Source organism: Prinia subflava, chromosome 14, assembly GCF_021018805.1.
Source record: "Prinia subflava isolate CZ2003 ecotype Zambia chromosome 14, Cam_Psub_1.2, whole genome shotgun sequence".
NCBI classification, from domain to species: Eukaryota; Metazoa; Chordata; class Aves; order Passeriformes; family Cisticolidae; genus Prinia; species Prinia subflava.
In genome coordinates, this window is record NC_086260.1 from 9,052,051 (window position 1) to 9,260,317 (window position 208,267).

Consider the following 208,267-nt stretch of genomic DNA (forward strand, 5'->3'; position numbering starts at 1 on the left):
AGTGGGACTTTTTTGAAGGAAGCCAGGGTGTGAGAGAGGCAGGGAATGTTGAGGGCTCCCAGGATGCTGAGAAGAAATAAGAGATGCCTAATGTCAGGGCTCATGGACCTTATCCACCACCACAGCCCCATATCAAAGGATGGACCATGGCTGGTGTGGGAGTGAGCTGGGTCCAAATGTGTCCAGCTTCTGTAGGCAGGAGCACTGCAATCTTGCTTACTGGCAGCCAGGAAGGGAATGTAAACTCTGTGCTGATGGTGTCTGTGGATGGTGTTTAGGGGTGCTTAGCAAGATCGACTGGGGTGACACTTGAATTACTCAGTGCTATGGGCTCCCCTGAGCCTTTGCTGCTCTTGGCTCTACAAAATCCCACACCCAAAGCAGAAAGCAGCTGAGGCAATTGATCCTTCTTTGATACATTAGAAAGATCTCACAAGTCCAGGTAAATGTCAAGTACAGATGCCTGACCTTTCAGAGAACGCAGCCAGCTTGAGCCTCGGATGGGCTGCAAGACTGTAGAGACAGGAGATTGAATCCCATCAGAGTGTGGCACTGCTGGGGCAGGCTGTGCTGTGTCCTGGGGGCATCACAGCATGGAAAAAGTTGGAAATGATTCATAAAAGAGCATTCAGAAGACGTTTTCATGTTGCTGCTCCATTGCCTCTGGTGCCCACCTGGCACAGTGACTGCAGGCTCTGTCGTGATGCACTGCCTGACGGTTTGCCTGTGATTTGGGAGGAACAGCTTGGGATACCTAGGCTGGTGGTACCTCAGCTGGAAGCATCCCTGCATCTGCCTCTGGAGTTGCCATAGAAACCACTGTTGTGCCAGAGCCAGCATCAACAGTGAGCCCCAAATTAGAGCCGGGAAGATGCCCTGGCAGCTGGGGAGGAGGTCAGTGGTTTGTGCTGTGGTTGGGGGCTGGACAGGAGGACACCTCCTCTTAGCACAATGTTGAGTATTTCATAGCACTCCCTGGCCTGTGCTCAAACCCTGGTGGGCTTGTCCTTCTCAGGGTCCCGGAAGGTGATAGACCCCCTGCTGCCACTTTGGTACATCTCCCCACCCAGATAGCTCTTTCCAGAAGCCACCAAGGCATGTAATAATTCCACTCCTACTAAACCTTTAGTCATGGGGGACCCTAAATCATGGAGCTGCATTGGAAGCACAGGCCTGATTAATAAGCTTTTCCTGCAGGAGCATCACATGAATGGGATAAATCAAGAAGCTGAGTCACCAGCAAATTGACATCCCTGTGTGCCAACTTCACAAGCTCCCTGCTGCTGATGGGGTGCCCAAGGCTACTTTTCCAAATTCAAGGTGCTGGCAGCTGCAAGAGCCAGAGGATACTGGAGGGGGAGCTGGAGCTCAGGAGCCCCTCACTGCTTCAGTGTTTCCAGCAGAGATGCTGATGATCCCCACCCCACAGGGGTTTGCCCCTCTGTCAGCAGCACTTTGCCTCCCACATACACTTTACTGGCACATTGACCCAGCAGAGTGCTATTTGGCTTGGCTCTTCCACTTGAGTGGAACAGGAATCTGTGACCTCTCATTAAGTGTGGATTTCTCATTGTTTTCTATCTCTGCTTTTGAGCACAAGACTAGAATCCCATTTGAATGAGGGGAGAAAAGTTACCAGGAAAATGTTCAAGGACATCTCAGGAATGGAGAGATGAGGGTTCTGACCACTTTTGCAGACTGACATGTTATTAACTGAAGAGCTCCTGTGAATATCTAATGAAATGTGGTAGGTAGTTAAAAAAGTTGAGGGATATGCCAAGTATATTGCTGTCTATCTCCTGGAAGCTTCTGCTAATTTTTAATAAAGGAAAGACTACAAGTATCTGGCTACCCTCTCTAATGCTAGAAGCCCAGGCTGTTATTTCAGATGTAAGGAGAGCTATGAGCCAGCGCCTGGCAACATGGTTAATATCCCCAGAGCATGTTATGCACGGGGGAGATGGAAATGGAGGTAGCTGTCAGACCTATAATTAAAAAAATGTGTTTCCGTATAGAAATTTCTTTCCCTTGTCAGGAGAGATGGAAATACAAAAATCTCTTTTATCATATTCCACAAACTTGCTAGACACTCATACCAGAAGGCTCCAGCCACATCAGAAATAGGAATAGCTCTTTCTAGGTACCTAAAATATCGTTGAGCCTTATCGCCAATGCGCACAGCACCAGCAATTCCTTTTCTAATGGCAGTGAAAGTACTGCAATTGGGTACAGGACTCTACAGTCTCTTCTGCAGGAAGATCTGGGCCAACTTTTCAATCGTGAGCAATAAAATTGTGAAAAATCACTGTTTATGATGCAGGGCCATATAGGGCCTGGATGCCCAGCAAGGCTTTTGGCAGCAGTGCCATTACTGGCCTGTACAACAGAGCCATTGGCAGTTCAGGAGCAGAACAAGGCTTTTATTTACTTAAAAATCGCAATAAACATCAACCTTTCCATCAGCTTGGAACTCTGGAGGAAGGTTTGTCTTCCAGCCCACGGCTGCCTTGGACAGCCCAGCCACTACCCCATCCCTGAAGTGGGAACATGGTCCAAACTGGAACTCCCTACTCCAGTCCTAGAAAATCAGCCCATCAGAATCTTTTCTCATTTAGCTGGGAGGTATCAAGCTGCCTTGATTAATCCAAGCTATTTAAACCGACTCTAGTGCTGTAATGTCAAGGAAAGAAATGCAGTGAAATCACTCCAGTAAGTTTTTTATGGGTAAAAGGCTAGAATTTTATTTTATCAAAAGCAAAAGCTTTATCTACATGGGATTTGATTAGGAAACCAGAAAAATACATCAAGAAAGCCATTATTTTGACATCCTGATCTCTGAGCTGCCTTTAATACTAAAGGCAAAAGAGAATAAAGGGAAATGTAATTCCCCTGATCTATCCATAAATTTATGTCAACCTTATTTCTGCAGTGGTTTAGTGCTTATGGAGGATCTTCAGAGCCAGGAAAAAACATTTTAACTAGTATTGAAATAGTTTTGAATTAAAGGAGGAAAAAATAGGCAAGAAAGCTTGCCTGTTTTACATTCCTAAGCATGGGGGTTACAGAACCACAGGACAAAAAATCCAGTAAAACCATATTTGAGAATGTTTCTCTAGGGAATGTTTAGATGTTGGTTATTTTTGTCATACTTCTGATGGATGAAATTAAATCCTTCTGCATTTCTGCCAGAGGTATTTAGATGAGAGACCACACAGTCCCTGGAAATGAAGGAAATAGGCGCTATGGCTGCCATGCTCCCATGGGAGCTGGCTTCAGTGTGCCAGGTTACAAGCTTTCAGCTTTCTCTTCCTCCCAATGTCCTGTGATGACCCCCTGTGCCCGGGGCTGTGTTTCCAGGTGAGGGGCAAGGGCTGGCTTGCAGAGAGACTGGAGATGGGGCTGATCCTGTCCACAGTCACAGGGTGAGATCCAGAGACTCCCCAGCCTCAGGGTGAGATCCAGGGACCCTCAGCCCTGAGGTGACCACAGGGACCCTCAGGTCCAGGGAGGGAGCCAGGGACACTCAGTCCCAGGGTGACCCCTGGGACCTCCATAGGACTTTGAGGTATCTCAAGCCTTAGGGTGAGGTCCAGGGGCCTCCAGCCTTGAGGTGAAATCCAGGGACCCTCAGCCCCAAACTGATCCCAAAGACCTGCAGCCTTGAGGTGAAATCCAGGGACCCTCAGCCCCAAACTGATCCCAAGGACCTGCAGCCTTGAGGTGAAATCCAGGGACCCTCAGCCCCAAACTGATCCCAAGGACCTGCAGCCTTGAGGTGAAATCCAGGGACCCTCAGCCCCAAACTGATCCCAAAGACCTGCAGCCTTGAGGTGAAATCCAGGAACCTTCAGGCCTGGGATGAGACCCAGAGACCCCCATAGGCCTCTCAAGGCTCAGAGTGCTTGGGAACTCTCAGTTTGGGGTGACCCCAAGGACCCTCAGGCCTAGATTGACCCCAGGGACCCCCAGCCCTGGGGTGAGGCCCAGGGACTGCCCCAGGGCCCCGAGGCCCCTCAGGCGGGCAGGCCCAGAGGTTGGCTGCAGCCCAGGCCTGTGGAGGGCCTCAGCCCTGGGCCTGCACGGCCGGGTCCCCCTGGGCTGTCCCCACAGCCACAGGACACAGGTCACTCTGCCCTGAGTGGGGCTGGTCATCTTCCATCTCCCTCCTCCCAGCAGGGCACTGTGGCGCCATGGCCGCTGCTGAAAGGCCATGAGGGCTGAGGCCATGGTGTTGTTTGGGGGCTCCCTGCCAGGGTGTCATCCCTGACAACAACATGAATTTCAACGTCTGGAACATCAAGGAGATGCTGAGCACACCGACAGCCCTCGGGTGAGTTTGACTAGGGGGAGATGGAGAGGTGATGGGGTGTAAAACCAAACAGTTGGTTTTACACTTGGTTGATGGCAGTGAGGGGAAACATGTTCAGAACTGATCTGTGGCTAATTAGGGAAATCTAGTGGAATTAACTAGCCTCCCCTAGGATCCTGTTTATGCCCCCAGTCTGCCAGCACTGCTAAAGATCCACCATCAGTGGGAATCAGCATGAGCTGGAATCTGTACCCTTGTCCATTCAGGGTGTATTTGGGGAAGCCCTGTGAGCTGTCCTCATCTAATTAGATGAGTTAAGTGTTCCTCTTGACTGTGCAGAGGGCAGATAGAAAGAATCATGATGAGCAATATTACTGCACATTATGTAACTCAAAATTTATTCCATATCCTGCATTTATACACATGGCTTGTTTTTTTCCCAGCAGAAGCCAAAGAGCAGCTAGAACTCCCCATATCTACAATCTACAGTGAAACAACAAATATTCAGATGTAAACATCTGGAGGGCAAATATGTAAGACAAGCTCCAATTTGTACTTCAGAGCATCCTTTTTGTCACATGGCTAAAAAAGGCAGTGGGACTCATCCCCTGTTTGACTCCAGAAAAACTGGAGTCAAATTGACTGACCCTCTGCTAGTTAAATAACCCACTTATATAACTAACTTGTTCAAATTTACAGTTTCAATCATACTGTCTCTTTGGCCAGATATTACCACAATGATGGATGATAATAAAAACATAATAGTCATTTTCTTGCCCATTACAAAAATGCCTGTCATATAGATACGAATTAATTGAATTTTGCACAGACGCAGAGGGCAAAGGGGACAGAATTCAGGGAAAAATTTATTTATATCTGTCACAGTTTTATCTTTATAATTGAGTATTTCTTTATTATCTTCTTGGTACTTGCAGGTTTATTTTGTTTAGGTTTTGGGGGTTTGTTAGTTTTCAGTAAGTTGGTTTTAAGTTTGAAAACCTGTGACATTCTTTCCTATCAGAGATGGAGGAGGGCAAATTTAGAAAATATATTAAAAAGACAATATTATATATAAAATATATAATTGCATTTTTATATTATATACAAGATATAAACAATATATTTTTTAAAAATATAAATAATTCTGTGGGTTTGTGCCATAGGGAAGGAAATGAGTGGAAGAATTACAGATGTCTGTTTGGAAAGGGTTCACTTGAATTTCTTCCTCCTCCTAAGTTGCCTATCACCTACAATGTCTTCCCTTTTAACTCATTTATTAATGCAGAAAGAAAATATAGGCAAGATTTGAACACCCACTCCTCAGCATTCCACATTTTTTACAAGTGAGTTCAAAAGGGTCAAATAGGGCATAAAATGTCACTGGATATGCAGCTGCATTTTTGGAGGAGGTAAGAAGGGGGAGAAAAATTTCTGTGGACAATTAACTTTTTCTAAAGGAAAGAAAAGTTTCCCACAGGAACATGTGAATGTGTGAGTTCATTTGAAATAGGGGGGAAAAGTGTTGATTACTTTTCCCTGGCTCACTTCTATTACTAGAAAACCTTCCCACCACAGCAGGGTATGCTGTTCAATCCCCAGAAAACTCCTTTAGGGAGTTTTAAAGCTGAAACGTAAAATCAGCGTATAATCTAGGCAGAGTATGACTCACTCTGTGAGCTCTTTGCAAGTTTGAGTCAGGGTGTTACTTCTGAGAGCAGCTGCCACCAGGTCCCCAGGAAATGCAGAGCTCCAGAGATGCATTGCCCTCACAGCCACAGCTCTGCACAAGCCCAAAACTGCCCTGGGTTTTATTTGTTATCTGTCAGACACACAAGTGCTTCTCTGCAACCCTAACAACCTGAGAAACGGTGTGGGGAACCAGAACCACTGTTCCAGTTGGTTTTATGTATGAATATTGACACAGTAGAGATACTAGAAATGAAGCAGAGGGAAGATTATCAGGTTGGACAATAATATTAGGGTGCCAGTTATTTTAGAGGGTGGAAGGGGGCCACATGAGAGCTATACTGGGAGAGCTTAGGCTCAGTTGAAATATATTGACTAAGGACACAGCTTTTATTGATTGAAATGCCAGCCCTCATTAGAGAAAGTGCCACACTTAGAGCAGTGCTGTCACCCACCCCACCAAGAGGGCTGGTGGAGGGAGATTACAGAGAATGCGAGAACAGCAGCCGCAAAAGCAGTGATGCTTCAATCAGCCTTTGATTGACTGGATGAGCATCACAGGGGTGTGATGCTGAAAGTGCATTTTCAGACACCATGCATAGGTATTGATCCCTGCCTTGGCCAGGGAGTTCGCAGGGGAAGAGGCACATCTTGCCTTGGCCCTGAACTGAGTACAAGATCCCTGTTCAGGCTATTCACTCTTACAGTTCTATCATGAGAATGGCAGTAGGGAACTGGAGTTAGTATCTTTGCAGGAGAAGCAGAAGCCAAAAAATCCACTACTGTTAATTAAAAATAAAAAGGCTCTGGAACAGTAATAAGAAAACTCATTAAAAAATAAATTAAGCTGTACAGCCCAAAGGGTTAAAGGCTTGCCCGAGGCAGAAAGATTATTTAGACTTGATTATTTTGATTTGAAATTGAAGTTATGAGAAATTTCTTGTATCATGAGGAAAGAAGTAACTTGCTAAATGCATAAAAGCTAGTAATATACTGACTTCCAAACATATCAGAAAGCCTGCCAGAGACTGTGCAAGGCCAAGAAATTATGAAAATATTAAAGAGGCATTCTAAACAGATGCTTGAAGTTAGGGCCTAATTGGGCCACTACTCTCTATGGTTTATTTCTGCTGTTGAGAATAACTTCGAAGTGTAAAAACCTCATTCAATTCATTATCCCATGAAATTCTGTCCCACATCATAAGGTCACATATTTTGAAAGTTGCATTAAGTTTCGAGAATAAGCAGAAAATGAAGGAGACAGCCAGGACAAAGACCAGGAGAGCAGCTGTAAAATTCCAGAGCCTCACAGGAATGAGAAATCAGGGCTGTAAGTACAGGCTGGAAAATGGCTTCAGGCTAGAGAGGGGATGGAAAAAACTTCCCTGTCTCCAGATGCCTAACTTTTAATATGGCTGGGGATGCATTTCGTGGGAGCAAACAGGGCTACTCTGCAGAAATCCCATTCTCCCCTTAAGGAAAAGGCTCTGTTATAACCAACAACCAGCTCAGGACAAAAGGCTAGCATGGATTCCAAGGTAAGGATGTCTGGGCAGTACTGAATCACAGCTGAATGAATAACGAATAAACTCATAGAAAGTAAAAATGACCTTGAGAAATTAAAATAAGAGGGATTTTGAACCTGAAATCTGGAAACTGGAGGCAGTGTTTGAGCTGAATAACTGAGAGGGATTTCATCATGGTTAATGCATTAGGGCCAGTGCCAGAATCTGTTTGTAGAAATTCCTTTTAGGATGTGGTGAAAAATATTTGCAGCAAGCAGGTCATGCTATTCCAGAGGACAGGAAGCAGAAGAATAATTTTCTGCTGTGACTGTTTCCAGTGAAGAGATAGCAAATGGCTGGAGGCTGCAATAGCAGCTTGAACTCCTTGATTTAAACTCCTCCACCTCCCCTGCACCCAAAGCCAAGGCTGACCCTTGCTCATTTGCTGAGCACTTTGGCACATTGGCAGGCATCTGATAGTGAGGATGAGAGCAGTATAGCAGAGCTAGAGACAGTTCCTATAGATACAGGCTAAAGCCAGAGGAAAAGCAGGTGAATGACAGCTCCCAGAATTTAAATTGGATTTGTTGTGATTCACCTCTGGTACCTAAATGAGGAGGAGCAGAAAGGGCTGTGAGATTTTCTGGAGGGGAACCAGGAGAAGAGACTTTATGGCACTGATCCTACTCAAGACACTGCTACTAGGAGGGAAAGGTCTCTTCTTTGGGAAAGAGGCTTTACTGCACTTCAAAGAAATGTGTCAGAAAGGTGTAAGTGAGCTTCACCCATAGTGCTTGAGAAGAAGAGGGATGTTGGCACAGGTTCAGTGGGCATGACAGAACCAGAGAAAATCACTTACAGCAGCACTGCAGATAAATGTTACATTGCAAATTGTAGAAGTCTCAGTTTGCTTTTTCAAATGACTCTTAAACCTTGGTTTTGGCAGATTAGAAGGGATCCAAACAACAGAATATGAATATCAGTTCTTATAAAAGGATTGATAATGCCTATGGCAATTTGCAGTTATGACACTTTAGTTTGTCAATGTCCCTAGAACATCTAGAAAACATAAGGGGGTATTTATTGCATGCCATGTTTGTTTTGAGGTAAGGCAGAACCTTTGAATTAAACATGCATGTTTGTATGTGATTGTGCTAAAATATTTGGAGTAGAAGTCAGAAAATTAGAAAAATGAAAGAAGCTCCTGAAAGTTCTAACTCCTCCTATAAAGGGGGAGTTTCCACTGACTACAAGGAAACAGAGACTGGAAATATCTAGCTGACCCCCCAGATATGCAGAACTCTGCAGATTTTTTAGATCACGCTCATATCACGAGAAAGGGTTGGAGCTGCCAATATTGCAATACCTTGCATTAAGTTAGGTAGGAAGATGAAATCATTTGACCATCAGTCAGCAGAGCATGATTTACCATTTTTTGGAGCTGTCAAGAGCTTGTTTTACGTATCTAAAGTTGTTTTTGGTTTGGATGCATATGCCTGTGCCAGTACCAAGGGAATGTTATGGGCATCAACACACAATTTGAGCCATGGCTCATGTTAGCAGAAAGCCAGAAGTTCTCCTGAGGTAAACTATTACACTCCTCACTTAGGAGGGATTGCTAAGTGGGATTGCGTATCTGGGATGTTTCCTTGAAGATTATGGGAAAGGGTTTATATTTAGGACAGAGCTTGGATCCCTGCATCTCAGGCATTCTGAAGGGAATGGTCAGCTGGTTAGAAGAGCTGGAGTTGCCTGATCACTGATCTGATCCCACACGTGGTCACAGTTGTTTGACCTCTCCGTCAGGGACAGGCCAGGGCCAAGCATGGTCAGGCTGATGGCTTGCCCAGATGGTCTTGTTAGTAAATTAATTGCCAGCAGTGTTAAGCAAGGGAGAAAGAAATCCATTGCTCAGGGGAATGAGTGTATTCAAAAGAGACATCTGTTTCACCTCCCCCTCTAATTTGCAAAAATGCCATCGTTCCTAAACCAACTGCTGAGGTAGTGGACTTAAGATAAAAAATTTGGCTCCAGAGCAGCCAACAGCTGCCTTTGGTTGTAGTGCAGAGTACACCTAGGAAGTCACTTGGCTCACAAAGTCTTCTCAGCTCAATATTCCTCATAAAATTTTTGTTATAAGAATCCTGTGCTTCAGGTGTTAAATAACACAAAGCATCTGAGAAAACGAGCATATTGTGGGACTTAATATTCACCAATTGTACTGGACACTTTCAAAAGGAGTTTGTCAAGACTGTAAAGCATCTAAAGGTTATAAAAACCCTTCCTCAGACTAAGAGGGAGCTTTTTTTGGCTGGAAGACCGGAGGATTTAGAAAACTAGTGCAGGGGATGTGCTACTCACATTGCAGGTAGGGGCTCTGCCTGTGTGGGGTCATGGCAGCCCATGTGCACACACCTCCCCCACACACTGCCTGTAGAGCAAGACTTTTTTTTTCTTTTTTTTTTGACAAAGCTCATCTGAGATGGAAACAAGAAGCTGTGTAATTAAAACTATATTCAGATTTTTTTTCTTAGCAGATTTGGGGTCCAGAGAGGGATTAAGGGAGAAGGTTTGAATTCAGACAGACTTATCAGGCTTTTCGAGACTCCAGAAACCCATACCTCATCTATTTTTGCCTGCAGCTCAGTGTACTCAGTGAGCTTAAAGCCAAAAGTATTAACATGATATTGTCAGTGACACTACGCTATAATGGAGACCGAGCAGTTCAAGTACTGCCTCTAAATCTTTTCCCTGTTGTGTCTATGATGTTTGGGCTCCTTCCAAAACAAGGGATTAACCAAACACATCACTGCTAATAAATGTTGGGATGATCATCTCTTGTTATATGCATGAGTTATTCTCCTGGTCCTTCTCCTTTACTTCTATCATTTGATATGGAAGAAAAACCTTGTGTAAAATTTTCATTAATTATTTTCATTTCTTTTACTCTCTACTTCCCAGCTCCAAAGGCAGTAACACATTTCTCCATCTTGGTAGCTCAAAAAAAAACAAGGACTGAGAATATAAACCTGGCACAGTCCTAACCTAAACACTCTGCCAGACCTTGTGGATGCAATAGAGTAGTGATCATTTAGGCTGAAAAGGGTAGATTTAGATGGATGGTTATTAAACAATTCTTTCCCGTGAGGGTGATGAGGCACTGGCACAGGTTGCCCAGAGAGGCTGTAGATGCCCTATTTCTGAAAATGTTCAAGGCCGGAAGGGATGGCATTTTAAGTAAGGTCACATAGTAAAAGGTGTCCCTGTCTGTGGCAAGAGGATTGGAACCAGGTGATCTTTAAGGTCCCTTCTAACCCAAACCATTCTACAACTTTTTGTGAAAAATGGAAGAAGTCTTTTGTATGTATTTTTGCTAACAAAAAAATGAAGAAGCAATGAGAAGCAGTGCAGCTGTGCAGGGAAACCTTTGTCTGAGAGAAGCTGGTCCTATGCCACAATCCTAATCCATAAAGCAGGAGTATGAGAGTGTTTCTGAAGAGGAGCAGAATCAAAGAAACACAGAAGAAAATCAAGGATATCTAGAAAATATTTTTTGAGTAACGCTCAAGGGAAAGAAGAGCACTTTTGAGTAGCATGTTAATATATTTGAAATACTTCCAGCAATTCATATCAGTTCATGCAGCCATATGCTACCTCTATTTATTTGTTGTTCTACTGTGTCAGACTTAAGGCATCTGGTGATTAAATGCCCAAGAAATGTAAACTATTAGTCAGAAAAGTTTATTCTCTTGGAACTGCCTTCCAATTAATCAAAGCAACACCTGAGTTACAACAGAAATTGTTACCCAGAGTAGCTGAAAGGGAGAGCCCAAGGTGTCTCTATCTAAGACTGATTGACAAGGCAGGTAGGGTGAGCTGTGTTAGATGCCCAGGGTTTGGTCTTCTGTCTGCAAGACATGCCGCAGAAACACCTTCACTCTATAAGGTGAATGTTAAACTACCACACCCTGTTTGTGTGGATGTGCTGATTTATCTTATAATTCAACCTTATGCCATTATAGGAACAGCACCTTCCAAGCAGAGAGTAAAAATGAACATGTTGGCATGGGCCATGATTAAACAGTTCCAGCAGGCCATGTAGGGAATTTTGTTTGGTTCTTAATTGCTCCAGACTCATTCACATCCCTCTCTGCACCATTTCAGGCCTAATAAGTTTTCCATTCGGAGCAGCACTGCCAGTGACTACTCGAGCCTGAGTGATTCTCAGCTGCTCTTTGGCTCCCAGTTCTGCCCAGAGAATGTGCAGTCGGCAGCAGCACCGCTGGAGCTGGGCACGCAGCTGGGACAGCAGAACTCCCAGGATGTGAGTCTCGCCCTCAGTCAGCCCTGTACAGACACACAGCCACCGTTCAAAGTCAATGGGAAATGCTGAAATCAGGTGGTAAACTTTGCAAGTGTCAGTAACTGCTGAAATCAAGTTATCTTCTTCCTACATATACATACTTACTTGTGGCAAGACAAGGTAGCAGCCTGGTCAGATGAATGTGGTATTTATTACAGATTGCTATAAATTATTATCAAGATAGCTATTATTTTCTTCAATCACATTTTATAAGTGACTAAAATAATATGAAATTATTCTCAAGCTAATGTCTTTAGACCACCTACCTAGTCAAGTTAGAATATTGCGTCTATTTTTCTTTCAAAAATTTCACTTCCTTAGCTTTCTGGAAAAATGACAGAGCTACTCAGTGTTTGCTTCCCTGCGCTGACAATGACCTTGCTGCTTTGTTGTTATGGTAGATGCTCGAATGATTTTGGATAGAGATGAAGAGTTTCTATCCTTACAATGTTCCTCCTACAGCTCATGGTTTTGGATATTACCAGCCTCTACTAAAATAGTTCCTGCACTGCTAACAGAGAGAACCAGATCTGAATAAACACACCTGGAGGAAAGATTAGGAAAGAGCACTGGTGCCAGCTTGGAGGCCCCAGGGTGTCCTTCAGTTCCAGATGCTATCTGCTGTCCTATGCATTTTGCCTAGGAGCAGTTTTCATCTGACACAAAACAGGAAATTCACTTTTCATTATGAAACAAAATTAATGGAATTTGCATCTTCTTATGTTTTAAGGAGAAGACATTTCCATTTTGGTCACAGAGTGCCTGGAAATTCTGTAGAATGAAGCTTTCATATCAATATTAAATTTCTTGTTCTAAAATGTGTATTGAGGCATGTGAAAAACTCATCTACAGTCTGTCAATGTTGCTAGTTGGCAGCAAAATGATGTCATCCACCATGAAATTCAATAGGAATTTTTTTTAGATTCCTATACCGGGAGATTCTACTGACGACTTGAACTTTTCCACAATTCCAGGAACACTGAAATTCATTTATAGCCTCTGTCTTGAACACAGAAAAAAACCTGCACACCTTATAATTGTAACAAACTGAAAATACTCAAGATGAGAGAAAAGCCTGTTTCTAAAATACTCAAGATGAGAGAAAAGCCTGTTTCTGGAGGAATTTGGGCTAGGTCTCAGTTCCACAGGGAGTTGATCTAACTAGTTGATCTAACACTATATGAGGCATAATCTCACTAAATTCTTAATCTCCTCATCCAATCTAATCTGTCATGTCCAAACACTGTGATGTCTATCTGCAAAGCACTGGATAAACAAATGGTTTCTTCTAATTAATGTTCTGATTATTTTTGTACTTTAGCATTTTTCTTTTGTTTGTGTCACAGAGTGAACCCAGTATTTTTACCAAATACCAGACAAAACCACAGTTATTTGATGAAGAAACAAGAGAAAAAGGGCCTCTTAATTTTGGTGCAGTAAGAGTGAAAAGTGTCTTGGAAAATTTTGAAGTGACTAAGAACAAAATAAAGGACAAACATGACCGGTATGTAGATATCCACTGGAAATTTTTTCTGTTCTGGTGGTTATCACTCCCTGCAGCTCCTTCTTCCCCTTTTACAAATCATACAGGACGTAGGTGCATATTTTGCCAAGAAAAGTATTTTCAGGTTTTAAATCATTTCTAATTGGAAAGAGTCATAAGCTAAGAGAATAGGGTTTATTTGCAATTTATGTAACACATTCAGTTGTAAGCCCCACAGAACAGCAAAACTCTAACTTGAATTTACTTTTGTCTTTCTTTATCTAGTCAGCATTGTTTCTTTTTTCTGTATTGATTCTCTGTTAAAACCCTTATTCTCAAAACTTTATAGGCTATGTGGGGACTGATAAAAGAGACTCTGAGCATGACCTTCACATTTGGGCCAGATGAGGGGATTGCCAAACACACTTGTGTGTAAATTGTGTCTTTATAAACCTGCACATATCTCTAGAATTTTATTTCCATACAAGATTTTTATGTGTTTTTTTTTGGTAACAGACAAGTGTTATTTGCTAATGTAATTTGCATCTGCTCTTTGTCAAGAATTACACATCTCTGTAGGTCCTGAAGGACTTTAAGGAACAAGCCAGCAATTTGCAGCTCAAAAATGAAATATGGCAAACTCCTCAGTGCACCTATAAATAATTCTTAGCACTGTACATTTTGTAATGTAATATCCAAAGTGAAGTGTGTTTTTATTAAAAACCTTTGATCAAGTCTGGCTATGTATCTCTCTTGCCTTTTCAATGGGCGCTACGTTTCTGATAAGACGTTCTCTATTGCCTATTAGAGGAAGATTTTTGTAATGAAATGAGAAAGCAGTTTTAAATGTTTAGGCATCACTCATAATTATTCTTTATTTTTTCTTTAAATGCTTTTCTTTATGCTCCTTCCTACACTCCAGACTTGCTCCCAGCTTAGCAGCCTGTTTTTAGAAATAACTATGCTCTCTTTGCAAAGATAAGTGTATAATTTATCAATTTGTATCCCCCGCAAGTTTGACTAAGAAAATTTGTATCTTCCTTTCCATAAGGCTAGAGAGATTTCAGAAGCACTGCCTAATTCTTGTAACTAGATTCTATCTGGCCTCTGCATATTTTTGGCAGTTGTAATTTAGATCACTCTAATGATTGATTTTAAATGACCTGAATCTTTAGAGGGAAAGGCTATCACTTTGCTTAGCAACCATCCGTGCATTTTGGTGTGGCAGGTTAATCATGAATATAACCTGGTTCCTGATACACTGGCTCAACTTAAAAGGACAGATAACAGAAACCACAGGCATAATCTCAGGAGGAAAGGCTTTGCAGTATTTGTTCTTCCTGGCCTGAGCTTTGTTGATGCTGAAGCTTTTCCCATGTTTTCCCACAGTTATTTTAGTCCAAACACAATACCCGTGTATCGCAGCACCTGGCAGGTCACCACACAGGCTGGGTCCTTCCGGAGCAGATAACATGGTGATCACACCCCAGCAGCTAATGGCCAGTTGTGCAAATGGCAGCTAAAACTTTGAGAGAGAGGCCAAAAATCTGAGAGTAAAAACCCCATAACTTCATGTATAAGACATATATGGGCATGAGTGTATATGCATTTTTTTTTCTTACGTTACATTGCAGAGTTCCTGTTTCCTTAAAACAACTGCGGTAACTTCAAAGGGTTATGACCCCTGAAGTAATCATGTTTCTGTGTTAACACTTCTTACTACACTATGCCTTGCAGTGTTTCCTGTCTCATTTTTACAGTGATCTTTTCCATTTTTGTACCCTTCGGTAACTTACACTTGTGGTTCATACTTGTTGGGTTTTTTCCATTTCAGTGAAGTCCTAAGCTCCTCTATTTCCAACATCAAAGACAGGCTTCAGGAGGTAAGTTACTTCAAATTCACAATGTAACATAATGAAGAGTTAGAAATACTACAGACCAATCAGTGTTCACTTTCTCTCCTTTACTATGCTGATATCTAAAATATTACATTGTGTGTCTTAAGCACACAAATACTTTAAACCAACAGCTGTAAGTTTTTTTGCATATACCATTGCCTTTGTGGCCTTAGGGTGAAGGTCTTTAGGGACTTGCCTCAGAGTCAGTGGTGGAATTTCTTTGGGTCTTTGGAGCAAAACACGCTGTAGTGGCAGCCTGCAAATATCAGTTCTTTTTCCCTGCCTGAAGAAAACAGTCTACTCTCAGGATTAGTCATTGTGGTCTGAAGGTGAAGATCTCTCCCCCAACACTTCTATAATTAATTTTATTAGTCATTATTAATCCTATTTTACAGATCAGTATCTCTTTTTTGAAATCTCCTCAGATTTCATGAGCCTTTTGAGCCATCCCAGATCTTTGCGGTTGCAACAAACAGCTGGACAAATTGTTTCAAGTGACAGATAAACAACCATTTTCAGGCTATTCCATTCCATGAGTTGCAGTCATTGTTCTGTGGCATCTGGGGATATGATTTTGCAAACAAAGAAAATGCAATGTTTTAATTTTCCCATTTACCTTTGTTTTTGCAGCTGCAAGTGTGCTTTGAGAAGTTTGAAGAAATGTTTGATTCCAAACTCAAATCCAATTTGGTTTGCCTAGAAACCCTTTCCAAGACATGTAAGTCCTTCCTGTGTTCCTGTTAACAGCAGAGGGCACAGTCAAACTGCCAAATGTCAGCATGTTGTCTGGAGGCTGGGGTGAACTGGGCAAGTCATGCCACTCACAGCTGTTCATCCTAAGGGAGGAGAGAAAATAAGACTTGTCCATGGTATGGACTTGTCAGTTTTTCCATTCCTACTCTCTCATTTTTTTTCCCCTTTCTATGCTGTCTTGTACTTAGGTGTTGCATGGTTAGATACAGTGCTCAGATAGAAAAACACACCTCTGTTTTTGTGTTTTTTTCTGAAGTACAATCATTTTTAGACTATCTGGAGTACTAATGGAATACACAGTAAAAATAACTTAGATATTTATATCCTGAGTATCCAGTTTCAGTTTTTAGGGCTTTCTCAGATTTTTATACGCTAGTTTGAAGTCTTCCATTGCTCCTTTGTGCTTGAAGTGATTATGTTTTGGATGTAAGCAAAACTAGTACTGCTTATTTCCTGAATAAGAAGCACATAGCAAAGCACACTGTTGCCATGATAAAAGGGTGACCTCCAGAAAAGCTAATAATGTAAAATACTTTTGAACAACTCTGTCTCTGAAGTGGCTAATCACAGAAAACTTTACTGAGGGAAAATACCTCAAGAAATTGTTTCTAATTTAGCTTAGATCTGAGTCTTTGAGAGAGTACATTAACTTTTAATGCTGGTGTGATGCTTTATCAACACCCTGTCAGGACTGCACAGAGTTTGCTCTGCTCTGTACAAGAACAAGAGCCCATTTTCAATATAGACAAGAAATGTGAAGTGAGTTGTATCTTGTGAGATGAAGGCAGCAGACCTTCACAAAAGCATGAGTATCCATTGTGTGGCAAAATGTGGCTTCCACAAAGCACATCTTTGACAGACAGCTTTTAAATCAACAGAGCCCTCTCAGGCAAAAGGAGTGGAGGCCATAATAGGCTGTACGTTTGAAATACCAATCTCATTGTACTAAGAACACTCCTCTGCTGTGCTTGGCAAGTGCTCTTGGTGGGACCCTAATGTAAACAAGAATCTGTCTGCTTTGGCCAGCACAGCAAATTCCTTATTACACATTTTCCCATCTCCTAATTACTTCAGTGCCTCAGCTTGTCCACTCTGCAGCAGGACTTTGCCTAATTTCACATACCTCTTGCACAGAAATTGTTGTCATGGCACTGAAAATCAAATCTATTGTTCATGACTACCCCTCTTCATTCCATACCATTTACTCAACTGTCCTGTTTCCTCTCCCTATCCATTTTAAATGAATAAAATGAGAAGCCTCCCAGAGGTGCATGCTGCTAGATTTTCAAAGCAATTGAAAAGAAAAATTGGCACTTTCTGTAATGCATCATGCTGCAGAATGTTGAATATATAATGAAAATCATCACATGCTGCACAATGTTGTTCTTTTTATATTTCTGGGGGGTTCATCTATCACTGGTTAATTGCAGATAAATACTGTCATTTAACTGATATCACAGTGATGGATAATTAAGTTCCCAGTAAATACATACCTACACTAGTGCCTTGAAAAGAGGCAATTCCTTTGAAAAACTGGTATAAAATTCCAAAACTCAGGTGATAAAGAGCTAAATTCAGTACTAATGAGGTTCAGAATGCCAGTGAATGATGATACAGTGCCTTGGGATGTGGGTGACATGGCAGAGACATGTTAAATCATTGGCAGTGGAGGATTTCACAGGTAGGAGAGGAATGCAGAAGATGAAGAAAACTAGTGAACCAGGGCATTCCAACAGCTCTGAAAAGCAAAGGAAGGTGGAACTTGAAATCAAGTCTGTCTTCATTAAAAGCTTATAAGTAGTATCACAGGTTGCATCTGTAGAAGTGGGTAGCAAGCACATTTGGCATAGTCTGCATAGCCACCAGGCAAGAACAAAACAGAAAATATTTTTCAAAATGTATTTCCAAAGCATTTCCAAATGCTGTTGGTCTGGCATGGTCTGTGCAGGAAGATTTTTTTAAATGTTCTCTTTTGAGTGTCCATATGCTTGCAAACAGTGGATAGAGCTGTGTCTGGCACAGGAGATGAGACAAGGTTTGGCTGAGCAGCTTCCACAGAGGCACAGTGCTCTGTGCCTTGCTCACATCTTGGTGTGCAGTACACAGGGATGTAAGAGGCAGACAGACCCTGTGGCCTCAGTTCCTCCACCTTATATACATACAGGTTCTCTGGTTGACTTGCCACTCATTATTTGCCCTTTATTTCTGGTTTTCACCCCTGTGGATCGTTTCTTTCCATATTTTTCACATTTTAATTTACATATCCATACTTCTATCAAAGCCTTCTATTTTTTATACAAATTTTCACCACTCAGCCCTCTCTGTACTGTTTTGCTCTTCTGGTATCTGGTAGTTCCAGCTGTGACAGCTCAGAACAGCTGAATCCTCCACAACACCTTGTCTGCAATGCACATGAACAGCATCCTCAGCATGCCACAGGCAATCCTCTGACGCACTGCCATCAAGGGTGACAAAGTAAAGTGCCATATGTCACAGAGTATGAGGTGATGCAGTTCTCTGATGAGATCCTGGGCCCAGTGAGCAGTTTTCAAACATGACTTGCTCCCATACTCCCCAGGCCTAGCTGCTGCTAGCCAAGTTTCCAGGGGAAACAGCTGTGTTTAAAATGATGGGATTTGAGCTTGTTTACCTTGAACAGTATGGTTCAGACTGGAACACCCAAATCAGACTCCCTTACCTCTTGGATGGACTTAAAAGTCAAAAAGTTTGAAACTGATTTTAAAAAATATTTTTTCTATGTAGATGCTAACGAGCCATGCAGTAACTAACAAAACTGTTGAGGTAAGAGATTTAACCAGACTTCAAAATGCCTCAGCATGGATGGTGAGAGGAAGTGTGGATGTTCCAGTTGATACTGAAACCCCTCATTGTCACAGTTCAGGGCTTGGAGCACTGTGTGCTGTAGCAGAGGGTGAGATCAGGGGCAGCTCATCCCACAGTCTCCTGATGCAGGTGCTATCTGATGTCTTGTGCAACGGGACCCAGGCTAAGCCAGCACAAACCTGTCAGCTGACTGCTCAGAGTATATCTGAGCAGGATGCAGCCATGACAGCCCAACTGTCTCACCCTCTGGCACAGCTCCATGGCTGCCCAGGGAGAACATGCAGTGCTCTGCTGAGCACCAGAGCTGTCTTCCCTGCCCATGTCTCACTGGGCTTATAGCACCTCCAATTTCTCCTACTGAATCTGGGTGTCAGGAAAACAACTTCCTTCCAAAATCTTATTTAAACCCTCTGTGCTGTTAGTGCCAATCTCAGGATGAGCTGCATAGATGATGATAGAGAGACATCAGAAGCAGTTGCTGTTTAATATTCTAGGCTGGGAGGCTGGTGCTCCCTCCCTTGACTGCTCAGGCTGTAGTTTTCAGCTGCTGGGAGTGCAGCTGCACCTGGGTACAGGCTGATTTGCAGGGATCAGGGTGGCAGGGTGGCAGCCCTACCCCAAGATCCTTCAGCCTTTTATCTCCTGCCAGATTTCATATTCCAAATGTTATTATTGTAAACAGTAGCATCCAAAGACAAGGGTACAGCAAATCAAAACACAGCAATGCTTCAGACTGTAAAAAACCTGTTTTGTTTAAATTACCTCAAGAGAGGCACAAGCCTGTGCATTAGTCACCCATTAACACAGTAAAGATTTTCTGGCTGTGATCAAGTTATTCAATAACTATCTGCTGCAGGGTTTATTTGAAGAAAACTTCTGAAGCAGTCCTTCTTGATCATATTCAAAGACAAGAGACTTGAGTTAACAGGGTCCTTGATCTGATCTAATTTGGTAGTCTCAAGGCCTGTTTTATAGTAAGCCTTTATTAACAATTATTTTTACCTTGTTTATTAGTGTTTGGCAAGTCTGAACACTCCTCTGGGTATGGAAGCAGGGAGGGAAGGAGAGTGCCCCTCCTCTGTACTGAGGGTTTTTTCTGCAGAATACTCCTACACGTACAAATGAAACGCAGTCAAAAGGCTGGCTGCTGGTTGCTTGCCGGCAGCATGCTGTGCTGAGTCAAATGTATGTGCAGATCACAAGCCCAGTGGATGCAGGACTATTTTTAGACTGAGGATACTATGTTAAAGAAGAAGAATAGACAGACTAGGGAAAGCAGAAAGTTTTAAAAATAATTCTGAGCTAAAATTAAGCATAGGGGGAAGAGCAGCAAGATAAGGTAAGCTTGCAGATGCTGCCCTTCCCGTATCTTCACTACATAGACATGAAAGGTGATAAAGTGACATGAAAGGAGTTTCCTCCCTTAGTCACTACTGTTTTCCTTCTTTTTGTAGATTGGCAGGCTCCCCAAAAACCTGCTCTCAGATTGCAGGTAGCCTTTGTGTCTAACCAGGGATATGAAAAGTCTAAAAGGCCTACTCAAACATTCACTCCCCCGTTACAAACCCATTCTGCAAGTTATAGATTTCCAGGTTTTGAAAACAGTCTAAATCTGTCAGACCAAAACAGTAAAAGATTAAAAACAACAACCAAATTGTCTGCAACAGCATATTTTTGAAATATGTGCAGATAATCCTCAGAAATCAGCCAAGCTCCCACAGAGAAAAAGGCACAGCCATGTGGTGAAGTGTGTCCTGAAATTATGGAGAAATTCCCCTCAAGCTCAAGTCTGGGATATGGTTTTAATTCAGTGTGTGTGAGGATGATGCATGGATGAGGCAACTGCAGGGTTCCTTCTCCCAGATGACAGCTGTGTGCACTGTGCCCAAGCAGGGCTCCTTCGGCGAAGGCAAAGTTAAAAACCCATCTGAGCACAGGGGACTCCTGGTGCCTGGAGGTGCCATTTTCTGTGTTCATCCCTGAGCGGCACCTCCAGCCCTGTGCCACCCCACACCTCTGCTTTGCGTGGCTGAATGAGACAAACACTTTCAATCTTCTTTCATAAGAGGAGATTACCATGTAAGCACTTAATTAACTTGTAGCTTTTCTGTGCCTATGTCTTAGTTCAGTCGCTTTGTTTCCTTGCACATAGACAGCTGGGAAGGTGTGGGCTTCCAGACATGCTGGGGTGCATAGGAGTTCTGTCAGCTAGAGCTGGTGCACTGCCATGCACCACACTGCCCTGTCTCACCTGTAGCCTCTGGTGCTGGCATTTGCATCCTTGTGTCACTTGCTAATTAACTGAATGCCTTTGGCTTTTGCATGCAGGTGACTGCAGCAGATTTTAAGCCTGTTTGGCTCATGAAAGGGATTTGATGAGCACTGTTCAGAGCTGCCTTGTCCCCTCATGCCACTCAGCTCAAGAGCTGATGTTTTCCCTTTAGCTGAGGCTTATTTTTTAAGTTTCCCGCCCCCCCTTTTTTTTTGGCCTTTTTTAAAATATTACATGACAACTTCCACTGAAAAGCTTTGTCTGAATCTGCAGAAAAGTCACTGTGTTCTTTATCAAAGAAGTCACCTGCCTTGTCTTAGTGCATTAAATCACAATCCACCTTTTATAAAATTTTGTTCTTATTCCATTTCCCTCCATATCTTTGAGTACTTTTCTCCTCAAAGTATGTTCTAAAACCTTGCACCATGTGAGAACAAATTACTAAGCCCATAATTGCTCTGATTTTTTTTCCTTTCTTAATTCCCCAAATTTTAAAACATCCCTATTTTTTCACAGAAGCAAAGCCTGTACAATCACTTTCTGCCTGTCGCTCCCTAATAGTTTTTATCTCTTTAACCAATTCCATCTGCAGTTTGACAGAAGGGCACAGCTCAATGAGATAATTAAGTCCCTGGAAGCTTAATGAAAATAGCTGAGCAGGAGGAGAAGGGATCCCCAGCGCCCAGCAGCCTGTGAGCACAGCACTGTAGGGCAAGAGGTGCTCACCAAGGAGCTGAGATAAACACTGGTGAGCTGGAACAGCTTCAGATGAGCTCTCAGCTCCTCTGACACCAAAGTCAATCAAACACCTTGGATCAGTAGCAAAAGAAGATTCATTAATTGCAGAGCTCTTGTAGCAACTTGTTGAAATGTAGGCTTTATTCTGATTTTTCTCAGGTATGCAGTGCTCCAGCACTCCAAGGTTTCAGTTATCCTGGCCCATTGGTTTGGCAGTGCTTTACTTTTGCAAGAATGCTTTGGATGCTGTTTTATGCCAACCAGCCAAAATTCCACACCATCTGTACACACCTTCCTGCACCCTTCACAGAAAAGACCAGACATGTTTAGCTCTTTCTCTCCTCACTTTCTCAATTCTTTCTCTCTGTCCTAATTTACAATTGAAAAGTAGACTTCCACGAGATTGCTAAATATTTTTCATCTCCACACACACTGCCATCTATATTCCCATCCTGTAATGTATTAAGCACAGCAGTGGTTCCTATAAGAGTAATTGAAGTTGTATGGGGGGAGTTATGAGTCCAATCATATAACACAAATCCCTGGGGTTTTATCAGTTTTTCAACAAGGCTGACTGAAGCCAAGGGCATCTTGTTTCAATTTAAAACCCTCCCAGGGGTCCTGTGCCTCCATAGAACTCTGCTGGGCCCCCACTACCAAGTGCTGTGCACAGCTGCCTAGTTCAGGTGGTTTCTGACCCCATCTCTTCCCATGACCAGCAAATGGAAATTCCATTTTTTTGCGCACTCATTCATAACTTCCCTCTGTTGCTTCTACCGGTTTTCTTTCAGTTTTCAGTCTTCTGTGCATTTTTGACACAGTTTCTTTGGTTGCACTTCTTAGCCTTTAACCTCTTACACCTCCATCCTGTTCAAGCCCTATTTATCATCACCTGCTTGCATGAGAGTGTTGTTTGTACAGGGGTGGATCAGCTATACTGGGGTCCCCCTGTCTTGGCCATGCCTGTTGTGCACCTGGCAGACCACCAAGCCTCAGCCTTCCCTGCATTCAGCCTACCAAATTCTGCAGCTTTGCACAGCCTCTCTTCTCTAGCTGCCACATTAACAGAGGGCAGTAAATGAGGTTTGACCTATGTGCAGCATCTTATATATTCCAAGTGTCTTGCATTAAAAATCCACCCCATTGATCATTGCTAAGGGTTTGGGGAGGTCACAGCAGGAGAATCGTGTGGTGATCCATGCCAAGCCATGCAGGAAGTAGCAATAGAACTGATAGTACTTTATTCACATTTACAAATGAAAGACCAAATGTGGTTTTTATTGATTGCCCTGTTTAGTGGAAGATGCTCTTCAAAGTCACTGCAGCTTGGTGCTGAAAGCTTTGTCAGATAAAAGCCAAATGGAGCAGGCACTGCTGGAGATGGAGAGGAGACTTGCAGCCGTAAGTGAAGAAATTAATCTTTTATTCTGAATCCTCATTCTGAATTCCCCCTGCTTCTTCAAAATACTGACTGAATATTAAATTGCCTTCAAATGATGGATTATAAAGCAGACTGCTCCTGTTATAATGAAAGGGGAAATACATATTAAAATGCTAATTCTAGGCCAGATAATGACAGAGGCTTACCCAAGTGCTGGCTAACAGTGCTGTAAGCTCTGATGAGGCCCAGGTCAGTAAGAGAAGAAGCCAACAGTGCCTTGTTGTGGCAGGCTGTGATGGAGCACTCACTGCTTCCTCACCTGGCACATGCCTTTACTGGAGGAGATGGTGCAGTGCATGCCTGTGGGAGGGGAGAGCCCCTTGCAGAAGTGCAGCACCTTGTCCCTTCAACCAGGTGTGTCCCAGAGAAACGTGAAAAGAAAACAAGTGGATGTGAGAGACACAAGAATGAACTGTCAGAGACCTCCTGATCAGGTCTGGTTTCTCTAAAGGCCCTGCTGCAAGAATTGCATTTGGCAAGGATGTGTCACACCAGCGTGTGAGAAGGCAGGGATCCTAGGAGAGGGGGCACACAGTGCGATAGGGGATGCTCCAGTCCCACACCTTTGGGGGCTACTTTGAGGATATCTATTACACAGGAAGATACAAATTGCTAATCTTTGGATCAATACCAAACTGACACATGGTACCTAAAACTTTCTTACTACTGTGCCTTTTTGTGTGTTTTTTACTGCTTCTGCTTTGCTTTCTGCTTCCCCAGAAAGATGTAGAGATTTTGGATATGAAATCCAGTATCCAGCTGCTGAAAGAGAGTCTGGAGTCACTGCCAGCCCAGCTGAACGACCAGTTCCTGAAAACATGTAAAGAACTTGGCTTCCTGAAGCTATGCAATACTTCAGCTGAGCAGCACACGCTTGTATCTAGTGCCAGCCTGTCCCCTCACATGACAGATAAGTCTTTCCAGACCTCCCCTGGGCTGTGCCAACACTGTGTCCTGAGTGAGGAGCACCCACACAGGCCATGCTGCCCAGGCAGGGGAGTTTGCAGATGCTCAGGCTGGTCTCATTTCCCCTGTGTGACAGTAGGGCAGCAACACAGAGACTCCCCTGGAAGGAACCAGGCCACCGGAGATGGCACACCTAAGGGTGACCTAAACCCAGCCTCAGAAGACAAAGCCAGCCCCATTGCTACAGCAGCCTGTGGCAGAGCAAACACCTTTTTGCAGGAGGTGAAATGCAGCTTGGAGACACAGAGCTGTGCTGCCCATCCTTGTATGTGCTGGGCTGGTAGACACTTTCTTGGGAGTAGTCAGAAGAAACACTGTCCTGTGCCACTGGAAGTGCCTCTACCAACCCCACTGAGGAAGGCATTCAGGAGAGGCACTCGAGGGTTTAAACCCCTGACACCATCACAGCAGCAACAGCCTCAAGTTTTCCACCATTCTGCACAGAAAGCTACACCTGGGCAAAGACACAGCAACTGGTCCACAGATCATGAGGCGGAGAAGGCAGCTGTAGGGAAAAGAGCAAAACAGAGTCCAGGAAGGATGTCCTGGAAAAAAGAAATAGGCAGAAAGAAAACCTACTCCACTAAAAGGAAAGGCGAACACTCCGGATGTGCTGACAGTGGGCTGAAGCAGAGGAAGGCAAATGGAGTTATTGAATTGGAGAGCTCCAGAAAAAATTTCCTTCCCAGATACTTGGTTGATCTCAATTCAGAAAACTCTGACCTGGGTTTTGCAGCTCCCCATCAGCAGATCCTCAGCAGTGCTCAGCTGGGGCTTACGAAGAGTTTCCCACCAGTGCCACGCTCTGATAAAAGTCTGCAACAACTTGCAAGCAGAAGAAAGAGAAGCCTTGAAACAAAAAAAACAATGAATGTTTCCAGTGTAAAAAGGTATCTCTTGGATTCCTCTCCCGAGGAGCATATACTTTCCCTGTGTAGTACAACAAGTGTAAAGCAAATGAGCTGCTTCAGCCTCCAAACCCCCTCAAGCTCCAAGAAATCACATTCTATCAATCCACAGGACACAGATTGTTGCTCTTTACTGTTTGATGGTGATTCTTCTGATTGAAGGGGTTTGTTCCATGCTTGGAGCCCTTAGTGCAGGATGACCATTTCAGTTGCAGTTGATTCCTCTAGATGTGTTACCTGCTTAGTCAGAGGCAAGACTCAGGCCTTGATGCTTGAAAGTGCTATTGCCCAGTTTGAGATACTGTAAGGGACTACATGGGGTCCAAGCAGGGCTCTCCCCTGGCTTGGAAAGCTGAGGGGATCTCTATTTTGCTTTACTTCCCCGCTCCCCATCAAGATGCCTTGAGCTTGAGTTACCACAGCATTTACCCAACAGCGAAGTACTTGACATTCCCAGGGAGGAGAGGGCTGGCAGAGCAGTCAGCTCAGTCAGATTTGGCACTGAGATCTCCTGGAAACTCCTCAGTTAGATCGATATAATGCTATCTCTGTGGCCAGAGGCTTCACTCTGTTTCTCACTCAAAGTATCTCTGTTAGTTTGTTCTGTAGAAGTTCAGGTTTTTACTAGAGTAGTGTTGTTCTGGTTGATTTTGATTAGGTTCAGATTTGTCTCAGGAGTTGTTCGTGAATTTTGGGCAGGGACAGGTTTAACTGGGGAAAGCCAAAGCCCAGCGTCTCAGATTCATCCACTACTGTACCTCTTCTCCTTACAAGCTGAAATTCCTTGGTTTCAGAGATTCCAGGAAGTTATTTTGTTTCTACTTTGTCATTTGTATCTCTTGGCGGATTAAGGAATTCTCCGACATACCCTTTTCAAGGGCAGTGGTTCTCAGAGACCAAAGATAGGATGGGCAGATCCAGCAGATGCAATGTTGGACAGTCCCAATTCCCATAGAACAAATCTTTTCAGAGTACCCAGGCTATGACTGTGGGCAGGTCCCACTGCTTTGGGCATTTGTGTTAGGTTTGATTTTTGATCTGAAATGTTACCATCAAAAGATACATTTTGGTGTTGACAAAACCATATTGCCACAAATTCAAACTATCCAGCTTTGTCATCCCAAGGGAAATGGCTGGAATCTCTTTTTTTCTGGCTTTAATAAACTCATGTTCACCAAAGCCCAGTGTCTCTATGTTGGAGGGGTTTTTTTTGGGAGAGGCAGAGTCTTGTTCCAGCAGGAGGACAGGCAGCTGCTCTTCAGCTGTTTAACTTCCCGGATTGTGGAATTGGGAGAATTCTTTTTTAGCTCCTCTCTTGTGTTTAAAGATGGAAACCTTCACCCTTCTGGCTTAACATTGGTCCAGTAATGTTAATTAACAAGGCAGGGGGCTGTTAGTCAGCTATGAGGCCCAGAGCCTTGAGACCCCCCTGCCAGCGGAGGGGGTTGGTGATGGCTGTCAGCAGCAGTGGTTGTTCATTTCACATTGCCCTCGTGTACTCACCTCCACAGCAGCCCCAGCATGGCCTTCACTGGGCCTGTTTGGTGGGCTTGCCACCCTGTGCGCTTTGGGATTGGCAGGGACGGGTTCAGGTCTCTGTGCAGCCCCTGGTCTGGACGCAGGGAGCTCGGCAGCACATGGCTGAGCTTGGAGGGACCTCTGGAGGTGTCTGCTGCAAGCCCCTGTGCAGAGGCAGGGCAGGCACTGGCTCCTTGACATGCCAGCATGGAGCATCAGTGCCGTGGAGTGTAATGCAAGGCTGCCCTGGGGACCCTTGCAGCTCCTTGCCACACGCACACACTGGAACACAGTGCAAAACAAAATCCCTGGAGATGGAGGTGTAACCGCAAGAGCAGCCAGCAATGCCTCCCCCTGCATAGGACAACTTCCCTGGTGAATGAGATGAAGCCCCGGGATGCCACCCTGGCCCCCACAATCCCCCTGCTTATTCCCACTCAGGGTCTCCTCCAGGGTTTTAGCTGTCAACAAGAGTGTTTGTCCCAGTATGGCTGTGACGATGGCAGCTCCTCTCCCAGCCGACTGGACAAAAATGGAAGCATGCTTGCTGCGTGGCAGCAGATTTCCCAGACACTGTGCTTGCACCCTCGTGGAGCTGGTCCTGCCTCCCAGCCTGTACTTCCAGCTCACTGTCACAGGCTCCTTGCTGGATCAGCCATACCCCAGGTATGTGTTGTTTCTCCTGACCTTTGCCTCCACAGAGCTGCCAGTACTGGTGTTTGTAGGGGTCTTCTCCCACCCTTCAACTAGGGAAGGTGCCAGGGTGTTACGTTCTGCAACACAGCCAAGAACTGTGGAGGGCATGAAGCAGAACCGTAAAACATATAAAGTGGTCAGAAAAAAAAAAGCAAAGTTGGGTTCCAGTCTGTCTGAGGGCATATAATTGGGGCAATTTTCTCTGAAACGCTGAAACTGGAGTTTTAGAGCTTTCTTGGGGGAGAACCCAGGAGAAGGGGGAGAACAGTGATCAAAAGCCAGGTGGCAATGGGCACAGGGGTTGAGAGGACTGGCTGCATCCTCCATCCGGCATCCCCAGCTGTGAAGGCAGCAGGCGGGTGGCTGCAGCAGCAGCACAGAGCAGGGGGCTCAGCATTTCTTCTGCCAGTGAAGAAATTCTCCTCACTTGGCAGAGGAGGAAACCTCTGACAGCACCGAGGATGTGGAGGTGGCTGCTGTGGCCCTGCCTTGTGCTAAAGGTGCCCTAATGACTGCGGTATACAGGGCACGGCCAGCTCCCTTCCCACAGTCCCACTGCACACTCAGCACTGCAGCTGCACCTTCCTCAGGGTGAGACCATCCAGCTGCAGTGGTGCCCAGTGCTGGCAGCGCATGGTGCAGTGCAGGATCACCTGCATTCTCCCCCTGTGTGGCCTCCCCAGCACTAATCCCCAGACTAGCTGCCTGCCCTGCCTGCTTTCTGGGGCCTAGCATGCCGGCATTGCCCAAATTCCTGGACCCTGCCCTCAACCGGCTGCTGCAGCCTCCTGACCCCACAGAGCAGTGCACTGGGCACCAGAAATGCCTCATGAGCTGGTGGTGAACACAGTGCCCCGGGCATGGAGAGATGGCAAGGCAGCAGGAGTGGGGCACTGCTACTGTCAGCACCTGAGGTGCCACATGTCCCTGCTGGCCTGACGAGAGAAGAGAGATGGTGAAGACAGGACTTTGCCAAGGCTTTGGCGGTGGCTCAAGCACTGCTGAGGTGCAGGCAGGGAGGAGCAGGGGTGCAGGCAGGGAGCTCTGGAGTGCAGGTGTCACCATGCAGGACAGAGTCCTGAGCTGATACGACTTTTTGATGCTGTGGCCATACCATTGCCAGCTCAAGTCCTGGCAGGGTGGGCAGTTTTCCAGCCCGACAATTAAGCAGATTAACTAATTACTTGAGCCTTGGCAGGGTCCACAGCCCAGTGGCTGCCAGGGCACTGCATATCCGAGCCGGGCAGTTGGGAGACAAGTGTAGGGCAGGTGCAGTGTAGGGCCACCCCAGACTTTCCTTAGCTGGTGGGTCCGACTGCCCGCTCCCACTGCCTACCCCTGGTGGCTGTGGGATCAGCCGTGGCCACGGCTCGCTACCACCGCGCTGCTCTCTCCGGCAACCCTGCCTGCCAGGGGGCAGCATCCCCACTCCGCCGCCCCGTCGAGTCCTGGCCCCCGGGAACCTGCCCTGGTGCCCCTCCGGAATGCACGTCCCGGAGGAGCTGTGCCACGGGAAACGCGTCCCCGCGAGTCCACCCCAGCTAAGACCCAAGGACCCGCCCGCCCCCGTGCCCGGCCCTGCGGATCCCGTCCCGGCGGCGGCCTCGCCCGTGCCCCGAGCCCCCCCTCCCGGTGCGGGCGGGCTCCCGTGCGGGTGCCCGCGGCTCGGGGCGGCGCGTGACCGGCTGCCGCCGCCGCCGCCGTCCGCTCCGCCGCAGAGCCCGGCCCGCACCGGCACCGGCACCGGCAGGTCAGCGCAGGGGGCTGCGGCTCCCGGGGCACCAGTACTGGGGCCGCCAGTGCTGCGGCGGGCGGCGGGAGGGGGCACGGCGACACCGCGGCCCGCGCACCGAGCGGCGGAGCCGGCGCGGCGCGCTGCGGGCGGGGTCGGCGGGATGCGGCTGCCGCACCGTCCCCGCTGTGGTCCCGCACCTGCCGCGGCCCGACTCCGCAGCGCAGCCCCGCCGGTAACCGGCACCGCACCACGGAGCCACCGCCGCAGCGCTCTGGCGGTCCCGGCCCCGTTCCCGGCCCGGCGGGTCTGAGCCGTGCGTGCGCCGGCAGCGCGGGGCACCGGGCCGAGCATCCCCACCGGGATGCGGCCGGGACGCACCAAGGTGAACGGTGCGCGGCGGAGCGAAGCCGCCGGCGGCGGGGACATCGGGCGAGGACACTGGGGATGGAGAACCGGGGAGGGGACACCAGGAGGGACGGCAGGATTGAGCACAGGGGAGGGGACATTAGGGATGGAGCACTAGAAAGGGACACCGTGGATGCTGGGGTTCGGGACTACCAAGCATCAAGGACGACCCACACCAGAGACACCGGGATGGAGAACACCAGGGGACACTGGGAAAGGGAAGACTGGGAATGGGGCCACTGGGGACAGGCACAGCTGGGAACAGAGCCCAGGGCTACCCAGAAAGAGACAGCCAAACCACTGTCTCTCTCCCTGGGCAGTGGGTGGCCAAGGGCACAGAAGCCTCACGGCACGAGTTACCTGGGCAGCTGCCATGGATCCTGGCTCACCAGATCCCCCATCCCCACAGGCTCGACTCAGTACTCACCATGGCTGCAGCACAGCTCATCACCTGGGGGATGCTCCTGGCCACCGGGGTCGCTGCCAAGGCCCAGGAGGTGCTGCCGGCAGGGCTGTCCTTAGGTGGGGACACCTTGCACAGCCCTGCCTGGGGACAGCAGTGGCCAGGCTCATCTCCCACCTGGGAGGCATCAGGGGAGCAAAGCGGTGCCGGGGCCCCAAGGAGAGAGCGCTGGGGAATCAAGCACGCCATGCACTGGTCCCCATCGCTGCAGGTGGGGGATGGCACCAGGGCACCCCTGGAGATGGAAACCACTATGACAGGTGCTGATGCCAAGGTCTGGAGGGATGGCAGCACAGTTCTGGCTGTGACAAAGGAGCCACTTGTTGTCTGGCAAGGGCATGAGGCTGAAGGCCAGGACAGCTCCCTGACCCATGGATCTGCACTGGGGACACCAGGCCCTCAAGTGTCCACGGACAGAGGGGCAGACTCTCGAGGGCCACCCTGGGCAGGACAGGGCCTGTCCCTGTCTAGGCAGAGTGTCTCCAAGACTCCTCAGCCAGCCGTATCCACCATTGCTCTGGACCCCTCACTGGCATCGGGGATGAGGACAGCAGACGCTCACACAGCGACAGAGGGACACGCAGCAGCCCCGAGCCTCTCTCAGGATGTGCAACTCACTTCAGCCAGCAGCCAGTCAATCCCACTGGGCACAGCCCCTGCCTCCAATTCCACAGGCGCGGGGCCAACCTGGGGTCCCCGTGCCAGCCCTGGCTCTGCACAGCCGGTGGGCAGCTGGGGGGACACGGGCAGGTCCCCCAGCCCCTCCCCGGCCCAGACCAGCTCTGCCCCACTGCTGCCCCGCACAGCCCTGTCCTGGGGGCTGGCCGAGCCCTGGACTCGAGTGCTCCCGTCCCACCAGCGCAGCACCCGGAGGGCCCCACTCAGCCACGCCACCACCAGCCCTGGGGCTGCATCCCCTCCCACGGACCCTGGGACTACGGGGCAGAGGGGACCCCAGCCCACCCCAAGGTCTGTCCTCAGCACCAGTGCGGTGCCACCTCCCGCCTCCAGCACAGCCACCCCCCGGACCCTGAGCAGAGGTAGGAGCCAGCGCAGTGCAGGGGGACCCCTTGGAGTGGACTAAGCCCCCGCAGGGGTCAGTGTCCTGCTATGCTCTCTCTCGCAGGGTTGCTGCCCGAGGAGGATGTCGGCTCCCCACAGCAGGTCCGGGGTGCCGTGGGCCCTGTGAGCATCCCAAATGCCACCAAGACGACCCTACAGCCTACGGCACATCCCACCACGGGGACTCTCGGGACAAGGCAGCCAGGTGATAGGGTTTCATCCAAGGCCATCCGTTCTGCAGACGCTGTGGGAGCCCATCCCTGGGGCATCGGAACTGATGGGGGGGATGGCAGCTATCTTGGGCTGCCCAGCCGGGACACAGTGACACCTTCAATCAGGATTGCCACCTGACAACAGCTCTAATCTACTCCTGCCCGCAGGGATTAGCGCTAAATGCTGGGTGGGTGGGGGCTTCCCCAAGAGGGTGGGGGATGTTACCGGGGCTGTGCCACTCCCTGAACTGCTCGACCTGACAGAGAACCCCGGGAGGCACCGGTGGGCATAGCCTCAGCCAGCACAGGGCATCCCCCACTGCGGTGTTGGGGCGCCGCAGCTGATGCAGCCCAGTGTGGGGTGGAGATGTGGGCCGAGTGCCACCAAACCCGCCACTTCCCCCTGACCATCCCTCTCCTTCTCACCTGCAGACACGCCAGGGACGGAGACCCCAGCCTCCAGCACTGCGACGCCCTCGGCCACGTGGCGACGGGCAGGAATGACACCTCAGCCACTCCCCCGAGATCCATCATCACCGCAGCCACAGTCCAGCCGTGCCCCGCCGGCGCTGGAGGCTAACGCGACCGGGCAGCGCTGGGCCGAGCTGCAGCACCAGCTGGGCTTCTCCTGGGAGGCCCATGTCTATGGAGTGGCTGCCGTCTTCCTGCTGCTGGCGCTGGGCTGCCTGGCCGGGTTGGTGGGAACAGCTATCCTGCGGCCCCCACACCTTCCCCACGTTGTGGGGGCCCACGGGCTGCTGCTGGCCGCCTGCCTGCTGCGGGCCACCTTCCTGCTGCTGGATCCCTATGGGGCACGGGGCCGCCTGCCCACTCCAGCCCTATTGCTGCTCAACACAGCCCCTTTCCCCCTGCTGCTCGCTGCCTTTGCCCTCCTGCTCCAGCGGCTGCAGCGCCTGGCCCAGTTTCAGCTGCTGCCATCCCGGCTGCGGGGACTGCCAGCGCTGGGGACTGCTGCTGCCCTGCAGAGTGCGGTGATGGGCGCCGCCGACCTGCTGCCGCCTCGGCTGGGCCTCACCGCCGCGCTGGGGCTGCAGGCGCTGGGCTGCGTGGCGGGGGCTCTGCTGCTGCTGGGGGGGCTCTGGGGGTGCTGGCGGATGCTGCGGGCGCCCTGCGAGGGGCCGGGGCCGCAGCCGGGGGCGCGGGCGCTCCTGGCGGCAGCGGTGGCTGGGCTGCCGGTCTGCGGGCTGCAGCTCTACAGCGCTGTGTGGCTGCGAGGGGTCCTGGGGCCCCACGGGCGCTTCTCCCGGCCCGGCTGGGCGGCACAGCTCTGGCTGCGGATCGGCGAGCTGGGCACGGCCGTGGCGCTGCTGGCGGCCGCCGCCCAGCCTGTGTGCTGCCGGTGCCGCCGCCGAAGCCCCGCGGGCCACTCCTGCTGGGCCAAGGCGCTGCGGTACTTCTGCGCCGGCCGCAAAGCCGAAGCGCCCGAATACCCCAACAACTGCTACGACTGGGCCGGTGGCAGCACCGGTGGCACCAGTGTGGAGCGGACACCCGCCAACGACATCTCCAAGAACCTCATCCGCAACCCGGCGGAGCAACTGCCCCTGCGGGCTCTGAAGGACAGCAACGAGGTCTGGGCAGCTGGCACCGGAATGCCGGGGCTCAGCCCCAAGTGCCCCAACATGTTGGCCGCCCGCTCCTGCGCCGCCTTTGAGCAGGGCTCATCCCCCTCCCTGGGGGAGCTAATCTTCCGCCCGCCGTCCCCCATCGACCTGCGCCGCAGCATCGACCAGGCGCTCTGCCGCCGCCACCTCCTGCACGACGGCCTCTTCGGTCGGCCCCGCCGCGGCTCCGGCTCCTCACTGCACGGCTCCCCAGCTCCTGACAAGACCCCCAGCTTGGGGCGCATGGTGCGCTGCAGCTCGCTCACGGAGCTGCCCGGCCCCCGCCAGCTCCCCGGCACCATCACTGTCACCGTCACCGCCTCAGCCAGCTCGCTGGAGAGCAGCTCACTGAAGATCAGCTGGAACCCCTGGCGCCATGGGCTGTCCTCGCCCGACAGCCTACCCCTGGACGAGGCGCCCAGCCGGGCCCCTCTCCTGGTGCCCGCTGGAGCCCCTGGCTGGGAGCGCGAGGGTCCCCGCGCCTTCCCAGCCCTTGGCAAGGCAGGGGACTCCCGCAGCCTCTCCAGCGACACCATTGAGCTCTGAGCCCCGGACAGGCAGACTGGGGCGCAGGAGGACGATGAGCCCAGTGTGAGGGTGCGGGGGTCTGATCCTGCGCCCCTGTAGGGCCGGGCAGGGTCAGTTCCATTTGTGCCAAACAAGCAAAATAAAGAGTTTATGTTGGGAGGAGACGGTCCTGTTGGCATGCGAAAGTGGGGGTGAGCAGCAGCACCCCCAATTCCCACCAGTTCCCATCCTGAGCAGCCAAGCTGGGTGTGCAGAGCTTTATTTCCTGAGATATGGACACACGGACAGATGAGCACACCCCGACGGACAAACCACAGACAAATGCAATGGCCACACTCATGCATCCAGCAGGGCCCCCTCACCAGCACAGCACCCTGCCAGTGGTGAGGGGCCCCTGGCCCCCCAGCCTGGGAGGCGACATGGGCTCTGTCCAGGGAGGGGGGGGGCAGTTCTCCCAGCCACACAGCTCAGGGCACAGGGGGACCCAGCCCCCCACTCTCCCACAGGGAATGGCCTCATGGGAGAGGAGTCCTACAGGGCCAGGAGCCCCAGCCTGGGGGCAGACAGCAGGTTCCCTCCCTCACCTGCCCCTTCACCCCCTCACCTGTCACAATGCCAGGCCTCTCCTCCAGAGCACGAGGAGCTGGGGGCAGCATGCTGTGCCCCCCACACGATGCTGCACTGCCTGGCATCACCCCTCCAGCCAGAGGGGGCTATGTGGGAGCCCCCAGGATCAGGTACTCCTGGCTCATTCTGCAGAACAGGGAAAACAAGACCCTGTGCTAAGGGGGGCTGAGGGATGCATGCAGGGCACAGCATCATGTGCAGGATGCAGCCTTGGCAGCCAGCCCTGCTTGGGGGAGGCCCTGCACCCCAAGCAGAGTCTGCCCCTCTGCTTGCTCCCAGCAGCTCCAGAGCTATCTGCCCTTCATGAAGCCATCGAGGACACGGTCACTGCGGTCAGAGAGCCAGTAGCCGGCCATGGCGGCCACGGCACCGATGAAGATGGCAGTGAAGACCATGTCACCCTTGGCAGCCAGCGTGGCGAGGGCACAGATCATCACACCAAAGAACATCTGCTGCAGCACCACCACCTCGTCATCAGTCACGTCATCAAAGAAGCCCTTCTCTGGGGCATCTGCATGGACAACACTCGTGGGAGGGCACAGCTGACCAGCGAGAGCCCCCCACTATGTCCCACAACCCCTGCCCAATGCCCATGTCCCCCAGCATTGCATTAGGCCATACCAGGGGGCTTGTCCTCAACGCACTGCCCGTCTCGGCGGATGTGGCCTTGGGCACAGACGCAGCGGTAGCTGCCCTCTGTGTTCTCACACACCTCCTGCGCCCCTGTGCACACTGGCTCTTCGGCACTGGCACACTCATCCACGTCTGGGGGCAAGGCAGGGCTCAGACAGGGCTTGGGCAGTGAAGAGGGGGCAGTATGGCCTCCCAGTCCATGGCAGGCACTCACCCAGGCACTTGGCTCCATCCCGCCAGTAGCCCTTGTTGCATTTCTTGCAGCGAGCCGGCCCAGCACCCATACAGCCAATGCAAGCCGTAGAGCAGTCTGCCTCAGGGAAAGGAGCCAGGGTTGCTGCTGGAGCTCCTTCCCAGCCCAGCAGGGTTGGCCCCAAGCAGCGAAGAGCCACCTGCATGAAAAACCCCCACCTCCCCTGACCTCGGCACTCATAGGAGCCCTCTGTGTTGACGCAGTACTGGTTGGCTCGGCAATGTGCCATCTCCGTGCCACACTCATCTATGTCTGCAGAAGAGAGGGGGACAGCCCTGCTGAGCCTCAGGTCCAAGGATGCAGCCCCCACGGCCCTGAGCTCATCCCTGGCCTTCACTCACCAATGCAGCGGTGCTCATGCAGCACCCAGCCTCTCTTGCAGCGGAGACAGCTGGAGTCTTCGGGCCCAGTGCAGCGCCCACATGCCTGATAGCACTCTGTGGGCAAGGAGGGCAATGTGGGCACAGGCAGGGAGGAGCTGCCTGTACCCAGTGCATGGGCAGCACCGACAGAGCCCCCACCTACCAGCACACACGAGGTGGCTCTTGTTCCGTGAGGCCTCATAGTAGCCGTCACCGCACTCGGCACAGAACGGGCCACCGTAGCCCGGGCTGCAGACGCAGAGGCCGGTGCCACGGCGTGTGCCATCACCATCGCATCGCCCGTTGCCACTGCAGGGCTGCTGGGGCCCACCGGCACAGGCTGCACGGGGAGAGACCAGCCGGCTGCGAGCTGGGGCGGGAGGCAGCAGCCAGGGGGGCCCCTCCAGCCCTGCCAGCACCCCACTCATCCCACAGCTACTCACATCGGCAGTCCGGGCCATAGGTGCCAGGCGGGCAGCAAAGCATCAGCCTGTCCACACACAGCCACTGGAAAAAGTCAGGGTGCTGCTGCTGCCTGGGGAGGGGGAGATACAGCACTCAGCCCCCTGCCATCCCTCTGTGGCCCCTGCCATCCCCCTGTTGCTGTCCCCAGACTCACTCATGGAACCACCACTGCTCCACGTGCTCCTCACTCCTCTCCAGCAGCTGGTGGCAGGCGAAGTCTGAGGGGGCACAGACACTCTCCAGCACCTCCAGCAGACGGGTCTCACTGCAGGGACATGAGCCAGTGTAGGATGTGCCATCTGGAGCAGCTAGGCTCCCCCAGGTCCCCCAGCCCCTCACTGGGGTCACTTACCTGTGTTGGTACTTGGACAGCTTCTCCTCCTCCCAGGCTGTGTTACCCCCACCAAAGCCCTCATGCTCTGTCCGCTCCAGGCCCTATGTGCATGGGGGAGTGGCAATGCAGGCATGGGATCCCCCTACCCGTAGCGTTCCACTAGACACATCACCTCCAGGGACCTGCCACCCTCTCCCGTCCCCAGAGTCCAGTCGTGCCCCTGGGAATACTGCAGGAGTGCCGCCACTTCACCACTCTCCCGCCCAAGCCACCCCTCCGCCGGGCCCTGTCACCTGTTACTCCTCCGGCCTGTGATGCCTCTGGGCCCCCCAACCACATCACCCCACCCAGGACCCCCTTCGTCCCTGCTCACTGTCACCCCAAGGCCGTGTCCCCCATGTCTGACACCCATGGGCCCCTCTCGTCACTGTCTCTGGCGCCAGCTCCCCCCCGAAGCAGCGGCTGTGTCACCCCACAGCCCTCGGTGCCGTTACCCCCCGTGTGCCCCCGCGCCGCGGCTCCATCATTCCCGTGTCCCCCCGCCCCGCACCCTGATGAAGCTGTCGGCGAGGCCGCGGCAGGCTCGGCACGGCTCGGCCCCGTCTCGGTGGGAGTCGGGGTCGGCGTGAGCCGCCAGCAGGACCCCCCCGAGGAGGGCGGCCCCCAGGAGGGCGGCCCCGAGCCCGGGCCCCCCGCGCCGGGGCGACCGCGGCAGCAGCGGCAGCGGCCCCATCGTCCGCCCGCCCCGCCCGCACCACGTGGGCCGCACCCGCTGACTCAGCGCCGCCACCTCCGCCAATGGCCGCGCGCCGCCGCCGCCGGCCCTCCGCTCCCAGCCAATCCGCGCCGAGCCCCGGACCCGCCCACCCCCGCCTTAAAGGGGCCGCGGGAAAAGGCCCGGGCCGGGGGTAGCGCGGATGGGCTGCAGTCGGTGACCCCGCACGGAGCGGGGCCGGCAGCCCGGAGCATACCGGCCCCGTCCCCGCATGGCCTGGGAGGGGTCCTCAAACATTCGTCCCCCGCCCCCAGCTAAACCTGGCCGGTTGACCTTCCCCCCCTCCACTCAAACTGGTCCAGTTCCCTCTCACTGTACCCAAATTTGCCCAGTTCCCCCTCATCTCACCCTAAACTGGTCCAATTTCTCCTCACACTTTTGCCCAAACTGTCCCAGTTGCCAATCATCCCCTAATGAGCCAGTCCAGTTCCCCTTTATACCCTTAAACTGGTTCAGTTCCCCATCCACCCTCCAACCAAACACAACCCGTTCCCCTTCTCGCCCGAAACAGCCCAGCCCTCTTCCTGTCCCCACCCCCGTACCTCCCCATCATCCCTCTCCATGGCATCCCAGTCCACCCCATCACCCCTTCCCAACCCATCCCAGTCCCTGCTGGACTCAGAGCTGGACTCACACTCAGCAAAAGCACTGTCACCTCTTTATTCCCCTACCGCCCGCTGCAGAGCCTCGGCCACCGCAGCCACATATGGCTCTGGCCACCGGCCCCTGTGCCGAGCTGGTCCAGCCAGTGCCTGCAAGAACCCCTCCATCTGGCTGGGCAGTGCGAAGGCAGGGGCTGCCCGCAGCGCTGGGGGCACTGCCGGCACCAAGGCCTCCAGCCGGGCCACCACATAGTGCCTGTTGGCCATCGCCAGCACTGGCATGGCACAGGACAGGGCCGCCGCAAACACCTCGCAGGGTGCCACAGTGGGGACATCACCGGGGCCAGGGTTGTGCCGGGCCCCAAGGCTGCTTTCAGTGGCCCCGGACTCTGACACAACCCTGGCCCCTGTATCCCACTGGTGTGCAGCAGCCACGGCTGCCGGAGAGAGGAGGAGGATGATGATGTCGCTGTCACGCAGTGCCCGGTGGTGCTGGGCATGCAGCCAGGGTAGTGGCCCCAAAGCCGCTACCCCACTGCCACCCCCCGGTGCTGCCACCACCGCCAGCCCCAGTGAGTGCAGAGCTGCCATCAGGGCACACGCTGCCTGCTCGGCCACCGGCTCTGCTGCGTGCACCAGCAGTGCCCGCCGGCCCTGCAGGGGACCTGAGGGGGGAGGGCATCATCAGTGCCTGGATCCCTCTAGGCACCCCGTACCCACCCTACAGTGGGAGGCATGCAGGGAAGCACCCACGATGGGGGAGACATGCCTCTGTCGCCCAAGCTCTGCAGCACTCCCTATACCCAAGCTAAAGAAGAGCCACAATGGGAAGCAGCTGAGACCACTGACATGAGTTCCCCAATCCCCTTGCTGAACCCTTTATCTACCCTATGGGACAGACATGGTGGGAGGCAGGTTGCAATCTGTCCCCTCCCACTCCCCATAGGGTTCACCCTCTTCTCTGTTTCCCTACACCCCTACCTACCCTGTCAGGCAGGCAAACATGAACTAATCCGAGTGGAGACCCCCTTACTCTGTCCTCTGACATCTCTAGGATACATATACACTGCCCATTCCCCCCAAGGCCCAGGCTCAACCCACACTCACCCTTGGAGCTGTAGCCAGCCCTCAGGGATTTCAGCCATCCTGCGGGGAGAAGAGGCAGTGAGGTCCCAGGAGGGGCCCCAGGCCAGGCACAGCCCCCAAAAGTGCACAACTCACTTTTCATGTCCTCCTTCTTCATCAAGAGCAGCAGTAGGAGACAGGTGGCCCCCAGCAGCACCCCCATCCACACCAGTGCCCAATGGGTACGCAGGTCTGTAGGGCAGGATCTGCATCCACCAAAGGCCCCCAGCACCCAACAAAGGTCTCCAGTGGCTCCACAGGGGAGTCCCCTCCCTCAGCCCTCTATTATCCCTCCTCTCCCCCACGGTGGCTGTCAACACTCACACTTGTGCAGGGGACAGGCCCAGAGTGCAACCTCAGTGGTGTTCAATGGGTGCCACAGCTGCAGGGGACACAGGGACATGTCAGACACTGCCCAGCCTCTGCCCACTGCCTGCTGGCTGCTCACACTGACCTGCTGGCACTGCCCCACTGCCACATCCTGCTGCAGATCCCGCTCCAGCAGCCCAGGGTGCCCAGCTCCCTGCAACAACACAGCAGGTCAGACAGCGGTGCCACCACTGCCGGGCACAGGGGTCCGTCTGCCACCAGTGCCACTGCTGCCAGGACATGGGGGTCCCTTCCTCTCTACCGTGCTGGTGAAGCTGGCAAGGGGTGTGCAGGAACCTCTCTCCACGACACACAGTGAGGCATTCTCCCCATGCTCCAGCAGCAGGAGGTCATTGGGGCGGCTGGGCAGCGCTCCTGGGAATGTGCCAGGGGGCTGGGTAGGTGGTGAGGGGAGGCCAAGGACCCACAGGCTGCCCCTACCCTCCCACCCCAGCAGTACTCACGGTCCCGCAGGCACTGGGTCAGCTGGACCTGCCCACGGCTCCACACCTGTCCCAGAGAGTGGATTAATTGTGCCTGGGGGTGATGTGGGGCTGCCCACGGGGCAGCTGTAGGGCAGACTGGTGTCCTACCTGCACGCACAGGTTGGGGTGTGGCTGCAGTCCTCCAAACTCCTGGGGTCCCTGTGAGTGGAAGGGATGCTCCGTAACTGTCACCACCATCCTTCACAAAGCCCCCAGTGCCCCACAGAGCCCCACTCACCTGCCCCCTGGCAGGCTGCTGCAGGCCAGGGAGGGCTTGGCAGGGCCTGGAGGGCACTGGCTGCCAGCAGGGCACCAGCTCAGCCAGGAGGTCGCAGGGGGCTGAGAGGGAGCAGGTCAGCACCTGCCCCTCAATGTGCAGGACCAGCTGGCTCTGCGCCCACAGTCGCTTCCAGGCCTCAGCATCTGCAGCGGCACCAGGGGAGGGGTGTCACTCTGTGTGGTGTCCCCTCAGGCCCTCCTGTGTCCCAGCCCCCTAGAGCTGAGCCTCAGAGTGAAGGTACCATGAGAGAAGGGGCACAGGGTGGCCCGTAGTGAGTCCTGGGTTTCTGGCCAGACCTGGGAGTGGGGAGAGAGACAAGAAAAGTATCCATGCTGTGACCATGACCTGGCTGGCTCCCTTGGGATGCCAGAGGGAGATATGTGGAGCTTCGAGCCCCTTTTTAGTGGCATCCTGCCACCCCCACAGTGCCAGGTCGGATGCCTACCTGCAGGCAGAGGCAGGGCAGCACCTCATCGGCGGGTAGGACATAGTTCATGGGACTGCTCTGCTACCAGCAACCAGATGTGGGTCACCCCAGGGCAAATCGCCACCAGCAGGGTCAGCCAGGGGGATCTGCTCCCAGGGGACCCTCTCCCAGCACACTGCCTGTAACACAGACACGGCTTCTCGGGAATGGGGAGGAGGGCAGCAACCGGAGCACAGACAGGGTGAGGGGGTCAGGGAATAGGGTGCATACTCACTGTGGTCACCACACGCCCTGGCCCAGTGGTGCCATGGCTATGGTTGCGGTAGAGCCAGAGTGTGTAGCTGTGCCCTACTGCAGCCCCCTGCACCTCCACAACCACATCCTTCTGCCCAGGAGAGACCCGCAGCCTGGGCACTGTATCAGAGGCAACTCAGGTCACCCAGCTCCTGGCACTGCCCGCCCAGCACCACGGCACCCTCAGGGTCACTCTCACCCCTGGTACCCACTGCCCAGCTCTCCCCACGGGATACAAACCGAGGTGGGGTGACGCCAGCACCTACCTTGGCACTGGGGGACAGCAGCCTGTGCTGCGGGCCACGAACAGTCTGTGGGGACAGTGAATCAGTGGGCAGGAGGGCTGGGGCCACTGCAGGGGACCTGCCGGGGCTCACCTGGCACCCGCTGCTGCTGGCTCAGCCTCTGCCGGCCCCGTGAGTTCATGTACGCCGAGATGTGGAGCTCGGAGCCCAGCGGTGCCTCAAAGCACCGGAAGATCACCCAACCCTAGGCAGGAAAACCACCACCCCACTGCGGTGAGGCACCAGCACTGCCAGCACCCACCTCCCTGGGGCACGGGAACAGGACCCCCATGCCACAGAGATGCGCTGATGCCAGCACCCACATCCCCAGTGCCCAGGGAGTGACAGTGTTGGGACTCCCATCCCCAATGCCCAGCATCTACATACCCCGGTTCGGCCACGCAGCGTGGGGCCCAAGGGTGCCCAGACCTCCACGGCCACACAGCGGGATGAGGCGTATGCATGCCCAGAGAGCAGCAGCAGCCCAGTAACGTTGGGCTGGGACGAGGCAGCCCTGGTCATTGGTGACCACTGTCCCCCATCACCGCTGTCCTCGGTCGCAGAGGTGCCTGGCTGCACGGAGAGGTGGGACACGGCGGCAGTGCTGGCGGTGGGTGGCAAGGCCAGGCGCACTCGAGCCTCCAGGCAGGGCACGCAGGCCGTGGGCTCGATGCAGCGCAGTGCCGGCTCCAGCCGCAGACGAGCCAGGGCCAGCCCGTGCCTGGGCCCCGGGGGCTCTGTCCCGCACAGCACATCGGTGTCTGGGGGGACAGAGAGCGCAGCATGGGGGTGGAGTCCCCATGCCCTGGGTGGGGTGGGGGGCATGGCACGGTCATGGCACTTACCCAAGAGGCGGCAGGTGAGGCCCTGGGGGAGGCAGGGGTGAAGCCGGTGGTGGTGCCAGGTGCCCGACGCCTGCGCGTTGGTGACACCAACCCACCTGGGAGCAGGCCAGGGTGTCGCGGGGGTCCCCATGGCTGCCCGCCGACCTCACCACCAGCACCAGCAGAAGCTGCCCCAGTGCGTGCATGGTGGGGCCGGGGCCTTGGGGTGCCCCGGCCCCACGCTGGCTGCTCCCCAGCAGCCTCTCTCCTGGCTCCACGGGCCCCACCGCCGCCGCCGGCTCCTGCTTCCTGCTCTGATCCCGGACACCCGGGTCCTTGCGTGGCGTCAGCAACCGCCCTGGGGTGGGGCCTCCTGTTCCCGCACCGGCCATGGAGGGCTCCGTGCTCCGGCACCCTTGGGGAGGGACTGGGGCCCCACAGAGTTGGCTCCATGGCACGGGCATGGTGCCAGGCTGGCCCCAGGCAGCCGCAGCGGCTGTGGGACATGGTGTGGCACCCGTGCCGGTACAGGCTGTGCCCAGCCGGGTGTGTCGTCTCTCCGTGCTGCAGAGGAGTAGTAGGCAGCCCCCAACCCTCCAGGGCACCAACAAATCCCCCCGTTACACCAGAGAGACAACAGAGCAGGGTGAAATGACACCTTTATTGCTTCCACCCCAGACCAAGTCCTGCTGGCAATGTCAAGACAAAGAGCAGGGCCAGGCTATGCTCAGCACCTGCCCCTCTAGCCACCTGTGCCTGGGCAGGGCAGGGAGCCTCCCCATCTCTCAGCTTTTTCCTGCACAACCCCAACCCCTTGCTTGGCTGTGGTGTCCAAAGGGGCTTCTATGGGCTCTCCTCTGGAGCAGGTCCTTGTATGGGAATAAAGCTGCCCCTGCTCAGGACAGCATCTCTACTCCTGACCACAGATGACCAGCTGGCTGCTCACTCTGGCCCCAGCAGCACGCTCCATGACTGAGGCCAGTCCTGGTTGGACCAGCCCCTTCCTGGGGCACCCATGGGTATCCCTGCTGCTGCCGCAGTGGGCACACGTTCACCTGAGCCCTGCCTTTTCCTAGCAGAACTCCTACCCTCACTGAGGGGCTGCACCCAGCCCTGCACTCCCTGCAGCCATGCCCAGCTCAGGCCCAGCCTGGGCACTCAGGTGCCAGAAGCTGCCCCAGGGGGCCGGGGCGGAGAACTGCCCTTCCCAGCCCCCATCTCCAGCAGCCGATGCAGGAGGCCCCCCACCCTGCCCCGACGGCAGCGGCGAGGGGCCGGGGGGCTGCCCCGCAGGGCACCCAGCAGACCGGGCAGCTGCCGGGGCAGGCGGTAGGTGGGCAGGGGCCGGAGGGGGCGGGGGACATCGCGGGGGCTGCAGAGCCGGCTGAAGTATGCCAGGACCCACCCGCCGCCGCGGCCCGCCGCACCCAGCTCCCCGTGCAGGCAGGCCATGGCTGCCCCAAAAATGTCATGGGCATCCCCGGGCGTCCCGTCAGCCATCCCGACCTGCCACCGATGAAAGAGCCGGGCACTGCCCCGGCTCCAGAGCAGGAGGACAGTGCCACGCTGGCGGCCCACGCGGCCCCGCTGAGCATAGAGCCATGGCAGGGCGCCCGCCCGACCCAGGCCACCCGCTTCCCACAGGTCCAGGCGCACGTCGCAGCCCAGCCCTGCGCGCAGCCGCTCGGCCAGGGCACACACCAGCCCCAGGTGCTCCTCTGAATCTGGTGAGTACAGCAGCAGCACGGGGCGCCCGCCAGGGCCACCTGCAGGATGGAGGGGACAGCAGTGACAGCTCAGCTCCGAGTTCTACTGGCATCCCCTGGGGACACCTTGGCATCCAACAGCATCTGCCATCCACCACCCTGGGATCCCCTGCAGCCCAGGAACCGGCACCCACTGGCAGTCCAGCCCCTCTTGTCACCCCTCCTGCAGCCCCCTCGAGTGCTTCTCACCATCATCTGGCCTCCAGGCACCACGGCAGTTGAGGAGCAGCACAGTCGCCACCAGTCCCAGTGCCAGCACCAGCCCCAGCAGCCCGAAGTGCCTGCGGGAGACTGGGAGAGGGGCAGTAAAGGGGGTATCTGCCCATTTCCACTGCCCCGAGTCCCCTCCAGGACCCCCTCTCACCATCAGGACAGAGCAGCTGCTTCCGAGCAAATTGTACATCCGAGCGCCATACCTGGGGAAGGGGCTGGGTAAGAGGGGGGATCATGTTGGGTCCTCCATAGCAGAGATGACAGCACAAGGGTCACCTTACCAGCACGCAGCTACCCAGGATCTGCACTGGCAGCAGCAGCGCCAACTCCCCTGGAGCAGAGCCCTCTGGCTGCAAAGCACAAGGGCAGGGTCAGTGTGGGTCTGTCCCCACCATGTCCCCCCAGCCCTGCACCACTCACCTGTGTGACAGTGTAGAGTGGAGCCTCGGGTTCACACTGCCCACCCTGGCGCTGGCACAGGGCTGCGCTGAAGGCTGCAGGGATGCGGGAGGTGAGGTGCAGGTGCAGCTGGAGCCCCCAGACACTCACTGAGACATTCCAGGCAGTCTCTGCAGCCAGCAGAGAGAGAGGGGAGGTTGCAGGATGCCCAATAGGGTGAGGGGTGCAAGAGACCCCGGGGAAGGGCTGTGCTTAGCCCAGGGCTGCCTCCTGCCCATAGTGCTCACCTGGCTGGTGGGGACACTCCACATGGCTGCTGTTCTTGTAGGAGAACTGAGAGGAGGTGGGATCAACAAAGGGCAAGGTCAGCTGCCCTCACCCACCCCCCAACCCTTCTGAGATGGTGCCCACCCACCCACATGGGCTTACTCGGAAGCAGAGCTGGGGGTGCACGTCCACCTTGTCCAGTATGTACATCTGGAAAAAAGGGAGAGTGTGTCACGGTTGCCATCTCTGACCCACACAGCCCACAGGCACCCCAGTGCCCACCCACTGCCTTACAGGGAACCTGAGATCCAGTAGATGCCCCAGCCAGTGGCATGGTTCCACATCCTATGGCACCTCAAGATCAGAAGCCCTCACCTGCTCATCCTCACTGGCTGTGGAATTGGGGATGTCGTGACAGGGTGCAGCCTCATCTGCTGCCTCCCTCCAGCAAAGGGTGGCCTGTGGGTGCAGGGGGCAGCTGGCACTCAGTTCCATCACCATCTGGTCCTTGCTGCTGGTGCTGAAGTCATGGAAGCGCACCGAGGACCATAGCTCGGGACCATCTGTGGGGCACCACATCGGTGGGGTGGGGAGACACCGAGGGACACCCCTGGGACTCAGCTCCCCTCCCCACAGCCACCAGGCACTCACAGGCATCTGGCCGGTCACGGAAGGGGCAGTGTTTGCTCCGTGGGCTGTCATGGTGGGAGTAGGAGGCCTGGGGCAGCAGAACAGGATGGTCAGGGCAGGATATGCCCCACCCCTCATGTGAAGGCAGAGGAAGGGGCTCTGGTGGCTTTAGGGGTGGGTAACCCACCTCAATGCACAGGCAGGGCACCAAGAACTCATATGGCAGTGAGATGTGGTGGCCTCCCGGCACCAGCACCTGCAACATGGAGGGAGTATCAGCTGGCAGGGACTGTGTCCCCCAGTCTGGGATGGGGGTGTCAGGGGGCAGAGCTGTTACCTGCTGGTGGAAGGGCCGGGGCAGCTCCTCACACTCTAGGGCCAGCTGGTGGCACAGCCGCACCATAAGGGCAGGACCCGCAGGCACCCACACCTCAATGGCTCGCATCTCAGGGATCCAAGCATGGGTAAAGACAGGCCCTGCAGAGCAGGCAGGGCGTCAGCTGGTACCAGCGTCCCCCCGGACACCTCCCAACCTCTGCAGTCTCACCAGGCGGCTCAGCGCTGACCAGATGGCTGCAGTTTAGGGAGAAGCCCCGATCTGGGATGGTGTGAAGAGAGACGAGGACTTGCCGCCCGCTCTCTGCCGGGAAGCAGTCGAACTGCACCTGCCACTGCGGGAAGCAGAGGGTCAGTGAGGGTACTCCGGGCCTTGGTGTCCCCCTGCTCCACCGCCCACAGCAGACTCACCGCTGAGCGGCCCAATGCCCGGGGTCGCCGCCAAACCTGCAGCCAGCCAGCTCGATTGGAGCCCAGCTCCAGGAAGGTGAGCTGCAGTCCCCGGACACCGCCGAGCTCTGCGAGAAACCGGCTGACATGGGGTGCTGACAGGGTTGGGGGGACAAGGTGTGTGTCCCCTGCCGCGGGGATGCCCGGCCCCGCCGCCCCCGCCCGTACCTGAGGTGGGGAGGGCCAGGCGCACCCGCAGGCAGGGCTGGCAGGGCTGCGCGGGCAGGCACAGCCGGGCACGGCTCAGCGACAGGGCGGGCGGCTCCAGCGGCAGCCCGGGGCGGGAAGGGCGGCGGCAGCGGGGGCGGCTCAGCGTCCTGTCGGCTGCAGGGGGAGAGCAGACGGGGGGCGGCCGTGCGCTGCGGGTCCCGCAGGCAGCAGCAGCCCGGCACACCGGGAGTGCTTGGAAGGGGGAGAGCCCCGGAGAGTCCCGGGGAGGTGTACTCGGAAAGGAGGTGCCCCGGGAATCCAGAGTTCTGGCAAACCGGGAGCCTCGGTGATTCGGAGTCCTCGGAAGCGGGAATCCCTGGGGATCGGGAGTCCCTCGGAAAGAGGGAGCCCCGGGGATCCGGAGTCTTAAGAAGCGGGGAGCCCCAGGGACCAGGAAGTTTCGGGGATCAGGACTCCTAGGAAGCGGGGAGCCCGGTGCCCCGGAAACCGGGAGCGCCCGCACGCCCCATCCTCCAGGACCCAGTGGCCGCGGGCAGGGGAAGCCACACCATCCCGCCGCACCCCGGAGCCGGTATCGCCGGGCAGGAGCAGCCCCGCGCTGACAGCCCTGCCCCGCCGCTACTCACCGGTGGCGCGGCACTCCTGCAAGCAAAGACACGGCAGTGAGCGCGGCGCGCCCGGCCCCCGCCTTCCCCCGCCACCTCCCTTCCCCGGCGCTCACGAAGTTGGCGGAGACCCGGAGGCGGGTCACTGCGGGCCCGGTCCCGGACGGCAGCAGCAGCAGCAGCGCGGCGGCGGCGAGCAGCACCGGGCGCCCCATGGCCGGGCGCCGCCGCTCTCCTCCCCGCCCCGCCCCGGGCCGGCCCCGCCGCATTCCTGCACCGGCACGTGCGGCCCCGCCGCCGCCACCCTCCCCTCCGCTGCCAGGTGGCGCTTCCTGCGGCGCAGACACGCGTGGGAGAGCGGACGGTGCTTTATTTCCACAGAGCAACACGCGGAGGAACGGGCACGCACCCCAGGGACCCTCCACGGCCCCGGCCCTAGGGAGTCTCCCCCTTGCATGAGAGCCCGGGGCCGTGATGGGGCTCAGCCCACCCCATTCTCCCCTAGGATCCCCCACCCACCGGAGCTGCGCCAGCGCTGCCCCACAGGACTGAGCTGCAGAGCTTCAGCACCTCACGGAGCCCACCTATCCCCACTCATTTCTTCTTCTTCTCCTGCGTGCTAGTGAACCAGGAGTCCAGCAGCTTCTTGCTGTAGTAGAGTTGCCAGCCATGCACCTGCGCGGCCACCACCACCACCAGGTACATGACAGAGACGGCCGAGAAGCCGAAGATGAAGCGGTAAGCTTTGCCGTGGCGGTACAGCTGCTGTGCCATGGGGAACATCTCCATGGCCCCGTAGATGAGGGGAGCCACCGAGAAGAGGCCGGTGCTGATCATGGAGAGTACCAGGTAGCTGATGTTGTTGCGGGGGAAGGACAGGAGGCCCAGGAGGGAGGGCAGGATGCTGAGCAGGTAGGGATACTCCCACTGGTAGGGCATGGCCACCTGGTCGTGGGGCAGCAGCTTGAGGTGCCCCACGACCATCTGGGCCAGGAGCAGCAGCCAGATGACCACATGCGCGTAGATCAGCTTCTTGATCTCCGACTTGAGGGTCACGCTGGGAAGAGAGTGTGAGGCCATCAGGGCCTGCCGGGGTCGCGTGTCCCCTCCGGAACCCCGGGAAAGGGGACACCTACCTCATTTGGTAGTGCGAGGCCACGCGCTCCCGGTGCTGGAAGTCGCTGCCGTCGGTGCCGGCGGCGCGGGGACCCCCTCGGGAGGCCATGGTGCTGTCCTGGGGAGACACAGCGTCAGGCGGGGCCGCCTCCCTGCCCGCCTCCCCAGCGCAGCCCCGGCACAAGCCCCCCGGGCCTCCTTCCCACAGCGACAGCCCCGGGGATTCCTCCCGGTGACCGCCCGGCCCTCCGGGACATCCCTGGGGTGACCCCCCCCGCGGGGGACACCCCCGGCCCGCCGCTCCCCGCCGTGCCGCACCTGCGGGCGGGACCCGCTGCCCGCGCTTCCGCCGCTCTATGGCCGCGGCCGCCGGCTCCGGATGCCGGGGGAGCCGCTCGGCGCAGGCGCGGCGCCGCCGCCATGGCGGGCACCGGGAGCGCCGCCGCCGCCCGCGGGCTGGCGCGCCCGGGGCCGGGAGCGCGGGGAGGGAGTGGCGCATACACGGGGTGCGTTTATGGGTGGAGTGCGTGTGTACAGAGGGTGCGTGTGTACATGGGGTGCAGGCCCGGGGTGTGCTGCCACCGGGAGATGCGCACGCGTGGGGGCTGGTGGGAGTCCATGGGGAACGCACACGCGTGGGTACAGAGGGGTTATGAGGTTGGGGTTATGGGGGGGTTGGGGGATTGGGGACATATCGGTGGGGTTTCGGAGGTGTGAGGACAGGGGCTGGGGAAGCATGAGGGTTCAGAGACACATGGAGAGGAGGGCGGACAGTGGTGGGTGAGATTTATGGACACGCAGAGTGGGGTGCAGGATAGGTGGCTAAGGGAAGGCCCACCCGTGGCCCCCTGCCCACTCCATCCCCTGCAGGTGGAGGCGGCTGCTGGGCCCCAAGGAGACGCTGAGGCTGTTGGAGGGCTCCGTGGTGCACCGGGAAGGTACCTGCGACAGGGGACAATGGGGGCAAGGGAGACACAGTGAGGGAGGTACATCCTGACCAGACTTCCCTGCACTAGGAGCCCTGCTGGCGCTGAGCAAGCCCCCAGGCCTCCCCATTCTGGGTGAGTAGAGGACAGCAACGGGGGTTCTGCAGGGGTGGGGGTATCTGCGTGGGGGCCCAGTAGTGCTGACCCAGCAGCATCTCCCCAGGACGCCCTGGGGACCTGAGCCTGGATGCGCTGCTGCCAGCACTGAGACAACGCCTGGGCCTCGCTGCTGACCTTCACGTGGTGAAGGCTCCTGCCAGGTGTGGTAGGAGGTTCTGGGCTGGAGGTCCTGGGGTGGAGCTGGGGCTGCTTTTCCCCCTCCAGGTCTCAAGCAGCTGTGTCCCACAGGGAGTATTCTGGTCTTGTCCTCCTGTCCAGCTGCTACCACACCACTAAGAAGCTCCAGCAGTTCTTCACCAATGCTCGCCAGAGAGGCCAGTACCCTGCCACATATCGGTGAGTCCTTGGGACCCCACCGTGCTGGCATGGGGGTCCTGTCCCCTTCTCACCACCTTACCCTGCAGTGCCATCACTGTGGGAGTCCCGGCGGAGGTGGAGGGTGAGATCTGCACGGGGCTACGCTGGCAGCAGCAGGGGGACAGAGCCATGGTAAGGGGGTGCCGGTGGGCTGGGAGCACTGGGTGTACCCCAGAGAGTGCTGAGGCTGTGCAGTGCAGGTGGTGCCAGTGCCAGCCCCGGGACGCCGCAGCCTGGCCAGGAAGGATGTGAAGATCACCCTGACACGCTACCGGGTGCTGAACGCCGCGGGGGGCTGTGGCCTCCTCCAGCTCCAGCCCAGGACGGGTGAATGGCCTCCCAACCCCTCCAGCACCTCAGCCGTGCTTCCTGACCCCTGCAATCTCACCTTCTCCCTGTTCCTCCCCAGCCTTCCCAGAACAGCTCCAGGTGCACTTGACACTGCTGCTGTGTCCGGCCCTGGGCGACCATGAGCACTCTTCCCACGTGGGCAGGGTGCTGGGAGTGCCCTTCTTTCTGACCCCTGAGACCGCCCCGACCCACACACAGGTACGGGGCCAAGGTGGATGCTGGGTGGGGCATTCAGCACAGCCCTCGGTGATCCCACTGAGCTGCCCACTCACATTGCAGATACTGGACGAGGAGTTGCTGTCCCAGCTGGGCCTTTCTCCACGGCAGCTCCATCACCTCCCACTGCACATCCACCTGCAGGAGCTAGTGCTGCCCGAGGGCCCCCTCTGTGCGCCCCCCCCACCTTATTTCATGCACACTCTGCGCTGTCTGGGGCTGCCTGAGCACTAGGAGCCCTAGTCCTGCAGGGGGATACCCACTCCACCTTTCTGTCTCTGCTACCCCATTAAAATCCGCCCTGCTGCCTGGGTTTAGCACTCAGTTATTTTCTTGGTGCACAGAGGATGCATTTCTCCTGGCTGTTCCTCTGGCATTGCTGGGGGCACCAGCCCTGCCACCACTCTCTGCCTTCCCTGGTTCCAAGTGCTAGAATGCAACAGTGTCATCACCCACTGCAGCTGTATCTGGCAGGGGTGACCACAGGCAGGAGCAGAGGCAGCTTTTCCTGTCTGCTCTCTGCCCTGGCAGCCCCAGTTCCCACCCACAGCCCCATCCCAGGGGCAGTCCTAGCCCTCTCCACAGCTGTCACACACAGAAGGTCTGAGACAGACTCCTTATCAACAAATTATTTTAAAGCACGCCTGAGGGAGGAGGTGGGTACCACGGCACAGCATGGGAGCTTTTGGAAATGAGAGGTAGCCACGTGCTGCTGTGTTGAGTCAGCAACGACAGGCAGAGTGCTGTCCACTCCTGGGGGGGTCTCAGTTTTCTGCATACCATTGGGAGCTGCTGTGTGCTTCTGCTCCAGGCACAGGGTCCTGGTGCTCTGTGCAGATAGAGGTTGTTGCAGGGGCTTGGCAGGAGAGAAGGAGCGTGCATAACCCTGAGATAGCCAGGGGTTGCTGGGGGTTCCCCGGGGTGGTGGCACAGGCACCCACTCCTGGGAACAGCCACTGATCCGGGGCTTTGCAGGCTGGGGCTGCCCAGGCAGCAGACCGAGCCATGGCAGCCCCTGGCTCCCAGCAGATGAGGCCCGAGGCTTTGGTGGTGCTGAGGCATCAGAGCTAGGGGAAGAGTAGTGGCTCTGGAGCGGTTGCTCCAGAGGAGGCAGCTTCCCTGTTGCTGTTCGGGGCTGGGTCACCTGGGTGGTTCTAGCCCATGGGGACACAGATGACTTGGAAGAACTCAGCACCTTTGGAGGAAATCGAGGCCATACTCTCTGAGGCACCTGGGTGGTTCTGCCTCCTGCTGACAGGGAGAGCTTGGGGGCACAAGGCACAACGGTGAGGGATTGACGCTGTGCTCGCCTGGGTACATGGGTGGCTCTGGCCCCTGGGGACACAAGGTAGTGGAGGGCATTGGCCACAGGGGTGGGTGGTTGGTCCTGGGCTTGCTGTGGATTCTTCAAGGAACAGCCTTTGACCATCAGCTTCACACGCACTGACAGAGGCTTGGGCACAGCTGCCTGTAGGGAGACGGCAGGGAGTGTGGGCTCAGGGTGCGTGGGGGGTGTCTGCCCCCATCACCCCAGCCTACCTCCTTGTAGATGAGCTCAAAGGCTCCAATGGAACAGGTGGGATTGTCCTTGCGGTCGAGCACGAGGCACAGCGTGTCCCGCTGGACGTTGGCACAGAGCTGTCGGGTCACTGCCGAGGAGGGGCTCATGGTGGGGCAGGAGTTGATCTCCAGCAGCCAGGGTTGGAAGTCTTCCCCAACAAGAAAGTCAGCCCCGTAGAGCTCGAAGCTGCCCTTGTGGAAGCGCACCTGCTCCTGGGCACTGCGCAGAGCGCTCAGGATCGCTGCCTTCATGCCAGGCACCAACACCTGGTGCCAGGCATCTGCCTGCCCGAGCTGTGCCAGGTATTCCTGGAATTGCTTGTTTGACCAGATCTTGTCGTGGGGCACACGAATGTCCTGGTCTGGTGATGTCTTGTACCACTTCTGGACAGAGACGTTGCAGAGGTGCCTGGCACTGGAGCAGGGAGAGTGGGGCTGGGTCAGGGCGTGCCAGGGTGCTGGGGTGTGGGGAGCCGGGGTGAGGGGCACTCACCGCTCCAGGTGACACAGGGAGAAGGGTCGGGAGCAGAAGCGCAGGTAGCAGTCTTGGTAGAACCACACGGTCAGTGGCTTCCAGTCAGTCACAACAAACCATTGCCGGATATCAAATTTGGTGCCAAAAATGGTCAGCGGCCGCTCCATGTACTTCTGCACCACCCATCTGCCCACCTGCACCGAGGGTGCTTTGCAGCCCCATGCCCGCTGCAGCACCTCCTCCAGCCGCGTTGTGCAGATGATGCCTGGGGAACACAGTGATAGTGGGACCCCTCCTAAATGGGGAGCGCCTGTATGCTACTACTCACTTCCCTCAGCCTTACCCCTGCCTTGGGATTTAGCACCAGGCTTGAGGATCCAGACGTTGAGCTTGCCCTCCATGTCAAGCTGGGGCAGCTGCTCTGCCAGGTGCCGCAGCAGGTTCTGGCACTGCTTCTGCTGCTGGTTGGTCAGTACTAGCCTTGCCCCCTCACTGTGGGGTGAAGGGGGCCTCAGCATTAGCTCTGTCATGGTGTCCCCCGTCCCCCCATCCCACCCAGCACTCACTGTGCCACACGGTAGTATTGCTGCAGGAAGCGGTCCCAGTCGATGCATGTCCTGCAGGGCGACGGGGTGCTCCTGTCGATGTCCTGGTGCTGCAGAACGCCCAGGTGCTGCTTACAGACCTCCAGGGCTTCCTCCACCAGCTCAGGGTACGGGGGGGAGCCTGGCCGTGCTGTGGAATGCTTGGGGTGAGAGACGTGACCCCTATGCCAGCCTTGGGGCCAGAGCCTCCCTGTGGGATGGGTGGCTTTGGGTGCGTGGGGATGGGGTGGGGAGCAGAGCACCCATAAGGTGGGCCATTAGAAAGGAGTGGGGAATCCCAGACCACAGCCATCAGCAGAGGCTGTGCCTCCAAGCTCAGCCATCAGTTGTCCCTAACTCTACTCTCTGCCACCACCCCCAGGCCCAGCTCCATCTACTTACCTCCCCACTTGGCTGAGTTTGGGACCTGCTGAGTCCTCACTGGCCTGTTCCCAGCCTCCTCCAGGGCCAGTTTGAGCAGGCTGCGTGCTGCTGTCAGGTGGAAATCCTCTGCAAGAAGGAGGCATCATCCCCAGCCAGTCCTGCACAGGACATTGGAGGAGTGGGAGCACAAGGAGGGTCAGGAGGGCAACAGCCTTCAGCTCACCAATGAAAGCTTCTCGCTCTTCCATGATCCCCAACCGGTAGCACCGGGGGAAGAAGGTGTTGGGGTCAGCTTGCTCAATCCATGGCAGCTTTTGTAGGCTGAGGCACAGCCCCTCCTGTTCAGAGGAGGTTGTCAGTCCCTACTGGACCCCATCCCCCTCCCCAAGGGCTGCAGCCCCCCACCTTGGTGGTGAACGCATCCACCCCGGCATAGTGGTTCACGACGTTGTCCTGCTGCAGCAGCTCAGGATCAGTGGCGTCAAGGAAGTTGGTCCAGATAAAGTTTGGCAACCGATTCCGCACCAGGTAGGACTGGTGGAGGGAGGAAGCCAGGGTAGGACACAGAGCCCCCATCCTGCCCTCATCCCATGCCTGGGCGCAGGGGAACGGTGCTGGGGGCAGCGGCAGAGCTCAGCCCCAGCCCTCTCTGCTAACCATGAGGTCATGGATGCTGTTGGGGTCCTCCTCACACTGCTCTTCCTCCTCAGCAGGTAGCCATGGGTAGTGCAGGGGGTCTGTAGTCCCCAGAAAAGGCTGTGCCCCACCATGTGGGTTCAGCAGTGCCTGCCTCTGCTCACCACCACAATTACTTGGCCCTGTCTCCAGCTGCTGCTTGTTTTGGTCACCACGATGCTGCTCCAGCTGTCTGCCCATGCCATGGAGCTTCCTCTCCACCCAGCCCCGGGCTCGCAGCTCACGGCGAATGATGGGGTAGGGGCCCTGTACTGTGAAGATTTTCTTCTCCTGTGCAGAGACCAGTGGGCTCAGCTTGCCCCAGTCCTGGTTCCTCTGGCTCAGCTCTCCTAAGCCAGAAATGCAATTAATGCAAGCAGGTGGTGTTTGAGGGGTGTGAAATCAGGTCCCTCACCTTAATGGCCATCTCCACGTGCAGCCTGGCCTTCTTGAGCTGTTCAAGGCTAAGTGAGTGCTGGCAGCCAACCTGCTGGCTGGTGGTGGTGGCTGCTGAGGACAGCCCTGTCTGAGCTCACTGTCCCCACATCCTGAGGTCCACAGGGCAAGCACAGAGAGGTAGAAAGCACTGACCTGCCTGGCTCTGCCTGACCGACCTTGGAGCCCTTGAAAGGGCAGTCTCCGACCTGGTGAGCCTCTTGCCAGTGTCCCTGCTGCACTGCACAGTCCCAGGATGCTTCGCTGTGCCCTTGTCCTGGTGGGCCTTGGGGTGGCTGGAGTATACCCTGTTCAAGTGCTGGCCCCATCTGGGGGGCTGTGTGCCTGCAGTGCTGCTCTCTGTGTCACACTGTCCCATGATAGCCGGAGGGACAGGGGAGCTGTGGGTGGCTCTTCCTCCTCTGTGCCAAGCGGGTTGTCCTATTCCCCTGTCCTGCTGAGGACTGAAGTCGGAATCCAGCACAGAACATGGCCTCTAAACCCCAGTACCACTGATGTCGGAATGCAGGATGTAGCTCCCCCAACCTCAACATTGCTGTGATGTCACAGCCCCAGCTACAGTGGCTCCACTGCACAGAAGGGGGGACACAAACAGCCCCCTATGCCCACAGCCAGCCAGCCTCCACTCAAACCTCGCCACCTGAAATCCTGTTGTGCCCCACACCCCAAGCCCCTTGCTGCCCTCAGGCCGACTTCAAGTCCTTTCATACTCTCCTGACACCCCCCATGGCCCCTCACACACCATCAGGGCTGACCCCACTGTTTGCTGTTGCCACACTGTGCCCCTCCAGTTCCATGATCTGCCCTGAAGCCCACAGTGCCCGCCCCCATCCCCCGGTGTGGCCCAGAGCGGCGGCAGGGAGGAGACAGAGGCAGTGGATACAGCAAACAAGACCGTTTAAAAAACAAGACAAGACAGGGGCAGCGGCCAGGGCCGCGCTGCCACGAGCGGGGGCTGCTCCCGCCCAGCCCAGAGGGGCAGGCAGGGCCCGGCCCCGCCCAGTGGTCCTCAAGAAACGGGAGCAGGCACAGGCACAGTGCCCGGTGGGCACAAGCACAAGGGAGCCACGGGGTCCTGCACCACGGCCTAAAACTGGAGAGAAAACACACGGCTGTTAGTCCCTGCTTGCAGCACTCCGAGAACTCTCACCACCTTCCCGGCACCTGGGATGGGGGCTGAGGGTGGCCACTGCTCCCAGGGATCCATGCTCAGCTTCTCCCGCTGCCTCCCCAGGAACTGCACATCCATCTCAGCACCCACCAAAAGGGTCTCACCCCCCAAGGCTGCTGCTGCCACTGAGCAAGCTCTGGGGGTCTCACAAGCTGGGACTTCATGAGCAAAGGGGATACAAGCACCTTTGGCATCCTTTCCTCTCTGTCCCCAAGAGGTTCCTTGGGCAGCATGTCACCCTTCCTCACTAATAGGACTGGGGGGCTCTGGGCACAACGGCTACAGTGGCTTTGACCCCACACCCCACTCCCAAAATCAGAGACCCCCTCCTCCCATTTCAAAGTCTCACATTCTTAAGGAACTCCTCTGCCACGATGCGGGCCCTCGCATTGACAGAGAGTTTCATCTCACTGATTTCCTTGTCGATCTCCTCCATGAAGTGGATGACAAAGTCCACCAGCTTGTGCTTGTACATCTGCTCCGTGTGGAAGTTTGTGATCAAGAAGCTGATGTCATAACCCTGCACGAGAGAGAAGCACCCTCGGGCTTAGCACCCAAACCGCTGGCCATGCAAGCTCACATCCAGTGCCAGGATGGGGCCAGGAGTTGCTTTGTCCCCTCCCTGTCACCTCACCTCAACGGGCTTCCTGCGCAGGATAAAGAAGTTCTCAGCCCTCATCATCATAAAGCGCATGAATTTGTGGCACAAGATCTTCTCGATCTCATCAGCCTAGAGAGAGAAAAGGGAAGTGAGGCTTCCCCACAGGCTGAGCTGCCAGCCCCCTGCCCAACCCCCCCCTCACCTGCTTCACGGCGATGCTGACACGCACTGAGTTAATGGAGCCCTCAATGAGGACCTTCTCCTTCTCATTCCTGCTGATGATCACCGGCTGCAACAGCAGCTCTTTGCTGCTCCTGTGAACAGAGGGAGGGAGGGCAGGAGTGACTCAGAAGGAAGCACTTGCTGGTGGGAAACAGGGAAGGGGAGCCGCAGGGATCACGGGGATATGGGGGCATTGCTACAGCATACTCCCGCGTCCCGAAGAGGTTCCTCCGCAGGGCAGACGCTCCCTCGGTCCCAAGGAAGACCCCCTTCCTCCTCCCCGCAGCTCCCCGGCTCCCTGCCGCCACCAGCCCTGTGCCTAAGGGCTGGGGGGTGCCCAGCGCACGGGCAGGAACGGGGCAGCGGCCCCCAGGGCTTCGCAGGGCTCCCCCGGTGTCCCCTCCCGCCCCCGTACCTGACTTCCACCTCAGGCTTGTTGTGCCGCTCCACCACCTGAGAGGAGAAGTTTTCCAGGCACAGCGCGGCCTGCAGCGTGGCGCGCACCGCGTTCAGGTACGGGCGCAGCGTGGCAGTCTGCGGGGACACGGCGGCGGCGTCAGACCACCGACCGCAGCCCGGGGGTCGGGTCTCGCCCCCTGCCCCAGCCCCCCACCAGCAGCCCGCAGCCCCCTTAGCTCCGGTCACTCCGCCGGCCCCGGGTCCGACCCTCCCCAACCTCCCCGCTGCCACCGCCCCTCACGGGGCGCCCCCCGCCCTACCATGGTGGCAGCGGCGCTCCGGTCCGGGCAGGCGGAAGTGGCTGATCACCTCTTCCGGGATGCGCGGCACCTCCCACTGCGGCGGGAGGGAGGGGGGGCGGCGGGAGGCTCCCGCCCTGCGGCCTGACCCCCCCGCTGCACGGAGCCGGGTGGCGGCGGCGAGACTTCGCGTGGCTCCCCCCGCGCCCTGTCGCGCTTGGTACGGGCCTGTCAGCGCTTCCATATTAGGGAAGGGAGATGGAGGGCGGGCTGGGCCAATGAGCGGCTGCGCGGGGCGCGGCGCGGCCAATGGGGAGCGCGGGGCGGGGCGCCCGCGGGGCCGGAAGGGGCGCCCGGCCCAGACCCGGCCCCGCGGCCTCCGCTGCGCCCTGGGGCCGCCCCCGCCTCCTCCCCGCACCCCCTGGTGATCTCCCTCCGGTTCCCCTCGGTGATCCCCCCCACCGGGTTCCTCGGCGCCTCGGTGATCCCCCCCGCCTTGTTCCCTCAGCACCCCGGTGATTCTCCCCACGTTCCTCTCAGCGCCCCCGTGATCCCCCACCCCGGGTTCCACAGAGCCTCGATGCCCCCCGAATCCCCGTAGTCCCCCACTCCACTCCCTTCCCTGCCGGCTTCCCCTGTCCCCGGCTCGCCCGTGAGCCCGTCGGTCCCCCAGAGCCCACTCGGTGCCTGGTCCCCACCGCCATGAGCGAGCTGAAGGACTGCCCGCTGCAGTTCCATGACTTCAAGTCGGTGGACCACGTGAAAGTGTGCCCCCGGTACACGGCCGTGCTGGCCCGCTCGGAGGACGATGGCATCGGCATCGAGGAGCTGGACACGCTGCAGCTGGAGCTTGAGACGCTGCTGTCCTCTGCCAGCCGCCGCCTTCGTGTCTTGGAGGCCGAGACACAGGTGCTGGGGTCACGTTGGGTCAGGGACAGACTGTCTGGCTTCTTCCCACCAAGGGGCTGCCTCTGGTCTGCCCCTGCCCAGCACTGGGCACGAGACCTTACGGGACCTTATCATTCTTTTCCAGATCCTGACGGACTGGCAGGATAAGAAGGGCGACCGGCGGTTCCTGAAGCTGAGCAAAGACCACGATGTGGGCACATCTGTAAAACATGGGAAGCCCAAGAAGCAGAAGCTGGACGGCAAAGGAGGCCATGGGACAGGGCCTGGGCCTGGCCGGCCCAAGTCCAAGAACCTGCAGCCCAAGATCCAGGAATATGAGTTCCAGGATGATCCCATTGATGTGCCCCGCATCCCCAAAAATGATGCTCCAAACAGGTGTGTGGGTGTTGGGAGGCATTGGGATCATCTTTCTCCTTCCTTGGAGCTCATGGCACAAGTGCTGCCTCTAGCCTGAGAGAAGAGGGGCCACAGGGGGAAAGGGGATATGTGTCACCTTCCATGCTGCCCTGCAGCTCCCTCTCACAGTTCATCCATCCTCGCAGGTTCTGGGCATCGGTGGAGCCATACTGTGCCGATCTCACCAATGAGGAGGTCAGAGTCCTGGAGGAGCTGCTCAAGCCGCCAGAGGATGAGGCTGAACATTACAAGGTGAAAATCTCCTAAGCCACTTCCTCTGCCTTCTCTCCCCATCCCCTCTGGCACCTCACAGTGACTGTTCCTGCCTATGACGCTGCTGTGGCACTGGGAAGGTGGGAGGCAAGGCAGAGGTTCCAGGAGCTGTGCTGAGCCTTGCTGTTGCAGATTCCACCACTGGGGAAGCATTATTCCCAGCGCTGGGCACAAGAAGACCTGCTGGAAGAGCAGAAGGATGGAGCCCGGGCAGCAGCTGCTGCTGACAAGAAGAAAGGTGTCCTGGGGCCACTGACTGAGCTGGACACTAAAGGTGCCCCAATCCCACCCCTGCCTTTGCCCAGAGGCTGGGAGTGCTTGTACCCAGTGTAGCCAAGCCCAAGAAAGGCTGAGGCTGCCCTGCCCCACTGCTTATCTCTGTGCTTTTGGGGTTGTTTTTTCCCTCTCCCGCTTCCTCCCAGATGTTGATGCCCTCCTGAAGAAGTCAGAAGCCCAGCATGAGCAGCCAGAGGATGGGTGTCCCTTTGGTCCCCTGACACAACGTCTCCTGCAGGCCCTTGTGGAGGTGAGTGACACCATGCCATGGTGGCCTGGCACTGTGGGGCATTGCTGCCAAGACCCGGCACTGTAACCCTTCCCTCATGCTCCCTTTGCTAGGAGAACATCATCTCCCCTGTTGAGGACTCCCCCATCCCTGAGATCACTGGTAAGGACTCAGGAGCTGACGGTGCTGGCACATCTCCCCGCAGCCAGAACAAGCCCTTCAGGTGAGCAGCTGAGGTGGGCGGGGAGCTCAGCGCTGCCCATGGGTGCACCGAGCACGCTGCTGGCTCCCTGCCACTGTGAGTCCCAGGGAGCAAAGGGCGTGTGGTGGGCAGCAGCCACTCTCCACCCTGGCAGTGTCCCCCACACCAAGTCACTGGAGGGGCGGATCAAGGAGGAGCTGGTGGCCCAGGGCCTGCTGGAGTCAGAGGACCGTCCGGCTGAGGACTCGGAGGATGAGGTGTTGGCTGAGTTACGCAAGAGGCAGGCAGAGCTGAAAGCGCTCAGCGCACACAACCGCACCAAGAAGCACGAGCTGTTGCGGTGAGAGCGGGCAGGGATGGGAGCGGGCAGGGATGGGAGCAGGCAGAGGGCTGCCCGGCGGGGCCTGACACCGCCCTGTGCCCCCCAGGCTGGCAAAGGAGGAACTGCACCGGCAGGAGCTGCGGCAGCGTGTCCGCATGGCTGACAACGAGGTGATGGATGCATTCCGCAAGATCATGGCTGCCCGGCAGAAGAAGCGCACACCCACCAAAAAGGAGAAGGACCAGGCCTGGAAAACCCTGAAGGAGCGGGAGAGCATCCTCAAGCTGCTGGATGGGTAGCAGGGACCAAGGACCCCCCACTCTGTGTGGACCTCACCCGCAGGGGGCTGCCCTGTCTGAGCCCTGCCACCACAGGATGGAACTGGCCTCCCCCGCACCCTGAGTCTGCTCAGCCTTCCTACCTGAATGAAGGAGGCCGTCTGCTGTCCCCTCCCTGTGTGGGGCTGTCACTGACCCAAGCTGGGCACTCTGTGGAGTTGTGGAGGTCCCTCCCTTGAACATCCTCCTCCCACTTGGTGGCTTCCACTCTCATGTCCCCCCTGCACTCCCCTGTTACTCGGGTGACATCAGCCAGGTCACTGCAGGGGCTAGGTGTGATGGTGCAGTTCCTACGGCCCCCTGTCCCTCTCTGTGATGCGGGGCAGGGGGAGATCCCAGCCCCCACGGGTGGACTTGGGGCAGTGGGGAGGGGAAGGGGCTGGAGGGGTGGGGGCCCGGTGGGTGGGTGGCCGAGCTCTCCATGTACCGGTGGTGGCTTCCACTCCCATGTCCCCCCTGCACTCCCGGAGCAACGAGGGCAATAAAGGCAGCCGTGTGCAGGTGATGGTGTGGTGACAATTGGGGATGTCATGGGGGACAGCCCTACCCGTCTATGGGGGTGGGTCCTGCTGGTGCTGAGCTCAGTCTGGGGAGGCGGGCGAGGAGTGGCGGGGCTGCGCCTGTCCTGCAACTCCACGCGTGTCCCCGTCTCGTGTCTACCCCAGGAATGCCCTCGCATCCCCACAACAGATGCACGGGGGCAGTGTGTGCGTGATGCCGCGCCGCGCTTGCCGCCCTCCCCGCGCCTTTCCCGCGTGTCCACGCGCACCCGCGGTCACGCGTGTCCCCCCCTTCCCTCCGCGGCCAAACCCCCCCTCCCATTGGCAGCGGCCGAGCGCTCGCCCGCCCCTCGCCGTGACGTCAGCGCTGTCCGGCGGCGCCGCGCCGGGAGGAGTCGCCGCTGCTCCGCCGCGGGCCCGGGGCCGGGGCCGTCGGTAAGGGCGGGGCGGGGCGGGGGCGGCGTGCCCACGCGCGGTGGTCGTGCCCACGCGTGACACCGAGTAGCGGCGGTGGAGCTGCGCATCACCCGCGCCATGCAGCTCTTCTCCTGCTCGTGTCCCGCCCGGCGCGGCGGTGCCAGCTGGCGGGCGTGGGGAATGGCGGTGGGGACCCCCCTGTGCACCCACGCGTGTGTCTGGAGCCCTCCTGCTGCCTGCCCCCGCCCCGCACCCGCCCCATGGGCGGGCATCGGGAGGGTCCCGGCATGTTTCCCCGCTGGGGCAATCTACGCCAAAAGTCCTGCGTCGACACAGCTTGTTCCCATCACCCTATGCTGACCCACCTCCCCGTAGCACCCTGTCACCCCCGTGTCCCCGTGCCATCCCAGCACGCTGATAGCCTGTCCCCACGCGTGTCACAGGTGGGAGTGTGTGGCCCCACAGGACACCATGCCGCTAGGGCAGGATAGGCCCAGCTGGAAGAAGAGGATCGAGGATATTCAGCGGATCTATGATTTCCGAGATGTCCTGGGCACGTGAGTTGCAGATTGGGGTGACACACCAGTGACAGCCTACTCGTGGTGACGGGTCCGGCCCCTCGGGCTTTGCCATGTGGCAGTGACCTGCCATGTGGAACCAACTCAAATCCTGGCCCAAGGTGGGACTTGCATATGAGGGGACACGCTGTGGGGCACAGGTGCCACCTCCCTGTGGCGTTGGCTGGTTCCCTCTGCTGTACTGAGGATACCTGAGGGTGGTCCCCTGGCTGGCAGAGAGGTTCCTGGTGATGCCCACGGCACCGTAAGGCTCTTAGGCTGGATTAACAGGTTAATTACGTCAAGGCTTAGGGCCCGGCACAGTGCAAACACACTGCCCGTCACTCCTGTCTCTTCCCCACCTGGGCACTGCCAATGGTTCTGGCTGGCTCTTGGATGGCCCTGGGTGCTACAGGATGGCACAGCAGAGGACTGCTGCAACTCACATGGGGGCTCAGCCCCAGCACAGCTTGACCTCGGCAACACCACAGCCTTATCCTGTCTGATATGGGGATGGTGCAGCCACACTGGGAGGGCGGAGGGTGCCAGGCATCCTAATGCTGGCAGGGTCCATGTCCGGCCATCCCAGCGGGCGGCTCCTGCTTGCTTTTCTCCTATAAATAGCTGGACTTTCTGCCTGTCGCCATGACAATCATGGCATGGCGACATCGGCAGCTCCAGCTGGTGGCTCCTGTGCCCTGCTCATCCCTCACCCCTCCCAGGGGGGCCTTCTCCGAGGTGGTCCTGGCGGAGGAGAAGGCGACGCGGAAGCTCGTGGCCATCAAGTGCATTGCCAAGAAGGCCCTGGAGGGAAAGGAGACCAGCATAGAGAATGAGATTGTCGTCCTCCACAAGTAAGGGCCGTCCCAGTGCCAGGGTGGGGGTTTCACTCTGTGCCCCCCCACACCCGGCACAGCCCCCCACTGCCAGCACTCATTGCCAGTGCCCAAAATAGCCAGCGGCGCATGATGCCCTGCGGTGCGGAGCCTGGCCGCTTCCTGTCCCCGGGGGACTGGGGTGGGGGCAGCTCGGTGCCTTCTTACCACCCCCGTGTGCCTTCCCCCGCAGAATCAAGCACCCCAATATTGTGGCCTTGGATGACATTTACGAGAGTGGCACCCACCTCTACCTCATCATGCAGCTGTGAGTGACGCTGGGGGGCTCCAGGGGGGCGGGGGGCCATGCTGACGGGTGCTGCCCATCCCTGCAGGGTCTCGGGGGGGGAACTCTTTGACCGCATTGTGGAGAAGGGCTTCTACACTGAACGGGACGCCAGCGCCCTGATCCGGCAGATCCTCGATGCTGTTAAGTACCTGCATGACATGGGTATCGTCCACCGTGACCTGAAGGTGAGCAGTTGAGGGGGGACACTCACAGCACTGTCGTGGTGGTGGCGGGAGGAGAGCCCAGTGTCACTCCTCCTTCTACCCTCCTCTTCTTGCAGCCCGAGAACCTGCTCTATTACAGCATGGATGAGGACTCCAAGATCATGATCAGCGACTTCGGGCTGTCGAAGATCGAGGGCTGTGGCAGTGTCATGTCCACAGCCTGCGGCACCCCTGGCTATGTGGGTGAGCGCCTACGATAGGCTGCCACCACCCTAGGTGTGGGGTTGGGATACCCCCACAGGTTGGGGTCCTCTCTCACCGCTGCCATCCCCCCCAGCCCCTGAGGTGCTGGCACAGAAGCCCTATAGCAAAGCAGTGGATTGCTGGTCTATCGGAGTCATCGCCTACATCTTGTATGTATACCCTCTCCCACTCCCTTCCCCTCCTCGGGGCCTGACACCTTGGGGCTGCTTGGGACCAGCAGCCTCCTCCCCACTGCCCCTCTAGGCTCTGTGGTTACCCCCCTTTCTATGATGAAAACGATGCCAAGCTCTTTGAGCAAATCCTGCGGGCCGAGTATGAGTTTGACTCACCCTACTGGGATGATATCTCAGACTCAGGTGAGCTGGGACCACCAGGGCAGTGGGGCCTTTGAGCCTGGCACAGCTTCACTGTACCCAGAGGAATGGTAGACAAAGGCACTCAGAGCTGCTCCATGCTTTGTCCCAGCCAAGGATTTTATCCAGCACCTGATGGAGAAGGACCCTGGCAAGCGATTCACCTGTGAGCAAGCCCTGCAGCATCCCTGGTAATGGGGAGACCTTTTGCTGTCTGCCTCCCTCTCCAGCTCACCCCACAGCAGCCATGGGATAGGAGATTCCCTGCTGACTTCTGTCTTGCTCTAGGATTGCTGGGGACACAGCCCTGGACAAGAACATCCACCAGTCAGTGAGTGAACAGATAAAGAAGAATTTTGCAAAGAGCAAGTGGAAGGTGAGTGTGGGGTGCTGGTGGGTGTTAGGGGGTGCAGCAGCCCCTCAGGCACCCCACAGCAGCTGATGGACACTGTGGGGTCAGTAGCAAGCTTTCAATGCCACGGCGGTGGTGAGACACATGAGAAAGCTGCAGCTGGGAACCAGCCAGGATGTCCCTGGGCAGACAACCCCCACCAGCCCCAGCGAACGGTTGGTCGGGGGGACCAGCAATGGTGAGCCCCAAACCCCTCTATCCCTATCCCACATCCCTTGGGGCTGCCACCAGAATCTCACCCTGTTCCTCCCTGCAGGGTCAGAGTGTGGGCGCCTACCCACAGGCAGAGCTCAGCGTCTCCCACCAGACTGAGCACGGCCCCACATAGCTGCCTCCAAGAGGGCCCAGGGGAATCCAGCCCCCCATGGGCACCATGTGGGGTGTGGGGCTGTGCAGTGCAGGAGCAGGGGAGATAGTGTGGAGGCAACCTGCTCAGCTTGTCCTGGTTATGTGGAGCTGCCCCCACTGCAGCCTCACAGCAGAGTTCTGCATTGGGGCAGGAGCACACCACAGAGCCCCCCAGCTTGGGGCTCTGTCCCAGGCCCCTTCCCACACCCCTTCCCTCCCTCCACGCCTGGCCTGGCACTGTCCCACACCCCCAACCCCAGCATGTTCAAGGAAAATTTTCCAAATGGATGTTTCTATTTTATTGCTTGTAATAAAGGCAAGAGGCCAAAGGTGCTTGGCTCAGCTCTGCACTGAGGGAGCTGGAAACAGCCCTGACCCCCCCCAGCTTCACTGCCCAGGGCAGCAGCTTCCCCCATGCACACAGTGGGCAGGCGACAGGCAGCTGCCCACACCCATCCATCCCAGGCTGGCAGCAGGTGCAGTGTCCCTCTCCAGTCACTGTTCTTCCTGGGGTGTCCCTAGAGGAGCCCACCCCCATAGCTGTCCCCAGCCTCAGCTCTCCCAGGCCTGCTGCTGGCTGCAGGCTGGCTTCTGGCCCTTGCGGAGGTCAGCACAGAACAGGACCTGGAGTGGGCAGATAACGGGGTGGGCATGGCAAGGGCATGGGGTGGGGGGCAAGGGTGGCAGGAAGGGAGGTACTCACTGCCTGTGCCCAGCCAGCATGAGGGCCCCACAGCCCCCGGAAGAAGTCACCTGTGGAGAGAGGGTGAACGCCAGTGTGGGGGTACACTTGCATCATCCACCATCCCTGAGGGTCCCACGTCAGGATCCAGCCCTGCCCTCACCGATCTCCTGGTAGGCCCGGGGGGTGAGGCTCTTGCCGCCCAGCGCCACGCCGTAGCGCTGCCGTGCGATGTGCCAGACGTGGGTGTCCACCGGCACCGCCTCCGCCTTGTCCAGGGACAACAGGCACACACAGTCTGCCACCTGCCACCAGCAGCACCCAGTCAGCTCCCAACGCTGCTCTCTGCTCCCTGTCCCACCCCTGTCCTGGCACCCACCTTGGCACCTACGCCAGGCAGGGCACACAGCACCCTCCTGGCCTCGGCATAGGGCGCGGTGCGGAGCTGGCACAGCCCCTCAGGGCCGAGCCCCTCGGCGATGGCCCGAGCACTTCCGCTGACAAACTTGGCCCGGTACCCGAAGCCCAGCGCCCGCAACCGGGTCTCGGCATCAGCACCTGCGGGGGCACAGCAGAGGGACTTGAGTGGGCGCAGGTGAGGCCGTGGCAAGGTGACAGTGGCAGCAGCGGGGCGGAGGTGGACCTGCGAGTGCCGAGAGGGACGGAAAGGCATGGAAGGGCCGGGAATCGAGGCAGCAGAGGCGGCGGCCGAAGGCCTGGCAGAGACGCTCGATCATGCCAGTGATGCGGGAAATGTGGTTGTTGGAGGTGCAGATGAAGGAGAAGAGGCACTCGACTGGGTCCTGCCGCAGCACCCGCACCCCTGCAGGGAGGATGCTGTGAGGGGGCGCCGGGCAGGTCTATGGCCATCCCTTGTAGCTCCATGGGGCTGCCTCACCTGGGAAATCATTGGCCACCTTGCGGAACAGGGGGTCGGCCACCGCCCAGGCACGGTACAGGGCCGATAGCCCCACGTCCAGCTGGAAGTAGTCGCGCAGGATCCGGTCCGTCTCGGCGACGTCCAAGTTCGCTGCTTTGGCGGGGCACCCATCCCGCTCCTCCTCCTCCTTGTGCTCATCCTCCTCGCCGTACACCGTGTACCAGAGCCGGTCGCCGTCCTGCCGTAGTGTCCAGACGCGGCCCCCCAGCACACCCGTCCAGGCCCCCGGGCTGCTCTCCCACCACCTGCCGCACACGGGGGGGTCGGGGCCGGCTCGGACGCGCCGGGTTGGGCCGGGGAACGCCCGAGACCCCCGGGCTGGCTCACCGGAAGCTCTGTCCCGAGGAGAGCACCAGGTCCAGGCGCAGCTCGGCGGGCGGGCACGGCAGGTACCGCCACAGGGACGGGCAGGCGGACGGGGCGTCCCGCAGCTTCATGGGGCTCGGGGAGCAACAGCGTGCCCCTGCCCGCGAGGGCAGCAGGGTCAAGGCACCGCCCGGCGCTACACCCTCGGCTGTCCCACCGCCCTGGCCCGGCTCCACACGTCCCCACAGCCCCTAGCCCGTGCCCCCGGCCCCGCACCTCCTTGCCCGAGCCCGGCAACCCCCAGCACAGAGAAACCGCGCGGGCGCAGCGCCCGCCGGTGCCCGCCCCGGCTTCCGCTCGCGGCCGGAAGCGGCGCCAGAGCCGCCGCGCATTGCCCGCCCCGCTCCCGCTCCCGCTCCCGCTCCCGCTCCCGCTCCCTCCCCGCCCGCAGCGGCCGCGGCTCCGCAGCGGAGGTTTATTTTCTAAGAATCAATAGATTTTTCTTCCTTCAAAATAAATACAAACAACGTCCGAGCGCGGGGCCGCCCAGGGGCTGGGCCCAGGGGTGGGAGGCAGCACGGGGGTGCGGGGCGCGGGGAGCCGCCCTGGGGCACGGCGGCGGCCAGAACAGCATCCCGGGGAGCGGCGGGCTGGGGGGAGCGGGCACCGGGAATGGGAGAGTGGGGGGGGCACGGGGGAACCGGCCCCACCCCTCCCGGTCCCCCGGTCCCCCTTGGGTGCAGGCCAGCTGCACGGGGTGGGGGTCACCGAGCCCCGTTTGCCCTGAGATTCGGTGGGGGAGCGGCCGGCGGCACCGGCTCAGTCGCTCTCGCTGGAGTCGCTGCTCTGCTCGCCCTGCACCTTGTTGCGGTGCTGCATGGCGCGGTGGTAGGCGATCTGCACCGACTTGCGGATGTTGGACTTGCGGCCCTCCAGCATCTTCTCTTTGTCCAGGTCCTGGTTCACCCCCAGAGGCACCAGCTTCGTCCGGGGCAACCACTGCCTGCGGAGAGCGGGGGGCCACCTCGTTTGAGGGTTACAATCGTCTCTGGGGACCCCCCCCAAAGCCCTCGGCACCCTGGCCTTACCAAGTGCGCTTGTTGTCGAAGAAGAGGACAAGGTAGAGGTGCTCGCGTGCTTCCTGAGTCATCTGCTCCCCCAGCTTCAGCACCTCCAAGGGGGGCACGGGGATGGGGACACCATGGTGGAACATGCCTTCCCGTGGCATCTTGGGGTCAATGATCTGCAAAGCGAGCAGGAGAGGGCTGAGAGGAGCACAGGGACCCCAAGAGCCAGTCTGCAGGGAGGGGACATGGATTTCGGAGGCCTCGGTGACAGGCAGTACTCACCAACGCCGGGTAGGAGGGGTAACCCCGGCACTTAGCCCACACCAGGTCCAGGGCATCCAGGGAAGAATCCTCATCCTCAGACAGCCACCCCGCGCCACGCCCCATGCCCTTACGCACCACTGTACAGGAGGAGAAGTGAGTCAGCTGTGTCCCACCAGGTGATGGTGCCAGCCAGGCACATGGCTGCACAGGTTTAGTACTTACTGCCGTGCCCCACACCTCGTCCCGTGCCCACGGAGTAGGACTCGTTCTCCGTCCCTGATGTGTCCTCACTGCTGTCCTCTGGGAAGTTCACTCGGGAGAAGGAGGGTTTCCCTCTGCCCTGCTTGGAGGGTGTTGTGCTACAGAGGCAAGGAGCAGAACCATCAACAGGAGTCATGTTAAGCTTCCAGAAACTGTTTTCCAGAGGCCAGGCTGGTGGGACACCAGAGCTTGTGGCCTCCAACTGCCAGCCTTGGCACCAGGAAGGACTTGGCAGGCATATCAAGCAGAAAGGTGGGATGGTGCTTCTGCCAGGGTGCAAGCCAGACCCTCACTCAGTTCCACCTGGGAGGTCCAGAAGATGTGCCCTGATTCAAATTAGAGGCGCAGGCAGGAACTGGCTGACTGCTGGAAGGGCCAATGACAGAGCAGCCACTGTGCCAATAGGGAATTCCCTAGTTCATGCTTCCTACTAGCCCTTTGCTGCACACTTGGACCTTTAGGTCTTACACTAAAAAAAGCACAAGCCCTACAGACTTCTAGGGATTAGCAGCTGAGCTGCAGGATGAACGAGACGGGCAACACCAAACAGGGTGCTCGACCACAAGCTCAAGGCTGAGAGCTGCACACTGCCACCCTGGGCAGCGCCGCTGTCAGCAGAGCTGAGCCAGGGGCAGTACCTGGTGCGGTCTGAGGCAGCGCTGCTGCTGCTGCTGCTGCTGGACTCCGAGTCAGAGCTGCTCCGGGGAAGATTGCAGTCATTGCGGTACACCAGGAAGCTCTTCTTCACAGGCTGGTTCCCGCTGCTGAAACCGTTGGCTGGCAGGTCTGAAAAACACCCCAACAAAGAGCATTACCACTGCACCAGAGCCTGCCACGTGCTGCCAGTGGGGCCACAGCTGCCCAGCTGCACCCACCCATGGTAGCATCCTCCGTGGACTTGTCACTGTCACTGTCTGAACTGGAGCTGGGGCGTGGGCTTCGCCCTCGTTTCCTCTGCCGCTGGGAGGACCCCATTATTGGCAGCTGGGGGGGCCCAATGGGGCTGCTCCCATGCCCAGGAGTGATCTGGCTGTCTCGATTCTTTGGGGGTCGTCCTGGACGTTTTGGAGGGCCTGCAGTTTTAGGGTTCTTCTTGGAGAAGAGCACAGAGGTCCTCCTGCCAACTTCATGTGCTGGGGTAGAAGAAGAATTGGGACCCAGACCTGGAAGAGGGAGAAGGTGTCAGCTGCAGCCCTGATGGCAGAGACTGCATGGCAGTGGTGTCACAAAACATTTCGTTTCTGAGGAACATTATCTCAGAAGATCCTCCCTCACTGCAGGAAGAAACTGCTTTTCCCATTGATTAGGGGACAGGACTGGGATGCAGAGGTGACAAACCCCCAGGGACACATGGTAGCTCTGCCTGGAGCTTTTGCTGTGCACCCCACAGAGCCCAGCTCAGCATCTCCATCCAGGGAGCTGGCAGCTGACCTGTTTGACTCTTAGTCCTGGGAAAGCATTTGGAACTCAGCAGTCACTGCTCCTGCAACTCCCTCCCATGCCCTCCAGCAGGAAGGGACACCGAAGGCAGCCTGTTCCTTAATGCCCCTAGAAACCAAGGAGCAACTCCTCCAAGGCAACCAGGCCAACCTGGCAGGTTCTGTCAGGAGGAAACAATCCACCTCATGCCCCACATCACATGGCTGGAACTGACAGTCTCTGGAACAACATCCAATTCCTCGGCTGACAAGGAGATGGACGAGTTCTAACCACAGCCAACCCTTCCCAGGGGCAAACACACACCAGATTGTGGGTGTTCCAGACACAGGACATGGCCTCCTTCATCCAGTCCCCACTGCTTGGCTGGCACAGCTCACTTACAAACTATCCAGTGAGCACACTGGGAGGGAGTCTGGGGGGGCACACACATCGTACTTGGCACCTGCCCCTAAGGGAGGCACTACAGAAATCCCCGCAGAGGGATGCAGGATAAAGAAATCTTGTCCCACAAGAGGCCACCTGCCTCGTTCCCATGGAGGAGTAAAGAGCGAGGTCTGTGTGGGGAGCTGCCCACACAGTTGTCCTGCCTCAGAAGACACCTGCCAGGGCAGCCTCTCCCCAGACAGGCCTGTCCAGAAGCAGCTCCACATGGCTTCCCAGACTGGCAGTTCTGGAGGGAGCATTACCTTTGCCAGTCTCCTGGCTGCTGCTCTCCTCTGCAGCACTGTCTGTCTGCAGGTCCTTCTCGCAGGGGTTGTGGGATTGCAGGACTCCCCTGGCAGAGGAGCTGTGCCGCTCCAGCCCGTCCCGGCCCAGGTCCCGCGGGTGTGCGAGCTTCCGCCGTAGGACTGTGATCTCCTTCTTGATCATCTTGGCTCGGCGGGACCGTCCTATGCTCTGCTTGCCAGCGTTGACCTCGTCCAGCCGTTCCAGCAGGATCTTCAGCTGCTCCTCCAAGGGCAGGTGCTTCTGATTCTCCGAGAGCAGCAGCCGCACATCTTCTAGGGAAACAAAGAGGAGACAGATGAAAGAAACTGGGAACTCGATGGAGCTCCTCTGTCTGAAAGGGCATGAGGCAATCCAGGAGCTGACATGGCACTAAACACCTGTGAACCCTTTAGGAAAGTTACCCTAAAAGACCAAGAGAAGGAGCCCTGTGGGAAGTCAGCCAGTTGGGATTACTGGGGAAAGCAGGCTGATCAGTAGTTTGAAGAATACCAGGGTTCACATTGTCTGGAACAAGGATGCAACAAGAAAGAAAGGACACACTGCCTAGAACCAACCTAATGGGGCTGATAAGTACGTGGCTAGCAAAACCACCAACTCTCCAGGGAGTGCGGACCACGGCCCAGAATTCGACTTAATCTCCCAGAAGAGGCAGCTCAGACTCTTGGGTGTCTTGAGGCTGCCCAGGCTTTACTTCTGAGTAGCCCTCATACCCCATGACAGGGAACGAGTACCCACCGTCCTCAATGTCTTGGATCTGAGCCTCTTCCACTGTTACACAGTGGGGGAAGTGCATGCCTGTCTCGAAGTCAATGCCCATCTTCTCTGCCTGCCGACGAGCGTGCCGGAGCACGGCACCTCCCTGCTCCCGCAGACGGATGGCTGCCCGGTAGAAGATCGTGTCTTTGGCATTGTATTTTAGACAGTTGTTAATAATCAGGTTGAAATCCTCCTCAAAGTCATCGAAATTCAGATAGCGATAGGCTTCTAGATTTTGTTTCATTGTCTGAAAATCCATTGGCTTCTTGATGTGATCCAGGTAGTCTGGGACCTGCATGTGGAAAGAGTCAGAGCTAAGAGCCCAGGAGCCACAGTTAGCAGTACCTGCTCCAAGAAAACAGTTGTTAGAGGAATCAGGGATCACTCCCTGTGCTCTGCCCAAATGCACATCGGGGAATGCCGTCTGCTTTTGCAGCTTGAGGAACAGCAACGCCTCCGGACTAGGAAGCCCATGTGCTGCGCTCAACCTGTTAGAGCGGATATGCACTCCAAAGCATTTTTATGGCTCCAGCACACACGCCAGCATCCTGTCCTCAACTCCTGCCTGCAGGCAGCTGGGATCCAGTGTGCTACACGTTATTCCTTGGAGAGGGAGCTGCAAGTGCAGCCCCAGAGGTGAGGGTGAGTGCAGAAAGGTAAAACAGAGCCATCCAGGTGACAGCACTGGCTGCAGGTGAGATGGTGCAGCCTTCCTCCCCATCTGCTAAGATGCCTCCATGCTGACCTGCTGCCAGAACCTTGCAGAGACCATGTGGACTTTTACCATGTTCCCAAGCAGGGACTCTGTGACAGTCTCAGGAATTATCTCCCCTGCCTGCAGCAGTGACAGTCTAAGGGTCAAACCCATCTCTGTGCTGTGCTCAGTCATCTAGCAGAGGGCTTCACAAGAGGATAGGTAAGAGCATGCCAGCTGCTAAGGGCTGGCACTTTGCCTTTCCCAGTGGGAATCCCCAACTGCTCACAGACCCTGGAGTGTCATCAGTAACACACGCAGAGGAAGAGCTAAGTGCTGTGCCCCAGCTGTCACCAGCTCAGCTGTTCTGCATTCGGCTCACCCAGGAGGGGCACTGTTGCACACCCTCCTTGGGTGAGGGAGTGGTGCTGGGATGCATGAGCCAACACCAGGCTGCTCAGGGATCTTCTGTACCACAGCACACCCTGGGCAGCCCTTGGCACGAGCAAGGGACAGGTTTGAGTGAAGTAGAAATCTGGGGAAGGGGTTCTTACTTCGTAGATTTCTGTTACCTCAGACAGAGGGACCGGCTCACTGAAGATGTTGCCTGTGTCTTTCTCCTGCAGCTGCTCAAGCGTCTTGCGGAGGAGGATGAGGAAGGGGGTCAGCTGCATTTCCAGTGCCACCTGCTGCACTTTGATCTGAAACAAAGGAACAGGTGGGGTTGAGCCCCTGGCCCCAGCCAGGCAGTGGAGACTGTCCCCAGAGAGCAGCAGTGCAGCCCTGCAGGACAGCAACCCTTCCCCTCTCCTTGCTGAGGGGTAGAGACCACCCTTCATTCTGGGGAGCAGAGGTGTAACACTGGCTCCAGCACCTGTGTGTCCCACCTGTGCCTTGCAGAGCAGCCACCTTTGCTCGGAGCCATCGGAGCTGAGCCCGGCACACCTCCAGCACTCTAAGGAGCCCCTGCTGATGCCCACCCCAGCGGCTCCCCAAGGAGGGGCAATCGTTACCGTCTCTCTCTTGAGCTTCTCCCGCTTGCGTATCAGTTCCACCAGCAAGCGTGCACGCTCGAGGTCATGGCGCAGGCGCTGCCACGACTTCAGCTGTTCCTTCAGGGCCCAGTTCTTATCCTCAGTGTCTCTCTGTGGGAACATCAGAGACTAAGAGCTGATAGAAGATGTGCTCCCATCTTCACCTTCCTGACTGCATGCTGGCGCTCTTCCCTGGCAAAGGGAACCAGCATGCCTGACCCACTAGTGCAACAAAGGTCACAGAGCTCATTTCTTGTAACCTAGGTAGGTGATTCAGGACCAGTCTCACCTCTGGCGAGAGCTAAATACCTGCCCTTTGGTAGCTTGGTCACCAAGCCCTTAGGAGGTGCCCACCCTGAACCTCTGGAAACACTCTTCCTAACATGACTGACTGACTGCCTGCAGCTACCCAAGGGGTCTGTGCTGCTGATCACAGCTCCAACAGAGTGCAACAGGTTAAAAAAGGAACATAGCTCTGGTTGCTTTCATTTCTGGAGCACCAAAATTAAAGCTTTTATCCTGCCATAGCCAAAACTATGTAAGAGTGGACAAAGGCAGGAGAAACCCCTGCCCAGTCAGTCATCAAAGGGCTCAGAAAGGAAAATTTACAGTTCAGATGGGGAGCCAAAAGAAAAATCTTCCTCTGTGGTACCAGACTTCACATCTGTGAAGTGCTGACTGTGGGCTGGAGGGAGCACTCCTGGAGCAGTATCAGAAAGGGGAAGCAAGGCCTTGGTTCATTCCAGATTGTTTCTGGAGATCCCTGGCCAACTCTCTCAACACTGCCTGACACAGCAGTCTCATACTAGAGCCAATTCTGACAGGTTTGCCATCACCACTGGCTAAATGCAGGCACAAGAAAGGAACTACCTTCAGTGTGGCAGCCTGAGAGGGCAGGGTTCCCTCCTCGTGGCAGGCTGCCAGTGGCATCACTGCCTGGCAATTCTCTGAACGGTGAGAGCACAGGAGAAGGTGAAGCAGCAAAAGCAGCTGGGGCTGCCCTTTCCTCATCTGAAAGCTCATACCCCTGATCCCCATTCTGCACCTGCAGGCATCACATGCGGCAAAGGCTCCGAGCCCACAGCTCCAAAGGTGCAGGAAGCACGCACACAGCCAGGATTCCCTGCAGCCCCCCTGCAAGCAGCCCTTACCTGGTCGCAGTTTCTCTGTGACTGCAAGTGTGTCTGAAGGCGGCGGAGCAGGGGGACACCATTGCGGGACTGTCTCTTCAGAGTCCAGTAGCTATGCAGCCTCTGCATGAACTGGCTCTTCCTCTGGATGGTTAAACGGTTTGTAATCTTACTGAGCCTGAGGAAAGGAGAGGAACCACAGAGTCCATCAACGAGACAAGCCTGGCTGCTACAGAAGCTCCTGCTAGGAAGCAGCTGAGAAGCTCCTCAGGCAGACAATATCCTTTTCCATGGCAGGACTTTCTGTAGCACCAAGTCACACAGGGTAGGCACAACAGAGGATATCAGGAAATACACCTCTCCATAACACATTTTTCCTTTCTACTTCCTGTCAAATTTTGGGCAAAGCCTAGGGCAAGTTGGGGTGCAAGACAGCCACACTGGGGGCTGGACCTTTAACAGCTCCCACAGTCCCTGAGACCATGACTGTAATGGTGCTACTACCCCAAAACCTGGCTGGGGGCCACTTGCTGTGACAGGGGGGTCTGGCTAAATGTTACCAGAGAAATTCAAACCCTGCCAAAGCACGAGGAGAGAGCAAGAGGCAGGAGTACAACAGAGGTCCCATCCAAGACTATCCTAAACAGCCCAAAACACCACAGAAGGGATTGCTTACTTCCTACAACAGCAGATAGTCTGGAGGGGCTGGGACAGCCTCGTTCAGCAGAGCTGGACAGAGATGCCCTGCTAGTAGAGAGACAAAGGGAAACCTCAGCATCTCCCCACCTCCCGGGGCCAGCTCTTCCCAGGGGATGACCCAACAGCCTCATCAGCCTCAGCTGAAGAGACTGGGGACAGCAGCCTCATATACCATCACTGGCCAAGCACAGCTCCCACAGGAAGACATGTGGCATTCTGGCAACAGCCCCTGAAGAATAATTAATCCCAGCAGGAAGGCTTGGGGAGAGGTTAACAGCTTCTAGCTCAGTGTGGGTTTCACTATGAGTGTGATTAGCAGCAAGACCATACAAACTGCCTGCCAACATGTCCACACATAAGAAAATAGGTTCTTGCTATGGAGCAAGCCCTGAGTGAGCAAAAACATAAGTCTGGGATACAAACAGACTGTGGCAAAAGCCAGCAGCCTTGTGCCAGACCTGCTCACCAGAAGGGTGCCCAGAGAGCATAGCCCATGGCTTCCATGTGCTACTTTCCAACTGCATACGAGATAAGTCTTCAGAGTCTGAGGGTCTTGACAGTGTCCTACGGTCACAGCATCAGCACAGCTCCTGCCACAGGAAGGAGGAGAGCTCAGCAGCTCAGGATTGGTGGCTCACCACCACAAAGGCAAATGCTTCCATGCCCAACCTGTGCTTCAACTGGGTGTCGCCTGCTGCAGGGTGACAATGAGATCCAAAAACATCCTAGGATGCCCTTATGTGCTTTTACATGCTGCTGAGGACATCCGGAGTTATAAACTACACTGACAAATTCTGGCAAGGCTTTTAGATGCTCTTGTTTGGGGATCTGCAGGTCAGCGCAACAATCTAACAAGGCGCAAAGCAGTTGCAACTGTAACTACAAGGTGTTTGCAGCTTCCCATGAAACCACAGGTTTGGAATGTGACAGAAACACAACCCCGGGCGAGGCCTCCTGCTGGGGAGTCAGCCTTAGGACCACAGAGTTCCTTGGCAGGCAGGGTGCCCTCCAGCCACCCCTCCTCACAGACAGCTTTCAGCACCCGTGGCTGCCCGGCCCTGCTCCAACAGGCAGCGCCGAGAAGCAGCAGCTGCTGCTGTGCCTGGCAGAGAGCACTGAGGAAGCCCAGCAAGGAGTACATGGCTGCTGGGATGGTTGAGCTCTGCTCAGCAGAGCACAGGGATGCCGATCCCAGACCTCTCTGCTCCAGAGCCAAAATAATCCTGGGATTAGCCCATTTCCCAGGCCTGAATAATTCCCACACTTCTGTCTTTTGCCTGACACATCCTCAGGAGAAAACATATCTCGGCAGAAAGGAGAGCAGTTCCCTTCTCCCTGCCTCATTTACTCCAGTGCCTGAGGTCAGCACAACAGGAAAGGAGTGCTGGGAACCTCCAGCTGCTCCCTCATGCATCCGGCCAAGTTCATTCTCTACTCTTAAACTAACAGCAGCTATTTCCTGCCCTGCCGAGGGCCCGGACACCTTTGTGGGACAGTGAATGGCCCTGCCTCTCTGCAGGACTCCCAGAGGAAACCACCACAGCCCTTTGCGGCAACGAAGTGAGAAGTACCTGTGCAAAAAGCTAAGGAGAGGAACAGAATAATGCCTACATGGAAAGCAGGACACAAAGCATGGAGAAAAGGAGAAATTTCTCCCCAGTCCATGGAGGGCAGCAGGTCATACCTGTGTGGAGGGATGCAGGGCACAGAAACCACAGGCGCTGCAGCTCGTTTCTCCGCCAGGATCTTCCGCGCCTTCTTCATCTTGATCCTAGACTTGGCCTTTGCTTTTTTGACTTTCTCAGAACTCCAGCCCTTCCCGTCCTCCTCTTCCTCCTCATCCTCCTCCTCGCCCTCACTGTGGGAGAGGGCGGGAAGCCTGCGCACGGAGCCTGGCGGTGTGTGGATGTCGCAGTAGGCGGTTTTGCGCACGCTGAAGGAGGTACCATTGGCACCCGTCTCCCGGACGGGCTCCATCTTCATGTACAGCCCGGCCTGCTGGGCGCAGGTGACATGGAAGGCAGTGTAGCAATTGGCTTTGTGACACTGGATGCAAGCCCCAGAGCCACGCTGCTTGCAAATGTAACAGGTCAGCTTCCAGCGTGCGGGTGGGATGTGCTCGATGCTGTCGATGGGCTCCAGGAAGACGGTGTTGGCAAAGCACACCTCGGGGATCCAGAGGGCACAGACCACGTGTGCCCAGCGCCCATCGTCCGTCTGCTTGAAGGCCCCTCCCTTGTTTGGGCAGAGGGCGCAGTCCACAGCGCGCGACGGTGACTGCAGGCACCGTCTGCAGAGCCACTGTCCCTCGGGGATGTAGGGCACCCCATAGCACTCCTGGTGCACAGCCAGGTTGCACATGTCGCAGAAGAGGATGACGTTGCTGTTCTGACACTCGCCGTCGTTGCAGATGCAGCAGACGGCATCCTCATCCACCAAGGCGTTTGGGTCCCCCTTGTTGTGGCTCTCGAAGTAGGACTCCTTCTCCAGCCGGTCCATCAGGTACTCAAAGATCTCCTGGGGAATAGGACTCACGCCTTCGTTCTTCCGCCTCTCGTTCATGATGTCCAGCCAGATGTAATCCTCCTCATCCATGTCGTACTCCACCTCCTCATCCAGCTCCTCTGCTGACTTCTCAATGTACCTGGAAGGACAGCATGGGAAAGTAAGGGCATGTTTAACACCGCTGGAGCTGCTGAGCCCCAACTCCAGGATTTGTCTGTGACTTACGGAATGTTCAAACGCTCTAGCTGAGCCGTAAGTCAAAATAAAGAAACATGAACAAGGCAGGAATGTGCAGAAGCGGGAGGTGCTGCTGCACCCTGACTAGCACAGTGGCACAACAGCATCTTGGAGACAAAACAATAGTGGTCTAAGGAGCAAAGTCAGGCCTTGGAGACTCATCAGTGCACGGAGGGGACTGCATGTGCCACCCAGCAAGTGCCAGCCTCATGACCAAGACATGATAACCATGCATGGAGTCACCATGTTTCATTAATTCTGGAGGCCCTGTTAACTCCTGCCTAAGGAATTAACTGGGGCCACTGCATCCACCAAATCTCTCACAGAGTACTGTAGGATAACAAGATTTATGCCCACAAACAGACAGATCCTTCAGGTATACCTTAGTGCTGAGAGGCTCTGAAAATATCCTAGCATACCTCCAAAGAACAGAATGAGAGGCAAAAGGACACATTTGGGTTTTGTTTTGATTTTATGTGCTGTTCCAGCATGGAAAGAGCTCAGCAATCAAACTGCTTGCAATGATCTAAGCAGCAACTGAGTGCTCTGTAGATGCACAGACCCCTCAGAACTGTGATGTGACACCAGACAGAGCACCAGGAGCCTGAAGCTATGGAACAGCCAGTTCTGTGAGACCTGGGAGAGGCACACAGAGGCCATTTCCAGGAGCCACGGGCAAACCACTTCAACAGAATGGAGCCAATTCCACCTCCAAACCCCGGGCATGAGCCTAGGAGTCTCCTTGTACCCAGCCACGGACAATACCTGTAGTACGAGGTGGGACGAGGCGGGGCGTCAGGGGTGTCCTGCTCCAGCTCTCGGTACACCACCTCAGGCAGCTTGGGGGTAGTGCTGGCCGAGGCGTTGTGGTGATGGTGGTTGGAGTCCTTGCGTTTCTCCTTGTTCTTGTGCTTCCCAGATTTGGGCGGGACGCTCTGCGTCTCCGTGTTCTCCTTATTGCTCCCATTCTCGGGCACCTCCTCGGGAACATCCTCGTCCTCGGACACCACGTCGAGATTATCGAAGATGCTGATGCGGTGGACGCGGCCATGCAGGTCCACCTCTACCATGCGCTGGGCCTGGGCGTAGGTCATGACCTCTCTGCCGGGTGACTGAGAGGTCTCGGAGGGGCTGGGCGACTGCTTGTTGGCGGCGCGGGCCTGGCGCCCCTTCTTCTTGTGCTTGCGCAGGGGGGTGTGCTGGGGCAGGGGCGGGTTGTCGTGGTCATAGTGGTACAGGTGGTACTCGATCCCGCTGTAGCTCTTGTAGATCTTGCGGCAGGTACCCACCGGGCATTCGTAGGGCGGCTTGGTGGCCCGCAGGTTGTGGCAGAAGGTCTTCACGTCGAAGTCTACGCCCATGGCGGGGCCGCGGGGGGCCGAGGCCGGGCCGGGCCCCCCGCCCCGCCGCCCCCTCCCCGGGCCCCGGCCGCCCTGCCCTGGCTGCCCGCTGCCCGCTCCCTCCCTGCGGCGGCGCTCCCCGGCACGGGGCCGCGCTCAGCGGGCGGGCGGCTCCATGGGCGGCGGCGGCGGCGGCGGCGGCGGGCCCAGGCCGGCCCCAACAATGGAGCTGCGGCGGCGCCTGGCGCGGGGCGGCCGCTGGGTAAAGCGCCGCGCCGCCCTTAGCAACCGCACTTTCGGCACGGCACCGCCGGGCACCAGCACCGGGCGGCGGCGGCAGAAGCGAGGACAGAGGGGACAGGGAAGGCGGCGGCGGCGGCGACGACGGGGCGGGGAGGCCACGTGGGAGCGGCGGGGCCGGGCCGGGTCGCGCCGCGATGGCGGCGGCGAATCTGCCGCGTCGAATCACAGACCCCGCTGCCACCGCCCGGCTCCGCCCCAAGCCGGCCCACCTCGCCCCCATCGCCCCCCTCACCCCTTCGATCCTCCCGGTCCCTCTGGACACCTCGGTCCCCCAGGTCACCCCAATCTCCAAGATCCTCCCGGTTTTCCCGGCCCGGCTACACGCCCCCCAGTATCTTCGGCCCCCTGGCCTCCCCCGCCCCACCGGTCCTCTTGTCCCCCCTGGCCTCCCCGCTCCCCCCGCCCCAGCACGGCAGCAGACCCGGTTGAGCAGTTTATTTACAGTCAGTAACGCAGCAGAGACCCGCCGCCCTCCGCCCCGGCAGCCCCCAGCGGCGGGAGCCCCGGCCGTGGGGCAGGGCATGAGGCAGGCGGCCAGCCCGGGTTGGCAGAGGCGGAGGAGAGAGCACAGGCAGGAGCGGGGTACAGGCAGGAACGGGGCGCAGGCAGGAGCAGGGCGAGGCCGCTGCCCCAGGGAGCAGCGGGGTTGAGACCTCCGGCAGGTACTCAGGGTCAGCCTTCCCCTGGGGCAGGCGCCAGGCTGCTCTCCCGGGACACACGCACGCACACACTGTGTCCCCCTCGGCGCTGGCCCTGCTCGCACTGCCACGGACGAAGGACAGTCCCGCCTTGCTGCTGCACATCGGGCAGTAGGAAGGGGCAGCCGAGGATGTCCAGCCCTTGGTCTCACTGCCATAAGTGGGTCCCAGCCCTGTTTTGACCAACCATAGCAGCCGATTATTTCCCTAACGGGGCGACATCTCCATGGTTAAGCCCTGGCCGCCGGCAGAAAAAAGATGACATATCCTTGCCCCACCAGCCTGTCCCATGGCTCATGGAAGAGCTACTCGGAATCTGCCCGGCGAGGCTTGATGTCACGGGTCTTCATGTAAGAGAGCAGCTGCTCAGGGATCTCAGCCAGCACATCCTTGGCCAGGCGGGCCATGCTCAGCACCTGGTTGCCTGAGTCGTCCACATAATCCCGAAATGGCACAAACTTTGAGGGCAAGAATTTTGCAGTCAGATTGGAAACAACTCTGTTGCTGTGGGGTTCAGCAAGGGGGACCGAGCATCTCTCACCCGTGGTGGGTCTGGATTCAATGCCAGAGTTACCTGTACAATGTCTCTCTCGGCATATCGTCCCCGGGAAGACAACCGTACCTCGTCACCGTCCAGCTCCTCCATGGCTGGGGGTGACAGCTGGTGTCACCAAGCCTCGGTGGGGTGAGCACCGGGGATGGAAACACCGACCCTTTGGATGCCTTTGGCATCCCAGAGGAAGGCATGGTGTTTCCATCCCTCTTCCCTGGTGTTCCCAAGTCCTAACTCACCCTCAAATTCAGCTGGACCTACTCCCACGATGATGATGGACATGGGCAGGGAGGATGCCTGCGGAGCAGAGGCAGGGTATCAGCCAGGGTAGTGCCCATGTAAAGTGAACTCAGAGCAACAAGGGTGTACTCACAGTGACAATGGCTTCCTTGGTCTGCAGCATGTCAGAGATGACACCATCAGTGATGATGAGGAGGACGTGGTATTGTGAGCCATCGGTCACCTGGGCGGCTGTCCTATGGGGAAAAGGGATGGGGTCCCTCAAGCACCCCACCTGGTGCTTGACTGGTGGGGGGCAGTCAACCCTGCTGTGGGACAGAGGGCATTTGGGAATGGCAAAGGGGGCAATGCCCCAGTGCTCACCCAGCCACCTGGTTGATGACGGGAGCAAAGTTGGTAGGACCATAGAGCTGGACGGTGCGCAGGCTTTGGAGGTAGGACTCCAGCACGCCTTCAATGCCGGCACAGCTGGGGTTCTCCACATTGTTGTTCTGGGGGACAGAGATGGGCACTTTGAGGGGGACCACAGCTCCTAGTGTCCCCCAGGCTGTGGGATGCTGGGCAGAATGTGGCCAGGGTGGTTCTCCTCCCTGCCAAGCTGCTGTGGGCACCCCAAGACCAGCTCTGCCCCACAGCCAGGGGGTCTGGGTTCTCTCTCAGCCCTGTCCCACAGGGAGAGCGCACCAGAGGAAACTGGTGGGAGATCTTGCCATCAGGTGGGACTTTGGCACCAAAGCCGTAGGCAGGGAAGAGCTTGTCACTGTCGTAGTCCTGGATGATTTCCCCCACTGCCTTCAGTGCCAGGGCATAGGCGCTCAGCTGGTAGGGGCTCGCGTAGTGCAGTGAGGTGGGCTGTGATGGCAACCCTGCAGCACAGTGCCCATTGCACCCACCCCATGGCCAGCCCCAGGGTGATGGGGACCCCCCAGACACCAGGTGCACTCACCATTGGAGGCCGTGAAGTCAATGGCAACAGTGAAATTCAGCTGTGTCCTTTAGGGGGAGAGCGAGGGAGGCTGCCGGCCCCATGGCACAGGGATACCATCTTCCAGCCCCATAGTGTTTTTTCCCTGTCCAGACCCATTGCCTGGGCCCCCCTTCCCCAGCCAGCACCCCACAGCCCCATGCCACCATTCGTGTCTACTTCCCAGCCCCACTGCTCTCTTGTGATCCCCAGGCTGAACCTGCACTGTCATCACTGTCCTTGCCCCGAGACCCTCAGCCATGGGGGATCTTGAGGAGCTGGGGGACTCCTGGCCCCCCACTCACCCGCCCCGTATGTAGTCAACGAATGTGAACTCAGACTCAACGGAGAAGGAGAGCAGTGTCACCTGTGGGCACAGGGGATCAGAACTGGAGCACGCCCAACCTGGCACACACAGCAGGTGGAGCAGCACCAGCCCCTGGAAGGCAGGAGGACCAGGAACTCCCCAGCCCCACTCACAGTGCCAGAATTCACATATTTCTTCTTCTTGCATTTCTTCCTGGGATTCAGCACCTGCAGGCACAGGGGTGGGTCAGTCCCAGCATGGAGTGCACCCTGCTCTCACCCCGACTCACCACCCTACCTCATACACTGTGAACTGACTCTGTGCTCGAGAGAGCTCCCGGTAGCTGGTGGCAAATTCCCCAATGAAGTCGTGGCTGCAGGAGGAACACAGGGTGAGTACAGCCAGGCACCTGGGTGAGAGGTGTCCTGGGAAGCTTCAGCAGCACCCTGATGTCCCTTTCCTCACCTCCCATCCCGGTCCCAGTCGTACACATCTATCTTCACTGTCCTGAAAGTGAAGGCACATAGCGGGTGAGCCACCAGCCAGGCTGGCACAGCCCCTCCAGCCTCTGATTTGGGGACACCCAGCCCCACAGCCCTATCCACAGTGAGCACCCTGCCCACCAGCTTCCAGCAGAGCCGCCCTGCCTGCCCAGCCTGCGGCTCTGCCAGGAGGGAGCAGGAAATTTGGGTCACGGTGGGGGCCTTGGAAAGGAGGGGGATGCCTTTATATAATTTGGGTTGCAAAAGAAAAAAACCCAATTGGGACTCAGTTCTGAGCTGCTTGCCACTGCGGGGCCAAGCCCACAAAGATCTGCTCATCCTCTGCTCTGGCCCTATGGCTGCCCCTGTCCCTGTCCCCATCCCCATTCCCATTCCTGTACCGGTCGTAGTCGCCATTGCAGAGGGCACGCACGGGGATGGTGAAGGGCTGCCACACGGGGTTGAGGGTGTTCTTCACCACCTCTGTCTTATGGCAGATAGTAAAGCTGGGGGGACAGGGCAGGGTTGGGCCATGTTGTCTGGTGACATTGGCACCCTGTCTGCCCCACTGGGTCCCTGTGCTCACGTGCCATCCTCATTGCTACGATAGAAGACAAGGAAAGGATCGGATTTTCCAAAGAAGTCCTTCTTATCCAGCTTGTTGGCACACAGCTGCATCGTGACGATGTCCTGGGAACAGAGACTGTCACTGCCAGGACTGTCACCTCCTTACCCCTGGCACCAGCAGCTTCTGTACCGATGGACCATGCAGCCCTCTCCACACTGCAGCCAGTACACAGGTACTCACCCGGCAGTTGCTCAGCTCCTCAGCCAGCAGCAGGATAGTCCCACACCGCTTCCCTGGGACACCCCTGGAACCAGAGGGCACACAGTCAACTTGGGGACAAGGAGGACAGTTCAGGGGCAAGAGGTGAGGTCAGGTTGGTTCAGGGGCTTCTGTCTCACAGCAGGTGATGTTTGGCAGTGTGACCAGAATCCCCAGCACAGGACATGCAGGGAGGGGTCCAGTGGGGCAGGTGGTGGAGACATAGTGTGGGACCCTCCCACCTCACCACAGGGTGTGACTCACGTTAGGGGTCTCTCCAGGCGACCCCGCTGGGACCCAATCACCTCTCCCAGTGCCACAAATGCTTGCCCCAGGAAGTCCTGTGCCCCAAACAAAGCACTCTGAGACCCTGGAGGGCTGTTGCCCCAGTCCCCCACCACTTTCTCTCCCAATGAACCCATGGGACCTACCACCACTTGACTCTGGGCCACCCCAAGTTTCCTGAACCTAAAGGTGACCCACGAGCCACATTGCAGCCCAGGACCCATTGTGCATCCCCAGGACTACCCAGGTGCCTGCTCCATGTGCCTTACATTCATTCTGTGCCCCCAGGGCCAGCCCACATCCCAGGATCCATCCTGTGTCCCCCCTCAAACTGCTCTGCATGCCCTGAGCTGTCTTGGACCCCTTGGGCCACCCAAGACCCACCTACCCCTTGAAAGCCAACCCTATGGAATGTCCTTGCCCCATTCTCCCCCACCAGGCATTCCCATGAGGGCTGGGTTCCCACGGCAGAGCAGGGGCTGGTGTGGCAGGCACTTACCTTCTGCCAGTCCCCATGGGGCACGGAGAGATGGAGAGCAGGTTAGAGCCCTCTGAGGGGCACTTGTCCCCCCCTGGCAGCACCCACACAGGGCACAGCCTCGGGGTGTCCCACCATGGCGTCACACCAGGGTGTCACTACGCGTCCCCCCAGCACAGGCTGTGCTCACCTGCTTTAAAACTGAGCAGCTCTTGGAGTCCACGTTGTAGCTGGTGTGGGAGAGCAGAGCCCTGAGCTGGTGCCTGCAGGGATGCTCCAGTACACAGCCCCGCTTCCCCACCCATCCGGGCTATTCGACACTGTATTCTCATTTATTATCCTTATTACTGACTCAGTGCTTTGCTCCACCCTCTGTGGGGCCAAGCCCTTCCCGGCCACCTTACTCACACATCGAAGCGGAGGTTCTGCTTCTCCTCGAAGTAGTAGTCGAGGACAAACTTGCGGACAAAGTCGGGGTTCAGGGTGTTGTCGATCACCTCGGTGCGTCCGAACTGCAGGGAGAGGGTTGAGGGTGGCCCCCCGCAGGACCCGTCCCCATCGCAGCTGCCTCGGCGCTAATCCCGGTGGGGGATTAACGCTGCTGGCGGGGCCGGATCATTAGCGTGGACAGGGAGGGATCATTAGCGTGGACACGGGTGGCCATATGGGCCCGTTTAACCCAGCCGGGGATTAGCCAGGAGAGGGGGCCACGCTCACCTCCTTCCACTCGCTGCTCCCCGAGACCTGCACAAAGAGGACCACCACTGCGGAGAGAGGAGCAGAGCCAGGCTGCCGTGCCGTGTCTGTGCCATGCCGTGCCCCCTGCCCGACTCTGCCACCCACCTGGGTCGGACTTGGAGAAGGTGTCCATGTCCAGCAGGTTCCTGGGGGAAGAGCCAGGCGTGAGCCACCCTGAGCACCACCCACCTGGCCCAGCAACGGGTCCCCATATCCATCTCCCTGATCCTAGGTCAGCACCATGCCAGAAGGCCGTGCTGGCACCCATGGATAAAAGCATCGGTACTCCCAAGGAAACATGCTGGCCCCCTGGCAAGGTTCGGTGGGGCAGCAGGGCGAGCGGCGAGCAGCGTCTCCAGCGCTGATGATGATTGAACATGACAGGGAACCCATTTACAGGATGAAATCTTCCCCGGTGCCGCCGGCTCCGGCTGAGTGCCTGCCGCGCCCCGGCAGCAGGAGCTTGGCTAATGGCAGTGTGCAGAAGTGAGAAGAAAGGAGACACTTGGAGCAGGGGCTGAGTAGCCAGTGGGCATCCCCCGACACACCTACCGGCAGAGGGATTGATCGTCGTCCTGTGCACGGTTTGACACCGGAAAGTGCCGGGGGATGCTACCGGCTCTGCTGGGACACTTCCCGCACCCCCGGGGTGGCAGCACAGGGTGGGCTGGGGCACGGCCGGGGGCTGCGGGGTTAAGTCAGCTCCCCTGGACCCAGCACGCGCGGGGGGGGAGACCCCACTCTGATCTGGGTCCTGCAGTTGCGAAGCAGAAGGCTGCCCCTGTCCTGGGTTATCTCCAGGTGTGACCCCCGGTTCCTGCCTGGAGCTGCCCGGTCCCACGGCCCCACAGTCCCTCTGCCTGCTGTCCGAGAAACTGGCAGCGGGGACCAGGGCTCAGCCGCGGAGAGAGGGCGCGACAGCCTCCGGCCCGGCCCGGAGTTTGCATAGCTCGGGGATGTGCTGGAGATACCCACCCTGGTCGGGGCGCTCCTTGCCACAGGACCCACGGCAAGGGGACGCTACCCCCCAGCAGGACGCTGGTGCCTGTCCCTGCGAGCAGGACCCCCGGCCGCAAACGGCGGTGCCTCCGACGGGCTATATTTAGACCGGCTCAGCCGCCGCCGCTTGACCGGCGGACCCTGGCTAGAAGCTGGGGCACAGAGCAGCCCCGCTCCCGCAGTCCCCATCCCGCTGCCACGTTCCCGGTCCCGTTGCCTTGCACCGAGCTCGCCGAGTCGGGCAGCCGCTCGCACCAGTGCCGGCACCCTGCGCCCTGCCGGCATCACCCACCTCCCACAAGCATCGCCCCGCGGGGACCGTCCCGCACCCCAGCCCCGGGTGAGGGCATCGGGTCGCTTCACGCAGCCGTGCCCGGTGACAGCATCCCATGGGACCCCAGGAAGGGAACGGGACGGGTAGCAGCAGGGCAGAGGGACGCTGGGCATACGCCCTGGCACCGAGAGCTACCCGGGGAGACAGGACGCGCAGCTCGCAACGCCTCGAACCAGGGTCTGAGCGGCGGGCAGCGGGAAGCAGCGACCAGCCCCGCAGCGCATCCCGGTGCATTTCGCACCCACCCGTGCCCACGAACGAGCCACCACCCTCCCGCTCCCTCGCCCGGCTCCCGGCTCACCGGCAGGACACGGTGAGCTCCACCTTGGTGCCCGGCACGCTGCCGGCCGCCGGCTCCAGCGCTCCCGGAGCCGCCATCCCCGCCCGGGTGCCGCCGATGCTCCGCGCCGCCTCCTCCCGCGCCGCCGAGGAGGCGCGCCCGGGGGCGGGTACGGCACGGGCACGGCGCGGCACAGGCACGGCTCAGCACAGCTCTAGCACGACGGCCCGTCCCTGCCGGCAGCGGGGGCACCAACCCGGGCACCAGGGGGCTCGGCTCCTGGGGCTCGGCTCCACCGGAACGTCCCACCTGCGATTCCCAGCCAGCGGCACAGGGGCTCAGCCCTCATCCCGCCCCGCCCGGGGTTTCCTCCCGGGTTCGGCTCGGTGTTATTTCGGTGCCGACGCTCGCGAAGAGTGGGCCGGGCTATTTATAGTGAGCGGCGCCCCCGGCAGCGCGGCTCCCCCGTGCCGCCCCCCGCCCGGCCCCGCTGCCCCCGCCCGCAGCCCAGAGAGGAGGCAGGAGAGGGCACAGCTCGGGTCATTTACTGCAGAGACTCGCCGAAGACCCCGCACCCCCCAGCCCCAGGCAGGGGAGGCTGGCGGCAGGCGCTGGGTGCAGCAGGTGCCCGCACCAAGAAGAGGGTCCCAGGACTCTGCTGGGGGACGCGCCAGCCCCAGTCTTCCAGGCAGTGGTCTGGGAGCGCCGTGTTCAGAGGGTGCTGCTGCCTCTCAGTCCCACACCCCGCACGAACTGCTCGAGGAGGCCACCGATGGCCCCTGAGGGGCTGGCGGGCACGGCCTTTAGGCCGATGGTCCGGCTGTAGCTTGCCAGAAAGGCAGAACGCACTTCCTCCAGACGGGACTCACGGTCACTTGCTGACACCAGTCTAGGAGAGAGAAGGGGAGGTCAGTGACTGCAACCCTCCCTCTCCACATCCCAGCTCTCACTCCTAACATAGGGCTATGGTGCTCAACGGGCTACAGTGGCTAAGGCAGTGCAAGCCCCAAAAGGCTGTCCACAGAGCTAGTGGCAGCTGGTACCACTGCCTCCTCATCCAACCCACGGAGCCACTTGCAGCCTGTCTCCTGCTCCCCACGGAGTTTCTTCCTTTATACACTCCACTGTCCCCTGTTTCTCCCACCACCGTGGTACCCATAAGGCTGCAGTTCATAAACAAAGTGGTGCTTTGGCCAAGTGGGTGCTGACATGAGTCCCTGTGCCAGCTCCCTCCCCCCACACAGGTGAAGCCTGTCCACCTGTGCTGTGCCTGGATAGTCGCTTCCAACCTATTTTCAACCATCCCTCCCTTGCAGCAGCCTCAGCCTCGTGTGCTTGTGGCAGCACAGACAGCTCTGTGGAAGGAGGGATGAAAGGGAGCAGACAAGGTGACAAAAGCCCCAAGGAACACCCCAGCCACAGGAAGAGGAGAGCTGAGCTGTGCTTTACTTCTGCTCCCCAGCATGGCTGCTCTCGGCAAACAGGAGCAGAGTAGGGCATGACTTCCCATGGGACCTGCTCTCCTCTCTGCCTGATCCACACACCTGGTTAGGGACAGGGGCAAAACAGCAGAAGGAAGGCGAGACTTCAGCTGAGGAAGCAGGGGAATGCAAGGCTGGGGCCCAGAGGCAGCTGTTCCAAGCTCTCCAGCCTAACACGATCCTTGCTGTGGTGCCTCTGCAATATGCCAGTGGTTCCCAGAGAGATTAAGACATTCCTCAAAGGTCACTCCAAGGGCACAGTGCGAACCTTCCCCATAAAAAATTCTCTTTAATCTTCCAGCGCCTGGGCTGGCTATAAATTGGCACAGCTCATCTGAATGGAAGTGTTAACCACCCACAGCCAACAGCTTCGGTCCGGAAACAGCAGCAAGAGGATATGGTGGGAGGCCTATAAACAGCAAGCGATGCCGAGGCAGCCAACCAGGCCGCTGTTTACTGTGTCTGATAATAAAGAGAAGCCAGAGGGCAAAAAAAGGCAACAACATATCTAAACACATTAGCAATGCTTTTTGGCAACCTAATTAGGACGTGGAACTCGCAAACCTGCTAACATTTAAAATAAACTCCGTGAAGGCAGGACTTACTTGCACCCGAGTACAGGGATCTCAGATGTCACATGCAGAGGTAAGCGAGGGCGTGCAGCAGTCAGATCCCATGGCTTGTAGCTCTCACACCTCTTTACAGGGCAGATTTTGTATTTGGATTTTTCAGTTTGTTTCATGGAGTGAGACACTCAAAGACACAGGGTCAAGCAGCCAGCCACTGCTCCACGCCAAGCCCTGCAGACTGGCTGCAGCATTCCACCCCTGAACTATTCACCGTGGAGGCAGGTCGTGCTTCCTTGCCAAATCCACAGCACTCTGCCCTGCTACACTTCCTACAGCCTGCCCGCTTGCCTGCAGCTTGGGGTGCGGGATGAGAGGAGGCTGTCAAAGCCCCAGCTCGAAGTAAGCCCTGACAAGCCCCACACAAGCACAAGAAGTAGGCTGTGAAAAGCATACCTTCATCGAGCTGCTGCCAGTGAAGATGCAAAGTGGGAACTTAAATGGAATTAAAAAAAAAAAAATCACTGTGTCGGGCTGCAAAAACTGGGATGAAACCACAATGGAGTCCTGAGCAAACAGGGCTGATGCAGAGCAGAGACAGGGTGAAGGCTCTGGGTTAAGCTCAACACAACACTGCCAGGATCTCTTCATCGTTTTAATGCAGTGCCTGGTCCCAGCACCTTCAGCTGAGCAGTCTCCAGCCCCCAAGCAACCCACAGCTTTAGTGAATAGCTGGACAGGGCAGAGTACCCACAAGAGAAGCACCACCACTCTTCTCCCTTTGAATCCACTGCTCCAGGCAGTCACTCTCCAAACTGCATAAGCATATCAACTTTGACTCCTGTTTCTCTACTAATTCCCTATTCTGACATCAGATCCAACTCCAAGGGCACCAACAACTTGCTGGTGATCAGCAGTGACCAAGCACAATCAGGGTCAGACACAGTAAAGCAGTCACTATTCATAGAAGCCCATCCTTCAGTCCCTCTTCCCTTGCCCATCTCCAGACTACTGCAGGAGCAGCTCAGTGTGTCCTCAGGAAGGGAGAAGAACAAATCCTGGCCAGGCCATGTCCGACATCTCTTGCAATGTTTTGATCTGTCAATTCATGGATCTTGTAGTGTCACTGTAACTTGAAGGCAGCTGCTCTGCTCTGTTCAGCAGCACAGCATGCAGCCACAGGAGACACAGAGCCAGGGCAGGCAGCCTGTCTCACAGGAGCCATGGATTTTCATGTTGCTTGCCCTCTGCCTCCAAAGCACGTACTCAGATCTCAGTAAGGGACCGAGCATCTGGCAGCACATCTCTACCATTGCTTGCTAGCAGCAGCCCCTGATTTGCCATTTCAGTTTCTTGATGGAGAGTTTGCAGCCTGAAGGCACAAACCATGGTTCTCTTCTAACAGCAATTAAAGTGCATCTCCAGTCTTTCAAGTTTCCAGAGGTGGATTTCTATTTGGGGAGGAACATTTGCCTCCCAGCTGTTTCACATGGCAGGATGTGGCAGGACACGGGGTCTCTGTGGCTCTGCACTGGCCAGGCACAGCAACTGCAAATGATACTGCACAACGCTAGACAAAATTTGGGTTACAGAAGGAAAGATCTTCTCTTACTCCAGCAAAGATCTGACCTCAGTGGGGAGATAAAGGTGAGCAAAATCAAAAAGCAAGAAATCTGGGTTACCAGTCCTGTCCTGACAAACATGAATCCTGAACTGCACTCAATTATGCCCAAATTCAGCATCTTCTTCCTACAGAAAGCAAAGAGCTCCCCCATCATTAGGCAGAGAAAGTTGTTTTCTTTCCGTGTTCAGCATAAGCAAAGAGTGCTCAGGGACTGAGTTTGTGGATAGAAAACATCGAGGCAGAGAAGATGGAACAGTTTGTTATGGGCTCCCAGGCTTCTCTGAAAGTGCCAGAGCGATAAAGTTGCAGGCTCGCAGGCAGCCAAGAGACCCAAGGAGAGATCCTGCATTTGAGACACTTACAGGCAAGTGCTAGAGAACTCATCCGGGAAGCTGCAAGGGAGAGAGGCGTCTGCGTTCAGGATTGCCTGCTCCCGAATACTGCCACACCCTGTCACCATCTGCCAGCTGCCAAAGTCTGTGGAAACGGAAGATCCGGGCAGAGAATGGTCCGCCGATCTGGGGCAGAGAGAGAGGGAGACGGCGCGATCAGTCAGATCATTGAGGCACACGCTTTTCGCTGGCGCCGCTGCAGGGACCTGCCGGGCGGGCGGCCAGCAGCGCCTGTGCCAGCTCTGCTGACACTCAGGGACCAGGGTGCAACATGCAGCTTGGGCTGGGCCCCAGACCAAGCCTTTCCTTTGAAAGTGAAGGGAGAGCCAAACTGGCTGGGGCCAACAAAGCAGCAGGAGCACACCAGGAGCTGGACTGGAGAGAGCCAGCACGAAGCAGATGGCCATGCAGAACTGAGAAACCCATTAGTGAGATGGAACAGCTCATCCCGCCCTGAACCCTTCACAGATGTGAAAGCTGTGCTGTACAAAGGACATTCCCCTGTTGCTTGTTGTAGCTGTTAGCACATCCCAGGGCAGCAGGGCAAGTCAAGGTTGTGACTTGGTTAGTGCTGGGAAAGACTTGCAGATCATTGTCCTGGCAGCAGTTAGAAAGCAAATCACTCCTGAGCCATTACCACCAGATCTGAACAGAGCAACGCTCAAGGCATACCCAGGACACCTACACCCAGCACCTAACCTCTTCATTTCTGTGTTAAAGAAAGGGCTGTGCCAGAAATGAGGTGACAAAACATCTTTAGACAGGCTAAATTGCCAAGGAAGGATAATTGTTTGATGCATGCAATCTCCCACCAGGAAAGAAAGAAGCATGAAACATAGAAAGTGAATCTGAGGAGTCCCTCCAAAATCTCAGAAAAGAGGGCACAATCACTTGAGACAAACCCACAGCTCTTGGCTTCCAAGGGAGCAAGCAATTATTAAGCCTTGCTGCACAGCAGAGTGTACATAGCTGGAAGCACAGCCTGTGGCAGAGCTGCTCAATTACACACTACCAAGATCTTCTGGATAATTTATCTGAGTTCTGCTGGGCAGAGAGAAGTGCTCCAGCTCCAGCTCTGCTGGGCCAGGTACTTGCACGCTGTCTTCACAGCTAAGAATAGCAGTGGCGCACTGCAGCTGCTCCCCAAGGGACCAGGAGAACAGCCAGAAAGACAGGCTCTCCCACAGCAAGAAGGACCTGAGCTAGACTGGAAGGCAAGGGTGGGAAGAGATGCACAGCAGGGAACCTATTTGCAACCTCGGTCTAATTCCAGGCCTGCCATTTAATTAGTCTGATCAATACAGCTAAGTTTGAGCAGTGTGAAATGTGGTCCTGAGCTGGCTGCGAAAGCACAGAAAGGGAACCACACAATTCCCTGCCTATCAGCTTCCCATCATGGCTGCAGTTTGGGGGTAATACCCTGTCAGGCTCTGAAAGGACATGACAGCAGAAATCAGGAAGAGCAGAGCTTCACCTGTCTCACACAGATCTTGTTCTTTGGCTGCTCAGTGAACGGAGGAGTGAGGGTCAGAGTATTGGGAGAATCCTGTCTTGCAAAATGGTGCTTTTCCTGGGGTACATAATGCCAAAGTAAGAATGAGGGCACTTCACTGAAAGCAAAAGCGAAGCATATAATATTAGAAAGACCTTCAGGAGATCAGACAGGGATAACCTTCCCTGGAAAGCAAGGAATTTGTAAGGGAAAGGGAACAGCTGTTCAGTGACATCTACTTCTCTCCACGCTTTTGGAAGATGAGGTGGAAGAAGTCAGTGTGAAGGAGAGCAGGCAGAGTGTTTGGGCCCACAGCAACAGTGCCATGATGGAAGCACAGTGGGAAAAGTGCAGGATGCCAGGGAGAAGCATGGAGGAACGCTGCTTCAGTGCAGAGTGAAGAGGAAGATGTCACCTCCCTGAGAGCACAGCACAGCCAGACAGGACAAACAGGAGTGTCATACGTAGTGACAAGAAATTGAGCTAAAGGAGTAAAGAGATCTGCAGGCAACAGGCTCAGGCTGAAAGTAGGCAGAGACAGGATTCTGCCAGAAAAAGCAATGAGATGCTGAACAGAGGACAGGTTTGTGGCCAGATAGAAACAAAGGTTTTGGAGAGGGCAAACATGAATGGCAGAGGAGGGCCTGGACTATAGCAGGATCTCCACGTGAAGAGTTCTGAGAGCAGAGTTTTGCAGCTCTTGCAAAGGGAGAGTAGTATCTGGAGCTTGCTCAGGAGACTCTGCTAACATGGCAAGCCATGATCCATGGCATCAGGAACAGCAAAAATGTCCCTCTGCCCAATATCATCAATCACACCAGTCAGAGAAGTCTGTGCTAAAGAAAATGATTTTTGCTTTGGGTTATGGCCCCAGCTTCCAGCTGCTGGTCATCTTCCATGGTTGTCAGCTAAGATTATACTGATCTTACACCACTTCTTGGAGGTGGATCAAGTTATCTCTTGAATTCTGGCATGGACAGGCTGATAAAAGCACTGTGCATCTCCTGCAAGATGACTCAGTGACTCTCTAGTCCTCCAGCCCTTCCTGGAGTCCCCAACCCTGTCAAGCAGCTGTGCAAACCTAGTAAGATTTCATCTAATGCAACAACACTGGGGTCTAGGAGTTCAAGGCAGTCACTTCGGTGTCTTGCCTCCAGGCATCAGAATAAACACTTGTTGATTAATTGAATAAACTGATTGACTCTGCAATGAGTCCAGGTAATTTCTTTCCTGGCCCAGAGATCTGAGCCTTGCCAGCAAAGCTAAGATATTGTGGCAGACCTTCCCCTCTATCCCCCCAAAGCCTTCTCAAGAGAGGCTCCTGAGGAAACATCACAATCAATAAGCATCTTGAAGAGCCTGAAGAGACAGCAGGGGCAAAGCCTGGGAAGACAGAGCATGGGAAATTTTGTGTCCTCACTGCAACAGCAGCAGAGTTGAGCTTGGCTTGAGCCAAAGATGTCTGGGGTGACTGCACCCCAATGCAATCCAGTCAGTACTGGAGGTGAAAGCCTTCCTGTAATTTCTACCCTGAATACTTCTTGTAAAGCCTTACTGCAGAGGCCCCAAAAGAGGGGCCCTGGGGAACAAGCTGGAACTGCTGGGACATCAGAACCAGTTTCCAAGTCTTTAAGAACAGCATGCCTGCAATACATGACAGCCATGCCAGAGGCTGGCTAGGAGTGAGGACAGCATGGAGTCTTGGGAAGCAGCTGGACAACAACAGCAAAGCTGACATGGTTAATGGAGATGAGATACAGCCAGTCTTCAAGTCGCTGTCTCTGCCACAGACATCTAATGGCAGACAGAAAAAGAATCAAAGTGAGCTTCACACACCCACCTCTTCAGGTTCACGAGTGGGAAGAAACTCCCTCAAAAGTGCAAGATTAACTAAATTAGATTAGCAAAACAGAGATGAGCTGCAAGCTGTTCCTTCACACAAGAAGGGACCTCTCGCAGGCCATAAACTGGCAGCTCCTAACCTGGAATGGTTCCTTTTAATTAGGTCAGTGCTTCCCATGCAACATGCTGCAGAAGACAGAGTATTTCAGAGCACATGGACACTCACCTGCCTGCCAGAAAAGAGTCGATACTGGAGGCAGAGCAACAGTCAGGGATCCTTCCCTTTCTTAATACGTAACTGAGATGAGTGCCAAGTGCCAACAGCTAGGCTCCCATCCTGTCCCCACTCACCTGACGTATTTCCACACACCTAGGACTATTTGGGAAGCAGCTCATTTGCCAGCATATGCTCTTGCTTCAAACCCAAGCATTAAGTAGGTTCTGTATGTACAAGCAGACTGTGGCAACCTGGAGTAAAGGGCAGCCCTTCCCACCTTTGCGTGGGAACTGTTGGCAAGGAGTATGGCACCCTGCCAAGAACTGTGAGCCCTGGCTGAATCCCAGACAGTTATCTACAGGCTGGGATAGTGCCCGAGCAGCCTGTTCTCTATCAGCACCATTTCTGATTGCAGCACAGTCATGTACAAGCCAGCAAGCCCATTTTGTGGTATGGTCATGCAATAATTCCAGAAAACATTCCTGTAAACAATTCCTCTCCGGCTGTGGTCACTACCCCAAACTGTCACACTGCAGGTACATCTTCTGAGTGAGATGGCCATAAGGAGTAAGACACCGTGCATACACAGTCTTCTCACCATCAACAAAACACCCAAAGCCAAGAGGCAGCAGCTTCTCTGTGGCACTCTGTTCTCACTGTGCTCCCACCAGCCCCACAGCTGAGCCACCTGCGGTCCTTAAGTAAGGGAGTTCTCTGTGACTGCTGGTCAAAGCAAATTGCAATTTAACTCCTCCAGATCTCGACTCTCTAGATCACAGTACTCTGGGTTTTGTTTAATTGACTTAGCAAAAGCACATTCAACCAAAGATTATCCAGCTGCTAATCCACATTAGTGCTATGTAGACACACACTAAATCCCTGACACAGATACAGAATTTTTCTGCAGTGTCATGGGACGCTTAAACTGCTAATGTCAAATGCAAATACAGGAAAAGGTTTGCAAAGTGCAGCCTCACCGCATGCAGGGGGTTCAATCTGAGGCACATTGAGTGACATACTCAGAGCTCTCTGTAGAACAAGCAGCACCTTATCCTGCTCTGCAAACAGTCTATGCAATATCCTCCTGTGTGTTTGCCCTCCGCAGATGTGATCTTACCATCATGTTGGAATAAGCTAGAAAGACTGATAGGAATTGCCTTTGTACTGCTTTGCTTAGCAAGAACCATCCTGGGATTTACAGGTACCCAGGACCTCTGGATCAGAGCAAGATTCACAATATGGGCTGGTAATGTGACAGCAGCAGCCTGTTGACATTGCCTGGCCAGGAGAGGGGCTTGGCTCCTAATGTCTGACTGAGCATTTGTGATCTCTTCTTTTAGGACAGCCCAGTTCCCCACTCCCAGGCCCTGCCCATGTCTCCTGCTGACTCGCCTTTCTGTTCCCTCCAGAGCTCCCCTGCCTGCCAGCACCTGGACTGAGCTGTTGACCTGAACTACCTGAAGGATACCTGCTGGCATTTTACAAGCAACCATTTTAACCACTGCAGCAGCAGTTGAGGAAAGTGTTTTGTTGCTATGGCCACACAAACAGAGGATTGGGAAGTCAAATACAGTGTTTTTTTCACCCCAAGAGCCTTGGGTGTTGACCTACGAGCACCACTGCAGGAATGAAGGGATTTCTGGCATCCTGATCAGCCTCTGTGCTTCTGCTTTTCCATCTCAGTACCACAATTTTTCAGGAGATGAAGAGACAGAATTTACCTCTTCCTTCCACCACAGTCCTCCACCCAAAATGGGACTCATTGTTTCCTGCAGAGTAGAAAATGGTGGCTGAAGGTGTTATCTGCCAGACCAATTCAGACCACCACAGCTGACCTAGGGAGACCAAAGGCCAAGTGGAATGACAGAATCTCTTTCAGGAGAAAACATACCATGCTTAGAACCCAGAAACTGCAACCCATGCCAGTGTCTGATAAGACAACCCTAACCCTCTATGGTGCTCTTCCACCTATTCCTGTTTCTCCTCTTTGCTCTTGCAGAGCACTCTGGCTGAAGCATTACAAGCTGCTTCATCCTGAGCACTGCTGCACCAGCAAGCACTGAACAGCCTGTCAGGCCTTGGGAATGGCATGGGACCACACACAGGAATTGTGGCACTACCATTGTGAACAAAGTCGCTCCCAAGACAAGCTGTTTTCTTTCCAGTATTTTCTTCTTTTCTTGGGAGAGTCTTTTCATCATACAGAAAATGCAGAGGTGGGCCCCAGCAACAATTCAAATCCTTCCTATTCATGTCTTTCCCTGGAGAGAACAGTTAGCATCATTTATGAAAACTCTGAGACACTAGGGTTTTCCTCTGGAATTGAGAGACACTTGTTAAGAAAGTCTTATAAATTTTCAATGCTTTACTTGTTTGTCATTTTATTTTCCATATGATTAGAGAGTACTCAGATTTGGCTGGTGGCTGATTCAGAATCAGTAGAAAAAGACTCATCAGAAAACCTCCAGAGGCTACACAAGCATTTGAAGCTGTTAACAGCAACCTCTTATCTCAGTCTCTTTATTCCACGTTGGCCTAAACACATGGTGTTTGCTCCACAGGCTATGTTCTTTCTTCCCTAGGCCAGCTCACCGCTCGACTCTGCCCTATCGCAGTGTCAGACTCCAGAAGGGCGCCTTTGTTATGGTGTGAGACTAGGCTCAGGTCCAGGCTCCCCATTCCCCAGCAGGAACACACAGCCTTCCAGGCTGATTCCAGGCAGAATCCTTTGTGCTGGCACAATGCTCACAGCTTGCTCCCAGCAGTTTCGTACCTCTGCTTGCCACCAGCACTCATTTGCTTCCAACCTGCATCATCAGGAGGGTCAGCAGGTGAAAAGGAGGACAGGATAGATGCAGAGTGAGGTCTGCTTGGTTTGAAAAGCTTCCTTCCCAAACACCACAGCCATTTCAAATCCTGGTGGACGTGTTAGACAGAGAAAGTGCCGTGAGCTGCAAGCATGCAGGATGCAGAGATGCCAGAGCTCAGAGTTGAAGCATGCGCTGAGGACAGGCATAAGACAGCTGGCTGCTATCAGCACAGTTCCTCGCTCTTCTATGGGCTCAGGCAGGAGTGTCTGTTTAACAGCCAGCACTTCACACAAAGTCAGACTAGAGAGGAACAGGCCTCCCAAGGTTTGTCCGTAGATACACTGGTGCTCCAGTGTTTCCAGAGCCAGACAAGTGCAGCCCTGCACTCCCTTTACCAGACACTCATTTTTCTGAGAAATGCCCTGCTCTGTCCCATCTCACCTGGATCTGGGCACTTCTAGTGGGCTGCTTCCAATCCTCAGGAAGTTATCAGAATGAGTTGATGACGAGGAGCTGGAGGACTTGACTTCAACCATCCCTGTGGAAGGCAGCCTGTCTTCAGACTGCTGTGCTCTGCTCCACAGCACGGCTTGCGGTGATGATGCACAGCTCTTCCTCCTGAGGGATAGGGGAAGGGGGTGAGAAAACTGACTTTCCTATGTACTCCAGCTAGGAAGCCTTTTCACCACAGGCTGCAGTTTAGCCCAGCAGCTACAAGCTCTTGTTTCCACTGAACCCACCCTCCTCCCTCCCAAGGAACCATGAGTCACGGGTAAACGCTCAGGGAGGGGGTACACTGAGCTCAACCCATCTTAGCCCATTCTTTTATAGATCACCATCCACGTGACCTGGAAATCAGAGACGGGAGAATGCATCAGCTCACACACACACAGCAATTGCTTTGTTTAGTCTAGCAGCAAAAATGCCTTGAGCAAGGGGCCTCCCAGCAGGGAAAGACCATTTCAATCTGCTCGAACTCCACAGTGCGTATCAGCCCAGGTGGGCGTTTCCGCACACCGAGGGTGACAGGGACACACCACAGTGTTATTCTCCCTTTTAGCAATTCCCTCTGGGCACCACTGACCACGCTTCTGACCATGTGTTTACACCTGACAGTCACTCCAGATGTAGGTACACTTCAGCGCTCTCTCTGTCTATGCTGACAGCCCAAACTGCTCTGGCTTATTTCCTAGCCAGCACATTCAGGCTTAGTCATGATTCACTGTCCATTGTTGCATCAGGCCTTAGCTCGTGGCACCATCTAACTATATGCCAAACAAGTACACATTTGGGACTAATTCACACCACTGCTGCTCCACGTTTAGAATTTTCCTTCTTATGTCAGTTGTTCGGTTTTGTTTTTTTCCCCTGGAAGAGTCCCAAGAATTTCTCCCCTTCTGAGACCATACTGAACTGGACAAAGACATCCCTATGTACAAAAGGAAAAAAGAAAAGCTCTAAAGCAAACAACTCAAGGGGTAAAGATGCTATTCTTCCTAAAACATGGAAGAGCATCTCAGCTTTGAGATGCAAGCACTGTCACCAAGTGCAGCTAAAGACAGGCTCATTGTACAGTGGAAAGTGCGATATCCTCTCTTCATTTCTTGAAGGGTGTCCACCCTCAAACATCACACCACAGCCTCTCTTAAGCTTTATTCATCTCATGTTATCATAGCTGCCAACATCTCCAAGTACAGCCTGCAGAAACAGGTTTGAACAGCTAAAAATCAAATGCCTCTCCCTGCACAGAGACTGTGAGGCCACTTGTTTTCAGGGCAACACAACAAAGTACATCCCCTCATGTTACGCACAGCCCAGCTCATCCAGCTTGTAGCAAGCCCTACGTATTCTCCAGACTACAGAGCCACAACAGCCTACAGTAAAACATCCGTGACCAGTCTGCTCACTGAGCACTCAAGGCAAGGCTCACAACCTTCCCCTTTCCCAAGCTCATGCGCCCCAGCGTGGCCCAAACCATCCCTGTGGAGCAACTGCTAGCCCCAACACAGCCTGATGTCTCCCACAGAAATAAAAGCAACCCAGAGTTAAGAAACACATTGCAAAATCAAGCCCTGATCCACACAAATGCAGCTATCTCCTCCAGCATGCTCTGGTCTATGTGTAAAAAGCACACACAGGTTCTGTGCAGCAGAATTGAGTCTGTGTGTCCTGTGCACTCAGTGCAATATGAAGGCTTCCAGTTCACTATCCTGAAGCTCTGCAAGTGGAAAGTTGTTCTCTACTTGATGCAGTTGCTTTGACATGGATAGGTAGGCTCTGTGTGTTAGAGGACTCCATGTTGTTCACTTAGCAAAGAGTTTGAGACTCTTCATCTCCATTTTGTGATTCTGCAGGGATAGTCTCCTTTCCCTTATCAGCACTTTAAATTGAATATACAATGTGCTTTAGAAAGGCTGCTGCCACTAGCATGGCTGCAGAAGTCCCAGAGGACTTCAAATGCCTCCGGCACAACCCAGATTTAATTTAAAATAATTGCAATATAAAATAGTGTCTTCACATGTGCTGAGGGAGAGGAGAGAAAAATTAAACTGAGAGGGGCAACCCTACAGCAAGGCTCTGAAATCCCCAAATAGCACCAGAAACTCCACAAGCAAGTCCAACACCAGTCCCAGAGCAGCAGAGTTGCCAGACACCTTCCCTGCTTCCAGACAGCCACCTGCATCCCCAGGCAAGTCCTGTATGATCCTCTGTCAAGAGGCAGTACTGAAAGTTCTGTATTCTCCCCTGGAAATGTCTCTAAGCAGTGCTGCAGGCAGGAACCTGCTTTCAGCTCACATGCCTCATGCCGGTAGAGGGGCTAAAATTTAGAAGGAATTCTTGGCCATCCAGCCCAACTCCCACTAATTGCAGACACTTTCTGTGTATAATGTCTTTCCTAAACTCTGATTAAGCTTCATTTTAGGGCAGCCAAACTATCTCCACTTTTCCCTGGAGAGGCTGCTGTCAAATGTAATTTTTCTGGTAGTTTGGAACCATCTTTTAAAAATAATGAAATCCTTTGTGGATGAAGTTTAACAGTGAAACTGGTGAAAATGAAATAAATGTGTTTTACTCTCATCAATGTACAAACTTAGGAGCATCCCTGCAGAAGCCTGACAGCTGTTTAACATGGAGTGGCCTCCAATTTTTGGTGCAGAAGCTCTGGAGTACAAGTTGCAGCAAAGCTTCTGACAGCTAGATTCTTCCCCCCCCCCACTGTAAGAAATCCATGCTACAGAGCGCAGACCTGGAGGACAAGACACTTCAGAAATGCATTTTCTATCAGGCCCAGAGCCTTTTGTTCAGCCCACCAAGTGGTTATCTTCTCACCATGCTGCTTGAGCCTGTGCTCCTGCTGGCATCAGTTCCACTGCTTCATAAGTAAAGCTCCCAGCTGCTCCAGGGGAACTTTCCATCCCCAGAGAAAAGTCACTGCTCAGGCTTGTGGTGCTGCCTCGGTCTTTCTGCTCTGGAGAGAAGAAAACAGAGTTACCTGAAGACCAGCTTGGTTTCACTCATTTCTCTCCCTTTAAGCAATACACTTCCCCTTGCCCTGTGTTCTTGCAAGGCCCCACAGGCAGCTTGCCCATTTGGGGCCATCCTGAAGCTGGGAGCCCAAATGGGCAAGCAATGAACCATTAGCAGCACCCAGGGACACTGATGCTTGACAGCAGCACTCACTGAGCATGCAGATCTCTTCCAGGGTGAAGCCAGGTGGCAAACTCTTCCTTCTGGAGAAAGAAAGACACTGTTACCTCAGGTACACTTCAGGGCAGCATGGAGGCTGGCCATGGCCAGGTCTCTGTCACACACAGCAGATCAGAGTAGTGGGGAATTAGCTATGCAGGGGCAGAGGGGAGAGGATGGGCCAGAGTGCACTAACTCCTGTCCCAACCCAAACTCCCTATGCTTTGAGAAGGTGGCAACAGGCAACACTGCACACGATGTGCTTATTCAGAGCACTCAGGGTGGGCTTTGGTTCTTTCTGTCCCTCCTGAAATAAGAATGGTTTATGCTGGACAGTCCATTAAAAACCAGCCACCCCTCTGTCCCCACCAGGGCCTGATGGAGCTTGCTGTGCAGCCTGCTTGAGCCAGAGCTCACATCTCTGGCTTCATCCGTGCTAATGCAGCCACGGACAGTCATTAAGCTGAGAGCACGTTTCAGCATGGACAGTTTTTCAGAGCACAGCATAGCACCTCACAAGCCTCGGCCCCGTTTTGCAGCCTTCAGAGTGCAGAATAAATTAAAGAAAACTGGGCCAGGACACCAGGGCTTCCATCTCCCCAAAGAAGCAGCACTAACAAGCTCCCTGGCTCTGTAGCCCATGCAGCAGCAAGCACAGGCTCCTTACCTCTGTGACTTCAGAGCAGAGAACTCCTCAGAGGTGATGTGCTTCAGAAAATTGAAGCAGAAAAAGAAAATCTGAGCAAAGGGAAAGAGAAGAGCGGTTCAGGAATAAACCCGAGGCTCCATGCAGCCACTTATCTCGGTGAGGAGGTGCTGGCAGAAAGGATATGGCAAAAAATCTGAAGCTACCAGCCTCCAGTGCGCCATGAGCTGCCCACCATCCTATCCTGGGCCTTCTCTTCCGTGTAAACTGCCCCTCTGCTCCCTGCCATGGGGAGGCCCAGAAAGGAAGGGGAACAAGAAGTCTCCTTATCAATGCCTTGCACACATGCTGCAAGCTCACAGCAGGTACTTATGCCATCAGTGCAGAATGGAACAGAGATGGCTTCAGCTGCTTATACACCCAGGTAAGCAGCAAATGCAGCAGGATTTGCACGGTTAGAGCCACATGCTCCACCTCAGCAGCAGACCAGTACCACATCGGGAAGCATGAGGTACTTACAGAATTTGTGGCCCCAAACTTGTGCCCTGCCTCACCCCAGTCTGCTCTGCATCATTCACCCACTGTGCCCTCTGTCACCTCACCCACCTGTGCCCTTCTCTTGGGAGAAGTGGGGAGCAGGGCGTGCCAGAGGCAGCCAGGCACCCCCTCTCCTGCTGCAGCTACTGACTCCACCCATGACCAAGCAGGCACCAGAGCAGAGCTCTCAGGCTTGAGCCAGTAGAACTCCAGGAAAGGAATAAATAGGATGAATGATACTAAATCTTTCAGGGGATTCTGTACCCCTGAAAGATGGAAAATAGGCCAGGGCCCTGTCTCTGCTATTTGAAGGCAGAAGATTCCTTAGTAAGGTGAGAGTTCAAGGAGCAGGAGAACAGCAACAAGGTTAAACACGCATCCCACCTCCTTTCTATTCAAAAATGATAGTGCACCATACTGCAGCTATAGTCAGAGCAACCTTTTTTTTTGCTGTTAAACAGTGCAAGATTTTGAAGAGAATTTCTTCCATTAATTTTAAGTGTGTCCCAGACCCATATGTGCACCCACAGACACATCCCAACAAATTAACCAAATTAACACTGGAAACAGCACAAGCTGCTCCATGAGCCTGTGATGACATGCAAGCCACATGCAGCTGCAGCACCCAGGCAGGAGGGCTGGCACTTAGGATAAGCACACAAGACTATCCAGCTTTATCATCAACGAGTCACACACCTTAAGCATCCTTCTCACTGCTGAGCTGAACAGCAAGTCCTAGCACCCTCTGATGTGGACCCTGAACACTAATGGCACAGGAGAGAAACTAGCAGGAGTGACACCTCCCAACAAAACTGTAGCCTGAGAGAGACGTAACCCCATAACTTATGCATCACAAAGTGACAGGGCAAGGCTCTTACCTTGTATTTCCAGCACCCAAACAATCTTTTTAGAGCCAAGCCACACCACTGATACTACCAGGAGCAGGCAGTGAATACTGCTACCATAAACGGATATCCTGAGAACACAAAGCAGTGCTCAGCCACTGCCTCAGACCCAACACTCACCTCTTCTCCTTTACTGAGTCGATCGACTAACATGTGCCTGTAAAGAGAGCAAGGGAAGCTCAGTCACATGCCAGAATCAGCAGAAGAGTACAAGCTGTCAAGATTAGCCAGATGCCTGAGCCCCCAGGTAAAAAAATGGCACCAGTCCCTCTTGTCCCAGCTCACTGGGTGCTGCTCAAACATCAACCTTTGGCTGTGAACAAACATCAAAGATGACTCCTCAAGGCTTCTCTCCTGTTGCACAGGGATGCACATGTGAGTAAAAGTTATCATGCCTACCCAAAGAGAAACCAGTCATAGGCCACTGTCAGGTAGAGAATCTCAGATGGCTCCAGGGACGTGTGGATCAGCCCATCCTGCAAAGAAAACAACACAGCCTTCAGGCAGCAGCCCTGGAGACTAGAACTTGGGAATTCATGATCTGCTGAAAACTGTCACAGTGATCCAGGGTGCCCAGCTTCCTCTACCTGCCTGTGATAGCATGTCCAAAGGAACATTAGGAACATTAACAGCTCCACCACCATGTCCTGGTGACAGTCACTCACCCTCCAAGCAATCAGCCCCAGAAACAGAGGTCAGCCAGGTACTCACAGCCCATAAGGAGAGGCGCAATAAGGAGATGAAGAGAGGTGTTCGATCCCAGCCAGATATGCAGTGCACCAGGAGCCCGCTGTCATCTGTTCCAGGGGTAGGAAGGAGAAGGAAAAAAAAGGATGTTGCAATGACAGCAATGACTTCTTTATGGCAAATCTGTAGAGACAAGCTACTCTTTGTACCCACAACCCAAGCTCAAGAGCAGAGCTCAGCCAGAACATTCTGTCTTAAATATAGCAGCCAACAAATTGCTCAGAGTGTCCTGGGTTGTCAGCAGCACCAGCTGATGTGCTGTCCTGGTCCTGACAGCTGCTCAGGACACAGAGTCATTAGGTATGAACATCACTTTACTACCCTGAACATACACCTACCCAGCTTATACCCACAATCTATTCCTACACTGGTGAGAAAACAGCTCCAACTGAACATTTTTTTAGTCTCACTAACCTTCCTGCTGCACACTGAGCAGAGGCACACACAAAGGCACAAATCCTACACCCTACAGAAAACCTGCAGTGTGTCCCAACACAGCTACTGCAGGAGAGTATAGCTGGCCATGCTGTCAGAGCCAGCCATGGCTCCACCATCAGTGCTAGGTCACAGTGCCCAGAGGGAATGGGATGACACACAGGGCAACAGACACTCTTCCAAGAGTTTGGGGTGTCTGTGATGAAAGGGGTTGGAAGGGGTCTTAAATAGGCATCAAATGAGATCCTTGGGGAGACAAAACATAGGTAATCAGCAAAACAAAAGCAAGGGTCAAAAAGCAAAGACACAGTGTTCCTTCTCTTCATGTTTAATGTAGTAAAATAATTGGCTAAGTTTTCAGATATCCTTCCATGTTCAGGAAGAAAGGGTTTTCAGGGAATCAGCAAGTCCCTCTCTAGAGGGGAGCTGGAGTTCTGAGATGGTAGGACCATCATCCTCTTTTGAAGGGAGAGAATTAAAAGTGACTTCTGTATTGGGAATTGATCCACAGTGGCACTAATACCATCAGCTGTTCTTCCAGGGACAGTGACTGCTCCAGTTACACTGCTGTGAGCAAAGAGTTTGTCTTACCATCACTATTGATAATGGAGATCAGCAGCTTCAGGTAGTTCTGTGTCTGTTGTACCAGGTCCCAGCTCTGCAGAAAGAGGAATGTTGATGGTAAGGATCTGCCCACAGCAAAAGGCTGCTCTGCAGCTCAGAGCTGCTCTATCCAGAACAGCAGCAAAGCAGAAATAACCACGTGGCCTTTCCTCAAAGTGACAGACAATCAATCCCTCCATCCTCTGCAAAAGGCACTCTGGGACAAGATACCAGGCAGGCAAATAAAACAATGGAAGGGTATCTCTACTGTCTACCTGGCTGGCAGAAGAGCTGCTTTGCCTGCAGCCCCAAAGCTCCAAGCAGTCCATGCTCAGAGAGGCATCAAACACCTGCAGAGCCGTGACCCAGTTCTGCACACGTGCACTTTACCAAGGGGCTGAGCCACATTGCACCCATGTGTGCAACGCAGCAGCACGATGGGATGTGCAGGCCAAGGCCAGCAGCCTGTTCCCACAATCCAAGCACTTTGCTCAAAACTCTGTGGTGCTTGAAAATGTCCCCAGCAGGCTGCTGGCAGAGGGCTGACCCTCAAGCACCCTCCAGACAGGCACTGGACTTCTTCAGTAACCCCCAAATAGCAGCAGAACCACAGAAGGGCTCTGAACTCAGAGAACTCCAGTACTACCGAACATACAGGTGAAGAATTTCAGAACAAGCTCAGCTTGTCGCCTGACCATCACGTCATGAGCACATGCAGGGAATTTCAGAGGTTTCATCACAATCAGGACTAGCTCAAGGGAAATAAGATAGCACTGGCAAGGAAAAAGCAGAGTGGGACACATTTAATGGCAGAAGTGTTAGTGGTATAAGTGACATGTGACCAGCAACAACAGAACCCTTGCTGTGTGCTTGCATTTGTGCATATCTGTGTGTAACCACACTGAAGACTAGTGTCAGACAAAGAACATATTGCTCAGTCATGAAGCATGCAGAGCCACAAAACAGTAGGGAAACAGGAAACACAGTCAGCCTGCAGCAGAAATACACATAATTACAAAATCTTTTATCTGCCCAATTCAATCCATCTTCTGCTTATTTTAGAAGGCATCATCCAATTATCTAGTCTGATCTCTCTATATCACAAACAAGAAAGTTTTCTTCAGTTGCCCCATGTACAGCCTGAAGCTTGCACTTGGCAATATCTTTGCCCAGAGAAGCATCTCAAATAGGGGTGACAGCTCATTACTCCTTTGGCAGCATGTTCCAGCAGATTATCCTCAAAAATAATATGCAAGTCTGCTTTTCCTTATTTGAAGCCCTGATTTCAAATGCAGATACTGTTTCCTATGCAGCTCTTCTTCCCCAGATTGAAGAGTGCTTCAGAATTACTCTTTTCTCCCTACAAATGTACTTACACATTAATCAAGTCAACCCCCCATCACCTTAGTGATTAGCCAAACAGACTGAGAACTTCAGTTTTGAGTGAAGCATGTTCTCCAGGCTTCAAATCATTTCTGCATCTATTTATTACTCCATCTTCAATTTTTAATATCCTTTTAAAAATACTGGCTGCTCAGTATTCTAGTGAACAAGTTTCTAGTCATACACAAGCTGTAATTCTATTAGTTCTGCTTCAACTTTTCTGTGATTCTGCTTATGCTGGCACTTGAACAGTATTTACTGACAACAAACACTGGCCCAGCACAGCAAGCTCTGCTGGTTCTGTGGTGCTTCCAGCCACAGGGTACACTAATGTGACATGCTCCAACAGTCAACCCCCACAAAACCTGGTAGACCCACTGATGTGTGAAATGAAGCATATTAATCCGTGGTATAAGGTGATACTCCCTGGTGTGAACAAAGGTAGACTTTGAAGCTTGAGCGAACAGAAGAGTTCAATTGCTGTTTGCTGTGCTGTCCATAATACAGAGTGGAGACCTGCCAGGGCCAGTTACAATTCTGTACTCCTCTCTACAGGAAGGCACTTTGCATACCCATGAAGAAGGTGTCCAGCCCCTTGGCTCTGCTCACAGAGGAGAAGGCTGACCTCTCTCAAGACTTCCCACAGCCAGGGAAGCTGGAACCTTCCTCCCAGGGCAGGTCCATGTCAAACTGACACTCAGAACAAGTAACACTGCTTTCTGTTTCCTTACCTTTGTTAGCAACCTATCTCCCTAATGGATTGCAAATTTTTGAATGCTACAGAAAAAAGGTTTGACTTTACAGTCAGCTGCCTTGGGGCACAGCAAGCCAAGGAGCTGTTGGGTACAGGATTTCCACTGCTGTTCTGAACTGTCAAGCAGCCTCGCCCCCACTGGGATGCTATGAAATGAGCCAGATTACAGCAATGGGAGCAAGTCAGATTTCAAATCTCTCCTGATCCTTCCTGAATACATCCCTGACCTCCCACAGAGACATCCACTTTGCTCACCTGGTACTCGCTCCAATCAATATTCAGAGATTGGGTCAGAGAGACTGGGATACTTAATGGAGCATCTACATAGTCCTGTAAAAAACCCAAACACAGTTGGTCAGAGAAAAGTCATGACTTGAAGGGAGTGAGTTCCAGAAAAAAACAAGACAACAAATGCTAAATGGTGCATGAGAAGAAAACATCTCAGCAAAGGATCTTTGGACGCAAAATCCTGAAGGTGTAAGAATAAACTCAGACTCTTGGAAGGACTAATGGACAAGAGGAGCTTTTATGTGCTCCCAGCAGTGAAAGCTGGGCAAGTTAGTCTCTGAAATTCTGTAAGACTGCCCTATTCAAACATCCCCTCAGAGGACAGAATATGAAGAAGGAACTGAGAACCAAGGCTATCAAAAAGGTCAAAATTCAAAACTGGGAGTAAAACTCATACCTTCCATGAGAGGTCAAGCATCCTAGACTTCAGGATAATGATTCATTTATTTTACCTATGAATTTTACAATCAATAATTTAGGACATTCCCTATCTGTTTTGTTTGTCCTGTTGATTTCCTCCTTGTGATCGGAAATATACACATGACATACACACCATCACCAAGGAACTGGGAGGCAGGATTTAAGCCCAGTAAAACACACAGCTCTCCATTTTATAACATCCATGTACCTGTTTCCAGTTAAATATGAGACCTTCAGCTGTATAATCCCGGTCTTTGTAGTCCTTAAAAAATTCACAGCCTGCAAGAAAAGGAGATAATGAACAACGACTCAGCTAACTGAGTATCTAACAAGTGAAGTGCCCTGTGGGACCAGGAGTGCTGGCAGCCCCAGGCTCCAGAAATCCAAACCAATCTAAACTGCTGCCTGTGGGAAGAGAAGAGCAGTAATCCTCAGTACACTGTGCAGCACGGCCTCCAGCAACAACAGCCCAGGGCACTTAGCAGTACAGACACTCACACAGCAAAGGGCAAACTACAAATACAGCAAACAGGGAGCTTGAGGGACTGATTTAATTTGTTCCTGAACAAAAGGTTTCACCTTTCACAAGGAGCTATGTTTTGCAGGGCCATGGACTTTTGCACAGATCTAAGGCATCAGCTTGACATGCTGAGTGAGAAGGAACCACCAAAAGAAGGTGTTGGCAGAGCCCTGGAGAAAGCCAACTTTCACAGGGCATCTGCTGCAGGTAACAAGAAAGGGCTCTGTCAGAGGTGGCTGTGATTTCTCTCACATTTAAGTCTTCTCTTTCAAGCATGAGATTTACCACACCTGAAGGAAGCGGGTACGTAACCACTTCCAAACTGTCCCCCAAGCCCTCCCCTCCTGAATTGTGCCCTTTGGCTCAGCTTTTCTCAAACAACTATTTGAAGTCTCTGGTGCAACCTGCAGTCACTTAGTCACAGCTGAGCAGTGCCATTAGCACTGCAGCTGCCTGCAGGCTACACAAAACACCTCTCCCAGTGTGCTGTGCACACCTCAGCAGTGCCACCGTGCCCATGCCACCCAGACACCTCTGTGCCAGGCACAGAACACGGAGAGTGATTCCCACCCTGCAAGTCACAAATAACTTCAATGGGGAAAAAACAAACAAGAAAAGAATCTTTGTGCAACTACAGGACTAATCCTCAAATATGTAGTCAGGACACAGTCTGTCAGCTGAGATTTAACTCCAAATAAACAATAACTTCATGCAAAAATGGGGGATTATGGCATAAGTGCTGGCATCCACAAATAGCAAAAGCTTCCACAGATACCCCATTTTAACTCAAGTCTTTTCACTCAAGTCTTTCAGAGACAGTCCTTACTCCTCACTTGGTAAAATGTGTCTGGATGGCTGAGCTCAAAGAGTGGTAGTGAATGGTGTTAAATCCAGTTTGTGTCTGGTCCCCAAGCTTTGTGGTGTTACCCAGGGTTCAGTATTGGGTCCAGGCCTGTTTACTATCTTTACTGATCAAGTGCACCCTCAGCAAGGAGTGGAATCACCACCCCTGGGAGCATCTAAAAGACAGGTAGATGTGGCACTCAGGGACATGGTTTAGTGGGGGACTGGGCAGCGCTGAGTTAACGATTAATGATCTAGACTCAATGATCTTAAAGGTGTTTTCCAACCAAAACAATTTTATGACTGTGTTTGGACACTGCCTTGCTCACCTATGGCGACAGAATCTCAGAATAACTTCAGAAACAAATTACAAACCAAAAATTCTTTCAGTGCAACCCTGGAAACATCAATAAGAACGCATCATGGCATTTGGCCAGTCACTAGAGGGGTTGCTGATCCTTAGATGTGTATGCCTTAGACTTAACAGAATGACAACATTCCCCCATGGACCAGCACTGCTGAAATCAGGCAACATCTGCAGAGAGTATTTGCAGTTTTATAAGGTTTATCTCTAGCGTGACAGTGAAGAGCTGCTAAAAGAAAGCAGCTGTCCCAGAGGGCAAAAGAGGAAGGACCATCACTGAATAATACTGCTTACCATATGCAGATCCCCATACAGAAACAACTCTGCAACTTAACTCTATAGAGTCACTTCTTCTTCATTCTTTATAGCCCTACGGAAGACCTGTGTACACAGCCTTCATCATGTTCTAAGTCTGGTGATGTGTGCAGCAGCAACATATATGTGTGCTCTGTACTACAGACACTAGTAATACTCTTATTTCCATACATTTTGGCAACCTGCATGGCAAACTCGATAGAAATCTTCATGCAGCTTCTTTGAATTGTCACTAATTTCTGTATGAAAGGAAATACACCTTTAAAAAATTGTTTACGAGCAACAATTAGCAATCAAGGAAAAGTCTGGGTCTGGATCATCCACCAGAGTTTTGCTGGGTTTCGTTTTTTCCCCTCTCCCTTTCTTTGTGCACAAGGGACAAAGAAGACTCTGCAGGCAGACCTCAAGCACAGCAGCCTCGCATCTGATCCTGTCGCCAAGCCTGACATCAGCAGGCAGGCAGGAATATTCAGTTCATCTGTGAGAGTGCAAGTGACCCAGCAGCGGTTGCTAGGCACAGGGATGGATATAGCCACGGAGACAGGCTGCAAAGGGCTGCCTCTGTCATACACTGCAGGCTCAGGTGAACTGTTCTGCAAGCACTGAGGATTTCTTACAATGGAGCTCTGGAACACTAGACTAGAAATTACCCTTAAGAATTGGGTTTTTACATAACAGAGAACAAGATATATATTTTGCATCAAGCAGTAGCCTGGAGTTGTGGAGATGTCAAAGGCCGTCTTAACCAGCTCCACCACTGGGACTTTTCCTCTGTGCCTGAATTAATAAGGACTGATGAGAAATTATTTTGCTGCCTCAAAGAGTGCCTAATGCTGACTCACACTGCCAGAGCATCCAGGTTCATTGCACTGTTCTCAGTTTAAAGGAGTTTTTCTCCAGAGGGAACATAGCATTCAGCAAGTCATGGTCATTTACATATACACACAGAGAGTTATTTCCCAGTCCCCAGAAACAGATTGTCACCTGCCCCTTGTGAATCCCTCTAGACATCATTCCTGTACCTGGATATGGGATGGAGAGAAGTGTGAAATCAGCATAACGTTGAGCTTTGTCCACCTTCTCAGAAGATGTCACACTGCACAGGACAAGAGGAGAACAGCAGATATTTACAGAGTGTTTTTCACACAAACACCAGCACCCAAAAAACTACCTGTTGCATCTCCCTTTACTTGACTCAGTTGTGAGCAGGGGTAGAACTTACTCAACACATCCACATAAATAGGTACAGCCCAAAATCACTACAGCTTTTCTCTGAGATAAGTAGGAGAAACATCTCCCTCTGTTCCTATGCACAGAGGGCTTCTTTGCCATCTCCCTTCTGAAGGGGTGACTGTCTCGTGACTATAAGCTCTACAGGGAAAAAGCCACTCAGACTGCAGAAGATAGATGAAAGCAGCTATACTGCTCATTCATACAGTTTTCTGTGGCCTAAAACCTTGGGGGCTTCTTGACAGCATCAACTAACCTATCCTGCTGTAAAATTCTTCCAGGGACTGCTCCCAGGGTGCTGAGTGCACACCTGGTAGCAATTCACATGTAAGGGCTACACTAGCTGCAAACCAAAGCCTGCACAAAAACAAATGAACCCAGACTCACTTCAAGCCGAATTTCACCTTCTTGTTTTCCACCATCAGGTCACAGATGTATCGGACAGACAGGTATCGAAGCAGCTTGATGTCATGCCCTCTGACCTTGTCAAACAGCTGGGAATCTGCATTTCTGCAAGACAGAACAAGGCTAGCAAGGTGAACATGGAAGACTGACCAAGTTGAGTCTGATTCTTCCCAGCCGAGCCACAGTTCTTCCCTGAATCACTTCTAGCCATAAGCAGCATAGCACGAGCCTTGTCTCCACAGGTCTGAGTCAGACTCTGCAAACTGAAACTGCAAGCTTTGTGCTCATGGTCCCTTCCCACATCTCACTCTGTTCTGCAACAAACACATAAGATACAACACAATTTCTACAGCCCGGAGATGTACTTTTTGATGAAGTAAACACAGCCGTGCCCTTCAAATACCATTTTTAATGGCTCTACATATTCCTGTCTCCAGCCCTTCCCTCTGGCAATAGATTTGCAGCCTTCAGCTACACTAGTTTCAGCCAGCCATTAATACCCAAGACACTTTTCCAAAAGCAAGGAAAGTAAGACCCTGAGCCTGGTGATGGGTCTCAAGCCTATGCCCAAAACCCAAACTAGAAAAGCACAGAACTGAGTGGCTGAGCCTGTCAGCTCATGTCCAAACTCCCTTTTCCTCTTTCCAATGATGCGTACAAACCTAAGCGCAGAGTCTTCCTCAGAAATGTCTTCTGCATCTGCCCAAGCATCATCAGAACCTCCTGCAAGAAAGGCATTAAGAACTGAAGCTTTTGTAAACCAACTTGATCCCCAATCTGACAAGATGCATACACAAACAAAAAGGTCATGGTTTGGTGTTCTGTTCACATTTAAGTTTGATTCCCCAAATTTCTTCTTCCTGAAAATCTTGTTTTCTAATGTAGCCCACTCATTCCTTGTCATTGCAAAGTATCTGGGCAGGTCATACCCATGACTGACAGCCAGAGGACATCTCAAAAATGGTATGCAGTGCTTTTTAAAGCTAAGCTTCAGCTCCCACACTATGGACACCCACTACTCCCCTGAAGAGCTTTCCCTGGAGTCCAGTATATCTCACCATTAGCAGCACGGATTTCCAATGATTAGTCAAGCAACAGCGAGTTCTAATCCTCTTTCCTCCATTATTCCCATCCCCAGTGTTTGGGAATTGGTACCCTGAATCCTTTGGGATGCCTTTATTTGCCTACATGTTTCCTGTAACTCACTCTTCAACCTCAAGTTCTTTTGTCACACCATTGAGGTTCTTACAAGCTGTGGCCTTACAAGCTGTGGTTCTTACAAGCTTGGAGATAGGACATGGGGTTTTAGTCTTCAGTCTGTTATGCTAAGCCTGATACAAGCAGCCCATGCTAGAGCTCTCACTGCTCTTGAGAAGAGCTTGGCCTCATGCACAGGTCTCTGTCCCAGCACTGACCAGCCTCACCATGCAGACAGTGACAAATAGTTCCTCACTCACCAGAGAAGATATAGTTGTAGCCAGTGCGCCCATAGAGCTCTCCCCAGCCAGCCAGTGTTGCTGATCTGCAAATATGCTGGAGGAAGATTTTTTTAATTAATCACACAGGCTCCATGAGTCTTTCCCTTGTCATGCCTATTTGCTGTCAGGTTACATAGAAAGGGTTGGTACCTACAGCTATCACCTCTCAGCTCTCTGCTCTGCAACCCTGGTCCAGACTGAGTTCTCCAAACACAGCAAACTCCCAAGTGCCTTTATCTGTAGCTAGTTTTTAAATCATATTTTCATCTCCAGTTCTCCAATGCATTAATACAGTCAGTTCCTGCCAAGTTAGCAACACATGCTCTGTCAATACCCTGCTTGAGCCTTATTTTCACATTCTTCTGGATAAGATTATGGATGGTCCCAAGATGAGTCTGGGCAGTTCACTCCTGCAGAAAAAGGTCAGCAGATGCAGCCCACAATAGCTTCAGTCAAGCTAGATTAAAATTGTCACAGGTATGATTTTGCTATTCATACAGTGTTTCTAAATTCAACTCAGAAAACTGAATTAAGCTAAATTCTAAATGAGACTATTCCTACCGGGCTTCAACACAGTTTAAGTAATTCACATAAAAATGAATCTAATTTCACTTTCTTACAGATCCCCTTGCAGACATGCCCACACATTCATAAGACCATTTATGCAATCTTGCATCCCGAGGGAACAAAGGAAGCTTCTCTGAAGAGAGGAAAGTTACTCAAAGGGAGCTGCTGGGAAGAGTAAGGGACAAACAGTGACAATAATTATCTTTCCCCTCTGAAACACCAAATATCTTAAGGACTTCAGAAAGGACACACATAGGAGAAAAAGAAAAAGAAAAAAAGTTAGCTCTTTGGTGCAAGGCTCATGACTTGGTGGGGGAGAACAGCCTGAAGTGCCCACAACTTATGCAGCCTAGACAGCAAATGCCACCTGCTACTACAGCTGCCTGCTGGTACCTAAGCACAGATTTTTATACCATTTGGAAAAGTGACAAATGACTGAAGATGTGCACAGTTCAAATGGCAGAGAGAAAGGTCATTTTCTCAGTCAAGAGAGGTAACCCATGAAGCTTTACCTTTCCCTTGTACAGAATGACTGGGCAAACAAAGCGTCCTCTGCACCTGGCCATCTTACTCCGGTTGATGAGGTCCTGCAGTTTGCCAACCTGCACAGTGCTCTCATACCTAGTGGGCAGAGACTGAGGTCAGTACACAGAGCATCTTCTCACACGTCTTTCAGCAAAGCTGCCACAGACACCCTGGGCTGCAATCCCATCCCTTTCCCTAGAAGTCAGCTCTGAAGTTAGTAAGCATGAAAACACTTTTTTGAGAGTTGTTTCTGCTGCTGTACAACACATTTGGACACTTTTCTGACTACTTTTCCTTATTTTGAAAGACCAATGCACAGTACATGACAGCATCATCAGGAACTGGCAGTATGAGCACCATCGGTAGGGTCTGCCACAGACTGACATGTGGACTACTAGGGAAGGACAGCCAGTGCCTACAAAAATACATGGTCTGTTTTCCTCACTATCACCTTTCCATTCAAAAGCAGCTCAGCACTACCATCACAGTGAATTCACTATCAGAGTGATAGTTTTATAAGAAAAAAAGAAATATAATAGAAAATCAAATCTTGAACACTCCATGATTCTCAAGCATTTGTGTTGCCAGGTAATTAAACAACTCAATCAGCTAGTGGGTTGAGTAGGGTACTTAGATTAATGTCAGCTCCATCTGCAGAACTACATTTTGTTTGGTTTTCTTGCTGAAATTAAAACAAAACTGTGTTTCATACCAGGAGACATTTTGGAAACATGTTAAAATTGCTACAGTTTGTCCAAGTATCAGGCCACACTTGATAATCCAAACTCACTTCTGAACTACACAGACCTCTAGGAGGAACTGTCAATGCAGAGAGGCCTAGAGTTGGAATTGAAGAAGCATCCAGAGTGATATTTTAGAAACCAGGTGAAGTCTGGACGTACAAAACTGCATGGCAATGCACCTGGAGATGAGTAACAAGAATTTCCAGTCAGTCCTTTCCAGTAATGGAGTATGGTACAAGAGCCAGATGAACTGCCACATCCCTGGATGTTAATACATTATCAACATGGTAAATCTGAAAAAGGGGAACAATAAGATCATGGGAAATTACCTAGAGAGACGTAGAAGTACCAGCATTACCGTGCAGAGCACAGTCCTGCAGCTGAGAGAAAGCATCTGATTGTAGTGACCCACCCCTGCCTGAAAAGGCACAGGAAGATGAGTAGGATGGCCAAAGGACAGTCTATGCTGCAAGAGAAACCACCAGGGTCTGAAGGGAAGAGCAGATGAAGATGAGCAGATGCACAGCAATATGTGCATCACGGTGAAGGAGAGTTCAACAGAGGAGGAGGAGAACTCAAACATGAAGGACAACACTGGCCAAAGAACAAATAATTATCTTTAAAATGAGAGTTAACAAAGTTGCTAAACTTCAGAATCACTGAGAGTGTGGAGCAATGTACCAACAGCTGCCATATTGGGAAACATTAAAAAAATAATCTATTATTAAAATGGAAATCGATCTGTTTATGGAAAATATTGTACAAGGTGGTAGCAGTGGAAGCAGGAAAGCAGGAAAACAGAAAACAAGACCTTCAAACCCTTTTTTTTTTTTTTTGAAGAAAGATTTGGTTCTCAAAATTCATGGTGGTGGTTTAAGTTTTTCCTGCATATACAACTATTTTGCTGTCCAGCTCCAAAAACCTTTGACATATATCAGAATTTAAAGAACAAAACCTCCAGTTAATCTTTTTTAAACAATGTGAACATGAGGGTGCTAACTGGAAATGCAGGAATATGTGAGCAAGTGTGAGAAAAGATGCCTTTGTGTATAATTCCCAACACCAAACTATTTTGAAACTCAGAAGATTCTGATGTACAGATCTGGTTGTGGAGCTGTTGTTAAACAAATGCATGCAATTAAGAAATATATCATATCTGCACTCTGTTCCAGTACCCCTTTGCAAAAGCAAATATGGAGGGAAACAAGAATTTAATGCAGTGTTACCAAAATAGCTCCACGGCACTGCTTCCAAGTCAAGAAGAACAGAGTCAGCAAAAATGAAATACCTGAAAGATCAGAAATTATAAGAGAAGCACCTCTCCAGGAGTTGAGACAAGACAACAGGTTTCACTCTGCACATCCCTGGAGAGGTTTCTGCAGCACCTGGGAATGAGATTGAGCAGCTTGGCAGGAGCCCAGGACATGGAGTGAGCAGGAAGCCCAGCACCCCACGGGGGATATGGAAGGAAAAGCCCCTCTCCCAGGCACACCACGCCTGTTCCTTGGGAAGCCTGCACACACACTGGAGAGATCCTCTCTGCTATCAGTCATGGTTGTGCTACAAATAAAGCTCTCACATCTTCTCATCTCATTAACCACCCTCAGTAATGCAAGAGATGAACGTGGTAAACAAACACAGTTGTATCAAGGCTCCTGTAGCAAGGGAGAAGCTGCTCTGAAGAACAGATGTAATGCTTTTACAGGAACTAGTTGCAGCATACATAGGAGTAAAATCTACAGAAAAAGGTTAAAAACACAGAGAATTCCTCCTGCACTTGCCTGGATTTCAGAGTACTGTAAGCAAACTTTGATCAAGCAAAGTCCTTTCTTCCCCCAGCTGCCCAGATACAGAATGGACTGATTTGGGTTAAAAATACCATTTTTTGCTGTTTCCCCACATGGCTCCAGAAGCAGCTGTACTGGCAGAAATGATGGTACAGCAAAGAATTTGTACATGTGAAAACTGCTTCCAAAGCACCTCAGTATTCTCAGAGGTGTGAAGCTTCATGTAGATCTTACCAGCTGACTAAAAACATTACAACGATAAAAAGAGAAGTGTTCAAGGCCAGGTTGGATGGGGCCCTCAGCAACCTGCTCTAGTGGAAGGTGTCCCTGCCCATGGCAGTGGGGGTCAGAACTGGATGATCTTTAAGGTCCCCTCCAACTCAAACCATTCTGTGGTTCCACAAGCAGCAGCCAAAGGGACTCGGTCCTAGATGGAGTGTCCTGCTCACTGGAAGAGGTTCTTGCCTTCCACAATACAAGATGTGCAATGGTCAATATTTTATAATTATTCCACAAGAGTAAAATGATTAAACTAAAAGCTGCAGTTGTCTAAAATTCACTTGGTGGCTATTACAAAAATAATCACTCTGAAATCAGGAGAGTGATGATGAAGTGTAGTCTGTTTTTGTGACTCCCTTTGAGACAGTAAATCAAAACTTGCCAAGAATCAGTATAAATACAGTTAAATGTCACTGCTGGCTTGCAAAAGTCACAGACGGCACACCAAGTGTAAGTACTCTTGTTTTGAATACTTGTCAGAAAAATTAAGCATCCTTTCCTCTTGCAAGAGCAGGAAAAGCAGAAGCATTCAGTTTCTCTTCCCTAAAGCTTCCCCTAGTTACATTTAAAAGCTTTAAACTTCAGTTTCCTGTTTTTTGCAGCAAGGGGTTTAATCTTTTCTAATCTCAACCAACTGTTAGGCAGAAACTCTCCCACCTGGCAATCAGTTATGGCTGGTTTCCAAAGACCCCCTCCTACAGCACCCAGCCTACATGCCAGCATGGCAGCTGATGGTTTTCCTTCCTCAGGCAAAGCAGCTGGACATGTGAGAAGGACTTGTTGACCCTCCTTTTGAACACATTGCTCTTGTCATGGACACACAGACAAGACTGCAAAACTGCATTATGTTTTGTTGAAAGAAAAAAAAAAAACGAGAGGCTGTGGTTGAAGCTGGAAGGAGCAGCTCATACTCGGCCAGAAGTGAGACCAACGTGATCCTGAGCTTGTGGGTCAAAGTCCAGAGATGTGTTAGCTCAGATGTGCACCAAACTGAACAGGCGTTTCCCATTAGCTCACTAACCTGTTCACCACGGTGGGGAGAGACAAAATAACCTGGAACCTTGTCTGGAATGACAGAAATATCTATCTAGACTGTCTTGTCTCCCTAGCCCCTATCAGACCCCTGCCCTTAGACGATTTGCAGACTAACATTTCCCACATCAGAGGCCTTGCTGCAAGGCCACAGGCACTTCATCAAGACAGGGAGAGCATCACGCAGGCTTGCTCCGAACCCTCAGCCTTCGGGCGAGCTGCAACACAACAATCACCAGGAACCAACGCTGTGCTCAGGTCTACCCCAGGGCCACATGCAGCGGAGCTGGCGCTGCCCCGTTTCCTTCACATCCCTAGAGTAACCAGCTCAGCTTGGCAGCTTACACCAAGGCGGCCCCAGAGCCCCGGGAGGAGCCCCACGGGACTCGGCAGCCCCGGCAGGCAGCGAGGGGAGTCCCGGGAGCGGCTGACACCACCGGCTATAATTAGCGCAGCGCAGCCCGCAGGGCTTCCCCCGGCCGGCGGGAGCCTCGGAGCGCCAGGAGCGGAAGCTCCCCGAGACAACAACTCCGCCGGGCGTCAGCTGCACGGGACGGGACACGGGAACCGGGGCCCTTACGAGTCACGGCTGGCGCCGGCGTCGCGCTCCAGGAGGACGATGTGCCGCGGGTAGTGGGCGCAGACCTCGCCGTGCACGTTGGGGATCACGCTGTAGCGATAATCGCGGCCGAAGAGCTCCAGGCACCGCCGCTCGATCCGCTCCACCTGCGCACAGCCACCGCTCAGTGCCCGCCGTGCCAGTCCCCGCTCCCCGCGCCCCCCGAGCCCCGGTGCCCTCACCTTGGCAGCGGCGGCACCGCCGCCGTCCTTGGCGCGGTACTGTACCCGGGAGAACTCCAGCAGCAGCTCGGCCAGGGCGCGGTCCCCGGAGCCCGCCGGGGGGCAGCCGCGGGCCGCCGCCGCCGCCATGCCCGTGCCGCTCACCGCCGCCTCGGGCCCATCGTCCCGCCCGCCGCTTCCGCCCGCCCGCGACGCGCCCCTTCCGCCCGCTCCCGGCGTCATCGGGGCGCGCCGCGCTTCGCCCCGGGGTACCGAGCCCCGCTCCGGGGGTACCGGGCTCTACTCCCGCCCGCGTTAAGCCCTGCAGACAGACCCGGCAAACGCGGTCAGGTCTTGCCGAGTGGGTCCCACCGTGGCGCTGGCCGGCGTGCCCAGGGAGCTGCCCTAAAGAAAGAACTCCGAGGCGGGTTTTAATGAAAGAAGCCCCTCCCGGAGTGTGGTCGCATGCACTGAGCTCGCGGCAGAGGAGCTGCGGGGTGAGCGGTACCGGAACACGGCTGAGGGCGGCACTGGCTCGGGCTGTCCGTGCGCAGAGTGACGGGCACTGCCCTTGCCCAGCCGGAGGCACACGGCTCTTTGGCTCTTGCGGGGGAACACAATGTTTTTCATCTGCATTCGCCTAATTTGCAAATCCGCTGTGAATCTTCACAAGCATCTAATGACAGCCGAGTTCACTGCAGCTAACGCGATCCATCTCGCTGCCTGAGAATGAAACTGGCCCGACATGGTCTGCTCTCTGCTGGGTTTGGGACCGGTGTGAGGCTGACGAGGCGGTGGCAGGATTTCGCAAGGGCACCTGCCCGCATACGAGTGCTGACAGCCTGTGTAACACTACCGGCATAGCCCTTCACCCCAGCCCAGTCATCCACCACACCTAGCCTGGCTCACGTTGTGTACCGCAGCCCTGACACCACATCTGACCTGGCACAGCCGTGTACCTGGCCTCGCTCTGTCAGAGGTTTTGGGTCGCCTCCTGCTGTCCCACAGCGGGCGCAGCCACAGTGGCGGCAACTTACTTGCTCCGTCCCCGCCAAGAGGGTGGGGATGGTCTGCTGCCCGTCCGGGGAGCTACGGCCGCAACCCGCGGGCCTCCCCCGGCCTGGTGAAGGGTGCGGGAGGACGGACGCTCTCCCTCCGGCCAAAGGCACCCACGCGGGGACCTTCCAGCACTTATCGGAGCCATGCCCCGGCGCTGCCCCGGGCGGGGTCAGCCCGGGGAACGGTCCTGCCGGAGCAGGGGAGAGGAATGGGCCCAGCGACCCGACCCGAGCCAGGCCGAGTGGATCCGAGCCTAACCGAGACGAGCCCGTTGCGAGGCGACCCGAGCCCAACCGAGCCCTAGGCGAATGCAGCCAAAGGCGGAGCGGTCCGATCCCCGAGGGGCGGGCTCGGAGGATCTCGGTTCGGTTCGGGCTCGGCTGGGCTCTGCCCGGGCTGGGCCGGACGGGACGGGGCTGGGCTCGGCTGGGCTCGAGTCCGGGCTCGGCTGGGCTCGGCTGGGCTCGGCTCCGCAGTGGCGGGGGGGCGCGCGGCCGCGCGCGCGCGGCGGGAGCGCGCGGGGCGCAGAGGCGGCAGCCAAGATGGCGGCGCGGGTGTCGCAGGGCCCGGCAGCCCGCGGGCGCTCTTAGGCCGCGGCCCCCCCGCCCCGCCGACCCCGGCCGGGCTCCCCGCCGCCCCGGCCCCTCCCGCCCTCCGGCAGCGGCGGCCGGCAGGATGCTGCCCTCGCAGGAAGCCTCCAAGCTGTACCATGACAACTACGTGCGGAACTCCCGCGCCATCGGCGTGCTCTGGGCCATCTTCACCATCTGCTTCGCCATCATCAACGTGGTGGTCTTCATCCAGCCCTACTGGGTGGGCGACAGCGTTAACACGCCCAAGCCCGGGTACTTCGGGCTGTTCCACTACTGTGTGGGCAGCGGGCTGGCGGGCCGGGAGCTGTCGTGCCGCGGCTCCTTCACCGACTTCAGCACCATCCCCTCGGGCGCCTTTCAGGCGGCTGCGTTCTTCGTGCTGCTCTCCATGGTGCTGACGCTGGGCTGCATCACCTGCTTCGCCCTGTTCTTCTTCTGCAACACCGCCACAGTCTACAAGATCTGCGCCTGGATGCAGCTGCTGGCAGGTACACACCGGCACCGGGAGCCACGGGCACTGGGAACACCGGTCTGCCCCGGGCCTGGCGGCGGGGGACGGGTGGGGAGAATGTGGGCAGCACTGAGCGTGCGGCACCCCGGGAGCCCCCGGCAGTGGTAGTGGGGTCCCTGGCCACAGGGAACACCAAGGTTGCTCAAGGAAGCTGGGCTGAGTCCCAACACTGCAGGGCCGTGGTCCCAGGATCCAGCCCTGCAGTTTCTTGGGACACCCAGGCCAGGTGCTAGTGCTGACAGATTAGCAGGAATGGACACCAGTTTGGGACACTGGCACCCAGGCGTCCCTGGTATCCCCTGGCCTCAAGGAACACAAGGAATGCTTAGGAAAGCTGGGCTGGGTATAGGTACTGTGTATGCACAGGGCATCCCAGCCAGGAGCTGGCCCTAGGACATGCCAGGACTTCCTGGGACAAGCAGGGCAGGCACTGGCATTGACAGAGCACCACAAACAGGTTCTGGCTCTAGGCACTGGCACCTGGGTCTCCCCAGGCAGAGGTTGGCCACAGGGAACATTGAGATTGCTCAAGGAAGCTGGACAGGTACCAACACTGTAGGGCCATGGGTCTCCTCAGCCAATAAATGTCCTCAGGGTGCTCTGGAGCTTCCTGGGACATACAGACCAGGCACTGGCACCAAGAATGGTGGCACCTGCTCGGGACATTGGAACCTGGGATTTCCCAGGCAAGGTCTGACCCCAGGGAAACATAAGGCTCCCTGGGACACAGCTGGAGGGAGAGCTGGATCAGGGACCCACCTCAGGCAACCCCAAAACAGGCAGTGACTCTGGGACGCCTGGATAGTCTGGAGCACCTCAGGATATCCTGGGCTAGGGATCCACCTTGGGGCACCTCAGTACGCCCCAGTCAAGGACCAGCACTGGGACACCCTTCAACAGGGCCTGTTGCACAGAGGCAAGGACCAAGTGCAAGATGGCCTAGGACACACTGGATCAGCCCCCTGAATCCCTGGGGTTTCATACACCTTAGCACACTCCACATCAGGGACTAGCCTCCCTGTCAACCCCAGAGACATGGGGTTGTCCCCAAGAGATACCCACTTTAGGGGAACACGCAGTCCCCAAAGGGACCCCACCACCAGAAGAAGCCCATGCATGGATTCCCCATCCTTGTAAAAGCACCCTTCAGCTCCCCCTTAAAGACAGATTGTACCCAGGCCCCCTCTCTCTCGCATCATGAAACGGCTGTGTGGACAGACCTCTCTCAGCTCTCTCCAGTGGTTCCCACAGAGGAACATCATACATTTACCTTGATGTTTCCCCAGACATGACCACTCAAGCCTAATAATTAACCCTCCCAAAAGTGACCCTGTCTATAGATCCTCCTTAGCTCCTTCCACAAATGAAACCCCACTGTAGATGTACCCCAAGACCCTCACAGACTCACTCTTCAAAGTGACACTGTATAATAACCCAAACCTTTCCCCAGCAGGGGACCTGATGCCTATATTGATAAGGATTCCAAGTATCCCCTTATGCACAGACTTCCAAGATGTCCTCATATGGGGTCTGTCCATTTGGAAGAAAGAACTTAAGGAATGATGTTGAGTTTCCATTAGTAGTGAGACCCTTCACTTCCTTTTCTGCCCAGTTTTACCAGGTGTGGACAAACACTCCCCACTGCATACTAAGTGTGAATAGACCTAGAGCTTCCACTGGAAGGACCTACAGTTCCCCTTATTCCTAGTGAAAGGACCCCATTCATCCCCTCTGTGAGAAGAGCCCCAGTCCTTGATGTGGAAGGGTACAGCTCCTCCGTGTGAGGACCTTTCAGCTAGCCCAGCTCTTTCTCTTGCAGCTGGCTTGGGCTGGAAAGCCTGACCTCCCCTCACCCATAGCCAGACCTGGAGCTGCCTTGGCTTATCAGGAAATTCCCTCATCTTTAATTTTCCCTGTCCTGAAGATTTATCAGTTTAAAGCAAGCTCAGAGCCCAAATCCTACCGATTGTCGGCAGCTTAATCAAGTGGCTTGGAGTGCCCAGCTGCTACTGCTGCACAGGGAGCTGTGTGGCAGAGGGCACTGCAATGGAGGCAGCCCTGGGTCTTCTCCCCAGTGCCTCCTGTCCTGTCCTGGCTCAGGTTTGGGTGGTCATGACAGCACTTTGATGTTGTCACCTCTGGGTACCCTTCACATTGCCTTGAGGCTTATCCTTGGTCACACTTTGCACCTTGTAATTACACATGTTGCTTACAACTGCACTTGTGAGAACCCTGAGTGCTCAGCTCAGGGGGGCCATGGGCTGGCTCTTTTGGCTCCAGACAGCCCAGGTTGGCTTGAGCTCTCCCAGAGCAGCACGGCTCCGTGGCTTCTCTGTCGGGGAAGGTCCAAGGCAGCATTAACAGAGACTGGACCTCCACCCTGCCCTGGGACAGGACAGCATGAGACAGCTGCTGTCCCTACAGGACAGGCTGATGTTCCCATCAGAGAAGGCCTGGATGCAGAGGTGGTGATGTGGTGTGTCCCAGCAAGAGAGAGTCTTGCCTGGCAGGAGTCAGGCAGGGCTGAGCTCCCCTGGGCACATCTGAGGCAGCCACAGGTGGATGTGTTACCTTATGCAGGGAGAAAGAGCTGCCAGGACCCACCTATGGAGAGAATACCACAGGCCAGATCTTATGGGTAGGGCAGGGATATAGCCTGATACAGGCTCTGGAACATCATGATGGCAAACTTCAGAGATTCACCTGGCTGGGAGGTTGGAGGATTCTGCCAGAGCAGAGAGCTTGGAGGAGCAGAGAAGGAAAGGACATTCCTCCTGCTTCAGTGAGGGTTTAGCTGAAGAAGGACTTGCACTAATACACAAGAAGTGACTGTGAGGCCCAAAGTCTCTTGGTCTCACTGGTGAAAGCCAGGTGAGGCAGGTGATGGGCAGAGAGATGGGGCAGAGGTGTCCCCACCCCATCCCTGTGGGATGGCTGGTGCAGAGTAAAGGGCTGCTCATTGTGGGCATGGCTGGGGACTTCAGAGGAGAAAAGCCAAGTGCAGGAATGTGGGGGAGCAGGATGAGGAATTCAGAATCTCTTTCAAAAAAACAAAAAAACCCAACCAACTTTAAATCATCGATGTCTAATTAGTGGACAGCAATCAAGGCAGGGTTTAATTAGAGCTTGACAGAAAGCTCCAGCTCAAAAGCCACTGCCCCCCTAGGAGGAAACTGGATCTAATTAAGAGGAAAGACTGCTTTATCGCAAATAGAAATGTGGCCATCTGCCCTGTTCAAAATCCCAGTAACGCAAAACTGGAGATTTTGCTAAATCCTTCTGTTATAAAACCAGAGATGGGCCCTTAACATGAGCACGTCAACAATTGTATGACTGACAGCACCTGATGCAACCCCCGTACTCCAAATTAGTGGAGGAGCACCTTCAGAAAGTTCCATGGGGTGATGCTTACTTGAAGAGAAATGGGCTGTGAGGGTGATCCCCTTTGGGATTCATCTGCAGGAAATCAGAGCATAGGAATACACCACCACCAGGCTGCCCAGGAGCCTGAGCATTTCCTCTGATTCCCCAATACTCTGCTGTAGCATAAGACAGAGTCACCCTGTGAGTTAACTCCAAGCTTTGAACCAAGTTGTCCTGGTGCTCAGGATTAATGCAAGACAGCCCAGCCACCTCTGTGTGACACTGCATCCATGTGCCTCCCATCAGGATGATTGCCCTGAGTGCATCCAGGGTTGTTTCCAGAGGGCTTTTGGCTTTGTACTTAGAGCCTGTTGAGGGTCAAAAGAGACAGCCAGCTGAGTACACTGTCCTGCTTACATGGAGGAATTGACTAGCCACGTTTTAAGGTGTTTCCCTGTGCTCCAGATCCAGCAGTCAGTGTGGTGAGACCTTCACACTCCCTTCCCTAGGGATACATGACACATGAGGTGCCTTCCCACCGGCGGCCATGCTCTTGGCCTTAGGGCTGGGCTTTGTCCTTATCAGTGGCATTTTGGCAATGACTGTGCCATGTCCAGCCACCTTGCCTAATGGAGAATGTGGTAGTACATATCCATCTGAGCTCTTTTCTCCTTTGGGAGACTCCCTTCAGAGCTACACTCACCTCTTTGATGGGCCCTTCCAAGGCCTGAGCACAGAGGCAGATCCCTAAGCAGGGCTTAATCTTCTGCACCTCAGCTGTGTTTGCCACCGTCTGAGTGGGGACCCCTTACATGGCATGGTCTTAGTGTATCCATGGACAGGAGTAGTGAGGGAATTGTTGCCAGCTGCTGGGCTGGGTGTGGTGGAGCTGTGTGGTGGTGTGGCCTCAGCCCCAAGGGAAACCAGGATCTGGCCCGAGTGAGCGCTACAGCCCCCAAACCCTCCCTGGTTCTGGCAACAATGCAATAGCTCTGCTGAACCACATCAGGACAGGCTCATCTTCAACACTGTGACTTGCTGGAGACCCAAGTCCTTTCAGAGACTTTGAGGTTTCAAGATATTATTTTCATGGATATAAGAGTCATTCATTGACATTCGCAGTGAAAAAATATGAGGCAGATACTACTGCTGCAAACTGGCTTGGAGTGTAACTGGGACAGCTGCTGTGCATGAGATTGCCCAGGGAGGTTGTGGAGTCTCTGTCTCTGGAGTCATTCAAAGCCCATCTGGACATGTTCCTGTATCACCTGTTCTAGGTGATCCTTGGCAAGAGGGTTGGACTAAATGATCTCCAGAGGTCCCTTTCAGCCTTAACTATTCTATAACTCTGCAGTTTATCCTCAAGCCCTTTCTATGTCAAAGGGAGAAATATTGCACACATATGAACCACTTCCACCTGCTGACCTTGTAGCAAAAATAACAACACTGCAAAACCCCTCAGCATTTGCTGAATTATTCTCTTCTGGACCCCAAAAAAGCTTTCCTGAAGATTCCCCTCTTCTTCCCCCACCACTCGGGTCTTGCAAAGGGGGCAGGAGCCGGGCTGCAGCCCATCCCTTGCATCCGTGCAGCGCCGTGTGCTCCGCAGCAGCAGCAGCAGCCGCCGCGGGGTTTGCGCGGCAGCGCAGCCCTCCCGTAGCGGCTGTTAATGTGCCTGTGTACTCTGGGGAGGGGCCGAGCCGGCGTCTCGGAGCCGCTCGTGTCCTGGAGCTTACATCCCTTAACTGTTGTTCCAGATAAAGTAACTGTCAGCTCTGATTCATACAAACTCATAACTCTATTCTGAATCCTGCTGATTTTTTGGCACAGAAACAGCCTGTGGATCAAAACGCCGTAAGGGAGCTCGTGTCTGTGTAAATGGCCGGTGCTCGCCGTCGTGCTCTTGCTGCCCTTAGTGTTTATTTATTTTTGAGGGATTTCAGTTTTTAGGGGGAGGAAAGGGGACTGTGTTTGTCCCCTTTCCTTTTGGTGCTCAGCTCTCAGGAGGTTTTCTGCTGAGAAGCAGCCACTCTAGACCCCAACAACACAACCCAGCCCGTGTTCCCCAGTGTTTTGGATGTGCTGTCCCCACACCAAGTTTAAAAAGCCCTTTTTGAACCCAGTGATTGCTGGGTTTCCCCCCAGTACCCCACATCTTCCGATTTGTGTGTTCTGTGGTGATGTGATTCTCTAGGGGAGGTCACATCTCAGCTGCAGGGCATGTCCTGAGCACCTTCCACCCATGGCAGGCAGAAGCAGTAAAAGCCAGTTTTCACTCACACCTGCAGGCTAAACTAGACAGAAAAAGTAATGTAAAAATCAGATTTTAATCCAGCAGGCACAGCTGCTCAGGACAGGGGCAGTGATACTCAGCAAATATGGAGGTTACTCAGACAGTTCAAATTAGCTAAATGCACCTCGTAGCAGATGTTACCCTGCCAGGAGGAGCCTCCCCTTTCAGCTCAATTCTCACTCCAGTGTTGCAGCCTGAGTCATAACATTGCATTTCCTTTGATTAATTTTTGTGCGGATATCAAAAGCCCTTGAGATGCCCATGTTGTTTTTAATGGACCTTGACAAGGGAGCACTGAGGAGTGAGAAGCCATGAACGAGGCATAAAACCAAGCCAAGAAATGCCAGCTTTATGGGGCCACAGCCCCAGCCCCAGCAGGATCATCCTCCCTCCTTATACACCCCATCCCAGTGATCACTGAAATGCCTGCTCTCAAAACTGTCTTTACAACTGGGAAAACTCTAGAAGAGAGATTTGGAACCCAGGGCCTAGGAGAAGTATGGCAGCTGTGGAGTGTGACAGACCAGCCAGCCATTCTTGGTGCCACTGACAGTGAGGACTGCCACCACACCCTCAGAAGGACAGGAATTAAAAGCAAAATGGACAGGAGTTAGGTTATTTTTTCCTCTTTAGTAGTGGCTCTTCATAGGAGTCATCACCTAGTGCTTTTCTTGTGGTTGCAAGGCATAGAAATAGGCTGCTTTAAACAAAACCCAAGATTTTCCTGCAGGTCTGCAAGGGGTCTTGAGGCTTTTGGAGCTTAGGTCTTGGGGCTTAGGTGCTGGCGGAACGGTGCTGCAGACAGAGGGCAGAGCCCTGGCCCCACATCCCTCAGACCTGTTGGAGAGGGCAGCGCTGAGGCCTGTGGACTGTGTGGGGATCCCCTCCTTGTTCTTTCTCTGCTCTTCAAAGTCACTCCTTGCTGCAGACACAGGAAGGTGTTTCCAGGACATTGGGTGGCCTGGGGACGTGCAGAAAAGGGAATTGCTTGTGACAGAGCAGAGGACTTGGCTTGCTGCTGAAAACACATAGGACAGATGGGAAGAGGGGAGCACTGAGCTGCTCTTCACCAGGAGAGGACCTGCCTTTGGTAGCACAGGCCACTTCAGCCACTTCCCAGGGAGCTGTGGAGTAGTAAGGAGGTTTTGGGAAGAGGCCAATCACCCTCAGGCAGAGGCATTTGGGTACGTGTAGTGACTTGGGCACACGCCTCTGCCCAGTAGTCAATTTGTTGTTTAATTCTGTCAAATGGGCTGTGAGGGCTTGGGCAGAGATCCTGCAACTGCTCAGTGGGACAGGGCACAGGCTCCCTTTGCCCTGGTGCAGTACAGAGGAGGCACACAGGGACAAGAGGGATCAGAACAAGAAGACACAGGCTGGAGCCAGGAAGTGTCCTGGCAGTGGCCATCACTGCCTGTCCCCTGTGACTGTGCTGTGACAACCCACTGCACACGTGTCTCCCTTATGTTTCTGAGCCACCCTACTTTTGCCTTAAACCCTGTCTCTCATGTCCTCCATGAGTGCTATGGCTCTCCAGTATGTTAATCCACTGCCTCTTGCATCGCTGCCTGTCCTGCCATGTTTGGGACCTGCAGATGTCCTGGGAGACCCTCACACCTTTGGTGTTTTCAGAGCAGTAAGCTCTCAGCAGGCTTCTGCTTTACCTGGGAAGCTGGACCCACCGGGACCCCAAATTACAGCTCATAAATGCAGAGGACATGCCAGTGTCTGCAGAGTCCAAGGACAGACCCAGGAGCTGCTGTTCTGCTCCTGTGAAGGACTGGCTGAGGGCTGTGTACAAAGGCTAGGAGCTTGCCCAAGCCCTTGCTGGTGCAGGTGAAATTGGTGCCTGATTTTTTAACTCATATTTGCCTACCACTCTGGGCAAAGCCCTGTTCTCCTTTGGGTCCAGAGTGGCTGTTGCTGAGGCCTGCTGCCCACCCAGACAGCTGGAGCTGCTGCTTTCTGTACTTTCCTCAACCTCACTGCGTACCTGTGGTCTTTTTCTCCTCCTCAGTGATTTCAGCAGATCTCTTACAACGGTGCCCATTTCCAGGCTGGGTTGTGCCAGCCTGAGCTGTGCCATGGGGGTAAACCCATCCCCTTGCTGGGGAGTGCCACAGAGCACCTTAGCTTGTTTCACAGCTGCACTGCACTGGGAACTCAGAATATCCTAAAATCCTCTTAGCATCTCTGCTTTCACAGGAGCAGTCCCTGGCACAGGTCTGCTGCACCTGATCCCCTTTAATTCAGGCCCTCAGCTGAATTAATGCCATCCTATTCCAAGGCGCCCAGGTCAGCAGTAGGCCAGACTGCTCCTCACCATTTACCAGTGTGTGGCATTGGTGTTTCCTTGCATAGGGATGGTTTTGGTTTGGCCCAGTCCCAGTGAGAAGGGCGCTCCCCCAGACAGGCTCTGCTTGGCTGGGAGTCCCTGGTGATGATGTGCTGGAGACACTGGCTTGGCTCTGTGCAGCCATGTGGTGCTGGGGTGGCACCAGGGCTGTGCATTGCAGTAAATCAGCATGCAGGGCTTGCCACTGTCCACAAAGACACTTCTACCAAGGAGGTTTGCTATGTGGGTGGAGGAGTTGGAGACCAGGCAGCAGTTGCTCTGTGATTTTATGTGCCAATGTCCTTCCTTCTCTCTGTCCTTTCCTGGGTGCAGCTCTTTGTGATGTGAGGGCTGTACCTACTCTTGGTGTGATGCCCTGCAGGCACTTCCCACCCTCCTGGGATTTCCCTCCCCCTGGAGAGCAGTTCAAAACACATGCCAGCACCCAGAAAACTCATGCCAGATCGCCAGCTGCCTGCCTGCAGGGTGTTTGCTGTAAGGGATGGCGAGATAACTGCTTACTGGTGTGTGCACAAGCCTCTCGGTTCTTCCTTAACTCAGGGCAAGAGTACCTGCAGGGCACCGCAGCCAACATCAGTACTATTTTTAGCCTTTCCACCTGATATGGGGTGAGGAGCTTTTGTACTTGCTGTAGTCAGAAAAAGTCATCTCCTTACCTTGACAGTCATAGGCTTTGTCTTGGCGTTTCCATCCCAGCGTTCCCTGATGTCTCCTTGCTCGGCATAGTGTGCTGGGTGGGGGCCTGCTGGGAAGGTGACCCCTCTGGGAGTGGTGCTTGCAGGCTGTGTGGTGCTCAGGTGTGGGGGCTCCTGGGGATGCCAGTCCTTTCCACAGGCAGCATCCCTGCCTGTAGTGCATCAGTAGCTCCTGCCCACATGCAGGGAGCTTGTGGTAATGAGGGAAGCCCTTGAGCAACCACTGATGCTGTGGCTGATGCTGGTAGAAACCAAGAGCCTGAAGTCCCTATTTGTGCATGGGACAGGTTTGGGAAAGCCAAAACCACAGTCCCTGTGGCTCCTGAGGCAGAGGTGGTTGTCACCTGCCATGCTGCCTGGCTGTCGTGGGGCCAAGGTGGGCTCTTTGTCAGACATGGGCTGCACTCATGTACTGACTGGGGGGCTCAGCATCCAGCACTGCCACTCCATTGTCTCTGAGGCCTCCCCTTCCTCTCCCTCTTGCAGCGCTCTGCCTGGTGCTGGGCTGCATGATCTTTCCCGATGGCTGGGATGCAGAGACCATACGGGACATGTGCGGGGAGAAGACAGGGAAGTACTCCCTGGGCGACTGCTCCGTACGCTGGGCTTATATCCTGGCCATCATCGGCATCCTCAACGCCCTTATCCTTTCCTTCCTGGCCTTTGTTCTCGGCAACCGGCAGAACGACCTGCTGCACGAGGAGCTCAAGACAGAGAGCAAAGGTGAGCACTGTGCTACTGGGGGGATACTGGGAACTGCCTGGGGGGCTTGGACCCTCTGGCAGCCTGGCAAGGGTCCCATGGGCTTAACTGCCACCTGCAAGGCAAGCCAGGCTGGGCAGGGTAGGAAGGAGCTGCTGAGCTTCTGCCCTGCCTGACCTCTCTCTCTTCTGTTTCCACAGATTTTGTTGGCACTGCGGTAAGCCTTGAGTGTCACTGTCCTGTCCCCTGTCCCTTTGTGGTGTCTCTGGGTGTGACTGTGCTGTGTGTTTGCATGACTTGGGATGGGATGACATGGGATGGGACCCTGGCTGTGCAGGCAGAAGGGTTGGGGGCAATGGGGAAGGGAGGCAGCAGAGACAGGGTAGCAGGGATGGGGACAGGCAGGGACAGGGATGGGGACATGCCTGGCACATGCAAGTAGCACGATGGTGCAGTAAGACCTGCCCAAGAGCATCCACAACCTGCTGTGCTTTCCCCGCAGAGGATATAAGGCCGACCATCCGCAGCAGGACCCTCTTCCCATGGCCGGCAGCCCGGGCGCTCCCTCCCTGTCCTGCCCTTCATTTGCTGCCAGCGGCCACACAGCGTCCCGCGCTGCCCTCCGGGCCCCGGTGCCCGCGCCAGGGATGCGCCCGCCGCCCGCCGCATCCACGGCCACCTCCATGTCCACGCCGGCACCACCATCCCACGCACCCTGCCAGCTCCGTACCCACCGCTGCCTGTGGGCCGCTGCCGGGGGAGGATGCCTCAAACCCGCTTTGTTCAAGAACAGAATCCAGCTGCGGTTTTGTTTCAAGGAAAAAACAGTCTTGGAGTTTTTAACAGATTTCTACATCCCCAGAACTCCTGACCTGCTGCCTCCCACCCGAACGCGCACCCAGTGACGCCCCATGCCGGCTGCTCCGGGTCCCGGACCCCTCCCCACTCCCATTTTGTACAGCTCCGTGATCCTGTCTCCACAGCCAGGGGACCCGGTGGCCAGGATGGGGCCCAACCCCTACTTTTACATGTAAATTCATATTCTCTAAACAGGGTAAAGTGACTCGAGCCCCCTCTCCCCCCGCCCCGGGAGTCCAGCCCAGGGACATGGTGTTTCCTGGTGCGTGGCCGGGGCTGCAGGCTGCTGCTCGCTCCCCGCATGGGGACCGCAGGGGCCTTGCTGCTGCCGGCCGTGGGACACCCGACTCGCGCCGCCGTTGAATGTAAGCCCTGGTAAGTGGGAGCAGCTGAACATGCAAAACCCCTGGGCGGGCACAGGAGGATCCCCCCTGCCAAGACCCCACCCCGAGCCGGCCGCGGGCTGTTGCCAAACGCCTTCCCTCCCCATCCCCATACGGTGCTTTATCTCCACTGGTGACAGCAAGGCTTTCCCCGCCACACGGCATGGCCGGGTGTACCCGAGCGCTCCTGTACCCACCCGGCCTCCCGGCTGTAGCTCGCTGGCCCGCAGTGATGGCGTGCAGGGGGGCCTGTGGCCGCTGCCCGGGGCAGCGCCGAGTCTTGCGGCCTCCGAGGCCCACACACAGCACCTGCGAGCCGACACCCCGGCATGGTGGCTGCAGCCTGGCTGTGGCTCTGCTGGCCAGACCAGCGTGTGTGTGGGCTTCCCCTGGCAACAGGGGCTTGGGTCACCACAGCCCTTGCAATGCAATAAAGTCCTCAGCACTGGCCGTGTCTCAGTGCGAGCAGCTGGGGCTCCTTGCAGAGCCCAGAGCGGGGGCCCCCAGGGGCTTGTGGGGGCCCTGGCAGGGCTGGACCCAGGCACTGGGCAAGGCCAGGGAGCAGGGCGAGCGGGAGCAGGGAGCAGAGCGGGACCACGGCCCTGGGATTGGGCCATGGAGCGTGGAGAGTGCTGGGGGATGGCAGTGAAGGGCTCTGCAGGACCCAGCGCCTTGCCAGGCACCGGGGGCGGGCTGGAGCAGGTAAGTGGTGCCCCGAGGCCCTGCGGGGTGCTGCTGGGGGATGGAGCTGTGCTGAAACACCATCTGGGAGCCAGAGCCACCCGGGATGGAGTGGGTGCCAGCACTCCTGCCAGTGCCCTCCGCCAGCCATGAGCCCAGCGGTGCCCACACCCCTCTGACAGCTGCCCCCCAGAACAAGGTCAACAGGAACACGCAGCGCCTGGGTCTTGCCAGCTTGCAAGTGCTGTTGCCAGCTGAATTGGAAAAACAAACCAAGAAAATCAGTGGAGAAAGGAATACAGTAGCTGTAATATATCTGTATTTTAGTACAAAGTTTGATACAGTGTTTCACAAAACCTTATTGAAAAATATAATTCAAACCAGACAAGCTCGGAGCCCTGTGTTATGGGGAGGGTTGGGATGGGTTCTTTCTGGCCATCACCAGAGGTGGTCTGCAAGGCCTGTGAGTGTCTTGAGCTGTGGTGGGGAGCCCACGCTGCAGCCTGCAGAGCTGAGCTTGCACCCGCATGGGCTGGCACACAAAGCGGGGCTCTGGCCACAGAAGTCCCCAGAGAAAGTGTCTGTCCCACTTCATGGCACAGCAGGGGGGGGGCAGGGATCCCATCCATCCCTAGGAGCATTTGAACCAGTCCCTTCTGCCTGTCCTCAGTGCACGAGTGGTCTGCCAGCTCACTAACACAGATTGAGAGGAACCTCCTCTCTTCATAGCCAGTGTCTAGTGGCATGCTCGGGTAGAAGGGTGGGGAGACCATTCCAGGCTGTGTGAGGGCAGCATGGGGAGCTCTGGGACTTGCAGAGAGCTTTGGCCAGGTCTGGCTCCCCCGGTGTGGGACACGCTCACAGCCAGGTGAGCCCTGCAGACAGCAGAAGAGGCTGAGAAGAGTGGGGTTGGTGCTAACCACAGTAGCTTTCATGGAAATAGTGGAGCCACTGTTTCGGGAGACACAAAAGGACAGAATGAACCCTGACAGACGCTGTGCCACAGTGTCAGGGGGAACAGTCTCACAGTGAGGGCAATCGAAGACCAGAAGCCTTGGGCACCTCAAACCAATACTTGCAGACACACATGGCAGACACCCATGCCGGGCTCAGCCCATGTCAGGCTTCCTAAGGAAAAGGCAAGCAGTATGAAACCCCTGGATACCAGGTCCTGCCACACCAGAAAACAGGTTTTAAAGCAGGTGCAGTGGTGCAGGGGGCACCCTCCACATCCATCTCTTCCCCAGATGTGCTTGGGCAAGAAAAACAGCAGCAGCAGAGCCAAAAATCTCAATCCCAGCCAGAAGCTCAGGGAATTTCCTCAGGAACAGCAGCTCCCACAGCAGCTCCTAGCTTCACCTGGCAGCAGACAGGAGGGAGGTCTGCAAGGCTGCTCCTGAAAGGATTTTCTTACCCTGCAGGCGACAGGTAATAGAGACTTACATGCCCTCACCCCCTCACCCTATGTTCTGGGCACCAGTGCTCAAGGTAGTAAGAAATTCAAAAATACCGATTTTCAAGTTAAGTATTTTTATTATCAAAATTATTACATCTCTTGTGAAAGTTCAAATGTTACAGCATGGTGTAAAAACTCCACTAGAGTAAGAAGCTACAGCCCCCACCTTTCCTAGAGCTTTCCAGGGTCCCTCCCCCTCCTGCCCCCCTGCTGTGCCCGAAGGTGCTGGAGCCTCTGGGCAGGGCCCCCCTGGCCCCCTCCCGCCTGGCAGGGCAGAGCCCGCCTGCCCCGTGCTGCTCAGAGCACGAAAGGGGAGGCTGCACCTCCAGGGCTAAGCCAAGTGAAGTTTACACCTATTTTATACAGTATACAGACACCCAACTGCGGGGTGACAAGTTCCATCCCAACACGCTCACAGCCAGACAGTGTGAGAAAGTTACTCTTTGTTTCAATATTTTAAAAGTCTCCCCTAGGCTGAACAAACACCTGATTTCAATTGTGAATTAGAGAAATCTGTAACAGTCCTAAAAAAAGAGGAAGAAGACTGTGCATCTGCAAGGAGAGGGGAGACAGACTCACAGCATTATGTTATCCAAGAGAAAGGAGAAGTTCCACTGCAGCACCAGGGATGACACCTGTCATATATTAGCTAACCTACTATGGTTATAACTGAATATAAAATTAGATAAATAAAAACACGCCCGATATTACAGTAAACAAGTGAGAAAGAAGCTGGCAATCGTATGGAATTGAACACACAGCGCACTGTGTCTGGGCTGGCTCTCCTGCCACGCTCGGCGGGTGACAGCGGCTGGGAAAGCCCCCAATGGCACTGCCTGGAGAGCCTCTGGCTCAGCACAGACAGGGTGCCCACCCACCACCCCACCACTGCCTCTTGCAGCCCCCCGCTCCTCTGCCTGCAGCCCCCCGCTCCTCTGCCTGCAGCCCCCGTGTGCCGCAGCGCCACTTGACTGATCAGGCCCCGGGATCCCCTGTGCATCGCACACCAGCAGCCAGAGAGCCCCCGGCGCGGCAGCACGTGGCAGCACGGCCCCAGCCGTGCTCCCGTTCACAGATTCCTTAAGCGACCTTAGAAACCCCCATCCATGACAGACCTGCAATGAAGCAGCACACGGCAGTGCACCCAGATCCTCTGCAGCCACAGGCATGTGCTCCAAACCCCTCACATGCTGTTTGCATTTGCGGAGACTCTGTTGTCCTGGAAAAAGCTCCGACGGCAGCAGTGGCGACCCAGGCCCAAAGGCAGGCGTGTGCACTTGTCTGCTTGTGACTGGAATGATCGTAACGGATTAAAGCCCTCCCCAGAACGCACTGAGAACCTGACCTATAAAGAGATTGGAGTTAACTTCCCCCAACGTTTCCTTTAAACTGCTTTTGAATTCAGAACTGTGTCCGTGCTGCATGAGTGACTGTGGCCATGGGCACGGACCAGAGACAGAGGCTGCGCCACAGTCATTGCACTTGAACCATTTGCTTTTTTTTCTCTTTTTTTTTTTTCTTTTTCTTTTTTTTTGTTTGTTTCTTTTTGTTTTTTGCAATGTACCCACAAGTCAGGGAACTGCTTTGCTACAGTCTCTGCCTCAGAGAAATCTGTGTTCTCCTACCAGGCCAGAGGCCAATACTGCTCACAAATCTCACCCGTGCATTTTCGACCTCAGCCTCTGACCCCTGGCACCCCAGCATCAGGTGCAAGCTCCCAACACCGGCCCAGGAGCCACTTCCAGAGGTGACTGGAAGGAGCTATGGGCAGTTTTGTCTTCCTGAGGTCCAGGCAGCCCTAGGAAAGTCCTGTCTGAGTCTTTACTCCAGAGCCTTGAAGCTGCTGCAGTCTGTACTGATGGACACTGCTTCCCCCACGGTGCGGGTAGTGTTGTGCATTGGAAATCACTGCGCCCCGGGAGCCCTGGTAGAGAACAGACTGCCCAGAGTTCGGCAGGCTGATAGTCCGCAAGTCTGACTGTAGTGACCGAGCACTTTGGGGAGTGGAGGAAGAGCCTGACACGCCCGTGCAGGGCTGGGAGCCCGACTCCGAGGAGAGAGAGTCCACAGCTGTCTGCTGTGCCGGGCTGGCAGCCGCAGGGCAGCTCTTCCTCAGGAGGCTGCTGCTGATGCTGCCAGAGTGCTGCTGGCTGCTGAAATACCCCGAATTCCCTGCAAACAGGGCAGAGGAGTCTGTGGAGACCGAGTGGGCAGGGCTGGAATATGAGGTGGAGGAGAGGGGTGTTTCCGAGGAACCATGGGACAGGCTGTGTCCTGTCCTCTGTGCTGCTGCTCGGTAGCTGTATCCAGGAGACGGCGCGAGGTGCCCTCTGTACGGGGAGGAGCTCTGCTGGAGCAGGGTCTGTGATTCTGCCTGGGGACTGTCAGACTGCAACAGCTGAACAAGGCATGCGGAAAAAAAAAGGAAAAGGCATGTCAGGATGACTTCCCATTTCCTACCTGCTTCTCATCCTAAGGTGTTTAGTGCAGCACTGCAAAAAACAGCAGCTGAGCACTGTTTCCCTCCTTATAAAAGCTTTATTTTGGAATGGGAAGATAAGATATGAAAGCATTTACCTGGTAGCTGTATCGAGAAGGACTGTAAACTGCTGGTCCTTTGTGGGCTTCTGGAGTGTCTCCTTCTGCTGCATCTGCAATGTACAGACAAGATGTTAACCCTCACCCCACCGACCGAGGCCACGGCAGCTCCCTCTCAAATGACACCGCACAGTCCAGCCCTTGTGTTGTGCATTCAGTGCCAGCTGAGATCAGAGCAGCTTCCCCAGCCACCAGCACTTCAGAAATTGAAGAAACCCAGCAAAAGACAATTGGGAAACCTTAGCATGTGTGAACAGCCACATGTGTGAGAGTGGCTGCTCCCCTCACACCAGTGTGCTCTGGTTTATCAGAAAGCCCACGTGCCTTGGACCAGCCTGTCTGAATGACCATACCTGGAGATAATGCACAGACACAGCCAGGGCTCCCCTGGCTCTTCAGCAGGATATGAGAGGCAGAAGATGGTTTCTAAGGACTCATTTCTCACTCAGTCTTGGTTACAGGAATCCACACTGGATACAGTTACAGCTCAGGAGACAAAACTGCCCTTCTTAGAGGGCTGTCAGCAAGATCCTGTGGTGAGTTTTCCTCAAAGGCAGATCTAGACACTTCCAAAGACAGACATCCTATGCTGCCATTTTGGGGACTATGGTTTACAAGCCAACTGAGCTGCTACAGAGGTACTCCTGGATCTCAGAAATGCTTGTTTTTCTAACAGGCCAAGATAATGGAAATGCCTTGAGGTTTGAAGGGCACCGGCAGCATACAACACACACTGATCCACCTCAGATATGTGAGAGACCAAGAGGAATAAAAATGCTTCCAGACAGACTAAGCCTTTCTTGCATTTCAAGGGTGGGTGAGCTTCTTGTCCTACCATATCACTGAACTTGACCTGGGGTAGGCAAGAAGTACTTACTGCAGTGACACAGCCACAGTGTCAACTGTGTGCTTCAGCTGCTACCCCAGTAACCAAGGTTGGTGATCCTGCTTTCTGCAGGAGGGGTGAAGCTGCTGGACTAGATGATTTCACATCAGAGTTCTCCTGCAGACTAATGAGACAGAACTGTTTATCTGCAGCATCTCAGGGATTCTCAGCAGCCACGTTTGAAATGCCTTGGTGAAACAGTGTTGGTATTAGTATCAAACTTATATGACAGATGTGTCTCAGTCATGAAACAGGACACGCTGCCTCAGTCTGCTCTGTACTTCTGCCAGACAGGTCTGGCTTTGCCCCAGCTGCATTGGCACAGGCATCAGTGCTAGTGCCCATGGTTCTGCTGCCATTGTCCTGCCTGTGCTACACCACAGTGCTGGCTTAGCTAACACAGATCTGGATGTAGCTCTTGTCTGTTCTTGAGGTTCAGAAATTCCCACAGGGCACAGGCCTGCACAGAGACCGGGATGTGAAGCTTCCAGCATGTGTCCTGTGCCACCTTCCATTTCTGAAATGCCATCGACGCAGCAAGGGGCTGTTTGGTGACATTCCAAGTACTGCAGAATGGCAAAATTCAGAAGTTTAGGGCATGTTTTGTTAAAAAGTCACGCACAGAAGAGCTCTTCAATCCAGAGATTGTTGTGATTAACAGAAGCCGAGTATGAGAATCACAAGAAATCTAAAGATTTCTGGAAGAAACTGTTCCTTAAAAGGCTGGGCACACCAGTAGGGCTGTGCAATTTACTGGCAGTGCCTGTTCCCAGAAAGAAACCTTGACAAGTTAAAGACTACTGAAAGACTAAATTACAAAGGGTAAATAAACTATGACCTTCCTGAATTTGCTTTATGTAAGCTTAAAAGCTAGAGCCAATATTTTCCTCCGCCACTCTCAATACCTGTACAAGGGAAGGACATGAATAACTGCTTCTCTTGGCTGTACTGGCCTGTGTCAACCTAAAGCATATATGAAGTGACAGGTTTTGCTGAGAGCAGCTGCAGTTCTCAGAAGTGTGCAATGCACACAAATTCCATTTCATTGCTACATGCCTCATCAGCAAACCCTCCAACTTTGGGATTTTTTAGATCCTGTTAATATTATCTGTTACAGCACCAAGTGCAAATGTGCATCTTCATAACTCCTCCAGGTGCTACCAGGAACAGCAGGGACTCAGCCACCCATTTGTTTTACTAAGAAGCAGTGCAGCAACTGGGGGAGGGGAGGTGGCTCAAAGAATCTAAACAAGCTGCTGAAGAAATTGCCAGAGCAAGCAAAAGAAGAAAAAATGTACTTTGCTGTGCTAGGATGAAGGAGACAAGATGACTTTTGTCAGCTGCAGTATTAGGTTTTCACAACTCAGAATGGGATGGGGTTTATGTAACAAGAAAGAATCTATCACTGCAGATGAAAGTTTAACTCTATCCTAATTCTTGGGTGACATTGAAGAGCCAGAGCTGTGCAGGTTACATTGGGCAAAGTCCTCTTCCAAGAGCTGGAATTTTGCCTACCCTTCTAAAGAACAACCAAGAAAGCCAATGCCATTGGTATGGGAAAGACAGGGAAAAGACTCCCACTAGGGTCCCATAAAACTCTGACATATTTGATAAGGAAGAGGACTTCCTCTCAAGACTAGATGAAGAAAAAGCACTGAAAAAATGCGCTTAGGTGTAAAAAACCAGAACTCCAAATGAGAGGTCAATTTTCAAAGCTGGTCTCAAACACACTTTACTGCAGTTGGGAAAAAGTCTGCTTTGGAATGAAGGAAATGCATACTTGCCCTAAACTGCTCAGAAACAACGTAATACACTTGCCTGGGTGTTCACCCAATGACCATTAAAAGACAGCTCTTTCAGAGCACTAAAATTAGGAGGTGCTAACCCATCTGTCCAAGGATATAGAAGCTGTTCCTGTCACAGTCAAAGTGTAGGCAGTCTTGAATTTAATCCCTGGAAAAATCTAGAGGTCTTCCAGGTCTAGTAAGAGAGGGATACAGGCTCAAGCAATATTTGAATAACAGTAAAGTTTGGTTTGCAGAAGGCAGCTTTGATAATGTTAAAGATGAAGGTACAACCAACCAACTTCACAGACAAATTGGGAAAGTTATCCAAGCACATAATTTCCTACCAAGCAAACATGCCAAAGTTTCACCATCCTACCTGCATCTCTCTCAGGAGCACTGTCCTGGGTAGGGGAGGACTCGTGTCTCTGGGACACCTTCGCACCGCTCCGCAGCACCTTCTCCAGCATCCCCCGGCCCTCCCGCAGCCGCTCCACTGACGTCGGCACCATCCTGCAACAAAACCCCAGGGACAGCTGAGACCAATGCACAGGGGATCAGAGACCACCAGCTCTTAGACAGATGAGGAACAAACTTCTGAACTGCTTCTGCCACGTAAAAAACCTCCAGTGGGATTTCAGGGTGCTGGTCCCTGCTCTCATGATGCCACTGCCCTCAGAATATCAAGTTTTTAATCAAAAACATGGTATAAGCATCCAGTTCAGTAAATCACCTAGTTACAGAAAAATTGTTTTGAGATTCAATACTTTTTTGAAAATCCTGGTATTGGCTTAAGATTAACTGCAGTTATGTTGCATAATTACATTCATTCAAACTAAGCACAAGCAAACTGAATACCTTTATGATAATACAGTTGGATACTGCAATATTCCTGAGCAGAGCTAGCTGGGCCATTTTGCTCACTAATGCCACTTTGTCCTGTTTCTTTTGTTGTGTGAAAACTCTCCACTCAAAATTAATGCTAGATATTGATCCATTTTATAAGTGTCTAAGGGTGAAAAAGAAGTGAAGTGGCTTTCCTAAAGCCAAACTGTTGAAGAAAAACAGAGCTATAGACAAACCCCTGGCCCCTGGGTCAACATTCTATCTACCACCCACAGGACCATCCAAATCTCTTTGGAAATATGTCTTTTAACCTACAGACAGCATCACCACGACCAGGGATTTAAAATGCCTTTACTCTGGATACTGATGAATTTGTGCCTTAAAAATGCCTGAATTTAAATATTTAGATTATATTAAATGCATTGCACATGATGCAAGCATGCAGATTAACTGCACATTGACTGATTTCTGTATTTAATATTTTTAAAGATATATTCAAAACTGTGATTTCCATTAGGGGTTTTTTTATTATTTTGTTTGCTTGGAGACTTGTTTTCTGCAAGGCTGGGTTTACTGGGCAGCAGCAGATCTGTTTACATTGTGATGGCTTTATCCTGGCACCTGAAACAGACAAACTGTTGTGTTTTGTTTTTGTTTTTTTTTTAAATGGAAACTATTCTCAATTATTGCAGAATTTGGCAAAAATCTGTAAAACTCTACACGTTAAGGCATGGAATTTTAGTTCCCACTCATTTCTTCTGTTCCTAATATTATTGTGAATGTCTGGAAATGTATCTGATCTATAAGCACATGGAGTGAAAGATGAAACTGGGTCACTTTACCTCAGTAACAGGTTCTAATATATTTTTTAAAAATAGAAGGTGAGTGTATGTTTGTAAGCAGTACCCATTAAAACAGAGAAACTCAAGAATTTTAAAGGCAGCAAATCTGCTTAATCCCATTTCAAAATGTATCAGCATGGTTTCGACTTTCTATCCAGTGTCCCGTAACAATAGGATCTTTATTCCCACACAATACTTATTCCTGAAACCATGTGGGAAACTGAAGCCAGAGCAGGACCTGCTGAGGGAGCAGCAGATGAAGCTCACAGAACATAAAAGATAGTACTAAAGCAAGGATGCCACACTGACACCTCGTCCTGAACTGGTTTGAGTTCATTCAGTTGGTTGACTTTTTTCATACTCTTAGAGGCAGAAGGAAGTAGCACAGGAGGAGAATGGCATGGGCTATTACCACTTTTATAGAGTATTTGAAAATAAAATAATGATGATAAGGTAATCATTAGCAGATGGCTTCAACTGTGGCCAGTCTCAGTATCTGGCAGAAGGTCATCTGGTAGACAGAGAAAGGTCAGAGAGGTAGAAGACAAATTGTTTCTATTAAACTCTGCTTGAAAAGTGAAGGAAAAAGGAAGGAAACAGATCCATTACTCCTCCGTATTCACCCAAGTGCTTCCAACACAAACTTCATACTTCTTACTGCCCTCAGCACTGCTTTGAATCTCTCCTCATGCCACCCCCCTGCCATTACCCAAGCAGTGACCCAACCATCTACATGGAGATCGGCATCAGGAAAGGGGAGTGTGTGTCTGTGTGTACCTTTCTGCTGGCTGTGCATGACCAGAACCTGACTCCAGAGCAGCAGAGCCAGTGCCCTACACGGCTCCAGTCAGCAGAATCTCCCAGCCATCACTGGCACTATAATGCCACACTTGGCACTTCAGTGCACTACTTCATGTTTTGGACCAGGTTCAGACATTTTTGAAGACTTTCCCCTTATCAAACCTTCTCATGGTTACCCTGATAAAGGTGGTTTGTCCATACCTTAGGCACACCACTGACCAGAGTCTAGTAAATTAGCAAAGCTGGAGTTGTTGCACAGTCCCTGCTTCTGAAACGCAAAGTTACAGAGGCCTGTGAGTGTTCCTTCAGGAGTGCACTTAGTATCACTCATGTCCAAAAAGAGTGAAGGTTCAGCAAAAAAACCCCTGGATTAGACATTCATTGCCTGGGCAAGACCTTACAACCAAAGACCTCAAAAGGAACTGGTGGAAGAGCAACAACTGCTTAAGTTAGTACCTTACAAGACAGATTTCTGAAATCTAAACCAAGAACTAAAAGACAGGCTGAGAAGAGTGCTGGTATCCTTCACAGTTGTTTAGCAATTATGAAAGAGAACAATACCAAGAGACCCAAATGAATCCATCTCACTGCACATATTGTTATGGAAATGCCCCCTGGGGAGTTTGGTCCTTCTCTGTGGAGCAATCTCAGCCTTGCTTGCAAGGATAACACTCACCACCTACTGCTGATGCTCTCCTGGGATTTACTGAGTGACGATGAGGAACTACAGCCCCTCGAATCTGGTGGGCTGACGTCCTCTACGTGAGGCAGGGAGGGATGAGAAGGGGAGAAGCCACTCTGTGGGGAGGATGGAGTTCGTGCCATGGAGCCTGAGAGGCCGTTCCCGTCCGCGTCGGCCCCGGAGCTGCTCTGCCGGGTGGGGGTCCCTGCGCCGCGCGCGGCATCGCCGCCCTCCTTGGCCTCCTGCTTCCGCTTGCGGTACTCGAGGAGCGACACCTGGGGGGAAATGCAGCCATGAGCCAGGGAACACAGGCCACTAGGACAGGGGGAGGAACAGGCCCAGCACCGTCCAAAAAATCTTCTGGGTTCACAGGTAAAACTTGAAAAGGCACATTGAGATTAGCAACTCTTGCTGGATCTGCAGGCACTCCAGGAAAGAGCCAAGTGGTGCAAATTCAGACTGCCATGATCACCCACCTTTTACTTTTTAAGACCAATAACATCTTTTTTGCTTGTTTGCTTCTCCAACCACCTGGATTTTAACATTACTTCAGGAGATGCATATTCAAACAACAAGCTTCTATAACTTCCCTCCTCTCAAAATCTTCCATACACTCTCTCTCTGGGTTATGACATTATGTAATTTTTTTTCAATATCTGTACATCCCCAAAACATGTAATAAGAGTCTTCTTTACAGAACTGATATTTTCAGTGCCCAGTTCATCTGTACTAGTTCAGCCACATTAACACTAAAAGCATGGTGAAGCCTTGCACAGAATTTTAACTTGTTTAGAGCAGGTTCCTGCTATGGAGGCATTGCAAACTTCCAGCACTACCACCAAAACAAACTGCTTGTAGCCAAGGTAGAATGTGTTTTGGGCAAAGCAGTCTCAGATTTGTCAAAGACACCAAAAAAAGATAAAGCAGCCTCGGAACACAAGGTCAGCAGAACCAGAAAGACACAAATATTTCCAGCTGAGCACTTACCTTTCAGTGCCTTCCCTCAGAGTTATTATGAGGGAAGAAGACATAAAGGACTTAAAGAAGGCAGCTCTGCTGAAGAATTTATCAGCTATGACTCAATGCTGTACAGAAGGCTTTATGATGCCAAAATATTGAACAGGGTATTTCCAAAAGAAACTCAGCATATGAAGATTTTAAGTTAAGTGTAATTTTAAAAGAAAAAACAAAGGAAAAAAATCAAGGCACTCTAGAACTGGAAAGCAAATAAGATATTCCATCCAGCTGGACCCTTATACAAGTGATCTGAGTTACCACACTTGCCATTAAAAAAAAATCCAGCACTGGAAAAGGCGCTGATATTTGTTCCATGAGTACCCAATTTTTTCACAGCCCTACCCTGACTTAACATTTTACCTATGTTTTAGTCCCATGAGGGTCACTGGCGTGCTGTAAGAAACCAGTACGTATTTGCTTTTGTTAAACTATATTCCTGTGCTTTTAGTTTCAAAGAGCTAAAATTTAATTACCTTCACCTTACTTTTGTTGCAATGTTATGGAAATGTTCTAATATGGTCTAGTAAACAGCCTATGTTTTCTTTTGAAACATTAGACCCCTTTTCCTAGTAAGGACCCTTTTCATCCTGATAAATAATACCTCCACCAGCTGTACAGCTGCACTGTGTTATTGCTCTGGGTCTTGTCTCAGTTTAACAACTGTTAATGAAAGCTGCCAGCATCCTGCTCTTTTTACTGTGACCCCAGAAGAGGTATTTGCACTGTGGTGTCTTTTTTTCCACTTCTCACATCAAAATCTTGCCTAAAGGGAAGCTCTCTCTCACAACAACTGTTTCCACCCAGGCACTGGATGCCTGAATAACTCCCGCAGACTCTCTGTTCTCCCTGTAAGTCTTTGCAGGAACCTGAGTGGGAACTGTAAACATCATGGCCATCTAAGAATTTCTTTTACAGGAGTACTTGCCTTCTTCCTCTGTGGTGGGTTCTGGGGAGCAGCTCTGGTGCCTTCAGAAGCCCTCTCGCCGCAGGGGGACATGGATCCATGTGCAGTCTCTTTGAGCAGCCCTGACTCGTGTCTGCTGAAATACCCTTCGGCAGGAGAGCTGCAGCATCCTGCCTCTGAATTCACTGGCTTCCTCTCTCCCAGAGGAGGAGAGCCCCGCAACACCCCATCCACACGTGGCATAGCGTTCAGTGGGGAGAAGGCATACATTAAATTAAACTCTGTCCGAAAAGCCTGATCAGAGCTTCGTAGCAGCATCTGCGCTTCCCCACTTTTCCCTGGGAAGTTCATCTCTGAAGTAGAGTTTATGGAGGATTGTGGAGCCACATCAGAGGATGCAAAGCTGAGCAGCGATGGCCGTTCCTGGCAGGTGTTTGCACTGGAATCCAGGTACCCACCCTTCACATCCAGGTCAGAGCGGAGGCACACCTGGAAAATCCGGGAAGGATACAGGAGGGAGGTGGGCAGTCAGGAAGAGGATCAAGCAAGGGTTGGGAGAGAAATTGAAGTCAGAAAACCTTCTGTACAATCCTAGCTTCCTGTTTCCCCATTCCTTTCTGACTACCCCTTTGGTTCTTTCCTGCACTGTTCTTCTTGTTCCACAGGGGAATGACTGAGACTAAACAATGATCAGTTCAGCTGTCCAATACATGATGCCCTTTCCCCTTCAGCAGTCTTTCTGCAGCAAGAGGATAAAGCTCAACACTATCCCAAGGCAGGTAATGAATGAAACTCAGCATTTTCAATTGCCTCATACATCCCCAAGTTGATGTTAACACAGAGCAGTAGCCAGGAGAGAACAGAACAGACCTGCTGTCCTTCTGCTGTTTTATTAGCCAAGTTCTTTGCATGTCACAAGTCAGCCACTACTAACTTCCTAACAATAAAATACCCAGGACCTCTATGTCATTTATTTTCACTTATTGTGAGCTTTGGAAATCTCTAACAATAGTATATTCATTTAATTTTTACTGCATTCTTACATTTTAAAATTTCCAACAAAACCACAATGGCATCATCTTTGTGCTGTCAGAGCTTGAGGAACACTAGGCAATGATACAGCAGTATATTCATTCATCTACTTAAAGTGCCAAAAACCCTCCAGGGCACCAGAATAATCATCTCCTTCACCACATTAATATGTCAGGATCTCAGACAGTGAGTGTAACTGACAAGATTTTATCCTCTTTGCAGGACTACAGTGCAGAGGGAAAAACACAGCAGCACCAGGCACCCAGCTCTGCCCTCCTGCTGTTGCTGAGAACATTTCTGCCCCTGCTGTATTACAGCTCCAAATAATCCACCACAATGGAGTTGAACACATATTTTCTACTATGAAACAGTCACTGAGCAAGGTAGTTCATCTCCTCTTTTACAACAGGTAGGGTAAGTAAAATACTACTTTTTAGCATCTGCTCAACATTTTCAGTCTGCAGGTGAGTAGGTGGCAAGTCAAGGCTGAGGAGAGCAGGTCAAGTGTACCACTGTGTGCTCGTAAGTCAAAAATAGTGGTGAATGCTTTCCCTTCCCCAGCAGTTATTTAGCCACCACTCAGTAAATTTCACAGACCACTCAAGGGCTGGGCTGAGTCTGAAAGTGGTTATAGTAATTCCAGGGTCCCCAGATCTCTTGCCTGCACCTCAGTAGCTGAGACATACTGAGTCTTTGCACTGTTTCCCACCAGGGTCAACAAGCAAATCAAATTCCAGTCTTCAGTTTGTTTGTTTGGTTGTGATAACCCTGAAAGTCTCCTCAGCCTTACTGTGACTGAAGCCCCAGCCTTATTCCCAGTGCCTGCACACTCCTCCCTCCCCTCCCAGCACACACACGCTCCCAGCTCAGGTGCCGTAACTACCTCGGGTGACATGGACTCGGGCCTATGCGCAGGGGAGCTCTCGGGGGAGGACACGTTCTAGAGGAGGGAAAAGCATCTAGTTATTCATCTACTTCAAAAGTGACAGACAATTACAATGTACAAAAGCACACAGGTTAGCAAAGACTATTCTAAATAACTATTTCAAGAGCTGGCCACAGCCTTGGACAGCATCATGGTAGGTTAAGTAGTTTCTAAGGCTTCCTAGAAGCACAGGTAGGACTGGGTTACTGCATCTCTTGATGAAACTTAGTACCCAAAACAGAGCACATGAATGTTAGGAAAAGCAGCAGCTAACTCTTTATATTTCTGATGCTGTCAGACAGACTTCGCTCCATGATGCATAGAGAAAGACACTTATGGTTTTTAGTCTGAGAACATGGGAGAGAAGAAAAGCCTGGTTTAGGCCAAAAAGTAAACTAAGATCCCCCTTAAATGACACTAAGATGACCTTTGATAGACAAATGCTATAAAACAAGCATGTCTCTTTCAATGCACAGTGGGCCACCATTCCAGCTCAAGTCAAGAGAAGAGGTGTGAGAAGCCAGCTTATGAAATGTTTTATCATCTGAGCACCTGTCCTTGAAGGCAGTGTATTGACAGCACGGTTAAGGGCTCTTCCCAAGCACTTCCCTTTCCATGCTACTGAGCAGGCCTAAAATAGAATTAGAGAGGCAGGATTTCCAGAGCTATGTTGCCATCAGAGAAATACAGCAGGAGTCACTGTTTTCTGCAAAGTAAAAAACCTCAAAAAACTGAGGAATCTCTCAGAAATTTCTTAACAAAAAGTTCTGAGAAACTCCACAAAAAAGCAGAGGCATGCCATCATGCTTCTGGCCACTCTTAAAAATACGGACGGGCCAAGCATCCTCTAAATTGTTTCCAGTCTGAAAAGATCACAAAACTGAGTCTGAAAAACCTCAATCTGTAAAAACCTGACAAACAGAGCTTCAGAAACTTGTGATATGAGTTTTATAGAGAGCAGCTAAGAAATCAGTCAAGAAGGAAGTTTCTTAAAAGCCCTCAAAAAATATATTTCCCAGCAAGACAAGATGGCAAGTCACAACTTCTGCTTGCTTGAGGAAGCTTGTGAACTGATGGAAATTTTTTTCTGTTGCTCTCTCCCCACAGTGCCACAGGTTTATACTTGGGGAGATGCATTCATTCATTCATTCAAACTTTGGTCCAGTGAGTTGTTAGATTCTTTTCAAGAGGAAAAAAAAGTAAAAGGCAAGTAAGCTATAGATACCCAGCAAAATCAAGGCTAATTAACACTTAGGTGGGACAGGAAAGGAGTGATTAGACTGTGGAGGTTCATGGCAACACTGCCCTGATTTGTCACCTCAACCACTACAAGGGTAAGGATCGTTTCCAGTAAAGCTCTTTCTGCCTGAAACAGCCCTTCATCTCTCTCCTCAAGGCTCCACAATCTTCCCTGCTAAACTCTACAGAGCTGCCTCTCAAGCAGCTTACAAGTAAAGGGCTCTCAACCAAAATAATCAAAGCACACTAAGCTGAAAGTACCACAAAGGAGTATTTGCCCTGTTGCAAAACAGATGAGGGATTCCTGCAGGACAGTCAGTCCCTGGTATGGAGCAGACCATCACTGCACCATTTTTTAATGGTTGTAACTGGCAGCATATGAGCAGCTGGCCTGAAGTCTTCTGTGAAGTTTTTTTAATGAAAATATGCAATACTAAAAAATAAACTAAACCTGCAAACAGCATGATTCCTATTCACAGGTACAGAATGGAGGTCCTGACTGGATGAATACTGGTAACTCTCCCACAGAGTTTAGAGCAATGGAAACCATCTACACAGCTTGCTCATTAATTCTGCTAATTTTTGCAGAAGGAAACTATCAAGAAATCCAAGGTATTAAGGCAATTTTCTTCTACCTAGTCCACTTAAAGAAAACCAGAGAATATAGTGGAAGATGACATGAACTATTGCTACCATACTCGAGGTTACTGAAAGCTGTTTGGGGAAAGAGGAGTGAAGGATGTCTTAGAGCCTCTGAGAAACGGAGTATTTGTACTCTTTGGAAGTGGCAGAGATCTGAAGTGGGGGAGATGATTAAAGATTGCTGAATAACCTGAGAAATTTAAGAGCTACTCTGCAGAAATAGAAAAAAAGATAAGACTAATGCTACTGATAGCTACAAAGTGAGGGGAGGCTGGGCTGTAGCAAAGTTTGACATTTCACAGAACAGGAGATCTGTCCAGAAATGAAGTAGAAGAGACAGGCAGCAGTGCTCTTGAGGCTGAGACTGTGATGCTGCTCAGGAATACACACTCAAAAAGGAAGGCGTCCCTAGTGCCACTTTGGCTGCAAATATTGCTGCTCTTTTTTTTCAGCACACCCAGTCCCGGGCAGATTTACCTCGAACTGTAGTGGAGTATTGCAGCGGCTGGCAGCCAGAGAGGGGATGGGGGAGAACATGATGCCGTAGCCATTGCGCGCCTCCTCCTCGCCCGGCAGCGACGGGCAGGGCGTGGGCAGCTGCGGGCTGGGGACAGAAGGGACGGGAGGCGGGGGCGTGACAGGAGACAGCGGCCGCAGCAACTTCTGAACGCTTTGCTCCATCAGGTAGCGAGACTTCCATTTCTTCAGGGGACTCAGCAAGTCTGAAACACAAACTGAGCTGAGGACACGGCTGAACCACTGACCACCAGCAAACCACATGTTGTCCTCTTCCCCCCAGCCCAAATGAAGCCCAGGAGTCTTCAATGCAACTACAGAAGACTCCTGAAAATGAAATACCTCTGAATTACTTCTACATCAATGTCTAGATACTGGTAACAGAACAATACACAGTCAGGAACATGCAGGGAACAAGGAAAGCAAAAATTTCAACTAGAAGCAAGCACAAGAGGGAGCTAGGGGAAAGGAAGATGAAAGGTTAAAAAGAGGAGAGGAGAAGAGAAGAGAGAGGTCAGAGGACATCACTGTGACTCGTACAAACAAATCAGAGACAGCTCAGTTAGCATTACCTGACCCTAACAGTTCCCTATAGGCTATATCAATACAGCCCAAGCACATTTTCACTTCCACAAAGGATTAAAGCCATTCCCTCAGACCTACCTCTCTTCAAAATAATAATCTTTTTTAATGCTTAGTTTAAAAAAACCCTCAAAACAAATCACTAGTAAATTCTACAGGTTAGGTCTTGCTCGAGACTTATATTTATTAGTTCTGGCATTCTGTTTATTTCCTATTCATCTAATCTTTCAATCATCAAATTTGTATTATCTGTCTGATGTCTAGCTTCCTGTCTGTCATCCTTGGAAAACTGATCCCTGACTGGGCTGATCTTCACTCTCTTTCTCTGTAAATTCAAACACAATATTTAACCATTCTGCTGCTTTACTTACAGATTTTAGCTTCTCCATCCTTGAAATGTACTCAGTCATTTGTTTATTACACATGTGCCTGTAAGACTTTGCTACATCTTGCTAGAGTCAGCAGGTATTTGGTTGTCCTAACAGTATCTTGCTGAAAAGAGATGATCCTGGGCTCTCTTCTTTCTACCCCCCTCCCTTCTGTTGTACAAGACATCCCAGAACACTGAGATTGATAATGCAATGTTAAGTGATTATCTTCTCACATGAAAATAATGAGAAACTTTACAGATGGTCAAGACAGAACAGGTCTGCAGAAATTTGAATGAACAGCAAAGCAACTTTCTCGCCTACCCATAAGCTGTGCCATCAGGCAGCAGGACACATGAAGATGTCACTTTACAGCTGCTTTCAGTATTCAGCACCTTCCCCAGTCTGACTCCAGTGTCCCTGCTGCCCTGATGGTGCTGAGCACTTACCTGGATCATCTTTGCAGATGCTGGAGGAGCTGCTGTTCTCATTGCTTTGGTATAGACACTGGGTTCTGTTCTCTTGCGGAGCTGGTGAGGTCTGAGTCATCCCCTCTTCCAGGGCTTGCTTGATCCAGCGCTGAAACAGAACGAGACTGCATAAACGTGAAACTCCTCGGGTACTTTCTCTGCAATCCTGCAGGATGCACTCCAGCTCCTACACTTGTGTGGAGCAGGGCAGGCTGCTCAGGAGCCTGGTGTCACCTCGCTGGCGTGCGCTCAGGTGGGAGTGCGTTGGGACACAACTGCCAGCACTGAGCCCACTGCCTACTGTGCTGGGGCTGTGCCCTTCCTGACATGGGAGCAGCAATCACCAGCAGTAACAGAGATAAGTAAAGAGCAAATTATAAATGTACAAATGCAGGACAGTGGCACCTAAAACTATTAAAACAATAATAATTTAAAGGAAAAGGGACACAAATATAATGAACTATCTACAACCACTGATTTTTGCAAAAAAGCTGCTTCCTGCCTAGGAGAGTAAATCTGAGAAAAAAAAATCTGATTAAAATGCAAGCAGCAGTTTTCAAGGAGGGTAAACCTTGAAAAGAAGAAAAGAAAGATAAGAGTAATAACAACAAATATTTTCTTCAGCTACTAATAAAAAAAATAAGTCACAGTAGTCTTCTGAACATGGACAGTTAAGAATGTTTCACATCTCACACAAGCAAACATGAACTGAAGCCTCAGCAAATCAGCTGCTGCAGTGGGTGTGCTAGCCCTGTATCTTGATACAAACTGATTCCTGATGGCAGGCAGGAACCTTTGCTTATTCTACTATAAAGGTAACTGCCACAATATAAAGGAAAACACTCAGGTGATTCAGTGAAATGACAGCAAACTGCAGAAAAAAAAAGCAACAGTGATTTTCATTTGTGTAGTTTACCAGGGGACTCACTTTACCAGACTCTTCTTGTCCTAGAGAGGTTTAAAATCGTATTTTTACCTTTCAGCAATCCACAGTTCATCTGCATGCCAGCAATGTGTATTCTATTAGAGATACACGTGTGTCTTATGATTCCTCAAAGCTATCGTGAAAGTACATCACAAACTCAGTGGCCACAATCCTCAAAGTGAAAGCGTCAATGCGAGGATGAAGAGCAGGAGACAGGATCTATTTTGATGGCCTTCACTACTGTACAGCAGACGCTTCTTCTCTGTTCAAATGTAACTCAAGGGGTTCCACTGTGGGCGCCAGCAAAAGGAAGAAGTGCCAGCCAGTCTGGAGCACCTCTACCTCAAACGTGGCATCTGATGTGACAGCCAAGTCACTGCACAGTGTGTGATTAACACGAGAGCAGGTTACAGTTCAGTTTTCTTGCGAGGTTCAGACACTGCCATGCTTTGGATGCAAACTGACATCATCAGCTGAGTTTTTTGGCACAGTTCTCAGTAGTTTAAGGATGAGGCCTGCTGACAATCCAAGAAAATATGTGATCTATTTCAACAGCCTTTATAAATCAACCTTCTTGGCTGAGTAGTCAAAAGTAGACAAGACAGATCAGGTCTTGAGAGAGCATATCATCAAGTTCTGGACCATTTCTAGACCTCAGCTGGCTGAAAAGGAGGTGTTCCCTGTAAGTTTTCTAAACATTCCTGAACATGAAAAGCAGATTTCTACATCTCCAGACTGTTAAGTCATAAAACCACCAAATGCTAAAAAGCATTTTCCAAGAAAAAGCCTGGGATCTCCTACAAAATGGATGAAACACCTCACTAGAACACGTAACAATTATTTACATTCAAAAAGTAGAAATCCAACAAATTATTTCTGCAACATCTTTTCTGGACACAGCAACTTTCAGTACTTTTTTAACTATTTAATGGAATAGGCAGGGTATTTAAGTTTTCAGATTAAGAAACAAGAATGCTAGATGACACCATTAATAACTTTCCTACTAAATTGGGAAATGGATAGGGAAAACATGACACAGTTTAGCACAGGCTAGAACAATCATTTCTACAATTACAGGCTATAAAATTAATGGGCTGTTCTAACAAACATAAAAAATAATGAACTGAACATGAGTTTAAATCAACCTGTCGAAGAAAACTCATACTGGGATGAGCACAGGATAGAAGACACAAAGCAACTTTTCCGCATTGAAAATGTCCCAGCTGCAACACAACATCCAGTCTTGGACACAACTTCAAGGAAGCTGTGGACTAAACAGAAGTCATCCATAGTGAGACTAGTCCACTCCCTGTCCAGCAGTGAGAATTACCACTTGACTAAAAAAGGCCCAAATGCAGCAACAGATCAGAAGACTTGTTCCATGACAATAGTTTCTCCTCAATTCTGAGCTTGCTGGCCAGTTGTACAGCAACTGCACCGGGTACAAAACTCCAAATAACTCTGCCAGCTTTGCTCTGGATGTTTCTATCTTCCCTGGGGCACAAAGACACTGTTAAGGTCCAAAAGAAGCTCAAACCTTGCAGTTCTAAGCTTAAAGATGCACGAGGAGGTTGCCCAGGCACACAGAAACAGAAAAGGTGTTGTCATACATTTATATACGAACCATGAAGGGCTTTACCTATGAAGGAAATACTGAAGAGACTGTTAGGGCTTGACAACAAATTGGCTGAAGGTGGAAAACAATCAAGTCCAAAGATTGTCTCTAGAAAAATACCCTCAAACAAAGGAAGGCAAAGAAACCAGGACATAGTACCTGAAAGCCACCAAGACAGGGAGAGCAGAAACGATTTCTGTATGATTGTTCTCAGGTAATCACACAGGGACTGGAAGGTCTGAGCAAAACCAACAGGGAAGATGGATTCCAATACAAATCTGGCTCAGTGAACTACCCTGTCCTCCCTGCAGATGAGTAAATACTGGGATTTACTGGTCATCTCTGGAGGAACCAAATCCTTAGCTGGGCCTGGTTCAGACTTCCTGCATGGCCTCAAGTATCTGTTGTAAGAACAGGCAGTCTGTGAAGCCAAACAAAGAGCTGTGGACTTGTTCTTGTGAACAAGCAAACTCAAATCTTTTAAACCACAAAGGCTCTCCAAAGACAATGGGTCTTAACTGAGGCACTGGATTCTTGAGGTCCTCTGCAACACTGTCCTATCCCCAAAACACGAACCATCCTCTGACTGTGAAAGTAGTAACGTAACATTTTTTAAGGGAAGCAATCAACACTTTGAATTGTGTATGCTGGATAATAAACAGACACTGCAGATCAGTACATCTTTCTAAAAGGGCAGTCTCAGAACAGTTGTTCTACCATGGCAAAAGGCAAGGATGAAAACTGAACTCTAGCAAGGAGGTCAGCAGTCATAGCCTGGACACTGCAGCAACACATTAGCTCAGTGGGAATACGTGGAAATAAACTCCAAAAGGACACAACAGAACTTTACAAGGAGGCCAGTAGGATGAGTACACATCGTGTAAAGAAAGGTAAGACATGAGCAAACATACCTTCTTACAGGAGCTGTAAATGCCATCCAACAGAAAGGGCCTTCGACGTCTCTCAGGGTTGAAAGGTGAACCAAAGCGAATGTAGTGTTTGGGTGTGGTACAAATCAGCGGGGAGTGCACGAGGCCTGGCAACATATTCAGGGTAGTTGCCAAAACTGTTGGGTCTGTAGTAATGCGCAGAGGACACTCAATTGGACACTCCTGCTTTTCTGCCTTGTCGTTCAGCCATTCGGTAACAAGATACTGAGGGAGAAACACACGTCAGTGCAACCAGGACAGGTGAAGGAGAAAGGCAATATGGCACAATGGTGTATGGGAAGCAATGCTCAGCTCAGCCCACATACTAAAACCCCTCCTCCTTCTCAACAGGAAGGACTTCCTGTGTCAAACCCAATTCTCACCTGTTGGAGACAACCCAATGTCACAGAAGGAGCTCGATTTTATGGTCCGTTCATCTTATTAGAAGATTCTCCAAAAACTTGATCACTGTTCAAAACTAGTTTCTAGACACAAAACTAAATGTATTAATAGCTAATTTATGCCTAGTATGTGGCAGCTGCCTGCTAGCTTCTGCAATTTTTCCTCCTTTCCACCTTTATCCTAGTTTGTACATGACAGTTGCAGTCCCACTCCTTCCTGGTCTTCAATTGTAAGCTGAAAGTTAATCTCTTTGCTGCATCCTAAATGAATACATGCCATCCTGCCATCCCAACCTTGAGCACTTGATCATATTTACCTTTTTTGTTTTGGGGTACTTTACTGCAGCTCGATTAGACTGGGATCCTGTAGCCAGGACAGCAGTTGGGTCAGATCCTGTCAACTGTCTGCCTTCTCCTGGCCCTTCCACATTGCTGACATCTGTTGTGGTTACCAAGCTGGCAGTGCTTCCTTCCTCTGGGACAGCCTGTGTGAGTTCAGCTTGCTGGGAACTGGCTTGTTTCTGCCTTCTGAGTCTTTGTGCTGAACTGGTACGGTATCGAGAGAAACGACTTTTTGGTCGGGGCCTGGAGGGTTTTGCTGGAGCTGGCTTAGTCACTGTTTTTTCCGGGACAGCATCCTACAAAATAAACTGTCATTAGTCTGAGCACCTCTAAGAGTATTCCTTTTCTCTGCAAACAGGATCAAGAATTGAGATTTATTTATTGACACTACCTGACTCTCAAAATCTTGTTGGACTCTGTTGGTTCATAAGATGGCCTTGGGGACCCTTCAACACTGGCACATTATCGTTTTGTCTTCTGCATTCTTAAAGGACAGAACATGGGTCTTTAGGAAGAAAGCAGCAATAGGGAGCTTGCTGCTTGTCTCAAGGTAACTGCTCTTACTCCTGACCTGAGACGACAGGGAGCACTCCAGGCAAGTGTCTGAGCCCTGTCATAAAATGGGAACACATGCATCCAAAGTAGACTGGGTAAAAAAAAAAAACCCAAACAAAAAGAAAAGAACTTTCCATCACTGCACTTATGCATCCAACTTAAGCTCACACCAGTACAAAAAGGGTTCACCTGGAGAAGGAGCTGGGCTTATTGAGCCCAGAGAGGACTGAGGGGGATGTAACAGCAGTCTTCTACAAACAGCCTGAAGCCACTAAGAAGATGCAGTGGTGCATCAATGGACATACACTGAAATGAGAGGTTGAGACTGGATACATAGCAATTTTTTTTCAACCTAACAGTCATGAATTGGAAGAGGTGCAACCTCCATCCCTAGAGGCTTTCAAGAGAAGTCTGGGTAAAACACTGGCCAGCCTGGTCTACCTTCAGAGCTATCCCTACCTAACTCAGAATGGACTAGAGAGCCCACAAAGCTCCTCCCCACTTGAACAATCTTATGATCAGAAATGCTGCAGCTGAGCTTTGTACAAGATAGCAAACAGTTCTATCTTCATCTTACCGCTGCTTGTGAGGACCGTCGTGTGTTCACCCCAGTACTGCTGGTACTGTTGGAAACAGGAGGAGGAGGAGGAGGAGGAGGAGGTGGAGGAGGAGCACTCAGGGCAGAACTTCCATCTTCAGTTTCAGGAGTCTCTGTTTTTACTTCTTCCAGCTCAGGAGCTTCAGAACTGACGGTGACTTCAGCATCAGTACTGTTACGGTCTGATGGTTGCTCTCGTCTCCTCTTTCTCTTTTCTAAGTTCTCAAACATGTGCATGATGGCTTCTACCTTCCTGTCTTCCCGGGACTATAACACAAGGGTAAATTGAAGTAAGCATGGTAAATTATGCACATAAACAGGGCAAGAACAGATATGGGAAGCAGCACAAAGAGAACAACTGCCAAATAGCAATGACAAAAGCCAGACAGGGACAGAGAGAAGCAGTTCTTATCAGTTATTTGCATTTTTCAATATGGCAAATCTCCCAGAATAACAACATAATCATGTGTTTGTAGAGCAAGTAGAAGAACTTTGTTCTTAAATAGGACCACTTAGATACTACTGAGTTATATTTATAAAAGAGCCACAAGGAAATGCATGATTTTGAAGAATTAAAAACCGTAAGAAAGCATAAGTAGAGTGAAGAGATGACTTGGAAACAAATAGAGCTATTTGCTAATGACCAAACATTAGAACCAAACAGAAGCCAAGGGAAATAGAAGTGATTCAGTAATTTGCAGCAAGTGTAATACACCACACAAACTGATTAAAATGTTCCAGATTAGTTCTTTTTGCAGCAAGACTGTCAGAAGATGACCCAGCTCAAAAATAAAAACTCTGGTCTAAGCAGCTTCCATAGTGGATAGGAAAAACAGAACATGAGAGAAGAGAGAGGTGAAACAAGTCAATTTATTAGGTAAACAGAAAGGACAGGAAATCTCATCACCTGGCTGTGTCAGAAATAATTGGTAATTATGCACGTAAAAAGCCCAGTACAATAATGTTGCAGTGACTGGCAAGCATCAAGTGAGTTTTAAGAAGGGGGGTCAAGTGTCATCTGAGATTTATCATGGGGAAAGTATCTTGGAGCCCATGGCCTGGCCTTTACAGTGTTCTGGAAAAAATACTACACACACACGCAAAGAGAGACTGAGGAAACCACAGATATGGGTATTTACCTGATGCCAAGTATAGAAAACTGAATCGCATTAAAGCAGATTAACTGGTGCAACCTACAGCAACAGGGCTTACAGGCTGATGGGAAACTTAACACTTCACTTAGGCTTACTGAACTATTCTGTCCCAAAAAGAGATCAGCCTGCCTGCATTAACATGAAATCTTCCCTCCAAGCTTTAAGACCAATCTGATGGATTGCCCTTGGCTCTCCAAATTGTTGCACTATCTTAACATTTAAAGCATTCTCAGGAAATTTACACTTTGCAGATCCATATCCCTGATTAGAGGAAGGCAGATGATTATGATATTGGTGAGCAAGGGAAAAACAGGGAATTCCTAGCTTCAATACATTTGTTGGCTGCTAAAAGGATAGGAGCAATTTTTCTGTTTTTCTTCCTTAGGTTTCTGGTTGGCTGGTTGTTTTAATTGTGTGTTTGCATCTTTGTTTGAATTTTTCTCTTGCTTATTTAAATTAATGATTTAAGAGCCAGGACAGCTCCATTCACATGCATAAAACTTTCTAATTCAGGCAGCAATCCCAGGAGCCATAAGCAACACAAGAAAAAAAGCCCCTAGCTCTACTCAGTAAAGATGAAGGCTAAAAAAAGGATTGTATTATCAAAGATCCTAGAGCACTAAGATACATTTTGATCAAGAAGACTGCTTAAGACAACAATAATTTGGTAACAGAGATTTCCTAAGTAAGTGCAAATAGTATTGTTGGTGGTCTACCCTTCTTACTAACTTTTGCAATTTGATCCTACACTTTTCCCCACATGGCAATGTTTATGAAACCATACACTGAACAGATACCTGTTTACAACTCTAACTCAGCAAAAACAATCAAGTTTTAAGAACAATCAGGTTCTGGTTCATGGTATGATCAAATTGAAGATATCCCTGCTCACGGAGGGGTGTAGGATTAGGTGACCTTTGATAGTCCCTTCCAACTCAAACTATGCTATGGTTCTGTATAGTGCCATAAATTCTTGTACTGGCAATAAGGAAGGGCAGCAGGAACATAAAAAAGGTCCAATTACCTTTTTGGAATCTGGTGCTGATGGTCTTGCTAAAGGTGTGTTTTAGGCTATAGAACAACCCTGAAAGTAATAGTTAAACCTTTCAATGAGGAAACATGTCTATAGTGTATCTCCTAATCTACAGCACCCTAACACAAATCCCGTGACTTGAAGTCAGCCAAGCCTGGGTGGTTTTTTACTGGTTTTTTTTTTTTTTCCTGCTAATCAAATTACTGAAGATCACTAAGATGGGCTTAGTGTTCAAACAAGTGAGATAACCAACTGGACCTGTTGGTCACTGCATGAAACAAGTCCTAAAGAGGGTGATACCCAAACAGAGAGAGGTACTTGCCCGTCTGCTGTGGACCAAGGCCCCCTGTTCATCTACAGGCTCCTCTTTCTCCCCTTCTTGTTTCTCCTCCTTCTCTGGCACCTGAGAGAGAAACCCAGCTTTAGTAATCCAGGACTGTTTCGAAGTTACCAAGACTTCTATGGTAATTTAAAGTGCTAAAGGTTTACAAAAAGGCTTTCTGCAGTTTCTGTTCTGAAGATCCCAATGCTACTGAATCAGACTTCTGCAGCACTGAATGGTAATGTATGTAACAAGGGGCCAAAGATTTTACCTCATTGTCACTGACTGCTGCAGGTCCCTCAGGAACTTCCTCCGTTTGCTGACTGCTGTTCTCATCTGAGGCAATGCTCTGCTGTTCCATTTCTAGCTCCTTTCGACGGGCCTTTCGCCGGCGTGTTTCTGCCCCAATCAGAGTGCCTAAAACAGGTGGAGGTAGGTGTTCTGCAGCATTTGGGCTACGTTTCTGCACAGGGCAATTCCGGTTCCCCTTGTGACACGCACAGTCCACTTTATAATTGCTGCTCCAAAACACAAACATAATTCGTGTCACTCTTCATTTCTCAACCCCTGCACAGAGACATTCAATACATCTCCTACTAAACATCTCACCACGTGCCAAAGCAAGGACAGCAGGCTACCTTATGGCCTCTATTGTAGAATATGCCAGCAGAACTGGACAGAATAGCCGGGAAATGCAATTCAGTAGAAAACGGAGCAATATGTAGAATGCGAGGAAAGGGCTGGAGGAAGATGTCCAGTCCAGGAGGGCAGTGGAGAGCTCCGGGGCGAGGTGCAGGACTCACCAGATGTTGTACTCATAGTCAAAGGCGATGGTAACCTCTGTGTCCTTGGCAATGGTGGCAACAGCGTAGATGCACAGGTGGATCATCCCATCAGCAATCACATGACGAACCTTGTGAAACAAAGCAAAAAGAAACTGATGTCTCCACAGGTTGCATTTCCTACTTCCAAGACGGAAGCCTCATCTTGCAAAGTAGTTCTTATTTTACTCTGTGAATAATTATCCCACATTCTCCATAGGGAAAAGCTTGCTTCACTGCTCTTGTCTCATACTGTGCTTTTCCACTTACAGCCACTACCACCTGCTTACCCTCAGTATCAACGTGCAGCCAAAGGAATGACGTAAAAGAAACCTTTCTCCTCAAAAAAACCCTCCCTCATGTTCCCAAACTGTCTCATAGTCCAAGTATAAACCACCAAACAAGCAAGAGACACAGAGAATTTACCACATTTAGTGCATTTTAAGTTAGGGAAAGCACTAAGCTTATGTAAAATACATATTTGCAATTAGAGTGATGATGAAGAGAGATTTACCTCTGCGTTTGGAGTGCAGGACCGCCTGATGAACCTGGCATCATTACCAAAGGTGCGGGCATCAACACACATCTCAACACCATTGAACTTGGAGTAGAACAGCACAAAGGGATATGGCCTGGAGAAGCAACAGAACATCTCAATTCCAGAATACCCAATTCTTACAGCACTATTGTTAACAGGTATCCCTCACTTCACTGGAAGCAGCACTTCTACCAGCACTACTGCTCTGGGGGATAATGTACTTCTAAAAATTTAAAAGATCTATTTCAGAGGGTTTGGTCCATCAGCAGAGCATCAAGCTGAGGTGATATATCTGATTTCCCATTTCTATGGAAGGCACAGCTGACAGGACCCTGTAAGTGAGCACTATCCCACAGAGACACCAGTCTCTCTGTGCCACGATGCTCATACCAATCATTTCATAGTACTCTTACTTTTTGAAGAAATGCCCATTGACCTCGAATTGCTGTCGTAACATAACTTTCCCTCGATACTCAATTATAAGGGTATCTAGTGCCAAGTCTCTTGCTGCCCTCAGGATCTTCCGGTGCTTCTGAACCCGAGTCACCCTTCCCAGCTGCAGCTGTAACAAAAACCAGAGCAAAAGAGGAAAATTTGAACCAAAGGCCTCAAACTCATGAAGAATATTTTACCTACATAAAAAGAAAAAATATTCTAATGGCAACACACAGAATCTCTGCCAGGTGAATATATTGCTTATTAACAATTTAGTAATGACCAATAACCATGATAATATTTATTAAAAGCAAACAGTATTTATTCCTTTCCTTCAAAAATCATCTGACAAATCTATTAGACCGAGTATTTCGGTCTTGCAGCTAGGAGGCATAACCAGATCTGCCACTTGCTACTAACTGGGAACTGCTTTGCAATTATGGGCACTTTCACAGCCAGAATAATCCAGATCTTCCCTAAATTGTGGGTTGTCACACATTCAGAGGAAAAAATGCAAGCTTTTCCTTCTGCAGAGGACAGTAAATTCTAGCAAACAGGCCAAAGACTTGAGCTGGCAATTTCCATCTTCATCCAGAAACTTCTCTACATGTATCTGCTCAGCTAGTGCTGTTGATTTTTTTTTTTTTTAACACGAGGAAATAATTTTTTAATGAAGTAAAGACAGGTTGTTAAAACATGTGAAACACTACAGCTCTATTACAATGGATTTTCACAATGTGTCTTGACAGCATGAAACCACAACATTCTTCAAGTACAGACATCCAAATATGACATATTTGATGGAATACTGGAAGGGATATTGTAAGCACTAGGGTATAGGAAAGACTTATTCCATAAAAACAAAGTACTTTCCGTACTTAACAGATTAAACCTCTCTGCAAGTAAAGATTATGTGAAGATGACCAGCTGCCTCACCATCAGCACTGTGCCTGCTCCTTCCTAAGCACTGTACCCACTGCTCATGAGAGCCCAGTTTTGATACTTTTCCAGAGTGAATTGAAACATAAGTGTTTTGACTTCAGTAATAACAACAGTCATGTATCTAAATTAGGAGTAAACCACAAAATTTTACTGAAAGCAAGTTCCCAGCTTTTCCTGAGAGAACTCTCATTAGAAACAGCTACTGAGCACTCTGCTGAAATGGATAAAGATTCATTTAAGGGGTTCAGCCTGAATAATGACAGAATACATGACATTCTAATCTTGTGGAAACAAAAGTTAATGTCTCAAGGCAGCAATCAGCACCGGGAACCCAGCAAAACTTGTACTGAGCACATGAAAATACTGAACCACAGATCTTTTAAACTCTTTTTTTTTGGTGATCTTGTATCTCCTCTGTATAAAACCTCTTCAGGAAAATTACTTTTGTTGTTTCTATAAGACATTATACTGCAGATCTTGGATGAGTTAACAAAGTAAGATCTATTCGTTGACTTCTCTCACTCAGATCCAGGATAAAAACAGCTTTATAAAAAAATTCTTTTGAAACCTATTCAGATGGGAGTAATGGTGCAGAGCTCCTCTTAAGATACAATCCAGTGCTACACTTGTCATGCCTATAGAGTTTATCTGTCTTATACCACTCTATCTGCCAGCAATTGGGAAAACCTGGATATATGTACTGGACACTCTGAAGAGCCATGTAGGGTGTTCATCTCTTCAGGTCTTGGGTCCTGACAGAAGCTCACAGAGGATTCCCTAAGTCAAGTGGCATAACAGAAACATGTTATTTCCTGCACTGTTGGTCCTGATTTCCAATCAACAAACCCACAAAATGAGCAAACTGTAGGATGAGACTGTTTACACTACACGGAGTAGTGGCTAAATTACTTCTAGCACTTTGTACTACCCAACTGTGGCAATAAAGAATACATAAATGGGACCAGATTTCCTAGTGTATGACAGGAGATAAGAAGAAAGTATCTGAAGTTATGAGATGAATTAGGACCCAGCGTGTCTCCAGTTGAATAATTCTGTTTCTATACTATCATTGATTTGTTTTTATACTTTCTCACCTAAGCTGGCCCTACACAGGAAGATTGGACCAGATGACCTTCAGTAGCTCCTCCCAAATGAAGCTGTTCCACTACTCTGAGAGTATAATGAGATCTTTCAGAGATGCAAGTAGCCTCCACTCTCACCCTTGCCCTATGACTGACCTGTATTACTCTTCACCTCATGCCAGAAAACAGCTTGGGGAATATAGGTGGGATAACATGGGGTGGTCAGAGGAGGAGAAAGTCCCTGCAAGAAGGAGAAGCTCTGCATCTGTACAATTTATTTATCTGAGTTTGGTGAAACAGGAATGATCTCACAGCTCTTCTGGTAAGACACAGCTCAGCTTGTTTTCATTTTCTGAATTTAGAAATATGAAGCAGATTAGCTGCCATGCTTTCATGTGTGAAAAGAACAAATGATTTTATTCATGTCACAGGCTAGGGACTGCTGACTGCTAATCACCCAAAACTGTTCTGATATGTTTGCAGAGCAACATCTGCATAATACTCAGTGGCTTTATTTTATAAAGGCCCTTTTGCTCTCACTTCAGAATGTGAAATCCGTCAGGGGTTTGAGCTCAAGTCAGCAATTATCAGAGGCAACAAAGGGCAAATACTAACCCCGGGTTTGGTTTGGCAACAACAGTCAGGAAAGTGAGCCACAGCTTTCAGTTTGTCAAGCAACTGGCAGTAGCCAGGACTAAGATGATTTTATTCATAACACTAAACAGCATTGTATTTTCACAATTTTCCTTTTGCATCATAAGGACAGCTGAGAACTGATTTATCATAAAATCACAGAATCACTTAGGTTAGAAAAGCCCTCTAAGATCAAGTCCAACTGTTAACCGGCCACTGTTCAGTTCATCACTAAGCCATATCCCTCAGTGCCATATCCACAAGTCTTTTCAATATCTCCAGGAATACTGACTCTCCCCCTTCCCCAAGCAGCATGTTCCAGTTTGGTAAACCTCCTGGTTAAAAAAAAAATCTAATATCTAATGTAAACTTCTGCTGGTGCAACCTGAGACCATTTCTTCTTGTTTTACCCAAAATATTCCAATGTACAAAATCCCATATGCTCCCTGTATAACTCTTAACTCATCTTTCCTTACTCTTCCTGGTTTGAGGAAGTCATATCTCAATCTCTTTTAAGCATATACTTGCATCACTGTTGACCAAAGTCAAATGACCTCTGAACTATCAAGAGTATGCAAGTCATATAAAACATCATTTTTATTTGTTTCTCCTCTCTCCAGAGTTCATGGCCAAAGAGAGAAGTAACAATGTTTCTACATAGGTGGCAAATATATATTGGCACAGCCTCCTGATTTTTTTCTACTTCCAAGTACCTATTTTCCCTTTTCTCACAGAAAAGCTATTTTTGTGTTCAATAATGATACCTAGTTAATAGACAATGGATGCAAACCAAGAAGTCTTCTCAACTGGCCTACCAAAGATGAGACAAATGGGTGAAACAAAAATGGAATCCAGTGCATGAGAGCATGTGCTCTACACCTATGCAGGTGCCCTCCTCACAACACTCCACAGCCACCTCCTGAGCAGACACAACAGGACACAGCAGCTGACAAGAGCAATGCAGGACAGCCACCTGTTTTTTCCTCAGCGGCCAAGAGAAACTACAAAACCACAAAACCACAAAGTCCCCTGACACCCTCCCAGCATGTACAATGACAAGCACCTACCAACAGCTTGTTTACAGTAACTACACCTGACTATGAAGTTTTGCAAGTTTCTACTTTGTTGCTTCTTTGGCATGTATCACATTTGAAGTCTTCTGATTTGGAACGATGGCCACATTTTCCTATGGGAAAACCAATGTCTGTACTGGGAAGGAAGAGGCTGAGAGACCATGACAAGAACAAGCACATTTATGTATGGTATCTTTTATAGTCTTGTGTCATGCTGTACACATATCAAGAAACACACTATATGTTTTATTACTTATTTCAGGACTTTTCCTAAAACCTGTGAGGCAGACAGAATTGGTTACATTTATTCTCAAAAAATGGTAAGATTTCTAGAGAAGTAGAACTTTTTCTCCTCTGCATTTCCTCAGCTGCTCTCCTTAGAAAAGCTACTCACACAGCCAGCTAGAAGTGTTTCTCCCAACCCCCAAGAAATCTTATTTATTGCAGAACCAGAAGCAAGAATGGAAGAAAGTTTGGTCCGAAGTCCTCTTTCTGCACTCTCCCTTAGTGGCAGTATCTGTGCTCTGCCTGAAGTGCTTCACCTGCCTGAAGGCAAAGAGAGAAGTGGGAGGGAGCACATGAACTTCGCTGAGTGAGTCAGCTGATATAAACAAGAATGATCCAAGCACAAACATATACCTGATATTCAGGTTTCTGCCTTTGCTCCCTTTATACAGAAGAAGTGCCCCACTTCTCTTTTGGAGCCCACCCTTTCAGATGCAACTATCTCCATTCTCCTGGACAAGGAAGGCCCAGAAAAGCCTGAACTGTGTAGGAATGCTGTGCTGTGTTCAATAAAGAACAGATAAGATGAAACCACAACAAAGAAGAGTATGAGTAGGGAGGACATACACCACATAAACACATTGTTTCCCTGTTCCTGCTTGTTTACATGCATTCCATAAAGACACCAACCACTGCTCATCTCTGGAAAGTTAGGGAGAGACCAGCTTCCTAAAATCAGTTGTAGTTGTGCAGTATATGGAAGTTATAAGAGTCCAAATAATCCAAAATACTGAAATAATGTTGAAAGAGCCTTTAAAATAGCCTTCTACATAACATAAGTGAAAAAAAAAATTAAAATAAATGAAGGGGACGCGAAAACTCAGGTGGAAAGCAGGAAATTTCCTGTCTCTCGCAAGTGACAGATCTGGTTCTGCTTCAGGCAGAAATACTTCACTGATCGAAGTATTTATGGTAAAATACCTGTTAACCACATCACAGAAATGCGCAAAATATTCCCAACTTAGCAACTCTGATTTGGACTAATGCAATGATTTGTGAATCTCTCTCTGTACTGGCATAATTTCTGATTCACTGTGTATCAAACCTATGCCTGTTGGTCTGAGCTACAATACTGCTCTCATCCATGCCCTGACCTACTCCACCTCTTGCTTGCTCTTACCTGCATCTGGGACCCAATAACAGTATTATTGCAGGCCAGCTCTGTTTTGTTGATTGTGTCCAGCATAGCAGTTTTGCCCACATAGTCTTTATTAGAGTTTAGATGACGCTCCAGCAAGTTCTGCACATCAGCACTGTACTGGTTCGTGAAGGCTTCCTCGTACTGGTCTGTCCAGAGGCGTATCCGATTCTCCCACCCTTCAGCTGTGTTTTCATCCAAGGCATGTGCTTCAGAAGGGGAATTCTGCACCAAACAGCAAAGAATGAATGGATACTACACAGCAGGAAAACCTATCCACAGTGCTCCAAGCACATGAATAAGCTACAAAAAAAGGCAAATCTGTTCCAAGCTATGTAAGTGTTGTTATGAGGACACATTTTTCAGCATCTGCACCCTTCAGAACACTGTACAACAGTGTCACTTAGAAATCTACTGAGATTTCTGAGCAGAACTAAGACCTCTTGAAAGCTAGTACTTGGCATAGCTACATAAAATAAAATTAGGCTAGCACACGGCCAGAAAAAAATTTAAGCCACTTTGGAAAAATAATAAAGTACATTAAAAAAGCAAAGGCACAGAACACACAAAGGCAAATAAATCTCATGTAGGTTTGTCTTACAGTCAACTCACTCACACCAAACACAACACTCAATGACGCTGACTGCATCCCAATCTTTGCAGTGAGTGATCCAAAAATAGTCCTGAACCGTCTAGCTAAATGGTCACCAGAGTTTCAAGAAACTGAATGTAGAGCATAAGCTAATACCCAGAGGGTTAAAACTGCAAGTCCTAAGCAGAGTAAAGAAGAGAGGGCAAAATCAGGTAATCCGTTTAGACTGTCTTGTAAAGGATGGGAAAACAGAAGCTGGTAGAAAGAAAAATGCTTAAGCTTCATTCTTTACTTGGCAGTAGTTGAAGTAGTTCAATAAATACTGCAGAGCTCAGTAACTCAACTGGTTTCATATAGCACTGAGACACATAAGACACTGAGGTCTTAGAAACAAGGACAAGTGAAGAACAATCATTATTTTAATCATATATATTAAATACAGTAAGAGTTTTCATGCATTTTTACCCTCTCATGTCACTTGTATACTATGGAGATGGTGCATAGAGGCACCACAGGATTGTCCTCTTTCCTCTGAGCCACCTGCTAGAAGCCACTGCCAGCTACAGGACTGAGGTCAGGTGGAACTGAGTAAACCTTAAGGCACGTCTTGTGTGTCTAGAAATAAATGCAGCTCACAGTTCAAGTTTATTTTTTTGCTCAAAGAACCTTCCTATTCAATGGCCACACCTACCACTATTGCAGGAAGTCAGATAAATATATTGTCCCATCCATCCCTAGTAAGAGGATGTGGAGAGAAACAAGGCAGCACTAGCAGGGACTCCCAATATTAAACTTGTGAACTACTTTGATGTCCAAGCTTGAAATAGCTTTGATGCAATCAAACAATAACTGCCCTCACAGAAGAGCAGCCACAACCAGTTCTACATCCCTTACATCAAACACCCCACTCCCAAGTGCCATGAATCAATCACCTCTCGGACCTGAGTTGCATTATCTGACTGGAAGCTATCAAAAGCAAATGGAAGGTTCAAGGGGCAATTCCTGTGATATCCTTTTGAATAGGCTCCTTGTGGTGCACTGTAAGGTTTGAGTTTATTACAAGGCTGGCCCCACAACCAGAAATTCCCCAGGCAAACCAAAAGAGGAACAAAATAAAGGGGGAAAAACACCACCACCATCACAGAGGGCTGTCGTTCCTACTCACCTTCATCCTCAGAGACTTTCGTGAACCCTCTCGAAAAGCCTGTCCCCCAGACAAGGAGAGAGAAAAAAAACAAAGACTTAGAAATTTCCGAAGAATTAGGATCCCAGAACCACATTAAATCTCATTCCAATCCTTAATAAAAGATGGCAAAAATTACAGGAAAATCTACACAAGAAACAAAGGACCTGAACATAAAGAGACTCTGCAATGCAAATCCAGTGGAAACTGCTGAAAAGCCTGAGAGCCAGGATTTCTGAACTAAAAAAGCCTGCCTCACTTAGTAAAAATGTCAAGATTGAAAGCAAAACCGTCCTGACTAACCCCACTTGCTTTGACACAAGGAAGGTCCAGCAACAGAATCAAGGTGGTTCACAACAGAAAAAATAACCCCTCCAGACCTCATGTACCTCCTGCCCCAGAATTTTAGTTAATCAGTACCTACCAGAAGAACTTCAAGGGAAACCAAACCTGTGGAAAATCATGGTAAAGCTGGCAGATGATGGGAGAGAACAAGCTGCTCACGCACTTGCATTCCAATATAAGCAATCCAAAATTATTTCAGTCCCCAAACCCTTACAAATGAGACAGTAAATCCCTCAACAAATGTTCATCACTACCTACATAGTTTTCCACACAGGCACCTTCTCTGTCCCCGAAGAAGAGTGCCAAGAAGCTCTGCAGCCCAACTTCCACAACAAAGCCTGCTAAAAAATACCATGCTCCCTTCATTTTTCATTCGATTCACAGACTGACCCTTTTCCACAAACAGCCGGACTCCAAAAGCTATTTCCCCAAATCCTAATACAGCAAAGGGAAAAAATATGTAATTGAGTCCGAGCACTGAGCATGAATGAACAGCACTGGGAAATAAGGGTGGAGTTCCAGCAAGGTAATTTTTAAACCAACAGCCACGTACTCGAACAGGTCACAAATACAAGGCATCCCATTATTACACCCGAAAGAGCAATTCTTGACAGGACAAAAATTTCTTGTCTACTGTCAGCTTGTCAACCTGCTCCTAACAACACTCTGCACAGCATTTGGTAGGAACTGCAGCAAGCTTGTCTCACTCCACATACCTTGATCTTTTTGGCCTTTGGAGCAGCACGAGCCTTTTCTGTACTCCTCTTCCTCTTCTTGGGTTTGGTCCTGCGGACGCGGTTGACGGTCAGCGTGATGCTGGTCGGCGTGTGCTGTGTGGCCGTGTACAGCACTGTGGAGGGAGAGAGTTCTTCATCCCAGCTCTCAGTGGCACTGCTGTCCCCACCTAGAGAGACAAGTGCTTCATGAGCAACAGCTTCTCATCCCTGAGAGCACAGCTTACCCTTATGTCCATTTTCATCAAGACAACTTGCTGCCCCCTGCATAGCTCTTCTCTGAGAGAACTATTCCACCTCTATTTTCCCACCCAAACTGGGAACAGGTGTTCCAAAACTTCTGATATGTCACAGAAAGGCACTGATGAAAATTCTTCTTTTCTGTTCACAAGATAATCTGATTTTCCCTAGAGCTAACTGAGGTGAAGCGTAAGGAGAGGAGAAAATCCCAGTGGTTGGGAGGCAAAGAACATTAGCTGGCACTGATCACAGTTAGATAATTACAGCATTCAAAAGACAAAGGTCTTGAAGAAAGAAAATAAAAGTCACCATTATCAGAATTATAACCTCAAACTCACCTGACACGTTGTCCTGCTTCCGGCGGCGGAGTCTGATCACCTTCCCCCTGCTCATTCCTCTGCCAAAGGAGAATGCACAATTGAAGCTGGTTTGTAGGAGTAAAGTCACTTGAAATTCAACAGGATGTCACAAGATGCGTGCCCTCAGTGGGGCCCAGGATGATAAGAACATCGATTTAACATCCTCATCTCCACTCCTGGTGCCACCAACACTTGTCAGGCTGACAACGCAAAGGAGGAGGGTCAATACTGGGTAAAGCACTGGAAAGAATGCTCCAGTTAGCAAAAGGAAGTCTGTCCCACAGCCCAAAGGTGACACGGTTCAGTATGAGCAGTCAGCACAAGGAGCCCTGATCTGCACTGCACCAAAGCGTACCTGCACTTTTCACACTTGAGGAGGAAACCATCTTGGGAGACACTGCAGTGGCACCAAGTGGGAATTGATTCTCCTTCTGAGGAGCTCTCACTATCCCCGGAGTTCTCCTCATCAGGCGAGTGCAGGCCATTCAGTTCTGCACGAGGTATAATGGTCTGGACAGGAGGAGAGGCTGGCGGTGTTGGAGGAGGAGGGGCTCCATAATTATGATCCTGAAAATGAGTATTTGCAGTACTACTTTTAATGTGAAGATATGATGCCTAGAAACTGAAGTCCCAAATCCACAGTTCCCAGGTTAATATTTAACTGATATAAAACAATAGCCTGAATTCCTGAACCTACCAAGGTGGTACAGTAATAGCTCTGAAACATGTAAATTATTTCCTTCAGCACCAATGAATTAAACCCAAAACCTATGAAAACAACCAGGCTATTTTGACACTAACTATTGTACTGCTAATAATCTGAGATACCATAAGTGGTTAAAAAGCGGAACAAGCTGCCCTGAGATGTAAAGTTTCTGTCTGTTGAGATACTCAAAACTCAACTGGACATGGTCTCGAGCAACCTGCTCAAGCAGAATCAGCTTGAACAGGGAGGCTGGATTCTGTGATCTCAAGAAACCCCTTCCAACCTCAGTGATTCTGTGACACCCTGTTCATCCCACAGCTTCAAGCCATGCTCCCACTATTCCTGACTGCTCCTTGATTCTCATTTTAAGTTACCATTGTGAAAATCTGTGCAGTTGAAACAAGTACAGATAGTGCACAATAAACCAAATGGGGCATAAAATTACCACCATGAAAACATTATATATTCATATATATTCACACTTCATTCATATACTTCATTCAGTTAAAAATCTATTGCCTAGAACACTAATAAAGCTTGCTGTAGAGTATGCAAGACTTCACAAATAATAAACACAGAAATGAAAAATGTATGGCAGAACTCAGCTCTGACTTAGTGTTCCCTAATAAACAAGCCAAAACTCCTACAGCTTAATAGGCAAAGAACTATGGAACAAGGAGAAAAGAGTAAAAGTAGACAGTAAAGAGCTGATTCACTGCAGAGAGAGTACTCACTGCGTAAGGCAGCCCGCGATAGCTGTGTTTCTGGGTGGCCCCATAGCCGTGGCTGGAGTACACATTCTTCTCACTGACAGCTGGACTAGCTTCCACAGACTCTGGGCTGCAGAAAGGGCCAGAAGTAAAACCCATCAATACAACATCATTATTTTAGTGCCAGTATTTCACTGCTCTTTTCTATTGAACACATGAGCTCGTAATGAAGAAACTTCATGAAATCAAGATGGTGTCATGCGTTTCACCAAGCATCATGTGTGCAGGATGTACAGGATGAACCTGCTTTCAGAGGGAAGGAACTGAGTAAAGGCCACCCTATAGACTCATTAAACTAGGTCTCAGTCTGGGAAGTTAGAAAGGTAATTAGCATGTAAGAAGCTCTGTTTCCTTATTGTTGAGGAAATTGGGTCCAGTTCAGCATTCGCATCTGAACCCAGCTAGGCTAATCTCAAAGCCACTGAACAGTACTGCCATTTTATCTCTGCACCAGCTTATTTCAACTGCAGCTAAGCAGCTTTCCTGCACCTGCGCTTGTTTCTCTCTCCCTCAGATACCAATTGTTACTGAGTCCAACATCCTGTGATAAAGCCTGCATGAGAACTGCAGCTATCCTGACAGCAGCTACCATGAATTGGACATTTCTGTTACAAAGAGACAACAAAATCTATGATCTGGACAGACGGCAGCCATAGACAGATCAGATTCACCTTGTGCTTTCTATACAGCAGCCTGCAATGAGCAGAACAGGAAATCTGCTGCTGAGGTACAATGCACTCTTCCACCACAGGGTGGTGAAAAAAAGCAGCTAAAAATCAAAGGTATATCCTCAGCAGAAAGCTGCAGAGAAGGGACAGTACTTAGAGAAGGGACAGTTGCAATTCAATGCAGGGTATATTAGATAATGAGGCTAAAGACAGAACACCAGCAAGGAAACATGCTGTCTTGTGTTACAAGTAGAAGATACAAGATAACCTCTGCACAGATCAGAAGTAGGGCCTGTATCAGAATACGGCAGAATATTACTGAATCATGTCTGCAGATGAAATCTTCATAAAAATTACAGCATGGAGCTGAGCAAGCAGGGAAGAAAAATACAGAAAAGGAAAACTTTACCTCAGATCTCTGCTGCTCTGATGAGATCTCACAGGATTCTGAATGAATCCTACATGGTCAGCATGAATCAGGCACTATGAAACTATGGCCAGCAATCGCATGTGGGGCTGTACTTAGGCTCCCAAGAAGAGTAACCCCTTGGCCTTTGGACTTCCTATTAGCTCTTGAAATCTCTGCTGCACTGAAGTTTGCCCCACCCTGCCACTCAACCTCATCTATTCTCCAATGCACCAACCTCTGAGCTTCTGAATTATTCTGGAGTAAGGTGGATCTGTCTTTGCAACATAAAGGAGCAATAATTTATTGTACAAAGAACTGCAGAAAGTAGAAGACCTTACACCTATGCAAACAACACTTCTGTAGCTCAGGATTTAGCACGACATGATAAATTCAGTTGGTTCTCAATGTGACTACAGCCAGCTAAACTGTCAGAAGCAGGAAATATAGATGATTTCTCTCAAAGGATATACTTTTTAATAAAAAGTACCATGTAGAGCTTGCCACATAATCCAGTCTTTGCAACAATCCTTCTGGACTTTCAGATTGGTACAGTGTCAAATCCATTCAGGTTTAATAACACTTTCAGAAATAGTGCAATATTAGAAGGAAAAGAGCCTAAACAGTCTAAGCAGCAGATACATCCTCTGTCCAAGTCACCACATTCCTAACCACAGTCAGACTGGAATACCAGCAATGCTGCCGCAAGCATTAGCAATAAAACTTCAGGATTGTTGGTGCAACGGTGTCCAGGGGCAACAACGCTGGGGCCCATGCTTCCTCAGCAGCCACAGCAAGGAGCTTCCACACCTCCCAACATGCAGTCAGACTAACACAGCAGAACTACTCTGCAGCCTCCATGTCACCCTCAGATGAACAGCAACACCCTACGCCTACATTTTCACCTCCTCTGTATCAGAGGCTGGGGAAGATGCTAAAACTCAGCCTGTAAAGAGGATCAGCTAGTTTTCCTTTTACCTTCCCCACTGCTTTCGTGATGCACATCTTGGAATCAATTCCTTGTAAGAGGTACAAATCTCAGGTACCCCAGACTTTATGTATCAAACCAGAGTTTCAAAGGCAAAGTGAAGGACAGCTTTAACTTTGAACAGACCCATGAAGGAAACTTCAGTAGCAACAGTGCATTGATGCAAAGCCTGGAGAATAAAGTCCTGGCATTCCTAATTTTTAGAAAACAGGCAGAGAAACCAATTCAGAAATCTTCAAATGCCTTTTTTCAAAGCACCCCAACCTAGCCTCAAGTTGGACCTGCAAATTTCTTACAAGGGAGAAAGAAAATGCTTTGCGGAAGGTTTAGAGGCAGTCTTTTTGATACTTAAATGCTACAAGGGACACATGTGCAGATACATCTGGCTCTTCTCCCTACCACACTCAGCTTTGAAAGCAAAGTACATGAGCAAACTATTTAGCACTCTTCCTCCTGTCATAAACAGTTTAAAATTCCTGCATGTTGAGTCTTCAAAGTGCTGCTGTGGGAGAAGCAGGGTGACAAGCAATACTAAATGTTAGATCTTGAAAAGTGAAGGATCATGTAACCAGTGCAGATGAGTGACTTACTAGATTCTGATTCCCTGTTTAAAAACAACATGTAAAAATGTGGGCTTTAGGATGGAATGAAGCATTACGAAGAAGAATGGCTAGAATGGGGCCAGTGCCAAGACAGACAAAAAAGAGCATTAGCAGTCCTGCAGAGAGTACAACTGTGTAGTCAAACTCTATGCATAGTCAAATCAGGGTGAGATGGAAGGGAAAAACAATGATTCACAACTTAGACCACTGCTCTTACAGATCAAAATTAACAGAGTCTGGAGCAATTTCTCTTCTACACTGATCCAGTTGACATGCAGGTATTTGCACAGTAGGTACCTTTAAATAATACACGGGAGAAACCCGGGAGAAACCTATTTCCAAAACATCATTTGTAGATTTTTGTGAAGAGATACTACAGCCTGTGTTTCAAAGAAGGATGCAGGAAAGCAGGAGGTAGAAGCCTACTGAAATAAACTCTTGTCCCTAACAAAAACATACTTTTATCCTAGCTGACATCATTCTAACAAGAGTTTTAAGAAGAGATCACAATGCAGTATTTCCTGATTTTGAAATGCTCCTGACTCTGCAGAAGCAGAGTCTTTTAAAAGAAATGTAAGTCCTCTCTAACAGGCTTCGGAGATATGGCTGCAAGTGAGAGCCCTGCACATGGTCCTGTGGTGGGGACTGCAAAGGATGCTCTCTGAGCTGTGCTCCTTGGAGTCTGCTCACGAGCAGAAACAAAATAAAGGTGCCTACCCATGCTGATGCTGTCTCACATCTCTGTCAAACTCCAAAGGTATCCACAAATCAGTCATACCAGACTGGTACCAAGTCTGAGCTAATAGGCTCCTCCTGAAAGGAAGGTTCAGCACGCTGATCCCTCACATTACAGCTGCTGGAAAAGGAGCTGGCTTGTACTGTGCCAATGTCAAACCTGCATACAGCAAATGCACGACTGCCTGCACTTGAGTATAGATTCACTAGTCAAGCTGATATAAAATCCATGGTTGAGTGCCTCACACTCTGCTGGAATTCTCCTTTTCCCCATATCCTCTGTCAAACTTACCCATTTCCATTACACAGCATTTGTTAACACCCATCTCTCATACAGCCAGCGGACTAGCAGCCCCTTTCTCCCAAGAGAAGAAAGCACTGGCACCAGTCCTACAGCCCGACTAGGGTCAGCCCTGTGGCACCCTCCCGTTCTCCTTTCTCCTCATCCGTGGGGTAACACTCACTCCGATCCTGCAGCCATGTCGGAGTAGGACGTATCTGGTGTGGTGACTCCCAGAGGGATTGCAATGCTCATGACGCCCGTCGGGGATCACGGAGTCCAGAGGGCAGCGACTGGCCGCTCCGAGGGCGGAGAGGAGCCGCAGAGCCTCGGCCAACACGTCACGGACATGGGGAAACCTACCGGGGTAGAAACAAAGCATTGCATCTCCGTTACGGGACGAGGTCTCCCTGTATGCCTCTAAAGAAGGCTTTCACAGCAAAGAAAAGCAGAAATAGGTTGCCATCAATGACATGCCACATAATTTTTACTTCATTTTCATATGTAGGGCCAGGGAAGAGGTAGATGGTAGTAGTTTGGTGGGGACATTGGAGGTTTTTTACAGTGTTGGACTGACATGCAATGAGCTGCTTTGCCTTAAAGCTGATAATGAGAGCTCCCCCCTCCCCTAAGTAAACTTAGGACTAATTATCAGATAAGTAATCTATTACCTCCTTCTGCATATAAGCTGCAGCTGTCACCTATCGCCCACAGCCCTCCACCAGCATTTCCTAACTCTTTCCCCAAACAAGCTGAAGGCAAAACCCCATCTCTGTAGACAACTAGACAATGCCAGGGTGGACCGAGCTGAGACCACTCCCTAGAGATCAGTTTGTACGTGCATTTGCTAGGCCTACAGAACAGGTGAGTGTGAAGGCACAGCAGCTGTTCCCACACCACCGACGGCTTCCCTGGGCCACGAGGCCCATGCTGGACTCTGCCCCGGTGGCTCAGTGAGCCCTGACACCTCCCCACGGCAGAGCCACGTCAGAGGCCTGGGCGCGGGCAACGCGGCGGGACCATTGGCTGTGTGCGGGAGCCGGGTGAGTCACGGCGGCACCGGGGCGCAGCCGCCGGCAGCGCCGGGGAAGCCGGGCCTCCACCTTCCCTGCTGACCACAGCGCTTTCCTACGGCCGCCAGAGAAATCGCCGAGAAACGCGGACTTCCTAGGGTCGGATGGCGGCCGGAGGTGAAACGGGATCAGCTCTTCGTTATGTAAATAACCTCAATAACACAGATGAGCATAAAGGAGCTATTATTCTACGCGGAGTGAGAGAACCCCCCCACAACACAGAGAGAAGCTGCATTTCTGCACGCAGCAAAGGTAGCTCCAAAACCAAAGAAAAATGGTGACAACCACCTTCTCGGCACGTTAAACTTTAAGGGCAGCTTTGAATACTTTCCACGGCTTTTCCCTGGCTCCGGCAGCGCAGACAGGCCGGCCTGCTGTCACATGCTCCCCGGCATCTCGCGGCTCTGCCAGCAAACCCTCCTGGGCTAGAGAGAGGCCATGAGCCAAGTGTTCCTGTGGGTTGTGAATTTCTCACAGGGAACTGCCACAGTCCAGCCATTGTTTAATACACAAAACCCCCAGAAAGACAAAAACACATGCTCACTATAAGGGCAAATGAAGAGTGAGAGTCAGAAAGTTTAAATGCTACATTCTATATTGCTTTTTCCTGTCTTAAAAGGCAGGCCACTTCTCTTGACACAAGGAAATACTTTCTTCAGCATACATCCCTATGGAAAATCTTTCAGACAGTATGACAGGCATATAGTGAATTACAAAAGTAGCACATAAAGATTTCTAAGTGGTCTGTGGCAATTCCCTGTTATGCCCCAAAGCAATGGTCTCACGGGGAGGTGGGAGATGAAAAAGGGAACAGGCAGGACTGAGCTCACAAGCAGTTTCAACCCAAGACAGCCCAGTGTCCTTGAGTGTGTTTTCTGGAAAAAAAAATTAAAATAAAAATAAAAGGACCTTCCAGAAGTGTCTTATTTACCCTTTCTCATGCTTGTGACAAGAGTGATATCCACACGGACACAAGATGAGACAAACTGCTCGTAAAATACAGCTAAAAGCTACAGACATCAATCCCTGCTTCAACAGAGTCCCGTAAAACTCTAGCACAAGGTTAAAAGAAATAAGACAAGTTTCTCAGTGTCCGAAGCACCTTTCCCTTTAAGGGACATGTAAAACTCTTCCTCTCCCCACACCCAGTAATCTTTCTAAATACTTGTTTAGATGTTTTTCCCTCTGTCGATCTCATGCCTTTGCCAATGACCATACCCAGCTGGCAGCAGCCTGATATTTCATCAGAACAAATTCCAGCCTCCCTCCTGCCTGTGACTCAGCAGGACTGGAGGATTTCAGGTGCAGCTTCTGGACCAGAGAGTCACAGGATACGGGGTCAGTCCAGGAGTAACTGGGACAAGTTTTCACCCACTTTTCATAGAAAACCCTCCTTCTATCAGCACTGTACAACTGCTGCTGCACTGATATGGTCTGATAACTCCCATTTTTGGGAAGGAGATTACTGGAGAAACATGAAATAGCAAACTGAAAGGTTAAACAAGGCAAATTCTAGTTCACTTTTCTGTTGACCCAGCAACTGGGTGGACCCAGACTTGCCCAACTATCACCCATGCTCAGATTTCACTGTTTGTTGCTACCATTTTACATGTACTTTCAACTCTGACAATGTGACAATTCAAAATGAATTGCTGAGACCAACTTCAAGTGCTGTCCAAGACCACATCATCTTCAGGCTACATTACAGTCTGGACTCCATGAAACTTGGCCTGCTAACATGCCAAACATCAGCCTGACAGAAAATGCTGGGGGCTGAGATCTAAATGTTCACCTACCAAACTGGTCAATTTCCTGTATATTCAATCCCCAAGGTCCTTCCTACCTCTACCCCCCAAAAATACAGCTGTACAGGGAAAAAAAAAAACAAACCAACAAAAAAACCAGGAGTCACACCCAGTTCTCTCTCTCTCTGTTGCTACTGGAGGAAGTTTTACTAAAATTCAAAGTCTTAATTCAAATATAATGAGCTTCAGACCACAGCACAAATCTGTCTCCCTTACAACAGAATTCTTCTTGAAATCAAATGGAAACGGGAATTTTGATGGCCCAACAGGTAGATAATATTTAGCTGGTTTTGAAAATGCAGCATTTAAAGATTTTATTTCCCCACATTCGGCACCTACACACCAGGCTCCTTAACCAGTCATACTGGTATAAAGATACCTGGTATTCCCCAATATCATCACAGCAGCCCAAATGAGCACCCACCCACACCAGCACCCCAGCTGGGATCCCCAGTTCTCACTCAGTGCAGGTCACACGCCAAGGCACTGACCCATTGTGAGTGGCTGCCTTGGCTACACTGTGAACATATATTATAGAGTTATTTCAGATAACATCCTGTATTGACAGAAAGGACTAATAAATCTAAGCTGGCCAAGTGAAGGTTAAGCAACACCTGGTGCTGTAACAGTGAATTTAATTTTCGGAACACTGTTTAGGATGCAATAGCTGAGTGCTGCGTTGGCTCACTTCCACAGCCAGTGCCATCCATATACAAATAAAGCAGATGCAGAAAGTTTACTGCTGGAAACTATGACTTGTGATGTTAAAAGTCTACTTACAAGGACGATCAAGCATGGTGAGTCAAACAGCTCACCAGAGCTTCCTCCTTCAAGACATAGTTGTTCCTGTTTTCACTTGTGTGTCAGTCATACAGACACCTGTGGGCACTCATGGTGTGCAACATTCGGTGACAGACTCTACAAAGTATTTGTGAGGGTCATGACAAACTCACCTGCAGACAAAAAACCCTGGGCATAGCCTCACAGACCGCATGTGCTACCTAAATTCAGACTCCATCACCCTTTGGTGCTACTCAGGTGATGCTGTACAATCTCAGGGGAGACAGAACATGTCCCTTGCACCCTCCCATGGTTACAGATTCAAGGGCAAAGCAGTTACCAAACAGGGGGAGGACAGAGATCCATCCTGTTCCTCTTCATCCTGTTCAGTGCACATCTGTGAGTCTGTGTCCACAAAGATCCTGAAACACTTTACTATTGTGCATCCAGTGTCTCATGCATGGCCAGGAAAGATAAAAAAGATAACACTGATACAAACGTATCACGGACAAGCTGACAAAAGCTTTTTGTGATTATGCAAAACTTCAACATGTGAGGGCAGGGAGAACAGGGAAATCACCTCCATGTGCACTGATGGCGACCACTTCTTGTTCACAGATAGTAAAGGACAGATAAGCCCTTCCTTTACCTCTCCCCACACTTCCCAGCAACTCCAGTTATTGAAGTCTCAAACTGGAACCAGATTCCAGACTTTTGACAACCCAGAATTACTAGTGTATGAACAATAACCACCATCATCTTCTCTATGCTCAGCAATGGGCCTCTAATTCACCTACAAAGGACAAGCTCTGTGTGTAATGAGTTGCACATCTTTAAGCTCCAATGCCATTACTAGTCATATCAAATTCAAATCACTTTTCTCTCCTGCACCTCATACTGCCACAGGCCAGTGGAAAAGTGGTAACAGCAGCTCTGCCATGCAACCTTCTTTGGCATCCCCTCCACCCTCCTCATTTGGGATGGAGACAGCAAGGTCTGATGAATTCATATTTACACTGTCATCTGCACCAGTGGCAAATCACACGGCACGTGGAGCAGTGTAACAAGTGTTAGCATCTTAGATCTTCTTCATTCATCTTTTCCCCTGGAAATTTCAGAATAACCACAATCTATGGGACATCTAATGCAAACAGGAACAGTTTCCATTACCATGCTGAAAAAGTCCTCTCATCAGCCAGTGCCACTCCAGCATGAGCACAGTCCACCTGAGTCCAGTCAAGCACTGCCTCTACACACACAAACCTCATGTCAAGGTCAGATCCTCACAGAAAGGAAAGCACCTTTAGCACCAACAGAATCAGATCAACATTTCCTGTGTTTAACAGTTAGGTCAAAAAAATCCATCAAATTCCCTGAATTTCAGACATGTTGTTCCATAAGGATATCTACACAGACATAGGGGAAAAGCAGATAAACCCTTAAATCATTTAGTTCCAACTTACTGTGAAACAGATTGCTAAAACTACTTGAATTGTGCTTCAATCCACCTGTACAAATGCTTAGCTCTGCTCTGGAAACAAGCTGGGTTCACTAAGCAGCAAGGAAACAACTGTGCCAGGTTTAAAGAATGAAATATTGATATAAGTATTCACTATTATCATTAGATCCATACATCATCTGCTAGTGGGCTGACAAAGCAAGACAGCAATTCTATCCCACGGGGTCTGGGAGAACTCAGTCCTAGTCTACAACAGAAAGGATCAAAGTAACAGGCAACACTGGTATTCATTACTAGCTATGTATACCATGATAACCTAATTATTGACAAGTATAGTGCAATGGTTAAAGATTTATCTGTCTCAGGCCTTTCTCAAAACTGTCCCCGGGTTTATATGCATGCAACCATATGCAAAAACAACTGCTTGTACGTACGCATTTGGTTCAGAGTTCATTTTGCTCTCTGGGATCTAGAGAACCTTGACAAAACACCAACAATATCTTGGAACAAGAATAACAGCATTTTGAAATTGTAAAATGTCAGAAAGCAACAACCCAGTGAGACCTGTTCCTGCTCACCACAGTCACAGCAGCTGGAGTCAAAGATCAGGGAATGGCAATACTACTGCTTTTAGGATATGGGTGATTTAAAACACTTTTGGTAGCCATGGGCCTATGCATCAGTCAAGTTGTTCTGTACACGATATGAAATCATATTAACAATTCCCATTATTCTTGAAGTGCTCTATGAGAGCACTACCAACTACCTCAATACATGATTATGACTATACCTACTTAGCTAATGTCAGCGTGATAATGTTGATCAGTGAAGGCTATGTAAGCCATTATTAGAACTGAGCTATAAAGCAAGTTAAACTGATTTTGATAAATTTGGAAACAGATGGAAAGTAAGTAAATTTAATAAAAAATTAAACTAGGTTTAAGCCATTTTAAGGCAATTTTCACCATTACCATCTACAGGATTCCATAATTTTAACTCATGAAGAAAACATCAATTTTAGTTAAACTCCTCTGTGAACTACACCTTAAGGGACTACAAATGATGAGAGAGCAACTGAAAGAAATTAAACCATCAAGCAGAGAAATTAAAAAATGCATCATCAAGTACTATCAGCAACTGACCCAAGACAGCAGAAATCACTTTGAAAAGCAAAAAGAATAACCTCAAAACTTTGCTGCTGCTTTGGCAGTCGAGACATTACGCAAACCAAAATAAAGTACTGTTTTTCTTTTGAAATAATTACATATCTCAGACACTATGATAAAAAACAGAAGAGAAATTCAATAAGAGATAAAAAAAAGGGCAGGTAAGACTTTGCCTCCAGAAATACCTTCTCCTGGACAATTCAATCACATCCTTGACAGTTCAATATGCTCCAGAGGTGAAGATGTCAGACAAGGGTTTGTTTGGACTTTCTTAAAATATCCGATTTGCATCACAGAACCTTACTGGAAAGTTTAATTTCTATTGATTTTAAACTGGTTGAAGAGTCATACATAAAGATAATTCCATAAAAATGCCATATTAGAAAGCAGAAGCAAATTACAGAGTGGCAGTGATCCATGGCAGACCAAATTATTCTGAGGTATGTTTATGCAGAGGTGGCAGGCACACGCCAGGGAACTTTGCCTGCACCCCATGCTGATGAGAAGGGACCTGGCAGCATTTGCATGGTCTGCACACACAGTGCACTGAGCAGGTGACATGGACAATGTTTTAAAGGAATGACAACAATGTAATACAAAAAGGACTCCTCAACCAAGAATGTCACATTCAAGTCCATATAACTTTCAGGGTCATAAACAGAGGAAGCATTCAAGAAAACATCACAACACTATGAAAATTTGAAATCATCAAAATAAAACTAAAAGAATAACAGAAATAGTGGAGAAGTTCAGAAAAAATCCCAGACTCAAAAAGAAACCCCTTCTAAGCTAAAAACATTGCTTTACAGTGGCTCTATCTCACAGCATTTCAAGTTGCTGGTGAAGGTGACAAATTCTTCTAACACTGAAGTATTTAACATCATATTTGTAATTTAGTATATATTACTATATTTATTACATTTTATTTTTGCAAATTGTGTTCTCTACTATTTTTTGGGAAATATATAGTAATACAAGAGAAAAAAAAGGATTACACATAAGGTACCACAGCTGAAGATACAAAAATTACTAAAGTACATGTAACAGGAAAGAGGCAAAATATCCCTTTTCTCTTCCAGTTCCACAAATTTTTGATTTTGTAGCAGTCATGGGGCAAAACTATTCTGCAGTGCAGGGAACACATCCTAATTGCTATGCGAGTCCTATACTGTGAGGTTGCTGCTCGTTTTTCCCATGAGGTAAAGGAGAACAGTCAAATGTCTGTATGTCACAAAAAAACCCAAAAAGGTTCAGAATAGATACTCTAAGATTAAGAGTTTGACAACCAACCTCCAGTGAATCCAGCTGTGGCAGCTGATGTTACTGCTGTGATTGTCTCCTCTAAGTCTTTGCCAAAACAGGTGGCAGGAAGGAAACACTGCCATGTCTCATCAATTGCAGTTGATGCCAAGGAGACTGGACTAAAAGCAGAAACAGGTAAAATACATATTCCTTTTTAGATACTGTTCTAGGGGCAATACATTTCTGCAGTGGGGCTGATAATTAGGAACAGCAATATTGGAAACAACACTGCTCAGTCCACTACATCTTGTCCATATATATCCCTATGTTTTCAGGTTTTAATAGACCTGCTTACACCAGAAAATGGCTACGGATCAAGTAAGACTCAAGATTAATTTAAGTAATGTAAATAACATTGGCTTAATCTTAGCAGACCAAAGTGCTTCCTTGTTCTAAATTCTGTTGCTTGTGGATGAAATAGTATTTGCATGAATGGTTTTATCCACACAACTATTAAACTTTCCTAAGTAGACAAACCTTAAATTTAAAAGCTTGTCAGACAACCTTCCCACAAAAAGAAAAAGCCTTTAGACCTTGAAATTGCGTTTTGAAGGTATTTCAGAGAGAAAAGCCTGTACCACATGCAAAGCCAGAGGGAAACTCAGCAATAAAGGGCAATAACTAGGATCAAATCCAAAGCCAGAGAATTACAGTTCCCATGAGATTTCACAGTCCAGAGTCACGGGAAGTCGCTGAATATAGAATGGGAATCAGCAGAATTTACTGGCACAGAGCAGTATCCCAAACTTACAACCAGTGGAAGACTAACCACTACCAAGCTGCCAGGAGTAGGACTGCAACCTCCAGTCCTAGTATCGGAAAAAAGATTTCTGCATAATCCCACTAAATACTCTCTGCCTGTGCCTCGAGGTCTCGCTGTACGTCCTTTATACATCTATTTAAGGCCCCCACGTGACAAGGCTGCCTGCCCGGCCACTCCCCGCCGGGCCGAACAACCCCGCTTCAGAGGAGCCTCCGCAGCGCTCCCAAGGCAGACGTTGCATCAGCCAGGTGTGCAGGAAGCGGCAGAGAAAAAGCAGCTGCTGACGAGGGGGCTCTCGGACGGAGGCTGCTTCAGGAATCCCGTGGAAAGGACGACAGGAAGGAGAGAGACGCTCCGCACACAGAACAAGCTTCATCGGCTTCAGAAAGCCTTTGTGCTGGGGCTCCGGACCTGGCCTTTCTCCCAGAGATGATGCAACACTAAGGAACAAGGTCTGTGCCAGAGAAAACTATTCACAGGCTATGCAGATGGCAAGGCAGCCAAAGGCTCTCGGATCAAAACATGCCAGAGCCCCCAGGCCCGGCAAGCCCCCCCAGGCCTTCCTTCGTGCCCCCAGGATTCTCCATTTCACACTGCAGCCTCGCTCCTTGCACGACCCCGGCTTAAGGCAGAATGAAGGACTTCACAATGGAGAGAAAGAAGTTTAAAAAAAGGGGAAAAAAAGGGTGTTTTAAAGTCCTGCAAAAATCACAGCTCGTTCTCTGATCTGCTGGGAGGGAAGAGATGGGGAAGAGACTGAGCTCAAAGCCTCCAATCTCCCACACAGGGATCCTCCCATCACCGCGGCTTGCCAGCGCACGCCTGAGCTCCCCAAACACGTAGGGCAGCTCTGCGCTTGCCGGCAGCCTCGGCCTGCTCTCACACATCAGGAAACCACGCAGGGACTGCCCGGGCAGCCATGGCAACATCACACAGTGTGGCAATTACGGAGCCGCAGCTCCCACGCGAAGGTTCAGCCCTGCTTTCCATTACAGGACTGGTTTTGACCCTTCCCCCCCTGCCCAAACCATCACGGAGTGCCATTCCAGCTCCAGCCCGGTCTCCGTGGTTTGTGACTGGCAAGTTTTGCAGCCTCGCACCTGGGCTCGAGAGCATGCAAATACATTTTTCTCCACGTTGTAAGGAAACTACTCCAGGCTTGTGTAACGCTCCTGTGCTGTTCCACAAACACCAGCCTGTCCGATGTGCCTCGAGTGAGAAACCAGGTGACAAAAACACCTGCAACCCGTGCCACACATGACAAGAGTCGGATCCATTACTGAGCTACATAATCACTGTTATGTGTTAAAATCCAGTGAATTTTACAGGATTTTAGCAATATTCCCATGTTGTGACAGGTTTCAAGGCTCAGCCTGCTGCACTCTCACCACATCCCCTTCTCAGGAAGATCTTTCTAGGAGACATCACCAACTAGCACTTGCCCAGGACCTGCTGCCCAGTTGCACTCTTGACCATGTAAAATGGTTCTGGGACCCCTAGCAAATTCACTCATTTCTGGCAGATGTGCTTTTCCCAGCACAAAACCTGTTAGAGAGCAGACTGAGACAGCAGGACACTGGTGGAGAGCAATCAGGAGGCCCAAAGGCAGCATCAGGCAGAACCCCTTAGCTCTCCTTCTGGGGCTTCCAACCTCTCAATGATGCTGAACAATGTCCAAGAGATGTTTTTTATCATGTTTCACTTTTCTGGATGAGTTGCATTTCATACGGTATTTTGGCACTGGTAAGATATGCACTGATCCCAAAATGCACGTACTACTCACTCAGCATGCCCCAGCTCTGCATGTTGGATCCTCCATGTACAGTGGATGTTCACCCAGTAGTCAGATTTACAGAATAAGACAGCAGCCAACAATATATCGGCCCAACCAGATTTAAGAAATATAATTTTTTATAAGGTATTTCAGTAAGTTTTTTGTAAAACGATATAATCACAGACTTGCTCTTAAAATCACAGAGAAAAAGATATAATGCTTATTCAGCATATATTCAGCAAATACCTACTTCCTAACTGCTGGCAAGAAATGCAAAGTTGGACAAGATAGTGCTGAGAGCCACGCTCACTTTTTTGAATAGCCCATTTTTTTATTAACAAGATAAAAAGCAGATAATCCAGCTGAACACATTTTCAAAGTAAATGCAGATGACCAGAAATTAGCAGTAAAACACCTGCAACAAGTGAATGCAAAATGACAAAAATCAATTAAACCTGATTTATTTCTGATGACTTGCACATAAATTAGTAATTTCTTCCTTTGAGAAGAGCACAGCACACCATCAACCACCTTAACTGCTTGTGGGTGGTAACACAGGAGCATTGACATCAAACAGTTGGCCGAGAGTGCTCGCAGAGAGCTCCCACGAAAGCGATGCTGAGTGAGTGGTTCTGTAACACATCTTTGTAATGCTATCTGCTACCTCCATCTTTTTTGAATGTTGAATTATGAGCAGAGTAATACATTCAGGATATTTTTCATGATTATCATAAATGCAACTAAGCACATGTATGTACAACCACATGATGAAACAAAGAGGTTGAAATGCAAGAAGTTGCTCAGGCTGAACAGACTGACAGCCCTCCTCCAGCAGCCTCATGATGCTGTGGAGAGGGGGACAATGACACAGCCGAGAGCAAAGACCAGGAAGAGGGAGATTTCTCGACTCCTAAACTAAGCCCTCACAACCTCTTTTGTGAGCAGCACTTCCTGCAAGCTGCTCCTGCAGGTTAAGGCAGACAGGGCGGTCTGGACAAGGTGAGTAGCAGGGGTTGCTGCACTTGATCTTGAAGCTGGAGGTCTTTGCTTTATGCTGTGTAGTGCCCCAACATGTTCCTGCAGTTTGCTATCCCTCTAGCCCTAAGCAAGGAAACTTCCAGCTGCCAGACAACTTCTTTCCCACCTCAGAGACAGCACAATTTATGTGACAAATTGATAGAAAATGTTCAGCTGCCTTTTCTTCCAGAGGACATAGAAGCGTTTTCTTACTGCACAGCTGCAGAGGTGAAAGTGATGGGGCTCCTCCCTGACTGGAGCTGGAGGAGGAAGAGAGGAGAGGCAAGAATGCAGCCACACAGGAGAAAAGAGCAGCCCAGGTAGCTCAGTGTCCTCCTCTGCACAGGCAAGGACGAGCATGCACTCAGGCAGAACCAACGGGAGAGCTCCACCTGCACAAGCAGCAGATTTTGAGAGCTACCAGAAGGGAATTTAAGAGCTCTGCATGTGTGCAAAGGCATCTGGAACAAGGTAATCTATGGAAATATAGAAACTTGGCAGGCATCAAGGGAGTGGTGGAATGCACAACTGCAAATAAAAAGTAGAAGCATGATCTGAAGCCATTACCAAACTGAGTCACTCAGTTCCCCAGGTGAATTTACAAAGTGATGGACAAGTAGAATTGCTAAAGTACTCTCATTTGGATGGCATGAAAACCAGCAAACAAGTGCCATTAGAACACCACTTCTGATAATTATTTGTTTCGAACACAAATAAACTTTCTGAACAAATTCAGTTAACTTGAGAGACAGAGAATATCCTACATTCATTTAAGAATGAAACCTACCAGGAGAGTTTGTGCTCACTCTCAGAAGAGTTACGATCATATTGCCATTGTGCAATTTTTTTCATACTGTTTCTAAAAAAGGATGAAAAAGATTTACAGACTTCTCCTGTGGTCAACCAGAATGCAGTAATGCTCATCTGAATACAGTGAGTGTACACAGTTACATCAGGGCTTCTCTGTAGGGGCTTTCAGAAAGCCTTAACCATATCTTAAACATCTGAACACAGTAGTATGGGAAAGAGCTGCGTTCCAATGATGCAGACCACAAAGCATTAAATTTCAGAGTTCCCTTCACATCTTATGTGTGTTATGCAAGGCTGTATTCTAGCACCAACTTAACTATTTCTCCTCTAAATGCATCTTAATATCATGATCTTGGCTGTGACTGCAAGTTCATGTACCTGAACTTGCACCAACTGATCATGGCACAAAATCTTCAAAGATTCTTAAACTCCACTGTCAGGAAAGGAGTACTATCATAATTAATAAAAATAAATCACAGTATATTTTCTCGAAGAAGAATTAAATTGGGCCTTTCATAAAAGACTAAGATAAATGTTTGTTCTTTCCCCTTGCCTGTAAACAAATCCAATGTTTAATTACTATCATTGCTAAGAAACTGTGTTCAAAATTGAATTTGTTTAACCTCAGTTGATATTGCTATGTCTTTGTCAGCAAATCTCACAAGTCCTTTTAAACAAAGATCAAGTCCTCTCTCAATTGTCTTTTCGATAAGCTCAGTAAGTTGAGCTCCTTTAAACCTCACATCATGAGGCTTATTTTCCAGTCCTTGGATCATTTCTGCAGCTGTCCTTTGAATTCTCTCCAAATACACTGGCATTCTTCTTGAAGGATGGAAACCAAAATTCAATTCCGGTATCAGTCTCAACACTGTGGTGTTTATAAGATTACTTATTTTGCTTCACATTCCTTTCCCCCACTTTTTTTTTTCTCCTCAATATGCCCAAGAATCACATTAACCCTTTTAAATTAAATAATGGCCTAAATACAATGTAGAGGCAACAAGATGCAAAGGCCTTAAAGCCCTTTAGGCTACTGCTTTCCAAAATGCTGTTTCACAATTTATAGGTGGGTCTTCAGTTTTGCTAATGAATGCACCACCTTGCAACTGGATGGATTCACATCTTTTGTTGAAATGTGGCAAAACAATTCAGAGATCCCTAGATATACTTTATTATTCCACTAGCACCTCTCTAGTGATCAAGAGTCATCAAATATTTTATGCTATCCAGATAAAAAGAATCTAAAGAACAGTGAATTAAAATCTGACTTCATCTCACAATCATCTATAAAGCCAGGTGTATTCTTGCCAAGTTCCAGTCTCAGATATTTCAGGTCTCCACTGTTAATGCAATTTCTCCAGCACAAACATTTCCAGTGTCAGAATACAGCCTTCTTCCTCTTATCTTTTGCCCTCTCCACCTAAAACAGGCATGTCCCCCCACGCCTCCTACACCCAATCTAACTTGCACTCAGCCACTGAATAATCCAGATTTGAAGGGACCACTGAAGGTTAAACTGACAGAAACACTGTCTCCCTCCCCCCAAAGTAGGGGCCAACTTGGATCAGTTGCTCAGGGCATTGCTCATTTCTTCTCCAGGGCCACTAAGTCTTTGTGTAACTATGTATTTTAAGGCCAAAAATAACCTTCTGATGACTTGACTTTCCACCTAACAAAGACTGGAAAATCTCACCTAGTCATTTTTACACTTGGCATTGCAGCTTACATGAGAGCTAGGCCATGTTTGTCAAGCACAGCCTGAAAAACAGTATATGGATTTACCACAAAAATCATACAATGCACTGAAGCCTTGAGGTTCCCAAGCAGCATCAACCCAAGCCATTAAGTCTTCACAGTGAGCACAGTGTATTTGTAGTTCTTATGAAAAAAGCTGTAGAAGTTTTTTTTAGAACTAAAACTACATCAAACACTTTCTCAGAAGCCTTTGAAGAATGTTTCCAGCTACTCAAGTGAAGCTCAGCTCCAAGTACCCTTCCTAAGGAGACCTTGCCCTGCATACATATGTGACTGAAGATGCCAGCTTCCCCAGTTTCATGAAATGTGTATTAATGGGAAATGTATTGATAGAATTTTAAATGTCATTTTCCATGTCCACAGTCATAAGATTTATCAGCACCTCTCTTTATCAATACATTTATTTAACAACTCACTCACAACATCAGTTTCCTTGACTACCTAAACAAGGCTGTCCATCATCCCTTAACTAGCAGAGTATCTCTCAACTCACACATGCCTGTTCCTACAAAGCTTACAAGTTCCTGCTTGTCACTAAGAAAAATCTCCCCCACCCCTCCAAAACCTCCATAATTATATAAACAAAGGACTTGTGTGGAAATACATTTATCCATATAAAAGCATTTCATAATAGTCAAGTTATCCCCCTTTCCTTGAAGAACAGCTATGTGAAATCCAAGTGACTAAGAGCAGGGCTGAATGTAATGTAACAGCATGAACTACTACACTGAAATTAGAGACATTAGCCAAGATCCTGTGATCTCCTCACCTTACATTCTTCCTCAAACATCAATTTTTGGCCCTGTCACAGATGAACAAAACCTTCAGTCTGATTCAAGAGAGTCACCCTTGTTCTCACGTTACGTTCTCTGCTCTCCTGTCTGGAATTATTAGTGCTGTACTCTCTGCCAACAGCAAGGAATCTCTTTAAGCTTGAAAAAAATGCAGAACAGAATAAAATAAAAAAAATCCCATCACATGAGTAAATGAGGCTTGACAGTATGATGGATGCTGCAGGTTCACAAGTATGAAGGTACTCCTAAGATGATGGCTTGCGCCTGTTACAGCTTCACATCTTCACATAAGCATAAAAGGTTTGCCGCATTCAGGAGGGAGATGCTCAACTATTTAGATTGGACGCATTTTATATAAGACTGAAGATGACTAAGTCACAGCTGGACAGATTATGTTCTAGAAACAAGCTACGCGTTCCTCCCTGTACCTTAAACAACAGCATTTCTTCATCTGCATCTTTTTTCCTTTCTCTTTCAAACCCAAGATGCTGAATTCTCACAAGGAAAAAAAAAACACAGCCAGAAAATATTCAGGGCAATGTGCTTTAACTGAAAGGAATTTCACATGCACCACTCATCATAGGGCTAATTTGATTTTGTCATTATGGAAAAACTGAGAACTATTGAGACCTCAGCTGGGTAACAGTTGGATAGGAGAATGATCTCAACACAGAAGGAAAACAGCACAGACAGGAATTATCTTCCTGAATAGTGCAGATAGATTTTGTGCACACTAGACATCCAAACATGGTTTGCCAAAGTACTCTGAAGGCCCCTTTACATAGCTTATCAGTCCTGTGGCTACAAATCAGTAGCAGCATTGTTCATAACCCAAACTACCTTGGAGCATAACAAAGCTAGTGAAAACAGGCAGGGAAAACACCCTGGCTCATACTACCATGCTTCCCCATCATCAACTCATACAGACGTTTTCACCTGTATCCACTACGTAATGCACTCCCCACCACACCTACTAACAGCAGTATTAAAGCCACTGACAGCTTTACTGAAAGAAACTGCAGATACATAGAGAAGGAACACAACACTACAGAACATGGACACGTAGGCAGAGGTTGATGACTGGAGTGGGTGAGAGAGCCACCTAAAACTGCAGTTTACACCACTAGACCAGAAGCCAAAAAATCCTGAAACCAAACATATTGTACCTCCACATTGCCTATAAGATATCCCATGCAAGCCAATTCCTTTTTTGTGCCATAATATTTGTATCAGTAAAATCAAAATACCACTCCTGAGATTTTACATTCAGTGCTTCTACACATGAAAAGCCAGGGCTATATCTACATCTAAGCAGGAGTGGGGAGACATCATCTTGCCAGAATTTCATCTTGAACTTTCAGGGGGCAAAAAGCACCTGAAAAAAATTTCAGTCACAGGCCATTTCACACGTTTCATTCCTGGTCTGTAAAAGCTAAGGACCCATGCACGCATCCTGAGAGAGAAATGCAAACTCCAGAAATCAGCAATGAACAGTGTAACTGCAGAGATTCTAACCTAAGCTAAATTATACCTTTTCAGTACTAACAGAATTTCATAGAAAGTCCCATTGTTCGAGATGAATTTCTACATTTTAAACTCATGTACCATTTCAGTAACAATCATCTCTCAAGAGCTTCAGCAAAAAGTTTCCATTATTTTTAAAATATGTGGCAAGGCAACTTTTTTCCTGCACAACGTTCTCTTCATGTAAAACTGAAAATTTTAGAATTCCTTTCAAGGATTGCCTCAGCCCAGTGACTCTCATGGGAACAGACTGGTTCACTATTACTCAGAGAAAGGAATGGCACCTAAACTCTGACACAGAAAGAGCAACAGAAAGCTACAAACTTTGCTTAATGAGAACAGTCTGCTCCCCATCCAACTCTGCTGAGCAACACTTAAAAAAATAATAAAAAAGAACTTCTCAAGCAAAGGATTTCACAGAGAGAATCCTGGTTACACTTTCACACAGTTCTGCAAAAACCATAGTACCTACATCAACATGTGGACATCCCATTTCATTCTCCCTGAGATCCTCTTTCCACGTGTGATTCAACAAATTTCGGCTGACCAGTCTCAAGCTGACAGTCTCAAGCTGCACTCATGAGAGGCTTAACTAATGACTGCAGGTTTCAATGTGTAGTCTCACTTTTAGAACATGCTAGTGCATTATTCTTTATTAATTTAGTACTGCTGTCTGCACATGTAAGACTTAGAAATGCAGGAGCAGGAAACAGGAACTGTGACACATCCATTTCAACTCTTATGTTGTTCCATGGCAGCTTGCGGGGAAAGCCTTTTCCCTGTTTGTGAGTTTTTCATCTTCTTACAAACTCTGTACCTGAACATAAAGGATACTTTGAACCTGCAGTGGCCAAAGAGAATCCACTGGATATCAAACCGATGTTGTCAGATACAAACACTTCTGTGCTCAGCTTCTTAACTTTGAGTGACCCACACCATATTCCAAGTGTTTCAGGAGCTAAGCCAGAAAGGTAACAAGCACCACGCTTAGCAGCACTAATGGTGATTTCCATAGGTGTGAGAAGAATGCCAACAGCTTGGCACTTGGGCATCCAAGTGCCTCCCACCTCAGGCAGAGCAAGAAACAACTCCTCCAAACAGTACCACTGCAGAGTACAGTTAAGGTATTTCCTTTGTGTATCTCACAAGTCACAGCTTTAACCTCAGAAGAGATCTTCCTACTGATAAGTAACTTATCTAAAGAGACAGATTTGGGATGGCGTACCCCAAAATGCAACGTCCTAGTACAACTTTCCACCTCCTGCCCAGCCACTGTCACAGATAAACAATTTATTCCAACCTCGAGTCCTTACCCTGGGGCATGGGTGGGGAGCAGACACAGCCCTTCAGACGGAGTCCCCAGAGCTCTCTGTACACATCACCCCAGTGCTCACCTGGGCACTCAGCTACCACACTGCAGAAAGTCTGAACAACTGCTGCTTGCTGTAAAGACAGGACAGCACATACGCTCTACTTGGTTCCCTTATGGCAAAATGATTGATTTGGGGCTATGTGCATATGTACTCATTAAATAAAAGATTGTCCTTGCAACAGATGAGATTTCTTGCTTATGAGACATACTGCTCACACCCATCATGAATTTTTTTTGCACAGCCATACGCGTTCAGAGATGTCATGACATGCTAACATTTAAATATCTTTATTCAAACACAAACAGCCAAAATGCTGCCTCAAGTTCTGTTAGACCAAGTAGTCTCACTTGGTACAAGACAAAGCCTCAGCTTGCAGTGAGCAGACAGAGCAGCCAGCACACAAGAGGATCTGCAGTGCAAGACAATTGCTTTATTTCAAATTTGCTTTAACCAAGTTTTCCATATTAAAGAAATAGGACTGAAGTTTCTGCTGCAACTGGCCTTGGCTGAATTACATTTTTGTGTTGTTCCAGTCATATTATATATATTTTCAGTGAAGTTATATAAAATTCATTCCATGATCATTCTTAGACATTTGACAGTGTATCTTCAGTAATTTGTAATTTTCTGCACACCTTGGTATTTCGTGACCCATAACAACTGGCAAGTAAATACAAAACAAAGACTTTCTAATTCCTAGGTTAAAAAAAGGACATAAGAAACATTGTGTGATGTATTTACTTACAGAGATTAGTAATATTTTATACTAATTCACTTTTTGCCATCTTCCAAAATGAGCCATCATTCCAGCTTTCAGCTGTATTGACTTTCTGCAAAAGTATACCTACAAGATTTTGCTGTTTTGAAACAGTTAAGCACCAAGCTTAGGCTGTAACATTTCTCCACCATCACAGATCAAGTCTACATTAAAACTCACATCTGACCAGCTTCCCAAACAAACAAGAACAGATGAAGGCAAGACTACATCACCGATTTTCAAGGAGGGAACTTAAGGGTTTGTCTAAATAAAGCATTCCACACACAGTGATCAAGGGCACGAACTCACAGACTGGCACAGGTTTGTCAGCATGCAGTGGATGGTGGCTCAGTCTCCTTTCAGAGGAGTGTGAAGTTACAGGGGACAGCCTGAGTTGGCTGCACTGGGTGCGGCACCAAAAGGCAGAGACCCTGTTCCCCTTCTCCGGTCCCCACCACATCCTCTACACTTCCACCCATATGCTCTCCCCTATTTATTTTGTGAGGGCTCTGGACGCCTGACAAATCTCTCAGTGAGCCAGTTCAGTTCACTATCTTGGCAAAAAAATAATCCAGCAAAACCCAAAACATAAAATAACCCCAACACAGCTTTCTGCTGGGTTAGCAGGCTGGAGGAATTCAGAAAAGGAATCCAGCAGGAACCAGAGCTGGCAAACAAAAAAGGCAGAACTCCCCGTTGGGTGAGAGAGCAAGGGGGAACAAAACTTCCCCCATTCAGCAGCAGAGCAGTTGGATATGCTCAGCTGTCTCGTGTAACTTCACCCGGAGTAACCTCGCTCGCAGGGTGCAGTTCTGCAATAGTTTCAAGCTGACTTCAGCTGGCACGGCTTCAGTGCAGCCTCCCCATCCCTCCCTGCACTGGTGCTAACCTGACCCTACAGTCAAGCAGTTCAGGCAGAAGCCAGCAGAAAACTCTTCCTTTCAAAAATGAAATGCACTTGTTTTCTGAATGGTAGTCTTCCTGAATAGTTCACTACTGGGGCAGACATGGGCCAGAACAGAGGCAAAAGTGACATTGGGAAGAACGGCCATGGAACACTGCTGTGCACCAAAAACCTGCACAAAGCTGTACAACAAATAGACTGTGCGTCATAAACACCCATTCCAGTTTAACACACAAATTTCCATATACAAGCAAACCCTGAGGTGGAAATTAGAAGAACTGCACAACAAAGCGAGTTTCTGACAAGCTCAGAACCTGACTTTCACCCTGCAAGTATCCTTGTTCCCTCTTAACTTCCAGGCCATCTTGAACCCCAACATCCTTAAGTTCATAAAACTGCAAGAGAATTTTGAACCAGCAAGCCAGTCTCATCTGGAGTCAAACAGGCCTACTTAGTTCAATCAAGCAGTCATCTTTTCTTCAAAGGTTCACTTTAGAGGTATTTCTACAGGAACCTTCCAGATCTTTGTTGTAGCAAAAGTTAATCTACAGCCACATTACTGAAAGCATTCTTGTAACATGTAAGTTATTCCAATTCAGTGCCACTGAAACACAGGAAATAATGTTTTCATGTCTTTAGTTAAAGGCCACACAAATCCAAAAGGCTTGTGTACTCTTCCAAGGGTCTATAAATTGATAGTGCAGCTCAGGTTGAGGCATGCTATTTTAAGGGTTCCATGTTGAGCCCCCAGGGCACTTCAGTTTCCCGAATCACTGCTTCTCAAACTTTTCCCGGTGTACTCCTTCCTGCCTACAAGCAAGAATACATTCTCACCTCCTCACCCTCACCCATAAAAACAGTTGAGAGCTGCTCCTTGGCAGCAGTTTCCACACCAACATCCTGCAGGGGTTCCAGGCCTAAAATCTAACTTAAAACATTCCCAGAAAGAAGGAATTTGGGCAGAGGCAGTGCTGGGAAACATGACCACACTGAAAAATATGTCTCTGTTCCCATTCTCTGCACTACCTGGAGCTATGATGAGAAGTTTCAGTTTTCTTGGTCCCATCCTTCCACCAGCTATAACGTCTGCACCTCCCATATTCTGCTCCCAGAAGCAAGAAAAAACTTTCTGACCTACAGTGTGAGCAATACTGTCTTATGTGGACTTCCTTATCCAAACATGACCATTAACATAATCCTCAAACATTCTCTGCCACTTATTTTTGTGATTCAAAGTCATGCAAAACCAACAGGCCACATAATGTGATGCCAACAAAGTAAAACTCCAAGCTGCATCCTCTTTTTTTTTTTTTTTTTTCCTTTACTGAATCAGTAGCAGCAGGCATGTTCTGTTCAAAAGTTTGGTGGCAGGGTCTCACACGCCATCCCTATCAACAAGTTGCATTTCAAATTGCTTGCTTTAATGTCAAGAAAGCAAGAAAGTATCAGAAAGAACTTCAAACTGTTTTCCATGTTGCTGGCACAGTCACTGAAAATATTTTATCCTGTAAATCAGCAAGGCTGCAGAAGAAAATCCTGGTATGAGTTCTGTGAGGACAACAGGAACAGGCCTGAGTCACTAAATGAGCAGCTACCAAATCCAGACAGTATCTTCTTGTCAATGTGTATGATTGCAATTGTAATCATGCTCTAAATATGAACACATCAAAAGCACCGTGACCTTTCTACTATGAAATTACTTTGAAATATTTTAGGGCATTTTGGTTTTAAAACTAACTCATATTCTGCCTCAAAACGCTGCATGTAAGTGAAACAAAACAGAACAGGCTTATTTAGAACAGGATGAAAACAGAAAAGTTTGCTGCCTTGAAAACTAGATAGATCTGAGTGTTTGGGATACCTCCCCTTTTCTAAACTTAGCCCTTCTGTGACCCTCAGGGAGGAATGCAAGACCTGTCTACGTTATCAAGTTTATAAGGATTACACTTTAGCATAAACAGCAGATCATTTCTGAACTTCACTCTAAAAGTCAAATTCCTGACCATTTCTCAATGGCACTCTTCTACGTTCCTCTCTCTTCGTCCCCCCTTTTTTCTTCATATTTGGTGAATGTGGGACTATTAGATTCCTGACCACAAAAGAAATTCTCCCGCTCACTAAAAGCTTGCCACTTAAACTGCTGACAAATCCTCCCACATTTTTCCACCTTTAAGTCTGAGTACATCAGTACACTTTCCTGAATATTTCCCATATTGCTCATTAAAATAATTGGGGTTTGTGCATGTTTGGCAGAAGGAAAATAAAACTCACCAAGAAATACTCTTTTCTCAAATATATTATTTAAAATACGGTTCAGTTGTTCTACTTGTTTCAACATTTAAATTAGATTTAAGGATCAGAATTATGCAGATTTACAATTTAAAAAACCATAATGATGCTCCTATAGGACTTGTGGCAACAAAAACTAGAATTAAAACTATTATTTGCTGAAGATTTTTTTTGGGGGGGGGGGGGGTGCTACAGCTTTTCAAATTCAGGCTCATTGGTTGAAGTGAGGGAAAAATCTCTTTAGCTATTTTTGTTACAGGAAAATACTACTTCACCACTGGCTCGGGTGGGGGGAAGGGGGACAATGACCAAGAACCTCCTGATTTGTCCCGTAGATCATCCTTAGAGACAAAGAGCATCTTTGCTAATTATAGAAAAAAAAAATTTAAACTAGGAGCAGTTGAAAAACTGTTTCTCAGCATGCTCAGTGGGCATTAGCTGCGATTTCAGCAGCTTAGCAAGTCCCACCCCTGCGTGAGCTCAGCGGGGAGGCCTGGAGCACTGCACATTCTCCCTGCTCAGCAGGGACAGGGGCTGCAGCTCCACTGATTTGCTACAGGAATACTGGAAAATTGCCACCAAAATAGCAAATCCTGTGGAAAAAAAACCAGCACCAAAACAACAAAACCTAACCAAGATCCCCCAAGCAACTTCAATAAGGAATTTAAAGGAAAAAGTGGAAAAAGAAATCTCAGCTCCCACAGTTTCAAAATGCTGAACTCTTGCTGCATTATGATCTGGGGCTTTTTCCATGATCAAAATAAGCAAAAGGTTTAGGTTAAGCCAGATTTATACAAACCCGTCCCAGACAATGCAAGTGCAAACTTACTGTGCACTAACTTCCCACAAGTTGGTCATGGAAGCCAAAGCCTGGCTATAGAATCTGTGACTGTAGTTACAGCTGCAGAAGCACTGTAATATCCACAGCTATTTTTCTTTTAATTTGGAAGAGGGGAAAAAAAACCTAAGTAGACAAGTAAAACACAACAATTTTTTTATTTTATAATCAAATAGCAGCTTAAGTTTTATAAAGGCAACTGAGACTTAACAGCTCATATGCTGCTATACACTTAAGCACGTTTAACATTTCAACTCAAGCACTGCTACTACATCTTGTACACATAAAGAATGCTTTGCCTATTGCAATCTTTCTCATACACTGCACACAACACAGCATTTCATTGGCAAAAATTCAGAGTTACACACACAAGCAGCACCAGAGTAAAAACACAAATGTGCTTTTGTAATACAGCAATAATGTCATGAGAACAATGATTTTTGAATTTTCAAACCTCTGAACAGTCATTATGTTTGTTTTAATATTGCCAGAACAGATAGAAACATTTTTATCTCATCACATCATTCAACACAAGTTTGTAAAAGTCTCATCATCCAAAATGGGAGAAAGCATAGACTGGACAGATGAATAAATTACATATGTGGGACATCACACATTTAGTTCGCCCTTGCACACTTTGCACCTGGAACTTTGACTTAAAAATGAGGTTTTTACTTCAAGGAACATTTGGAAAATTTAGAACAATGATTCCTGGTTGGGTTTTCTCCTTCCAGAAAAAAAGAGAGTAACTTTTGCATGTTTTGAGATTCTTATTCAATGCCATCCCTTTCCTGTATTTTTTCAACTTTGACCTATTAGTTTTAAAAGAAAATCTCAGGGTAACTGAGGTTGTTTCTAAAAAGTGATTTAAACATACATGAGATTTCATCACCCCACCTTGCAGTAGGGAAATATCACACAACATTAGCTAAGGATATTACTTTCAGGTCACTTGGGATTTGACAGTAAAAGGAAGAGCCAGGGCCTTGTCAAAGCAGTGCCAGTTATCCAACAGAATGTGAGGCAATGGACCAATTCCCCATTACAACCTACAGAGAGACTGTAAACAACCTACAGAGAGACTGTAAACAAAGACTAAGGGGCCATGAAGATCACTTTCTGTATTTCATTAAAATAAGGAGCTGTTTTCATACTCACAAAATTCAGAGTTCAGGATGAGTGTCATGTCACTCCAGGTTAGGCAGCAGATGACACCTCCATCCCCAGAGACTGATGTGTTTTAGGGGCGTTAAAAATTCGTATTTTTTCAACTTTGACCTATTAGTTGGATTAGCTCACCCCACCTTGTGAGGCAATTTGGGTGCTACAGATCCTCAAATATAAAAGCTACTCAGAGTTTGGCATCTATCACATGATTGCTGCCCGTCAAGCGGATTTAAGGGCATATTTTAATCTCTTTCACATTATTCTGGTCCTGGAATTTTTTGCTTCAAGCTCATAGTAATTCTGAGTTGGGTAACTCAGGCCAGGGCAAGGAGCTCCCCATGATAGGTGTTAGTTTACAAAGACAGCAGCATTTTCTAACGCTAATGTATTCCCATGCTGCATACCTCAACTAACAGTTTCATCTCTAACAAACGAACTGGAATATGCTGATAGCTCCAACTCAACAGCACAACATCATACAGACAGGGGCCAGTGCCAAATGGTTAGTTAAGCAGATAAGAAAGGCACTCATTCTTCTTAAAAAAAAAAAAAAAAAGGAAGCTATTGCAGTCAGGCAGACAGAGTGTGGATGGGAGCTGGCAGATTCCACAATACAGAGTCACGTCAAAAATGGCCTCCTGCAAACTGTTCCTTCAAGCATTTGAATCAACCAAAAGGGAGGAATCTTTCCCATTTATCCATGGGAATTTTACCTCCCTATTCCACAGCAGAGGAACATTTCCTATACGTTTGACATACAAGCAAGTAAGAAGCTCAGAGAATAAATTGTACTCTGTGGCAGAGGGAAACTCCTCTCCCCACTTGCTGTTTCCAGTCCCAAAGTTGAGTCGGGACTTTATTTTGACAGTTCCCTGGTCTGTGAATGGAAAATCCCTCCTCAGCACTAGCAGGCTGGTGTCTGCTGCACACACCCACTGCACACAGCAGAAATTCCAGTCAATAAGGCAAGAGGGGCCCAGGCGCTGGAAGGGGAGGAAGGAGACATACAAACAATAAGAAAAGCATCTGGCTCTGTTACTGGCTGGGAAGGAGACTGGAGTTCAAAAAAGACACAACTGCAGCCTTCACTTCACGAGAAGATCATATCAATTCTTGCTGCCCTACTTTTCACAGAGACCAAAATATGTGGAAAGGGTAACTTGGGGCTTCCTATCCACACTTTAATGCAATTCCATTAACTCAAGAATGGTGATGAAACCCATCTTGGACATTTTTGTCCCACAGGACCAAAACATACCCCTGCTCCTGCTTTAGGCCTGTGGAAACAGTCCAAAAAGTAAAGTCCTTTGCTGAATATGAGCCAGGCATCCCTCTACCACCACACTAATGGAGGCTGCTCTGCTGTCCTTCCCTGGAGATAGCAGCCAAGTCTAGTGAAGCTTCTCTCATAGCAACCAGAGCTCCAGAGCCAACAGCAGCTGCTGTCACTGCCTTCAACGCTTACCCACAGGATCCAGAGCACAGCAACACCCTCCTCCCTGCACCTCTACAGCAAAAAAAACCCTGAATGCTGGCAACAAGAGGACTTCCTGGGTCAACCACAAGAAGCAGAAAAAAAGAAATCCTAGTATTTCCTATACAAGAGAAAAGAGGAATCTCTTGATTATTGAAAAAAATAAGGAATTCCTTTTTTGGATTTAGATTCTGGCAGCAACACCCAGTCAGGGTGGGGGCAACAGCCTGAAATCCATAATGTACCAGTACATCATCAGACACCAACATCAAGTTCTTCCCTCACCCAAGGAGAGGGATTCGCCCCCGCCGTACCCCCAACGCTCTCATTACATCATGGCCCGAGCCCGCAGCACCCATAGGAGCCCTGCAGCTCCCCGTGACCTCTCCAGCCGCACAGAACACCCTCTTACCCCTCACCAGCACACCCAGGATCTCAGCTGGTGTCAGAGGAACACGAGGACGCGGCCGGGAAGGGGCTGCGAACACCCCCTCGCTGCTACACCCATTTGCCCGCTTCCACAAGGCCACACGCGGCCTCGCCTCTCTCCCTCCCCCGGGACGGCGAGACACTGCCCGGCGCCGCTTCCCCGCCCGGCCCGGCGGTGAACCCCGGTCACCGGTACCCAAGGACGAGCCGCCGGTCGACAGTGACCTTGCCGGTGCCGCCGGGGGTCGGAGCGGGGCCAGGGCGCGGGCAGCGCGGCGGGGAACCCCCCCTGCGGCGGCGGTGGCCGCGGTGACGGGCGAGGAAATGCGGGAGGATCCGCGCTGCAGCCGCCGGCACCCGGAGCGGGGGGTTACGGAGGAAGGCGCCGCACGGGCACCATGAGAAAGCAGAAAATGCAGGTCAAACACCGCCTCCCCCGAGGCCTGGAGGGGCCGGCGGTTCGGGGCGGGCAGCCACGGCCCGGAGGCTGCCCCAAGCCGGACAACGACCCCCGCGGCCCCTCGGGACAATGCGGGGACACGGGGGCGCGGAGAAGGCCGGGCTGCAGCGGGGCTTCCCCGGCGCTCGCCTTCACCGACAAAGACCCGCGGGCGCTCCAGCCCCAACTCCGGCCCTGGCACTGCACCGGCCAGCAGCGTCCCGAGCCCGCGCACCGCCGGGCCCGCCATGATGCCCGCACACCGCGCCGGACCGGGTCAGCTCGGGCCGGGCCTCCGGGAGCACGGCGGGACGCTGCCGACCGGGCTGCCAAGGCAGCGCAGAGCAGAGCGTCAGACTGCGGGCCGCGCCAGGAGCCCCCGCGGCCGTCCGCCCAGCCGCCCGCCCCAGCGTTCCCTACCACCGCCAGGTACGGCCGGTTCCCGCCTGCCCGCGCCTACCTGGCCGGCCCGTTCCCCGGGCCCCTGCGCGGCACCAGGCCCGGCTCGGCGCCACGGCGTGTCCCGGGCAGCCGGCGAGAGCGAGCGCTCGGCCGCGGCAGCGGCGGCCCCTCCCCCGGCGGCGGCGGCGGCTTCTCCCCGGGCCGGGCGGAAACGGCACTGGGTACACGGGGATCCCCGGCGCCGGCGCCAGGGGCGCCCCGGGCACGCCCACCCCGCTCCCCGTTGGCTGTCACGCCGCCGCGTCCCGCCCCGCCGGGGCGCCCGCCGCCGCCACGGCCCCGCCCTCCCGCCTTCGCCATTGGCGGCCTCCCCTCGCGGCCCCGCCCTCGCTGCCGCCTCATTGGGCTGCGCGCGCCCGCCCCGCCGCGCGCCCCACGGTCGCGGCGTTCCATTGGCGCGCGGCGCTGCCACTCGGCGCGGAGAGGAGGGGGGCGGCCGCCGGCAGAGTCGACGCGGAGCGGGGCGGGCGGGCTGCGGCAGCGCCCGCCGGGCGAGCCGCGCTACGTGCCGAGGGGCGGGGCCGGCGGGGCGCGATCGCTCGGCGCGGGGCGACTCCCGCGTCGGGACACGTGGCAGAACGAAGGGGCGGTGCGGGGGGCGGCCGGGAGGTCTGGGCGGAGGGGGGCGCAGGGCGCCTGCGCGGCGGAGCGCGCGCGGGGCCTGCCGCGCGGCACGTCCGCGCGCGCGGGTTTGAGGGGGAGGGGGCTGGGCCGGGGGTCTCGCCAGGGGGTCTCGGCGGGGCCCCCGGGGCTGAGACCGCCCCTCCTCGGGCCGGGCTCGCGGGTCCGGCGCTCCCACAGCCGCCCAGTCCTCGTCCCTGGAGCCCCGAACAAAGGCCGCGGGGCAGTGAGGGGGAGGGATGGCCCCTCCGCGGTAGGAGGGGCGGCCGAGCGGGGCAGGAGGGGCCCTGCGGCGCTAGGTGCCCGCGCTTGGCCGAGGGGCTCCGCCCGGTTCCGGTACCCGTGTGCCGCGTCTGCGGCTGCTCGCAGTGAGCGATGCGTGCGGTCCGCAGCGCTGCAGGGGCGCGGGAGGAAGGGAGTGGAGCCCGGGCGCGGAGGGAGCCGCGGGGTCACGCCCGGCGCTGCGCAGCCGCTGCCCCGCACCGGAGTCTCTCGGCAGAGGCGGCGCACGGGGAGTTGCGGGCGGGCAGCCGCCCCCGCGGGAGGGCGGTGCGGTGGCTGCGGCGGGTCCCGCGGAGCCGCGAGGCGGGGACAGCCGCGTCGGGTCACGGCGCGGCGATCCAGGCGTGCCGCAGGCTCTGCGCGGCGCTGGCGCGGCGCTCGGGCGCGTAGTGCAGCGCGGGCAGCAGGAAGGCGGCGAAGGCGGCCGCTTCCCGCGGGGTCCAGCCGTGCCGGTCCGCCAGGATGCCGGGGAGGCTACGGGGGAAGAGCCGGGACAGCCGCAGGAGCGCGCCTGGCAGAAACAGCGTGGGCACAGCGCCTCAGTCATACCTGCACAGCTGAGGCTGCCGCGCCTCGCCTCAGAATTAACCCAAAGCATCCTGAAAGATCTTTGCCTGCTTCTCGGAATTATCTCTGTAAGCTCCACCTGCGCTCCCCCTTGCAGGTTTGCCTGTCGGGTGCTTCTCAGGAACCGCCTTTCCAAGCTATTGTTTGGAGTCTCCGTGTTCCTGAGTACTTTTCTTAGCTGAGAATGTGCCAAGAGTGCGCAAAGTGTTCCCAGAATAACCATTCCAGAGCCATTGCTGCTTGTACACTGCGCCTGCCCACAGGCACCCGGATGCATCATGCCATTTCAGTGTCAGAACTTGCAAGACACTTTTGTTGAATTTGTTGTGCGCCAGCCAGCTCCGTGGGGCCCAGCAGAGTGTATGACTGAGCGAGAAGCAACCCTTCTCCTGGGGAGTGCATGGTCTAAATACAAGTGAGTCAAGTTAGGCAAGTGTGGTCAGGCCAGGTTGGTTCACAGGGAGAGTGAATGTAGAACTAGTTTTGACTCATTTCTTTTAAGTACCATAGAAGACATAAGTGTGAGCAAAGGATATGGATGTGCAGGGAGGTACTTGTTAAATTCCAGCATGGGACCAGTACTAAGCACTGAATGAACTGTGGGTGGGCTGGTAAGCAAGACAGCAGAGAGGGATGATAGGCCAAATTGCAGCAGGGTGGAGTCATGTGATGCCTTGTGGGCAAAGAAGGGTTTCAGGAGTCGTGAGTCAAAGGGAAAGGAACTGGGGAGAATAAAACAGAAGAGATGATACAGTTGGGTCAGAAGACTAAATATAGCAGCCACGGAAGGATGTGAGTGCCCCATTCCTGATCATCATTGTTCTCTGCCAGGGAACAGGTGAAATCCAGCCTGTTACACACTCTTTGGCCTTCCTGGCATGGAGCTGTTTCCTGTCTGCATTTCCATTTTCTCCAAATCCAAAGGAAAAAGAATGGCAATGCTTTCCCTGTTGGGTGTTTGCTATGACCATTTTTCAGGATTTTGCATTCATCCCTGGAATGCTCATGGATTGCAAAGATAGGCAGGGTAGGGAGTGTTACTGTTCTTTATGACACTTCCATTCATGTTCTGTCCCTGCTTGTAGCCTGCGTTGTGTAACTTTTGGGGGAGTTCAGCATGAGCTGAGTAGGAGTGTGTCAGAGATCTGCAGTGATTTTTAAAATAAACTTCCTTATGCCAGTTCTTACCTGGCCTGCTGAAAAATTTTGTTGACTTGTTCCATGAGAAAACAATTGGAGGAGGAATTCTTCCCAAGAGTTCAATAATACGAGCAACATGATCTAGATGGAGGGAGGGAAGAAAAATTTAGATACAGACTGTGACACTTCTGTCAGTTAAATGAATAAAACTCATGGAGTCTTACCATCATCTCTGGAGAAGTATTTCCCAGGTTGAGGATCAAACAGACACTCCCCAGTTGCCATTTCAAATGCCTAGAAATGGAGTAGCACTGTTCACTAACTGTCTTGGAGTTTTCCTTGCCCATTAACTGATAGTACCAATTGCCCTCTTTATCACACAAAACTGATCCTAAAATGTGGAAATACACTGACTTGATCAGTTAAGCAACAGTTTTAGCTCCATCAGGATGATAAGCAGCATGTGCCTGATGCAGGCAAGCGTCTGAGCTAATCTACATGGAGTGTGAATTGCCTTAGAGTTTAAACTAAATTAGGAGTGGGTTGTACCAGCAGCAGACTTTTGCCCTAAAGCGATTAAGTGCCAACAGCCCCTTTTTGCTTCTCTAAAAGGAAACTTTCTTTACATGGATAGGTGGATGCTAGGGACATGCTGCCCTGGCCAGGTAATGTCTGTCACCTCCCCTAGACACACTGTTGTCCCAAGTCCTACCAGGCAGGCTGTACTCCAGATATCCGCGGGAGTGCCGTAGTCTAATCCAAGAAGCACTTCCAGGGCACGGTATGGCTGGGTCTGTATCTCCTTGGAAAAAGGCTTGTACTAAAAGAGAAACAACCCCCCTGTGGCTGGTGTCCCTAAACCAGTCACAGCAACACTGGTGGTCACACGCTTCTTGTGCAGTGACAGGACATTGGGGACATAAATTAAAGTTCTCAGCTCTGTGCAGGGCACGGCCAGCATGTTCCTGGCCCCACTGACACCAGTGGGAATCTACCTCCCACCATTTTACACCAAATATAGTTTTAAATTTCTAATTGTAGGGACTAACTGCAAGCTGGAGAAACGTCCAAAGCTGACAAAGACTCAGGAAGACCGTGTGCAGCTTGGAGCTGAGAGTGCCATAACACCCCCCAATGTCGGCATCTCTGAAATAGCTGTTCAGCTGTAAAGGGACAGACAGACACACAGTGTGGGATGGAAAGAAGCACACAGCATCCCTCATTGTCATGGGACTGAGACTCAGAGCAGACTCACTGTCCAGCATGCGCTTCCTAGATCTGCAATTTTCACCTCTATGCTCATTAAATCAGATTCTTCCAACTGATTGCCAAGATCACCTCCTAGATGGAAAGGACAAAGAGAAATCAGGTCTTTCTGAACCAGCAAATACACACCACTTACCACAGGAAAGGCATGTCTACCTTCCTTTAAAGTTTCTTGGCCTAAAAGGTCCTAAATATTTTTTATCATAAATCAAATGCCACCCCTCTTTTTTGAAGGAACACCTGGTATCCAGTAAAAACATAACAGAATGTTTGGGAGAACAGTAGCTTGGAGTGGAAGAGTGTGACCATATGCTCCTGTCCTGTTGAAAGGTTCCTCTAGCACCAAGGTTAAATTACTGTGGGCTCAGAGGACAGCACCAATCAGAAGCAAAACATCTGTAACTTTTCCTCAGCCTTCAGCAACCCTGGCTGTCACAGACCTTGGATACACCTGCTTGGCAAGCAACGTGGAGGTTACGCTTCCATATGATCCCAGAAAAAGGCAATTTCCTGTGCCTTACAGTGAGCTGTCAGCCTGTGCTCTTCTGCTCCCAGCCAAAGACTTGGTCACTAATTTAGCATTCCCTGATTGCCCCAGAGTTTGAGACACAAAACAACACAGTTATGGGAGAAATGCTCACAGGAGAACACAGTGCAAGGATAATATAAAAGGTCTCATTGCTGGGAGGTGGGATAAACTCTCGAGAAACTCTGCAGCTCTGCATCTTATTTAGTATTCACACCATTCTGTGCTAATAAATTATGTCTCAGAAGGCCCTGAAGATTAGCAGCACATACAAGTCTCCCACAAACCTCAGAAATGAGGGCAATAAAGAGCAGGAGTTGGCTTTCCAGTCAAGCCATTTTGTATGTAAACCTTTCAGCAGCTGAAAACAAACATCAGACATGTGGAACTGTCCTGTACCTAAAGCCCAGAGAGTGAAATCTGAGGTTTTGCTGGGGCTGTTAAAAGATGTCCGTGACCTGTAGTTGCGCTTCACACAAACCCACCTGCAAGACCACATCTCTGTAGGTGCCTTGAGCCCAGCCTGGTGCTTGTGTTAAGCAACGAAAGGAGAGGCCTTTCAGCAGCATAAACTGGCTATGATGTTTTATACTGTCTCTAATGTTTTGTACTGGCTATTGCAGGAGATGTGAACTTTTCCTAAGGTATTTCTACCTGCTGCCTCTCATTTATCTCCTGCCAAGAAACACCTAAGTCTCTTTCCTTGTTTAAAAAGCCCTGGAGTGCTCACCTGCTCCCTTTAGCCTCACTTCTGTTCCCTGGTCGTAGTGGAGTGTATCCATGAGAAGCCTTTGGAGCCTTTTGCTGCATCCATAGAGCAGGATGTTCTCCGGTTTGATGTCTGCATGGATGATGTGGCAGCACGTGTGCAGGAAGTGCAGCCCTGCCAGCACCTGGGCAATGATCATGGCAGCGCTGTCACACCAGCCCTGAGAGGGTCCCCAGCGCCTCTCCTGCCCCAGCAGCTGCCAGAGCAGGCAGGCACAGGGGGAGTGCAAGTCAGGGACAATCTGGCACTGATGGTTTCCTGTTGGGCTGGCCTTTGGGAGCAGGCACAAGGGTTTCATCACCTCACACAGCAGCAGAGCCCCAGGAGCAAGTGGAGGCCTGGACAGCCCAGGGAAGAAAGGGATGTTTGGGATGACACACAGCAAAAGGCAGCGTGACACTCCATAGATATCAGCACACATGGGCAAGCCCAGAGAGGTGGAAAGAGGATGGGGCTATGAGGAGGCATCATGATTACAAAGCTGAACTTCCTCCTGAAAAAACATTCTTATTTGTATGGCTGTTGTGTCCTGGGACCTCTGTGCCTTCCCACTGATTATAACCAGCCCCCAACTTCCATTTGAATGACAGTGACATGGCATAGGAGGCTGTCCCATCACACAAGGAAAGAAGAAGACACAGAACAACACAGACAGGAGGGGAGAGACCATGAGTGAGTGCAGAGAGAGGATTTCAGAGCCCTGCAGGGGAACCATGTAGGGAAAGAACAGCTTTGTGATGCAGCAGGGAGAACCTGGCCTGTCACAGAGGGGAAATAAACAACACCTACCAGAGATGAAGAGTCACTATCAGAAATCAGTAACAGAGAAAAGGCTATGGGGAGATTTAGGTTTGTTTTTTAACACTGCAGTCAGTCATAAAGGACTGGTAAATATTCTCTGTTCTATCAAATTCTATTCTGGGATGAACACCAGCCCCGGGGAAATATCAGCCTTAAATGGTAACTGTGAAACGTGGTGAAAGATTTAAATAACTAAACTGGAATGAATCAGAAGTAAATACTGCCCCAGTGCTGATCTGAAGGGGGAAACAGATCTGAGATTTTACAGTTAAAGCAGATATTGTATCAAGCAAAAGCCTGAGTGTGAAATGGAGCACAGAGGTAATGCTACTATACTTTTGTGTAACTTAGGTGTTAGTGGCGCTTCTTTAGAGAAAGGAGAGGCTACTACAGATAATAGGATGAATGAGGAAGCATTTTTCTTTCTCAGTATCCCTAGAAGGGCACAGGAATCAGGGTAGCAAATCTTCATCTTGGCAAGTGTGCAGACTTCTGATAGATCTCAGTATGAGAGTCAAAAAGTAATTTTAACTATTCTGAGCCCTCACTCAGATTTCCCATTAAGTAGAGCCAGCCCTGAAGAAACTCAGTTTTCAACATCTTTTAAATAGGCACAACACATCCTTACAGGGGATGAAGGAAAAGTTGGCTCTGCACAGGGAAACTTCAACATGGAAAGAGAACCAGCTGACCAAATCAGTGATTTAGAAATTCGTGTAAAGATGGGAGGGAGACCTTGAGCAGCCTTCAGTGGTAGAAAGCTGCTGGAGCTGACAGTGCAACCCACAGCTGGATGCCAAGGCAAATTCCAGCAGCCTGGCATTACTGCCAGAGGGGACTTCTCAGGGCAGCAGGAGGGCAGAGATGGTTTGCCCACAAGAAGTAGAACTATGGCAGGCTGTTTATCCCCTGCTACTTCTACAAGCAGCAGAGAGCCCAATGATTACTGAGCTGATAGGAACAGAAGTGCCAGCCCTGACTCCCTGATACAGATCTGCAGGCTGTTGGCACTTCATGGCCTTGACTCCTTCCCAAACTTGAGGAGGCTGCAGGGTTAGGCAGTAACACCCAAGCCCTTCCCCTTGGGAGGAAGACTGTGGCATGTCCTGCAGCCAACACCCCTTGGTGCCCTTGCCTGATTGCAGCTAAGTTCTCACCTGCTGTAAAGACTTTTTCACAAAAGGCAAGGGTAGGCCCTGGGCTGTGTAGTTTCCCATCAGACATCGAATGGAGGGACCTAGCACCTCAAATACTAGGCAGGAATGTGGGAAAGAGTTAGGGATTCACTAACAAGGAAAGGCATTACCACCAACCCTTTGCCTTTCACCAAAGCAAATACCGCCTCATTCAGCCTCTCCCCTCCAGCTCCAGCCCTGCTCATCCTCCTCACGGCAGCACAGTACTCAGGTTTACACCATCCTGTGGCTCTCCAAGGCAAGCCCAGGCTTTGCTGGCCCAGAAAAGCACTCTCCAGAGAAGGATATGGAAACCATTCTCTCCAATCATTCTGAAGTCGTCTAACAAACAGACGATGTTTTCTCCTGCCAGATCCTTCTTCTTCATGCAGCTTACCTGAGGGGGAGAATTCCAAACCTGCAATTAGAGACATATATATGCACAAGGACACCTTGCACCTTTTTTTTCCTGTCTGACAGACTTTCTCTTCTGGGAGTTGGCACTTCATGACAAATCCCACAAAAACAACATCAGGAAAACCAGGAATGAGTTTCTGTACGTTTTGTCTTGCTCTTGACCAGGTGGGACCATCACACTCACAGTGTCAAAACAACTCACACCAATCCTGCTGATAGTATCTAGCATCTTTCCTGCTGCTTATTCTCTCCAGGCAGACCCAGAAAGTGCTCGTGCTTGTGCTGGAAGGGGATTCTCCCCAAGAGCTCCCTACTCCCAGCATCAGTGGCTGTCCATTTCCTTTGCCTCACACCAGCCCTTCAGCAATTTCCCTCAAGGGGTTGCAGAGAGGCAGAGACGCTGCCTTTGGCCACTTGAATGCTGCTTGTCCTATGAGGGTAGAGAGCAGTTTCCACATGTGGAAGGACACAGGGAAGTGGCTTCTTTGTGCTGGAAAAGGATTGGCTGTGGGCAAGTACTGCAGTGATGTCTAGGATACAGAGGGGTGGTAGAGGGAGTGAACACATCTTTTGTACTAGGGCCAGGGGTCTTCAAACCCAGCATATAGTCCAAAAACAAGGCAGAGTTCTTTACACAGCACATGGGTAACTGGGGACAGTTCTTGTTGCAGGGGGCTGCAGGTACTGAATCTCACAGGGGCTTGCAAGGGTTCAAGGTAAATCCACGGAGAATTCCTGCCCACCCAAGCATCATCCTTGGCCCGAGAAATCTGCAGCTGGAAACTGCAACAGGCCAGGGGAGCATTCAATGGGAACAGCACCCTGTGCTCAGCTTGTCCTTACAAACACTTTTGCTGTTGGCCCAGGGTACTGTGTTGAGTGAACCTCCAGGGGCAGGTGCTACAGCACCCCCAGCACCACACACCTGTGTAACAAGGAGCACCAGGGGCTTGCTCTCCAAGAGCACTTATCCTGGTACAGCAATTCATGCTGGTTTTTTCTCTCTTCACTGCCACAACTGCCAGGGTTTTGGTTTGGCTTACTTTGCAGATGTCAGATCCACCTGCATCAGTGCCAGAAGGTTTGTTCGGGCACAAAAGAAGTGAGCAGCCCTGGAAGCAGAGACCAGGTCATCTCTCCTGGCAGCTCTGCAGGCACTAACCCCCCAGTGCTGGTGGGAACAACCTTGGGAACCAGCTGTGTGCTGCTGAATGGGCAGACATGTCTCTCAGAATTAATAATAAGTCAGGGTGAGGCTCACTCTCTACACAGGGTTGTGCTGATGAGTAGAAAAGCAGCCATCTGATTACATTAAATTAGTACCACTTGGTACTTCCTCTTCCGTCACTGCATCTGGCTCATCTCCCTTTAGATACGGCCTACCGATTTACAGGTGTTAACTAAAGCTTTCTCAAACCTGTTGGAGAAAGGCCACAGAGTAATTTAAAATGCAGAATTTAATGGTTTTTACTCATCTGAAGCTGATGTAACTTTGTATTTGAGCAAACTTGAAGAATTGTACCCACAAGCTTTCTAGAACTAGCAGTTCAAGACAATTTCAAAGGCAACTTGCTACAACCCAGATACAGGCACCTAATTACCACCTCCACCAGCAGAGGCCAGAAAAGGCTTTCTGATTTCAGATGTTTATTGTATTTTGGTGCATCATACTTTTTTCTATTGCAGATATATCGTTTCACTTCAGTATGAGTGCTGTGATACAGCAATGTCCTCTGAGTGATGTTCCTCTGTGAATGACACAGGTACAGCAGACATGCTCCCATCTCCTGCTTAAGAACATTACCACATTCTTCTGCTGATTATCTGCCTTATCATTCTGCAGATTTCTCCTTTTTGCTGGATTTCAGTCTCAGCTAAAATAAATGGGCTGACAGGGCAAGTGGGGCACAGCCAACATGTCCCAGTATGATGAGGAAGGAGAAGTTTCAGAGGCCAGTGCTGAGCCAGGTTGATTTCTATGAATTCCCCAGCTTTTGGTTTTTTTCCTACTCCCCACCTAGCTCCTTGGACTGAGAGGGGACGATGAGGCTGATACTCAACCCTGAACTCAGTGGCCAACTGCTGGAGCAGAGCACAGACCCACAGAATGTACTTACACAGCGGAGGAAAGCAACCTCGTCCTGGGCAGTCTCAGCAAAGCCCTCCCTGCTTCTCAGAACCTTCACAGCTACCTGTTTCTTCCTCCTGGGAAATGAACCACAGCTGTCAGCCAATGCATGTCAGTGGCCCTGATCAGCAGCACTTCCCTTTCTCCCAGTCAGCCAGCCCTGGGCTCCCCAGGGAAGGTGCTGCCCTTCTGCAGGCACCCTTGGCCTCAGTCTACAGCACGCCAAGCCCATGGGCATCCTTCCTGCTGGCATCTGGCAGCACAACTGCCCCAGGGACCAGCAAGGGACTGGAAGAAAAAGAACATGGATACTGCAGGGTCCAAACGAGGAAAGGAAATGCAGAGCAAGGGCTGATCCCACCTCATTTACATTCTTTGATTTCTGGGGACCAGCTCTGCTCGTTGCACCCCACTGATCTTACTGTCAGGTTTTCCCTGTGCTCAGGGATGCCTGGCATGCTCCCAGGCTGTGCTCTGCTGTTTCTGCAAGAGGAGCCAGCCCCACCCAGGACATCAGCCACCCCTTTCCACTCCCCTGAAAAGCACTCAGCCCCTCACCTCATGTCCTGGCACAGCCAGACAGTGGCAAAAGTGCCACATCCCAGCTTGTGCAGCACCTGGTATCGCGTGTTGAACACCTCTCCCTCCTGCGTGGGGTGGAGGCCTCCTGTGGAAAACATCACCAAGAGATATTAGTGACATCTCTAAATGCTCTTAGACTGAACAAGCAGCTGAGGACACTCTGACAGGTCCCAGTGGCTTCCTCTAGCCTGGGAAGAACCTGACACGATCTCATCTCTGGAGCCTCATGCCCAAGGACTGACCTGTGCACTGGGCTGATGGCATCTCCTGCTGCCCCTGCTCCTCCATGGCCCTGGAGCACGGCACATCCTGGCACGAGGGGATGGAGGCAGTGGGACATGGAGGGTGTGATCTTCAACACTTTACTCCTTTCAGGAGAGCTGGAGAGCTGCAGGGTGGCCATACCTCTGCTGTGACCTCACCCCTTTCCTTCCCACTCCCTTCAGCAGCTCTTGGAGTCAGGCTGTTACAAACACTTTTGGCACTTCAGGGAGACAGGGATTATTTTAAGAGTTCAGAAGAGGAAAGCTGGCAGGCTGGTCCCGGGCCAGGGCCAGGTGGGAGTCTCAGGTTTCC

The 208,267-nt window shown here is 51.3% G+C and overlaps 17 protein-coding genes across 40 annotated transcripts; 6 read left to right on the forward strand and 11 right to left on the reverse strand.

Annotated features, from left to right (window-relative positions):
- The first annotated feature begins 4,274 nt into the window (after positions 1-4,274).
- On the forward strand, positions 4,275-25,329 carry IHO1 (interactor of HORMAD1 1). Its single transcript, XM_063411537.1, has 8 exons — positions 4,275-4,330; positions 11,665-11,824; positions 13,210-13,367; positions 15,181-15,229; positions 15,875-15,962; positions 23,149-23,252; positions 24,013-24,447; positions 24,481-25,329. The coding sequence occupies exons 1-8, from the start codon at positions 4,275-4,277 to the stop codon at positions 25,324-25,326; spliced, it is 1,896 nt and encodes a 631-aa protein (XP_063267607.1). The 3' UTR covers positions 25,327-25,329.
- Positions 25,330-29,750: 4,421 nt separating this feature from the next.
- Positions 29,751-34,015, forward strand: PRRT3 (proline rich transmembrane protein 3). Its single transcript, XM_063411536.1, has 3 exons — positions 29,751-31,023; positions 31,110-31,250; positions 31,690-34,015. Exons 1-3 carry the CDS (start codon positions 29,751-29,753, stop codon positions 33,426-33,428), a joined length of 3,153 nt encoding a protein of 1,050 aa, XP_063267606.1. The 3' UTR covers positions 33,429-34,015.
- On the reverse strand, positions 33,653-36,851 carry CRELD1 (cysteine rich with EGF like domains 1). 2 transcript variants are annotated; one of them, XM_063411539.1, is made up of 10 exons: positions 36,635-36,851; positions 36,103-36,185; positions 35,905-36,015; positions 35,729-35,820; positions 35,449-35,625; positions 35,265-35,360; positions 35,092-35,175; positions 34,885-34,980; positions 34,659-34,802; positions 33,653-34,163 (listed from the first exon to the last, which is right to left on the reverse strand). In XM_063411539.1, exons 1-10 carry the CDS (start codon positions 36,815-36,817, stop codon positions 34,159-34,161), a joined length of 1,071 nt encoding a protein of 356 aa, XP_063267609.1. In that variant the 5' UTR covers positions 36,818-36,851; the 3' UTR covers positions 33,653-34,158. The 2 variants fall into 2 exon arrangements, with proteins under 2 accessions (XP_063267609.1, XP_063267608.1); XM_063411538.1 differs by having other exon boundaries at positions 33,653-34,548; positions 36,635-36,850.
- A 652-nt stretch (positions 36,852-37,503) lies between these two features.
- On the reverse strand, positions 37,504-42,071 carry IL17RC (interleukin 17 receptor C). Its single transcript, XM_063412053.1, is given in 18 exon segments — positions 37,504-38,126; positions 38,569-38,607; positions 38,683-38,778; positions 38,911-38,968; positions 39,041-39,109; positions 39,218-39,330; positions 39,420-39,465; positions 39,549-39,599; positions 39,679-39,863; positions 39,962-40,016; positions 40,166-40,228; positions 40,422-40,561; positions 40,708-40,752; positions 40,819-40,930; positions 41,113-41,486; positions 41,571-41,592; positions 41,666-42,028; positions 42,030-42,071. Coding segments are annotated over 18 exon segments (2,466 nt in total). The 5' UTR covers positions 42,057-42,071; the 3' UTR covers positions 37,504-37,518.
- A 133-nt stretch (positions 42,072-42,204) lies between these two features.
- IL17RE (interleukin 17 receptor E) lies at positions 42,205-46,655 on the reverse strand. The gene is made up of 16 exons (XM_063412054.1): positions 46,503-46,655; positions 46,408-46,423; positions 45,779-45,934; positions 45,572-45,678; positions 45,372-45,495; positions 45,162-45,301; positions 45,012-45,080; positions 44,846-44,912; positions 44,570-44,757; positions 44,357-44,404; positions 44,215-44,260; positions 43,949-44,097; positions 43,810-43,878; positions 43,680-43,731; positions 43,505-43,606; positions 42,205-43,315 (listed from the first exon to the last, which is right to left on the reverse strand). The coding sequence occupies exons 1-16, from the start codon at positions 46,653-46,655 to the stop codon at positions 42,708-42,710; spliced, it is 2,094 nt and encodes a 697-aa protein (XP_063268124.1). The 3' UTR covers positions 42,205-42,707.
- Positions 46,656-46,738: 83 nt separating this feature from the next.
- JAGN1 (jagunal homolog 1) lies at positions 46,739-47,961 on the reverse strand. Of its 2 annotated transcripts, XM_063412058.1 has the most exons (3): positions 47,821-47,961; positions 47,523-47,620; positions 46,739-47,443 (listed from the first exon to the last, which is right to left on the reverse strand). In XM_063412058.1, the coding sequence occupies exons 2-3, from the start codon at positions 47,609-47,611 to the stop codon at positions 46,981-46,983; spliced, it is 552 nt and encodes a 183-aa protein (XP_063268128.1). In that variant the 5' UTR covers positions 47,612-47,620; positions 47,821-47,961; the 3' UTR covers positions 46,739-46,980. The 2 variants fall into 2 exon arrangements, with proteins under 2 accessions (XP_063268128.1, XP_063268129.1); XM_063412059.1 differs by lacking the exon at positions 47,821-47,961 and having other exon boundaries at positions 47,523-47,814.
- On the forward strand, positions 47,859-49,844 carry RPUSD3 (RNA pseudouridine synthase D3). Of its 2 annotated transcripts, none has more exons than XM_063412056.1 (9): positions 47,859-48,008; positions 48,373-48,440; positions 48,519-48,563; positions 48,652-48,748; positions 48,867-48,944; positions 49,013-49,097; positions 49,166-49,292; positions 49,375-49,514; positions 49,596-49,844. In XM_063412056.1, exons 1-9 carry the CDS (start codon positions 47,923-47,925, stop codon positions 49,764-49,766), a joined length of 897 nt encoding a protein of 298 aa, XP_063268126.1. In that variant the 5' UTR covers positions 47,859-47,922; the 3' UTR covers positions 49,767-49,844. The 2 variants fall into 2 exon arrangements, with proteins under 2 accessions (XP_063268126.1, XP_063268125.1); XM_063412055.1 differs by having other exon boundaries at positions 47,860-48,008; positions 48,837-48,944.
- Positions 49,845-50,146: 302 nt separating this feature from the next.
- On the reverse strand, positions 50,147-56,527 carry LOC134558263 (tubulin tyrosine ligase 3-like). Its single transcript, XM_063411942.1, has 14 exons — positions 56,380-56,527; positions 56,076-56,194; positions 55,641-55,752; positions 55,472-55,567; positions 55,187-55,357; positions 53,193-53,582; positions 52,941-53,069; positions 52,759-52,873; positions 52,554-52,661; positions 52,134-52,302; positions 51,911-52,059; positions 51,586-51,832; positions 51,072-51,507; positions 50,147-51,000 (listed from the first exon to the last, which is right to left on the reverse strand). Exons 1-14 carry the CDS (start codon positions 56,380-56,382, stop codon positions 50,161-50,163), a joined length of 3,084 nt encoding a protein of 1,027 aa, XP_063268012.1. The 5' UTR covers positions 56,383-56,527; the 3' UTR covers positions 50,147-50,160.
- Positions 56,528-56,668: 141 nt separating this feature from the next.
- On the forward strand, positions 56,669-59,688 carry TADA3 (transcriptional adaptor 3). The gene is made up of 8 exons (XM_063411744.1): positions 56,669-57,267; positions 57,392-57,642; positions 57,810-57,915; positions 58,069-58,210; positions 58,359-58,462; positions 58,555-58,664; positions 58,798-58,983; positions 59,072-59,688. Exons 1-8 carry the CDS (start codon positions 57,061-57,063, stop codon positions 59,262-59,264), a joined length of 1,299 nt encoding a protein of 432 aa, XP_063267814.1. The 5' UTR covers positions 56,669-57,060; the 3' UTR covers positions 59,265-59,688.
- Positions 59,689-60,002: 314 nt separating this feature from the next.
- On the forward strand, positions 60,003-63,811 carry CAMK1 (calcium/calmodulin dependent protein kinase I). Its single transcript, XM_063411741.1, has 12 exons — positions 60,003-60,238; positions 60,664-60,777; positions 61,500-61,631; positions 61,846-61,920; positions 61,988-62,126; positions 62,222-62,348; positions 62,443-62,518; positions 62,613-62,725; positions 62,835-62,913; positions 63,011-63,098; positions 63,186-63,312; positions 63,391-63,811. Exons 1-12 carry the CDS (start codon positions 60,018-60,020, stop codon positions 63,444-63,446), a joined length of 1,347 nt encoding a protein of 448 aa, XP_063267811.1. The 5' UTR covers positions 60,003-60,017; the 3' UTR covers positions 63,447-63,811.
- Positions 63,812-63,839: 28 nt separating this feature from the next.
- Positions 63,840-65,798, reverse strand: OGG1 (8-oxoguanine DNA glycosylase). 6 transcript variants are annotated; one of them, XM_063411749.1, is made up of 7 exons: positions 65,432-65,680; positions 65,063-65,349; positions 64,808-64,987; positions 64,544-64,722; positions 64,328-64,469; positions 64,186-64,235; positions 63,874-64,106 (listed from the first exon to the last, which is right to left on the reverse strand). In XM_063411749.1, exons 1-7 carry the CDS (start codon positions 65,539-65,541, stop codon positions 64,035-64,037), a joined length of 1,020 nt encoding a protein of 339 aa, XP_063267819.1. In that variant the 5' UTR covers positions 65,542-65,680; the 3' UTR covers positions 63,874-64,034. The 6 variants fall into 6 exon arrangements, with proteins under 6 accessions (XP_063267821.1, XP_063267820.1, XP_063267819.1 ...); XM_063411746.1 differs by adding an exon at positions 65,687-65,798 and having other exon boundaries at positions 63,947-64,235; positions 65,432-65,567; XM_063411748.1 differs by adding an exon at positions 65,695-65,713 and having other exon boundaries at positions 63,947-64,235; positions 65,432-65,567.
- Positions 65,799-65,893: 95 nt separating this feature from the next.
- On the reverse strand, positions 65,894-77,921 carry BRPF1 (bromodomain and PHD finger containing 1). Of its 9 annotated transcripts, none has more exons than XM_063411726.1 (13): positions 76,992-77,921; positions 75,169-76,128; positions 72,807-72,963; positions 71,635-71,784; positions 71,176-71,322; positions 69,907-70,219; positions 69,129-69,443; positions 67,878-68,165; positions 67,641-67,788; positions 66,979-67,100; positions 66,760-66,878; positions 66,499-66,653; positions 65,894-66,434 (listed from the first exon to the last, which is right to left on the reverse strand). In XM_063411726.1, the coding sequence occupies exons 1-13, from the start codon at positions 77,585-77,587 to the stop codon at positions 66,230-66,232; spliced, it is 3,675 nt and encodes a 1,224-aa protein (XP_063267796.1). In that variant the 5' UTR covers positions 77,588-77,921; the 3' UTR covers positions 65,894-66,229. The 9 variants fall into 9 exon arrangements, with proteins under 9 accessions (XP_063267796.1, XP_063267795.1, XP_063267797.1 ...); XM_063411725.1 differs by having other exon boundaries at positions 65,895-66,434; positions 66,964-67,100; positions 76,992-77,917; XM_063411727.1 differs by having other exon boundaries at positions 65,896-66,434; positions 66,964-67,100; positions 71,635-71,766; positions 76,992-77,914.
- Positions 77,922-78,289: 368 nt separating this feature from the next.
- CPNE9 (copine family member 9) lies at positions 78,290-85,469 on the reverse strand. Of its 5 annotated transcripts, XM_063411738.1 has the most exons (21): positions 85,075-85,465; positions 83,546-83,586; positions 83,420-83,466; positions 83,111-83,214; positions 82,893-82,932; positions 82,204-82,280; positions 81,922-81,985; positions 81,700-81,803; positions 81,515-81,619; positions 81,097-81,138; positions 80,929-81,004; positions 80,805-80,858; positions 80,630-80,691; positions 80,307-80,353; positions 80,045-80,226; positions 79,724-79,851; positions 79,494-79,596; positions 79,360-79,417; positions 79,142-79,215; positions 78,841-79,025; positions 78,290-78,740 (listed from the first exon to the last, which is right to left on the reverse strand). In XM_063411738.1, the coding sequence occupies exons 1-20, from the start codon at positions 85,149-85,151 to the stop codon at positions 78,873-78,875; spliced, it is 1,638 nt and encodes a 545-aa protein (XP_063267808.1). In that variant the 5' UTR covers positions 85,152-85,465; the 3' UTR covers positions 78,290-78,740; positions 78,841-78,872. The 5 variants fall into 5 exon arrangements, 4 of the variants coding, with proteins under 4 accessions (XP_063267808.1, XP_063267809.1, XP_063267807.1 ...); XM_063411739.1 differs by having other exon boundaries at positions 78,290-79,025; positions 79,142-79,280; positions 85,075-85,469; XM_063411737.1 differs by having other exon boundaries at positions 78,290-79,025; positions 85,075-85,463.
- A 113-nt stretch (positions 85,470-85,582) lies between these two features.
- MTMR14 (myotubularin related protein 14) lies at positions 85,583-117,017 on the reverse strand. 2 transcript variants are annotated; one of them, XM_063411735.1, is made up of 19 exons: positions 116,772-117,017; positions 116,551-116,696; positions 112,117-112,225; positions 111,017-111,092; positions 110,222-110,282; positions 109,542-109,664; positions 108,947-109,020; positions 106,091-106,161; positions 105,430-105,504; positions 103,026-103,092; positions 101,964-102,049; positions 101,652-101,728; positions 101,373-101,409; positions 99,832-99,902; positions 99,159-99,208; positions 98,808-98,946; positions 95,919-96,095; positions 89,087-89,242; positions 85,583-85,942 (listed from the first exon to the last, which is right to left on the reverse strand). In XM_063411735.1, exons 1-19 carry the CDS (start codon positions 116,991-116,993, stop codon positions 85,765-85,767), a joined length of 1,995 nt encoding a protein of 664 aa, XP_063267805.1. In that variant the 5' UTR covers positions 116,994-117,017; the 3' UTR covers positions 85,583-85,764. The 2 variants fall into 2 exon arrangements, with proteins under 2 accessions (XP_063267805.1, XP_063267806.1); XM_063411736.1 differs by lacking the exon at positions 89,087-89,242.
- Positions 117,018-117,797: 780 nt separating this feature from the next.
- Positions 117,798-132,931, forward strand: LHFPL4 (LHFPL tetraspan subfamily member 4). The gene is made up of 4 exons (XM_063411743.1): positions 117,798-118,890; positions 128,107-128,343; positions 128,523-128,539; positions 128,825-132,931. Exons 1-4 carry the CDS (start codon positions 117,816-117,818, stop codon positions 128,831-128,833), a joined length of 1,338 nt encoding a protein of 445 aa, XP_063267813.1. The 5' UTR covers positions 117,798-117,815; the 3' UTR covers positions 128,834-132,931.
- Positions 132,932-133,078: 147 nt separating this feature from the next.
- On the reverse strand, positions 133,079-197,617 carry SETD5 (SET domain containing 5). Of its 3 annotated transcripts, none has more exons than XM_063411722.1 (24): positions 197,416-197,554; positions 171,448-171,622; positions 167,549-167,654; positions 166,464-166,675; positions 166,088-166,146; positions 165,492-165,679; positions 164,413-164,451; positions 162,638-162,880; positions 157,481-157,629; positions 157,044-157,161; positions 156,512-156,621; positions 155,980-156,226; positions 155,709-155,789; positions 153,179-153,466; positions 152,022-152,342; positions 151,286-151,528; positions 147,814-147,943; positions 146,376-146,620; positions 143,976-144,032; positions 142,082-142,549; positions 140,134-140,414; positions 137,348-137,481; positions 134,278-134,351; positions 133,079-134,098 (listed from the first exon to the last, which is right to left on the reverse strand). In XM_063411722.1, the coding sequence occupies exons 2-24, from the start codon at positions 171,516-171,518 to the stop codon at positions 133,499-133,501; spliced, it is 4,464 nt and encodes a 1,487-aa protein (XP_063267792.1). In that variant the 5' UTR covers positions 171,519-171,622; positions 197,416-197,554; the 3' UTR covers positions 133,079-133,498. The 3 variants fall into 3 exon arrangements, with proteins under 3 accessions (XP_063267792.1, XP_063267791.1, XP_063267794.1); XM_063411721.1 differs by lacking the exon at positions 197,416-197,554 and adding an exon at positions 178,837-179,073; XM_063411724.1 differs by lacking the exon at positions 171,448-171,622 and having other exon boundaries at positions 197,416-197,617.
- A 437-nt stretch (positions 197,618-198,054) lies between these two features.
- LOC134558150 (SRSF protein kinase 3-like) lies at positions 198,055-207,979 on the reverse strand. Its single transcript, XM_063411752.1, has 11 exons — positions 207,934-207,979; positions 207,668-207,776; positions 207,099-207,186; positions 204,874-204,961; positions 204,547-204,653; positions 202,550-202,712; positions 201,283-201,368; positions 200,740-200,847; positions 200,252-200,321; positions 200,076-200,168; positions 198,055-198,831 (listed from the first exon to the last, which is right to left on the reverse strand). Exons 1-11 carry the CDS (start codon positions 207,977-207,979, stop codon positions 198,644-198,646), a joined length of 1,146 nt encoding a protein of 381 aa, XP_063267822.1. The 3' UTR covers positions 198,055-198,643.
- Positions 207,980-208,267: the final 288 nt, after the last annotated feature.

What these genes read in the sequence shown, in the direction of transcription:
- IHO1 (XM_063411537.1), top strand. Translation starts at nt 4,275, where the DNA reads ATGAATTTCAACGTCTGGAACATCAAGGAGATGCTGAGCACACCGACA. An exon ending in AGAAACCCTTTCCAAGACAT is followed by an intron (nt 15,963 to 23,148) that starts GTAAGTCCTTCC and finishes TGCCCTGTTTAG; the next exon opens with TGGAAGATGCTCTTCAAAGT. An exon ending in CCAGCCCCATTGCTACAGCA is followed by an intron (nt 24,448 to 24,480) that starts GCCTGTGGCAGA and finishes TTTTTGCAGGAG; the next exon opens with GTGAAATGCAGCTTGGAGAC.
- LOC134558150 (XM_063411752.1), bottom strand. Translation starts at nt 207,979, where the DNA reads ATGGAGGAGCAGGGGCAGCAGGAGATGCCATCAGCCCAGTGCACAG. An exon ending in TCTGGAGTACAGCCTGCCTG is followed by an intron (nt 200,322 to 200,739) that starts GTAGGACTTGGG and finishes CTCCATTTCTAG; the next exon opens with GCATTTGAAATGGCAACTGG. An exon ending in AAAATTTTTCAGCAGGCCAG is followed by an intron (nt 198,832 to 200,075) that starts GTAAGAACTGGC and finishes TGTTTCTGCCAG; the next exon opens with GCGCGCTCCTGCGGCTGTCC.
- TADA3 (XM_063411744.1), top strand. Translation starts at nt 57,061, where the DNA reads ATGAGCGAGCTGAAGGACTGCCCGCTGCAGTTCCATGACTTCAAGTCG. An exon ending in TCCTGCAGGCCCTTGTGGAG is followed by an intron (nt 58,463 to 58,554) that starts GTGAGTGACACC and finishes TCCCTTTGCTAG; the next exon opens with GAGAACATCATCTCCCCTGT. An exon ending in AAGAAGCACGAGCTGTTGCG is followed by an intron (nt 58,984 to 59,071) that starts GTGAGAGCGGGC and finishes TGTGCCCCCCAG; the next exon opens with GCTGGCAAAGGAGGAACTGC.
- BRPF1 (XM_063411725.1), bottom strand. Translation starts at nt 77,587, where the DNA reads ATGGGCGTAGACTTCGACGTGAAGACCTTCTGCCACAACCTGCGGGCC. An exon ending in CCCTGCATCCCTCCACACAG is followed by an intron (nt 72,964 to 75,168) that starts GTATGACCTGCT and finishes TCCTTTCCTCAG; the next exon opens with GCTCAGTAAGATTACAAACC. An exon ending in AGGTAACAGAAATCTACGAA is followed by an intron (nt 70,220 to 71,175) that starts GTAAGAACCCCT and finishes TTCCACATGCAG; the next exon opens with GTCCCAGACTACCTGGATCA.
- LHFPL4 (XM_063411743.1), top strand. Translation starts at nt 117,816, where the DNA reads ATGGTCTGCTGCCCGTCCGGGGAGCTACGGCCGCAACCCGCGGGCCTC. An exon ending in CTGGATGCAGCTGCTGGCAG is followed by an intron (nt 118,891 to 128,106) that starts GTACACACCGGC and finishes TCCCTCTTGCAG; the next exon opens with CGCTCTGCCTGGTGCTGGGC.
- PRRT3 (XM_063411536.1), top strand. Translation starts at nt 29,751, where the DNA reads ATGGGGCCACTGGGGACAGGCACAGCTGGGAACAGAGCCCAGGGCTAC. An exon ending in CCCCCGGACCCTGAGCAGAG is followed by an intron (nt 31,024 to 31,109) that starts GTAGGAGCCAGC and finishes TCTCTCTCGCAG; the next exon opens with GGTTGCTGCCCGAGGAGGAT. An exon ending in TCTCGGGACAAGGCAGCCAG is followed by an intron (nt 31,251 to 31,689) that starts GTGATAGGGTTT and finishes TCTCACCTGCAG; the next exon opens with ACACGCCAGGGACGGAGACC.
- RPUSD3 (XM_063412055.1), top strand. Translation starts at nt 47,923, where the DNA reads ATGGCGGGCACCGGGAGCGCCGCCGCCGCCCGCGGGCTGGCGCGCCCG. An exon ending in GGGAGTGGCGCATACACGGG is followed by an intron (nt 48,009 to 48,372) that starts GTGCGTTTATGG and finishes CATCCCCTGCAG; the next exon opens with GTGGAGGCGGCTGCTGGGCC. An exon ending in CCGCCCCGACCCACACACAG is followed by an intron (nt 49,515 to 49,595) that starts GTACGGGGCCAA and finishes CTCACATTGCAG; the next exon opens with ATACTGGACGAGGAGTTGCT.
- SETD5 (XM_063411722.1), bottom strand. Translation starts at nt 171,518, where the DNA reads ATGAGCATTGCAATCCCTCTGGGAGTCACCACACCAGATACGTCCTAC. An exon ending in CCGAGTCCATGTCACCCGAG is followed by an intron (nt 142,550 to 143,975) that starts GTAGTTACGGCA and finishes CGGATTTTCCAG; the next exon opens with GTGTGCCTCCGCTCTGACCT. An exon ending in ACCCACCACAGAGGAAGAAG is followed by an intron (nt 140,415 to 142,081) that starts GCAAGTACTCCT and finishes ATTTCCCCCCAG; the next exon opens with GTGTCGCTCCTCGAGTACCG.
- CAMK1 (XM_063411741.1), top strand. Translation starts at nt 60,018, where the DNA reads ATGCCGCGCCGCGCTTGCCGCCCTCCCCGCGCCTTTCCCGCGTGTCCA. An exon ending in GGATGATATCTCAGACTCAG is followed by an intron (nt 62,726 to 62,834) that starts GTGAGCTGGGAC and finishes GCTTTGTCCCAG; the next exon opens with CCAAGGATTTTATCCAGCAC. An exon ending in CAAGCCCTGCAGCATCCCTG is followed by an intron (nt 62,914 to 63,010) that starts GTAATGGGGAGA and finishes GTCTTGCTCTAG; the next exon opens with GATTGCTGGGGACACAGCCC.
- IL17RE (XM_063412054.1), bottom strand. Translation starts at nt 46,655, where the DNA reads ATGCGGCGGGGCCGGCCCGGGGCGGGGCGGGGAGGAGAGCGGCGGCGC. An exon ending in CCCGGCCCTTCCACCAGCAG is followed by an intron (nt 45,081 to 45,161) that starts GTAACAGCTCTG and finishes TCCATGTTGCAG; the next exon opens with GTGCTGGTGCCGGGAGGCCA. An exon ending in ACCCCCAGCTCTGCTTCCGA is followed by an intron (nt 44,261 to 44,356) that starts GTAAGCCCATGT and finishes ACCTCCTCTCAG; the next exon opens with TTCTCCTACAAGAACAGCAG.
- CRELD1 (XM_063411538.1), bottom strand. Translation starts at nt 36,817, where the DNA reads ATGGGGCCGCTGCCGCTGCTGCCGCGGTCGCCCCGGCGCGGGGGGCCC. An exon ending in GCATGAGCACCGCTGCATTG is followed by an intron (nt 35,176 to 35,264) that starts GTGAGTGAAGGC and finishes TCTCTTCTGCAG; the next exon opens with ACATAGATGAGTGTGGCACG. An exon ending in GGGCTCCTATGAGTGCCGAG is followed by an intron (nt 34,981 to 35,091) that starts GTCAGGGGAGGT and finishes TCCCTGAGGCAG; the next exon opens with ACTGCTCTACGGCTTGCATT.
- CPNE9 (XM_063411738.1), bottom strand. Translation starts at nt 85,151, where the DNA reads ATGGCGGCTCCGGGAGCGCTGGAGCCGGCGGCCGGCAGCGTGCCGGGC. An exon ending in GACTGGGACCGGGATGGGAG is followed by an intron (nt 81,005 to 81,096) that starts GTGAGGAAAGGG and finishes TTCCTCCTGCAG; the next exon opens with CCACGACTTCATTGGGGAAT. An exon ending in AGGTCCAGCTGAATTTGAGG is followed by an intron (nt 79,216 to 79,359) that starts GTGAGTTAGGAC and finishes TGTCACCCCCAG; the next exon opens with CCATGGAGGAGCTGGACGGT.
- MTMR14 (XM_063411735.1), bottom strand. Translation starts at nt 116,993, where the DNA reads ATGACGCCGGGAGCGGGCGGAAGGGGCGCGTCGCGGGCGGGCGGAAGC. An exon ending in TCATTCTGTACAAGGGAAAG is followed by an intron (nt 111,093 to 112,116) that starts GTAAAGCTTCAT and finishes ATCTTCCTCCAG; the next exon opens with CATATTTGCAGATCAGCAAC. An exon ending in GAGTTCTCTAGCACTTGCCT is followed by an intron (nt 85,943 to 89,086) that starts GTAAGTGTCTCA and finishes TCTCTCTCCTAG; the next exon opens with ACTGGTGTCAGCAAGTGACC.
- LOC134558263 (XM_063411942.1), bottom strand. An exon ending in AGAGCGAGAAGCTTTCATTG is followed by an intron (nt 52,662 to 52,758) that starts GTGAGCTGAAGG and finishes TCCTTCTTGCAG; the next exon opens with AGGATTTCCACCTGACAGCA. An exon ending in AAACTCAGCCAAGTGGGGAG is followed by an intron (nt 52,303 to 52,553) that starts GTAAGTAGATGG and finishes AGCATTCCACAG; the next exon opens with CACGGCCAGGCTCCCCCCCG.
- JAGN1 (XM_063412058.1), bottom strand. Translation starts at nt 47,611, where the DNA reads ATGGCCTCCCGAGGGGGTCCCCGCGCCGCCGGCACCGACGGCAGCGAC. An exon ending in GCCTCGCACTACCAAATGAG is followed by an intron (nt 47,444 to 47,522) that starts GTAGGTGTCCCC and finishes CTCTCTTCCCAG; the next exon opens with CGTGACCCTCAAGTCGGAGA.
- OGG1 (XM_063411746.1), bottom strand. Translation starts at nt 65,541, where the DNA reads ATGAAGCTGCGGGACGCCCCGTCCGCCTGCCCGTCCCTGTGGCGGTAC. An exon ending in TGCCTGGCGTAGGTGCCAAG is followed by an intron (nt 64,470 to 64,543) that starts GTGGGTGCCAGG and finishes TGCTGGTGGCAG; the next exon opens with GTGGCAGACTGTGTGTGCCT. An exon ending in CCGGGCCTACCAGGAGATCG is followed by an intron (nt 64,236 to 64,327) that starts GTGAGGGCAGGG and finishes CTCTCTCCACAG; the next exon opens with GTGACTTCTTCCGGGGGCTG.